Source organism: Necator americanus, chromosome III, assembly GCF_031761385.1.
Source record: "Necator americanus strain Aroian chromosome III, whole genome shotgun sequence".
NCBI lineage: Eukaryota > Metazoa > Nematoda > Chromadorea > Rhabditida > Ancylostomatidae > Necator > Necator americanus.
Window position 1 is genome coordinate 9,419,610 of NC_087373.1, and position 288,358 is coordinate 9,707,967.

Consider the following 288,358-nt stretch of genomic DNA (forward strand, 5'->3'; position numbering starts at 1 on the left):
CGTTAAAATACTGAATTAGTTGAATATATTGAATAATATTCGCCAAATTTTGCCACGAACTCTAACCTTTTAGTAAACGGTGACCTTTCGAAAACACATCAACCACAAAACAATACCTAATAAGGTCAAACGAAGAAAAATAGCCGGAAAGCCAGAAAAATAACGAAGAAAAAGTGAAAAGAGGAGAAGACGATGAAGAAAATAGAATAACAACGACCACAACCGAAAAACTATGCGAATCAACAAGAAGATATAACTGGTTTTCTGGAAATCATAATGTTACTGGCTGAAAACTAGTTTCTTCTCTATCCATCATCTTTTGCTTTTATGCACAAAAAATAAATGATTATAGGAGAATTGTATCAATTTCCTTTTGTGAGATACCAGTAAAAAAACCAAAAAAAAATCGATAGTGAACCGCAAAAGATTCACGTCGATAGAATCCGGTCTTCGACGAAGTGTGTCCAAGACATACATCGCTGGACACCTGAACGCTACAGCGCTGTGTGTGTGTGTGGTGTCAGCTGGACAATAGCTATGAATTATGAAAAGATTTGCGAAAAATTTGACAAAGCAAACGAATATCTGGATTTTTTCCAGAGATTTATTATTTTTTTCGTAAACAGAATACTTCAAAATACTACTCAAATGGAGTTTTTAAAACATGAGCTTAGATTTTCTAATGAATAAAAATATTAAATAAAAAGAGTTAGAAATATTTGCAGCGAAATTTCAGCATTTAGTCATTTCCGGGAAAGTTACCACTTCATGTTAAAAAAGAAGAATATATCAGGTTTGAAAAGCATTTTTAATGTGTGATTTTACGAAGCGAACTGTAATAAATACCATAACAATAATGACAATAATAATAATAATGAAATAATAATAATTATTATAATATGCAGTAGCATTTGTCCACGCAAGGTAACCCATACTTACTTTAAAGGCGAAAAGTTACATTGAGGAAATTTTTCATACTTATATATATACATATATATAATATATATATATATATATATATACATGTATATATATATATATGTATATATATATATATATATATATATATATGGGGGGGGGGGGTTAGAGGTCCGCTGATTAGAGGAGTCATATGGTCGATGGTTCGAAGCCGTTCTAGTGCCAACCAAACCTTCCATCCCTCCGGTGTCAATAAATTCGTACCAGACCTGTCTGGAAGGATAAAAACATCGAGTTGATTATGGTTTGGGTGGCCACCGCAAGTCAATGTATAGGCCAGTTATACGTTCCAAAATCCCAACGTTTACGAATTCCAGTAGAACGCGATGACGCATTCCAAGTGGGCTCAGAGACTTTATTCTCTTTTAATCTATGTACTATGGTATAGCAAAGCATGTTTTAAATTAAGAAACATAATAGAGACTTGATGCATACTAAAAAATTCCAATTCATGAGTGGTAGCCAAGTTCATTATGCTAAATTTCAAATTTAGTTATTTGAAGAATAGATCAGTAGATTCGAAAGAACGCTTTAGGAAGAGCTTATTCTATAATAAGCGTTAACTTTCTCCGCTATAATCAGATTTTAAGAATATTATATGCTCATGAATAAGAAGAAATAAAGAATGAAAGTGGTTCGCGACAATCAGTCTGTATGGGATGTGCAGTACCATAAAAACTGCCTTAAAAAAAAGGTTCCGCTGCCTGCACGATCGATCGGAGGTTCGAATCCGCCCTAGTGCTCACCAAGCCTTTCATCCCTTCGGGGTCGATAAATTGGTACCACACCTGTCTGGGAGGATAAAAACACAGACTTGCCACATCGGTTAGCCCCCCGCAAATCATTGTATGGGCCAGTTACACGTTCGTGAACCTCCAAACGATTCTGAATTGAAGTAAACGTGGGGACGCATCCGAAGCGGACTGATCAACGCCAGACACTTCATCGTTTATCCTTTACGGGATGCGCAAACGCACTTCCATTTAGAATATTTTAAGGTTTACGAAACAGTTGCTGGCCTGATTAGTGACTTCCGGTGTTTACCCCATCAGTGGAAGTCGGTGTTTTTAATATTTCGGAAAAGTCTGGTGCCAATTAATCGTTCCCGGAACGATGAAAGGCTTGGTTGGCTCAGGAACGATTCCGAACCATCGCGTGGGCAGTCACAGGGAAACCTCTTGCCAACCACTTCAAACTCGTCCACGTATTATTTATACTTGTATAATTAATTGCACTAAAATGCGTTAGAGCATCGTAATTGGATTGATACGACTGTGACTTTTAACTTGCTCTTTTTATCCTTTATATATTTAACTATTTATTTATATTTATTCATTTTTATTTCAGCATATACTATGCACCACTGCGCTATGTCATTGTCACTACTGCTTCCTCCAGTTTTCTCTCTGATGCACAAATTGCATGAGTACAATTTTTCGTAGATTAAAATATGAGAATGGCCACATTAACGCCATGCAATTGTCAATAGGAGCAGGTTTGATGGATTCTATAAGCAAATTTGAAGCCAATCTTCTTCCTCGCAACGAGGTTGTTCTTTTCTTATCTGCAGCGATGTGAACGCATAATTGCGTCTGAAACCATGCATGAAATGACGAAGAACGAAAAAGAAAAGATAGCTCGATAGAATGTACAATGGAAAGAAATAGGATTTCTTTGTAAAACAGCGAGCTTCTTTTTATTCATTGATTTTACTTTAATCTAATATGTTGGTTTTTTGAAAGGCGCAAATTTTTCCAAGAAATGATAATATCCCTTTTTATCTTTTTTTCAGGGCGGGTGTAGTGTAGCGGTTAGAGGTTCCGCTTCCTGCACGATCGATCGGAGGTTCGAATCCGCCCTAGTGCTCACCAAGCCTTCCATCCCTCCGGGGTCGATAAATTGGTACCAGACTTGTCTGGGAGGATGAAAACACTGACTTGGCACATCGGCTAGCCCCCACAGGTCATTGTATGGGCCAGATACACGTTCGTAAACCTCAAACGATTCTGAATTGAGGTAAATGTGGGGGCGCATCCCAAGTGGGTTGATTAACGCCAGAAACTTTATCCTTTATCCTTTATCTTTTTTTCCTTTTTTGAAGGCGTTTTCATGATCGTCACTAACCAGAACAATACACCTGATGCATGTGTTGATCACGAGAACTGCGGCACGTCAGCTGCAATTCACGGACCTCTCTACTTAAAACAGACCTTCGCTGGAGAACAAATACAAGTCAATCTCGTGTCGCCGAATGTCAATAGGTGTAAATACGGATATATTACAAATAAGAAATGTACCAGATATTAAAGGCATTCCTCGGGAAATGAAAAAACACACCTAAAATGGATCTCACTCCGCTGCGATTAGCGTTAACAGCCGCTTTGTCGGACAAATTGATCACTCTTATGAACTTGGTCCACCCGATTTCTGGGTTTGCCTCGAAAATTTTTTGTTTCTGTTAAGGTACTTGCAAAACACGTTCTAAACTCTACTTACAACCCAAAATCTAATTTTGGGTTCAATTAACGGCAGATAAAAGGGATCTCCACCTATCAATGGATGATGAAGGATAGCGCTTGCATAGTACAGTAATAGATTTAATGGTATCACTTCACGAATCTGAGGTGGTGCAGATTTCAGGTGGAGTATTCGTATACGGGATGGAAGACTATGGAGAGGGGGTGATTCCGTCCATTTCTTCCTAATTGCCGTAAAAAAACGGTTCGGAAAGCTGGCGCGCTCCAGTCGAGCTCCTTGTAGGAAATAGTGCGCCAGAACGCCTGAAGCCGTCTCTTCCGGGCCGTTTCTTACGGTAATTAGGAAGAAACGGACGGAATCACCTCCCTCTCCATCGTCTCTCGTATACGAATACTGCACCTGAAATCCGTACCACCTCAGATTCGTGGAGTGATGCCTTTTAAGAAAACGCTTAGAAAGGAAGTTTTCCATTTGTTGAACATTTTTGGAGGTTTTTTCTAAATCGAACCGGAAATTCTTGGTAAGAAGAGGACCCAATAAATATCTATAAAATGTTCTCATCAATCACAGAGGTTTTTTTCTTCGCGTTCCCAGAACTGCGCAGAAAGATGAAAAAGGTGTCGATAATGGGATCGCACTTAATGTGGTCCTTAATTTGTTTATTCTCAAGTGTGACGCTTAGATGAGATAATCAGGGACACCTGGTTTCAAAGCCGGATTTGAGGTGCAAGGTCCACAAAAAGTAAGGTCGATGATAAACTACGGCACAGAAGTGATTCCAAGTTGAATTGGGAAGACATAGATTGTTTGCAGCGCAAAAATTCGACTTCGCTTGTATCTTGGATTGCGATTGTCTTCTTTTTTACTTTGAAATTGAGCAGAAAACAAAAATGCAAGAAAAAAGAAAACAACATCTAAGGCAAGAAATCAAAGATCGTTCACTTCTATATCGGAGCTGAGTTACTGTCTTTTGATTTCTTTTTCTGTTTCTCTACGGTTGATCTCATATGAGGAACACCTTTTCACAACCTCAACTAGTTCTTAGTGAGGAAAAGCAAGGCAATCAATCCAGCGGCAAAAAAAATCTTTTTATTTCATCTTAATTTTTGTTTCCAAGCCACTAGTTGGTCTGCGCAAAATTTAACGAAAAGCTAGTGGGTAAGTGCGGAAGCATAACGACTAAATACAAAATAAAAATCCTGGCCGTTCTACGTTCTGTAAAGCTCTGGATTTCGGAATGGGATCTCATGCAAGGATTTATCACCTCATGTAGCTGAAAAATGAACTCACAACCTACCACACAAAGTACTAAAAAGAGCCTAGTTTGCTTTACAAAACATAGGCGAATTTCCAACTAGCTCTGTTCTTTTGGGTTTTTGTTTTATGGCACTCTTATGCATGATTTCAAATAATGAATTAATATATTTCATCGTTGATTGTTACTTTTAAAAAAAGGAAATACTAAAAAGAAACCGTAGCCATACCTGAATTGAGTTAGAAAAATTCTTCACTATAATTCACTTCTTTTTTCTTGAACAACTATGAAAAAGACGCCCAGAGGATTTCAGTAAAAACTAGGAAAAAATAAAAAGAAAAAAATAAAAAGAAGACTCGGGGTCAACAACTAATAACAAACCTGTTAAGGCAGTAATTATAAATCAATAAGTGGATTTTAGGTGCTCGTAAGGGGATGTGGTGCTCATTAAAGTTAAAAGTTCCACTTAAATCCGGATCATCCAATGATCAGATCAAAAGTTGGACTGTTTCAGAACGTTTATGAAAAAAACATTGAGAAATACAGGAACATGCTCCCTTGCAGCTTTCAATTTCTCTCATTTTTTCACTTTTTTCTACATAATTTTTGCGATTGCACAGAATAATTAATCAACTAAACTAATGAACTTGTCAATTGATTTATGAGCCTAGCAAACCTTGAGAAAACTCTCTTCTGCTAATTTTGTAGCACGGACTTCAGGATGCAGCAAAATATTTGCCATAAAGGACCAAAATATTTGAAAGAACAACATAGTTGAATATTTTTTAAAGCGGAATTCTAGAGCGAGACGTACTTCAAAGATACTTATCCATTACTGCCCATAGGAAATAAAAAAGAAAACCTTCAAATGAGTGAGAATGCAACTCATGAAATGGATAAGAGACCTGAAATTGACAAAGAGAAAGTAGTCGGAAAAGATTAATCTAAACTGTTGAGAAAAACTGAAACAATATTATGTTTTAGAACAAAAAATTTTCCGCCTGTACTCGCTGGTGTCCAGTTGCAGCTCAAAAAACTTATCCATAACGTCACCAGAGACCCTTCTGACTTTTCGTCGGAAAACATCTCGACCTCGTCGCGAATACGGTAAGGCGAGAAGTAGATCAGAAATTATTTGCGTCAAATATTTAGAAACAGTTTACTATCGGATCTCGTCTCTATTGTGTGAGGTTCGAGCGGTTTGTTGATCGACAAACAACCGTTTCTACGCGCCGGCACCTCCCACACTTTGTTAATCCGACACATACAGTAGCGGTGCACATACAGACTACTTTTGCCGATTTTTCCCCCGGAAACAACATTTTCTTGGAGAAATTTCGTTGAGTTGAAACCAGAGGACAAAGAGAAATTGTACCTGTGGTTAACACCGTACCAAAACCAGAAGTATTTAACGGATGTAATGGAAATATATGTGATAGGCAGGAAAAAGAGGACGGTTGTGGCGAGGATTCCTTTTAGGAGCGATGAGAACAGCTGACGATGAACGATGGGATCACTTTGAAGTTGTGCGCGAGTGATGATGCTGCTGCGTGACCGTAGGAACGGAACGAAGGCGCATCGATTGATAAATAAGGCACTGCGCAAGGTGAAACCGGTGCGACAAATGCATCTACAAATGCATATGTAGAATATGCAGAAAAAACGCGCCCACCGTAACCATACACATTCAAAAACGGAATTCTCGAAAAGTTTTTGGAGGTCCTCCTCTGTAGGTAATGAGGTACGGGACCTACGTTGCGTAAAGCAGGACGAAAATACGAAACGCTTCATACAAATCGCGGAATCGGGGATGTCCAACGAACACCAAACGTGATCAATTTATCCGACGACGCAACTCTCTACGCTCATTTTTGTTGATGGAATCTTGTTCATCACCCTCCATTTAATCACTCGTACAGATACAAATACAACAGAAATAAAGAATGAAATTGATACAAAAAAAAAACAAAGAATGAACAAAGAATGATTAGCCTCATGCTTCTGCTCGGTCGAACTTACGACGATAAGGATTTTTAGGATGTGTTTCGCGTTTTTCCGATGATACTCGCAAAATACTCGTCGAATCCTACCTACTGCCTGGAAAACCTTCAATCCTTGTTTAGAAGGAACGTACTGCTTGGAAAACCAATACGTTCCTTCTAAGCAAATCTTCCCATCAACAAATTTGCGTTAGCACTCTTTTAAGCAGAACAGTACATAAAAAAGCGAGTGGTTTGAAAGAGAATATGGGACGTGATAGAGAATCCGGCATAGATGTATATCTTTTTGTGATCTATCGGCCGTAATCGTCGTATGTTATAGAATGTTATACAGTGTATAGTAAAATCATAAAATAAGCGCGAAAATAGAAGTATAGTTCTTCCGAAAATGATCTAGAAAGTTGTCGTTGCTTTGTAAACTATCCACTGTCTCCCTCAACTTGAAAAATATGTAGGTATTTTAATGTTTCAATGGTTCGAAAAAAATATAAGTAGAGCCAGTAGGAACCTGCTCTAAAACTGTTGTCTGTAAATAGTTTTACTTTTTGTGACATTCTATAACCATTAAATCACATCAAATGAGAGAAATTTCATTATTAAGGTTATTTTATGACAAGACATTACATTTCAAACAAAGAGTCAAGAATTTACAATAGATTCCTTGTAGCCCACCTCTTCTAGAACACAATGTAAGTTCGACAGACAATGGTCGCTGTATTCATGACTGAGAAATTTCTGGATTTTCTCCGATATCTGCAACGTGAAGTTGATTCTAGACTGGAAATATGTAGCTCGAAGGATCCTGTTGAAGGTCAGCGTTATCTTCCTTTTTGCTTACAAATGTTCTTGTGATTCAAGTGAGTAGATAAGAAGGAGCTCCCAGTGAAAGTCCTTCATGCCTTCCAGCGTGGAAAAAACCCACACGGATGACGTCATTTCCACTATGACACACGAAAGTATAACATTTTGCCTGTATACCGGTTTCACAATTACATATGTATGCCTTCTTACGGTTGGAAGACAATCAACTGGCAAAGCGCAAAGAAAGTGGAGTTTTTGTTTTTTTTTATCCCCTTCTCAGATTTATTTGTAATTTGTAGTAAATCACAAACAACAAAAAGTACATGATTGCTCTCTGTGATGCGATTTTTAGGATCTAAACGATACAAAAATAGAAATATACAAAGTGATATTTTGGTTACGATTTTGAGAAATTGAAGTCAGGGAGGTTCCCCTGTAAAATATCCTAAATTATCCTGTAAGACGAAGAAAGACGAAAAATAGTGATTCTAATGTCTTCGAGAGCAGTGATCGCTCAGTTAGATTAAAACATTTTGTGAGCAGTAGTAATTATATAATTAATATTTAACTACTTCTGCTATACATTATGTGGCATATATTTTGACATATAGTTGACATAATGACGTATAGCTGAGATAATGATAATGATGATGATATAATATGACATATAGTTAGTAATAAAGAACTCGGTGCACTCCTCAAAACTACGAAAGTGCGTCTTCTTTGCTCTCACCCCTCCGTTCCTCCCTCCCTTCCTCCCTTCCTCTCTCCCTTTCTCCCTTCATCCCTCCCTCGCTACTCCTTGAAAGAGAGAACCATGGCAGCCAATAAAGGTTAAAAGCAGCTAATAATCGTCACAATTTTCAAATTCCAAAGCGATACAGACATGTAGTGACTAAGGTGAGACGAGGAATTTAATAAGAACACCGGCATCGGACTCACACGAATAATGAAAACGTCAAATCTTCCCAGGAACAGGCTCCTATCAAAAGTTTGCAAATCGAAAAAGTGGAAAAGAAGGATTGAACTGTCGAAGTGAAACAACGTTTCTAATGAATACGTGTAAGGGGAAACATTGAAAGGAAAATCTAGACACTACGAGATGTTTCTCTCTTGAGAGTTTCTAGTTCAGATATGTGGCGAAAAGAAATTCTCAGGACGTGTAACCGAGAATGTTCCAGAAAACCGAAGGAAGCATCACAAGGTCAGTTTTGAAAACTTATTTGTATATCATTTTATCGAAGAAAAAATTGGAAAAGAAGGAGGAAGAAAAAAGATAATAATTAGATTAATTATGAACGGAAACTATGTTTGAGACAAAATAAAAAAAAACAAGAAAACAACAAATAAGTGAACCAAAAGAAGCACAACCACAAACAAGCGAAACAGTTTCGAATTTAAAAGAAAATCCTAAGAGTTTTAGTATTATTCTAAAAAATTGCTCCAGCTCCAGAAGAAATAGTAGCTTCTAATCTAATTTATTCTAATTTCTGCTTTATTTTTTATTTTGTTTCTTATTATTTTGTCTATTTATTTTTACTTCTTCTATTTTCGCATCTATTATCTTTATGTTCAAAATAGAAAAAACTAGAACCTAAGAAGATAAACACTATTTCATAGAACAATAGTCTTGTCTATTTTTTTTCTTGAAAACAAATGTTTTCAACAGAAATTTTCAGCAAAATCATTTATTTTTCTAAAATTTAGTTTAGGCTGGAGGTGTCGGTCGTTCTTGGAGTTGAAACATGTCACTTTAGTCAAATTTACAAAATCTTCAGAGTCATAGAATTATAGCTGTGAGAGACATCGAATTGTTCGCAATATTATGTAGATTACGAATATGTGACTATCATTTCACTTTTCCAAAAATATGTTCACGTCAAAAATCATATATCCTTGGAGCGCAATTATCTCGGACTCAGCCTTGTTAATGTGTACCCACAGGTAATTTCTTCAGAAACTGTTTCCCTGGTAAGTTTTGAAAGTACCAGTTACATTCAAACGGTAGAGCTCGCGCTCACGAATCTATTGATGTGTAGATCTTATAATAAAGGTCGAATTGAGGCGAGTTATAATAAAAAGACGAAAAAGACATGGATTCGCGCCTTTTTCCTCTTCTGTCGAAGAATTACCGGTTCTACTCTATGAGAGAAGAGCCGACTGCCAGCCACCTTCAATCCGAAATCATTGTGATTGCGTGATCATGGAAAAGGCTGCGTACGGGTACGGCATCAAGATGAAGGAACGAACATTTCTAAAACGAGGCAAAAGCGGCGGAACGACCCGCAAGAGGACGACGATGGTGGCGATGGGCGCGCGAAGATGTACGCCGACGATGAATGAATGAGTAGTCAGCAGCAGCAGCAGCGGCAGCCGGTCATCGCAGTTCGAGGATCCATGATCCATGACGGGAGAGAAGGTTTCAACATGTAGCGCAGACGCATGACGAACGTTCTTCTACGGTTTACACTACACTTTGTGCAGAAACGCAAGCGTAAAATGTGCTAAACGATTTCTAACAAACGCTGATTCTTTGAAAACAAATTCTGGGAAGAGCTAATTCATTTCATAATGCGTTTTTTTTTTTACAAAGTCTTCCCTTTTTTCTATTTCACTCAAATTATTCTCGGATGAGAATCTGACGAAAACCTATAAGTTAGCCCGGCAGAAATCGGGATTTATCGGGATTTATGATCGGGAGCTTAGCCACATTTCTGCCGGCGGCAGCAGGGTGCCGCTTCCAGCTGAGCACGAAAAGAAAGAAAATTCGAAGAAACGAGACACATCAAAGAATATCGCGTCATTTCTCAACACATCTACGCAATTATTGAAAATTATTTCTCAACACATTAACGGAAATATTAAAAATTGACGAAATTCCAAGAATTTTGGCTGCCCTCGGAGTGATTAATGAGGCTCGAAATAGATAGAACCGGAATGAAAACAACGCAAAATAAAATTGTGCTTTTCATCATATTATTTTGTTACTATTATATTTATAATAGTACGATGTATAAAAGAAGAAATATATAAATATATCATATATATCATATAAAAATATATAAATAGACCATATTATTTTGTTACTATTACATTATTGTTATATTATTGTACTATATTGTTTCTGCTTCATATCTATATCGATATCCCTACTTTATGGGATGATATTATATATTATGATATAAGCATTTTTCTTATTTTTATTTTTATTTTGTATTTTACTCAAAATTGTATTTTACACAAATTGTACAAAATTGTATAAATCAAATCACAATGCTAAATAATATAATATTACCATCCCAAATGCACGATTATTTCCTTCAAGCGCTAGAAATTTAAATTTATCAAGTTAATTTAAACTTAAATCTAGTTCTCTCTAGTCTAGGTTCTAAAATTAATTTTTAGGATCTGAAGTGCATGAAATCCCATTCACATTCTTTCACAATGTCTCAGTTAATCTCGCAAACGTTCACTCGTTTCGGACGATAACGGAGGCACTTACGCTGCAGGTGCTGTGGCGTTGCGTAGAAAAAGAAACATAGGTGCCCTAAGTGCCGCCGCCCGTTCCACTATTCACTTTGAGGGCGGAAAAAAAGAACAGGACAAGATTAAGGAACACAACGAGAACGGCGAAGAACACAACGAGAACAAGTAACGAAGACGTTATGAAGCTTTAAAGAAACAATCAAAGGAAGAACGCTGTAATGAGAGACACCAGACAGAAACACAGACACACACACACAGATAGAAACCTTAGAGAAAAGCGGAACAGAAGCAACTACGATATTACACTATGATTGCAATCTGTTCACGCCGATGACTCAGTCTATATGTCAATCCTGAGAAATTACGGATCAACGGGAGTTTTTCCCTCGTCGGAGGTGTTAGGTGAACCGACCGAGAATAGCAAAAATGTTTCACAAATTATAGGAACCACGAATTTTCCCTAAGCAACATAATCGAAGGATAAGATTTTATTCTACTAATTTAAAAGAAAGGAATTGAGATTGCCAGGAAAAGTCTTTTTTTCTAGAAATTTGTACTAATTGAAAATAGCAAAAACGACTGCAAACCTAAGGAATAACTACGTTCCCTGAATGAATTATTAAAGAAAATAAATAAAAATCCGAATAGCACAAGAAAAAAGAAATGGGACAACACACAAAAAAAAAAGATATTTTCCTCAAAAACTCCAAATTCACTGAAATAATTGAAAATGGATACATAAAGAAGCTATTTTAAAACAATTGTACTAAAAAAAGACCGTTCCGTCGTTTACAACGTTCGCAAGTATAGGAACAGGTGGTGGTCATCGATACCTGTACCTACCCCTCAGTAAACTGCTCTACATATCTCTTATAGATATTATGAGATAGATATGATGGATTATTTATGTATACGATAGTGGATCCTTTTAATCCCCTACCTATTCATCCTTTTATCTTTTCACTTTCATTATCACTTTGAGCGGATGCTCAGAAATCTATATTATTCTGTTTCTGTTGTTTTGTTTCTATTTTTTTTGCTTGTTTGAACCCTTGACTCAAAAATAAATTTAACGAAAAAGTGTACTATATAAACGTATAATATATACTATACTATGTAAACATATAAACGTATATATATAAACGTATATGTATTAAATAAATAAAGAAATAATACACAGATTTTTTGTTCTCTTTTTCAAGATTTTATTTTTAATTTTAAGTAACGTTTATATTTATTTTATTCTATTTTTTATTTAAGACTTACAACTGGTGTACGTCATATTGTTCTGCACATCTTATTGTACAATTTTTTAGGGATTAATCTTTCAAAATATTGTATTTCTCTCTTTTTCTTAAACTAAATACTATATGAAGCTACTATTAACAAAATTCTGTCCTTCTGAAAAGCTCACTGATTCTACGGTAGAATCCAAGTCCGGAGAAAAAATAAGAAGAGAAGAGAAGGAAGAAGAACAATCTCTAGCTGTCTAGTCCACTTTTAACAAAACTATTGATTTTCCCATCTAGTCAAAGATCACATTACGCCTACACATCGTTTCCTCTACGCTAATGAACGGAAATTTCTAGAATCTCGAAAATTTCAACGTAAATATACATATATACATAAACATAATTTACAATACATACAAAAATATAATATACATATAATATAAAATATACATTCTATATATACAAAAGAACCTACAGTATTCTGTTCCTAAACTACTGGATTTAAGTCTGAATAAGAACAAAAGAAAAAAATGCCAAAATATGACATCAAAAATGTGTGCACTTTGCAAGGTGACAACGCACTTTTCGGTTCCTGTTTTGCAGAATTAATTGATGACAAAATTGAGGTCGTGCACTTTTCAAGTTTCGAAGTGATTTTTGTGAGCAAAGAAGCAAAAAAAAACAAGGAGAACGCACAGCGTAAACGCTCATTTACTGTCGGTAGACTTCAAATTTTTGACTTTTTTCACGAAAAGTGCACTGAATCCTGCAATATGAAAGAATGACTATGTGACGACGGATGTTTAAAGTCATTTTCGAATCTTCTATGTACTTTCGGGAGTATTTTTGAAAACGCCTGCTACATATTGACAGAAATCCATTTTCATAAAACATTTATAAACAAATCCTCTAATTTAACAGTTTTTTTCTTGTTATAGTATTATATTATCATCATTTTATTGTATATTATATTATCATATTATAAAATATCATAAACCCATTAGATTTTTCCTTAGAAGTGCCACAAAACTTTTCGTGGACTGTCTGTAGCGAAGAAAATTCCGTGCTGTCGACATTACAATACATTATTGAAATTTATTTTCTTTACACTATTAAAATTTAATGTCATTCTTGAAGTGAAGATATTGTCGAAATGTTAAGCAGATTAATGTCAGACGAGCATTAGTGCTGAATATTGAAGACCTTAATATTCTAGTTCCTGCATGGCAGCTTTTCTAGCTTTTTTTTTTCTTTTCTTCATGTGATTCTGCAATTAATCCCGAGAAGAACAAGATCGATGATTGGACATATCCCGGGTGGTTTTTCCGAAACAGCGCTCTATTTGTACTCTAGGACAAAGCCCGTTCGCAATAAAGGTTTTATGTACTCTCAATGAAGAATAGAAGATGAACGGAGCGAAATGATGTACGCGTGAAAGAAATTAATTTTCCTGAAAGAAAAGCATCCACTAGCGATGAATAACGAAGAATTTCTTTAGCATAAAGCTGATGCCACGATCTCCGAGCGAGTAGAACCAGTTTTTGATACTTCGTGTAATGATATGAATGTCGAAAAAAATTAACAGTCAGATTGTGAATAAAATCATGAATTAAAAAAGAGGAAAAGCCAAAGAATCACGGGGGAATCACTTTTATTTATAGTTTACATACGATTATTTGATGGTCAGAGTCACATAAAGCCACATGCCAAGAACTTCGATGATGTCCATCATCGACGACGGACGATACGAAACCCGAAAAATCCCGAAATTCACAAAGAATTCAGATGACACACACCCACATTTTGGTAATAAGGACTGCTTATCTCGGAGATTGTCACCTACCGGAACGCGACAACTTTAGCGAATCATCGTAAACAGAAAAATTCTATTGCTCAGCAATTCCGGTCGTTGAGAACACAGCACAACAAACGAGTAAACAACGTCTCCGTGTTTGACAACTTTCGCGTCATTTTCGAAAATTTGTCGACAAAAAGATCTCGAATGATTTTGAGCAAAGACCACATCGCGTCATTGGCAACTGCCTCTGAAGCGCAAAAGCTGGGAGATAAAGAGGCGTGGCGAAGAAGGACTGGCTATTCACAATAGAAAAAATGCGAAATTTTTCTTTCAATCTAAAATCGTATAGGATCATCAGAAATTATCATTCAACAAATGGAAATTATTTGTTGACAAAATTATAAAATACCACTAACTATTTCAGTACACTAATACATTACATTACATCTATCACATTCATTAAAACCAAAAATGAGTCAACAAGTGGGTCAAATTCAATTTGAAGAGGTTCGCAAAAAAAATCCACGGTAAAATTTCTATTTATTCTAGTTTAATGGAAGAACTTGGCTCATAATTGAGCGGTAGAACCAATTTCTCTCTTTCTATCAAATTTCACTAACAAAAGCTTAATCTAATACATTTACGTTGATATAAAAATGTTTTTAGACCATGAATTAAGATATGCATTTCGCTATCGCTAAGTGTTTATACTTACTATGCACTCTGTTAGGATGGCTGTAGCGTAGCGGTTAGAGGTTCCGCTTCCTGCACGATCGATCGGAGGTCACGATCGATCGGAATCGCCCTAGTGCGCACCAAGCCTTTCATTCCTCCGGGGTCGATAAATTGGTACCAGACCTGTCTGGGAGGATAAAAACACTGACTTTACACATCGGTTAGTCATTGTATAGGCCAGATATACGTTCGTAAACCTAATTGGAATTGGAGTGAACGTGGTGGCGCAAGCGGACTGATTAACGCCAGCCACTTTATCATTTAATTTTACCTTAAAATTAGTTTTTTCCCCCTTAACCGCTTATCTATACTTTCAGTCATTGTATAGGCCGATACGCGTTCGAAAACCTCAACGATTGCGAATTTCACTAAAACGCATTGGCGCATTGTCGTGGATTGATACCAAAGTGACTTCATCTTATGCTTTCAGTAGCACAGGTAAGAGTAATCAGCGCTGGTGAACTGGCCTGGAGAAGGGTGTCATGGATCTACCGACTAAATCCGCCTATCCGGTCTCATAAGAAAAACTTTCGGCTGCTTTCGATATGAGAGTAGAGAAGAACTTTTTCATGAGGTTGGCGACCACTTTCGATTCTTACATTGTTTTCGATTATTTTTTAAAAAAACCAAACTCAACAGTGAACTACTTTCTATTCTTCTATGGACAAATAAGGATTAATATACATGAAAATAAAAATATCTTACATTTGCATAGAAACTTTCCATACGCATTTGGATACACAGTTCAACTATTGTTGGACTAGCATTAGAAATTAAATTAATTCATTAAAAATCAGCTGATATTCGGAAAATGGTGTAATTTATCGAACGGATAGTATGTAGTGATAGGATGACTGCACTTCCTCCACATTTATTTATTTATTTATTTATTTATTTATTTATTTATTTATTTATTCATTTATTATTTGGAAACACCTACAGATTTGCCTTAATACAAAAACAAGATGAACAGAGGTTTACCAGAATTTCGCCTAAGTTTTACACAGCAAGACTGGCCTTTCCCTTATTAACGATGGTTGGTGCGGATGTAGCGTTAAAATATTTGCTCTGGACATCAAAAGCTATCATTTTTAATCGTTCTTTCTCCCGAGATAGACAAATGTGTTTGATTTTTGCATTTTTTTTTCACCGACATTACAAAGTAGTGACGTTTCGAGAACAAGAATCCACTTTTTTCGCTCCACAACAAGACCACACTAAAATTACAATTCACTTTTGATATCCGGAAACTATCGGCAAACTCCGCAGATGAATTCCTGGATTATCAGAACAGTGCAAATAAGAAATATTTTTAAAAAAAAATATGGTTTGCGTCTGAAGCGCTGTTCAACTGACAACAATATAGGAACTTTCAATGGTTGCAACGATGACGTGAGGTTCCTATGTAGTTCTTGTGTAGTTATATTTCTTTGTTCGCGATCGAAGCAATTAAAGTTTAAAAAAAAACAGCAGATGCGTTGAAAAGAGGGTTTTTTTAAAAAAGAAACAGAAGCAACTTCCCAGTTATCTTTAAAAATATTTTACGCATCCGTTCCGAATAACACGAGATAACAATGAAACGAAAAGTCTGAGCAGAAAATTAAATTAGTGTTATGGTCCTAAGGCAATGAGAAGTAGGCAACTAAAAATCACTCAATATGGAGAGTTTAAAGATAAAGGAACGACCACCTCAAAGTAGTCTCCGACATTCCTATTAATATTAGTCATTTAGAAAGTAAATCAATGAGGATGAAGTTGCGTCAGTGCGCATAATTCGTATAACTGCACGCCGAAAATCAGATAAAATTTCATGGTGAACCGGTCGGGGAACGATGTCATACGAAGAATTTCCCGACAAGTCCTTTTGCGCGAAAAAAAAGTCTTCCCTAACAAACGTAGTTGTTTGGGAATGCATTGAGGTTGTTATCATCCAGACAAGTAGCCAAAGTACATCAAAGGACGTTCAGAGCAATATTCCTCTTGAAAATTACTGAAACTATGCATACACCGGCGTAAATGTCATGCATAAATGTCACAAATGTAAAGAACTCGTTAATCATAAGACGAGCACCTACTAACTGAACATAAGTGTATCAATCACTGCACCGAGAAGACGGATGGAGAAGGTCAGCCGCGGATTCTATTTTGACTCATCAACACCAACTTTCGCATGCTTCCTTGTCAGCCAAGCGGAGTTAGACTTCTCATCTTCTGTTTCGAACTCCGAGATCCCATCAAATCAATTAACGACTCTATAGCACCGGATCCCGAAAGGATTACCTGAAAAACCTAATGCCAATCCTCATAAACACGTTGGAGATGCTCATCGCGCAGTACTCGTCGGAGTGTGAGCCTTCTACTCAGTAGAGAACCAGCAAGACCGTGTTGCTGCATAAAAGAATGATTCTTATGACATTAGCAACTATCGCCCAATTTGCTCATTGATTGTCATCTATAGCCTCTTAGCAAGGATCATAAGGTGGATAAAGTGTGTGGCGTTAATCAATCCGCTTGGGATACGCCCCCACGTTCACTTCAATTCAGAATTGTTGGAGGTTTACGAACGTGTAACTGAACTGTAACTGTAACTTATCATGTGTCAGTCGCAAAGATTGGATTCTTCCTAGGATTGAAAGAAGATTGCCCAGAAACTTAAGGTAGTAATGGTAAATTACCAGAACCACTTTTCTGACTTTCATCCACTTAAAGGCAGTGAATCACGAAATTGACAACGTTGGAAACTCAGAGCGAATAGATAGTGGTGAGGATGATGTACATAGTTCGAGACTATGAGCAAGATCACGCTTAGTTCCACCTAGTGATCCAAAAGAAGATGTGAGAATCAACATTGGTTGCACCTGTCCCTTCAACGATGCAACTTTTTACATGGCAGAACACTAGAAAGTATGTCGACGTTCAATATCCGAAATCGAACTAGTGTAACTCAAATAAGCAGTAGAAACTCTCCAACCTGCACTTTCGTTGGTCATGTTGCAGCTTGCCATTATTGCCCTTCTGTTAAGCGTAATAAGTTGCATCGTTGCGAGGAGGATCGCTGCATCCAACGCATTTCACACGCTTTTCTCTGGATTCCTAGTGGGAATTGAGCGCGATCAAACTCATATTTGTGAACGAAACCTATGTCCTTGTCTGCTCGCCTTCCAGACATCGTCACTTTCCTGAAACACCTTCTTTAAGGGCCTTTGAATCAGTTAAGACGTGAAGTGTTGACAGTTCTATATAAAGTCTTCTAAAATATATTCCAAATAAATATAAATATATTCTGAAACTCGAGGAGGAAATGTTAATGTTGGAATGCGATGACGTCATCTTCGCTCTGCTGATCGTATCGTTTTTTCAGCAGCAGAACGTCGGCCAAGCGGTACGAGTGCTAGCTAGTGTTAATGAAATTAAAAATGTCAGTCAAGCTGCTGCTTCACTGACATTTTTAATTTCTGTAAGAATTCGACTGATTAAAACTGAACCTGGAGAAGATTATGTTCATTGAAAGGTATATCTATGTCTCTCTAGTTATAGTGAAAAAGCTAAGATGCTTTAGAATCCTGGAAGTCTTGCAAGGGGATGAGAATGCATGTCACTGTCATTGAACACCCCATCGAAAAGATAGTATCAGGATTAACTCTCACTCCACCCAGTGGAAACCCAGGATTTACAGGGATCCGGACATACTTTTTAACGACGACTGTTGGACAGGGGTTTTTATCATCCGAATTGCACAAATAGAAACTGTGGAACAAGGATGACGTCGGCAAAATTTGCTCCTGCAGTTTTTTTCTAGGAGAAATCCTGAATTCTCCTCCTGTTTGTCCACCGCGATGCATGGCAATCGAGTGAAGATGCCAATGCCCAACTGGTGCACGTAATCGGGATAAATAGAAGTATTCCTGATGCATCAAGCGGATTGAAAGCCAACAGAAGTACTATGAAGCGATGAGAATGAGCTGTAATCAAAAGTATTTCTTGTAAATCAATGTGAGTAACATTTTCGCAACATCTTTGTCATGGTTCACCCAAGTCAGTGGAAAGTCACGTAACGATCGAAGGTGTCTGAAAAAAGACAAATCTCTGGCGTATCACTCTGGATGCACCAACGCGTTTTACTGCATTTCATATAGTAGGGTCAAAACGACATGAAGCACGGTGCAATTGCGTACGCGGTTTCTCTCGAGGCGGTACGGCGAAGCGTAGCGGTCAGAAGCGCACTGGAATCCTTGCTGGCACCTCCCATCGCTGCAGTTTGCAATGGTCTCACCTCGGTTCCAACAACTTCCGTTTCGAGCAGCGGCGTTTCGAGCGCGTACGCAAATGCACTGTGCTTCATATCGTTTTGACCCGACTTTAATGGTTCTGGTTTTGGAACGCGTGTTGACTTATACATACAAAGACTTGTGGAGACCAGGCGATGATCAGGTCAATGCTTTTATCCTCCCAGACAGGTCTGGTACCAATCTATAGACTCCGAGGGGATGAAATGCTCGGTTGGCAATAAAGCGATTCCGAACCATCGACCGTGCGGCGACAGACAGACCTCTTACCGACTGCGCTACATCCATCCTACCAGAGATGTAATTGGAATTGATGTGAGCTAAAATAGGGCTAAACTGTCCTACCGGTTAGTTGTTGTAAATGTGGTCAAGCGCTGTGGTCGTCTACTATAGAATTTTTATCCAGAACGTGAAGATATTTCCGTAGGTTTGTCTATTCGTAAATTGGACGTACGTTGAAGAATAGGGAATAGCAGGTGCGACTTCCGTGTGGGAAATGACGCAAAGATGTGACTGAACATTTTTTCGTGGACGAGACTTCTACGCCATTTTGTTGGATATGACACGGCACCATATGCTAGTCATTATTTATTTCCATGTGACAAATCAGCTGTTTGTGACTCATAATACTAATCTCATCCGTTTGGCGAAAACAATGGGAACTACCTGCAGTCTTAGATGGAAGCGGAACGAATCTGATGCGAGTAGAAGATGAAGTTGCGCAGCTCTGACACTTCAACTGTGATATTTCAAAATATGTCGTAAACTCAGTAGAAAACTTCCAAAAGTGGTACCTTTCAAGTAGCAAAAATTCCTGCCCGAGAATTCGATGGATTGTTGCAAGAAAGAAAAAAAACGTATACGAAGAGGTCATACATATACAAATTTATACAAGATGTGTATCTGTGGAATAAACTAATGGTTTCTTTGTATAAACCATTGAGGAAAGCTTAGAAAAATTTTGAATGATTTAAAATCTTCAGGAGAAAGTAATGCGCCATAGCGACAAAACCCAATGCAACAGAAACAATTCATCTTTTCCTCGAGTCTTAGTTTAGTTCGGATTTTTTTTGTTCAATACGAGTTTGATGGTACATTGTGATTGCAATCAGTGCGAGCCATTTTTATATTCACACTAGGTCAAGCGATGGTCCATCCAAATAGTATAGCATATGCCAGACAGTTGCCGGTCGCAGATGGAAGTCAGATCTAGTTAGGGATTCGACAGTTAAAGGCATCACCACACAAATCTGGGGTGGTGCGGATTTCAGGTGGGTTATGCCTATACGGAGTCGTAGATTATGGAGAGAAGGGTGATTCCGTGCATTTTTTTCCCTAATTCCCGTAAAAAACGGCCCGGAAGATACGGCTTCGGGCGTTCCGGCGCGCTACTTTCTACAACAAGTTCTATTGGAGCGCGCCAGCCTTGTGCACGTGCCGCATCCTACGGACCGTTTTTTACGGCAAATGAAAAGAAATGGAGGGAGTCACCCTCTTCTCCATAATCTACGACCAAGATATAGGCATAACCCACCTGAAACCCCCACCACAATAGATTCGTGGGGTGATGCCTTTAAAATGCTGCAATAGACTGTATCTAATCTGCGCTGTAATATCTAATATGTAATAATCTAATATATCTACACATTCAATATATCTTATATGCAATATCTAATATGATGTAAGGGCTGTGGCGCAGTCGGTAAAAGGTCCGCTGTTTCCGCACTGTCGATGGTTCGTAACCGCACGTGTCCAAAGCCGCTTACGCAACTGGGTTGAGTTCCAAGTACCTTCGGGTAAAAAAGATACGAAGCTCGGTGCAGTTGAGAAAGCGGCTGCGTTCGAGGCGATCTAGTGGAGCTGCAGAGATCGAGAGGAACCCCAGCTATCAGTAATCATCGCTACATTGTGCGATGGTCCCACCACGACCCCAACTGGTAACTTCAGCCGCTTCGACCGCAATCGCTTATGTGACTGCACCAAGATTCATGTCTTTTTGACCCATTGCAGTTTCAGGTAACTTTCTACCTTTTCCTTAGAGATTGAAATTCTTCCTCCGTCGAAAATTTGCTGCTGGGCTGTCGACAACAAATAGCTTAGCCATAATGAAGACTAACATGTATAGAGTGGGTGCTAGAGGCCAAGGGTCTCTAATATCCTACTCGAACAGACCGAGACGTCAGTTCAGTGGAATTATTTTTATACAGTAGAGAAAGAGAAAGGTGAAATGAATGTGGGCGACTGAATGAGTGGGCACAGCATTCACTGCCGCACTCTAGAACGGTACAAGAAGTTAAGCTACCGAATAACAATAACCGCTAAGCCTACTTTTTTTACCACGTCCCTTTTGTCATAACTGGTATAAATGACAGCATGCACCTTCTCACTGTGGAATTTTTAATTTTAATCATTTGAGGCCCGCTATTGTGTGTAGTCATTGACGAAACATTTAAAATGTCGGCTAAGCCCGTGTGAGAGCAGGGCGATTCTTCTTTCTTTGTATTTTCCTGTAATGGTTAAAGCAAAGGTTCCTTGCTCTCACATTATTGTTCTATTTCAGTAACAGCAAGGTGTCTTTTTTAGATCTTCTTTATATTGTTTTTAATCGTTCCTTGCAGTTTCCCTCCTATTCTCTTTGTATATCAGTTAAAATACAGATAGGAACAATGAGTACTAACCCATTTTCGTCTTCAGAAAATACAATCATCATTTTTATGTTCACGTTTTCAGCTTCCCAACTATGTATTCCTAATTATTACCTTTTTTCGTGTTGGCTTCTCACGGATTTTCCTGTTTTCCTGCTAGGCCCTCATTGTTTCATCTGTAGTGCAAAATTCCGCTTAGTTCCGTTAGATACTTTGCAGATATCACCAAAGATCTATTCTAGTCAGTTTTCTATCAAAAAACGATGGAGTCGATGATGGAGAAGAAAGTTGATCACTTGTGGGTCCTATTCGTGCTCCTTTATTATTTACCAGCTTTCTATGTATCTTTCTATCTTATGTCATTTATTTCATTTAATGTGCCATTTTAAGGATGACATTACCTGGAATAAATGGAGTTTGTATCGCAGACAGTAATGGTCTCTCTCTGTCTTCAAGAGGATCATTAAAGGTTTGTATAACTATGAAAAATGATGATACGGTTGCGTTTCAATGATATCTTTTGATATAGGCAGAATTCGCTCCGCTCGGATCACAACTTCTTAACCTCTGTTCGCAACTGGAGCCTTCAAGCTCGATCCCTCCCCAAGTCACTCTCTTGAGCGATCATTCAAAGGTATGCTTCTTACATCTGAACGGTGCTCAGTTTTATCTTCTTTCAACAATGTAGTGATATATCTTGGGATATGAGCTCTGTTTTTGCTGGTTTTTTATTTTTCTTGGAGTTTTCCTTTGGATTTTATTTGATTACTTGCGTTACAAATTTTTGATTGAATTGATGAAATTGAGAGATCCATAATTTACTTGGTGATCAATCATTTGTCAATGTACACTACTTCAACACAGCTTCCTGCTAGTTAAGTTAGTGTTTCAGGTGACTTTCTCGAAACACGAAGACCTTATAATGGCGCTGCATCAAAACAACTGAACATCATTTCTTATTTCCCTTTTACTACAATATCTACTATTATTGCTTTTTAATTCGATGACCTCGGTTTTTAATACTCTAAAGTATTTTTGTACTAATTCAGTGCATTTTATGGGTATTAGCCATTGTGATTAATGTTTAATAAACTATGATATTTCGTCTTGCATATTTGCTTTCTCGCACTAAGGTTTATATTCTGTCTTCTTACCTTTACTTCTATTCTCAATCACTTTTATGTTGTGAGAAATAATGTGATTATTTTGTGAAGCACCATGAGCGGTGTCAATCTTAAGTTGGAATTTGCTGGAGGTAGCGAATTTCTTGTGGGGAATCAGAAAGAACACAATGTCAGTTTTGTTACGATGCTTTCTTAAAGGCATCACTCCAGAAATCTGAGGTAGTACGGATTCCACGTGGAGTATTCGTATACGGGATAGTAGATTATGGAGAGGGGGTGACTCCGTCCATTTCTTCCTAATTGCCGCAAAAAAACGGCTCGGAAGATACGGCTTCGGGCGTTCTGGCGCACTATTTTCTACAAGAAGTTCGACTGGAGCGCGCCAGCTTTGTGCGGCGCCGCGTCTTCGGGGCCGTTTTTTACGGCAATTAGGAAGAAAACAATTAGGAAACAGAAAACAGAAAACAATTAGGAAGATATGGACAGAATCACCCTCCTCTCCATAATCTACTTTCCCTTATAAGACTACTCCACCTGAAATCTGCACCACCTCAAATTCGTGGGGTGATGTCTTTAAAGTATTTTTCTAGCATTAACATCAGATTTGCCACAGGTCACAGTTCCTTGCGACAACGATTCCTTGACTGTCTCGGAACTTATTCAGTATGTCAATGACGTAATGCTTAAGGTTGGTTGCTTTGGTACTTACTTTTTTGTTGTTTTTTTACGTATTTGTACATACATTATACGTATTTTTCCTACATGTTATCTTTGCATAACTTTATGGATTGGTTAGTCCCATTAATCCTGGAAACATACCAGGTTGAAGTTTTCTGATGTTTTTTTTTTCTGATTTTTCAGACAGTGATTGTTTGTCCCCCCAGTAAACAGTTTCCAAATTCTTGTAATTGGTTCATGTATATGGCTGAGAAACACTAGCATTACCACTGCGTCTTTTGTAAAGTCATTGCCTAGTTCGTTTTTGTCGCATTTAGCAGTTAAGAAGGAGTTTACGTCTACGTTTGCGCCTGTAATATATTTTACTTTGTTATTGCAGGCTATAAGCGAGCTTATTGACGCTTTTATTCTGCTGAACATTTTGTAAATCATTATTTGGCGGTTTTGTTAGACCTTCAATTCTGATCGTTGAATTGTTCAATATCGTGTGCAACTCGCGTAAAACGGATGGTAACATGACGCTACGCATCCTCGGCGAAGGTGTGTACCAAGTTCCCTCAACAGTCTGCGGAAAATTCCTTAACCTCTTTTCTTTGTTTCTTTTTTTTTGTTTTTTTTTTTGCATAGTTTTCAGTATTTTTCCGTATAATAATGCATGAATGAGCTTACGTAGTCTCAGCAAAGTCCTTTTCCATTAGTTTTAGAGTCTAAGATTCACCACCGTTTTGACAAAATGTCGCAAGGTGACTCCCTGATCCACACAGATTGGGCGACGACTTGTGGTGAAAGCTAAACCCGTCATGGCACGTCTGCTTAGTTTGGTGAAAAGTCTTCTTCCCACCATATACACTGCTTCAATACCCTGCACACTGGGGCGTACTGTTTCAGACGTTGGACAGTATGACGACCAGTGAGGGGCGATCCAACCTCAAATTCTTCAGAACGTCTTTCATTCTGGACCAAGGCGACACACTCACGACTCGCCATGGAGATTGTCCCAGACAGTGTACTTGCAACGCGAGAACAGTGTCCATAGAGACTAACCTTCATTCTCTCCTCGGAGCTGCAGAGCACATAAAGTTAAAGATGATTGCTCTGCAAGAGATCAAGAGCAGAAGGAGCGACGTACGACAGATGAATGACAGGCACACCGCTCATTCGTGGAGAGAAATCTCCGCTGGTTTTGTTTTGCATCCATCGGCCGTCCATCTTGTCGATTCTCACGAGATCTTGTCACCTCGTCTGGTTATTCTTCGCCCCCGCCGTCTGCGCCAAAAACCCAACGTCATCATTTGCTACTCACCAACATCAGTGGCAGATGAGTCCGGATTGGACGCGTTTTATAAGGAGCTGGAGGGGATGATCCGCGACGAGAAGTACTTCTGCAAATTCGTTGTCGGGGACTTCGGAGCAAAACTGCAAAATTCTACAGAAGAGGATACAAAATGCTACAGAAGGGGATCGGAAGATTTGGAGTAGGGGGCCAAAATGAAATCGTTTCGCTGTTGTCCGCCACTCGCTTTGGGAATTCTCTTTCGTTGGTAGGCATGGAAATCGCCCAATAGCACGACTCGTGCGATGGCTGCATACTCGAGGACTCAAAGGACTCCAACTGCCATGGAGATCGATCACATGCTCACTAACGGGAGGTGATTTCCACTTGACGTCTCGGCACCATCACTTTGTAGTGGCTCTGATCACCGTCTCCTTAGCCCAAAAATACAACTCAGCCACACAATGGAAAAGAACAGTTGCAATCGGCAACAAAAGGGGGAAAAATGGTAAGCAATGGCTGCATACTCGAGGACTCAAAGGAGTGCGAGTCTGTGCTGAACGTGCGCCAAAGCCGCGCACGAGAAACTCGACTTTCGAAGACCTCCAAGGAAAAGGGAAAATCATTGGAAAGAGGAAGGACTTTGAGGTTTGATCCGGATGCATCGCGAATTGAGCGGTTAGTAGCAAACACTGGCTGCAAAGAGGCGTTGCAGGAGGATCTTTCGAAGAAGATTCTGGAAGCAGTACAAAGAAGCACGAGTACAATGCAATGACGCAGGGATCTCATCGAATACAATATTCTGCTAACAACTTTGGTGAGCGAAGACGGGAATAGCACCCCTTCTCGTCATGAGATGGAAATCATTACGGAGAAGTTCTACTCTAACCTTTTTTGTTCGTTAACTCCTGTAATTCTAGCGATGCACATGACGTCCTATTCTCAGAAAGAAAGGATAGCAAACCAGTGGAAGACCTTGCGAAGCGTTCTTAACCATAAGAGAGGTAACCAGGAGGACCTGGGGAACTACCTTCCGATATTCTTGGTTAGCGTCTTGTACAAAGTATTCACCAAGATCGTTGTCACGCGCAGCTAGAAGGCTGGATAAAGCTCATCCTCAAGAACATTCCAACAGGATTTCGTCAGTGGTTCAGCTACATGGACCACATCCAGGCCGTAAGGGTCATAGAGATTTGCCAGGAATATCGCCTGCCCCTTGTTCTAACCTTCGTCGACTACGAGAAAGCCTTCGATAGTAAAAACGAATCCAATATTGTCAGCGCTGATCGATCAAGGTGTGGACGCGTGGTATGTGAGGAAATTGGGCAATTGCTACGATCGATACACCACTAGGATACAGCTTTTCCACCAGAACCTCACCGTACCCATTGGAAAGTGGGTACGACAACGCGATGCTATATCGCCGAAGTTCACAGCTGGATTGCAGTGGATAATGAAATTTGGCATACGGCATACGTATTGATGGAAGATTCCTCTCCAACCTTCGTTTTGCGGACGACATCGTTCTCTTTTCGAGGAGGACCAATGAAGCAGAAACTATGCTCAATGTATTGAACAAAGCAGGAAACAGAGAAGGTCTGCGAATAAACAGAAAGATTACACAGTTCATGAAGGAAGCCTACTGCAAGAACGGAGGAGTAAACTTGAGGGTTCCCAAATCATGGAAACTTTGTCATACGTATACTTCGCACGTTCTATGAATATCTGCAACGACTTGAAGGAAGGACTAAATAGAAAGATGAGAGCAGCTTGGGCAGCATTCGCACCCGTCAGGGAAGCTATGGACCAAGATCTCCGTGCCCACCTGTTCGACTTGACAGTTGTTTCAGCTCTGTCACCCGTCGCAGCGGGGACGTGGGCAGAAACCACTGCCACGTCTAGGAAGCTACTCACTGCCCATTGAGAGATGTCTTCGGAAGTTCAGCCGGCGCACACAACACCTAGCCATTCATCGCAGCTCCGACTTACGAGCAATATCCCGTCTTCACGACCCAACAGAGCGTATATCGAAAGCAAACCATAAATGGGCCGGCCACATTGTGAGAAGAATCTACGATAGATGGACTAAAAGAAATGCTTGAGTGGATCCCGAGAGATGCCAAACTCGGGAGACCGCCGACGAGATGGGATGATGTGCTCGCTGCACGGAGGTACCAGCTGTGAGCTCAGCTGGATACGGCTCAAGGACCTCGTCAACGTCGTCACGAATCTTGAGAACATCCTCGCTGTGAACGGCAAGGGAACGAAACGAGTGAAAAAGATGCTGGGTCCTGCACGTCGAGTGAAGATCGGCCATCTGAGTATCTAAGTAAGGAAATTCATCGTTCATTTTGCTTATAGGATGGTTCAAGGATTTTACTTTGTAGGGGTTTATTTATGTTCTATTTTCTGGATACTTTTGCAGAATTTTCATGTTTCGTAGTCATAAAACGAACAAAAAATTTTTGACTAGTTCAGTGGTTCCTTGTGATCCCAAAACGAACTCTTCAGCGAAATCAGTTTTCCGAAGCTAAAGTTCTGCACCACTTTTTATGTAATCGTGCATTCTTTAGGATTTGTGGGTTCTGTTTTGAGTGCAGATGTTAATAATACATTAAATTAAAATTAACATTAATTTTACACTTCAATAAAAATTAAATCTCTGAAAACTAGGATCTCAGAGGCTTCCTAGGAGAAGAACGAACGATAGATAGCAGTATTGGAAAGGGACTTTTTTACGACTAGTTAAGGTAATTCAGGGACCATTGTACAAAAAATAGGAAAAAAAACTAGGAAAAGTAGAAACGAGATTGGGGGACTTTTCCGCGTACTATAAGGAGGGTTTACTCCACGCCTCCATCGAAGGACTCGTTATGTTATCATCCGTTTTACACCTCTATTTATTTATTTATGGATGTATTTGCGGCCTTTTGATACTACGCAACATTTCGAAGGTTCTTGTATACTTACTTTCTTGGGATCATAGAATCGTTCACATACATTTCGTTGTTAACTATTTCCAGGATTCCACTCGAAAAGAACTCTTAATTGAAGGTAAAACAGTGAGACCAGGCGTGCTGGTATTGATTAATGAATGCGACTGGGAACTTTTGGGTTGTGTACGTTTAGCATACTTCTTTATATTTTGCGTCTGCCATCAGACATTGGAAGCACTGATATTTTTTTTTAGGAAAAAGCTGAATTACACAATGGAGACTTGGTTACATTTTTGTCGACACTGCACGGTGGGTGACGGCACCTTACCCCGACTCGAATATTTGGTGTTTCTGTATTTTGATTATCTCTCTGCTTGTTTCGTCTCACGTAGTCTCTCCAACATAATTTCAAAGTTCTTGTTGTTGTTGAACACATTGTTAGACAGTTTTCGTTGAGAACACATTTGATGCATATGATGCTTATCCATTATTAATTTTTTTCTCCGGTTTTTTTTCCTGTTCGATTCATTCCTGCCACTATAAAATTCAGTCAAGTTGCAAGAGTTCTTGTATGAGGAGATGTCTCAGAGTACGCACAGGTTCATATCAATCAAGCAAAATGTGTATTCCAAACTTCAACGACTCTGCAGAAGTTTTGCGATACCTCCAAGTTCTGACCATTCATATTAACTGTAGTTACTACAAGTTGTGGGGCCTCGTATACAATTCTGAATGTCACCTGCTCGTGTTGGCCTTGCTTTCACTAAGCGTAATCTAGCATTTCAGTGTACACTTTGGGAGCGTACTATATAACCCGCACTGTTACTGGCAAAAGCTCCCCGTACATCGCGAAAAAGTACTGCCATTCAGCGACAGGCTAGAGCCCATACCCTGAGAGGTCGAATGGCTCAGGGAAACATGAAATCTTTGGCAACAAACATCTGCCTCACAAAGCTGAACTTCCGGTCGAACTCCAACATGCTACTCCATCCGGACTACTGCGATATCTGCATGCACCGTTAGCTGCATTGCAGGAAACACGCATCAGCGATCGCCCCATCATCAGTATCGACAGTAACACCATCTATTGTGGCGATTCTGATGATACAAAAGTGGGAGACTGCGCAACAGCTTTGAGGAACGATTACAACAATCTGATGGAGGAGTTTGGATCAACGTCGTCAGGATGCGCTTTTGCACGATTAGGAGATCGTTATTGAGATTAGGTGATGAACTCAATACAAGATATCCAAGATACCAAGCAAGCAAGCGGTAATTGTCAGAATGGTTGCGAATGCAAAGATGAGACATGAACAACACTCACATGTGCTTTGCTTGGAAAATGAGTCTATCCCACGAGGCAAACATCGGATAACGGAAGTCGTCTGATAGACTTGTGCGAGCAGACGAACCTCATCACGGCTCCACATTTAAATGGAAACATAGACGCCATAAGCTTACGTGGGATGAATCAACTAATTTAACTCCAGAAGAACAGCGAAAGCGGAAGATACCGACTTCTGAGCTTCAGCTCGATTACGTTCTGACGAAGAACATTCCTTTGTCAGGCATCCGAAAATCTAGAGCCATCTGGAACGTCGCATTCGATTTCGACCACCGTTCAGTTGTTTTCAGTTTGATTATACGGTCCCAGAAAAGGAGCCGTAAAGTTCAACGTCAGCCGAAGTTCTACTTGACAGATCTGAAAGTCGATGAATGAAAAAAGAAATTCCACCAATAATTTTCTATCAATACTGGATAGCAAGAAAATGGATGACGCTGACTCTTTCCCTAAATGCATTCAGGAAGCTGCAAAGAAAACCCTCCGGTTCCAAGGAAAGAAGTTCTCTTTTGCACTTGCTTAGACAAGATCCAGGTACAATTCTGTGTCGTCCGCACTACTAGTGACCTCAACTGGGAGAAACGTCTGAGAAATTGCGTAGTCAGCTGAAACGTGATCGTGAGAGCGAATGGACGTCTAGGGAAATGCGTGGGAGGAGAAGGAACCGTGAAAAGCCTATACTCTTCTATGGGAGTGTAGCAAAACGAAAAGTGTTCGCCTGCTCAACCACTGCCAACGGATTCTTTGTCGGGGAGGCAAACTCTGGCTACCTGAAGGGAACATTTCAACGCCTTGCTGAACCGGCAAGCTGTCCCTGAACTCGCGCACCCTCAATGAGCGACGTACACGAAGAACCACAGACGGAGTCGCATGACTTCCTGTAGAGACGGAGGTTCTAGTTTCTGTTCAAAAAAATTAGGACGACCAAATTTGAGTAGAAATGCATAAATCTCTTCCTTCTTTTGGGATTCGTGAGATGACGAAGACCAATATACGTTCAATATAGATTGGCAAAAGTATACTTGACTTGTGGAGGCACGCGATTATAATTCCTCTCCAGAAGAAGATATCAGTTGCGGAATCCAATAATTACCCAGGAATATAATTGCCACCTGTAATGTACAAGGTTTTCGAGTGGATTATCCTGGATCGACATCGCGAACAAACCACCCGTGGCGAGCAAGCCGGCTTCCGCTCTGGTCGATCGACGATTGATGAGGTGTTTGTTGTGAGGAGAGTGATTGGAGTGTGGCAGCGATATAGCCTCTACAGTTAGCTTTTTTGGACTTCAAAGCCGCTTTCTACTCTCCTCACCGAGGCCGTCTTCTCAATGCACTTCGGGGCGATGGAGCTCCAGAAAAATTCGTACGCCTAATAAACGACATGAATAGAAAAACAACTGCCCCGGTTCGAATACCACCTGGATGTACTACATCGTTCGAAGTGGAGAATGGAGTGAGACAGTGTGCAGTGGCGGGACACTTCCTGTTCAACTTTCGACGACAAAGTTAAACAGGAAGTGTCCCGCCACGGCCCACTGTCTCACTCCAGTTTCCACTTCGAACGATGTAGTACATCCAGGAAGTCATAATCCGAAGAATAGTTGAGCACTGTCCCGCCGATGTCATTTTGGCACCTTCTCCACTGGTGGATCTCAAGTACGCCGACGACATAGTAATATTCGCTTCTAGCAGCGTGAAGTTGCAACATGTTGTTAACTTTGTATCTAAATTAGCTCCAGCCTACCGACTGCGACTCCGCCCTAATAAATGCAAGATGTGGGTCTCCTCGATTCCCTTAACGGGAATCAGGGTGAACGGACAATCTTTTGAGCTCGCGGACTTATTTGTGCTGTATGCTGAAAAACGGTGGCAGCTATGAGAGAGATATTTGGCAAAGGTGCGCTAAAGTCCTTCATGGAGAGAAAGCTATTAAGGCAACTGTTAGAATCCCTTTGACCGATAACGTTCAATAACGAAGAAATTTAACTCGGACGTAGATATGTTGTTCCGGCGGATGACAGGTGCAAAACATTAACATTGCCATCCTTCTGAAGTAGTCACGCACCGTTTTTGTTTTTTAAACCGTTTTTGTTTTTTTTGGTCACGCTATGAGGATCTTGTCTAATCATCTCGTCTAAGTTGTCTTGAGGATGCCTCCAGACTCGGACTGGAAAAGACCTCCTGGTCGTAAAAGAAAGTTCTGGACGGAGGTGGTAAAGGAAGGTGTGAGATACTCGGTGTTAACGCGCAGTCCATTCGAGTCTAAAGTTTCGCCGATTATGGAATGGCGACGGGTAGATGGATTCTATGCGAGCTCTAGCTGAAGATCGAACAGGATACGCCCGGATATGTTTAAGGACATCATACCCCGGCGAAGATGCGGATAGCTACGTTAGGCCGTAACACCCGCTCGCTACCGAGTAAGTCAAGTAAGTAAAACTACAAGTTGTTCTTCGAAAATTCACATCTAACTTGTGACTTGATGGCGTCCTCAGCATGGTCATAATTTTTAATGGGAGTATCATGAGTCTGAATTTGAGAATAAATTGCAAAGCGTCAAGTCATTATTTATGTACGACGTGTGTAGGGCGGACGTAACGAGTCGGTAAGAGGTCCAGTACAGTGGATGGTTCGAAATCCTTTATTATTAACCAAGCCTTCCATCCCTCCGGGGTCGATAAATTGGTGCCAGACTTTTATGAGAGGATGAAAACATGCTCATATGTGGCGCCTGAATTCATGTAGAGGCCAACACGCGTTCTAAAATTTCAGCGATTACGAATTACAGTAAAAGGCGTTAGCGCATTCCAAGCAGATTGATATGCCAATGACTTTATCTTTTTGTTCCAATTTTTCAAAAAAAGAAAAAGAGAATTGATAGTGGTGGTCAGTAATTCACAACTGGTTTTCCTCTCTCCAACAAGGAACGAAAACGTATGACTAATACTTTATTATTTACATTTAGTACAAAATTATTGCTGGTTGGATTGGCTTTCGATGAGATGTTCTGCTTTGACCGGTAGTGGTGAGGATGGAGGTGGTCGCACAAACAGCGAGAGAAGCACGGGAAGGACGAACAAACCATGAATAAGGCCTGAAATGGAATGTAATGGCCACCATTAAAAAGTGGTCAGGGACTTCCGAGTGAAAAGGTTCACTGCGAACTGTTGCCTAAGCATGTTGCTGGGGTTATAATGTTGTGGAATGGATTAGTTAGAAGTTAAATAATCTTAGAAATAAAGTAATCACTAACCAATGCCTACTATGATGAAAATTGTTTTAGCGAAAGCCACAATCGCATAAGTAGGTACGAAAATCAGCGGTAGCATGCACAAGAAGGTGGAGAGGCCAGCCTAAGAAAATTAGAAAAAAGTTCAACTAAGATACAAATCTTGAATGATTTCCTTACTAAATGTCACGAATACCTGAATCATTGGAGCTGCCATCTCTCCCAAACTGCTTGAAACTCTTTCTAGTGCAGATCCTCGACAACGGTAAAATTGATATGCTACATGTGCCGTGTAGTCAACACTGAAATCTTGGTAGATGACAGTTCATAGGTAAAGGAAGTAAGTATTTCGTAGAAGCTGTGCTCGGAATCACATGCGGTGTGGTAAAGCGCAGCGGTTAGGATCGAGTGAGGACCCCCGCTACCGCCATTCATCGTTGCTGTTCGCGATGGTCCCACCTTGGTTCTAACTACTATCTCCACCGCGCCGCTTCGATCGCAACGGTTTATGCAACTGCGCCGTACTTTATGTCGTTTTGACCCGACTTAATATTACTGATTTGATCTGATCTAGTGCATTTTATTTCTTAGGGGGTAATCAAAACGCGTGAATTAGCATGAAATTTAAGCAACAATGGTAGAAGGCAAGTGCCCGTACGTGAGTTGCTCATAGTGATTCCAACGAATCCACTGCGCTGTTACCTACGGAACCGCTCTTCGTCTGTCTGAAGGGGCTTCATAAATCATGGTGCAACGCAAAAATAGAGGATCCGTATATTCAACTTTAGTGGCTGCTAACGACTTATTGCACAATTCATCCGGACATGAACAATAAATGGAACGTGATTGAATACGGACCTGAAGCCCGTAGCTAAAAGAACGTCTACTTGTGTGACAGGATCAAGATCGGCGCCCCACCAAGACAAAAGACCAACTAGACCTGGAAATAGAAATGAATAAGTCGTGGTATATTGGTAGCCAGAAAGAAGAAAAAAGTGGCGAAAAGAAAAATAAGTGGTTCTCGTTACAGAGACGAATTCGAATGGAATTAAGCAAAAAAAAAACTGAAATTCTCTGCTCCAAATGTGTCCCAAATTTGATTTTTCTATTTCCGTTTTCTATCATTCATTAAGCTACAGAGTAGGAAACGTTTCCAAGTGGTTTCTTTTGATGAATTGGCTAGGACTGTATGTACTCTGTTTTCCCTATCAATACGTATTTTCTTTCGTTTCACTTTTTTAAAGAAGCTGAAAATTCTCGAACAATGTGAAAACATACAGAAGCAAATAGAGGCGATAGTACACGTGATGATTACCACTCCAATCCTACTATTGACAAATAGTAAACATATCCCAGCCATACATGCTACCGTGGCAGCAATAGATCCGATAAGGTCGTGGCCAGCCTTAAAACAATGTTTTTATGATTTTGCATAAATTAAATTTCAACGACACATTTAATTGTGTTATAATGAGATAGGAAATCTTAGTTTTTGCTGAAGCGAAAAACCTTCCCTATGATAGTTTTCTCGATTATTGCTGCTAGATTTCGGTTAAAACTCACAGTAAGAATTAGCGAAAGCACTGCTGAGTCGCCGTCGAAAAGAGTGGCATTCCATTGTGGATTATTAGCAAGTACCTGCCGGAGTTCTTGCACAAAATGTGCACGATTAGCCCATTCAGCCATGCCCTTGCCGAGGACAATAAACGAAAACGAAGTCAGTCGACCTTCGCTGTAATGACATCATTTAGAAGGTTGCTTGAAGTCACTACAGCACCTTATACTTACAGACAGTTGTGTTGTATCTCACGACTGCAAGTCGTAAGTCGGGACACGCTGCGATAACTAATTAAACCGTGTAAAATCACTCACTCAGTCTCATTGTCTTTCACGTATCTGATGTTCGGTGGGTTTCCAATTTTGTCTAACCAAAACTGCATGTTGTGCAGACTTGGTTTGTACTCTTGATCGGAAACGAAGAAGAAGGACCTCGTCATGTCTGTCACCTACAAAATGAGCTAACTGTACGTTTATGTAGAAGTTGATTAATCCGAACCTTCTTGTCGAATTTTTCGTAAGCGTCGAGGAACAGCATTGATTGACTTCCATCATATGCTCCTTCTACATGTCGCAGTTCAGAGATCATTTTATAGAAGGCAGAATGCTGTAATAAACATAACAATTAACACTAAAAAGAAAATTCCCGAAGGTCGTCGACACCTTTTTTCTGAAGAAAAAAGAAGTATGCAACCTAAAGCATGCAATAAAATGCAATAGAAACGTTGTCAATTAAGAAAAAGACACACCTGTTCCTCATCAGAAATTTTTGGAGGATGATTCACGTAGATGTTGACCGGGAAATATGTGTTGAATATAGGCCTTAATTGTAATTAAAAATGAATTATCAATGAAGGCGAACGAGTAAACAATCTGCTTATTCTCACCTAATTTTCTTCAGACTTTTCACAAGCGGAGAGTCTGATGGAAAAGCTTTGGCCGGTTCAAAAGTCGACTTCATTGAGTAAACTCCTACAGCTGAGATTGAGTAGATGGTAATTAGGAACACACCACACAGCAAACGACCATTCAAGGAACATAGGAATCGGGAGTACTGTAAAAGGAGAGGGTGAAAGCAGTTAGAAGGTGGTTGTAACTGCAGCTGAATGAGTTCAACAGGATAAGCACTTGACGCTGTCGCAACGCGCAAAATTTCTCTGCTTGACACACACTCCCTCTTCTCTCTCCACTCCACCAATCAATAGCGCATAGCGCTCATCAGCTTGAAACTCAGTCGGCAGCGATCACAGTTCTTGTCAAGTCGCTTACCTTTCCAACATAATCGGTTCCTGTTGGTTTAGATGGGAGTGCTGGCTGGTAGTCGTTCTTGTCACTACATAAGTAAACAACAGGTGCCAGTATAGTGTATGTCACTATGTAGTCGAAGAGTAAGGCAACAGAAGTGGCCAAGCAGAATAAGGACATCTAAAAAGGGAAGAAATAGGTAGATAGATGTATATACAGAGACGTATAGTGTGATCTAATGCTATAACTAGCAAGTGAAGCGCTAGTAAACGTATCATTTCTAAGTTATTAGATTTACTCCCACCTGAGGTGTCGGTGTGAAGAATCCGACACCGAAAGCTATGATGTTAGTGAGTGATGTAATGGTAATCGAGGGCCCAACATCGACTATTACCTAAAAACTGGGAAGGGATGTTTCGTTGAAATTGAAGAAGACAAAATGTATTTCTTAGACGGTTTCTAAGTTCGCCATTTATGCATTCTGAAAAAAAAACTACAATTTTCATTGAGTCTCAATGAGAATATCAATCAAAATCGAAAATCTCACTAGTGATTTTGGTAAAAACGAGGTTTCTTGTGAATATGTTGAGGAGAAACTATAAAATCGTCCACTTTCAATGTTAGTAATACCTACGATGAGAGGGAGAAGCACTTATATAAAATAATGTTCACCTTGGTTAGTCGAACTGAGCGATCTGGGATATCCGACCGATGCTTCCAGCGATGAATAAGGATAAATGCGTCATCAACACCTAAAACAATTGACGTTTTTCTCGTAGCATTGTATAATAATGAAATTCCTGGCACATAACCATCCGTTGTAACGGGCAGAATCTCAGCAACGAGAGAATAGTACCCCCCACCCTCTGCCTCCCATCCCATATAATTTAGTGTCATAATGGCTTCGCTGTGTTGCAGAAAAGATGAATTTTGCTGCTACAGCAACACAACGAGAACTTCCTAATTTTGTCTGCTCATAAACGCATTGAAGGGGCCAACAATAACGAATTTAAACGTCTTTACAGGGAGCAGACGTTTGCTCCGCCTTGCACGATAGTATCATAATGGAGAATTTAATTTTTGAGAAGTTAGTTCTAAGTTTTAAAAGAAAGACCCGGGAATTTGAAGAGAAAAGGGAAGAAACAGTCTTGCAGCCCAATTTTTCTTCTCTGAAATTTTTCACTTTGTCGTTGCAGGCTAAAATACAGTCGAGATAAAACCTTACTTATCGTGTAACTGTGCTCACTGTGGAACTGTCACTTGCTACAGTCCAGTCAAAATAATGTGAAGCACTGTGCAGTTGCGTAAGCGACTGCGCTTGAAGCGACGTGGTGGAGATAGCGGAATCAAGGTTTTACCATTGCGAATTGATGGATGGTGCTAGTAAGGTCTTATCTGGATCCTAACCACTCGAAGCGTTTGCGTTCGACCGCAGCCGTTTACGTACCCGAACGTGGTTCATGTCGTTCTGACCCGTCTATGTTATCTCTGAACTGAGGCTTGAAAATCCCCTTCGTTGGCGGCACAGAATTCTACAGGCACAGAATTGTTGATTATTGTAATGTACTCGTTTTCTGCCATATTGCTAACCTAAGCTCACATACGTTGATGTGAGTGAAACTTACCGATTCCAAGCACAAGAAATGGTGTGACGCATTGCATCGAGTAGATGGGGTATCCTAACCATGACAGGAGCCCAAAAGCTGACATTGTCGCCATGAACGGAGTGATCAACGTGACAGTCACTTAATTAGTTTTTTTCTATTTAAATCCTAATTTCTCGATATATATCGAGATGTAATATGTGTGCGGATTTTCAAAAGAAAAATACCTAGGAAAGGTGTTACACGGAGGGAACTCTGTCGCCATACGACAGCGATCACAAAAATCAGAAGAAACACAAAACCAATCGACATCAGAAATGTGGCCTGCAATAAAGATCATATATATTAGTCAACAGTTTGCAAGCTGCATTAGAGGGTCAAAACACGAAAAACTGCCTGAAATTCCGACAAACTTTAGTGAAATTATACAGAGAATAGAAAAATTTTGTCTTCTCCTTTTTCTTTATATTCCAAGCTAGTTGGAAGGTTTGTATAAGCGAACGATTACATACCTCAAGAGCACCACGGACCATTTCAGAGTTTGCAATTTCATCACCAAATATATGAAAGTCTATGAGATCAGAAAATGAGCCATCATTGCTAACACGGAACAGCTTCAACGTCGTATCCTAAATTTGCTGAATTCAGACAGCTTTAAAATCAAAACTATTACAATGTTCTGGTGCTAGCGCACCAATCTTTCTGAAGACTTGAACATTGATACAGACTTGTAAGAAGGACCTGACTTGTGGTGCAATTACGTAGACGGTTGCGCTCACGTTGGGACGGCTTCGCTAGCTCCGTTAAAGCTGCGAAACTGAGCGACGTTTCGAGAGCAACCGCTTCCGCAATTGATTTAAAAGTTAAAAGTTGTGACTATCGCCTACACTTTATTTCCATACACTTTTATGTACAAATATATAGTTGAATCAAACATGAATCATGCTGTATTTGCATACGCCTTCGGTGTGGAACCGGGGTGCCACCATCGTAAACTGTAGGGAAGGGTGGTGCCAGCAAAGGTTCCACTACGCTCCTAACCGCTACGCTCCACCGCATCGCCTTGAGAGAAGCTGCGTACGCAACTGCAGCGTGCTTCATGTCGATGTAACCATATTATATTTCAGGTCTGTGTATGTTTTATGAATGCCCATATATTTGAAGAATATATAAATGTAGTTGCTTCAAAACGACATGAAGGACGGACAAATGTGAAAGCGACTGCACTTGATGCGGCGCGGTGGAGCGTAGCGGTTCGGACCGTGTAAGGATCCTCGCTATCTTTGCAATCCGCGATGGTCCCACCTCGATTATTAATACATGTAGTCGAGTCAAAACGAAATGAAGCACGGTATAGTTGCACGAGCGGTTGCGCCGGAGCAACACGGTTTTCGACTACTCGCAGGTGGTCTGCGAGCGGTCCGCTTGGCAATTTGACAAATTTTGCCAAGCGACGTCAATTAGACTGATACTGGCCGCTGGCTACTTTTTTGTTTTTTTTTTAATTCTTTCTGTTTTTCCTTCTGATTTCTTCTGTGTATTGTTATGTTTGCTCTATTTCTTTTGTTATATACATCTATATTGTATTTGTAGTGTTCTGAAGTTATTGTATTGCTTCTCTTGACTATACATACATTTTGACCCAGGTGCAGTCGCGTAAACGTAGCCGACTGTGCTTGAAGCGGCGCTTTGGAGACTGCGGTTACAATCGAGGTTGGACCATCACGATTTGCAGGGGTAGGTCGTGCGAACAGCGGTCTCATCACGATCCTAACCACTACGCTCCACTGCGCCGCTACGAGCGCAGCCGCTTAAGCTACCGCATATGGTTCATTTCGCTTTAAAGGCATCACCCCACGAATCTGAGGTGGTGCAGATTTCAGGTGAAGTATTTGTACACGGGATGGGAGACTATGGAGAGGGGGGTGATTCCGTCCATTTCTTCCTAATTGCCCTAAAAAAACAGCCCGGAAAATGCGGCGCAGCACAAGATTGGCGCGCTCCAGTCGAACTCCCTGTAGAAAATAGTGCGCCAGAACGCCTGAAGCCGTGTCTTCTGGGCTGTTTTTTTAGGGCAATTAGGAAGAAATGGACGGAATCACCCCTCTCTCCATAGTCTCCCATCCCGTATACGAATACTCCACCTGAAATCTGTACCACCTCAGATTCGTGTAGTGATGCTTTTAACCCTGCTGTACTCATAGTTCAACGGAGAATGAGTTCAGTCTGCTGGGGCAACACGTACGTCGTAACGAACGCTCTTTCTCTGCTTTATACGCGCTTCCATCACATTCATGCAGTTGAACAAATTTGGCGATCCGTTTTCCTCTTAACCAACAGTTCTTTGTAGTCGTTCAAACATGGTGTATTCGTAGAAGAGGTCACAGACCTCTCAGCACTGCTATAACTTGATAGGTATGAACGTACATCGGGAGCAATGAGATTACTTTGAAACAACGAATTATCTCCTTCGTCAACGATTTCGATGCACACAGTCTTTAAGCTTCCTATGAAAACCAAGCCGAAATGAATTATGTTATCCGGATTTTCTGGTGGTTCCGTTCCACTTATTCTGCTTAGTTTTTGTAAATATTTCGCAAGTGTGCCAGGTGTGAGGATCCCACCTTGGACGCCCATCTCGAGCGCATACAAGGTTTTGGTGAATAGTAATTCATGCTATGAATGTTGCAAATGAATGAGAAATAACTCACTTTATACGTTCGCTTTCTTTCCGGAGTGTCCACCCGAGAAAAATACCATAGTATAATCGATTTTGCTTCAAACTTCCTAGTGCCTGAAACACTATTAAATCCCTTTAAAACGTTGCAATAATTACGCTGAATATGCTTCATGCTCCTCAACATTCTTGTTGATGAAAAAAATCAGTGCGTTTCATTATTTGTAATAATGTAAAGTGTTGTATTGTCGGGAATTACTACCGCTCATCAACTTTACGCGGTTTTATTTCGTCTAATTTATAGGTGGAAAGAGTTGCTTCGTCGAGCGCACTGAGGTTTTTGACTCTAGAACTCTTGACCCTTTGAACAGTTTTTAGAGGAAAATTTTGAGCATTAAAAATGACTTGCACATTTTCCTGTGTTTTTTGGAGTTGTAATGAATCATACGCCAAGCATGCTGAAAAAATAAGGAAGCAAACAGTCACAGTTAAACTTCTTGCGCACAACTTCACATATTACACTTGCAAACAGTGTTTTCTAAAGTTTTTGTGTGGGGCACCCAAAATAGTGATGGTAATGGCTAAATAAACAGGTTCCTTGAGGTTTGAGCCACTGAATAGGGTACTAAATCAATCGGGGCCCTAAGACCTAAACATTAGTCTTAGAGGATCTATAACATATATGCTAAAGTTGCTAAAAGAAAAAGTATGTTGGAGAAATAAGGGCGCCACTGAGTGCCACCCACCCCAAACTACATTTTCCCCCTTTCTTCTACTTCGATGCAAGCTACGGCCATAAAGTAATGAGAGTGAAATCACTGAGAGTCAGCATGTTAGCAGCAGCCGTTTTTATTAATAAAAAATAATAGAATAATAATAATAAATAAATAATAATAAAGTAATAAATTAAATAATAATAAAATAATAATAAATAATAAATAAATTTAATAATAAAAAATAATATTTAGCAATCGACCTTCAACCAATAGGAAGCCACCACAAATATTGCTGCTAGTCTTCCAGAAGCTTGAGAACCCATTAGCACAAATTTTGACAAAAACTAATGGTTCATCGATCATGTAATTATGCTAATTAGAGTAATAACTAAATCAAACAACTCTAATTAGTGGCTTCAGACTTGAAGGACCTGGCGTAGCCAATAAGACACCTTTTTGGTTACCCCCAACTCCATTCCCCTTTCCTTCCTTGTCTCCCCTTCATGTAGCGATAACAGTAACGGGTGAAAACGAAGATGAATACCTGGAACGAGATGCACGTCATGAAAGTGCATGCCAATAAACATTGGAGTGCCATGAAACGTGCTCGTAGGATAACCCACATGTCGATCAGGATCCGTCTCATTCGACCGTAGTTCCTTCTGGAAACAAAAACCGTTCTTGAATTCCAGAATATTCGAACAATTGACGACAAAAACCAATACTTTAAAAAATCAGTTATCACTAAGTGGGATCACTGGGACTGTTGAACATAACAATACACTCCATAGCGTATGTTTCTTATCCAACTCAATTAGAAAATCTTCATGCTACGTATAGCTGGATGGAAATCGAAAAAAGAAGGAAACTAATTGAGACATATGTAAGCAAGATGAAAGGAACCCAATAAAAAGAACAAAAAAGAAAGAACAGCGGAGTTGTCAGACTTGCATAACTTAAGCAAAACAATGGTACTAGTTATATAAACCCTTTTGTTTGAGGTCGCTGAACAGGTGACACAGGGACCTCTTCTCATCTTGGATTAAAGGCAGCGTGCCAAGATTTTGACGTGGTGCGGAACCTAAAGTGAAAGTGAGACAGAAGCTTCCGGAACGCAGTGTGGTTCCACTCATCTTTCCCTTAATCGCCGTAAAAAACCGAGCTCTTCGTTTTCGCTGTGGATTTCGCACCATCTCAAAACCATGATACGCTACCTTTAAAGGCATCACCCCACGAATCTGGAGTGGTACGGATTTCTGGTAGAGTATTCGTATACGGGATCGTACATTATTGAGAGAAGGGTGATTCCGTTCATTGCTTCCTAATTGCCACAGAAAACGGCCCAAAAGATACGACTTCGAGCGTTCCGGCGCACTATTTTCTACAACGAGTTCGATTGGAGCGCGCCAGCCTTGTGCACGAGCCGCATCTTCCAAACCGTTTTTGAAGGGCAATTAGGAAGAAATGGACGGAATCACTCCCCTCTCCATAACCTACTATCCCGTATACGAGCCACCTCAGATTCGTGGGGTGATCCCTTTGAGCTGATTTTCTTAGATGCATAGAAATGGTCCCGTGTACTCAACAAACAGATTTCCTAAAAGACACACATCACAAAATTGACTGCGTCGGAGTCTCCATAGGACAATATAGAGTTCCGATTGTAGATTACGGAAGCCAGTGCGTTACAGCTCAATTCTCCCTAATCGGTCTTAAAAACAACGTGGGAACCAACTTAGTTCTTACGAAGTACGTTAGAACGCGTCATCCTTGCACACGCTCCGATTGACTCAGTAGCTTATTCATTGGCTTTACTTGAAGGCTGCTGAGAAGATCTAATTGAATGTCGACCACTCGCTTGTGGACGCGATATGTGTACAGGGAGGCGGGTCCTAACGTACGTCGTAGGAACTCAACCATTTTCCCACGGCGTTTTTCAGAACGCCCAGGGGTAATTGCGCATGACCACGCTCATATTTCTGATCTACTTGTAAACTGAGCCCTAAATTGTCCCACAGAGACCTCAACACCGTTAATCTCATGTTATGTTGTCTTTAAGAGAATCTTTACGTTCTATAAGAGGAGAAGAAATTGATTATCCAGAATGAGGAAGTTTCCATTTCTAGCAAGTTTGCTGTACAATCTACAGTACCGCTTCCTCATTCATTGTCGACTTTTGTGGATGTAGTCGAATAATTGAATGAATATCCCAGCTAAATATAGTAAGTTCCTACTATAATCATATGGAAAGGTCTGTTCAATGCACAGAGCGGATGACAATTGCGTTGATCCATTTTTATTCGATCCTCTAACGATGTTGTCATCAGCTGGTCGAAGCGAAGTACCTACAATGCTTACTTTGGAATGACTGACTTTAAATCGACACAAAAAGAATAAGTGGAACTTAACGGTGAAATGACTGTTTACAAAAACAACTGAAAGATCCCTTAAATTACCTCATCAATGTAACCGTCACGAAGAATGTTACCACCATCTTTTGCTGACAGAATTACGAATGCCCTTCGAGGAAATTCCGTCAAGTTATGGAATTCGAGATAACGCCGAGCTTCGCTGAAAACGATGTAGTTTTATAAATAATAACTGACAACATGTAGTAGTAAGAACAATATATTTACACTTAATTTCTAATTGTTCGTCCTGAACTACTGATCAGATTTAATTGTATTATCACACTCTTATTATTAGCGGGCTGGCGCGGTCCGTAAGAAGTCCTCTGTGGCGGCACTGTCGACGGCTCGGAACCACCCTAGGGCGAACCAAGCCTTTCGTCCCTCCGAGGTCGACAGACTAAAGGATTGGTAGCAGGCTTGTCTGAGAGGATAAAAACACTGACTTGATCATCGGCTATCCCCCGCAATTCATTGTAAGGGCTGATACGCGTTTCAAAACCTCAACGATTACGAATTCCAGTAAAACGCGTTGGCGCATCCCAAGTGGATTGATACGCTAGTGACTTTATCCTTTTAGATTTTACTCTTATTATCGTTTAACTACTTAATCTGTTCAACTACTTTTAAGTTCAACAAATTCTCCTCCACTGAATTTATTAACTCTACAAATAATAACATTAATACATATTGTTTACAGAGTTTTCAGAGTTTCCCATAGCTCTAGGTGGCGAAATCCCATTTCTCCAACATTTCTCATAATCTATCATCTTGGCTAAGAACTCAAAGAAGCGTGTATCACAGTCATTTTGTAGATTATAAATAATTTACTGTCATAATCAAGGGTTTCAGCACGGCAGATTTTGGAGTTTCTTAAGAAATTTCTCGTTAAAGTGTGTCTATATTTTCCGCATGTTTATTTCTTTTTCTTTACTCATTCTTTCACTTAAAAAAACAAGTTTTTTCTTTGGAAAAACATCCTTCGTGAAAGTTTTAGCATAATAAAAAGAATAACATTTCAGTTCATCTCTCCATAATTGTGTTTCAGAACTGTAATGAATTAACGCTTACGAAAAAAGCGGTTACCGATTCGACGTGCTAAAGATTTCAGCTTTCGTCGAATCAATCAATCCCTATCCCGTCGCGATCAATTTATTTCACTACGGTTGCGCCGGTTTTTGGAGACATTGATGCTACTTGAGCGCGCAATTTGCAACTAGCTTTATGGTCGATTTACGAGCGCTAAATGACGTCAGAAAATTCAAGTCTACAGTAATTTTGACTACATATGGCTAGATATGGCCAGATGTGGTTATAAACTCATGGCTATTGCAAAAGTAATAGCTCTGCTATGAACCGGTCGTTTACTGTTGATGAATGTGCAACCGAATACGAAGGGAATACTTGTAACCGTACAGTATGATTTGGTACTAGTATTAGTTGGATATTTTGTATAAATAATCTTTTCTTAGCAGTGAAGGGCTAATTGTTAACAGCTAAGTATTTTTTTTTTTGCTATTCGGTTCCCCTTTGATCAAAAAAATAGCTGTTTCACACTAGTGCTTTTACGCAAAAAATTCCTGCAATAAAAAATCAATTGAAAATAGAAGAAATAGAGAAAAAAAACATTCTTCGTTAAAAACACGGAAATAGGAAGTGAGATTATTCTCTTTGCTTTTCTTGGTTTCTGAATCTTTTTAAATTTTACTTTACATTATTTTTGTTTTACTTCACGTTCGTAGTTTCTATGATTTTTGCTTTTATTTTATATGAAACTTGATGTAAAAGCACATTTTGATTCATAAGAGAAATTCACTCAACGATATGGTTCACGAAAAATCCTCCCATGTCAAATGTGCATGAATAATTCACGTGAACTTCATCTCAAAAAAATTTTTTTGGATAGAATTTTCATTTAACAAAGACTACAAAAAGATAAAAGGCAATTGTGTTCTTTTTGCTCAGCTCACTCTGCTTTATACTTACATCCAATTAATTTCTAGGAAATTTACTTCATTTTTTTGAAAATTCTAGTAGTCATCCGTAAACTTTGCGCAAAGCAAAGTCCCATCTTTCTACGGTATATGTGCAGTTCATTTTTTTTTCAATTCTTTATGGCCTTGCATAGCCAAGGTCATCTAACATTGCAGCACTTTAATCCAAAAGGTCATGAGAAGAAAAAAAAACGAAAAAAAAAACAATCTCCGAGTTCAAACATATACACCTTGGCCAAATTGTGAGAATCTGCAAGCACTTTAAAGATCCTTCAGCCAGAATCAAAATTTGAAGATTAAATCTGCAGGTTTATGGAAGAAGATGAACTAGGTAGCTACTACGAGCAATACATGTACACATCCACGTGAATCAAGTTCTTTCTGAATATTATTAAAAAAAGTCTATTGAAGATAGACTTTCCATGGTATTTCTTAAGGTAGCGGAATTTGAACGGAGCAGACTGACCACATTCCCCCACCCCTAAAGATTCATATAATTCGGCGCTCCAGATTCAGATCTTTGCCACCTTGGTGAACTGTAAACATTTTTCTGGAATCGATGGATGCTTTCTTGATTTTTTTTTAACACAAATTTGGAGGAGGATCACTGACATGACACATCGGCTAGCTCCCGTAAGTCAATGTATAGACTAGTTACGGGTATGGTTTATGTTCGTCAACCTCTGACGAGCCCCTGAATTGAAGTGAAATCAGCGCCGCATCCCAAGCAGATAGACTACCGCAAGACACTTTATCTTTTATCATTAAAGCTACCTCACTTGTAAAGTTTAGACTACAGAAACTTGTAAAACGGACCATTTCTTTGAAGACAACTTCTTTGATTCAGGAAGATTTTCTACTTTCCACTAGAGAATAAGGGCAATGTTTTGTAAGGGTGACATTAAAAAATAATTTATTTGAAAAAACAAAAATATCAACGCTTTAAAAAATCTAGAAATCTAGAAATCTAGAAGGCAGTGCCAACGGGAGCAATCAGGAGGGATCAATTTGCCCAACGAGCCAACTCTTTACAGCAACGAGATTGATGAAATGAAACCTTGTAAGGTGGATTCTTTTATATGCACGATAATTACTTTGATACTTTCCTTGTCGAATAATTTTATCTCAACAAAAAACAGTTTTAACTTTATTTGCCATTCTGATAAGTGTAAAAATTTGCCTCGTTAGCTTAGCTGATCCTTCGAATGCTCCAGAGGTAATTCTTGGATTTATACGCGACGATCAGCGTTTCCGATGTGAAACTTAGCAAACTACACGTCCCGTGCTCTATCTACTAGTGGAAAGAATCCAGCATTGAAAATTCCCCTTGAACACCGCCTCTAAGTAGGACAGTAAACAAAACAATCCATAAATTACCGCCGTAAATCCACAATCCACACTTGAATATGGGACATTTTTCACGTGAAATCTGTCACGTAGTGAGCGGATTAGTAGAGTAGCCTCCACTCAGCGATTATAAGAAAATCTCTATACGAATAAATCCTGAGCAATCATCGAGCATGCGTCAATGGAAATACAATTAATTACAAATAAAATATACAATTTGTTTTTTTTAATATGATAAGGACATTAAGAATGGCGCATGTGTGGAAGAGCAACAGAAAGTTTCTGGAACTTGCAGGTCAAGTGCCGAAGGAGTGTCTACCAGGGTTGGGAGGATCTGATAGATGAGTTTTTCTTTCTAGCCATAGTGAATCATTGTGTAAGAAAGTCAATATTTAAAATTATTCAAAATCATGGACTAATCAATATTCATGGTTTTTTCGCCACGTTGCGTCGGCATTTCCATTTGCTCATTCTGGACACGCTCATAGATGCGATAGTCGGAGCCGGTGCTCTGACCCTCTTCACTTTTGAACGGTTGGGGGGGGGGAAGGACCACCTTCACTATTAGACGGCTGGCAAAATTACCCCCTTATTTTTGGACGGCTGGCGAAAGGACCCTCTTCACTTGAACTGCAACTCATGAGCTAAACCCCCTTCACCTGAGGAGAGTCCGGCTCGACCCTATAGCACCTAATGGACACACTAGCACCCCTTAACTTTTCCATTACGGTAGGTACGACGACGGTACATACAACAAAATCGTTCCATACGTGCAGTCATGGAAAAATCACGCACAGTTGCAAAGAAAAACAGATTAAAAAGCGTTTCTTACTGCGTACGTAAGCGCTTGCTATCAAATCGCACCATAAATCAATACGTTTTAATCGACCGCAACATTACCGCTTAAGAAACAGAGAGAAATGAATAAGATGTAATCGATAGATCAATTTCTCTCATCGAACGAGTGCCTATCCTCATCAGATACTCATCCAAGTGGAAAAATGTGTAATCTCTCTCCACTCAGTGTGAATTTTCTTGGGAACTTTTGACCAGCTATGCATCAAACGACATACATACACCGGCGATACATTGAGCTGTGGAAATTCTTCGTTAATATTCAGAATCTTCTTGTAGACAGAGCCTTGCAGATAGACCCCTAGATGTAGGGTTAAAACGACATGAAGGACTTTTACAACCACCATCCATCGCGGAAGTCCGCAACGGTCCCACGTCGATACCTCCTCCGCACGCCGCTTCACGCACGAGCTTACGCTTTGCCTACGCAACTGCACCATACTTCATCTCGTTTTGACCTGACTACGCTCTATGCATTGCTTTGAAAGTGAAAGGACCACGAAAGTACGTCCGAACATTCCCACCCGTTTCTCCCAGTTTCCATAGGGTCTACTTTATTTCAGTTGTTGACCAATTTGTTTATTTTATCGTTCTTATCTCACTGGGAGAACTATAGTCGGTGCCGGATGTGTTTAACAGAAAGTTAACAAAGAGAGTCCGACGAGTCTTCGATGGCATCAGAGCAGATGGAGAGCATATTGAAAAATTTGTATGGGATAAGCGTGTTCCGGTGGATGCGTCACGCAATTTTGGACATTCTGTCCTTTTTCAGCAAAAAAAAACCCTATAAGAATGATAAGGTGTTATACTTATAATTATTATAGTGATTTACCTCTGAGAAGCTCTCTCTAGAAAATGGGCTGTAGGATGAGAAGAAGAATGTTGAAAATATTTTTTTGAGATCACTCACTGTCCACTGACGGAATCATCAGGCGAGAACGATTTACGAATGTCCTGTTCAAAATGAACGTTGTGAAGACCAGCGGTCAACAGAAGGCATATGATGACACTTCCTTAATTGAAAAATTGAGCGTATGGTAGAAAACTTAATATTTAAGATCTGAATTACTTGTACAGTCTATAAAAAGATTTTGAAAAATGAGAGGGTGAGAAGAAGGAAGGAGAGATGAAAACGTTCCAGCTCCCTTCCTATTCTTCAGTTTCCCTTCAACTCAGCCAATAATTTTCCCTTGCAATACCAGTTCCAGTCAATTTAACTAAGAAATGTTCAAATTTCCCATAATGTACACGATAATATCGCCGCGCACTTTTTTTTTATTTTTGAAAGATCTTTGAAAGATTTAGATATGACTTCTTCAGTAGTGAATTACGTTTCTAACATAGTTTGTAACCATGACAGTAAAAAAAAGTGAAACTTCCTCAAAAAAAAAACAACACAAAAACAAATCCAGGAATCACAAGGATCAAAGACATCAGAATGATCAGTTTACACGACGAAGCAACTCCTTACACTCGTCAAACTTTACAAGCGTATAGAAGTGTCGTAAACTGATTACTGTGGCAATCACGTGATCCATCGGATCGGGATTTGATTGTGGTACATAGCTCGTGCTTAGTTCTAATACCTGCGAACTACGTCTCGACTATCTAACGAATCCAGAATGAAAAATCCTTCTGAACTCCAAGTTTGGCCTTGAATGGAATTTAGCTATGTTTGGATGTGCTTATCAACCTTAAAGGCGGGATACCACGAAACTGGCGATGTTCGAATCTCTCATGGACAATATAGAGTTTGAGGTATGGATTACGAGTATGAGCCTGGCGAGGCTAAATTCCCTCTTGAAAAAAACAAACCGTCCTGAAAAACGGCACGGGACTCTCGAGGACGTGGCGCGATATGATAAATGGCGATATGATGGCGTGATAAAAGATACGGCTTTGAGCGTTCCGGCGCACTATTTTCTACATCGAGTTCGATTGGAGCGCGCCAGCCTTGTGCACGCGCCGCATCTTCCGGGCCATTTTGTTACGGCAATTAGGAAGAAATGGACAGAATCACCATTCTCTGCATAATCTACGATCCCGTATGGGAACTCTCCACCTGAAATCCGTACCACCCCAGATTCGTGGGGTGATGCATTTAACCTACGCCGCGAATTCTATAATGTCCATGAAGGATCCCAACATCATGAATTTCGTGGTATATTGTTTTTTTTTCCAGTGAATGTGTCCTGCCTTCCGTATTTCCATTTAAAAGTTAATTTACCAAAGGTGGTAAACTATGTATTTGACCCGTATTAGATTTTGCAATCGTTACAGGAACGAGGTGCACTGTGACTCGGATAGATTATCCGGCGCCTTGCAGATATGGCCTCAAACGAAAATGCGCTCATCTTGAATATTCAACTACAAGGAATTTCTTCTAAAACCTCTGCTTTTTTCTATTGAATTTGCCCTTTCCTTTAGTTCAAGAACGACCTTGAATCGCTTCGAAACGAGAATGTGAAAGAATTGCAAATTTCAGAGGACATCGGAATTTGAAGAAATCTTTTATTCAATACCTGAACACTAAATTGTACCAAGAACATCAAGACGACTACAATAACCTTGGACTCCAAGGCTGCTCCACTGACAAAAAATTTGCCGGTTTTTCGAAAACGTTCTGACGCACACAAAAGTGTTTTCTTTTTTTTTATGCACAATTGATGAATGTGAAAATAAATAGATAAAATTCAGTATCGATCGCTGAACTTTGCTTTGGGATAGTTATAGTCACAATTATCAACTTTTTTTACGGAGAATTACAATAGATTCACAAACGTGTTCTCATGTCGAACTGTTCCAGAAATATCTCTTGCTTTTCTACGAAATTGAAAATCCTTCTTTTTTCTGGTTTTCACAAAACCATATAAATAGAAATAGTATTAAAAAGGTCTTCATCATAAAAACTAATAATTATTAAAAACTAAAAATAGTGGGTTCCATAAATGATACGATATTCCATACTTCTCGTTTTTCTCAGAAATTAGGATGAACAAAATTTTTCGGGACTAGAATGTGCCCTCCTTCATTTTTCACAGTTCCACTCCATCCTTTTGAAGGAGATCCCTCTTCCAGAATTCCTCTCCGACGTTAATTTATTGTCATTGTGAAAGTGATTGTATTTTGGAATAACCCAATATTTTACCAATCCAATTAATTGCGTATTTTTCCTCTTTCCAATAGGAAAAGTGTTCAATAAATCGACCATGTTCCCTGTTTCTGTGACGAATTCTAATGTGCCCACGTCACGCTTATTCATACCTCTCCTCTACCCCGTCTGCCCTTGAATTGGAAAGTCAAATGAGTTTCAAACTATTCTACAGTCACCGCCAAATGTTTTCAACGGGGCAATGCTGATGTGCTTCCGATTGAAGCGAAAAAGGCGAGAATTTTCCTTTAAGTGGGTGCCTGAACAACAGCGGTTTTCCGCCATTCAAAACAGAAAACGATGTTCGTTCTGAATATTGCCCATGTTCGACTGTCTTTGAATCTCGGCATGTTGAAACGTAGTTTTTAATTGATTTTCTTGAGCTGTAGCCAAGATTGTTATTGATCGCCTTTATTATACAACAGCTAACGTTTCGGCGTTATCGCTTTCGTTCTCTTGGCGACAGCTGAAATTCGTCCCATCCTACATTTTACCAGTTTACAATCGAACCTTCCCTACCGCCAATTACCACCGTTCGTAAGCGCAAAAATTCAGAACGTCAAGAGTTTACGCAGAGGAAAGAGAACAAACGCACCACATATCGAAATTCCCGGGAATCGCGACACGATACCAGCAATGAAAGCGCTGACTGCATCCCACATTATCGATCGCAGTAGATCAATGCGGAGTGGGAGAGTCGACTGTTCAAAGGCTGGTCTTCGTCGTCGTGGTGATTCTGAAACGATTAATTTCCGGTTTATGACTGACTAAGCTCTCGTCATACGTAAAATTATAGATGAGCTGACGTGAAAACTTAACAACACTTCTGAGAAATAATTCATAGCTCAGGACGTACCAGATAAGAAAAAATTAAGAAAGAAATCAGTAACAGTAGTATAGGCTAGGATCGGTATTACTGAAAGTTTTGGAAAAGGGAAGAATCAAGGATATTAAAAAGAAGCTGTCGTCCTGTGCGTGTTCAGAGCAGCGTCGTAAAACATTATAGTTGCGTTAATGGCAGAAACATAAACAAAAAAAAAGCCGAAACAGAGGATCGTGGAACAGCGGTTTAAAAAATTCGTGAAGCAGCGAGTTAAGACATTTCTTCTAATGCTCTCTAGTGGTGTAGTAAAAGCTGCTAGGAATTAAAAATATGTACGCAAAAAAAAACCAAAAAACTTCGGAACATCTAGAAATCGTTGAGGTTTTGCAACGAGTGTTGGCCTATACAATGAATTGCGGGGGGGGCAGTTGATGATCAAGTCAGTGCCCGTCCGTCCAGACGAGTCTGATACCAATTTATCGGGGTCCCGGAGGAATGAAGGACTTGGTTGACACTGAGGTGGTTTCGAAATGTCGACCGTGCTGCTGTACAGCGGAAGGTCGACATTTCGAAACATTTCTAACTCTGCGTCACACCCGGCACACCATTTTTATTTATTTATTTCTTCATTCATTCATTAATTTGATAAATATCCTTTTCCTATTTTTCCTAACCGTATTTTCAATATTAAATATTTAACCGTACTTTAAACCAAACCACATACCCGACCGATGGAGTGATTTGACTTGACTTGAAGATATCACTCCACGAATTTGAGGTGGTACGGATTTCAGGTGGAGTATTCTTATAAGGGATAGTAGATTATGGAGAGGAGGGTGATTCCGTCCATTTCTTCCTAATTCCCGTAAAAAACGGCCGGAAGATGCGGCGTGTGCACAAGGCTGGCGCACTCCAGTCGAACTCCTTGTAGGAAATAGCGCGCCAGAACGCCTGAAGCCGTATCTTTCGGGCCGTTTTTTACGACAATTCGGAAGAAATGGACGGAATCACCCTTCTCTCCTTAATCTACGATCCCGCAGGCGAATACTCCACCGGAAATCCGTACCACCTCAGATTCGTGGGGTGATGCCTTTAATTGGTGTGATGATGTTATTGCCTTGGGCGATTGTCCACATCTGAAACTTACCATGAAATATCATATTCACTAATATTATTTTATTTCTTTAGTATTATATTGTAATGTAATAATTATGCAACGGGCAATTATGTTGGGATGTCAAGGCGAAAGCAAGGAAGAGTGTGTCAAGTGGAAATGCATACGTTCTGATAAACACGTCACAATCGCTACGTAATAAAACTTTGGGGCCATTATACCTCTGCTGAATTTGGAAATTATTCTCGATGATTAAATTAACCAACAATTATTGGCGAAAAGGACTGTCACCTGGAAAAAAAAAACCACGCAAAGTACTGCTCTTTCACATCACAAGATTCTTACGGGTAGAATAAAAGGACCAATAAGGTACAGTAGTAGCCGTTAAGAGCAACGTTTCACGAAATTGAACGTATTGAGATCACTCTCACGAACAAGAAGGTGGGTGGTAACAGATAGCGTAGCGGTGTAGTTCTTGAGTATGAGCCATAGATGCGATAGTCGGGGCCGGTGCTCCGACCCCCTTCACTTTTGAACGGTTGGCGAAAGGACCCCCTTCACTTGAGCTGCACCCCATAGGCTAAACCCCCTTCACCAGAGGATGGTCCGGCTTCTCCCTATCGCACCTATGGTGTGAGCGCGATCATGCTTACTTCCCTACCACTGATCTAGAAGAAGGGGAGAGAAATAGCTCCAGCTGAACTTGTCTTCTACGATGCACTTTGTTACGCTATATAATACGAGCAATTCCGTCGGCGCTCAGCGCAATTCGGCAAATAAGAAGTAGCAGATAGAGTCGCTGGCGTTTCAATCCACTTGGGATGCGCCAACGCGTTTTACTGGAACTCGTAATCGTTGTTTTGGAACGCGTGTTGTCCTATACAATGACTAGCGGAGGCCAGTCCATGATCAAGTCAGTGTTTTTATCCTCCCAGACAAGTCTGGTACCAATTTATCGACCCCGAAGGGAAAGGCTTGGTTTGCACTAGGGCGGTTTCGAACCCTCAACCGTGTGGCTACAAAGGACCTCTAACCGAATGCGCCACACCCACTCAAATTCTTATATAACTTTTGCAATACCATCTTTTGCAAGTAGACAGTGAGTAGAGTCTCAAGTGGAATAAAAGGATAATGGATAGAGACGACAACTAACGTTAATCAATCCGCTTCGGTTGCGTCAACTCGTTCACTTTGGCTCTTAGAGATTAACGGACCCGGGTCTAGCCTATACAATAACTTCGTAACTAAACTAAAATAACTAGTCGTTGTATCAAGTCAATGTTTTTACCCTCAAAAATGGATGGCATGGTCCAATTTATCGAGCCCAAAGGAATGAAAGGCTTGGTTGGCCCAAGAAATGTTTCGAACCATCTACCGCCCTAGATGACTTTGATCACATGTATAATAAGTACGTTTCCATAAATTTATGTCGGAAAAATCAAGAAACGCTCTGTTAAGCATGAAAGACGTTTTTCTGTTGACCTAGGTGAGCAAAGATCTCTCGAATAGAACAAAATCACTTCAAAATTTGCTGCTTTCATCCGCTCTCCGGTCATTTTCAAACGCTTTGCTGTTGAGGTACGAGACAATTCTGTGTGTACCACAAGTGCGAGCGATAGGGAGAAGCCGGACCTTCATCGGATGAAGGGGGTCTAACTCATGAAATACAGCTCAAGGGATGACGATTCCTTCGCCAACCGTACAAAAGTGGAGGGGATCCTTCCGTCAACCGTGCAGAACTGAAGGGTGTTCTTTCGCCAACCTTCCAAAAGTGAAGGAGGTTGGAACACAGACTCCGACCATCGTATCTACGGCGTGTACTCATCCTTGCCATTGATATCCATGCATGGTCGCTACTGGATGTGCTCGATTGGATCAACGTCATGCATTATCAATTGGGATAGGGTAGAGGATAGAAGAAGTGTTTATCAAGCAGAGGTAGCGGCGTATGCGCCGCGTTCAGTCGGCTGAACACATTCCACGGTAACTATACACAGTGTATATATTAATTCCACACAGTTGAACTCGTCCCCATCAGCATGTTTGACTGTGGAATCAATTTCATATCGAATCAAGTGCAGCGGAACTCGAACAATCGTCCAGTAACAAAAAAGACGTAAACATATCAGTGCAGAACCGGTACATGCAACTTTACATCAGAATTGTTCAATCTCAATCAACTTTTCTCGTTCCACATACCGAACAAGGTTCTAGAAGGTTCCATTGTATGATAGCTACAGCTTCGCTAACACATCAATTCTAATGTCCTCCAAGAAAGCAAAAGTGAACAGGTTTTCTTTAAAGATTACGGTAATGTGGACTAGCTCCGTGTTTTTCTGCAGTTTTTTGGTCAAGACAAGAATTCCCCCCCCCCCCCCAAAAAAAAATACTTGGTGGATTATTTCCATTATTAGAATATGTACTAGGCGAAAGTGAATAAATAAAGAGGAATTTGTAACTCTGAGAATCCACTTCATCACCAACCCGGACAGTACTTACCAGATTTGTCCTCCCACATGTCTGCGTTACGCTACAGCTACTGCGAAGCGGCAGCGCTGATCGATACGAATGTGTCAATGAGTGAGGCGGCATGAAAAAAAAATCGGATCAATGTGGTGGAAAGTCAGTGCGGCCAGATAATCTATAGGGGCGCATGAAAAAAAAACTATGGATTCTTCATGAAATGAATGAGGTGTACATACAGTATCCACAATCCACTCAATAGGCAGATGAAGCAACAAGGAAATAATTTTCTCCCGGTTTTTTGTAACCTATTGACGACAGCGCGCTTTTCCGCGTATTTGGCGCGGCCCATGTCTTCATTTTCCTGGTTTTCCTGGTCAATATTGTTTATAATATTATTTGAAGATAATAAACGCATCAAGCCGAAGAAACTCTCTAAAAATACCAGGAAATCATAGAAAAATAACAGATGAAAAGTGCTCGTCGGTAAGCCGTACTGTCGTCAAAGGAGGAAAAGCCTAACGTTTCCTAGAAACCAACACTGTAACCGGATCAAAACGACCTGAAGCATGATTCGATTGCGTAAGCGGCGGCGATTGCGAAGTGATGGCAGTCAGTTAGCGGCTGCGATCGAGGTGTGATCCCGTGCTCGTCCCTGCACTTCGAATGCTACCAGTGAGGGTCCCGCCTTGATCGCAACCGCTTGCTCCACTGCGTCACTGCGCATGCAGCCGCTTATACAACCGCTACAGGGATTAGATTGTTTTGGGTCGACTTTGAACGGGTTTTACTGTGAGGGGAAAGGATACGATAATGAGAATCCAGGTCCAGAAGACGTATGGTCGGGTTAAAACGACCTGAGGCGCGATACGGTGCATCCGTTTAGACACCTGCACCGAGATCATGGGACGTTTCGACCGGACTCCGTCGTGGTATTCCGACATTCAAACAATGTAAAAAAAAAGTGGAAAACAAATAATAATATAATGCAAATAAACATTAAAATAATATAAATGTAAATATAAAAGTTGAGAATGACAGTTTTAGATCTTAGTTCTTCTGATCTAAGGTTTATTTTAATAATCTCCTTTACATTCATAGATACAGTCTTTAGTAATACTGTAAATTGTTTTCGGAGAAAAGAAGGAAAGCAAAACTAATTTGTAAGGAATTTTAGGGGTATATTATACATTATATTATTATTTCATTTCTATGTGCAATTTTGAACCGTAGAATACTATGGAAGAAGGAAATTCTGGAAAAAAATGGAAATAATGAAGGTAAGACACGGTGGAAGCGAAATGGACTAGAATATTGACACGGCACAAGAAATCTGAGAAAGAAAAATCCGTAAAACACTGCAAAGAGACACAGATGTAATGCAAAATGTAAGTTGAGATAGAATTTCGTCCAAAGGTTATTCATATGAAGAAGAAGAAGAAGACGAAGAAGAATTCCAGTCAATAGGACCGGAACATAAGCACAAAATGGAAACAATAGTGCATAGTTGAGAGAGAATATCCAGGATGATGTATCGGTTTGATTTCGCAATCTTCGTTCTTAGAAAAAAAGAAAAAGATTCTCAGGCAACACAAACACGTTCTCCAACATTTATTGGAAATGTTGATGAAGGAAAATTTAGGGAAAAAGTGAGTGAGAATAAGAGAGAAAACGAAACATTCCATATAGATCAAATCAAACGGATGATAACAGATTGTGTGGAATATAATGGGCGTAATAAATAAATAAATAAATAAATAATGATTTGAATTTTTCAGGAACGTTAGAACTATCCGTTTTAAATACAACGTTATGCTAAATTCCAATGTAACGCTCTACAAATGCGATCAATCGCCATCAATGTAACACCGTAGCCGGATAGGGATAATAGCTGAACGGGACCCGCTGAAGAACTGGACATTGAGGCGAAACGGGGGGATCGATTATGTGTTGTGGGGGGAGGGGGTGGGGGTACGGGGCTGCGGGGATATTCGGCACTATGCAAACGCACACGATCGATGAGTGAACAGTGTGGCTAAACACGCTGAGAATCATAAACAACAAGCTGAGCGTTCAAATCCCAGAAATCCGTTAAGCAGTTAAATTCGATTTTTTTTATTTATTTCATTTACTATTTTTATTATTTAGCATTTTTTATATTTTATACGTATATTTAAATATATTTCATATATAATATTCATATTTTTCACTCTTATTTCTTACAGCTTTATTTATTTTAATTTATTTTATGACCACCTACTATTCCTCTGCATCCTTAAATTTGACTATTTACATCAATATTGAAGTAAAAGCCTTCGCTCTGCTGAAAAATTTAACTCATTTTCTTTCAGTGACAAAAAGAAATGAAAAGGAAGTTTCTGAAAAACTGTCGTCAAGCTCTGGAAAGCGATTTTCTTTCTGCTATGGTTTGAAATTAATTATTAAAATTAAAATTGAAATAAAAAGTAGCCCCGCTAAAAAAAAATCCGACTTATTTTCTCTCTGTGAGCAAACCAAACCTAAAAAACGGTCCCCAAGCTTTGGAAGGCCATTTTCCTCCTGCTATGGGTCCTAAACGAATGAAAGTTATGGGAGTTACGTGCTATCCTTGCAGATTTATTATCTCCTAGGAATGTATAAGAACTGGAATGTCCTTCTTCACAATTTTCTTTTATTTCTCAGTTGTTTTTTTTTCCATCAAAAAACAATGGATAAGAAATATGTAGTGTAAACATAACAAATATTAAATTCACAAATACAACAGAACCTGTTTTATCGATAGACTTTGCTTTATGGATTTTGCCTTTGTTGTAATAGAATAATAAGACAATTTACGTCAGAACATTGACATTTTTCAATGTCTACAAAAATGTATCCTAGGCAACCGCATAACAATCTATTACACAATAACCAAGTTGGTTTAAATTGGAATTCTTCATGATTTTTGAGAGAAAAAAAAAGAATTATGCTGTTATTTTGTTACTACATACATATAAGTGCGAATGAGGAGAGGTCAGATACAAAAACTGGTTGAATGAGTCAGATAAAATTGCGTATTTCTAAGGAATCACTAAGAGAATGTGTAAACAAGAAATTTCGTTCATTGGCTGGTGTGGTTAAAGACATCGCCCCATCCCAGATCAGGCAGGAATCTAGGGTGGTGTGGGTTTCAGGTGGGTTATGCCTATACGGGATCGTGGATATTGAGAGAAGGGTGATTCCGTTAATTTCTTCCTAATTGCTGTAGAAAACGGCTCGGAAGATACGGCTTCGAACGTTCCGGCGCTCTATTTTCTACAACGAATTCGATTGGAGCGCGCCAGCCTTGGACAAGCGCCGCATCTTCCGGACCGTTTTTTTACGGCAGTTAGGAAGAAGTGGACAGAATCATCATCTCTTCATAATCTACTATCCCGTATAAGAACGCTCCCCTGAAATCCGTACCACCTCAGACGGGATGATGCCTTTAATAGAGGGTTACAACTAGAGTTCTGGAGAAGGGTCTGTGTCAAAGTTCCAAACAAGAATAAATAGATTTTCCTAGAATCTGCCTCCAATTTTCTGCATGCTGTGAAAAGGAGGAGCAAAGCACAATTTTTCGTACGAATATTTAACTTTTTCTGCAAAAGGAAAAATCGCCGAAAATTACGCTTGAAGATTTATAGTTGACGTCGAGCGCGTCGAGTTGCGTTCAACTGGGTGAGTTCAATGCATCTTCAATTATGCTCATAGCAGAAGATGGGCTAATCGTGGAAAGAGGGCACGTTGCAACAGGCGTCACACACACACACACACACGCACTCTCATCATCGCGGTTAAACATATTTGGGCCCGACTATAAATGCAAAATTTATTTGTACACGAATTATTTACGAGGTCATCGCACTCACGCGCACGCGGATACGGTACGATAAATCAGGAACTGCCTGAACTTTGAGCGGTGTTCATATCTTCAAGAGAAGTTCGTTGAATTTGGAACATTTCAAAGAAAGTGCACTCATAGTTGTAGGGAAAAAAAAAACGCATCAACCATGAAATCAAAATAAGTGCGTGGTGCACCATTTTGCAAAACGTCGTGAAACACTCGCAACGAACAGTCGTTGACAAACGAAATTAACGCATACCACGTTACGTTTATTTGTGTGCACTTTAGCGAGACACAAAATAAATTGTTCCCGTTTTGTGTATCGCGATGTCCTTAAACAATACGAAGGTCAGGCACATGAAAACACTAACTACATTTTCCCCACCACCTGCACCAACAACTCAAGTAACCTGTTGCTTAGTCATCAAACACTCACATGCACATACATACACATACACATACTGTCTCAGTCTTTCTTCCTACAAATTGAGGCAATCATTCTCGGATGGGAACATCACAAACACTTCATCTTTCCTTCAGGAAACTGTAATGGTTTATTTGCAATCGATACGAGGTATGGCAGCAAATACGTATAAAATTACAGTACGAAATAAAATATAAAATAATATAACATGTTATATTATAATAAGTATAGTAGCAAATAAATATAATAATATAATATCAAAATAAATGAAATATATAATAATATAACATGTTATAAATAAGTATAATAGTAAATAAATTGTTTGTTTCCAATCCACACAGGGTAAATAGCAGATACATGTGAAATAAAAGTAAAAATAAATAAAATATGTAGTAATATAACATCTTACAAATAAAAAAAAATAATAATGTAACATTTTATTAATAAGTGTAATAGTAAAAAATATAATAACATAATATAATATAATAGATATAGTACAAAATATAATATATAAAATAGTCAAAATAAATGCATAAAAATTGGAAGAAGTACAGTAAATACCACATGGTCCCTTAATATCAAGCGAACAACGCCAAACACAGTAATAAAGATATTATTACATATATTACCTACGCCAAAATCCTATACAGAATTGATCCATTCTTGAATTTATGTAACTTATGTGTAAGTTAAATTATTATGTGTAAAGTAAATTGTTATGTAGATTATTATATTAAAGTATTATATAAACTGTTTATGTGTCTTCTATTTCTTGTATATTCTTTTTTCTGTCTTTTCACTATGTATTTACTGCATTTATATCGTACTTGTCCTAGCCACATCTTTTTTTTTTCTTGGATACACCATGGAGCATAACAAATAAACAAATATTCGAGAACAGTGCTATAATTTCCCTAATTTATTGAGAATCAGTCAAGCGGGCGGAATACCACTCAGAATGGTTTTAATATTGAATTCCAGAATAATTCGATCAAATTCCTGTTTAATCATAACTTAATCATAGCCCACTTTAAAAAAAAAGATCAGTTTAATTTCTCTTAGAATCAGTTATTAGGGAATCGTCTAGGGGAACTAAATGGAGAACTCTTCTCCACACGTTTAAGCTACATATATTCCAAATTCATAAAATAATAATTGTATTTTGGATTCGAAAGGAAATTTGTTGACGACGGAAACAAGGTGAAACATCTTCAATCTTCACCTTTTTAGGTGGAGATCCCGAAAAAAAGCCTTCATTTCGCAGAAATTCACGCAAACCTGCAATTGTCTTGCGCAATTTAGGGGAGACGGGATTGCGCAGAACTAGATATTCAATTATGGGAGTTTCAAAGAACTCTCCGTTCTTAATATACATTTCATACTGTATGATTTCACTAACATTCTATATTTTGTACTGAAAATTGTATATTATTCTTGCTATGACTTGGAGGAGTCATTGTTCTTCGAGGATAAAAATTTTATATTTAATTTGTCGCCTCTCTGTATACTAAAAGAGGTACACAGGGGTGAGAGCGACAAAACTAGTACCTAAATAAACAAAAACAATAATTTTTCAGCAGAAGAATTCACTAAGTGGTATGTGAATGGGAATGAGATGATGTTTACACAACTGAGTCAGAATGTAAGGAACGCTGAACGAAAAAAAATTCTTTGTTGAACAAACTGCAATCATTCATGGAATTCATGCAGAACGGGTGAGAAATCCAGAAATTTCTGGCTGTTTTTCATGGGTATTGGATCGTCGCTTATGCTTCCGGCAGGAGAACGTGAAATTACTGACTGCACATTTTTAACGACTGAACCTATAACCATGTACAAAGCATTAAATTATTCACATAACGCTCAGAAAAAAATTTCGTTAGCTCTTGATTGAAAACGTGGACGTTTCAGTCATAGGAAGCATGCAATTCCAAGTACTTCATTATTTTTTCAGATATTTTTTTCTTCGAAATCCTGTTGAGAAAATAATCTATGGCTGAAAAAATGCAACTGGTCTTTCTTCCTCTTTTCTAGCTCATCCATTCAACGATGGCCAGCACTAGAAATCAAACGGATTTAATTGAGCGCTCGAACGGGCGGAATCACCTCCACGCCCGCCGATGCAGCAGCATCCATGATGTTCTGCGAGATTATGTACGAATGAAAGCGCAAATGCAACCGGTTCGAAAAACGCTAACGAAACACGTGAAGTCGACGTGAAGATCAAAGTGGGAGCAGAAGAAAAAAAATAGCTTGAAAAAAAAGAACTTTGAAAAAAAAAATAAGATCAGCTGTATTCATGAAGGATTAATCTCGCTCAAAACGAATACGAATGGAAATTCTCAGAAGAGAAGCGGTAGTTCGTGCTCTTTTCGGATGTAAACGGAAAAATATCATGGGGACGACTGCGATGCGATGCGATGCACCTCACCACGCACAGCTGTCACCTCCCGAACCACCACCGTCACCTCGTCGGCAAGGACGAGTTACGACCACGCCTCCTCTCACGTCTACGACGCTTTGCCGCGAACAATAACACACGAAATGTGGATGCGATGTTGGAAAAGATGCGCCTCGCAATGGCTGCTACAGGTCCGAAACAGATGAAACTCGCTCGTACCGCGACGTGGATAAACACCATCCTTTTTGTCGAGCAATGTCAGGCGTTTTTTTTTTGCGGATGTGTTCACTGCTTATCCACAGCAAGCAGCTACAGAAGGAATCTTAAAGACATCACCCCACGATTCTGAGGTGGTACGGATTTCAGGTGGAGTATTCCTATCCGGGATAGTAGATTACGGAAAGAGGGTGATGCCGTCCATTTCTTCCTAATTCCCGTAAAAAACGGCCGTGCAGAAGGCTGGCGCGCTCCAATCCAACTCGTTGTAGAAAATAGCGTGCCGGAACGCTCGAAGCCGTATCTTCCGGGCCGTTTTTTACGGAAATAAGGAAGAACTGGACGGAATCACCCTTCTCTCCATAATCTACAATCCCGTACACGAATACTCCACCTGAAATCCGCACCACCTCAGATTCCATCAGATTCGTGGGGTGATACCTTTAAGCCGTCGTTGCCAAAAAAAAACAACTACCTATGACGACACAACGATACTCTGGAAATCATCTACGAGCTATTAGGGGGAAAAAAACCCGGTTGATTTGCACGTAAGCGGTCATGCGTCGTCGCACCATAAATCATCATTTTCGACTGTACTGTACATTACAGACAATGTTCAGGGGAACTGTCCACGTTTTCAGATCTCCCCCACGTGGATATGTAGGTGTACTATACAATGAACACCGTGAAGAAGGGAGGAACGAAATAAATGCCTGCACAAATCCAATGATCAAACGACAAAAAGAACTCGAGGAGTTTGTCAGTCAGTTTGCACGACGAAGCAACTCTTTACACCGTTCCAATGATAAATGGAGACGTACTGAAGTACTGCAAAACGCATGAAGTTCCTTACAGACCAGTTTTCTCTTTTTTGGAAGAAGATGTCGCATTGATTCTGATCTTCGATTTTCTTGTTTTATTTACTTACTTCATTTACAAATAAGGATGTAAAGAGTTGCTTCGTCGGCTAAATCGACAAGTCGTTCTTCTTCTTCTAAACCTAAACTTTGAAAAAAAAATTAAACTGAAGAAAACTAAACCGAAGTAAGGCTGAACTAAAGTGACTAAAAGAAGCAGAAAGAAAATGAAATAATACAATAAAATAAAATAATAAAGTAAGCCTAAGCTTAAATTTCTGAATTCGACTCGTGGGCACTTTTTTTTGGTTTTCACTGTGCTATTGGCAGTTTTTAGGCGAGAAAGGTAGCACTCGGAAGCATCAGTTAGCACGACGAAGCAACTTATTACGCCAGTAGAATGACATGAGCACGTATCAGAGTAGTGCAAAACTCTTGAACTTGCTTGTAAACCAGTTCTCTTGCAAGAAAATGTTGCACTGATTCCAACTTTTGATTTTACTTAAAATTACTTGAAGTAAATTTTACTCTAAATTCAATACAACACTGCTGTAAAAACACTGTTGTTTCGTCCGTTGAACTAACAACACTTCCTTCTTTTTCTGAAACCAGGAATTGTGAACAGTTTTCTTTTCGGTGATCATTGTGATGTCGGTAAGGCTAGGCGAATGAGGTAACACATTACTTCATATGTTTGTGTGTGTAAAATGTAAAAGTTCTGACATGAAAAAGAATGTAAAAGAACATGTGTTGTGACATGTAAAAGAAAAAAAGCGCCGTCGAGTGCCCCCTACAACTACATTTCCCTCCAATCTCCTTAACATTTTACAGAAAAACCAACAGCGGAAAAAAAAGAAAAAAATGAGGTGGCTTACTCCTAAGCATTCCATCGCCTGCCGATCAATATTTGAATAACCATGGAATTAATGGCGCAAATAGAATGAATCAGTTTCCTGATGATTTATATCGCATAAAAATTCTGAGCAAACATCGCCTGCACTTTGCTACCAACAATCTTCCGGTGAAGTGCAGTTGGGAGGGGGAACTCAGTCGCGTTCTTATTTCTGGAAGTAACTAACTAAATCAGTCGGGGTCGTAAACTCTAAGCATCAGTCTTAGAGGACTATGGCATATAAGCTAAAGTTACTAGGAGAAAAAAGAAGGAAAAGTAAATTAGACAAGTCCGATACCAATTTATCGATCACGGAGAGATGAAAGGCTTGGTTAGCACAATAGCGGTTACGAATCATCGACCGTGTGGACTTCTAACCCGCCCCCAAAGTAAAATAGAGTGCATCCAGAAAAAGGAGCGCGGTTGATTGCCCCATCCACACAACTACATTTTAAAGGCATCACCCCACGAATCTGAGGTGGTGCAGATTTCAGGTGGAGTATTCGTATACAGGATGGGAGACTACGGAGAGGGGGATGATTCCGTCCATTTCTTCCTAATTGCCGTAAAAAACAGCCCGGAAGATACAGCTTCATTCGTTTTGGCGCACCATTTTGTACAAGAGGTTCGATTGGAGCGCGCCAGTCTTGTGCGGCGCCGCATACTCAGGGCCGCTTTTTACGGCAATTAGCAAGAAATGGACGGAATCACCTCCCTCTCCGTAGTCTCCCATCCCGTATACGAATACTCCACCTGAAATCTGCACCACCTCAGATTCGTGGGGTGATGCCTTTAACCATCATCGCCATCTACAACTTACATCCAACGAACCCTTTCTTCCACAAACGTCCAACCGAATCATGGATTTGAAACAAGACTCACACTGCAACAATCGAAAAATTCGAAATCGCTCTGCCATTTTCTTCTACTGCTTCCAACGGATGTGGCAGGAGACAGTACAAGTGCTCCGCAGAACTTTAGCTCAGCTGCGACCTCTAAGCTGTAAGCCAACCGGCACCAATACGTTTAGAATAATCCAAAAATACATCCCCAATCATCTGCAAGCGATTGGGAATCGCACCGCATCGTAAATGCTTTTTAATTAATCGCGATTTTGCGCCATGTCACTAACTACAAATCTACTATGCCCTATACTATGCTCATGTATGATTTCGCGACAGTGACGATCCTCAAATCTTAGAATTCTCTTCCGCACAGATTTCATTGTGATCTGTAAGTATGCACTTACATTGTGTTTACATTTGTGCACACTGTGAAACATGGAACGAAGGTAAAAGATCGCGAGTGAAAAAAAAATCCAGATACAGTTTTTTGTGTACGATTTGGAGTACCTTTACTGTAATACGAACAGAGCAATTAATCATTTGAATCCTAACAGACTATGTAGTGCACAGAACGAAGACACAGATAACAAGGATAGGGTAAAGTTTAGTTGGAAGAGGAGGAAGGGGGCCCCTCAATCGCGCTCCTATCTCTGGATGTAAGTAACTAAGTTAGTCAAGGTTCTAAAACCTAAGCAATAGCCCTAAAGGGCCTATGACATGTAGACTAAACCTACTAAGAGGAAAGGGAAGATGTAACTTCCAGAAATAAGATCGTGGTTGAGTGCCCCCATCCCCCTCTCTGTCCCAGTTTTCCCCTCTGGGATTTTTTGGTATACTGAAGACCAAACGAGAGTTGTAACTGTATCTATTTCTACTGGGATTTACTAAGGTTATCAATCGAGAATACATCCACTTGTTGGATAGAATTGTTGAATGTAGATTATAGAAGTTATCATATCATTAGAAAAATCATTTAACTTAATTCATTTTTCACGAGAGTTAAAAATTAATGAAATCATTCAAGGAGAATTAGCGTAAGCCATTAGCAAGCAAATATTCGTCGAACGAAGTGCACTTAGGCATCATGTGCAAATTATGGTTATTGAAGCGGTAAAGGGAGTATACGAGGAAATTGACGATGTTGGGATCTCTCCTTACAAAAGTATGGAGTTAGAGGTGTAGATCATAAGCGGGCGCGAGCGCTCAATTCCTCCTGATTGTCCTGAAAAATAGCGTTGGGGATCGGATTTACCTGCACGGCATGTGCTAACGCATCGCATCTGCCAGCAAGCGATGGAGACAGCATCAGCAGCGCGTTGATTGTTCGCGGCAATGTGGCAGTCAGTAGACGTGGCATGTTGCTAGGAGCCTCGTGGGAAAATTTGGTCACTGAGGTCGTATCCGATGCCGTTTTTCAGGAAAATCAAAGAGGGTAGGAAGGAATTGAGCTGACTGTGTTCTTTCTCTCCCCTCTCTACACCTCTAATCCTATGTTTTTGCGAGGGGATCCCGACATCGTCAATTTCGTTGCATGGTGCTTTCAACGAAAATCTTGAGCATTGAAAGAAAAAGAAAGAAACAAAATTCCATCTTTATGAACCATCTAAAAAAGTTGTCAGAGTACTGATTTAAGGGTAATGAGAAGAGAGTAAGGAAGGAACGTACATAAGTGTAAAGTAAATGGTTGAAGCTTTTTTCTGACTAGCTGCAGCATATCTTCTCGGATCTAACGCTCCACCGTTCCTGCTTTTATCTATCGCGTCGACCATCAACACGCCAGATCGGCTAGTCGAAATTGTTGAATAGAAAACTGTGTAAATTTCTTGCAAAGTGCAGAACAAATAACCTTCTGCGTGCAGAGTACATTTTTAAGGAAAAAAAATCAGGAACAGGGGAATAACGGATTTGTGCGGCGAGTACAGCGTGTAATCGGCAAGAGGCTCGGCTGCGACAACTCTGTCGATGGCTCTGAACCGCCATAGTCGGACCAAAGAGTCATTGTTCGTTTTCATCTGAGATCAACGACTTGCTACCGCACTTATCTGCCACGACATAAACACTGAAATAATGCTACCTCCAGAAATCACTCTATAAGCTACATATGCGTTCGTAAACTCATAAGCCTGAATTGAAGGCGAACACGTCGACGCATCCATCCCGAGCGGATTGACGCCAACCCGAAACATTTTACCCCTCTCTCATTAACCTTAAAAGTAAAGTCACAAGGATAAGGTCACTGGCGCATCAATCCACTTGGGATGCACCAACGCGTTTTACTGGAATTCGTAATCGTTAAGGTTTTGGAACGCGTGTTGGCCTATAAAATGACTTGGAGGGGGGTAGCCGATGTGTCATGTCAGTTGTTTATCCTTCCAGACAAGTCTGGTACCAATTTATCGGCCCCGGAAGGATGAAAGGCTTGGTTTGCACTAAGGCGGTTCCGAACCCTCGACCGTGTGGATACAATGGACCCCTAACCAACTGCCACACCGGCCCCATCATTTATCTTTAAAGGCATCACCCCGCGGATCTGAGGTGGTGCAGATTTCAGGTGGAGTATTTGTATACGGGATGGGAGACTACGGAGAGGGAAGTGAATCCGTCCATTTCTTCTTAATTGCCGTAAAAAGCGTCCCGGAAGATACGGCTTCATTCGTTTTGGCGCACCATTTTGTACAATAGGTTCGATTGGAGCGCGCCAGTCCTGTGCGGCGCCGCATCCTCCGGGCCGTTTTTTACGGCAATTAGCAAGAAATGGACGGAATCACCTCCCTCTCCGTAGTCTCCCACCCCGTATACGAATACTCCACCTGAAATCTGCACCACCTCAGATTCGTGGAGTGATGCCTTTAATTTTGACTATTTACTTGCGGTTAGACTAACAACAGTAATCTTATGGTGACATTCGCATAGAACAGCGATGCATAAAAAAGACTGCAACCAAAGACGCGAATCCACTAAAGGAGCGCAGAAGCTCCGTTTCAAGGTTCAATTTTCAGCGTTTTTCGAGAAGTTTGGAAGGACAGTCCTTGAACTAGCTTGCAGAAAGCTTCTTACATCACTTAAGCAACTAAAATTGCCAACGTCAATTGTTTCAGATCGTTAAATGAAGGGAAATTTGTCCATAAAGTAAGTAGGTATTCTTGCTATTTATGTTTTATTGCGTAGCGTGATAGTGTTGACTTCTTTTTATCCTATTTCAATTTTTTCATTCGACTAATATGGATTCTATGTGCCCATAAGGAACTTCATCCCTTTAGGTGGATGTGTGATCTTTTTCTGAACAGCTCTCCAGGTGCATCACTGCCTTCTTTGTTCGATTTTGGAAATGATCAGACATTTGCGCTAGTTGAGTTTTGAGTTTAAAATTTGAAGCAATATTAACGCTTTGACGACAACGTAGTCGGCATGTGGACTACAGTTTTTTTTTCTTCGTTTTTCTAAAATTTGATTTAGCTACATTTTCAATTTATTGGTCACTTTTTCTTCTCGATTAATTAAATCAGACCTAAACGAAGCTATATACTGCGTGGTCTCGGAAAATATTTTATGTTTTGAATTTCATTGATAATAATAATAATAATAATAACATGTGGGGTGCAGCCACGGACGAAAAAAAAACCCTTTAGTCCACGAACGAAAAAAAAACCCCTAGTCCTCAATCCCTCATGGCTAATTTTTCCCAAAACGTCTCTCCAATTGTCGTTAACGCGTTAAAGCTGTAGCTATAAATTGTTCAGAAAGAACTCTATTGCTCCATATCTATACTCGGCAAATGAAAAAAAAACACTAGTTTTGCCAGAAAGACATCAGACCTTCGTCCGGTAAAACCCGCGGTCTTGCGCTGAATCCCTTGTAGAATTTCTGCTGTCTACCGTGGGCATTTTAGCGATAGGTTATTTGCTCAACTTCACCTGCACTCCGGAAGCCGGTCACACGCTGCGCCATGCACCGCACGTCATGCGAACACTTAGGAATCAAGCTACTTTATACGGAGCTGCTCGCACCATTTTGCGACACATTACTTCCTCAACAATTTGTACAAGTATTTTCGGTGCTAAGGTAGTTGGCCGAGGGCTCTCAACATTACTCCAATCGAGCTGTACTAAAAGTGAACTTGGAGCGGAAAAACTCGTTTCTAAAGCACAAAAATCGTTTTTAAAGGCATAATCTACGATTCCGGAAGATGCGGCACGTGCACAAGGCTGGCGCACTCCAATCGAACTCGTTGTAGAAAATAGCGCGCCGGAACGCTCGAAGCCGTTTTTACGGCAATCAGGAAGAAATGGACGGAATCATCGACCTCTCCATAATCTACGATCCCGTATACGAATTCTCCACCTGAAATCCGTACCACCTCAGATTCGTGGGGTGATGCCTTCAAAGGCATCGAATCGGGGGTGGTGTGGATTTCCGATGGATAAAGGCTATATGTGGTCCTAGGTTGCAGAAGTGCTCATTTTTCCTCCAGTTGCCGTAACCCTCCTCCCTCCCCCTTCCTCCTCCCCGCAAGATGCGTCGTAGAAAAACAGCATTCTGGAACTCCGAGCGTTCCGAGACGCTGTTTTCTACGACGAGTTCTATTGGGCCGTGCTACATTCTGCACGCCTCACATCTTCCGGGCCGTTTGTTACGGCAATTAGGAAGAAATGAGCGTTATCCCACCCGTTTCTGCAATCTACGATCTCGTATAGTCTTTACCTATCGCAAATCCATACCAACCCAGATCCGTGGGGTGATGGCTTCAGCTGTCAAATGCGGATCGCAGAGAAACCATCTTTGAGGCCATTTTTGGTTTTTTTTTCGTTGGAAGTAGAATACAAGCTAACACTTAACTATTCACTTTCATCGAGTCTGTTTGGGGAGTTTGATGAAGTTAAAGCGCCAGTAGTTCCAGCTCTATGTTCCTTTTTCTCTTAGTTACTTTAAATAGGTAAAATGTAGTTAAGGTAACGAGGGCACTCAGCAACGCCTTCATTTCTGGAAGTAAACAATTAAATCAATCCCCTCCTCCTCCTTCCCCATTTACATTTTCCCCTTTATACTACACGTCATGGATCCTCTGAGACTAATGCTTAGGTTTAGGGAGGCTATTCAGTTCCAATGATGAACTGTCGATCGATGAACTATTGCCTTCTCAAATGAGAAGGCCATTTGAGAGATAAGAACGATTTTTGTGCCTTAGGAACGAATTTTTGCGCTCTAAGGGCAGTTCTAGGACGGTTCGACTAGAACAGTGTTGAGATCTAAACATCTGAACATTGAACAATTCAACTGATATCTCTCACAGGAGAGATCACAGCCGGTTACTCAGGACGCGATGTGCGTGACGCGTTCACCGGCCGCAGAGAAAAGGTTAAAGGCATCACCCTACGAATCTGAGGTGGTACGGATTTCAAGTGGAGTATTCGTATACGGGATCGTAGATTATGGAGAGAAGGGTGATTCCGTCCATTACTTCCTAATTGCCGTAAAAAACGGCCTGGACGATACGGCTTCGAGCGCTCCAGTGCGCTATTTTCGACGAAGAGTTCGATTGGAGCGTGCCCGCCTTGTTCACGCGCAGCATCTTCTGGACCGTTTTTTACGGCAATTAAGAAGAAATAGACGGAATCACCACCCTTTCCATAATCTACTATCCCGTATAAGAATACTCCACCTGAAATCCGTACCACCTCAAATTCGTGGGGTGATGTCCCTAAGGAAGGACCAAGGAGAATCTGTGCTCTTTCTCAAGAAGCAGATCGATTCCAGACACAAACTTACTGTTTTTACATTTGGAAAACTCACGTGACGTTTCCATGTGGGAGGACCCGTGTTCATTTCTGCGCGAATGTGTTTGTGTTTGCAGAGTGCAGCCTACAGGTCATTCTTCACAAGAGCGTGTAATCAGAAGAAGAAATGGTGCCAACCTGCCCTTTCGATTTCCCCCGAGATCACAGCTATTGTCTACTCCATTCTGGTAGGAATAAGAGGTAGTAATGGAGCAGACAATAGCTGTGATCTAGTCTGCAGGCTTGGTAGAATAGTGATAGTCTGCAGGCTTGCGGAAACACTGATAAGAAAGCTCAACTCCGATGGAGTGACCGAAACCACAGGGAGGGCAGCGTTACATCCTTCAGAGGATCTCCTCACATTGCTTCTGAGTGTCTCGAAAAACAGCGTGGGAAACGGCCCTCGAGTTCGAATTTCCCTACGAGACACCTTATAACGGGTCACCCCAACATACGCACCGTTTCTGCAAACGAACGGACAATAATCACCGAGGTTTGTGCTGAAGGCTATTCAATTAAAATCAATGGGTATGCTGCTTAAGGGGAGTAGGTGTAGCGCACTCGGTCGGTAACAGGTTCCGCTGTCTGCACGATCGTTCGGAGGTTCGAATCCACTCTGGCTTAAAAAGCACTTTATCCATTCGAGGTCGATAAATTGGCAACAGACTTGTCAGGAGGATGAAAAGACTGATTTGACTCACCGGCTAGCCTCTGCAAGTCATTGTATAGGCCGGTTACACGTCCGCTAACCTCAAACGATTCTGAAGTGAAGTGAACGTGGTGGCGCATCCCAAGCGCACTGATTAACGCCTGACACTTTATCCTTTTACTCTTTACGCTGCTGAAGGAACAGACACGTATACAAAGGCGTCATATGGTTCCTCGTAGGAAAATTCACACCCGAAATTTGCTTTCCCATGCTGTTTTCAGGAGTGAGGGAATTAGGAGGAATTGAGTGTGAACACTATCATACTCATGAGAAAAACCCCTAACCCTTTCTTTTCGTTAGGAGATCCCAGCATCGTCAATTCCGTGGTCGATTTTTGCTACCATTAACTGCCGAGAAGGAGAACGACTGTGATGATGATTTACATCCAACTTACGTAACACTTGCATCGGAAGCTATTAATGAATAACTGACTATGGAAGGGGAGGAGATTAAACTCATCCAACGTCATCGAACTAAAGACAACTAAAGAAGATAAAGAACTGAAGACAATGGAGTGATGCACTGCAGGTTGCTGAAAAACTGTAAAAATGCATTGAATGTCTACTGCTGAAAAGCAGTAAAACAATCACTGCACTGACACTCCTCGTAATCAACGACAAAAGGACCAACCCAGAAAGTCGAAGTCGAAAGTTCCACCACTAAATTCTGAAGAAGAATTCGGACCCTACACCCTCGTAAACCTCAGTTCTAGGCGTATTGTCAAGAATTTCTATCCGTTCGTTGAAATCTATTAACAACGACAGAACTCGAACCTGCAATCTTGTGTTCCGTGGTCGGATGCGTCAACCATTGTTCAATTTCTGTGAAAAGTAATTTCTCTTCAGATTTTATATTTTTTACAGATCGATATTGAGTAACTGAATTATAATGGGGTCAAAAAGACATGAAGCTCGGTGCAGTCATTTAAACGCATCCCCCCACGAATCTAGGGTGGTGCGGGTTTAAGGTGGGGTCGTAGATTATGGGGAGGAGGATGATTCCGTTCATTTCTTCCTAATTGTCACAAAAAACGCCCAGAAGATGCGGCGCGCGCATAGGGCTGGTGCGCTCCAATCGAATTCGTTGTAGAAAGCAGCGCCCTGGAATGCTCAAAGCTTCATCTTCCGGGCCTTTTTTATGGCAATTAAGAAGAAATGGACGGAACACCCCACATTCGTGGGGTGATGCCTTAAGCGGCAGCGCTCGAAGGTTGACGATGGAGCGTAACGGTTCGGATCGCGAAGGGATCTTAGCTAGCACCACTCTCAGCTCGATCCCAACCGCTGGTTCCACTATACCACTTCGAGCATAGCTGTTTGTGCAAGAGCACCGAACATCAGGTCGTTTTGACCTGGCCTTGTAATGATTGCCGACATTCGATACAAATGGCGAAAATTGTTCGTGGTCAATTAACTGTCGACCAAAGTAAAAAAATATACATATGAAGAATTGATGTGGAAAGACATCGATTGTAGTAATTTGTAGTGGGGCAAACACAGAAATTGATTCAGAAAGAGAAACTCGCATAGGATGATTTATATCCCGATTTACACCTCAATTAAATAAGATGCTCACATTCTTCCTGAAGTTGACTGTTGTTTGAAGACTGCATTGATTTCTCTTCCTCGTAAATGATACTATTTCCGAAAAGAACTTTAATGTTAACATTTTATAGGTAGCCGGTAGAAGCAAAATTGTGTGGCTTGCATTGTGGTCGTGGAATTGCGTAGGCCATCTTTCAAACGGTCACAAGAATTTTTCTCGCTATAACTTGCGGACAATATGATTTGCTGATTTCATTCCTGTGAGTGACTGAGTGGCTGGCTGACCGCTATACCATATTTATTCTCACATTAAATTGCAGTGATTTTCTGTACTGGAAATTCGTCGTCAATCCTACAATCCTGGGTCCTATTCTCGTTCGTCTATTTTTGTTTCTGTTTGCTGTACAGGTTATGCCAATCCGCAGCGAACTAAAGAAGGCAACGGTGAATTCTACTTTACTATCGTTTTTATTTCCTAGAATAAGCGACCAGTTGTTGTCAAAACGGCGCAGCTTCCACAAAGAACTATCGACATATGAATAATCGTCAAAGAACGAACCTAGGTCTTACCTTTTAACACAGGAGCGTGGTATTCATGAGTGTACACGTTCTAGAGGGAAGCATAGGGCTAAATTTTTCCAATTATTTCTCCTTTTTAGCTATGGAATATCTGACATATCGAAAAAAAATAGAGGCAAATTGTCCAAGATGATAGTACCAACACTCATCTTTCTATAAAGATTTTGAATGCAACCAATTCTTAGATATCGATTTGTTTAATACCATCATAAGAAGGAGATTTAGAGTTTCGACTAGTATACAGCTCTTTTGACAGAACGCACTGTTGCTGGAAACATAACTTCTTCTTAAGTGGATAAGGGAAATTATCAAATTTTGAAGATTAAAGACATCACACCACGAATCTGACATGGCGCAGATTCCAGGTGGAGTATTCGTATACGGGATCGTAGATTATGGAGAGAAAGGTGATTCCGTCCATTTCTTCCTAATTGCCGTAAAAAACGGCCGGGAAGATGCGGCGCGTGCACAAGGCTGTGGCGCTCCAATCGAACTCCTTTTAGAAAATAGTGGGCCAGAACGCTCGAAACCGTATCTTCCGGCCGTTTTCTACGACAGTTAGGAAGAAATGAACAGAATCACCCTTCACTCAATAATCTACGATCCCGTATACGAATACTCCACCGAAAAACCATATCACTCCAGATTCGTGGGGTGATGCCTTTAACATTATTAGAATGTTGATTACTTTTAAAAAACAACACAAGAATAGCTCACAATGCCTCGACTACGAACATATTTGTTTCAGCAAATTTTCCGTTGTTAAGAACCCTACCCTTTTCTTTTCCCCTCTTGTTCTTACACTCTTTTACTTATCGAGGTGAACTTTTCGAAAATAAAACGTTCCAATGTAGAAATCTCAGGCCTTTTTTTTTATTCTGGTGTGATGCCGGCGCACCAGCGCATGCGCTTTCGCTTCTGTCCTGCTCTAATCGAATGGGAATCATTGTGTATGCAATGGATTTTGGTAAAGACGTTCACCAAGACAAGAGCAACAGAGGGGATTCTGCTTGAGATATGTCTAGTAGGATTTTACACTAGTTGCAAAGTACATCTTTTTTTTTTCTAAATTGGCTGTCGAAACTCTAAGATACATGGAACAGAACAAGATTTGGTCGATCAGGAAGTGTAATACAAATGTGTACCCCGTAAAATTCTGTTAGATCTCAACCAGAAAGTCTTTTTTTTTCTGAATTTATCAATATGTAGTGCCCGTTATTTCTTGCGCACTCATCCTTATTACCGACCAAGAGCTACTATTTCAAGGTAGATACGCTTCGACTTTCAGACTCAAAGATGTTGCGCTTGGAAGTGCCTTTGAATATTCGCCACGCTAAACACAAACTCTGGAATCTAATTAATTTTCCTTACCATATCCTATTGTTTACGATACCTTTGCAAATTTTTGTCCTACGGATAGTTGTGTCACGTTCGTTCCGACACAAATGTTCTGATCTATGCGATCAGATGGGGTTAGGAGCGATATAGCGTGGTTGTAGTTGTGGACCAGTAGTGCTGTTAGAAACTACAGTTCATGGACATGCAGCTTCAATGCTTTCTAATATTTATTTTATTTACAGGCATCGGAGTGTTCGAAGGAGCTGCGCGATCTATCAGACGACGAATACAATCAGCTACTAGCAACCGTTGCTAGCTGGCCAAAAAAGGTGTTTGTTTCGGTGCGATTCAGCTTCTTCCCATATTGTTTCATATTTTTATCTTTTTTCACGATATTTTATGGTATATAATAGGTTTCCAGTAGTTTGTAACTTGGTTGTCTAGTAAGAAACACATTTTTTGAAGGAAGGAGGCGAGTAGGGAGAACTATTAGTACACGAGTCATAGAAATGATATGAAATCATTTGTCACAGGGAACTGAGGAAGCATATGGTGGAGCTCACAGGAAGTACTTAGAGTGAAACTATAAGTTATACGAGGAAACAGCTGTTTTAAGAAGAAGTTGTATGCTGCCTTGATACGGAATACACGAAAAAGATGTTATGTGTATAATATCTTAGTTTTCCGGTAATGGAGCAAGATAAAGGGTAAAATGTAGTTAGTGAGGCGAGGGGGGAGGGCACTCAGTGGCGCCATTATTTCTGGAAGTAAATAATTAAATCATTCGTAACCCTGAGGGCTAAACATTAGTCTTAGAGGATCTGTGACATGTAAACTAAAATTACTTTTAACTCTTAGTAAACTAAAGTTACTAAGAGGTAAAAGTAAGTTAGAGCGTTGGGGAGGGCAGTCAGTGACATGCTTATTTCTGGATGTTCTATCTTTCTTTTTTCTCTTAGTAAGTTTAGTTTATATGTCATGCTCTAAAACTGATGCTTAGCTCTTCGGGTTCCGAGTGATTAAGTTGTTTGTTTAGTTAATGATTTAGTTATTTATTTAGTGATTTACTTTCAGAAATAAGGGCGCTTTATATTTTACCCCACTACGGAACTAGTACAGAGTTGAGAGTAAAGGATTACATTCGCTACCACCTGTTCTCTGCTGATATTATTATAGGGTGTATGTGACTAACACTATTGTTTTTTGTGGGCACCTTTCAAGCTTAAACGTACTTATAGTCAGATTGAAACGACATGAATCAGGGTGCAGTTGTGTAACCGATTGCGCTCGAAGCGGCGCGGGGGGGGGGGTGGGATTTGGGGGGGGGGGTTAACCAACCCCGGCGGAAAAAAGGGGGGGAAAGGGTCCTCACTCGATCCTAACCGCCACGCTTCACCGCATCACTTCGAGCCCAACCGCTTAAGCAACCGCACCAAAAATTCTGTAACAATTAACGGTTTCAGGAACATTGAAGATTATGACAATAGTTGTTTGTATTTAAGGAGTCGGGGATTCTCTCTGCCGGGGCTGGAGCCGGTGAAGTGAAAAGTGGCAAAAAATTAACTCCAGCCGCTCAATCTTGTTTGAACAAGATATATAACGAAGTTAGAAGCACTTCTACTGGTGAGCACGCGCTAGGTGAGTTAATATCATCCTAATGTTCTTATGAAACCTTAGGTTTTCGTTATAATTCGTTATTAAACCCTAGTTTCCTTATTGGGTGAATGAGGAGGGAAATGAAAGTGAAAAAAAAAAACAAACCAATGTTTCTTTCAGGAACGAATTCTTCCTTTGACGAAGAGTCTCCATTCATGTCGAGGAGGATTGAGGCGCATTCTGCCTTCACTCCAACAAAAAAGAAACCGTGAGTTATTCAAAAGTGCTTAGTTAGATAAGTAATCTTCAATTGTCCTGGGTTTCCGCACCGTTTCCATTCATTTCACTCATTCCTATCCTAGAAGTTTGACAGATTTCACATGCGACGATGTTGACGAGATCCGTGTGTTGTTGTCGGATCCATTGGGTACAGTCGGGTCAAAATTACTTGAAGCTCAATGCAATTGCGTAAGCGGTTGCGCTCGGAGCGGCGCGGTGGAGCTAACAGTTGGATCTATGTGGAACCATCGCGAACTGCACGATGGGTAGCGCTAGTAAAGCATCTCCTAGATTCTAACCTTTACGCTCCATCACAGCGCTTCGAACGTAGCCGCTTACGCAACAGCGCTAAGTTTCATGTCATGTTGACCCGTCTATACGATGAGAGGCTGCGGAAGAGATTTATCACATTAGTGCCTCGGTGAAAGCAGTTGGCTAACATTCCACTCACTGGCTATCAAGGCAACTACCTTTTGCTCGACTAACGTTCGCAGTATAGAACTCGTACCTATGCTATCATAGGTCTTGTTATGAACCCATAGTTTTCTTTTGAGTCAACAAAGATTGGAACGCAAGACGGGCGGTTTTTCCGGCGAATGTGTATGGCACTGGACACACTATAGTTGTGCTTCATACAAGTGGAATCTAGACAAATTTCATTTTGCTTTTGAGGTTAGGCTCCGTATAATGTTCTTGATACGTGCGTGAGAGTGATATTTACGTGCACACTTAGTATAAATAAGTAGTAGGTATTTGCCGAAAAAGTACAGCAAACATTGTACGGTTGTTTGGAAGATTCTCCTCTTTGTCATTCTCTCAATAAAATCAGCCCGTGAGGTATATCAGTTCGTAGGAATAAAAGATTTGAATACAACAGCTTCGTGACTGCTTCATTCTCAGTGTGAAAAAAAACTTCAATTTTGCTTTCAGTTGAATAAAGTTGTGAGCGGCACATTTTTTCTGAGAAGATTTCTGCAGCAGGAGGTTTTCATTGTGTCGATCTTTTTTAAGTGCATTCAAGACTTCTCAATGTGTTTCCGAATTCTCGTGCAAGGCGGCTCTGCCTGTCTGATGTACGATGCATTCAGATTAAACCCTTTTACACCTCAAAAATTTCTTCGGTAACTCCTGAATTTCGATGTTCGTTTATCACTCGATGCTTCGAGACGCTTCAACAACAGATTCGTAATCTCCTGAGAAGCAGGTCGTTGTTTAGCTCCTCCACAGCTCAGAAATGTTTACAATTAAGTATCTCCATCCCAAGTATTATAGACACAACGTTACCTTTAACGTACCTCTCTTGAGGAAGCTTTTCTGAAAACCGAATGTACTAGATCTTCTGTCGATATCCACATGAAGTTCTTTTGTTTTGTTTTTGTACGACGGCTTACTTAGGTAGTTGTTTCAGAGTGCGTTATGAGAAGGAAGACATGAAATTCATTGATGAAGACAAGTGAGTGTCCAATCTAAAATGCTGTATTAAATTCGCTTTCCTATTTTCTTAATTCACGTTTTCAGTGACGTCGAGATGATGGATCTAAGTGGATCGAACACAACGGCTACTCGTACTTTTATTCGTGGTAATCGCGAACACACGGCTACTGAATACACAGATCCTGACGTAGAATTGGGATCGTCCCAGTGTGTTGATGATAGTCGCCTTCGCGTCCTGAATGGTTGGAATGAGGTATTGTTATGAAATTACAAGAATTCTTCAAAACTCATTCTATGCTAGACACAGTTGCGTCAAAACGACATGAAGCTCGGTGTAGTTGTGTTAATTTGCGATGGTTCCACTCGATTCCAAAAACTATTCTCCACCGCACCGCTTCGTGCGAGCCGCTTAATTTCATCGAGCTTCATGTCGCTTTGACCCGACTATATAATAATAGGAATTATTCAGCGAATCGTTCCTTGGGGTGAGAGTTGAGGTGGCGAGTCTAGTGAAGTAGTAAGTAGTTTTGCAGCGTTTGTACGGTTGATGTTTCGATACTTCCTTAAGTTAATCACGCCTTACATCCCATTTGGTTCGATGGATTGGTAACGAGCTTATCTGAGAGGATAATCTGGAGGTCACGACATATCCATTTGATAACCTTCTGTAGTCTGAATTGAAATTGACTGTCTTGACACATTCCAAAAAGATTCACCAAGAATTAATTCATTTATTAACATAAAGCGTATACATTGTATAGTGTGCGACTTTCCAGCTCAGCTCTGAATTTTTCAAAAGGAACAGTATTCATAGAAGCTTGCAGATGTTATTCAGAAACGCATTGTTTGCTTATTTCTGTGGATACCGTTGCCAACGTTTAGTCATCCCGTTCAATTTGACGGGTACCTAGTAGAATAAGCAGCCGCCCGCTACTGACTGCCATTAGAGTATGCTAATGCATACACGCAATTTTTTCTCCTCCAGCGCCACGCATCCCGTTTCGCAGCAATGGTACGTAATGAAGCGTAACGAGATTTGCTAAAAATTTGAAATTAATAGTAAAAATTGGGTACTTCTCATTTGGGTAATCAAAACTGCACACAATTTATGCATGATAAGAACGAATAAGTTAGCAAAATTTTGCGCACTTGAGCGCTAGGTTGCAATACTACTCATCGGCGATCGCGATTATTGTTGGGAAGAAATACAGAAATGTTCCGTAGCTTCAGATGTCGAGAATTTCTCTCATTGACAAGCTGCTATGTTGACAAGTCAAGTCAATTCCTCCAGTGTTTAAGAATGTGTCACTGAGAAAAACTCGCAATTCTTACTTCCATCCATTTCGCCACTAACTGAAATATTGTATTCCTCTTATTATTTCCTATTCCTTTCTATTTCTTATTCCTATTATTCCTAGTCTTCTTTGGTGTTTAAGCCAAAAAAAAAAGAAAGCTTGTAAAGCCCTGCGAAATACGTTTTATTTGCCTATTTCTAATAGATCTCGATTTTTATGGGAATAATTCTCCAATTTTTCTTCAAGTAAGTCTAAAAACCTTTGTACTACTTTCCAAAGTGTATACTTAAGATTACGTCGTGCTTAGTTTTGCGCATATCCACCTCTCTCTATCCACCTCCGCTGCTCCAAATTCCATTTCTGTAGTCTTTCCTTCTGGCCCTCAGCAGGTACAGCGATGTGTATGATTGTTAATGCTGGTCCTGTTTAATGCTGGAAACAAAGCTGAGGTCCCATTACAGTTATACGTTAGCATAATTTTCAAATTATTATTAGTATCTTCTGCGCTTAACGAATTTCAGCAGTATATTTCTAGTTCTATACTAATTTAACATGTTCACTGCATTTTCCTTGGTCACGTTTATAATTGGTGATTCATTTATCTTTAGTAGGCCATGCATTTCGCAATGTGAATGTCAGGGCATTTTTTGACATGATGTGTCACTTTTAATTCCATGTCGATAAATGGGCGTTGCCTCTCTTCGTATTTTATTCTCGCTTTTTTAGAAAGCTCTACAGCGCAGCGGTAGACTTCTTAGCCAATCAAATACAATACTTGGACCTCGTGAGTTTTAACCTTTCAAACTTCCAGCTTTGATAGCTAGCCTTTTCTTTACGATCTTTTTTTGTACGTCGTTCTCCTACTGCAGTTATTGAATTGATTTGCGATAACGCCACAAAAAGTTTTTTTCCTCACTGATTGTTTTATAGTAATTTTTTTTTGCTTTGGCAGCATATTCGATTGCGTGTTGCATTGACGATAACAACGTTTCTGGGTAGAATTACCTGGGGTTAACTTATTGAGAAGTTTTTGTCCTATGCTCCATATATCAACACTAATACACGCTTATCGATGTTGTTTCCAGCTGTTTTTCTTTGACGGTATCGTTATTTACACTAAAAGTTGTGATTTCTTTCATTGCAGACAGCGGTGGTTCTTTCTTTCCGATAACCTCGTTCGATGATGGAACCGATGTGATTCCAAATCTAACTACTGCGTATGAGATGCCACCACATTCTAAGTCACTACTTCCGACTCCTCATGAAGAATTGTCAAGTCCAAACACGGATACAGTACAGCAACCTGTGAGTTGTTTCGATGCTTCCTTTCACTACTTCCGATTTCCGAAAATAATTGTCTCTGAGATTTTCACGTGTTTTTATGTGTACTGGTTAGCTATTGGACAAATAGTAACCGCAAACGCCCTGGAAATTAAAAAAATTCTCACCGAATGATTCTCAAAGTGGGACCAGTCTGGATTTGCTTGGATGAGCTTACAACTTAACTTACATTGAGTTGATTTGAACTGTGTTTATCAGCGGAACATTTCACCATAGGTGAGTCATCTCGGAAAACTCGTGCGATAAAATTTCATCTATATTGTTATTGACGGTGGACACAATATGCTATGACAGTAGAACAACACTGTTATAATAAAATGTCACCTTTTCATCAACGCTATTTGGAGAGATGGGTCGCCTATATAATTTATATCATCATTATGAAAGAAAGAATAGTAAGGTAGGCGAAAGAAGATACATCCTATACGCATTGTTCCTCAGAGCTTAACTGAATCCTACAAGAAGTCAATCTTCCGTGCACTACTAGTATTGAGATATTGCGAGGAAATGTTTTACCAGTAACAGCAAAGTCCGTGTTCTTGTAGTGTTACACTTCGTTTTCTTAGACGTTGTGCATATTACCTTTTATTATTCTATTATTTGGAATTTTCACCGCTCTTTAATTCATTACATTTCCATTTCAGCCACCGAAATCTTTATTCTGTAGATTTTCTTTAGGAGGAAGTCAAAGTCGCATCAAATTCCGCCTTATGGTGTGAGAGGTTGATATAGTGTGCCACTACTAATATTTCACTATTTGCTTAAGAATAAGAAGCCGGATATTTGCTAAAACAACTTAATATTTTGACGAGTGTACAACTCGTTGCATCTCTGCCTCTTTTTTTTAAGGCTACTGTGTTTTCCTATTTTTTTTTTTCTAGGGGAACCTGTTGCATGTTCCTTGCAGTGAGTTTCCAGCAGTTGCTATTTGAAATCTCATCCTCTTCTCTTTTTTTCTTTTTTTCTGGAGTAATTTTTTCCACAAAAAAGTTTTCAAAAAGATAAAGCATTTTGAACTTTTCTTTAAAATCTCCAAATTACATTCTGTTTTTCCCTTATGCTGACCGAGAAGCTGATAAGTTGTACTATTTTGGTAGAGTTGTTCGTATAGATGTGGCAGTCGTTTTCTCCTGACACCGGGTGTGTTCAACTTTTGAGTCCATAATCTGCTTTAAATTCCACCGTTGCTGCTGGCGCATAGCGGGTTTTTCTAGAATATCGAGAAGCTGTATGTTTTTCTCTGCAAAATACTTCTCGTGTTTTCCTCTTCTTTTTTGTCACAATATTTTTTTTCACTCCGTTGTTTCCAATGATTGACCATAAGTACTTCTAGCAATGTTTAATTCTCTATTCCACAGCTTTCTGTTTCCGCATTTGCATGTGCGTCTGACGCACTCCCAACTCGCCACGTTCATTCAATCAAAACAACGAGAAATTTCCCTGTTCCCCGGTTTCACTGGCGCGGTATGTCACTATCGGCGAGAAATTTATGTCAAGGTTGTCTATACCTTTGGATAGACAACGATTTTGTTTTACATTTCCATAGGAACAACTATTTAGTTACAATAATGGTACTTTTGTGCTACAATTTCACATTCAGACCACACATGGCTGCCTACGACACCCATTAAAATCGGTATCGATTGATCAGTGAGAACAAGAATGCGCTGATTCTCCCAAAAACAGCATCCGTTGAAATTTTACTGCTGGATAAGTAAAATAAACCTGCACAAGCTGCTTGGTGTACGATCAACGAAACACCAATTTATACATTCTCGAAACTGATTTGCTAGATTGAGGACGGCTAATTGTCGTCTTTATTTATTGCACTACACACTCAAGTGCAACGAAACGGCTATCGACATTTTCCGGTACTTTATTCTCTACACCGGATGTGAATTGGGCATTCGTTAGGTAGACCAGGGAATATTTCCGTTGCTCCACAATTACTGCTTATGGATCTTACAGTGTTATCGTACATACATTTTCACATGAACCGTAAAGCACAACTAGCTCAGAAGTGGAAAATTTTGATGGTCCTAGTTTTGTTTATATTTAAAAAGTTCAGCAAAAGTGCATAACTACTTCTTATCTCTATAGTAGTTGATGCGAGAACGAGGTCGTGCTGATGGCAATATAAACATGGCGTATTTGAAGCATTGTTCCTACTACTGTTTCCGTGTTCGTTTATACTGCCCATTAACGATCTTTTCAAAAGAACTGAATAAAGGTCAACACTATCAACTTTTATCTTCTAGACTAATTGAAGGCATAACAGTGTTGAAATTCGGCATGTGGAGGATGAAAATGCAACTTATTTTCTTATTATATTTCAAGTTTTTATTACTTAACTTCGCCAAGGTTTACACTTGGTGCTACTTCTCTGAGAAATTTTTTAAGTGCCTAAAGTGAGAAGAAAATTTTTGAATCAAAATATTTCCTCTCTTTCTTTATTCGATCCTTCTCATTTATTGCGGTTTTAATAGACTCGTGTAAATGAATTTGACTGATAGTAACTGTGCATTTGATGTCCATGATAATAATTTCCGGCTATTTCGAAAGTACCCGTTTCATACCTGTTTACTGTGAAATTCATCCTACATCGTGATGTATGAGTGCACATGAGTCATAGAAACTCCCACGGACGACATTGTTTTCCAATAACGTCATGCAGCATTGGGTTTCGTTCTACGAAGACTACCGATTGCTTGAGGGGTTTTAGTCATACTCATATAAAGAATCGCAGCTAAAGTACATTCGCACCAACGACCAGATAGGATGCACGTGGTGTGAGTGAGTGAGTGTGTGTGGAGAGTGAAGCCGATGTGTGGGTTGCAGCACATTTGTTGTGGGCGTTATCAAACGCAGAAACAACAACGCAGCAGTAACGTTCCGTTCGAGCATCAGCAGTGGCTCGGTTTTTCTGTATGCGAGCAAGTTGCGTCTTTTCGTCGGCATGGTGGCATGATTAGTTCGTCCTGCTGGTGGCTGTGCTGACTATTGACTTCGATGCATGTGTTGTGGCGTCCTGTAATAAAAGTCAACTTGGATTGCCGGTGATAGTTCTCGTCCTTCTTATCGCAGCATCATTCTCCTTATTTCTGCTGATGTCTACATTGCGGTATGGTAAGTAATACAATTTAATTTTCTTTTTTTTTCAATGTTTGATTGTTTCTCTTCCCTTAACGAGATTTCCCATGAACGGTCAAAGAGCTTCTTGCACTTACTGGATTGATAACAACTCTCACTTTCTTCAATAGAAATTTTCACAGCTTTGGGGTTTCTAGCCTCAATCCAATCGAAACAACATCACTCTTCATGGGTAGTAGCTTATGAGGGATGAGGGGGGGGGGGGGGCTGTAAAAGCGGGCAAACAGAGAGAAATATCGAAATGGATATGGTGGTGGTTAATTGGAATGTGATTTTTTGTTTTTGTTAGGTTTTGTTCGAAATTCTTTGGATTTTATTGCACCTGCAATTTCATTGCTGTCCACATTGTCTGCATGTTTCTTGTTGTTGAGAAATTAGCTTTGTGAAGGATTGAATATCGTAGTGGTTCTCCAATGAAGAAATAGTATTAAATATTTGCCTCTATTGTTTATTATTTGTGATTAAAAGCCCCTTATCATGAACTCTATTGATGATAGCAACAAAATTTGTATCAGGTAGCTTTGAGTCGTGGTAGAAAAGTCACTATTTGAGCACGACATGAAAGACAGTTCTTTTCAATCGATGTCAACCTAGATTGTTGCGCATTTCTAACTGAATATTCAATGAATCACTTTTCCTATAATGGGTTCCGTTAGATTACACATAGAGAAATTTCTATTGTTTTTAATTTTTCCGTTTCTTCAGATCTGTAATCTTTCTAATCTTTTTCATGTATATCTCCTAAATAGCACAAGAATAACTTCTTTAAAAAGGATTGGGGGATGTCAGATCAATTTTGATTTTCAATGTTTCAAATTCTTCCGACAACTCGTCTCTGTGAAAATAATATAACAATTTTTTTTCTTTCTTAGGCGCCTAGATATACTTGTTGCGACCTACTCCTCTAAACACAAGATTTCTGGTTCTAAATCTTCTAATTTCGTAGTTTGTTCCCGCGATTACGCTCACTACGTATGCTATTTGTTACTTTTCTACGTTTACACAAGTTTGTAGTTTAAAATTACGCAAAACAGCAAGTACAAATCGATCGAGTCTATTTTTTTTCGACCATCTTCTATTTTGAAAGTAGTCGGAGCATTTCTAGGAGTATTATGTGGAAGCGAACTAGTATTGCACGAAAATTGTAATACATATGTAATGTGCATAAGAAAATCTAAATTATCGGTGGTGATGGTGTTTATTCATGTGACAGCAACGATGATTATTGCTGTTAGATACAAGCGATGAAAGATGTGTCTTTTCGCCACCGGTTTTTTCTCGATGCTTTTATTTATTTGTCTAGTATCTTCAGGAAACACCAAAAAGACGCTAAAAACTAGTCTATGACAGTAACTCTACATTTCATCATGTGATTACTTTCATTTGGCTTTTTTAAAATCTATTATGCAAGAATTCATTAGATCGTTTTCTCATAATTCAAAAGCAGCCGAGTCCAAGGCTTGGCAATTCAACTTAAGACTGAAAGGTGGCATAGGAATTATCGGGAAAAAGGCTATAATCTGGAAGCTGTATGCAAATTTCCAAGTACAAAAACAAGAACGGCGGAGGTAGAACTGAACTGACGAGTGTAAGTTAAAATGCGCCATGAATTGATTCTGAGTGATTTCACTGAACTCAACTCTCTAATTGTAATTTACTAATTCTAATTCTCTAATTGTTGCTGAATCAAAAAGCGACCTATCCCTCTTCGATGAAAAGTGGCAGGGTTGATGAAAGTGTTCAGCAGCGCTACCTTAAACATTTAGCAACACGTTTCATTATGCGGTATGTTAACTCACTAGTTATCAGGACCACTATGCGAGTAGTTCACAGAATTTTAAAACTTATGAAGTTTTTTTTCTCGCTGGCAACGTTCGCCTTTGAGAAAATTTTAGATATCCGTTTCGCTACGCTCGTAGGCGGTGTTCGGGGCCACGTACACGGCATTCAGGTCGTAGGTATCAGATCGAAACACTTAGCGACTTAGAAGGTGGATCAGGGACAGCGAACTGATCAATTGGCCTGACGTGGCAACTCTTTGCACGCTTAGAATTGATTAGCAGAAACCCCGTAAGGTGGGTTAAAGGCGAAATTCTCGATAAAGCTACTCCTCATATCCGAAGAAGTAAAAGAATCCTGTTTGTGCTGTTCCATTTTCTTATTACAGTGGATGTATTAAATTGCTTCATAGGATAGAATGATCATTATAGTGATTCGGTTCCGTCACTTCTTTGCATCCGTTGTATTTTGCGCCTCTGCTGTGGCAAACCACGAAGTCACGAGCGCTACTCATTGCACGGGAGAAAATACAATTGGAAATTTTTGCGAATGGGGTGCCTTTTAGTGATTCTGCTATTTTTATTTAAGAGACCGACAACCATCGAACCACCTAGTTAGCCGATTCATGAACGAACTTTAACGAAAATAAGTGAAGTTTTCGTTGAATGCTACTATGACATTTGGAAAGTTGGTCCCTCATACCCTTATTCTGATTATTTTAGAAGTATAATTCATACCTGCTACCAATTTATCTAATCTTTCTCATGTTTACGGAACATCGTATCTCTTAGATCCGTCCTGTGCACAAGCGTTTTCAATCTGAATACGAATTCAAAGCTAACTTGCCTGGAAACTGACGATATTGACATCTCTAGGAGAAGGTAGCATTAAGTATGTGGTTCACGAGATTCATTATGAATGCGAGCTCAAATCCCGCTAAATTGTCCGTAAAACGGTGTGGGGAAACGGCTTAGCAGATCGTATCTACACGCGAGGTATCTAACAGCGTCGAAATCCGCCAGCGAGTCGGGATGATAGCGTAAGCACCCCATAGATCGCCCGCAGACGCGGCGCGTATCCTTGCCGCTGCATAGGTCGTGACACGTTGTTAGGTGTCTTGTAGGGAAATTCGATCGACAAGGCCATTCTTCAAGACGATTAGAGGGAATTGAGCGTGATTGCGCTCATGCCCGTGTTCTACATCTCTAACCCTATCTTTTCCTTCTTATCCGAACACCATGGCATTTTGTGCTATCCTGACTTTAAGATGTTCATTGTAGCTTTTATATTGATATCCTAAGCAGTAATGCATATTCGCAGAAATAACTTCTCCTTTTGGTTTTTTTTTGCGTATTATGGTGTAGAAGCATAAAACCTTAACAAGGACTCAATGTTATTCTCAGATTTGAGAATATTGTTTTTTTTTCTCTCCTAAGATTCTATGTATAAGCAAGAAACCCCAGATGGGAAAGCACTCAGGTCTAGCAGTAACGAATAAGATTTTTTTTAGTCTATCGTGGGAAATTGCATATTTTGCTGGTTAATAAAAAAAGCACCAAGCTCGCTGTTAACTTCAAAAATTCCAATGGTAACACCGTTGATTCTGCACGATATCAGAGTAGTATTACACAATCGCATCGCATCGCACATTTGTTAGGACGTAAAGAAAATTTAAGTGCAAGTTCAAGCTGTTTTTACTACGTTTTTAAGAATAGAAAAAAAAAACAGTAAAGAGTACACATTACTTCCATAAATACCCTAGATTTTCATGTTATCCGTGTTTATATATGTGTACTTCAAAGTCTAGGGAATACACTTGCAAGTAAAGTAAGTATGTAACTGGATAGTTAAGCGAAGACGATAAAAGGAAGTATTTTTCTTGTTAAAAATTATTGAATTGCCGTTTGAATTCCTGAGGGAATGAGTCTATTTTCTTAATTAGCTCTTAGTTAGATGTATTAGATAGATTGTCTATGGATTAGAATGTCTTGTTAATTTCATTTATATTGTTGCTGTAAATGTCAGAATCCCGTTTTGAGAACGGCTGATTTGGAAAAAACTAAAAAAAAAGAATAAAACTAACCACCAGGAGTTGATGAGTGACGTTTTGAAATAACGAGCATGAATTTGAAGCGTTTCAGTTCTTATTTTCCTTCAATATTCACGTTATGCAAAAAAAAGTGCTGAGGTGAAGTCGAAGCTTTTCAATTGTTCTTCCCATTTAGGTAGTGCATACAGATAAAAATCGAAGTTTTTTTTTTTGTAATGTTCAGTCAGAATCGATTAAATATTTAGTTTTTGTGCAGACAGACAAGTATTTTTGTTTCACCGTTTCTCAATAATATTTACACAGGATCTTAAAGATGATTCAAATTAGAGGTATTGACAGTTGCTCGCCAGATAAAAAAAAGCAACTTTGATATTTCAATGTTTTCTCGGCTGCTTGAATAGTTTATAATGGGTTCTTTTTTTTAATTTATAATGTTATAACACGTTCGTCTTTATACACTCGAAGAAGAATTTGAAGTAATTTTCATCCTCGTCATTATATACGTATTTTTGAACGTGTTACGAAAGTTATGGTTTTCCGAAAAGAGGGAATGGATCATTTTATTTGCTTTGCTGATCCGATTTGTCATTGTTGATACTAATATTGTGGTTTTTAGGATTCTCCCGTTCTCTTGTTTTGCTCCCTCTGTATTAGCACTATCTTGAACATAGGTTTTTTCTCTTATGCTCGTATTTACTTCGTTAAGTTCTCGATGGGGCTTTTCTGACGTTGAATTACAGTGTCTAAACTGACCTAAGGCAAATTAAGAAAAATTTGTACGCGATTAATCGAACATGGGGCATTCCAGCCGAAAGGGCATCCTCTTATGTCTTTGCAGTTACGATCCGATTTGATAGAAGTTTGAGTCGGGCATACTTATTGATTTTGCTGTCGGTGTCAACGTACACACACATATACACACACCACAACACGATCGTCATGGCATGCACGTACCGAGTGTCCTGTAATTGCTACCGCGATGATCCTGCCACAGATTATTGCATCGACACTGATTTGATATGTCGTTTATCACGGCGCTGCAGATCTGTCGAAGTAGAGAACGGTTGTGCTATGTGAGGGGACCTGCCCACAATTTGTTTCAATCGTTTAGCTCAAGGAGCTTTATGCTCAAAATTTGTGACTCACTTGAAATATTTCAAAGTTTTGCAAGAAGACTTCTTTTAGGGAATCCCATTGAGATCGCATCAAAGAACTGTATCCATTCATAGAAATTTTGTATGAACCAAATTTCAGAATTTTTTTTTTCTTCTAAGCATCATTTCTAAAAAAAGATTACTACCTCGATACTTCTGCTACTGCTAAATATTTGTCTAGGAAGCGTTAATCGAATAGCTGGTCCAGATTTTTGTTTCATTGCAAATGTTGTTAGTGTTGGCTTCGAAATATTTTTACAGAGCTTTTAAATCTCAGGTTACTTTACCCTCCCCCCCCCCCGTTAAGTAGAAAACGTTTAATGGACTATGCGTATGTAGGCGGTTTGAGACATTTGATTTCTACGTGCTTTGGTACTGCTGTTCATCGACAACTATGAACGTCTACCTTCATCGGTAGCACAAAGCGAGACCGGTTTCAGCTGTTCGACAATATATTTTTTGTAATTTCTTATAACATTTTAATATTTACCTCATGCTTTCTTTTTTCTCTAACGTCTATTTGTAGTCCCAAAGAATAATATCATCGCTGATCCTAATCATTTCCAGGTAGGCATGTAGATCAGTGCCTTCTGAGTTGATTTGTCTTGGGACTGATGATCACGCTGTTATACGATCTCAAATTTATTCCTTTGACCTCATTAAAAGAACTTTTTCTATGAAAAATCCACTTTTTAGTGCTGTTCGAAAAATTAGGAGGTTCTGTTTGCTGCATTCACTAAGCGAATCCTTCTCATCTCTTCTGAAGGCTTATCTTGAGAAATACGACAGAAAAAAATTTAATTGGTTTTACTACTTAACGTTTTATAAGCTCACTCTCTACTCAAGGTAATAATTAAATGTTAGCACATCTTTTACTATGGGTAGTTTTTTTTTGTTTTTTTCCCTGCTTTACACTTATTCTACTATAGGTAGTTTTTCTGTTTCTGGCCGCTACTATGTATATTTGGATCCATGGCGCCCATTTTGTAGATTCGACAGAAGCTGAGATACCATTTTTGCATGTCGTCTCAATGACAAAATTTATTCATGCTGGTTGCTTTCATTTTTGTACTATAATTCTGACAAATAGCCCCATTCAGGTTTTAAAAAATACCCCTTTAAGTGATTTCGTAGTCTTCAGCTACTTACCGGTCTCTATTGTGTAGTGGTTTAGTAAATTTGGTGTTATGTACGTATTTCCTACTGAACAATATAAAACGTCTCTGGTTTTACTCATTTTGAACTGAGGTTTTTATTTATTTTGATTTCTGATTCTGTACTAGTCCGGCGGGTGTAGCGCAATCGGTAAGATGTTCGGCTTCGAGTGCACGGTCGATGGTTTAAAATCACTAGGTTGGAGCGAAGCAGGCCTTTCATCACCCGACGTGGATAAATTGGTACCACACTTGTCTGCGAGGATAAAAACACTGACTTGATTTATTTGCTGGCCTCTGCAAGTCATTGTAGGTCTGTACATACGTCCATAAACCAACGATTCTGAATTGATGTCGGACACATTGGCGCATCCCAAGCGGATTGATTAACGCTAGACACCTTATCCAGTATATTACTTTTTACTGTCATTTTCGTAGCTCTACATGGACTTGATAATGGCATCTTTTCATACATTGTCAGCAGTGACTTTTGTTTATTTACTATCATGTCTATTACCCTGGCTTTTACAAAAAGGACCTAAGAACTCGACAAGTAGAGGAGGAAAGCAACCAGCAACGGAGATTAACGAACTAAATGATAAATTCTTTCAGAAGCGTAAACTTCCTTCCTAGCCTTCCTTGAATCTTAGCATAATTACTGCAAGTATTCGATTGCCAATGCGTAGCAATAGCCAAGATTGTTTAGCTCTGACGGAGGCGACAACGCCGAAAAGTTAATAAAGACTGTTAACAGTCTTGGGTCTTGCTTGACATTGTGAATCAAATAAATGAAAGATAGTTGTTGTTGTCACCAAATCTCTTATTTAAAAGTTTAAGAGAACATACATAAGAAGAAACAGTGCAGTGATCCTGTAGTCAAAATTCTAAATTTACTTGTATTAAGCGCTATGGGTGCGGGATTGGACTAAATCCGCGTATTTCTATTTCTCGAAATTCTTTCGAAACTGCATTTTTTTTCATGTGATGGATTTTCCTTCGTCATCATGTCACCAACCTCGTTGTTGACATTGCACATCCATTTCCCGCTTTCCGCTATTTTTACGAATCTCTTTTGTCATCAAATTTTGCTGAGCAAGCTTTTTAATGACTGCCATCTGTATATTTGTCATTTGGTGTAGCAGAAATTCCATAAGACTTAGAATCTATAATTTCATTAAAGCGACAAAGAAACAAAAGGTCTCCTCAACATAGACTCTGAATCATCTTATCTACACAATATCGTTTAAGTTCTATGTTGTTTTTAAAAGGTTTAATCATTCTCAACATATCGCAGCATTGATGTGACATCTGAACGAGTTTATCGCGTATATTTCGCAACTCGTGTCTAACCAGTACTTTGAATCATACGTGTCTGTTTAACCGTCACCAGACTTATATAATGATTGTCATCATATTTGCTAACGAACTGTGCTGACCCTCGACCCTGGAGGAAATTTCAACACTAGCTATTGAATGCAGGAAGAAAACGCGCCCTGATCTCTTATCTCATCTGATTGAGCTCATCCTTCGTCGGGTTCGTTCCCTATTTATCTCTTCTTAGTTGTGTTCTTAAATAACGTTTCATTTTGTTCATTTTCTTTATTATCAGTGTTGATTTGACTCAATTAAGTATTATTTATGTTGTTACAATTGTTAATTGTGATCGTATTCTTCTACAAGACTTTTGAAAACTAAAGTTAATGCAAGGCAGTGGAGTATTCTTATACGGGATAGTAGATTATGGATTCCGTCCATTTCTTCTTAATTGCAGTAAAAAACGGTCCGGAAGATGCGATGCGTGCACAAGGCTGGCGCGCTCCGATCGAACTCGTTGTGGAAAATAGCGCGCCGGATCGCTCGAAGCCGTATCGTCGGGGCCATTTTTTACGGCAGTTAGGAAGAAATGGACGGAATCACCCTCCTCACCATAATCTACGATCCCGCACACGAATACTCCACCTGAAATCCGTACCAGCTCAGATTCGTGGGGTGATGTCTTTAAGCTACGTTCTGGAAATTTTGCAGAGTACATCGAACCTTGAGAAAAGTGTGTCTTGTTGTGAAGCGACTAAGTGAAAAATGTGAAAATTTGTAACTTAATTGTGAATATTTGTCGCCAGTAAGAATCTAGTCCTTTTAGAGGTAGTATGTATAAGTCGGATACTGCGATAGTCGGATCCGGTGCTCCAACCCCCTCACCTTAAAGGCATCACCCCACGAATCTAAGGTGGTACGGATTTCAGGTGGAGTATTTGCAAACGGGATCGTAGATTATGGGGAGCACGGTGATTCCTTCCATTTCTTCCTAATTGCCGTAAAAAACGGCCCGGAGGTTACGGCTTCGAGCGTTCCGGCGCGCTATTTTCTACAACGAGTTCGATTGGAGCGCGCCAGCCTTGTGCACGCGCCGCATCTTCCGGGCCGTTTTTTATGGCAATTAGGAAGAAGTGGACGGAATCACCCCCTCTCCATAATCTACTGTGCCGTATACGAATATCGTACCACCTCAGATTCGCGGGATGATGCCTTTAAGGTGGTTGGCGAAGTGACCCACTTCACATAAGTTGTTAAATGATTCCCATAAAAGTGTTGATACGTCCACCCTACGATCATTGACCCTCTTCACTTTGTACTGTCCAAGATGGGGTAGACCTCATCACCTAGGAAGGATCCGCCTCCGACCTATCACATTTATGGTGGTATTATTTCCTAAGATAATGGTCCAATATCATTCGCGTACAAAAGCTTAGTGATGTTTGACCCCCTATTATCTCGGGAACTTTCTAGAACGAGTGAGAAGTTGACAACAATAGACTATATATGCGACTGATGTTTAAGTTCTCTTCGCTGGAATCGCAATTAGGAGCCATATTCTTCCATAATCCTCTAAATGACTCACCTGTTCACTACTAGGGCCGTCGATAGATAAGCACAAATTATGAAATCAACGAATTTGATTGTCATCGCTGAGAAATTCTCATCCTTTTCATTGAGTGCTTAGGTTTGAATTTCTGTTTCACTACACATTATTTCCGAAAATTTCGATTTTTTTACTTTTTCTGGTCAAATCAGTTTCGGATGGCGAGGACTTCGATTTGCTAGAGACACTTATCGATTGGACTTCCTTGGTGCTATTTGACACGCAACTTGCCCTGAACAGTTTGTACATGTACTGATAACTAGTAGACGTACCAACATTGTTATACGGAATTTACGAATATATAACAGAAGAATACTACAGTGCTAATATTCGTATATTATTATTCTCTGGTTCTGAATGGAAAACGCTTGCAACTTACTGTTTCCTGTTGTGAAATTATGGAATCCATGTGTCACAGTCTGACAAAGGAAGAACTTTTGATTACAAAAGTAAACGTATATTGAAAGCAGAATGTGATCTACTCCTCTTCTGTAATTAAGGGAACGTCTAACGAGATCAATTCCGATTTGTATAGGCCATTAAATTTCTTTTTTTTAAATCAATTATTTTACTGGTTACTCACGTCCGCTAATGCTCAGAAATCAACGTAGGTGGAGTTACGCAACCATAAATGAAAGTGTGAAGATCGTTGAAACCTAGCGTGTTTGGCCTCGTTGACAGCTTTACGATCAATTGTGTATCGATAGAGTGACATCGCGTTTTATCAGAGTGACTACGTCGTTTTTGTGATGTCTCAATGCTCGCAGTGATTTTTCCTTGCTCATCACTTGATAACGCTCTCCGCACGATTTCAGTTCGCTCCTAGCTGCTCTGCTACTTCTGCCTGTTTACACATTATTATCGATTTTAAAATATTTCTCTTTTTCGTTATCAGGTGTAGTGGTGATATTTCTGAGGTTGTCATATAAGGTAGCACGAAAACATCGAGGAAAACACTTGATATTTTCGATAGTAAGAATCTGCAAAAAAAAAATCGACAATTAAACAGTATACTCGTATTCGCTTTTTTTTTGTAGCGCTCTTGATCAACGCTAGTAGAACTTAGTATTGTTATTCAGAAAATATAGAATTGCAGCGCTCTTGAATGTTTCTGTTTTTGCTGAAAAATGGAATTTGCTCGCATATCTTGCATAACTTCTTCTGGAGTTTAATTAGAATTCTAATTCCACAGCATCTATGTATTTGTGTGCGAGGAATATTTTGCAATTCAAATTAAATTTTTAGCTTTTCCGTATTTTAAAAGATTCTATTCGAAGGACTACCGCTGAGATTCCTTTAAAATCAAACTTGCTGGCGATAAAAAATGAGGATTTGGTGAGACGTCAATTCTGCTCGATATTCCTAGTTTGCTGGAACTCGAAGCTATGCACCTACGAATTACGGCAAATTGACTACCTGATTTCTAGACAGGCAAAATTTTCCTGACTTTTGTCGCTCAATTTTCCAACGATATCGTTATCGACGGGAAATATCTTAGTTCGATATTCTAGTTGATTGAAAAAGTGCCCCAATTCGTCCCTGAAGCATGCATTGCGTACTGAAATCTCCGGCTGTCTCAGTTGTTCTCTAACGTTCATCTGCGTCGGTGGAATTAAAGTGTCTCAAATGGTTTTGTTGCGGAAAAGATGCAGATCTTTACCGTATCTTTTCCTAATTATATGCAAAAACCTCTTTAAATATCTGTTTTGACGTTATATGCACAGCAAAAAGATTACGATTATTCATCTATCAGTAAACAGGCGTTAGAGCGGGAGTGGTGAGATTTTTTTTTAGGGAATTCAATCACGCGACCGATAAGAGTCAAAGAATGTTTTATCCAGGAGTTGTGCATGCTCCATGCTCAAGAAATTTGTCGTAACGAGCTTTTATTTTCTGTAAAAATATCGCTGGACCTTAAAGGCTGTGCTCACGAAAATTTTCGTCGGTGGACTTTCTCCATTAGTAGATAGAATGATAGGGTTTGAACTGTTGTTCCAAAAATGGCAATGAAATCATAACAGACCATAATCCAGGAATCAAAGATCACGAATGCTTAAGTTATTCGATGGAGCAATTTTTGTCGACCCCCTTGAGGGTGTCAGAAATTCACCTGAACGCGCTTTCACTCTATTTCTCGTACAGGTGTAAAGAGGTGTATCCTTGGCTGGACTGAATAATCCGAGAATGCTCCTTTTGTAGAGGTACATCGCGTTTCCGCTGTATTCTTGAGACATGCTCCCCGAACATCACCTACTAGTGGAAGGAAAATCGGAAATTTCCCGAACGCTCCCTTTAATGACATTTGCAAGCCGCATTCATCCCAATCGTGGATGGCATTCCACTTTTTCGTTGTCTCATAAAGATAAATCAGCCTTGGCTATCGAGAAACGTGCAACACATGGCTAAGAATTGTAAGAATGGTCATAGATAACATGTTATTGAATTTTTGCTGTCAGAAACCCCTAGAATTTGCGTCTTAACTAAGTTTGTTGATTTGAAGGCGAAATTTCATTTCCCTCCTGAAACATTAAGCATTCATGAAATCTTATTCTAATATTATATGAGAAGTAAGGGATCGCAAAATTGCGCTATGCCTTTAAAATAACGTAGAACGACAGGATTAACGTGCATCCCTTTTTTAAACTCCGAAGAGTGGCTTTCATCTAATGAAGTGTCGGTTCAAACTGATTACTTCACCAGTACCCCTGTTCTTTCCAGAAGCAACAGAGAATTTCAATATAGCTGATGAAGTGACCATTTTCATCAAAAATTCCCAATGTACACGTCAGATCTGGAGTGCGGTTTAGTAATGTGTGCTATCAATCAGAAGAAATAACACAAGTTTTTTTTTTTGCAAACCTTGAAGGCGGTATTTCACGAAACTGATTATGTGGGGGTCTCTGTGTTCAAACATAGAGTTCGGCATGTAGATTACAAGTATGAGAGGGTCCCGCTCAATTCTTCCTAAAAATCCTGAAAAATAGCATGGGGAACAGCATTTCTTCTTACGAGCTACACGAAGACGCGCCACATCCATGAGCGAGCGGTAGAAAATCAATAAGGTCTCCTCAACAGCCTATTCAAGTGAAACAAAAGGATAGGCTGCTGAGGGAACCTAAAAGCATACATGGGTGGTGCGTTTTCACGTATTTCTTAGGAACAAACGTTTGTAATGCCGTTTTTCAGGACGATTACGGGGAATTGAGCGGGGCCACGCTCATACTTTACATTCCGAACTCTACATTTGCTCACAGAGACCCCAATATCGTCAGTTTCGTGATACGCTGCCTTCAATCACTGATCTCTTTTTTGCAAAAAAAAGCTTAGTCGCAAAATCTTTTTCATCCACCCATGTCTAACCCCGTTAACTATAAACAGAAGGATTCTGCATCTGGCGGCCATTCCTACCATGCTCTGCTCCTCTCTACTTTCCAGAGCCATCGTCTTTTTTGTGCTATTTTTAAGTGTCCCATTGTAATTCCTACGTGATTCTACCCCCTTCAAAATTAGATAATGAAATATTGAAATCAAACACAGTTTCTAAAATTTCGACCACTCTGAGTTTTAAAAAATTTTTAAAAAGTTGTGTGAAATAAATGGTTTACCCGTATTGTCCATGTTCGACTGTCCTTGAATCTTGGCATGTTGGAATCGTAGCTTTTTTTTATTGATTTGCTTCAGCTGGTTTACCCGCACTTGATTTATTTGCATGAGTTTCGGGAAGACGATAGAAATAGGACTTTCTGACCATCTGAAATTATTATTTTTGTTTGTAAAATACACCGTGAAACTCAGTCGTTTTGCTCCCTAGTAGATTGAGCTCAAGTTTCAGCGTAATTATGATAACGGACTACTAATACTTGAAACCAACAGCTTCGTTTGAAGTGAAAAATGGATTAAGTGAACGGAGTTTAACTGATTCAGACCTTGTAAAGGATAAAAAAAAAGAATTAAAAAAAGAAAAGAACTCACGAAGCAAGAGAAAATGAACTCATTGTTCAGCTCGATTCACTTACAAAACTGAACATTTGCTCGTTTATGTAGTTATTTCTAGAATTCTCTTTTCTATGCTAACTTTCTCCAAAAGCTGTTCAGCAACTGTATAGTTTTGTTTTAACAGCTGGAGGCGTTTATTTATCCAGTTCCTTGATTGGCTTAGATTTTCATCTATGCGGTCTCTACAGTAGCTATTGGTGGCAATTAACTTCAGTATAACAAGTAACTAGTGGATGTAACTCACTTTTAGTAGTGTTAGTGTTTGTTGTTGTTGTTTATTAGTTGTTTTATAGTGTTGAGCTCATTTTTTGATAGAGGCCTATTCGTATAAGCATGTGACAATCATGTGGTTGAGTGCAAACCGATAGTTTTTGTCCTGGTCTAAATTCATCTTCTCGAATCTTCTATTGTTGTTTCGGTCATGTATCTCTCCTTCGGCCCATGAAATGTGTTTGTTGCACAGTTTGATTGTTCTATGTGAGATGATTTTAAAAGGAATGTCATCCGCTACCATCGAATAATTACATCCGAGTTGTTTCGCAACCTCTTTCAGGCAGTATGACATCATTAACTGTAAACCAATTCGAGACGCATTAAGGCCAGCCCATTCCGCTGAATTTTAGCTCTATTGTGTTTCTGTGGTATCATTTGATGAGTTTTCAACGTTGCTGCATAGTGGAGGGAAAATCCTGTAAGCGGTAATTAAATAAGCTATTGGTGCGCCGATTCTGCCCTGAGATAGCTTCGTCGGTCCCCAGTTTTTCATCTATCCTCGCTTAAGATCTGATTCTCCTTTAAATTAGTTGAATTAAAAATTTCCGGGGATCTGCTTTATAATCTCTTGCCCCACAGGGTAACCGAATGTTTTTTTCTTCTTTATGTATTAGTTTGATCTACTATGTTCTAGTATTTCCTTTACCCAGAATCCGTGCTAATATCAGTAGGTTTTAATGACATCCGTGTTGCCGTTAGGACGATCTTCACGAAACATTTATGAGATAATTGCAAGTGTAGTGGTTGACGTTATGAACACTTAGTAACTCGATTCCCAGAAAAATCAATAGAGCTACATGGATGTGAAAATGGGTGCGGCGAGCGAATACACATATTTTGTTCACAGCTGATGAACGTATAACCCGGAAAATCTGCCAAAATGTACTTTTTCGGTTTTTTAAAGGAGTATGTTTTTTCAAGGAACTTTAAGGGGAAGTAAAACACATAGCTCGGATGCTTGTATTGTCCCATTTTGTAAAATTAAAGTTAGCTGGTAGGAAGCAAAGCGTTTGCTTGACATTCCCACCCAGTTACATTGATTTTGTCACTTTTTGGATCATATAAAATGAAAAAAAATGGTAACTAGCTCAGGAATAAATTACAAGAATACAAATTTCCCTTTTTTGATGAGGTTCTTTTTCCGTAGAGGTGTTATAGTATCTAAATGACACCCACTGAACACTATTAGGTATGGGAAATTCAGTGATTGCTGTCTAATCCTGGGAAAGATCACATGCTGAGACTATGTTGCTGAATTTGATTCCCTTCGCCTTTTTAGTTCGTCATCATTCAAATGTTTCCATATTGTTCTCATTCTAATCGCTTACTACATTTTACATAGCTATTTCGTTGCTCGCTTATGCTCATATTCCCTCTTCCAATGATCTGATGATCTTCAATAGGTGTGTTCCGCGTCTATATCGCTCAACTCGACGCTGTGCTGTTTTATGCCTCATCACTGACTGACGTGTGCTTCCCTCGGCGGCTCATCGTCCCGCATATTCAGTTTCTATTCGAGAACATTCTATTCATGCTATTCTACCTACACGCGGTATGATAGATTTGTGACTTTATGATGTTATGTAGCACATTGTATCCATTTCTGCTGCAATCTCATTCTTCTCGAAATACTTTCTGACCAACTCACATCGGGCGTTTTTTGGGATCATATTTAATTCTATACTTGAGTAAGGTAGGGATTTCCGTGATGTTCATCGACCTCTGTCGATTTCTGAGTTTGATCTCCAATATGGCGCGCATTCCCCGTTCTCCCCTGCTGCTGCCGCCGCCGCCGCTCGTCTCAACGGCCACCGTCATCGCTGCCACCCCATAAACCGACGGTGATGTCACTTTTCAAAATGATCGACACAACCTACCTAAGGTTTATGCTTCAAAGTTATGTAGCTGTAAGTCTTTTATCTGTTTTTCTCTTCCCGTTTAATCACGTTTTCCTTCTATTCGTGCGCTTTCAATCGGTTTTCCGTGCTGTCCAATTACCGTTGTCCATTTGCCCTTCTGATGTGCGCCTCTTTCGGTTTTGCAAATGAGTTGGCCATTTGTAGGGGATTTTTCAGGAAATGTTCTCTATGGAGGGAATTTTCCTTTCGTAGGTTTACCATGTGAAAGATTCAACTATGGAGATCTCCATGTTATTCACATGGTTGCTCTGATTTCTACTAAGTGTAACATTCTTGCCGTGCTTTGCGCGCACAAAGGAATGGAATCAAATTCCGCCTTCTCGGACCGTTTTTTATCGCCGGTGAAGGTTGAAAACGTTCATCGAATATCAAAGAACAACAGAATGTATTGATAAGACCATGTGGAGTGAGTGGGAGCGCTCGTGTTGTATTAACAATCTTCTCAGAGTAATATCCTAGTTCGTTTCTAAAACACAGCGAAATTGCTGATGTATCGGAAGCAATTTTGAATCGTTCCCCACATCTTATTTTATTGAAAGTGCACGAAGAATTTAAAGAAGGGGATTAAGTATAGAAGTAATGGGTTTGACAGCTGTGTGACATTTTCGCTGTGACGCTTGGAGACCCTAATTCAACCCGTATGCTTTTGCTAAGGTTTTCATAAAATGAAAAAAAAACATTGCACTTGTAGTACTATATCGATATCTTTGCTGAATTTTTCTTCTTTAAGGAGTTATAGTAGCGTTTTATGGGACCTTCATCCGGTAAGCAGTGTTTTTAGTGGTTGCTCATATCACTTTAATTGAGCAAAAACAGGCCTTGCTGTTTGTATCTACTTTGTTCTTGATCAGCGAATGATTATCGAATCAGTTCATCCGTGCGCTCACCTTCCAACTTATAAATTTTGTTTCATTCAAATTTAGAATTCAAATTTAGCGGATGAAAATCTTGTTCTTTTTCTCACTCCAACTATTTAGATGCATTCAAAAATGCACCGATGAAAATCGAAAAATGAAAGAGGTAGACATATTTTGTTATGCATAGCTGAATAAATAAACATGGTGCATGGACTCTTAGCTTTTTGGGTTTTGATTACTGCTGACAAATTTTGTAATTTTGTAAATGACAACCACTGCTGCTGCTAATATCTTTAGCAAAGACATTTTCGAGTCTAAATTGCTTATTTCCTCGCTATCGCTGCTGTCTCTTACATGGATACTGCATCAAAAGTACTGTCTATTCTCAATTTCTTGGAGCAACCATTTCATATATGCAGTGATGGAGTTATGGATGTGCTGCTGGTGCAGCTGTGCACATTTTACGACCTCGTTGTCTTCTTTTTCAAGTTAGGCTCGATGATGCTATTTTCTAGGATGAGAAATCGAAATTGAAATGTTTCCATATCCGTAAATTTTGTCGTTATATCGGGAAAATTGTTGTATCTGATAGAAAAGAAAAGATTGCGGCTATTTCCAAAGATGATATGTTACGGCGTAATTCCGATGACATCACACGCTGTGTTTGCGCCCATATTTCTTGTAGAAATTAAGAACAATGCAGAGGATTTTCATTGTAAAAGAATCCGGTTTCATTACCAAGAATGTCTTATAATTCTTTATTTCTTGTGAAAGCATCAGTCTCCTTTTTTCCAAAGTATCAATGTATCGTTTCCTTAAATGACACATTTGCTCTGATTGACAATAATACAATGTGGGAGGACATTCGGCGAGGAGTAAAGAGACGTGCAACTCCTCTAATTGTTCCCGAACCTTATCAGTTCTAAAGTGCCCTTCACCTCAATCTAAAGAGGTTCGGAGCATCGTCCCGATGACGTCACTGAAACGACTTTTTTCGCTCCGACTGTCTCCGTCCGAGCGCGAACGCGTGTGGTGCGCGTTTCTGTGTGTTGTGTCGAACGGTCGACAGAGTGAAATGGAGTTACGTTGGGTAACTGGCTACACAACACTCCATCACTCATTCTTCTACAGTAATGAGTAGATGTTCTTGTCAGAGAGGAGGCTGATGCTCCCTTGGCACCCAAGAATCCTCGTCTCAATCCTCCTAAAATTTCGAACGCTAGCAGCAACTGTTTTAGATGTCGTTGTGGATATTTTCGTGACTGCTATCACTATGCCTATTCTGCTTTTTACTGTGAGTGTCACAAACTCTTTGTCTCTGTCCTACATTTGCTTTGATGTAGTGCGTTCGAAGTGCGCACGTCATTGCACAAAAACTGCCAACATAATTGATTTCTATCCACTGTTTGCCTTCTTTCCGAGCAAAACAGCTTAAATATCTAGAAAGACGACAAACTTTTTTTTTTCTTATTCTTATGCATGCAATCCCTCGAAACAGTGATTCCTTACTTTCCTAACGCAGAATGTCCATAGAAGATCTCATATCGCGGTGCTGCAGGTCAGTGATCGCGATCGCTGCGGTAATTTTTCTTTTGTGTTCGGCAAATATTGAGAGGAGCTATTGATTGGTGAGCTCATTGCAGAAGCCAAGTGTCACAATATTTTACTTTAGAGATAGCGATAGGGTCATTATTACCCGCTGAGATCATCTTTATGTTGTTCTACCACTTAAAAAGCAAGAACAAGTGTGCTCATATTGATATTTAATTGTCGTTGATTTTTATCATGATTCAGAACGGAGTGACCAACAACATTGAGGACGTGATCGCGAAAAATGCTATACAGGACGTCGTTGTTCCTGTAAGGATTTCCTTCTGTTCCGTAGCATAGTTGTTCTTTTTTTGATACAATTTGTATTGTTTCTGGCCTTTCGTTCCCGCTTCATCCGTGGATTTTCCGATCCGCATCGCTGAGAATCCATCAGTGTACTTTTTACCTTCAAATAATCAGAGAAATGTCATTTCGCAATCGAAGAAATCTCTGTACCGTACTGTAAATGAACATAGCGTGTGCATAGGTGTCTAAGGTCGGATTTCTTGTGAAAATTTCGTTATCTTTTGAATTTTTGAAAGTTTACTAAAAAGGGGACTTTATAGCTATAGCTCATATGCGTTGATAGAAGATGTCGGAAGTGGCATTTTGTGCGATTATTTTGTTTTTATTTTTTATTTTTTTCTGTTGTTTTACATACAATATTAAACGCATAAAGAGCCGTTTTTGAGATTTTCTATCTAAATAATTTCCTTAGTTTTTTGAAGTCCAGAAAAAATTCTATGTTAAAGTATTGTAGTCGTTCAATTTTTGGTTTGTTTTTCTTCTCGATGTTCTAGAAGGAATCCATTATTTTCATTTTAAAAGAAACGGAAGCCTAGACGGATCCATTAGAAGTTTTTCTTTTCAGACTGCCAAGTCGGAATTGGGAAAGCGGAAAAAGAACAAGAAGGATAAAAGCAAGGAGAATGTGATTATGGCCGAGCACGTGCCCGGTGAGTCATAATCTGATTCGCAGCAAACTTCTAACACATAACATGTGCTGACTCATGATTTGAAATCAGTTCCGGTTTGATTTTCTCATCGAAAATATTCAATCAATTCTGCTCTAATCCATGTATGCGGTTCGGTTTTGTGCGAGATGGTTAGTTTTGCGACCAATCTGTGATTGAAAAATTCCCCCTCAAACATAACCCCACTCGATCACAGTCGATGTGGTCGATCTTATCTTTGATCGCGGAGGCCAACTCATGTATTAGTTTCGAGTCGTTCTTTTGAGGTCAAGTCCCGAGTTTTCGATTAGAGTTCTCAAATTTTCTCAAGGTCTTAGCATCAAAGAGAAGTGTCCTCTATAAGTGAGATTTTTGAGATCTACTTCGAAAACGCAACGATATTTCCGTAGGCGAAAATGTATGCGCTACAGATATTCTCATATTTTCGGTTGAATAATTTCCAAGGAGAACTTACGAATTTTGAAAATAATGATTTCAGTAAGTGCAATAGTACTATGAAGTTTCTCAGTTCCATTTACGATGTAATTTATCGCACAGATTTGACCGCGCTCATTTGGAACACATTTGCAACGTTGCACTTTTCCTTATCATTTCCTTCACAGGAGTAAATTTGCGGTCTCATTCAGAGACGAGCGGAAATAACTTCTCATGTACCAGAAATAAAAGAGAAATTATCCAAAAATGTGAGCGAAATAAAAATCTGAACTTCTATGGAGTTCTTTGAGGAATAGAGTAGATTTCCAGAATTTCAACTTTGCCACTGGGGTTTTTTCTTGATGCACGAGAAAGCACAAGAATGCAGTAATTTGTGTAGCAACTGGCGACGGGTTCACTAGAGACTTGTCTGACTTGATGCACTCAGAGCATCGCTGCAAAGTGAGCACTGAATTTTCAAACTGCACGAGAAGTACTTGTTTTCATGCTTCAGAAATGCTACAGGAAACATTTTGAGAAGATTTTTGAGAAGTTTAATGAAGAAACTTTTATAGATAAGCAGTTCAGTCCGAATTTTTCTATTCTGTAAATTCTGTACTGGGGCGAATGTGGCCTGTTTTGATGTATACGAAACCGTGTACAGCCTACGTATATTACCTATGCTTCTGAAAATTATTTCTGAATCGAAATAAAATTTGGGAAGAAAATTGGATTGGAAAGTAAATTTCTAAATGTATATCGAATGTGGTTCCTTCTTCTTGGTACGCAAAAAAAAATTAATCCACATCAAAAAGTGCCGTATTCTTATGATTGCAACAAATTCCCGGACAATTCTCTACAGAGGACTCTGCAAATATTTATCTGTTCATTTACCACGCTCAAAGTAACGCCAAACTGAATAATAGTAATCCTAGAATCGTGAGAAGTGTATAGTGTTAAGGCAAAGATAAGGGAATCACTAAAATTATAACGATTCCATTACTGAGATGTGAAAAAAACAAAGTAAAAAAGTCAAGGGAAACGTAAAAGTTGATTAGAAGAAATATGTACGCATTAGATATATCCCGTTTTATTTCTTTGCTGACGAGCCGAGTACTGTAGGTATGTAGATGGTTGAAAAGAAAGCACTTGTAAAACTGCAAATGATGGATTTAATTCCGTATGCTGTGGGGGGACAGCGCTAAATGTGTTGGTGCACATGTTGCGCTCTTACAGCTTCTTGCATCCTGCCTTTCACTTCGATCGATTTAGAAATATACTTTCAGACCGACTTTCATCAACTGTAAATTAGTGAAGAAAAAATTCTGTGTGGATTTCAGCGCTACAATAATTGATGATAATTTTGGGATTTGTTAGCTTCCAGCAAAACGTTTTCTTGCGTTCTTTCTGCTGCATTTCCGCAAATTCTTCCTATACCTTTCAATATTCTTTTTTTTTTCTAATCTATCTCCAAGTTTCTCCTTTCCGCTTTGCATTAACGTATCGAAGAGGATGAAAGTTAGATACGGCTTCTTATCTACAAACAGATGTAGGAAACAGTTTTGCTGTGTGCAAACAGCATACTACTTTTCCTTCACTTAGATAAGCAGTGACAGATGTCTATGTGCGTTTTTTGTTGGGTTTAGGCTAATTGTCGCATATTCAGATTCATTTATCGTTCTTATTTTCTGCTGAAATTTCCGCTAAGAGCTGTTTTTAGGATACAGAAGCACATTTACTAGACTCAGAAGCTCTACACATTTGAAATTCCTTGATATTGCTCCACTGTTAGCACTTATGTGAGCCATCGATAGCTCGTTGATCCCGGCAGTCCTCTACAAGTAGAATTAAAAGTTTCTGCACTCATTAAATCCGCTATAGTAGTTTTTCTCTCTCGCCACACTCTCATGAACCAGCTCCAGAGCATTTTCGAGTGCCATCGTTGTCAAAAATGTAGTCGATTTTAAGTGCCAAATTTAAGTAACCAAGTAGAATTGAGAATGTCTGTGCTTATTAAATCCGCTATCATAGTTTTCTCTCGCTACACTTTCATGACACCCTATTTCTCTATTATTGCGGATCACTGTATCACTGCGGACATGCATTACTATCACTTTAGCGCAACAATACGCTTAGAAAAACATTTTGCACATATTTTGTCTCATTCAAAGCTATCTAGTGATAGAAATAATTGGATTGACGATGAAGCGGCCCTTTGGAGGTGTAGTACAGTCGGGTAAGAAGTTCCGCTGTGACTGCACGAGCAATCGATGGTTCGAAACCGGCCTAGTGCCAACCGAACCTCTCATCCTTCCGTGGTCCATAACGCGGTACCAGACTTGTCTGAGAGAATACAAACACTAACCTGACACATCGGCTAGATCCATAAAGTCATTATACAGGTTAGACATGCGCTCGTAAACCTTTAAAACGGTTTTGAATTAAAGTGAACAGCGCATCCCAAGCGTATTCATCAACATCTGGCACTTTATCCTTTATCCTTTACCTCACAAACGCTCTCAAGAACATTATTCCCTTCGTAGATATTAGAAATATACATTTCAGAATATCTCTAGATATTAGAATTGAGAATGACACTTGCACTGCTCTTCCCTCTATTGAAGGTATCACCCCACGAATCTGAGGTGGTGCAGATTTCAGGAGGAGAAATTCTTGTACGGGATAGTAGATTATGGAGAGGAGGGTGATTCCATCCATTTCTTCCTAACTGCCATAAAAAACGGCCCGGAAGATGCGGCGCCGCACAAGGCTGGCTCGCTCCAGTCGAACTCCTTGTAGAAAAAAAGTGCGCCAGAATGCCCGAAGCCGTATCTTCCGGACCATTTTTTTACGGCAATTAGGAAGAAATGGATGGAATCACTCTCCTCCCCATAATTTACTCTGCTGTATACGAATACTCCACCAGAAATTCGTACCACCTCAGATTCGTGGAGTGATGCCTTTAATTGAGCCAGTAGTATTTACTGACCGATGGAGAAGAGAGGGCATCAACCTAACCTATACTGTTACTATAAACATGTTTTGCATACTCTCTTGGTATTTCATCTTCAATAGCCGGCGGGTACTCAAATTATTAAGTTTTAATGGAAAACCCTGTATATCACCGTCCGTCTAGCTTCTACTCTTCCAGTTGATCAATGTTTAGTTTATTTTTCGTATTGAATGGCCTCAGAACTGGCTCCAAAAGATTGCAAGGGCTTTTGATCTAGAAAATATGTGCGCTCAATGATGTGGAACAGATTCTCTCAGCTTCAAGGTTCTGGGACGTGTTCTGCTTTGAAATGCGCATATTCATTTATTTTGAACATTTTCAATTGCTCGTGTACTTTAAATGAAGTGATAGTGATTGATCGAATAAAAGGCTAGAAATTAATTGTGCTTGTTTCCCATCTCTCTGATTAGGTTTTCTGTAGCTACTAAATCACTCTAGAGCCGTACTGCTGAGGAAGAATTACCTAAACTAACATACGATAGGAAAGAGAGCTGAGAAATACCAATATGTTGGACAGAGTGAAATACTTACGCTTTATTATTTATGTTCAGCAATGATTTCCGGTTTCGTGCTCATTTCGTCGAATAAGCGCATACGTTCCCAAGTGTTTTTGTTGGTCAGAAGTACATATTGATCGAAAAAGATGCCATAGCTAGGTGAATTCGTACTAGGCTCCGACTACTGTATCGTCTTGTGTCCGCCGCAGTACTAACAGCGGTCTGGTCACAAGACCTTCGTGTTTTGACGAGATGGTGCCGCGAGGGTACCTAATTTGTTTGGCTACGGGCCAAGTGTCCGCTGACCAGCAAAGCTGGGATGCGGAGCGCTGTGTCTCGGCGGCCGTGTTGTGTGGCCTCGGCATCCGTCGCGGTTCGAGAAGGAGAACGCGATTTCTGTCACACATCCGAGCCGTTCATGCTCTCTCGTTGTGCTCGTTCGCAGCGTCTCTCGGTCCGCAAAGCTATCTACGATTCGTAGCTAGGCTCCGTTTTGGGTGTCCTCACCACACACTCGCGTACACGCACGCATCAACACTGACTTGCGTCATTTTGGCCCACGTCCAGAATTGCCCTTCTTGAGTATGAGTTAGAAGCATGTCATGTCGATGTACCTTCTTGTTGTACTCCCTGTGGTAGTTTGTTGTTAGTGTTCTTTGCGGGAGCTTCTTGTTAATGTCCATTTTGCAGTGGTTAGGACAATTACATTTTCCATATTATTATCGGCTGTAATTTACTGTGAGTGTTCTTCTATGCCTTCTTCTGATACTACCTTTTGTCGCCACAGCATTTTTTGCACCATTGTGGCTTTTATTATCACTATTTTTAATTCGATTCATAGAGAGGAAAATGTATTTTTGCAATCTTTTTAGACTTTTTTGCGCACTCACGTTGTCCAAAAAAACATGTGACATAATGGTAAGTAAAAGTATCATCACAAAAGGAAGACATTTTCTTCCCATCGTACATAGAGCGTTTTTTTTTGTCCAATGAAAAACTTCCCGTCTTACGTATTCTTAGAAAAAATTCCTGTTCTAAATGATTGAGTGTTTCCGCCACAGCATCTTTACGCTAATAAGATTATTAGTACTTTTTCACCTTAGTTTCGCTCTCACTCCTTTTTTTCCTTGCTTCCCTCTTTCCTTCTCCTTCCTTTTTCCCTTCCTTTTTTTTTCTTTTTTGTTAAGATTCAAGTTGTGATCAAGTATTCCCACACAAATTGATTGCAGCAATTAGACCAAATCCCTAAAGTTGTCCCCTCCCGACTTTCTGGCGAGTAGGAAATTTCCTAAAACAGCGAATTTTCTCTGTAGACTCCATGCCAATGTACATAAATAAGCAATTAAAAAAATGTGAAGAGCAGTGACTTGTCAATCCTCTCATTTATATTAAATCTCGTCTCGTTTGAGTTCTCATTTCGTTTTGTTCTCATTCCGACTCAGCTTGAATGAAGTTCAAGTACAGATTTAGCTCTTAAATGTTATCAGCATTTGTAAAAAGAAACTATTTGAAAACCCCTTTGTTTCGATATCTGGAGACTAGTTTTGACGGGAGCTAACTGGCAGGGCTAAGATCGGGACGAGGATTTTCGTAACTTTATCTCAACCCCTTTTTTTATTGAATTCCTGGAAATATCGCACGCGATTCAACTCCATAACGTGATTTACTGCGTGCTGATGTGGTGTTTTTTTTTCTACTCCTTTATTTTTTTCTTGTCGGAGAAAGGCTGTGATCGTTTCCAAATTGGTTCTTTGTTTAAATTATGCTTTGTTTCTCTTGTGATTCAGGGATGAATCCATGAGTGAAGCAGATGTGATGTATGAGCACATCTAATGGTGCTCGTTTTACGCTATGCATTTCCAAATGAATAATCAACCAGTTTTAGGGCATATGGGCCAACTGCCCGTTGAACAACTAGTGGATCTGATCGAAGGCAAACCGGAGCACAACACTAAAAAACAGGTGAGCTTGTGAAGCACAATTTCCGTCGTCATACATTCCCTTAGTCTATGAATTTGATTGTGAACGTTAGAGTATAATTTATGATTCAGCCCGTTGAGGCGTTGTTCACACTGTTTATGAGGTGCCTAAATGGCTATAGATAGCAGCCGCAGCCAGCTGACGCTTCCTTATCGAAGGGAATTTATTTCCAGTGTGGTGATCTCTATGTTTGCTCGCTTGTGTGTGTGCGCGCGCGCTCGATTTTCCACGTCGACCAACCAGCATAGTGGTGTCCAAAAACTGTACGGCTGAGTTTTCCATCCGTCATCACATTTGCAGCCATCCATTCCTTCCGCACTTCCGTCAGCATCCGCGCATGGCCGCATTTTTGCGACTAAATGTTGTACTTCACCGCGCATGAACATCTCTCTAATCGTGCACCGTTCGTTCCTTCGGTACGAATTTGTGCGCTGTAATCGATTAGGGTGTAGAGAGTGTCGCGATCGTTCATCGCTTCTATCGCTCCGTGAACGAACGAACACCAACACTCATTCAATTTCTCCGGTTCGCGTTCCTTTAGAGGTGGTCGTTGCGTCCTCTGATGGCCAGTCAGCACTGTTCACGTATGCATGTCTGCAAAGCGGGCGCATACCGTACTTCTCCAGTCTCCCCATCAAAAATATTTACGCTGTGATGTCTGTATTTATTGTACTATGGCCTAAGTGCTCTCACTCTATGATAGCTTCATTTGAGCTTCTCATATTAAATTCCGTCAAACTGTATCATGTTGCATCGTTTCCCAGAGTAGCATTTCTTCATTTCGCTTGAAATTTCTATCCGCGATGCTAATTTCAGGAACTCGAGCTTATTTACCTTGTGGGAAGACAAAAGTACACGTCAAATATTCTACAATTGATTTTCAACTCTAAACCCAATGTGCTCGTAGTTGCTCCAAACTGAGGTGCTACGGAACGCTTTTATCGTCCATCGTATTAGATATTACTCAGGATTATTCACTCGTTTAAAACCTAAACTTATAGTAACCTAAAACATTTGATTGAATTGAACTGGCTGCGCGGTAAGCGTATTTTCTGATTCACTACCCAACTTCCCGTATCCATCTTTATGAAGTTTTCTTTTCTATCAACGAATTCACAATATCTGCTATTACTGTTTTAGTTGGTTTTCTAGTGGTTTTTTTTTTTTTCTTGTTTTCTATCTGGTTACAGTTTAGTTTTACTATGCATTATAGAGCGCAAAAGAAAAGTCCGAGGTCGCAGCTGAAGAAGCGATCCAGACGAAAAAAGAGCGCAGACGCAAGTCGAAGGAGCTCAAGGAGGCCGCTTCGCCGTCTGCCTCGAACACCGCCACCATCGGCGCATCACAGACGAAGACGGGCGGGTCAACCGCCGCCACCGCCACTGTTTCCGCTCCCGCTAACGCATCGCAACCTCCGAAAATGTAGTGTTTAATTGAGAAACGACTTCGTTGTACGTATATCCGATATTTGCGTTTTTGTCAGGGAGTTCACCGTAGCCAGCAAGCGCGTGACATCAGCTGGATCGGAAAAGCGACGCGGCGGAAAAGGGGCTGGTGCTGAGAGGAATGTCCGGTGCTCAACCGAGGATGGTGAGGAAGAATTTCTAAGTGCTGACGAAGGAGTGGCTTCTTCAGTAGGAGATGACACGGTGAGATGTTTTCATCAAATTACATCGTTATGTGTGTGCTAAGAACTAGTTCATCTCCAAAATGTGAAGTAAGATGTTCGAACGAATCTGGTTCATAATTCATGCCTTGCCCCGTTCCACTACTTTTTGCCCACCTTTTCCAGTTACACGTTTTGCTTTGCATTTCGAAGTCTTCATGATTTTTGAATGTGCAGAACCTAAGAAAAAAGGCCCTTTAGATCCTAATCTTCTTCGACGGGTACGATCTTTTTTATGCCTTTGTTCTGATCTGATTCCATGGATCTGAAAACGGTTAAGCTATTCGTTCAATCTCTTCTCAATTCGGTCCAGTTCTCAATTCGATCATAATTTTCTGCTCGCCCGAATTTTCCAAAATCGTTATTTTTTGAATATTAATGGCTAGAGGGCGGGTGTGGAGGGCAGTAGGTTAGAGGTACGTTGTAGCCACACGGTCGAGGGTTCGAAACCTCCCTCGTGCTCACCAAGCCTTTCATCCCTCTGGGGTCCATGAACTGGTACCAGACCTGTCTGTGAGGATAAAAACACTGACTTGATCATCGGCTGACACGCGTTCCAAAACCTCAACGACTACGAATTCCACTAAAACGCGTTGGCGCATCCCGAATGGATTGATACGCCAGTGACTTTATGACTTTTATCTTTTAAATGGCTAGCAGATACGTTGTTTTTCAGAAACTTTGTGAAGTCTTGTTTTCCATCCTGGTTTTGTCATTTTTCTCATTTCTCTGGAAACAATTCTACTGCGCGCTAAAATATGATTTAGCAAAATAATTTATGAAGAGAATTGGTGTCAAGTGATTTTTTTTTCGATGGTGTCGAATGGATACCTCATACAAAAGTCCACTGCGCAAGAAAAAACAGCCACTTTTTTCCTGAATGTCTATATTTGAAAAAGAATTGGAGAATTTCGTAGAGCATACCAATTGTCATCCACTAAAAAATAGTATACTGGATATCATTGTTTATAGTCTGTACCGGCCACAATGGTTGCTTCGTTGACAATCACTACGAACTCGGCAAAAGTCGCTGCTGCGTCCGACGTTGTTTTGGATGGTCGAAACTACAGGTCGTTGTTTGTCGTCTTGAGGATGTGTACAATTTGAACGCTGTGCACACAACAAATTCAGAGCGGACGACGAAGACGTCACGCAAATTGAACGTCAATGTGCGGATGAACAAGAATTTATCACAGTGAACACCAAAAAGAAGAAACTTGTCGAATTTGGAAAACATCATCAGCAACAACAACAACAACAACAACGTACTGGGTAAGCAGCGTTTCATGTTTTGTACCCCTTCAAGTGCTTTGATCCGGGTAAAAATTGTATTTTTTTTTCTCTTCGCAGGTCGGCAGGTAAAGAAGACCGTCATCCGCGTGTTGTGGCGGAGCGTCTGGACCCGGCACGTCGTAGCTCTGTTGGGATAACGGCCGAACAACGAAATAACGCGATAAACCCTCCTCTTCCGTCAGGGCGTCGTCCTACAACCGCATCTTTGGCTGATTTCTTGGATGAAAAGGTTATTTTTGGCTACTATTCCCGAATTCCATTATGCATTTATTAATTCATCTACGCGGACGGATCTTTCTAGCTCCTAGATTGAACCACCGTTGTTTGAGAATCCTTGTTTTGAGGAACGTCATGGTTGTAGTCGGCATACATACATTAATTTGGTAGTGGTATAAAAGGAGGTCATGAAATACTATTTTTCTGGAAGTGTGGAGCTAAGAAAAAGAAAGAAAAAAAAAAGAAAGAAGAAGTTTGCCCATGTTCGACTGTCTTTGAATGTCGGCATGTTGAAACGAAGTTTTTTTTTATTGATTTCCTTGAGCTGTAGCCAAGATTGGTATTGATCGTCTTTATTAGACAACGGCTAATGTTTTGGCGTTATCGCCTTCGTCAGAGCCTGGAAAGTTCAAAGTCATCAGTGATTTATCCCCTCAAGCGCCTCATCACCCTACGCAAAGCATCCAAACGGTAGGCAAACTCAAACAGCAACACATTGGCTAGTACTTACCTCATTGCTAGACTTGTTAACGCAGCAGACCACCACGTACCACAACTACGAGTCACAAGGGTTTTTATAAGAAAGAAAAAAAAAGAAATTAACTTGAAAACAAAATCTAGGAAGTTGTATTCATGTAGGATTGAAAACCGTTTAAAAAAAGCCTTTCTGGACGAAAAGTATTTTTAGAAACTTTACGTAAGCAAGTTCTTTAGTGTTATTTGTGCCGGTGTGGGAACGTAACTGATGCTGTTAGCGCTAAAAACTGTAACTGTTATGGAGTTAGGTACAGTGACCGGAAGATACAGTAACCTTCTTCGAATACAGAATAAGTTTCACAAGATATCAGCAATAATTCATCTACACGGACGGATCTTCCTACTTCCGCGATTGACCCGCCGCTGTTTCCACCGCTGCTAAAAGACCCGTGCTGCGCTGCGATATTAATGAAAATGGCGAGATGGTCTAAGCTTGTATGGTTCTGTAGAACAACAACAATAGATCACTTTACTATGTTGTATCCCAATCTCATTACCGTAACTATGTTCTCTTGTCGTGAGTATTCCCACTTCTTTGTTGATGACACAGCATGAACTGACGAAGTGCAGTTGTCCCGAGGCATCTACAGATCACACAGACTAGAGATAAAGAAGTCATTAACGTCAACACTTCAATATCTGGATCTGGAATACGTTTCATAACGAGCGAACGATTCGGAAAAGAAGTTTCTATCCGATTGAAACTCGTCTTTTGACGAATCGTTGCACGAAAACAAAATGGAAGATCATCAAACGAAAATTTTTCAAGATGAATTTTGCAACATTTTTTTCTGCCATGATGTCTGTTCTTTCATGCACTGTTGTTGCGAACTGTGATCGTAAAGGCGGTTGCAGAAAGATGGAATATCACTTCCGTGAAAGAGCGAAAGATCCATTAAAAAATCAATTTGTTTAAACTTATTAGTTTTCGAGTATCAAGTTAATTTGTTATCATTCACTTAATTCCTAAATCTGATCCCAGCCCCTGGAACCTATGTAATGAGAGAATTTTTCAAAGCTTCTAGAACATTCCTTCTTTGTTCTTCGGTTTAAAAGATTTTTCTTTTTTTCGTTTTTTTTTCTATTCTGTGCATAGAAATATTGCCAGCCGGTATCACTATCGATTTTCCTTGAGAAATTCATGTAATGAAGCAGCTGTCCTAGAATGATATCCATGTCCTCTAAGCACCTGAGAGTTTATTTGTATTCCTTTTTCCGTTGGGAATTCCGTCAATACACATATGGACTTGAGTGGGGTGTCTGCCTTCCTGAGAATCCTGTTTTTCTCGCTTATTGTGCAGAATTAATGAAACTACTCCAACAACATTGTTAGTGTTGCGAAAAAAAGCAAAAGTTTTTTTTTTCGTTTCTTTTTGTATCCGGATTATTTTACTGTGAAGTAGTTCTTATCCATACGAATGCATTGAAGTGGATCTTTGAGAAGCAGCACAAGCCCGTCTTTCAAACTTGGTTATATGGAGTAAAATTACCCCCGTTACATACGTCAGTAATTTGGTTGATGGTTGGAAATTGAAAAAGAAGTATATTTATGGTGAATTATTGAAATAAGGCTGCTTAAATGCCACTAACCATGTTTTGGGCCATAATTTTATGTGAATGGTTCCGTACATAACAAGCATTTCTTTGGTTCCAGGATGGTGGTAAGATTCACAACAAAGCGAATTCCACTGTGACTTCTAAGGCCGTAAAGAAACTCCACCGTAATGAGGTTTGTACAGTGACAAAATTACTCTTTACATTCAATACTATCCTTCAAACATAACGATTTCAGCGGCAGTCACAACCTGACGTGGACGTACCGCTACCCGATCTTTTCTCTGGGACATCTGAACAGGTACGTTCTTATCATAATTTTTGTTATTTAATCCTTTTTTCATTACGGATTTGCTTCACTAAAAAAAGATTCGTAGAAAAAAAAAAGTTTTTGCTCGTTTCTGTGACGTGAAACACTTTGCCGCCATTAATCTATGTTAACTATGTATTGGCTCTCTAGAACAATCCTATTCACTCCCGTCTTATTAATTTCCTAAATGATTTACGCAGTTCTGCGTGGTTCTCATGGATTAAATCCCATTAGTGAAGCCTGTACTTCTCTGTCGAATCGTAACTCCGAAATGACCGCTATAAATAGTGTAGCCAGATACGGAGACGGATAATGATGGGCTATCGAGAAGATTGGAGCGATGTAGCGCAGTCGGTAAGAGGTTCCGCTGTGGCTTCAATCGATCGAAGGTTCAATTCCGCCTTAGTGCAAACCAAGCCTTTCATCACTTCGGGGTCAACAAATTGATTACAGACTTGTCTGGGAGGATAAAAACACTGACTTGGCCGATCGGTTAGCCCCCCGCAAGTCATTGTAAGGCTGCACGCGCATTCATAAAACCTCAAACGAAGTCTGAGTTGAAGTCGAACGCGTAGGCGCATCCAATAGGGAATGATCAGCGCCGTGCACCTTATCCACAATCCTTATCTAGGAGACTAAGTTGAACACCTTGGTTTCATCAAAATGTTTTCATTTTTACTTGCAGCGATTGTGTATATCAGTCAACGTTAATCTTCCAGACTACTTCTATAAACATTGATGTTGATGTTAATACTTTAGTCCATCGGGTACGCCACTATCATTTTTCTGTTCAATCGCTATGAGAGATTCACAATTGTAGCCATGAATTTAAAATTTTTTTTTGAATAATAACCTTTATGGTTTTACGTCTGATCTGTAGTTCAATTATGGCTATCAGTTTAGGACTGGACTGCGGCGCTTCAATAGAAAGTAAAGAAATAGGTAAAGAATACTCTACTTCTGCACACGAAAACTCAAGATCAAGGATTATTAGCCTATTTCATCACCTAAATTTCTAATGTTGGCTCGTTTCCATTTGTAGCTGAGATTCGGGCCTTGGTTTGCAAGAATTTACAATTTGACAACAAAAACAGGAAACAGATTCTGCAGGAAACCAGGAATCAACAGCACCAGCATTTTGGGCAGGTGTAGTGTAGCGGTTAGAGGTTCCGCAACCTGCATGATCGAACGGAGGTTCGAATCCGCCCTAGTGCTCACCAACCCTTTCATGCCTCCTCTGTCGATAAATTGGTAACAGACATGTGTGGGAGGATAGAAACTGACTTGACACATCGGCAGGCCCCAGCAAGTCATTGTATAGGCCAGATACACATTCATGAACCTCAAACGATTCTTAATTGAAGTGAACTTGGGGGCGTATCCCATGCGTATTGATTTATGCCAGACACTTTATCCTTTATCCTTTTTTACCTCCAATAAGTCGATATTCTATTAAAACATTGTACAGCGGACGTCGAATGACCGCAAAAGAGCCTTGTCGTAACAAAAAAAGTGCAGTCATCCACCTTGCAAGACTTGACTGTCGCCCCTAGACCGGAAGAATACGTTAAACTATTATGTGAAATATTCTACGTACTTTGTGCAAAGTTGAAGAAAACAGCTCTTTGATTTTCTCTCGACATGCACTTTAAGATCTTTGCGGACCTGACGTTCTCATGGTCAATTGGTACAGTTTTCGTGCCTTGCACTCCGCAGCCGTGCAACTGTTTCGAAACGGCGACGCAGTTGTGTTGCTTGAGACAAAAAAGGACATGGGAGAGAGATATCTCCAGAATTAACGCCCTTACTTAGCAGCGGTACCTGTTCCAGGTTCGTAGGACCCATTGAACCGTTCTCCTTCTCTAAATTAAATCAGAGAGAGCTGAACGAGGATTTCACTTGCCGTCACATTGACACCTTGCTTCTGAATATCGGCCTTCATATCAAGTCCTCTCACTCGGTTCCTCCGTCACCTATATCGCGTCAAAATTGCGCATTCACTCTAACTAGTGGAAAAATCTTGTGGTTAGAGTGAATGCGCTATTTTTTATGTCGCCACGTTACTAGTACGTAGTCGGAAACATCATGCGTTGTAGCGCTCCCCTTGGGGTACTCCATCCCAGTGGTAGTCGCTTGATAAAGGTGACTTTCTATCTGATGAAAACCGGCGAGTTCCGAGAATTCCTTGAGAAAAAAGAAACGATTTCTCATTTGAAAAATTTAGAAGTCGTGAGTATTTTCCCTCAAAAGAAGAGGGATCGAACACGTGTCCCTGCATCATATTAACTGGAATTTTTGTCACAAGTAGGCGGACGACAGAAGAGATTTGGCGATTGCGAGTGAAGTGCACTTGCAAAAATCCGTGAATAGAATTAACAATAGGGTGTGTTTTCCGAAAAATCGATGAATAAAACTAATATTGTTTCTTAACTAATTGGACTAAACGTTTAGAATATGGAAATTAAGAGAGAAATGGATACTAATTCCACTAACTTTGCAAATGTTTCGAGAGAAACTGCGATCAATTTTCGAGGTTATGACGCAATCATTGTCCTCCTACAAACCGTGCAGATGTGCGATATCGTCCCAGAATTAGTTCACGCTCCAGGATTTATGATGGGAATGCCGTGACCTCACCTCTGTGAGAAACGGTAAGCATCAGCTGCGCGGCGTTCCCTGTGGTAATCTTTCTAATTACCTCGATCGTACCTCCATAGCTGCACTGATGTGTATGAAGCTTCACACCTTTAATTTTGCCTTTTATACACCATAATACTTCCAAACTATGGGACCTTGACGAGGTTTTGATGCTCTGTTGACCCACTACGAGTAGCTGAGGTGCGATCTTGCACTTATTCAGTATTTGTCACTTGAACGAAACCGACACCTAATCTCACAACGAACAAAGGGCACGTTTAACTTCTTGGAAGCAAGAAAAGAAGGAAGCGACAATTTTCCGATTTTGTATGTAAATATTTCGGCTGATTTCACTCAATAATCCACTTGTCGTGTTGTTTATTATTTTGTACTTTATATTATTTTCTTATTTTTGTCACATGAAAATACGGTGGGGTGGTGGGGTGGCTCAACGAAGCAGTCTGGCTAAGAAGCTCATCCTGTATTGGATGTTGTTAATGTCATGGCCCAAGTCATTGTACGGGCCAACACGCGTTCCAAAACCTCAACGATTACGAATTCCAGTAAAACGCGTGGGCGTATCCCGACCGGATTGATACGCCAGTGACTTTATCCTTTTTTAACGTCATGGCTATTGAATGTGGGTTCTTTCTTCGCACCAAGCGGGAATTTCCCCGATCAACTGTCCATCATACAGTTTTTAAGCACCCCTACATTCGCAAACTTGATCAAAGATGTCCCGGCACTCACCGGTTCCTGAGGAAATTTTCGTCTTGGTTTCTCTGCATAGATAGGGTTTACGACTTAGTCTACAAGTATCACTACGAAAATCTGAAACTCCTCTTATAAATCCATGAATTGGAGCCCATGGAAGTACTGGAGCCTTCGGTTTACTAAACGAGGCAATTCTCTACTGCCATGCGAGTGATGAAATCCACTTTATACAAATTCTTATATCATAACTTACAGGAGTATAAACGGTTATCTTGTCAGGGACATGGTTTAGCGCTCTAGTGAGATTTCACGTTTGATTAGTGCTGGATGATTTTCGCTTTTTCCCTGTGATACGCTTGCAAACTACATTTCGAACCACATCCAGCGCTGGAAGGAACTCAATATTGAAAATCTTCCCGAACCCTGCCTTCAAATTCCAACTTAGTGAAGAATGGCCACAAGGAATCGCAGTGACCCTTCTTATTTCCGCTATATTTTCTCACCCGTAGAGTTCAGGGAGTGAAGGAGTTTGAGATGAGAAAGCGCTGCGTCTCGTAAATTCCACTTCACTTAACGAAATGATAATGGTATGCTTTAAATGGCTAACACATTCAACAGTCCACTACAGCGCCGTGGATTGCGTAACTAACCGATTACTAGGCGGCAACGGCGGCGGCGGCGACCTCCACGCCGTCTCGTACAGTTCGCCGTATCGATTGTGTTCCCGCATTTTTCGCGCCCTCAATCGGCACACTTTGCTCCTGTCATCGTTTACCCCAGCGCGAGATCGGCACGAATTGTGTCGAAGTCATCCATCCGCCCTTTTCCAGTCACCCACCACCTATTCCCGTTACGTCACCACATTTCAAGATAGTGTTACGGCTAATCTGCATTTGAAGCGTGCTTTATCGCTATTTTTCCCAAATGTGAGTCATTATCGCTTCTACGTTCTCACTAAGTTTTCCATTGGTAGTTCCTATATAGTTTTTGCAATGGTCCAAAAATTACTTTTGGAAGAAAAAGCTAGTAGTGTTGTAGTTGGGTCAAAATGAAATAAAGCTTGGTGCAGCTGCGAAAGCGGCTACGCTCGAACCGATACGGTGCAGTGCAGCGGTTCGAATCGGTTCGAGCGGGTGGCCCTTGCTAGCATCACTCTTCGATGGTCCCGTCTCGATTCCAACCACTAGCTTCGCGCGCAATCGCAATTGCACCGAGCCTTATGTCGCGTTAACCCATCTATATTATGCTATTCAGTCGTCAATGTTGTTAGCGTTTTGAAAAGATCAAGTTCCTACGGCTTTACAGTAATTGCGTAAGCGATTGCGTGGGAAGCTAACGGTTGGAATCGAGATGGGAAGAGAAGAGTAATGCCAGCAAGGGTAACCCTTCGATTCGAATCGCTGTGCTCCACCGTATCGGTTCGAGCGTAGCTGCTTTCGCAACTGCATCAAGCTTTATTTTATTTTGACCCCACTACTACTAGCTTTTTCCTCCAAAAGTAATCTTTGGACAATTTTTGGACAGTAATCTTTGGTCTTAAACACTAAGCCTTTGGTGAACCACTGTAGCTGTGTTCATCTTTAAAAAAAAGTTTTGTAAACGTAGGATATTTAATCTGTATGCGTTACGATAGGCATACCTTGGCACCCCATGGTTAGCTGTTCCCACAGGCGCATAAGTGCTGACCTTTCAAACCGCACTCCATCCTGTAATAATAGTATAATTGCTATGAGTTAGCCTCGTTTCTCCCTTTCTTGTGTTTTATGCATCTTTGGAGGTTTCTGTGTTCAAATTAACTTAATTAATCAAATTCTACAGAAAATTTCATACAGAATAGATTTAAAAGAGAATAACACCGCAATTTTATTTATTTCTGTTCACTGCTTGCAAATAAAAAGAGATCCTCAAGAATAAGATTCTATAAACTGTATTTTCTATCTCCGGGTGTCTTTCGGTTCTTTTATTTGTGATTTGTTTCGAGTTGACGTAACCGGATCTGTAATTCGAGACAACTTTTCTTGTTGTGTTGACAAAGAAAAGATTACCGCTGCAAAATATTTGTTGGAAGACATTGGAGTGTTTATTATTGTCATGATCTATCCAATTCGATTATATTATGTATCCCTCTGTAGGACATCAATGAGCATTTGACAGTCTTTCATCGGTGACGACATTGTCGTTGTACGGATAGTGATACAGTGATATGAATCCGCCTCCTGCACGCTCGATCGGAGGTTCGAATCCGCGCTACTGCTCACCGAGCTTATCATCCCTCCGGGGTCGATAAATTGGTGCCAGACTTGCCTGGGAGAATAAAACCCCTGACTTGACGCATCGGCTGGCCTCCGCAAGTCTTTGTATAGGACAGTTACACGTTCGTAAACCTCAAACGATTCTGAATTGAAGTAAACGTGGGGGCGCATCCCAAGTGGATTGGTTGATGCCAGAAAACGTTATCCTTTATCCTTTATGTATCTCTCGTTCCCTCATTTGCCAGCAAGTGCGTGCTCGTATTACACGCAAATCTGTGCTGAACGGATGCGTTGCGCTCCAGTGCGTAAAGAAGGAAAACACTTAGGTATCGTTACATCACACGCGCGGTACTTGGGTGCAAGTACCGCACGTTTGATGTATGGTGTTGTGGAGTAATGTCAACGATGGCTACCATAATCGCATCGGATTACCCACTTCTATATCTCTTTTTCAAAAAAAAATTAATGATAAATAAAATGAAAATATTGGAAATATAGGTGAGAAGATTGTTGCGTCGAACAAATTCGATTTTTTCCGGACAATTTTGAATTTGATTAAGTTCCCGCCTGATTTGTACTATAGTTGGATCAAAAAGACGTGAAGCTTGGTGCAGTTGCGTATGCGTTGTGCGTTCGAAGCGGTGCGGTGGAGCGTAGCAGTTAGAATCAAATGGGGACCCTTGCTCGCAACACTCATTGCTGTAGCTCGCGATGGTCCCACCTCGGCACCGACCGCCGCTTCGAGAACATCCGCTTACGCAGTTGCACCGAGCTTCATGTCGTTTTGACCTGATTATTTCAGTAGAGATCAACATATTCCCCGCTAAATATCTGGAAACAGTGCTGGAATGACCACAGGATCTGTGTTCTACGCGTAAAATGTTTGAAATCGACTGTGGATCCCCTTAAAAGAGCTATTGACACTAACAAAGAACCCTTTAAGCGAAGTAGTGACCATTGGTTGGCGAATGTTCTTTTCTTATTCTTGGTTGTAGTTAATAACAATGGATCTAGAAAGGAAGATTTTCAAAAAGAGACGTAGAAGAGGTGGTAGTGGTAGGGAGCACGCGTCGGGTGATATGGTCCCGTGTGGAAACGGTTTCTCAGGTTTATCACGTCGGTCTATCTGTGCTAACCTGCTGCATCCCCACTGTTGTCCCGTCATAGATAGAGTTCCTGTCTTCTGGGTGCAAGTACATTGATCAAGATGTTTTTATTCAATTTGTCGTGAGATTTTCCCTTCAACTTCTTCGAATAACGCGAGAAAAGGACGGAACATTATATCTCATTGGTTTTAAAGTCTTTCCCTCTTTTCTCTGCATTGTCTGTTATTCACGTTCTCTTGAAATTGTCGCACATGTTGTTCGTTCAAGTACCAGTAACAAAACTGGTTTTTGGCGAAATTGTATTTGTTTGAGAATTTGTTTAGTATGAATGTGAATGAGCAGCAAATTCTAAAAACTTTTGTCTCTAATGCTATTCATTTCAGATGTCGAAACCTGCTACTCAGAATGCTGCTGGCGATTCTCCCGAACGAACTTTTTCTTATGCTGATGCTGCGAAAAAATCTTCCGAGCCTAGTAAGTTTTGAATGTGTTCGCGAAGTATTCCTTTAACTTTTAGAGAATGTTCCATTTTTGTTGAGTGTGTAAAGAGAAAGTGGAGAATTCCTTCTTCGTAAATAAGCGAACACGCTCGCTTATCGATGGGACAGAAATTCTCTATTTTCTTTCTATGTTTTATGTGATAGTAATGTTGCTAATGGTTTTGCTATTTACGTTTTTATTTCTTTCTTTTCCGGGATATATTCACGCAACATGCGGTACTTTTCAGTTCTTATTTACTATTCAATAGGCTTTGTTTTTGTTTAGTACAAAATTCTATGAAATTCAGTCCTAAGTCTGTTTTGAAAATGGGACAGCTCTCTGCTTTCAACAGTGCCCAAACGGGATGGCCCTTATTGATTTTTTTTTTTTTGATTTCGATCATTTTCCTGTGGTGACAGTTCGGGAAAAATAAAAGTAAAGAAAAGTAGTATCGATGATTTGACAGTTCTTAAGTTACCAAGTCACATCCTACAATCACTGGTTTGCAAATTTTAACAACTGGTTCTTTAGTGTCTCTTTAGTTGTTTAACAAAAAAAGAAAATAGTGTGTTACTTTAAAAGGAGAATAGTTGATGGAGCCAAGATAGAAGAAGGCAGTTATTGTTTAGGTCGTGACAACTCTCCTGCATGTGTAGCAATTGCCTCTCCTTCAGCGAAGTCCGACTCGCCAGCCCCTCAAACTCCAACGCCTCTTTCATGTGGGCCAGTGGACCAGTGTGGAGCTGAAGGTTTGTTCATTTTTAAACAGTCATCTTTTCCTGATATACAACATCTCAATTAACGAGGTCCATGAAATCAAGAAATAGAACCGAGACTTTCTCTGTTTTTGGATGCCATTTGGAAATAAGTATTGATTATATTTAGTTTTTTTTTCGACGCAAATGTTATATAGTACACCTACATAATATGTACTTAGAGAAAGGGAAGTTTCATGCGCAATTTCCATCATATCAAATTTTTTGTTCTAGTATTACCGTGCGCAGATGTTGCCACTAGAAGCTCTGGAGTTGCAGATGGACTGTCATTCTTCTACGACGAAAGCGAAGCTACCAATTCCGATCAGAATGACCAAGGTAGGCACATTTTTCACATATTTAGTTTTGTTCTATACGAATGTTAAGGAATTATGGAGGTTTGTGGGAGCTAAGAATGCTATAGAAACGAGGTTCTGTTTTATGCAGTAACCAGAAGATAGAAATTGATCCGGAATGCCCTTTCTGGGGGATTTTTGTGTAAAGAATTAAATGGGCTCACACTAGCATGCATCTCGCATTTGCCGGACGTGGAGGGCGGTTGCAAATCAATTCCAAGAAATAAAGTAGCGGATGAAAATGATAGTTATCACGGATACTCAACACCCTAGAAATCTGTTTTATTGAAGATGGAGAAGTCACACCCGATGGCGCGTTTGTGCTGAATTTGGGTGGCAAAACTGTCCGTTTCGCGAAAGGAATGGCTTCACCAGCTATGGATGTTCCTCCTTCAAATAGTCGTCACATGTGTATGGTGGAAATGTTGGCACAACGATGGAAGATGTTTCAGGAAGGAAACGGTACGTGTTTTATCTTTTTTTTTATTTTGTACGATTCTTTCCTTTTTTATGAAGGTAAATTGAAGCGTATTTCAATATCCTTAAGAAATAGTTGATTTCAACTTGTTTTCATTTTGCGTTCTCTTAACTGATCTAACTCAGAATCTCTTTAGCTGTCAAGATGTTATGCATCTTTTATACATCTTTTTGTTTTTCTTTTGGGAAGTTTTTGGTTGATTCATTCTATTTTACAACTTTGCACACTAAAAATTTTCACCATTTTATTTCGTGTGATGGGGCGGCATCCTCTTTTTTCGGTGACTCTATTTCATTGGGGAGAAAATTCGAACTTTTTTCTTTAAATGAGTCCGAGATCTAATGCTGAGAGAAGTAATCATACAAATTTCAGTTCCAAAAATCTACCAGCCGCGGATCGCTTCATCATGATGAGTATATAGGCTTTATTCAGCATCAGCTGGTTGATTATTTTATTGCAACGGCTTGCCTTACTTTCGATCACCTGTTCCAATCTTGGTCGTCGACGCTTTTCTTTTTTGCATAATTTACAGATTTGCAATTCATGTGTTTTCTTAGTCTGCTCTTCTTTCACTTTCATCATATTTTCCATTTGATCACACGACGGTTTTATATTACCATAATCTCGTCGTAGCATCTTCGTTGACTGCTCAGTCTCTGTTCTTTTGTTGTTCTGTACTTGTTGTAGAGAGTACTCGGTGATAATTCTAATAAGCTTATCCTCTATTTTTCTTCAACCTCCTCACAATACTGTAGTTGAGCACTCGACGATCGTCGACCTGTCATCGACTGTAGTATGTGCTAGGAAATTCTCTTGTCGCTTTTTTTCGTCTACTACTGTTTTTCTTTTTGTTTCAACTTTTACATTTCTCTTGATTTTCCCTAATTATTCGTTGTACGCATCCGATTTCTTCATATGTGTTATTACATATTTCTGTGCTGCTTAGGGTCCCATGTGACTTTTTTTTCCGAAAATGTGGATGGAGCAGCAGTTTCTTAGCTGGTTGTCTCATTCCATTACGCTTTTTTTTGTCGAAGACTTGCCAGATCCCTTGTGAAAACGGTGGGATTTTGCTGGCGCTTCCAGGCAAGAATACAGGCCCAGCTGTTTGGTTGACCGTGTGACAGTGTGTCGAAAATTTACTGCATCCGATATTTGGGCCAGTATCATGCTGGTTTCATCAACTCTAAAAATCGCTTCGCTTTTTTTCCAGCTCGCGAATTTCGCTATGCCTTTTTGTTTGCGAAGTTGCTGTTCTTCCATACATGTATGTTGCTTTACGTGTACACTTATCTTCTTAATGGGCTCATATTCCAATGTCATTTTGCCAGAAAGATGTCGTGAACTTGTGACGAAAATTTGCAGAGTACAGTGCTTCTGCTTTTTCTTTGCTCCAATTATCACGTCGTTCCCCATAATTACAGTACTGATCCACATACACTTTGGAAGTTTTATTGGATTTCTAAAGTTTTTTTTTTTGCTGTGATGATCGTGGTTTTATCTCTCCCTCTCGATAGATATAGTATTTAAATCTCCCGCCGCCTTCGCGAAGCTCTCTTACGCTTTTTGATAATCCCCCATCTTAGCATCAAAGAGAAGATCTTCATATGTAAGATGAGATTTCTATGATACGTAATAATTTTTTTTCTACAGAGAACATAGGAGAATTTCGTGTTGGCTTTGTTCATTTGATACGAGAAACGCGGAATGAATCCAGTATCATTGTTGCTAAGTTGTGTGTCATATGCGGTCCCCCATTCTGTAGCTGTTATTTACGCGCAAAGATTTTCTTCATTCTTGTCGTAATAAACTTTTAAAATATGTTGTAGTTTTCTTTTGAATGTGATTTTAGATGATGAGAACGTAGGAAGAGATGTGAACACTTCGGTGCAGCATCTGCAGAAGGTCAGATACCTAGAGGAATCTCAAGTTAGGAATGAGATCTTGAGATGGTATGAGAAAAAATATGAAAAAATCCCAGATGAAGAATTCACAGGAAATTATCTATGTTATTAAAGTATTCAATAATGTTAGAAAAGAAACTTGTAAGGAGTAAAGAGTGTAAGTTGTAAAATTTCTGTGAAAAATTGATTACGTGATTATTGTGCTGTCGATATTGGATATATTGCTATGAGATTAATGAATTGTGATCTTCATGAAGGTGTACTACACCCGTCATTTACGTAAAAACAGCTACTATTCGAGTTTTTGACTACGAACACTATTTTTAATCCGAAAAATGTGAAATGAAACTTTCAAAATCTCCATGAAATTTGTAAGAGAATTGATTCCTGACCAAACAAAACTCTTTCGCGCATTTTGACGCATTTTTCAGGAGAGATGTACGGCTGTTCGATAACTATTCCAGGATGAGTTCGACAGATGTAGAAACATTGCTTCGGCCATTCTCAGAAAACAAAGTAACAACATGTTTGACATACTTGGCATAATCGGCGAGCTGGCATCATTGCCTGAAGCAGTTGCTCACATCATCGACGAGGCGTGTTCTCTTTGAGTCCGGCTTTGCTCAACCTTCCCGATCCACAGTAGGAGCTCGCACAGAATTCGTCCATTCGTCTCTGTTCCATAGTCTTGGATGCTTGGCATCTTGCATGAACTGCCTATCGAAATAGAGTGACCCGAGTAGCTCAAAGACATCACCCCACGACTCTGGGGTGGTGCGGGTTTCAGCTGGGTTATGACTATACGGGGTCGTGGATTGAAGGGAAGAGGGAGATTCCGCCCATTTATTCCTAATTGCCGTAGAAAACGGCCCGGAAGATATTGTTCGAGCGTTCCGGCGCACTATTTTCTACAGGGAATTCGATTGGAGAGCGCCAGCCTTGTGCACGCGCCGCATCTTCGGGGCCGTTTTTTTTACGGCAATTAGGAAGAAATGAAGGGAATCACACCTCTCTCCATAATTTACTATCCCGTGTACGAATACTCCACCTGAAATCCGTATCACCTCAGATTCGTGGAGTGATGCCCTTCATGTCGGCAATGTCCAGCAGTTCAGTGTAACGAAACGCGGAGTTGTTACCAAAGAATCCATGCTCCCTTCAGGCATTTGACCTATTTTAGCTCATCTTTGGTCATGTGCTGGATGAAAGCACCCTTTGAAATATTTGGGTAACCCTCCGCCATATAACTGTTCGGTTATATAACTCGTGCGAGTTCAGAGTGTATACTCAGTTGCGTTTAGAACAATCAGAGCGATCAGAGGCAGGTGGCAACTCGTATACGCAGCCCCAACAAAAAGAAAAAAAAAACGAGATTGTATAAAAAACCGATATATGAATAGTCATACTACTAACTGGCACTATGTACTGTATACATGTACTGTATGTGGATGTGTGTCTGATTTCAACTAACCTTCTTATCTCATCCATGGTTGGATTTCCTCTCATGTTCAGTCTTTAGATTCACTAAAAGGGTTAACATCACAATTTTGGAGCGAACTTGTTTCAGTCGACAATAACATGCGGGAATGTTTTTTTTTCCTCAGAATGCGTGATTTCTAGGACCCAGAAAAAAAGAAAGATTACTTGAACACCGAAGTTGAGGGGAAATTCACTAGCACAACGCGAGTGAAATTAGCGAAAATTTGAGGTGGTTATAGGTTACGGTCCCATTAGGGTACCATCCTCACTCTAATGCTACGAAATGGGATTACGGTAATAATTTCGGTTAAACACTGGTTCTGATCTTTATGATCACCAGTTCATACGATATGGTGGTGGTTTAGTTATTTATAAAAAAGATTTTCTTTCGGGTCCATAGAGTCGCGATGTGCCAGGAAGGATCCTTGAATTCATTATGTGAATAGAACGCTGACAAGAGTGTATAGAAGGAAGTGAATGGTAAGAATTAGTTGCAAAGTGAGGCCGCACCCTTTTTTTGTTACTTCAAATGGAATTGGGGTAGAAAATTAAGTTGATACATAAGTGATGGCGTTTAAAAAAAAGAAAACAAAAAAAAAAAAAACTTGCACACAAAAAAAGGTTTAGCATTACGAAACACAATACATGAAAGAGCATTTCTTTCTCCATGAGAAAGTGCTTTCGGTTTTTTTATGCGCTGCTTAAATTTATCGTTACTTTTTAGATTAATATTTTTAGTGCTTTTGTCCCACTCTTAATTTCTTTCTCCATAATCGGGAGCGTTTAAAACTATTGCGATCGTTGGATTACATTTAAAATAAGGTAAGTTGAATTAAGAGTCAAATTTTAGGTTAAATTTACTTCGGCTACGGTAGGTGGTGACTTTCATACATCGTCCAGAAGAGAAATAAGCTGTACAACCATTTATGATGCCGATATCAACATGGTCCAGTAGAAGATAACCAGGAAAATAACAAACTGACAGTGATAACAAAACAGTAATTAATTTTCGTATTTTTGAGGAGGCTAAGGCAATTCCAAATCCCAGTGTAACATTCCTTTGCACCCGCTATGAACCTCACATCTAGCACAAGAATTCCTTGAATTTAAACAGTGACCGAACTGATTACGAGGACACCCTTTGGGAAATTTCTATGATTTTTTTGGGCAGATCTAGCGGAGTGGAAAGTGACTCCATCTGTAGCTGTACGGTGGATGGTTCGCCCCATGTCAAGCAAACTTTCCATCGCGGCGACGTCAATCGATACGTACCGTGCTCATCTGAATGCTAATCCCCGCAAAACATTGAATATAAGGTCTCATAAACCTCAAATTATTTTGAGTTCAAATCGAATGCGTTAATGGATTCTAAAGGGATTGGTCGACGACAAACACTTTGTCCTTTTGAAATTCCACAGTTCGTTTTATGACCAGAACCAGTCGCTTGGCTGAAGAGGACAGTGGTTTGTGAGAGGCTACAATTTATTCATTTATTTATTTTGTTTGGTCCAGTTCAACGATGTGTGTATAAATGAGCAGAACAGAGAAGAAAACAATACAAAATAAGCGATAAAGAGACAATTAATAGTACATCATCATCGAAACAAAAGAAGAGAGCTCTTACTTGCATGAAGAACCCTTTACCAGTTTTTTTTAAATTGCTGAAATCTTAATAGGAGTTGGAGGAGTCTTATTCATGATAAATTAGTCGGATACAGCTCTGTTACGAAAAAACAGTGCTTCACTGCGGATTTAGTGGATGGTTAAGCGAGTTTCAAATGGTGGATCACGTGTCGAATCGATGCAGTCTGGATAAAGAAGAAATCACATATTTTTGGGTTAGTATAACTACAGAAAATTTTAAGGAACTTATGATGAGATCACTTCCACCACAGGACCCAAATATTATGGGACTGAAGCAAGGCAGACAGCATCAGCGAGCCCTGTCCAGTCGCTTGCGAACGCGGCCCGTATGCCTGTGCGTACGTATACGTGTCACGTTGTTGAGTGCATCGTAGGAAAAGTGGATCGACTATGCCATTTCTTACGCCATTTTCCAGAGCAATAAAGGGGAACGGAGCGTTATCAACAAGAAATAGGTTCCAGGAAGGTAAGTGCTAAATCAAAAGGGGTTAGGTTCTTTTCTGCTAAATGAAATATCTGGAATCGTAATGTTATCAAATCCACAAGTCCTATAATCCTGTATACGTACACTGTACAAATCCTGCATACTTACCCGAAAGGGTTGCGTCGAAGTCGAGCATCGGTATTTCGTGGAAACGGTGCCATTCTAAAAATTATAATAAAGGATAAAGGATAAAAGGATTTTTTCTAAAATAATAAAAACTATAATAATAACAATAACCCTAAATTCTAATCTTAATTATATAATATGTATAAACTTATTCAAAGAAATATTTTCACTTCATTTTCTCAGTGCGCAGTCGGTTAGAGGTCCGTTGTAGCTACACAGTCAAAGGTTCGAATCCGCCGTAGTGCTCACCAAACCTCTCATCCTTTCGGGGTCGATAACTTGGTACCAGACTTGTTTGGGAGGATAAAAACATGACTTGATCATCGGCTGGCCCCCGCAAGTCGTTCTATAGGCCAACACACGTTCCTCAAAACCTCAACGATTACGAGTTGCAGTAAAACGCGTTGGCGCATCCCAAGTGGATTGATACGTCAGTGACTTTATCCTTTATCCTTTATCCTTTCTCAGTGCGCAAACCAGCAGCGAAGGGACCAACCAGCATTACCAATACATATCGTGATTGACGTGGTTGCTTATGTAGGTGATAGATGTTCACTACAGTATGTCGAGAGAGTACTGTAGTGTCTTTTGTTTATACATACGAAGTCTTTTGTTTATACGAACGACACCAATTTCTTCGAACCCTATTCCATCCAAGGTTCCTGATGTAATGGGAATCCTAGCTAAATACTACAGATACATATATGTTGACAATACCAATGGAGTTCATCAACCTTTCATTGCGTTTGTGTAAACGCGAATGAGAGCAAGGTTGTCGTTTTAAGCAGGTAATAAATGCGCAGTAGTAATAGTTAAGGAAGACATATCACCACAGATATGTGTGGTTTAAAAGATAATGTTTTGAATTTGTTCGACATAGAGGCGACGTGGTCACCACGCGCTCCTTTTCCTCTTTTTCTTAAACAGTTTTTTTTTCTAACACCTATAACTTCATTTAGAGAATCATTCTCGGTTTTTTTTTGCTTTGCAGCGGGGTTTTGGCTTTGAAATCTTATTAGTGTCCTGACATTTCAACAACTTCATTTTTATCAAATTCCTGGAAATCCTTCTGGAAGGTCTTTGATGCTGGGCATATCCAATTCGGGGGGGTGATTCCGTATTTCTTCCATTTTTAAAAAAGAAAACTTTTTTTTAAAAATATGCATATTTTCCAGTCTAACAGTGCCAATGTTTCAAGAAGCGAGGAATTCTAGATTGTTGAAAAACTCTTTGCTTGAAACTTGAAACATCTACTAACTTTGTAATTCATGAAATTATTAAAAGTATTAAATTAATAATAAATTATTTTCGGTATGCTACTGATAGCTTTACTCCTAAGTCTGTTGGATCCACTAAACGCACTTAACGCATGCCTTCTACCTTCTCTCGATCCTGGTCGACAAATAGTTTGCGATCAAATTTTTAGCTTCAATGAAGTGTCTAAGGTGGGTTTTCTTCTTGTTTAAGTCTCTTTAACTAAACTATATTTAATTTCCGCCAAAAGATTTTGGTCCATTAGAGATATTTTAATTCTATTCATGTAGTGGAGAACCTACAACTAACTATTTGAAGAAGTTTTAAAAATGGAAAATTGTTAAATGTAAGTATGATTAACTATAATTATAACTATAGCTAATTAATTATTTACTAAAAATATGTTCGAACACGAACGAACATTTATAACTTACTTCGATACGTATCTAGGAACTTCAAATTTTTAAATTAGAATTTTTGCAATAATTTTAACAATATAATAATAACTTTCTTGAATTTGAATCGAAATGTAGCCGAACGAAAGTAGCCACACGCTAAAAAGGACACTGTAGAAGGAAATCATGTAATTAACCATATGGGAAAGAATTTTTAAGAAGAAAAAAAAAACTAACTCTAACATTAGACCAATGTTTAGCAATTCAATATACCTAATTTGGTATCAACTGCGCTTCCGTTTCAAATTGGCGGACCTGGAATTACAATGGCTGACGCGATATCAGGAGCTCTACCATCAGACAGATGGCAATGCCTCAGCATAGAATGCACATGTGGTTTTATTCAAGGTATGTGGACGAGGTTTTTCACTTTTTAAAATTCATATTCACCCAAACAAACCGATGTTGCGATGTTTAGGAGCTCAGTACGATGGTTCACGATGTAATCTGCCGGATGGAAACGTGATGGGTCAGGTACAGAGGAGGGAATTCCGAACATTATCCGCAGCTGAGCGTGCACTGTCAGTTTATATCACTGTGGGAGTTAAATAACTGTTTTCAAAGAGACGATCAACCCTTCTATCCTAAGAAATATAAAGTTAATTGAATTAATTTTTTTAGGATACTTTTAATTTAAGCGAGAAGCCATGATTTTTGTTTATCATTCTCTCATTTGCTGGAACTAACAGTTCTTATCAGTCCCCTAAATCGGTTGTAGGAATATTGACTGGCTTAGATTTTAGTATTAAAGGCTTAAAGGTGTTTTAGCTACTTTTGGATGGAATCCACCGTATTTCTGTACAGTCCAAATGAAGTGTGGATTAGATGTACAGGAATTTATAAATGACATCATGACAATTTCCCTGAGGCAACCAAAAACTACTAGTTACTGTTTTTACTAGTACCCTACCGCTGTTATGTGAGATGAGGATAATTTGTAAAAGTAATTTCCAAGATAAATTTTTATACAGTTATCCACTAGGAATCTTAACGCCTAAGGCGATAGAGCGTTCGAATTAATCGAACGGCTCGAGCATTTAACATTTACTATTACTAAATTATTTCATAGTATTTCATTTTATTTCAATTTTATTCTCTAAATATTCCTTTGTTTAAAGAAGAAAACTCGGATTTACACTAAATTTTTATTAAAGACATTAATTTACGTCAAAGACTTCACTTATAGCATTTTGCAGGTATCGACAAGCGTTTTTGGCTGTACAAGGAACAATGTACAGGCAGCTGGGCATTATTCACTCAAACTTCAATCAATCCCCAGGAGCTCATTCCGGTCCGAATTTTCTTGGATGGCACAGAGAGTTTCTTAAAAGGTTCTCTTCTTATATGAAACTTTTGCAAAAATGAAATAAATGGCAAGGAAATCGATTTGTTTTTTTCAGATTAGAATTAGCTATGAGAACAACACCGGTTACGGTTGGTGGTCAAACTACTTATCCTTATGCGAACGTATTTATTCCATACTGGAATTCTGCATTCGATAATGAACTTATTCGAACACACGGGATTTCTCCACTCAATTCGGTCATGTTCTCACCATATCTGATCGGTTCAGTACGCTCTGGCTCCGTTACGGATGGGATTTTTGGGAATTTTGTCGGATCATTGGTAGATGCATATTTTGTTAATTTTTGTTTTCACTTTCATCGGAACATTGGAACCATCACTTATTCTATTAATCATTAATCTATTACTAGGGAAGAGTTACCAGGCGAGCACTTGACCAGTGGAACGGTCAGGTTACGTTGTTCTCATTCTCTGAAGTTGCTGATATCATAAACAATCATGGTGTCAACGATCTCCTTGGAGCAACAGCTGGTGGAAGTGTAAGTTGAAGTGTTGTATTGCAAAAAAAAGTGCAAAAAAAAAACTCCACAATCATTTGGCTCTAATTCGTTCGATTCACGGCCCACTGGTTCATTGAAGGCAGCATACCACGAATCTGAGGTGGTGCGGATTTTAGGTGGGTTATCCGTATATCCGGTCGTAGGTTATGGAGACCGGGGTGGTTCCGCCCATCTATCCCAGAATCACTGCAAACAGCCGGCCCCTGAATGCTGTTTTGTACGATGCCTTCTATTAACAGCGCGCCACCTTCGCACGCGTAGCGTCCCTTACTGCCTATCGGGGCAGTCCAAATTAATTTTCGACGAATCGCATGGCGGAGGCGGCGCAAGAGGTGGAGCGTTGCAATAGATGGCGTCGTACAAAACAGCATTCTGGAGGTGGCTGTTTGCAGTAATGCAGGTAGAAATGGACGAAATCACCCTCCTCTCCATAATCTACGACCCCGTCTACGGATACTCCACCTGAAATCCGCACCACCTCAGATTCGTGGTATGCTTTCTTTAAGAAGCACGTGAAGCGAACGGTATGCTAGTTGGGAACTATCCTTTCATGCTCTTTCACAAATATAGTGGATGTCATTCAGACGCTGACTGGTGCTTCGTTGCTGTTAAATAATTTTATTAATGGCAAAGGGTCTGATTGCGTTGAATCTGATTTCTAATTGCTCGCGATGGCTCTGCTTGTACCAAATCCAATCTGACGTTTGAGTATATACTCTGGGCACGTGCAACCTGAATAACTTGCACAGTTATATGGCGTAAGCTAACTAAAAATTTCAAAAAGGTGCTGTGGTACTTGGCACATCTGCCTTGCCCTCTTGTATGCCATTGTAAGGTGCCCATAAACATGAAATGATTCTGAATTCAAGTCTAGCGCACATCCAATTATGGTCAACCCCGTACACTTTATCTTTTATTCTTTGAAAAAAAAGTAACTGGCCTATCAATCCACTCGGGATCCACTCGCCAACGCGTTTAACACCAATCCGTTATCAGTTTCAGTTTTTCCAACAATTTGAGGGGGGCCGCCGATGATGAGGTCAGTATTTTTATCCTCCCAGACAGGTCTGCTACTAATTTAGCGGCCCTCGCGGGATGAAAGGCCTGGTTTGCCTTAGTGTGGTTTCGAACCATCGACCGTGTGGCTACAACAGACCTCTGTCCGACTAACCCACACCCGCTCGCATCCTTTATCCTTTATCATTCATTATTCCTACTCGTTCTTTTTTTCTAGATAACATTAATACGTACTTTTCCTTAGGGTTGCCCAAATGTGCTGGTCGATAACATAGAGTTGGTTCACGGTGATGTACACGTATGGATTGGTGCCGATATGCAACAGATCACGACATCCACGAATGATCCAATCTTCTTTCTTCATCACTCGTTTATTGATAGCATTTGGGAGCAATGGAGACAGCTAAGACAGGTGATAATCGCCTTATTTTCGACTTTTTCAGATTTTTTAAATTTGTAGATTTTAACTCAGTTTGTCATCTAATTTCCTCGAATTGTATCCGTTTCAAATATGTTTTTAACGTAGACCCGATCCCAACGTGAAACACAATGGAATACCGGACCGACAAGCTGTTACTCTTCCGCTCATCAGTTCAACGCTGCTATGGTTCCCTTCACGTGGGTTTGAATTCTAAGAACGGTGAAAACTCTCATGATAAGATTAGTACTGTAGCGGAAAAATGTGCGGAATGGTTGGGACCAAGCATCAAACGTTTAATAGTAAAACATTTCGGCGCAACTAAAGAAATCCTTTCTGAAATCGAACGTAAGCGAAATCTTTACTGTTAGTCATTTACTCGTAGTTTTTCTGCGTAAACCAATTTCTTTCTGGATTATTTGCGATCTTGAAGAAGTATTCAGACAATAGAAGGGGAGACTACAACAAGAATTCAGTGAAGGTTTTAAAGGCAGCATACCACAATTCTGGGGTGGTACCTATTTCAGGTGGTGTATCCGTATAGGGGGTCGTAGATTATGGAGACCGGGGTGGTTCCGTTCATCTCTCCCTGAATCACTGCAAACAGCCGGCCCCTGAGTGCTGTTTTGTTTTGTTTTGCCTTCTATTGCAGCGCGCCACCTTTGCACGCGTTCCTTACTGCCTATCAGGGCAGTCCGGATTGATTTTCGACGAATCGCAGGGCGGAGGCGGCGCAAGGAGTGGAGCGTTGCAATAGATGGCGTCGTACAGAACAGCATTCTGGAGGCGGCTGTTTGCAGTGATGCAGGGAGAGATGAGCGGAACTACCCCCGCCTCCATAATCTACGACCTCTATACGGATACTCCACATGAAATCCGCATCACCTCAGATTCCTGGTATGCTGCCTTTAAGGCAGATACTATGCATTCCTTTTTCATGCTGAATTACTTTACATTAGAAAACATTCAAAATTATCCAACTTCACCTTCTATAGTATGCTATGGTCAAAGGCCAGGAAAAGTTCATCCTCGATCTCATACGAGCACATAATAAAAATAAGAGAAAAAAATGAAGAAAATGTTGGAAAAACGGAAAAAGGGAACAATGGCACTCATTCAATGGCTTACCATTCTGATTAGGATCCCATGCAGGATTTACATGGCTCCATTCGATTTGATTCGGAAAGGTGGTTTTGAATTGAGTGCGTTACCCTACAGAATACAGTACACTAAAACTAAGTTTTGTTGTTATTTTAATCGACAAGCCTAATTTTGAAAATCTTAAAAACTCCTCCATGGATAGATTTGGTTACGGTGCGGAACATTTGTTATTTTTCAGTGGACTCACGAATCGTGTTGGATTAAGCAATGCGTACACCGATTATCTCTACAACTACGCTCCATCGCCTTCATGCGCTGGTGGTTGTAACTCAGCGTGAGAGAATTTATTATAAATATACATATTTACTACTTTACACGACAGTAATCTTTCCGCTTAGTCAATGTTTTAGTGCCTTTTAAATAGTTATTTAAATAGTTTAAAGCTTGAATAGTTGGAATAGTTTGAAATTTAGCCAGACAGTTAGTTTAACTAGTTTTTGATTTGATTTTACATACAACTTTTCTTTTTTGACGAACTTTTGAGAAGCGAATCCATTCTTACTTTCCTCTCATACGCATGCACAGTTTTTGATAGCAGAGTTTATGTTTTCGATTCCGCGCCAGAAAAATAAACAAATAAATAAATAAATAAGCAGCTAGGTAAAATTTGGAATAATCGACCCGAATCGAATTAAGTAGTTCTCAGTGAGAAAAATTCTCATCTTTTGCTATACTTCTTTTGATCTACTAATTTTAATCGACTACACTGTTGATCTCAGCTCAAGAAAACCTCGAAAAAAAAAGATTTTCCTGAAAAAGACTGACATCAGCGATTCTAAGGCGATATTTGTCCCCACCTTAAGCGGAACAAAAAAAAACATCAAAAACCAATAAACAAAGGTTCAAATAATAGGTAGACTTGTAAAAGTTCTATTTTTCTGATCTAATCCATATCTTCATGCAGTTTCCTATGGTGTGACACGACAAGGAACGTTTGTGTGGCACGTATTCGACCTGGATCAGCTTGTTCTCGTTTCAACAGTGAGTCTTTTACTTTATATTTAATCAGATACTAAATGCTGTGCTTGATTTACGTCTTATATCACATAATTGTCGGCAAATACAAAATTCTTGATAACCGTATCAAAATTTTCGAATACATACTCGTGGATAAGCTCACATAGAAGACGAAAAAAAATATCCCGGGTGGAAATGTGTTTCCACTAATGTTTATCATAACTATAACCCAAACGTGCAGCATCGTTGTCAATGTGCTTCTTGGTTCGCTTCAATACATCATCGACGACTTTTTTAAACAAAAAATATGGAGGAGTTGAAGACAGAACCATGAATTCTGTCCTCCAGAACACCAAAGGTTTTTTTTATGGGGATTCTGAAACCTTTTGACGTAGTCCCACTGGAAAACTTCACGGTGAACGATTCAAACTCCGAGTAGGATACTTCCTTGGTCGATGACGATCCGCACTCTGCGAGGATCTGCGACGATCAAATCCCATACTGTGACGCAACTCTTTCTTTTCTTTCTTAGACGTTATTCGAGTCAAGCACTGAATTTTTGAAACAAAAATGGCAATGAAAATGTTATATACCAGAGTAAAAGTTCTCTTCAACTATGATCCATCAAAGTTATATTTCCAGAGAACAAAAACAGAGTTGTCATAGTCACTTTTATTTTCCTACTAATTTCTATAGATAAGAAAAAAGATGTGTCAAAAATGATGGAATGCAAATGTAGTTAGGATTTGTCGACAGCATTATATTCATTTGTGCACATTCATTCATCACTGCTTGAAGGCATCATCCCACGAATCTGGGGTGGTGCTGGTTTCAGACGGGTTATACCTATACGGGGTCGTAGGTTATTGAGAGAAGGGTGATTTCTTCTTCCATTTCTTCCTAATTGCCGTGAAAAACGGCCCGGAAGATACGGCTTCAAGCGTTCTGGGGCGCCATTTTCTACAACGAGTTCGATTGGGGTGCGCCACCTGAAATCCGTAGCACCTCAGATTCGTGAGATGATGCCTTCAAGTATAAGAAGAATACTTCCATCAACTTGTCGATTGTGAAATGGAAGCAACAGCCAAGATTGTTAACAAACTTTATTACGGCTAACGTTTCGGCGTCGTGGCCTTCGTCAGAGCCTGGAAAGTTAGATCATCTGTAAAATATCTTCTCAAATGCTTCATCCAGAACAATTCATTTCAAAAATTCATCGTTTCATAGGATGCTACATCCAAAACCAAAAATAAAAGATCCCCAAGTCTTGCTCCCGTTTGACAATTGACAAGTTGCAATCTTTATGCCAAGATTCAAGGAGTCTTTACGCTTCCATCAAGACTACGGCTTTCAATAGTTGAGAAACCATCCTACTCTCATTTCATTCCTTCATTTCCACAGTTTCACAGCGTAGTTTTAATTGATTTTCTTGAGCTGTAGCCAAGATTGGTATTGATCGTCTTTATTAAACAGCGGCTAACGTTTCGGCGTTTTCGCCTTCAGGGTCCAGAGTTTCACAGCGAATTTCTCACCAATAATTGCTAACTTCTGCGAATGCAGAGCATTAAAAAAAATCTCTTGAATTTCGATTCACAACGATATCACAACACGCTGTTCAGATATCGACCCTTGCTATGGCACGTGCAGTTCCGGCCGATGTGTAGCTCCCGCTGTGAGTCTCAAGCATTCTTTAACATTATCAAGGTTCTGTGTTTATTACCAGTGTGTAGAATGGGAACACCTTTCTGATGTTGTGTTGTGCTGGAAGATCTTTCCATATCCTAGTGTAGAGAGATAGACCACATGCCTTCAATACGCAATCTTAGATGCTGAATGCGTCCGGCATAAAAAGAACCAGCACGTGCAGTATGTGCAGAGGTAACATTCACACAAACACCAGTGCAGTGAGTCCAGCGGAAAGTCTACTTGGACTGAAAGGAGTCAAATCTTTGAGATTCGTTGCGTGATGCGTGATCATTCCTTCAATATCTATCAACGAAAGGACACATCTGTTATGTTGCCATAGTGATCTTCTACGAGAAACCTCCAGTCATGGACCCTATGGGACTAGCCCACCCACGCAGCAGTCATACACATAGTTTTGATCTGTGAAACAACATACAGTCCATGGAACCAAAATCGAGGAGAACCCATCTGCGACGAACAAGCTGGCTTTCATTCTGGTTGGTCTGCGGTTGACCGGATGTCAATCGCAAGGACAATGGTCGAGTTCCGACAGCAGTATTTCAAAGCTCTTCACTTCGTTTCCTTCGAGTTCCCCATTGAAGGCTTTTTCTGAACGCACCTCCGATTCGACAACAATGTCAGGATGATTAGTGTTGTGAATCCGATCTAAAACTGCTGCGTTCACACCTCAAATGTATAAACTTCACTATTCAAAATAGAAAATGAAATAAGACGAAGTAGTAGGATCTCTTCAGCTTCGCCACCAATATCATGGTGCCAAAAACAGTAGAGCAGTATCCTGGCATCGTCGCCTTAGCATGTCGTTCGATCGATTTCCAGCGCACCAGTAATGTTGCTGTATTTGCAAGAAATGGAGCAAAACTGCAGAACCTTGTCAATTTCCTATTTAAAAGCAGCATGTTATGAGCTTTATCTGGATCTCCCATGCACAAGATCGAGTCCGGGATGTAGATTACCACCATGAATGTGGCCACGATCAATTCCCCCTCATTGTCTTAGAAAACGACGTTTGAAACGCCCTTAGTTCCTGCAAAGTATGCTAAAACGCGCCACCTTTGTATTTGACCTTCTCAGCAGCCTATTTATTGGTTCTACGTAAATATGTTGTCAAGAAGACATAATTGATTTTTGACCGCTGGCTAGTGGATGTATGAGAATACCGAGTTCTAACATAGATCGTAGGAACTAAGGCTATGACGATTAGGAGAAATTGAATTTGGCTATTACGCTTAGACTCTTAATCTGCATTCTCCGTATTCTCCACGAGATTTCCAGACATCGAAAATTTCACAATATGCTGCATTTAAAGAGCTCATCCCACGAATCTGGCGTGGTATGGGTTTTCGTTGGAGTATACCTATACCAGTACCACCTCAGATTCGCTGGGTGATGCCTTTAAAGGGCGACATACTGCTACGAAATGACAGTAGGTGTAATTGCTTCATCCACTAACATTACTCCCCTGTTAAATCGGTAAGTACCGCCAACTTTGGTTCACTAAATATTTGCTGGGGAACATATTTCAGGAGAAGAGCAAAAAGATCCACTTTTGACGCACCAACAATTTTTACTTACGAATAAAACATACATGCAAATAAATTCAAATTTTTTTCTCATTTAGAATCCGCAAGCGGACGATCCTTCTGTCACGGGACCTCCACACTATCCTCCAAATGAGCCTCCCAAGGATGAGGTATTCGAACTCGTAAAATTTGTTTACCTCCTATCATCGTCTCATATTCCGTGTAGACTAAAAATCGTTGAGGAGCGTATCAGAGTACAGTTCAGGTGCATGCATTAAAAAGCCGATGAATAATTGAAAATAAAGTCAATTGCACTAAAATTCGCTTAATCTTTAGCTGGGCATTAAAGTAAAGTAAGTAATTAAAATAATTAAATTAATATTAAGTAAAGTAGGTTATTAAAGTTTAAATTGTAGCTCTGTCTTTGCTTTTTCGCTTAATAGCTTTATCCTACATGTCAAAGATCTTCTAAGACTAATACTTAAGTTTTAGGGCCCTGATTGAGGTAGTTATTTTAGAAATAGAAGTGCGGTTGAATGCCTTCCCCAACTGCACTTTACCCGAAAGTGAAGGAGTCCTAAGCAACTTTAGACGCTCTTCCAACCTAAAATGCATTTTCATGGAAAAATGAGAGTTGTTTGCATATAATAAAGGAGAAATAAGTGATCAAAACATATCCACATAATCTGAAACGTAGGCGCTGTCTCCACTCCTGAAATGTTCTCTAAAATCTTGAAGGGTTGTGTCAATCTCCACGAATGCTGTGGTTCATGGGCACTGAAAGGAGACTGCGCCAGTAATCCCGAAGTTATGGACACTATCTGTCCTGCTTCATGCGCTCAATGTCAACCAGCATATAATGTCGTGGACAGTAAGTAAACAAACATTGACCGAAGCACACTACAGTCCCTATAATATGTGTTAAGATTGCGAGAATCGTCACAGTTTATGTCAAAAATATGCATCCATGGGGAAATGTCAATCAAACCAACATTGGATGGCAGAAAATTGTCGAATGCAATGTGGTTTGTGTAATCAGACAAGAAGAGAGACGTGTGAAGGTGCGTACATAGCTCGGTTCCGAGTTACTCGGATCCTATTCTAGAATCCCTGGGATTTTGTTACGCCTAATCTATCAGATTACAGGTCAGATGAAGCCACTTCAGTATGCGAAATTGGCAAACGATGCCGCACCGTCAGGACAACGTCCATCTCCTTCTCCACCTCCATCCACCACTTCAAAAACATGTCTCAATTCGCATACGTGTTGTTCTTACTGGGCATCTCAGGGCAAGTGAGTCAAGGCAAATGTGCTACGGCGTTACCGATGTTATACAGTGTTCCTGTGCAGAAAAAATCACTCTGTATGACGGTATATGTAGAAAAAAGTCGTATTGTAGAAGAATTGTAAAAGTTAAAGGCATCACCCCACAAATCTGAGGTGGTACGGATTTCAGGTGGAGTATTTGTATACGGAATGGGTGGCTATGCAGAGGTGGGTGATTCCGTCCAATTCTTGCTAATTGGCGTAAAAAACGGCCCGGAAGATGTGGCGTGTGCGCAAGGCTGGCGCGCTCCAACCGAACTCGTAGAAAATATTGCGCCGGAACGCTCGAAGCCGTATCTTCTGGGCCGTTTTTTACGGCAATAAGGAAGAAATGGACGGAATCACCCGCCCTTTCCTTAACCTACGGTCCCGTGTACGAATAATCCACCTGAAATCTGTACCACCTCAGATTCGTGGAGTGACGCCTTTAAGGAGAGAAATTTGTCGGTAGTCATTGAATTCAAAGAAGGAGGGGAATCTGAGGTTTGATTCCACTATTTCCCGGTTCCTTCTGGCTTACTTGAATACTTCGAATCGGAAACAAATTGTTGTTAAAACTCTGCTCCTGTGACGGTTAATGACTTATCAGTTCCCATGCATGTTTTCGCTACAGTATAATTTAGGTGCATTAAATCAAGTCAAAGATTTATTTACTACTGCTGATTTCTAGTGCGAATTATACAGCAACGAGATTAAGATACGAGATAGAACTTCAACTTTAACTTTAAACTTTGACTTTAGAATAGGACTTAAGGACTTTTTTTAAAGGTTTTGTTAAGGAATGTTTGGAAAAATCAGTTTTTTGCCGAACAGCTATATATGTCACTGTAACTCAACAAAAAAATATGATTTCAAAAAATTACTTCAACTACAAAGTGTTTGGAAACATCAGTTTTTTTTTACACAACGGATAAATATGTTAGAAACTCACATTCTGCAAGGAGCCTCAGATCGGAAGTCAAATTCCTGGGGATGTTATTGCAGTTTGAGCAGGAATTATGGAAAGAGAGACCTCATCCAGCTACAAAAATACTGCCCATCAAAAAAAAATCATCATTGTTTCCCAAAAGCGCATTTTTCCCATGGATGGATCTTGAGAACCTTTAATCATAATATATGCTGTCATCTATGGGTAGAAGTTAACCTTTTTCTACCGCAAGACGGCACAAAAATTTCTGAAAAGCCAATTCAAAGAAAGCAAATTCTTTAATTTATCAGTTGTTATGGGTTACATATAAAGGATAAATAAACCCGGGGCGGGTGTAGTGTAGCGGTTAGAGGTTCCGCTTCCTGCACGATCTATCGGAGGTTCGAATCCGCGCTAGTGCTCACCAAGCCTTTCATCCCTCCGGGGTCGATGAGTTGGTACCAGACCTGTCCGGGAGAATGAAAACACTCACTTGCCACATCGGCTAGCCACCGCAAGTCATTGTATAGGCCAGCTACACGTTCGTGAACCTCAAACGATTCTGAATTGAAGAGATCAGGGCGGTGGATCCCAAGCGGATTGATCAACACCAGACACTTTATCCTTTATGCTTATCCTTAGATCCACTTGAGCGAATATTTTTCTTTCCGATATCCGACTTTTTTAATTTTTGGGATAAATTGATCATTTAATTCACTGTTTCAACCCGTCGTTATAAGAACTTGTGTGACGCCCACCCTGTTGCCCTTTACAGCGATTTTGCTTCCAGTCAAGTTGGATCAAACGATTGGTAGCGGTGACGCGAAAAGTTGCGTTCACAAAGCAGCTGTTCGAGAAAAACCTTCCTGCTCCGAAAATAGCTGAATTTTAGCTTTAGAATGACATATAACACAAATAACAACAAAATTCTTGGAGCGAGTGCGAGTAATTATAACTTTTTGTAACTTACAAACTAAAATTTGGTATCTGAATAAATCCAAAGCAGTGTTGAGGATACTGATGTCTTAACCTACTTTTAAAATGTCTACAATATCACACAATTGATTAAATGCCGAACTAATCCAATAATTAATATGCTATACAGGTTAATATGCCATATAGGATTACTATAAAATAATGAGAAAAGATTAGTGTAAAAATATTGACGTTGTGAAAAAACGGTTCTAAAATAGTATTAGTACAATATCATACAAATAATTAAATATATGCACAGTACAATAACTTATATGCTATACAGGATTGCTGTAAAAAAAAACTTAAAAAAAAACATGAATCCATGAGCACAATAGAAAACGCTAAATCCTTCAATATGGTTTTTTTTTTTAAAGTTACCCTTAAGAGGTTTATTTTACATTTCCCTATGAATGGAAAGATTTTTCAGATGTGATTCAGTCAGTGATATTATGGAAAAAGTTTGCAAAGCTTCGTGTACCTGTCAACCTAGTTACAACACTGGAGGTACTAGCCATAATTATTTTAACGTAAGAAAAATTGTGGAAATATCCGTGATTCCTCATATTTTAGCATGCGACGACTTCATCAAAGGTTGCATGAATATGGAACGGCTTGGTCTATGCACGGTTGACTATTTTGCTGAAAATTGCAGAAAAACATGCAAGTGAGTAACTTATGATTCATGTTCATACAATCGATCGATGTGTAAGTTTAACACGAAGAAAACGAAAATAAAATGTGCAGACATGCATCGTTAGAACTGAAAAGAACTGAACTCGATCTCTATACGAAGTTATAGGAGGCAACGTCGTTATAGCCTTAAAGGCATCACCCCACGAATCTGAGGTGGTACGGATTTCAGGTGGAGTATTCGCATACGGGATCGTAGATTATGGAGAGGAGGGTGATTCCGTCCATTTCTTCCTAATTGCCGTAAAAAATGGGCCGGAAGATGCGGCTTGGAGCGTTCCGGCGAGCTATTTTCTACAAAGAGTTCGGTTCCAACCGCGTGCACGCGCCGCATCTTCCGAGCCGTTTTTTACGGCAATTAGGAAGAAATGGACGGAATCACCCTCCTCTCCATAATCTACGATCCCGTATGCGAATGCTCCACCTGAAATCCGTACCACCTCAGATTCGTGGGGTGATGTCTTTAAGAAGAGCAGGTGACTTTGAGAGAATAGTTCATGGAATATTTTGCTGTTATCACTTGCAAGAAAATAAGCAAATTCAGTACAGTCAAAACGACATGTAGTACGGTGCAATTGCGTACGCGGTTTCTCTCGAAGCGGTGCGGTGGAGCGTCCTTGTTGGCACCACCCATTGCTGCAGTTTGCGATGGTCCCACTTCGGTCGCAACTGCTGCGTCCACAGCACCGTTTTGGTGATGAATGAGCTGGTTGCTTCTTATCGCAAAGTTTCCATGGGTTATCCGAGTTCCTCGAGACATAAGGGCAGCATACTACGAATCTGACGTGTTTCGAGTTTCTAGACTAAGTACAGATGATAAATAATATAGCTGATATTCTTTACAGATGACAAATAATTTAGCTGATATTCTTAAGTCGCAATTTTAGCAAATGTCCCTCATCGTCTGACGACGCGGACTGTGAAGCATCCATGGATAACATGTCCACTTATGACAACAATACAGGATCGGCTCCATCACATCCAAGTCCACCTGTTTACGAAAAAGTACCAGAAGTAGAAGAATCGGTACGTTTTGTAAACATTGAACGATAGCATTTTCAAATATTTACTTTTATCTCTTAGTTTCATAGACGCATCTATGTTGAAACCATTGTGTTTCAGGGTTACAATTGAAGAGATGGATTGACAACAGGGCGATTCGAAATTCTCATATTGATTATTTTTAATAAATTTTTTCTCTCATTGCTCCATTTCCGATGCACAATGGAAAACATATGAAGCTTCATCTACTTGAAAATAAAAGGCATTGAGTTAAAAAACACAGCGAGGACAAGTAGGAAAGTAGTCAAGTAGGAATGAGGGGTGAGCCCCACTCAGACCACAAAACATTCATATACAATAATTCTGTAACAGCGACCCTTGTACCAATAACTTCTATGGTTTATTCGAAAGTAAGGCTAAGGCAGTCTAAACTATATGCACGTAAATTATATACACATGGTATTTGCATGTTTTACTTATATTTTTTTTCATATCTGTCTCCTCGTATTCATTTATTTTATTTCTTCACAATTGTGGTACATTATTATATAGTCGGGTCAAGACGACATGAAGCACGGTGCATTTGCGTACGCGCCCGAAACGGTGCGATAGAGGCAGCAATTGGGACCGGGGTGGGACCATCGCAAAACTGCGGCGATGGGTGGTGCCAGCAAGGGTTCCACTACGCTCCTGACCGCTAAGCTCCACCGCACCGCCTCGAGAGAATCCGCGTATGCAAACTGCACCGTGCTTCATGTCGTTCTGACCCTACTATATGAGAGAGAGGAAGAGAGAGAAAGAGAAAGAAATAAAGAAAAAAGAGAGAAAGAAAGAAAGAAAGAAAGAAAGAGAAAGAATGAATGAATGAAAGAAAGAACATCGTAACCAAAGTCTATCAAAGAAAGAAAGAAAGAATGAAGAACAATGAAGAAAATAATAAGAAAATAACGAATGAATGAATGAATGAATGAATGAATGAATGAATGAATGAATGAATGAATGAATGAATGAATGAATGAAAGAAAGAAAGAAAGAAAGAAAGAGAACATCGTAACCAAAGTCTATCATCGAAGAAAACCTTCAATCTTCCAATTTAAGGGTAACGTGGGACTTGACGGAATATTGTCCCAGTAATCCTCTATAGTCGGGTCAAAACGACATGAACCACGAGTGTAGCTGCAGCGTGTAGTTGCACTGTGCATTTGCGTACGCGTTCGAAACGGCGTGCTGGAGGGAGCAGGTGGGACCGTCGCAGAGCGGGTAGTGGTAGCAGGTGTTTCAGCACGCTCCGGGCTACGCTCCACCGAAGCGCTTCGAGGGAAGCCCCGTACGCAATTGCGTACATGCTTCATTTCGTCTTGACCCTACTATATTTGGCTTTTTGAAGACGAAAAAAGCCGAAACGTCAGGCTAATAAAGGTCCTATCTAAAAACCTTGTAGGTATACAAGTAAAAAAAAACATAGACAGAAGTATGCCGAGGTGCCAAGACACGAGAATATTTGAACAGCTTCCCACTTTTGCTAGTCTTTTTCCGAAACTGACAAGCTCGTGGTTGCGGAGCTCTGGGAACGCCGGCCGCGCCACAGCCGCCGGAACAAAATCCGTGACCCCACGAAGTCGACCTCACAGTGACCGGACCCGGTCCCGCGTAGTGCGCCAAATCGTTGCGTTCAAACCTACGATTTGGAAGTGATGCGGTTTTCTGTGCATGGCATGGACGTTCGTTAATTCGACCATTCGCTAATTCTGTTTTGATTTCAAATGTATGAGTTCAGTTAGGAGTCCAGCAGAGTTTCCCGAAGGGCAAGCCTTATTTACACTCATTCCAAGTAAAAACATCACCATAGTCGTTGTTTCGCAATCGCTTCGTTTTATTTTTGATTCTGCTTCTATTCTTCATATTTTCTATTGTCGTTCATATATACATAAGTAATAACAATGGGAATTTCCTAGGATGGCTACTACAGTAAACGTCACCCCGGCACAGTACCGCAAATATGGTGTGGACGGGGAGCTGAGGCTTTCCACTGGGTTCTTTCAGGTAACGTTTAGAAAATCTCCTCATCTTTTGTTGTATTTTCATTGAGCGGACAGGAAATCGAGACTTTCCAGCGTCTCTCATTTATAAATTCCCAGTTCTTTCTTATTTTGTTGCTGGAAGTTTGCTTAATAACCTTGTTCGCAGTGCCGATTATGAAAACAACAACCTTTTGCATCCTAATATCATCGTTATTCTTTTAACGTCAGCAATATAGCAACTACTATCTCCCATGCTCTGGTCGAGTATTGTTACCTATTAAAGTTGCCGTAGATACGGATCCCGAAGGTGTGACAATCTTTTGCAACATAGCGTATACTCTATTTTGTTGTCATTACATTAACCTATCGTGGGTTTTCGCTGAAGATTAATCAACTTTTTTCGGTAGAGATAGTGATCTGGAGCATGACGTACTTTTTGCATCCCCACACAAATTTGCCCCTACTCGCCCTTTCCTACTTTTTCATTGGTCCCCAGACTCTCCGGTTTCAGAGTAGATAATGAACGTGTGGCGGCACTCTACAAGAAGATGTATTTGGGCGTTATTCAATACCACTTAAAACAGCTTTTCCATTAATGTGTAACATTCTTGTTATTCCTTAGAAACATGTCCTCAGACACTTAAAGTAGAAAGTCTACCATATTCGTGATCAGTAATTCGCGTAGACCAAACAAACAAAATTTCAGCGAAAAATGTTCAAGATTTTGCTGCATAAGTATTGTATCGGTATTGTTTTCTATACTAAAGCTGCCTGTTTCAGCGCTACTTTGAGAGTGATGGCACCACTACGGAAGTTCCAGTTCTCCAAGTCTCGGTTTGTATACACATTGAACTGCATTCATTCTTCGATTATAAAAGAATAGTAGTTATTACAGCTTGCTAAAAAGTTAGGAGAAGGTATGGCTGGTTGGCCTGATTCATGTCTTAGACTGCGTTTGACGGATGGCGCCTTCCACTACTCCGGTTAGTTTCACATTTTTCAACTCTCTTTTTTGAACATCGAGGCTCACTTGAAGTTGTGACTAATCACTGCTAGAAAACCGATACATTCGGAATGTTGCATCGTATGGACGTTAGTAAGAGCTGTACTGAAGTAAGTTGTCGGCAGAAACTACATAAAAATTAGGCGGCATCATTGACTCGTAATGATATTCGTAGGTTTAGTTGTTTTCCAACCTCCAAGCTTCAAAAAAACATTTTAGCCATTAAGAATCATATATTTTATTTGTTGGAATGCAACCGATTCAGGTTTATTCGTCGTGAGAAACTTAGAAGGACAATGCGATCGTGATAACTTGGTTGGAAACGCAGAGAATGGCGGTGAAATAATAGCAGTTACGAAAATGTTCATTAATCCTAATGGATGTGTTGGAAAGAAGGACGACAAAACACCAGGGTGAGGATATATTAATTTTTCGTATATCAAATATCAACACTGACGCAGTAGTGTTATTAAATTTCGCCTATTGAGGCGCATAAAGAAAACAAAAGGTAATAGTAGGACTTACGAAATTGAGGCGGTCATCTTTGTTGTCACATGAGGTGAATTGAGTCATCATAGAGAAGCATCTAAAGACAGCAGGTTGCAAGAGTCTTTGAAAGTTTCTCAGTGCTAAAAATAGCCATAGGTTTAGCTATATTCTTGCTGCGCTGTTTTCACTGCTTTCTACAACAACTACTATTACAACGAAATTCCTTACCTTATTATAATAATATCATTATTACCGTTATTTTTGGGAGAAAACTTGATTGGCATTGACCTTTAGTAACCGTTCTGAACATGGGATGCTATATTTTATGTTTCTTTCCTCATAATGGGAACATACTCTACATGTTTTCGTTTTAAACTGTTCAATTTCAGTTTAAAAAGCAGTAATCCGTTTTGTTTCTTTTCCAAGATTTCATCCAAGTTTTTCTCCAATACTTCTCGTTGCTACGCTTACTGGTAATTATTTTTCGTTTTCGAGAGCGATTTCTGAACAGAGTGAATGATTTATATTATTTCCAAAGTGAAGGGTGCCTCATTTGAGGATATCGCACATTTGAGTGAAAAAGTAGGTTGACATTTCGAGACAGCACGAGTTTGTCCGGCCTCCTCACCTAAGAAGCAGTGAGACAAATTCTTCTATTCTTCTTTCATGCTTATCTGTACATAGGGAGTAAAAAAATTTCCAGGAAGCCTATGCTAATGATTGCTGGATACGAACTGCTATCTAGAGGACATCCCATATTGGCGCCTGGTGTTAGCCACGATGGAGATAAGGTTTGGGATTCTGACTCTTTGATGTTAATACTGGGTCATTTCTACTTATATATGAGAAAGTGATACTATTTTCGAGATTTCGAGAAGAGATTTGTTCGTTTTTAGAACAAATTTGCAAACTTCAAACCTACACAAGTGTACTCTGTGCCGTGGGGGGACAAAGATTCATCCAATGCTAAAGGAAGTGCACGTGGGTTTCCCTTTAATTCTTGAAATTGCTAAGATATCTCATCGGATAGAAGACGGGAATATTCGCTTGCATATGATTGAATTAGTTCGAAGGTAAATTAAATTGGCAGCCATCACAAAGCTGTCGAAGAATCTTATCAATAGTTGTAGTTAATAGCAATATAACGAAGGAAGTGATCGTATTCCAGCATCATCGCGGCCACCTGCACCAAAACGTCAGGCACAGAGCTTCGGTTCTGGAAATGTGACACCGATCAGTATGATCACTCCTTATATAAGCAAGTGGCGCATTTGTGGTCTTTGTACTGCTAAAGACGAATTGAAGACGACCAAAGCTCGAAGTGGTTCTGGAGACATGAAGGTATTGCCTTTAAGCGTAGCCTTCCCTTCGATCACGAAATTTAAATGCAAATTCTAAGCTCTCCAGGATCTTTGCAATTCATTCCTTCTTGTGATGTAAGAGTAGAGTTTAAGAATTTGCGCAATAGATAAATATTATTTTTTCTTTTCACATCAGTCTCTTCAATTTTCGAGGTTTTGACATCACTTTAACTAACTTCTATCTCAAGAACGCTTACTCCTCGCTGTTTATCCCCAAGGAGCTTGACATTTATGGTTTTTGAAAGCGAAAGTGCATAGGTTTATTGTTTTAGTTAATTGTTACTCAATTCTGCGGTGTATTTCAACTCATCAAAGAATGTCACAGTTGGGTTGGGTATCTACACATACCTATATACTTACACAGACTTTTTTAGGTGTTCAGTTTTGAGCTCACAGATAAAGATGGTGCTTCAATTCGTATTACTGGCTTCAATGATGCTGCTGAAAGAGCATACAGTATAATACAGACAGATTGCGTGAGTCGTTTGCGAACTCTAATAGAGTTAAAAATTCAATATCGTTGGTTATTTTCCACGTAATCATCTGCTTCTGCAGTCTTACTATTTATCCGGATGCACAGTAAAACAAGCAAACAAGCGTTTCAACACTACCGGACATGATTACGAACTTTCTATAAACTCAAACACCGAGGTAATCCTTTTCTTTCTCCTTTTTTCAATCTTACTTCTTCTCATTCTAACTAAGACTGCTTATTGCAGATAGCTCCATGCCACGATCAGATTCCAAAACCAGCTCTTGTCTTGAAAATCTGTCCTCTTGAAAATATACCTAGTCACAAAGACGAAAACGTTGACGTTCTGGCTGTTGTTGATAAGATAGATCCAGTGAATAAGGTATGTGTATCGGGTTTGGGGTTATCTCATATTATCAATCCTATGCGACTAATAATTTTACTTTTTTGTTTAAGTTCATTTCGAGACAAGGACGCGAATGTGTGAAGCGCGACATTCAGTTGATAGATCAGTCCAGCACTGTAGTTCAGTTGACTTTATGGGGCGACCAAGCGGAGAATTTCGACGAACACGCTCTTGGACAAGTCATATCAATTAAAGGCGCATTGGTGAAAGAGTGGAACGGTAGGCGGTGGAACGAATTGTTTCCTTTTTCTAGCTATGTAGATTTTCTTTCGTTTAGGAGCGTTCAGCTTAGCAGTAGCATCGGTTTCGAAGATTGAGCTGAGTCCGCAGTTAGATGAAGTTCCGGCGCTATATGAATGGTATAGCAGTGAAAGAGCTACAGTCGACGCCAAAACCATCAGTATGGCAGCTTCAGGTGGAAGTGATGCTTTCGGTGAGTAGATTGATCTTCCTTATTCATCACCTTTCATTATAATTATTTATTCTGGTTCATAATTTTAACTAGACACCGTAATTTTATTCATAACCGGAATGAAACATATGTTCGTGACAATTTTATTACAAACGTAAAAACGCTGGACGGTAACTAATTAACAAATTTCGGATACGTTGCCCTGTATGGGAAGGATGTTCTGCGTCTACGCATTACTTCCTCGTTCTGAGGGACTTAATTTTATACTTTCATTTTCTGTACTAAATGATATCAAATGGACACTCAATACGGTGCTATCATTATGTTTTTGACTTATTAGTACATCCGAATTATGTTCTTCCTGAATTAGACCCAAAAGAAGACCGGGATCATAGCTGTAGTGTTACATTGTATTCATTCTTTCAATACCCTACTTACAAGAGAAGACCGTTTCGTTTGAGGGCGTGATTTGCGCTTTATCGGCACAGCTACTGCCCTTCAACTTGGAAATGAAGAAGCTTTACCAAATGGACGATATATGAACCTTAAGGCTATGATCACTACGATAAAAACCGACACGGCTCTTTATCAGGTCTGAAGTACTCCTCAATCTTTTTGAAGATATTTTTGATTTTTCTATTTCGTAATTTTTCCAGAGTTGCTCGAACGAAGGTTGTTCGAAAAAAGTCGTGCAATTGGGTGTGAACCAATATCGGTGCGAGAAGTGTGATTCTACCAACGACAGTTTTAAATGGGCCTACATGGTGCAGGTGGTGCTTATTCTTCTATAAGGGGCTTTTCTTCATTTCTTGTGTAACTATATCATTCTTTAGGCTGAGCTCACCGATCTAAGTGGTTCCCTCTGGGTAACAATGTTTTCAAGCTCCGCAACGAAAGTATTTGGAATGGAAGCACAAGCTCTGGGAGAATTGAAAGAGAATGACGTAATGGCTCTTGTTAACTGATGTTCTCAAAGTTGTGTGGTCAAATCTCTTTTTGTTTCAGAAAGAAGCGTACGACAGAGTTCTCACTGATGTGTGCTTCAAGTACTTTAATTGGCGAATTAATGCCAAAACAAATACCTACAACGTAAGCGAAGTATTTGTTTATCTCTATCTTCTATTGACTTCTTCCGCATACAATTTACGTTTGCCTGAATCGTTTCGTTTCGCTAGCTTCTTGTTTCCTCTGTGGAAACACTTTTTAAATTTTTTTTTAGGAGGAAACCCGGATGCGTTACTCCGTTCTTGGTTGTGATCCCGTGCCATACGATCGCTACATCACACAGCTGGAGCAAACACTGGAGAAGTTAGAGCAACTGGAATGTTAATATCTCTATACATCTTCCTTTATTTTCTAATTTGTATATCATATAAGCGATAAAGATGCTGGACTCATGTTGATGACAGCTTTGTTGACGTTTTCTCTTTTTAGCACTTTACTAATTTTCCCTGTGAATTAGCTTCTGAAAAGATCTCCCATACCTTGGTACGTTCATGTATTCCACTTCCATTTAAATAGTTATGTGAACCCGTTTTGTGAACAACAATGAATTCTTATAATAATTTTTTTTATTGCCGTAGTTATTAGAAATGAATTTTCGGATTGTGCTTTTTATAAACGAGCTTGCTGCGGTTGTAACCATCGCAATACATTTTTCTAAAAATGGGGTCTACTGTTAAATTGAAAGGAGAGAGAGAGAGAGAGAGTAGAGCAGAGGTGAATTAACTCGCGTAGGGATGCGATGGTGTGGATAAATCGCATGTTCAGACAATACCATGCCTCGGGGGGTTTTCGTAAACTAACATATACGAAGCTTTGAATGCATTAATCAGTAGAAACATCTTCTAGTTAAATATGGTATCTATGAACAAGTTTGTGACTTTTCAAACTTAGTTGTTGTCCAGTGTATCACGTAGCACAGTCAGCCAATCCACTATACGTCATTTACACTTCAGAGAAGCTAAATTATACTGAATTATCTAAAGTAAAAGGTTATTCTAACATATCTAACCCATAAAGAGTAATAAAAGATCGTATGAGGTAGATTCCTGATTTGCGCCGGGATCTCCGCGAACAGTCAGGGTTCCGCCTGTTCAAAATCAGATGAGCGAGATTTCGGATTTTTCTTCACGCTTGTATTTTTCTTCAAAATAAGTCATATTTTTCAGTTTTTTTGTGCCGTACTTAGAAATCTTTGCTTAACTTATGTGACTCGAAAAAAACTTTAGAAAAGGTTACTTGAGGAAAGTATGAGACAATCGAAGAGTTAGTTGTTGCGAGGAGTTTTAGTTCTTATGTAATAAACAACATTTGGAATTCTGGGAATGCATCCAAGTAGGGGTTTACTACATACATAATCTCATTTATTATTTTGCAATTTTTCGTATTTTAAGCGAATACTTTATGTAAAGACATATTTTGCCTTGTTTCCGGTCTAGTGATGGTCGATTCTGTGTGTTCCGATCCATTGGCAGGAGATAGGTGGCGTGACATTCGCCGACTCACCGATAGACCATCTGGATATGCTGTGCCATGGTTTGAACCTGGCCCGGAGGTGTGTGTTTTTTCTTATAGATGTGAGGCTTCTTTTGCTCACTTTTAAGTTTGGGGGAGTCTCCACATTTGTAAGGTTTGCTTGCCATTTGCAGAACATGGAAGCTCTTCAAAAAACGCGAGTGTTGGTTGTTGGTGCTGGTGGTCTTGGTTGCGAATTGTTGAAAAACTTGGTAAGTCGGCAGTTCTCTTCCGGAACGTTTCTTCATTCTCATCTTCTAGGCATTATCTGGTTTCGTAAATTTGGACGTTATTGACATGGATACCATTGATATCAGCAACCTCAATAGGCAATTTTTGTTCAGGTGCGAAGGCTCCATTGTTATAGCTTTGTATTGTTTGTTTTGGAAGATTGTTTATTCTTGATCCCATTGTTTTAGGATGTCTGATGTTGGAAAATCAAAGGCGGAAGTGGCGGCTGCGTTCGTGCAGGACAGAGTTGCTGGATGTAAAGTGACTGCGTTAGTCTTTCTCTCGTAATTTAGCTGTGAATAACTTTGACGCTTTGGACTCTTTATGTACATATTTTTTAAAATATATTTTTGAAATCTAGTCACAACTGTCGAATAGAGGACAAACCTCCATCGTTCTACAGACAGTTTTCTTTGGTCATCTGTGGACTTGATTCGATTGCAGCAAGGCGTTGGATTAATGGAATGCTTGTAAGTGTTTTTTTTTTCTTATTTCTGCTGTATAGTGAGTTCCAGCCCGTCTTCAACGTGGCGTTTCAACATGTTTAGCATGATTTTCTAAACTGTTACCCTTCCTGAATAGGTAGTCGGTTTGTATTGAAACACATACCGAATTACCAGTTTATCGAATCAAAATTCCGTAGGAGTTTTTTATCTTAGTTTAAATTCCTATTCTATTTGTTTCTATCCGTTTTTTTTTGTTCTTGGCCCTCATTTTTTAGTGATGTTTTCGATATTTTGCACTTTTGAAGGATTTCGGTGTATTCGTTCTCGTTAACCACACACTTTTCCTGTCGCTGGCTCTTGTTGGGTATATACTTCTGTATAGTTGCTTAAAGGCAACATACCATGAATCTGGTGTGGTATGGATTTCAGGTGGGTAGTTCTTATACGAGGTTGTAGATTGTGGGGAACAGGGTGATTCCGTTTATTTCTTCCTATTTCGCCGTAAAAAACGGTACGAAAGATTAGGCTTCGAGTGTTCCGGGGCGCTGTTGTCTACGAAGAGTTGTGTTGGAGCACGCCAGTCTCGCATCTTCCGAGCCGTTTTCACGGCGATTAGGAAGAAATGAACGGAATCACCCTGTTCCCCACAATCTGCGACCCTCTATATGCATAACCCACCTGAAACCCGTACCACCCCAGATTCGTGGGGTGATGCCGTTAAGCCCTGGAGCAGTTGAGCTGGTTGTTTCGAGCGATTAATGTTTTTTTTTTTTTTTTTTTTTTTTTTTTTGGGGGTTTTTAAAAGGGGGAAAGAATATTTTTTTATAAAAATTTGTGGGTTAAAATTTTTTTTTTGGTATTTGTTTCCACCCCAGGCTAGTTGAAGAAGTTTCTTGTTTTGTAGAAAGAAAAAATTATGGCCTTCTTGATGTACTTGACTGCAAAGTTGGAACTAAAGAGGCTCCCAATTCGACCACAACTGCTAGCTTCACCGTACCTCTCCGTCCGTTTACTGCGCCAAGCTTTAGGTCGTTTTAAGCCGGCTAAAACACCTTTTTACTACATCAGAAAACACCAAATTTGAATAGAAACTTTAAAGTCTACTTATCAACAGTGTGCGGTGTTGTAAATGGTCTATCCTATCGCAAGATTTTATGTTTCTCGCAGATTCGCGTAAACGACGAAGTTTTCCCTGACTACGCTTACGTAAAAGTCTCGAAACAAGGCAAATGCTTTGATTCTCTGATCATTTAGTGCGACCTTGTACTCACTGAAAATGGGCAAGTGGACACATCAACAGTTATTCCGCTTATTGATGGTGGTACCGAGGGATTCAAAGGGAATGCAAGAGTGATCTATCCGAAAATGTCGGCATGCATAGATTGCACGTTGGATTTGTTTCCACCCCAGGCTAGTTGAAGAAATTTCTTGTTTTGTAGAAAGAAAAAAATATGGCCTTCTTGATGTACTTGTATACATACTCTGGTGGTTGAGTTTATTGTAACCTCAACATTTTTCTTATAGGAGGAGAATTGCTATTCATTTTCGACTTTACAGGTGAACTTTCCATTATGTACAATAGCGCACACTCCGAGATTACCCGAACATTGTGTGGAGTACGTGAAGGTTATTAAGTGGGTGGAGGAGGCGCCATTCAAAGGTCAGTTTATGTTTTTGAACTTTATTCTCTCTTTTTTTTGCTACAATTCACGTCGATTTATGACTGCAGGAGCTGCCCTTGATGCTGACGATCCTTCACATGTTGACTGGGTTCTTACTCAAGCGCTTGCTCGAGCCCAGGAATACGGTTAGAATAAATTCTAAAGTTGGATATCACTGGCCGTTAATTCTAGTTAACTGTCATTTTGTTTTAGATATAAAAGGGGTTGACCGCCGTTTAACCCAAGGAGTTCTGAAACGAATCATTCCAGCCGTTGCTTCCACAAATGCTGTGATAGCTGCCTCTTGCGCTCTGGAAGCTATAAAACTTGCTACAAAGTCGTGTCTTTCTTTTATTCTTTTCTACTCCTATTAATCAATAACAGTTTTAGTACTGCAAAGCCCATTAACAACTACTTGAACTTTACGGATATTGAAGGAGTATACTGTGGAGTAGTGCAAATGGAACGAGATGTAAGGATTAGTTAAGCGAATAAGCTTATTTTATTGGAGATACGATATCAGTGCAAATCTTGTTTCCAGCCAGAATGTCCAACATGTAGTGGCGGATATATACAGGTTCCCTGTAGCAATGATGACACACTACAAGCCCTTATCGACAAATTGACTGAGAAATTGTGAGTTCTTGTGAATATACGGATTTTGAACTTTAAAGGCATCATCCTACGAATCTAGGGTGGTGTGGGTTTCAGATGGGTTACGCCTATACGGGATCGTAGATTATTGAGAGAAGGGTGATTCCGTCCATTTCTTCCTAATTGCCGTAAAAAACGGCACGAAAGATACGACTTCTAGCCTTCCGGCGCGCTATTTTCTACAAGGAGTTCGACCGGAGCGCGCCAGCCTTGTGGGGCGCCGCATCTTCCGGGCCGTTTTTTTACGGCAATTAGGAAGAAATGGACGGAATCACCCTCCTCTCAATAATCGACGACCCCGTATAGGAACTTTCCACCTGAAATCCTCACCCTTTCCAGCGCAGATTCGAGAGGTGATGCCTTTAATCATTCAGTCAGTCAGAATTGTGATAACTAATAACTTAGCTAACCTCAAACTCCTCTTTTTTAGTCAACTAAAAAATCCTTCTTTGGAAACAGCTACTGACAAAATTTACATGATCAGTGAACTTATTCCCGAGCTCCGAGAAAAGAGTGTGCTTAATTTGGAACGACCTCTTAAAGGTAGTGTTTTCAGCTATAGTTTTCCTTCGTGTAGCACCAACATTTGTCGACTGCAGAATTGTTTCAGAACTTGTATCAGCAGATGAAGATGTTCTTGTGGCTGATGAAGTTCTTTCGAAATCTTTATCGATTAGAGTTACTTATGTAAGGTGACGCTCACTGACAATTCATCCCTTCATTGATCTGTGGTTGATCGTCGTGCAATTTCTATTCAATGATTAACTGCTTCTCCATACAGCCCATATTGTGAAATTAAGTTTACCTCAAAAAAAGGGGTTCGGAAGATAATGATTACCGGCGGTTATTTTAAGATCGTGCTGTCAGAGTTTTATTTTTCTCAAAGAATGTTTTATCTGTGCTAGATTTCCAGTCCAAATTTAAGAATTTTAAGTTGATTCATGGGTTGTGCGTTACGCATTTTCATGTCGTATATCCTCTACTTATGATTGGTGTTATGAGACTGCTGTAATTTGCTGTTTCACTTGGATTCTAAAAGAATGAAGAATACTTATACTTGTTTGGATCATTACGCAGTTTGTGGCTGGATAGAGCTCCGGTGAAATTCTCCTTCTCGTTGCAGCCTTTTAGTGAAGTTTATAAAAAGGTGCTGTAGTTGTGTTTCTTCTAACACATACCACGAATCTGACGTAGTGAAGGAATCCGCGGGAAAAGCTAAAGGATATGGTTCCGCTCATCTCTTCCTAATCGTCGTTAAAAAACCGCGTGGGAACCGCTTTAGTTTCTACATATACATTAGAACGCGCTCCTATGCAGATGTTCTGCATACCTCAACAGCCTGTTCATTGGCTTTACTTGGATAGACTGGTGAGGAAATTCCATTAATCTTCGACCGCCTGCTCGTGGATGCGGCGCGTGCACAGAGGTGGTGCGTTTCGACTGAAATTGCCGTGAAAAGCGGGATTTTCCACGCCGTTTTTTTTTACGAGGATTTGGGGGAGATGAGCGGAACCACCTCGATCGGATCCCGCAGCTACAAAACTACGCAACACATCTACAACCCCATCTCTAGCTTTTCCCGCGAATTCTCTCATCACATTAGATCTGTGCTATGCTGCCATTAATTTATTCGACCAATTCGGAGTAAACTTCTAGCTTCTGTGCTTTATTTCTTCTGTTCTTTCAAGCACATCTAGTCTTTCAGCAAGCTGTTTGGATGTTTTATCTCGGAGTTTCTTTTTTTTTAGTCTACAACGGTTCATTGTTTGTCTTGTTATGGAAAATTATCTCTTATTATCTTAACCTTTTCTTTCGAGAAAATAATGTACCATTATGCTAGAAGCAAGACACAAGGCAATTGGGACTGGTCAGGTATCAGTATTCCTGTAGCAGCAGATGGCGGCCTTTACGTCAAGGATACCACGATATAGGAAGAGATCACCGACATTCTCAGTCAGTTTTTACATATAATCAGATAGTGCAGAAGATTGGAATATTATCTTTTTGACTGTGCCTTTGGTTAGTGATAGTCGTGAATCTCTGTCACGGCTCGTCAGCGGCATTCGAACATGTTATCGAGAAAGTCGTTTACTGAAAAATAATTATTACAAGAAACAAACTGCATATTCTGTTTACGCGACACCTTTAGGAAAGTTTCATTCTATATAGCCCCCGAATATATCCATCATGCTAAGTTTGAAGTAAGAACATACTCCCAACATCTGATCCCAAAGTCTGTATGTCTGCGAATGCTTCGGGTTATATTCCACCTTATGATGTCTCAATTTGTCATCGGCTCCCGCAGCAACGCTCGAAGCTAATGATCCAGTGGATTGAGGGTTTGACTATTCCCCCCTCCCTTTTTTTTTCTTTGAATCAAAACATGTCGAAATGCAGTTGCGAATCAAGTGATTCGCGGTAGTGCCCGCCCCATTTCATTAGATGATTAAAGTTTCTTTGTCAGATCGCATTTTCCATTCATGTCTTTGCCATCGTCAGTTGCGTCCACTAACACCCTTTCATATACTCTTTGAAATCAAAACCTGACATTTTTCCAAAGCGTTGGGGATCTCGATGTCCTTTCACGTGAATTTTTCTTCTTTGCCGAATCATAGCAACCTTCCTTGAATTACTCAGCGGCGGGAATCTGCTGAGTCTTTCTGTAAACTTTTACATCACGATTGCGGTACCGATTCGTTCACGACAAAATGAGCTGAAATCTGGTGCAATCGCGTAACTGGTTGCACCGCAAGTAGCTCGCTTAACCCAGCGGACCTTTGTTGACCCCTGGGTCTGATTGCAGCAAGCGAGTATCCCGCACCTCTCGGAAACGCTAGTTTCACAGTGCCACTTCAAACGCACCTGGCTACGCAGCTGCACTAGGTTTTGAACAGCTTAATAGTTACAAGATAAGTAAAAATGAAATTGTAGAGTTTTCTGAATTCCAAGCTATATAAGAAAGCGGCAGCGCAGCTCACCTAGGAATATGCGATCGAAAATGCGTGGTAAATGACCTCGAACTTGTCCCATAGTCCGGTCAGAACGACATGAATCTCGAGTGTAGTTGTGGTGCATTTGCGTATGTACTCGAAACGTCGCGATGGAGGCAGCAGTTGGAACCGAAGTGGCGCCGTCGCAAACTGGTGCGGTAGCTGATGCCAGCAAGGGTTTTACCATGCTCCTAGCCGCTACGCTCCACCAAAGCGCCTGGAGAGAACCCGCGTACGCAATTGCGTACGTGCCTCATGTCGTTTTGACCCTACTATACCTCGTTGCTTACATTCCAAGGGGACTGTAAAAAGGTTATTGTAAAAAGATGCAGTTGAGGTTCCAAATTTGGAATGTATATAATATCCTGGAGACGGAATTTCCGGGGATTCCGCCTTTAGGAGGTGTTGTTATGTTTTGCATTCAGAGTAATACCACATATTTGAAAAAGAACCTAGAAGTCAATAGTTATTCTTAATGCTTGTGTGAAAAACGACAAACATATAGACATTTTAAAGGCGAAAAATACGTAAATTGGGAAGCGGGTTTGACATTGGAATCTAGATCGCCGCCTTATATTGAGCTCTGTATGACATGCGTATGACTGATGCTGTGTTCGGCAGATTAAGGGTGCTGTAGTCTGGAACAGAAAGATAATTCGGGTTAACTTATTTCTTCTTAGCGTTTCATGTTCTTGTCTCTAGATGGCAATGAAACCACGCCGTCAATGTGCGGTGTGTGGAAAATGGACGACCGCAATTTACATGCATATGGCTTACTCTCATGATTGGACTGAAGAACAAGTGAACCAGTTGAAGACACAAGTCAGAGAAGAGCGATTATCACGCAGAGGAATTGTTATGTACGAGTGCTACAAATGTGGTGTTGGGTTAGTTCTTTCGTAGTGTTGACGAAATATTATCGCAACAGTGAGGGTTGCAGTTGCTCTGAAATTGATTGTTATTTTTAGATCTTAGTAGTTTTCACATTCAGCTTGATAGTTTTTCCCTCTTGATAGTTTCTGCCCTAAATGGATGAATACCCTCTAACCTTTCTTGCGCTTGCGTAGTCGCGTTCTCTTTAGTGGGTCAATTAGTTTGACTGGATGAACAAAATTGGCCCTTCAACGATAAGCTAACGTTCAGATTTTTGAGGCAGCATGGAGTAGGAATGAGCTTATTTTTCTTTATGCTCCACGTGGATACAATAGATGTGTATACCAGTAGGATATGTTGTGAGTCAATTCAACTCGCATGGTAAGTGTTGAGCTGGGGAACTAATGATGAAGGTTTTGCTCCATTTTGGCATCGCGTCGGTAGGCATTAAACGGTACTGAGAGACACATTTCTCCCCAAGGCGAGGATATGTTCGCAACTATAATGGTCATGTTTTTATAACAAGCTCTTGTATGTTTTATTCGTTTTCGGAATTTCTAACACAAATAATGCACCGAATATTTTGAAACAATTTTCTGAAGAGAAAATTTCACTTGTACTCCAGGATCCTTAGTCCCAAAAAAGAATTTTTTTCTTCAAATCTCTTGTGGGATAACGTTTGTCATATAATGTTACAAACTGAAAGCTTAAATAAGGTATACTGGCTATTAGCGGTTGTTAAGGTCAAAAAAGTCTACTGAGTAAGAAATTCAGTAACAGAGACTGAAATTCGGAAATTCGAGAACAAAAGTCCGGAAAAAATTAGAAATATTAGAAATTATAGATTGTAGTAAAACCGTTGGTGTTTCTCTTCCCAATTTTCCAATTTTTAAGGGAATGACTCTTTCAGGTACGGCTCATCTGTTGGCTTAGCTGCGCATGTTGAAAAATGTCGAAAACGACGTCCATTCAAATTAAAAAGTGGCGTTCTAAGAACAGGAACTTCAAGCTGTATTCGAAGACATGAAGTACATCCTGACAAAGGGAAGCATTTCATGTGGTCAATGGAAGGCGGACGACAATGTCTAGCGAAGCAGCTGCCAACTCGTCCACCTATGATGCCTCCGTTGCCGGATCAGTTAAGCGAATCGGAGAAAGGCTCTGTGATTTGCCCAGTTCCACGTTGCGGAATGCGATTCACGAATCACGATAGCCTTTCGTATCACTGTATGATTGAACATTCTGAACTTGGAGCCGCAGGCACGCCCCAGAACTTTGCCATACGACAGTATCGATTTGAGAACAAGGACGAGTACAAGGTTTGTTTGAATAATGCATTTAACGTGAGCTCTACTTTTTTGCAATAACTTGCCTCACGGACAACGTATGTACTAGTTTTCCTAGGTCCCATGACTGGCATGACTCTGCGGGGGGGTATTATATAGCTATCAAAAGCTATTGTGTCATAATTCCGCAGAAGTTGTGAAAAGTCCGTAAGCGATGGAAGAAAATTTGACTTATAACCGTGCATTATATCTCCCCATATTCAGTAGTACTCATTTTAACTTTCGTCTTAAATATCAAACAGGAAAGAAGTCTGGATTGAAGGCTGTGTTAATGATCCAAACAGAACAAGCTACCGTACCTTTACCATACTTTCACCGCTTGAGACTGCTCCTGTCTCTCCTATCTCCTGCAATTTCGGCAGAGACGTCGACCCCACCCTGTCCAGTTCTAGTACCGTCCCTTTAGGTACCAGAGCATTGACCAGTTTCTGTTTTCATAGTTTCCATTTTTTTTTCTAATTTCCAGATTTAGCGAAATTAACCAAGCTGTTGTAATAAATTGGCGCTAACTGAATGAACAGACACGTAATGTATCTGTGATACATCCGCAGTTCTGGCTATCTATCACGATTACCATTGTTTGTCAATGAATGCATAAATGTAGGTTTGCGATATTTGTCTGATCGAAGTACCATTCCTTGGGAGAGCAAAGAATCGAGAATAAGTCCCTCACAAAAAAAACAGACACTTTACTATATATATATATATATATATATATATATATATATATATATATATATATATATATATATATTGACCAGAAACATATTAAGGGAATTAAAAGGTAAGGGACAACTGTAGCGATACTTAAATTGGCTGTCACGTAGCTCTTGCATGTAATTTTGGTCAAATGGAAAGAAAACGAAGCTTTGCAGCTAATTAAGCAAATTTAAATTGAATGCTGTAAGCACATTGAAAATCTTCAGGAATGGTTATATGAACGGTGTGAAGAAACATGCACATCCTTCTCAACGAAAACTTCCATGTGGTCAGGTTACGCAATGTATCGCTGCAATCGAGCTGGCACTTTCAAAACGTCTGGCACCATCCGAGCCGGTACGACCACAAAAAAGGCGCAGTCACATTGCTCCGCTTTCCTAAGGGTATGTCAGTAACGTAGATTGTGCTTTACTCAGCCTTATTTTCATTGTTTGAGAGCAGTGGAAGATCTCAGCAGCATTTATCTTTTTTGATTGACTTGTATTGTCGAAGCAAGGAAAAACAGCTGGATTTCTACGTACATGATTGTAATATAAATTGGGAAACTTTATGAGATTTTTAATAATGCTTTCTCAGTTCGGTTATGAGAATCGTTCGTTCGCAAAGATTGAGGTCACGCTGAGAAAAACGAGGGTGAGTGAGAAAATCATTCCGTATAGCAATAAAAACATCGTGCTCTACCAACATTTCGCACTCAAAACCGAAGTAGGAATCTGAACTAAGGGACTGCTCGAAAAATGGTCTGACGATTAAAGAAAAATAATTTTCATGCATTCGTAACTTAAAGGCATCACCACACGAATCTGGCATGGTATGGATTTCCAATGGCCAAAGACTATACGGGGTCGTAGATTGCAGAAAAGAGTGGGATCTTTCTCATTTCTCCCTAATCATCATCATAATTTCTCAAAAATGGCCCGGAAGATGCAGCACGTGCACAAGCTTGGTACGCTCCAATAGAACTCCAAGAGTCCCGGGACCCTGTTTTCTACGATGAGTTCTATTGGAGCGCTCCACTCTTCTGTATGCGTCGCATCTTCCGGGCCGTTTTTTTACGGCGATTGGTAAGAAATGAGCGAGACTCCACCTGTTTCTGCAATCTACGACTCCGTATAATAGTCGCTGACTGTTCTCTTTGCCTTTCTGGAAAGAGAAATACTACTTGGTTTCTAGGATAATCTGCACCATCCACCATCACATGTCGACCACATAGGTAAGACTATCAAGAGGAGAAAACAGTCTTTCTGGATTTAAAGGATATAGTCGGGACAAAACGACATGAAGTTGGGTGCAGTTGCGTAAACAGTTTCGCCCGAGGCCCGAACCGTTCATTCTACCACGCCGATTTGAGTCCAGCCGCTTACGCAGCTGCACCGAGCTTCAGGTCTTTTGATCCTACTATACCTGAGCATCCTTACTTACTCGAAACCTTCCATCATTTCCGCTTATCCAAGACATTGTCGCGAAAGTGCTGAAATCACAATTGAGTGCACTATGAACGACCTCGTACCAGCCTGATGTTCTATAGTCGGCTCAAAACGACATGAAGTTTGGTGCAGTTGCGTAGACGGTTGCGCTCGAAGCGGTGCACGGGGGCGTAGCGGTTAGGATCGAAAGGAGCCCTTGCGAGCACAACTTGCAGTTCAGGATGGCCCAACTTCGATGCCTCCACTGCGCCACAACTGCAGCGAGTTTCATGTCAACTATAGCTTGATTATGTCAAGAGCAGAAATAAAACAAAGAAGACAGTGAACAGTGTTGTCCACAAAGTTGCAACTCGTATATTTTAACCAATTTATTTTCTATATCTCCTTCTGCAAGATTTCAGATCAGCGAATATAGTGATGGAAGTTTGGACGTCACTTGCTGCTTTGGCCACATCTTCCACGAACTTGACCCAACAGCGTTACGACTAAATGAAAGGTGTGTCAGTCACGAAGTAGATATCTCCGCCGCTGATCACGTTTAGCTGGGCTGACGCAGCGCGCACTCGGCTAAGGGCACCCGTAGTCTGGTGCCTCGGGAACCCGAAAAGCACAGTAAAACTGCAATATCAATCGGCAAGTCCATTCAGTGAGAGAAGTCCATGGACGCGTCCCCTCAGCCCGGTTGAACGCACATAGCGGCTAATGTGTATATCGGTTATCGAAGGGCGCTTCTCTTATTAAATTGATAGGATACTTTAAGACAATGTGGCGTCATTCGTGGGCTGCTGGAGGAACACAAATATCTTAGTGATATTTGCGCGCAAATGAGGAACGAATACCCTCCAACAAATCGCCTTCACTATACATCCACGAATGACATAAGGTGATACATATTTTTTTTTCTTCAACGGTCTCTACTGAAGATTTGTAGTGTGAAAAAGGTTTGATTTCGAAAGTTGCTATCATTTAGGAATCTAGCGTTGCGACTTGGGTTGCCAATCCATTTGAAGGAGAGAAAACATCCTTCGCTTGTGATTAGAATTACGGACCCAACTTGTGCGGAGGCACCGGCTGAACAAGACGATAATGTCAGCGAAGCATCCGCTGAATCTTCAAACTCTGAGGATGATGAGGATCTAACACCTCATTCGGATGTAGAACGAGAGGATGTAGGGGAAGAGAATGAAGACGACGAAGAACTCCATATTGACGATAGCCGAGAGGATGATGAGGAACACTCAGATGGACATGATCTCATGGATGACGATGAGCAGGTTTGTCGTCGTCTTATTGTTGGCGAGAGCTGATTGGCTTGTTATTCCCTAAACTACTAATTACGGTATGTGTTAGGATTTTGTTTCTAGCCCGATGATACCGCGTTGTCCACTCCTTCTCCAAGCTCTGCTCAATCCTCCTTGTCGAATAATTCAGAAACTCGGCCTCCGAGGACTAGGCGAGCTCCTCGACGATTTGGAGATGATTGAATTAGCAGCTTTAATAGTGTAAATATTTTAGCGCATGTGGTTCATGTCGTTAACTCTTTATTTAGCGAACTTCATTCCATATTTTTTCTCTTTCTTGTTTCGAACTTCATTTGTATATTCGCTGTAATTGTTTTATGTACCATTAATTATTATGTCGTCATTCTTTCTGGATGTAACGGCCCAGTTGGTTTTATAATCTATTTAGAAAGCTGGGAACAATGCGAGTATGTTGTTAATTGTGTTTATTAATTCGTTGTTATACGATTATACCGTATCAGTGCTTCGGTGTATACTTTTTTTACTCATTAGACGCATTAATAAAAACTGTTGAGCAAAGTTGTAATTATGAATGAAAACTGGATATGGTATCAATAAAATTTCAGGTATTGTCAGCTCAGCACTACATGCAAGGTGGTGTTTAAAATAAGTGATACATTGTTCTTAGTACATTTTAAATTTTACCACCACATTCACAAAAATTGGCTAAACGTGTTGTCTCAGCGCGACGCGCTACGTATCCGGTGAGGGCGCTGTCCGGACGATTGGTCGACGTGATGACAGCGCCGGTAAGCTCTGGTTGTTCTTTGAAAAATTTGCTTTCCATGTGGTAGTGCACGGATTAGACTACTTAGTCCTGGCGAGATCTTATTTCTGTTAGTAATATCGGCTGTTCTGCCGCCATGGCACCTCTAGGGTTCCAAATAGAAGAGATTGGATTTGTATCCTATTATCTCTTGTAATTATGCATGGTGGGGCGGGTGTGGTGTAGCGGTTAGAGGTTCCGCATCCTGCACGATCGGAGGTTCGAATCCGCCCTAGTGCTCACCAAGCCTTTCATCCTTCCGGGGTCGATAAATTGATACCAGACTTGTCTGGGAGGATAAAAGCACTGACTTGACACATCGGCTAGCCACCGCAAGTCATTGTATAGGCCAGATACACGTTCGTAAACCTCAAACGATTCTGAATTGAAGTGAACGTGGGGCGCATCCCAAGCGGATTGATTAACGCCATAAACTTTACCTTTTATTCTTAACTGTATATGGTTACGATTGCTTAATAGCCACAATCGTAACAAAATCCTATTCCTTTTGAATAATTATTTTTACTAGTGTAGTCGGGTCAAAATGACCTATAGTCTTGCGGATCAAGGATCTCTTCTATCATGGGTCGTGGATTTTGGGGTGGTCGGTGCGATACGTACCAAGCACAGTGCGTAATTTGCTTCACGTGAATTCAGGGGGTTTCCTCTACTGCTTCCACAAAATTTCTGGTTTTCTACCTTTGGTACTTCTGGCTGACGCTTTTTTCTTTGTGTGCACATCAGTAATCCGCTACGTCTTCTACTGCGGATGGCAGCTTCAAATAAGCGGAAACAGGCCGCTTCACCAACTCCAAAACAGCGGCGTTTTGGAGACAAAATCGCACTTCATCACTGTAATGACGAAAAGAAATTTTCGAGAAGAAAGACGCTGAAGGTACATTTGATTATTATATTCGGTCGAACATTGTTTATAGGGTGATCGATGAAATTCTTTCAAGCGATCATCTTCCGTAAGGCAATTGTTGGATGATGGTTTACGAAAATACGTTTTTGCTGCGTTAAAAGTACTCTTTCTTTCTTGCATTCAGAAAAATCTCATATTATTGTTCTCGAAAAGTTGCATTCTAGGCAGTTAATGCAAAATCGAAGTTCTCAACACGTAAGAGGAAAGTTTCATCGCCAAGTCAGAAGGAAAATCAATATGCCGTAGCATTTATCCCGGAATGCGGTTCGGCTCACAACAGCATTGTAAGTGTTAAATTATTTACCTTTAGTCCTTAAATTTGTCATAGACTACATCCTGATTTCTCCTACAGCTTCATCTTATAAATTTATAAATATTTCTTTTAATTTTAATTTATAAATATTTCTTTTCGTTCTCTTGTTATGTCAACGAGGTTTTGGTGGGAATTTACTATTGGCCTGACGTTTCGACATCTTCATCTTTATCAAAGGCTTGAAAATGGTTCGAGCTCACCTCACTGACGCTATCGATATCCCATAAAATTCCTTCTTCCTCCTTGCCAAACCTCGACATCGTTTTAAATGCATTACAGAAGAACACCAAAAGACTATAACTATTTTGCTTATTCCAGGAGGATCCCAACGTTTGTCCAGAGCTTCCTTTCTTAAATGGAACTAAGCAACTGCAGTTGCCAGAAGTGAAGATGGTTAGTGATTTTCTCCTAATTCTGTTTTAAGTTTTTTTTTTTTTTGATTCGCTGGTTTGTTTTCCGACTTTGCATTATCGTCGTAATAGGTGACGACTGAGTTGGTTCAGCATTTGATGGATGTTAGAACTATTGTTGTAATGTTAGCTTATCATTACATCATTGTCAAAGCGGCATACTTTTTCGAAATATCAAGTTATACTCCCTCAAAGGAAGCGTATCGCGATATTGGTATCTCTCCACGAATAGACAAGGAGAGGGGTGTACTCTCGAGTAACTAGTGAGGTCTTCTGCGTGAATTTCCAGAGCTTTGTGCAGACTCGGAGCTTTGCTGCTGTTCTTGCTTAAGAATATGTGTTGATGAATGTTATTCGGGTTAACTGGTGTCTGTTCTTAGGTGGGCCGTTTGAGCGCTCTTCGATCTCAACCACGCTTGACAGACGAACGTGTCGATGTCGATACTTATGTAAAACGTCACGAAAAGCTAGAGAAAGAAGAGAAACAGCTTTTGAGAAGGTACGTGAAATAAATTTCCTGGAATGTTCTGATGGATTTTTCTACTACCTGAATGAGACTATATCGTGGTCTGAAAGGAAAAAAGAGATGTTATTAATCTGTAATGATATATTTTTGTGTTCTTAACTTAGTTGCTGGAATTCCTGTAGTTTGGGTATGCCTGTAGTTATTTCTTACTGTCTGTTTTAGGGATCGAATCTGGCAGAACGAAGTACGTTATCGCTCTCGACTGCTTGGTATTCAACAAACCCCTCCACCCCTCCGTGATTTTCGGATTGTTGTGATGAGAAAAGCTCGTATTATTAAATAAGTAATAGTTTTAGTTAAATTGTGATCTTAATTCTCATAATTTTCATTCTGAAGTTACAAATACACCATAGAAAAGTAGTTTTCGTATAAGCTCTACCCTAGTATTTTTGTGCTATACGTTTCTTTTACGTGTGCAAAACAGTTTGACTGTTGAATTGATCTCTTCCTTTATGTAATAAAGGGCTTCTTTCCTTGCAGTTTGTTCGGAAATAAGAAAAGAATGAACATTTTGCAATGCACATCAAAGGAGTGAGGTCACTTCTTGAGAACCATCAACTGCCGAATATATGTTCTGAAACGTTTTAATTCTTTCACGAGAGCATTTTCACCTGCTTGCTCTCTGCTTTGTAAGGGGATTCTTCATGAACAGGTAGTTCTCACGATTTCTAATTTTATTTAAGGAATTCAACGATAACGATGACACCTGTAGCTAGGAATAGTCTAAGAAAACTATCGTACAGGGATTTACTGGTCACTCATCAGCCGTCAAATTCTAGTTCAGAAAACTTAATTGGAGAATCACTACATCAAAATCATCTTCTGCTGCTGAAAGCGATGTTGTTTTGACGGAAACTTGAGAATTTAAGCCTGTATTGATCAGGTAAGTGATTAGCATGTTTACTAACTAACGAGTTGAGCATTTGATGAAAACTCCTGTAGAACACGCTGCAGGAGCCTTAGGTCAGGAGTGACATAACCGGTTCAAAACGATATGAGGCTTGGCACAACTGCGTAGGCGGCTGCGCTCGAAGCGGCGCGTTGGGGCGTACCGGTTGGTATCGTGGGAGGTCTCTCGCTACCGCCACACATAGCTGCAGTCCGAGTGAAGCTAGCGATGGTTCCGCGGTTCCCCACCGCTGAAAGACGCGAGTCCTAAAATACCGTCGGGACTCACGAGGAAAGATATACATCAATTTGAACACCGCTCTTCAATAAGCTTCCCCGGATTTTTCATAAGTTTCTGAGAAACATTTCTGGTATTTCTAATGTAGGTCTGTACCTGTTGAAAAATAAATCATTTTCCAACTTATTCTATCCGTCCTTATCCGTACGAAAAAGTTCAAGCGATACATTCTCGTAGCGGGAGATACGACATTTTACAGAACTTCTATGTGTGTATCGTTGAAAAATCATATCAGCTGATGCGCACAACAGCTTCATGGGCGTCAACTAAGTGATTTTTCGCGCATTCATTATCATTTAACATAGGTCCACTATTATCCAAGAAATAGAGAAGAAATTGTGTTGTAACGACAGAGATACCAGTACTCAGCTTCTATGTATAAACACTTACGAATGTTGCAGCTTCGGAGTCACTCTACCCACGGAACAAACATCTCCCGTCGCCACCACGAAAGCAGCTAGTGTTGCGGGTCCTGAGCAGATTCGCCGCAGGTGCTGTAGTCTTCTTTCCGCCCCATTGAGAACCGTTCCGCCGTGTACGTGATGTTGCATTGTAAATCACGACTTTTTGGTCGGGGCTATAGCTGGATTTGTAACATCCGGGTATTCCATCATAGGTCCTTACGGCCTTATCGCTGATGCCACGATGGTAATCATGATAGGATCGTTTCAACTCGCAGATAGAGTCCGTAGAACTGTTCCAGTTTTTTTTTTTGGCTTTGTGTGCGGAACAACCATCAGTCGGGTGGGCCAGTAAAGGTGAATAAAAGTGAGATCTCGTGATCTCATAAGGTTTCGCCTATCATTGTGGGAATGTTGGGAATCCTCGCTAGCTCCGCTCATCCCAGGTGGGGCCGAGCGATACTAGAAGTCTTTGATCCCAGGCATATTCCATCAAACTCGTCCTCGCTCCTTGCGGAACCTCGATATCGTTCTAAGTACACCACGAAGAACTCCATTAAAAAAAAAAACAAACAAACTGACCAGTCTCACCGACTAGTGAGATTGCTGAACAACCGTGTTCACTGGCTGGATAAATCGGCTAGACCCCTCCCCGCTCAGGTCATTGTGTCGGCTGCACATGTGTTCGTAATTCTCGAAAAATTCTGAATTGAAGTGAACGCTTTGGCACATCCAAAGCGAATTGATTAATGGCATCACCCCACGAATCTGAGGTGGTACGGATTTCAGGTGGAGTATTCGTATACGGCATCGTAGATTGTGGGGAGGAGATTGATTCCGTCCATTTCCTCCTAATTGCCGTAAAAAACGGCCCAGAAGATACGGCTTCGAGCTTTCCGACGCGCTATTTTCTACAACGAGTTCGATTGGAGCGCGCCAGCCGTATGCACGTAGCGCATCTTCCGGGCCGTTGTTACGGCAGTTAGGAAGAAATGGATGGATGAATGGACCCCCTCTCCATAATCTACTATCCCGTATAAGAATACTCCACCTGAAATCCATACCACCTCAGTTTCATAGGGTAATGCCTTTAGCACTAGACTTTATCCTTAGTATCAGCACCAGGTTGGTGTGTTTCTTTAGCGTTGTTTGGAGCAATTCGTTTGTAGATCTGTATTCTTATCATGTGAAATGTTTGATTGTGTAGTTTGCACACGGTGCTGATGATTTTTCAGGATTGAATGAAGGAATAAGCACAGAAACGTTCGCCGAAACAATCGAACGAACGATATTGACCGAACAAATTTGAACACAGGTACCGTAGTCCACATTACAGTTCTAAGAAGTAGACAAAATCGAAGCTAATATTTTTCTAATAAAGAGTTTTCCGTGTTTCATACATTTTACTTCGTATGTTCAGTTAACGAATAAAAAGGAAGATTAGACCCAAAGTGATACCAAAACTTCAAATTAATTGTCAGATTTGGGCACGTAGACCTGCGGCAAAATGGGTACTCTAGCATTCTTATAGTTCTAGTTTTTTTGAAAAAATAGTTTTATAGTTTTTATAGTCGAAATCCTCGTTTTTAAGCGTATTCTATGAGTTAATTTTAACGTGTAGACATAGGCAATTTTTTTCCATGTCTAAATAATTGACTACCGGCTTTACTGGTTATTTTACTTCTAACTTTACTGAGTATTGGTTTCGCTCGTTCGACGAACTTCTTTTTTTTGTTTCTCTTCACATTGTGGAACATATTCATCGAAAACAAGTTGCAATTGGTACCGTCCTTCTCGTCGTTCACGCTTGCAGCCTTGAGTACCATTTCCGTCCCACATTTGCTTTCATTATTTATTCGAAAATAAATAGGTGTAATCAACGTAAAAATAGCTGTGATGAATATGGAAATCGGGTAATGCCTACAATATAAAAAAAAACTTCTTCCACTATTATGTCCTGGGAAATGATAAGATATTCACAATTTAGTTGTTTCCGTGTTTTATTTTTGCCTAGAGAGGTCAACAAGCCAAAATAATCCTCATCATTCTTAATATCTTTACTATCAGGATGAGAAGAATGTATTATTTCTCACTGTTGTTGTGTAATTTTTTTTACAAAAACCTGTTTAAGCAAATCTCCGACCTTTCAAAATCCAAGCTAAATAGCCAAAAATTCAAACATTTTGGTATCCGTTGTGCTGCCTCTACTACCTTTCTGGATTCCTGCGGAGAATCTTTGTACATCTATCTTTGGATTACTTTTTTGATCCTCCCTCTAATAAAACTCAGGTCAAAATGACATGAAACTCGGTTTAGTTGCGTAACCCGTTCGGCTCGAAGATAGAGCATGCGGTTGTGATCGAGGTCAGACCACCGCGAACTGCAGCGAAGAATACTGCTAGCAAAGGTCCCTTGCGTTCCTAACCGCTACGCTCCACCGTAACGCTTCGAGCGCAACCACTTACGTAACTGCACCGAGTTCCATATCGTTTTGACCCGATTATAATCGATGACATTTTTTTCAGCATTGTCACTATTTATATAAACCAGTCTGAACGTTCGGCTAACGCCGAACATCACACTTCTTCTGGTGCATACTTTGTGTAGAAATTAATAGAAATTAAATGTAGTCTCATTTTCCATAAAATTAAATTTATATTCTTGCTAACTAAGCTTCTGTCGTTCTTTTGTTTTAGAGATGTAGGCATTCAGATTTAAGCGAAATGGTGCGCCAGCGGCAGAAACACCATTTCGACGCCGATGAATCTGTCTTATCTCAATGCTTTCTGAAGTTTCGTACAGTTTCGTACACACAAGCACACAAACAACAAACAAACGCACGTGACAAAATAATTCCGTTATTAGCAACAGCATGATAACAGGATAAAAAGCTAGATATCGTCCGTACAGTCAAATGATAGATTAATTGGCACAATGTCTGCAGGTAAAAGAAGAAATTTAGTAGAGTACGGTAGAAACGGTAAATTTACTACAGGAAACTACAATAGGTGTTTTAAGAGTTTCTAGGATTTTTAGTAAATCGAATTGATAGATCTCATCATCACGAGTCGGTAATTTTTTACACAATGAAATAGAACAAAATTAAGTTGGAAAAAAATCTATCAAAAGCGGAGGATAAAACGAGAAAGAAACGCAGTTATCTTTTTTTTTGTTTTCTGGTGAAGAATTACCGTGGTTACTAATAGATATTAAGTAAATGAGCATTGTTCTTCTGAACAGCTTCTCATAATTTTGTTTTCTAAAATTAGGTGAAGGTGAGTTGTTTCACTTTGATTTCAGGAATGAAGAGCATTGGATTTCTCCTTCTCTTCACGGTTTTATACGGTGAGGAACTTCTTAAATGCATCAGTTTGCGCTGGAAAACGGAGAGTTCAATCGTTGATCCGCAATTGGTTTCCGAAGTGTGAGGGTCATTGTAGCTGTAACCGGTACTTCAGCAGTGAAACAAATTTGATCAGATGCGTTTTTGGAAAAACCAAATTATTTATCCTCAATTTGTTTTATTTCCATTTTATTTCGCATGCGTTCAGCTTTCTATTTATCCCATGAGATTGGATCATCTCATTAAGAACTAATGAATATAATCGTATTCATTATGAAAGTGTAGTTTCTTAGAAAAAATTCGAACATTCCAGTGTATGCTCAACGCAAGTGCGATGCTGGTAACGAATGCCCTCCTGGACAAGCTTGCCGTGATGGGATCTGTCATGGTCAGTTTCGAGAAGTGATACGGAAAAAAAAAGAAACCGGTTGAACAAATTTTAAGAAGTGATGCTGATGTTTGGAAATTTGTTACTCAAGAATTTTTTTGAGCGATAATTTGTCAAACAAGAGGAAAATGGAAAAAGTTCAGAAGTATGGTATTTGAGAACTTCAAAGATTATATGTATGGGAACACAATTATTAAGTGGCTACCGAGCATGAAGTGAAATATGTACTACGTAATTTTTAAACTTCTCACTGTGTTTTCCCATATGATTGTTGTCCTAGTTTGATCGCCTACTACACTTTTGATAAGCAGTTGTCTATGCTCAGAATCTCTTCAAAAGAGTTTTTCAGAAATTTCTAGTTTCCAAAATTAGTTGAAATGGTTCAGTCGATTTTAAATATTGAGAGAGTTGTAATGTTTTTTTTCAGCACGTAGTGTCTTTTCTAGTACTGGATTTTTTTGTGTCTAATTGAAATTTGTACTGGACATAGTAGGGTCAAAACGACGTGAAGCACGCTTCAATTGCATAAGCGACTGCGCTTGTAATGGCGCAGTGAAAAAAGCGATTGGAATTGAGCGATGAGACCATCGCGAACTGCAGTGAACAATGTGGTCAGCAAGAGTCCTTCCCCAGATTCTAACCGCTACGCTGCGCTGGACAGCTTCAAACACAACCCCAATTGCACTTCATTTTGTTTTTTGGTCCTATATCTTCTGGATTCAAAAGAAGTTTAGAAAGAAATGAGCGACAGAAGTGGATACGTTTTTATAATCTATGAACTCGAGCGCACGTCAATCCATTTGTGCTATCTTCTACAATTGGTCGGTGTCGTCTTTTGGATCCGTTCCACGGAGGAGCGGCAGGCATCGGTGGGCATAACCCGGAGCCGACTGGTCGTATCCGGAGGGCTCGTGCTGGGCTAGCCACCACATGGCGGCTTAGCCTCTCCGAACCCTGCGGGCTCGCACACAGAGTCCCATTCCCCCGCACTAATTCCTTGGGTTACCCCCCTGATCCGCTGCTCCAATCCTAGTGGTGTGCGGTATTATACGATGCAGTGATATTACACATGTGGTTTTATCCCTATAACATCAATACACGGTAACAATATATACACGATACCACAGACGGATATGGTATCGATTGGGTGGCGCGGGAAAGGTACCGTAACACTTTGCCATTGGCAATGTTTCCCGTGCGCTGCGTGAGAAAGTGGTGCCGGTTATGCTGGAGGCGACAGTCGAGAAGTGGTCCCGTACCGCTTCACCTTACTCCAGTGGAAATATAACAACACATAAAAATAAATATAAATATACAAAGCTCTATGAAAATATAATATAAAAGCAGTGGCAAAATTGTATGTGAATGTTGTTTCTATTAAGCTCGGCTCGACTGTCCAATGATTTCTATGCCTATCCCTGGTTCCGGATGTGGACTCGAAAGCTTCATTGATGACAAAGGCTGTCCCAAAATGAAAGTAGTCTGCAATCCTTGAAAGATGAAAGATGATAAGGTGATAATAAATCTTTCCTCGTGTATTCTGATATTTTGGAATTTTTCCTCTCTGTATTTGAACAAACAATTTGTTACAATTCTTGTTACAATTTGTTATACAGAGAGGAAAATTGTTTCAAACTGTTTCGAACATTCTCCACGTAACGGAGGCACCAAGCACAGGTGTATAAATGGAATGTGGATGAAACACTTGATAACACAGGCCATATTGCCATTGTCATAAAAATGGCGGAAACAAACAACACCGAGACAGTTTTCTGAGGGATTGAAGTGTTGAATGGGAGGAGGCTCAGTTGAAATTCTCCTACAGTCCTCACATTGATCACGTTATATTAGTCACTTTTATTTTATGGGAATTGAAACGGAAAGGACGCGATTGGTAAGGGAAAGCGTTTTTGACAGCGGAGGATTTCTTGAAATAACGATTTATGAAGGTGCTACTAAGTTCGTAGCTCTATACTTTCAGTCAATTATTTTATGCGATCTTAAGCCACCATTAACATTTCGAATAACATCTGAGCCGCTCAAATCTATGTTAAAGAAGATTCGGTGGGCGTCTTTTAAATAATCTGTGGTAAAATTCAAATTAATCTGCTTGATTCGCATGAGTCCTCTTTGTTCTCAAACACATGACGTTTATTTGATTTCACTTCGCAAGCAGGAAGTTCCACGCGATATTAAACAGCGCTACAGGAAGACCGCAGACCCGATCGTCAAATTTCTTCACGAAATCCTTCAAAGAATATTTTAAAGCTCATCGTGTCCCTCGCGAAAGGGCAAACCAGTGGGCGACTCTGACAAGCGATAGGGACAAACGGAAAATTTCTGGCGCCACTCGACTAGTTCGAAGAACACCGGGAGTCATGGTATTCATATAAGGTAATCAGGCCACCATTAACTTATTGAATATCATCTAAACCGTTCGAATCTACGTTGAACAAGATTTGGTTGGCGCTAGTTAAATAATCCGTGGTACAATTCAAATAAGCATGCTCGCTTCGGATCACTTCTCTTTTTTCTTAAGCAAATGATCATAACATTTATTTGATTGTCATTGAAAAAATATCCATGCTCTTTTCTTTTTTCCATAGAAAGTTCCATCCAGACAAACTTATTGAGCTCAGATCTAGATGTCATATCCGTGAATTTCAATGTATCTCACTGATTAGACCATTAGCTTAACTGAATTGTCAGATGACAGACATAAAAACTGGAACAATATTTATGGCGCTCTTCTTAGTGCTGTATTCCTAGACAGTCCTAGAACGGACTGCGCAATAATGAAGCAAAAAATAATGTGCAACAATGTATAATTAAGAACGTCAATCAGCCACAGGCTCAGACTCAAAGTCTTTACTCTAACACATATCTCTACTCTAACACGAAAACAAAACTATGACTCTGATGGAGGTTTAAAAATGAGTTTATCAATTCCTCGATTTCCCTTGACATCGGCCACACATATAAGGACAAGAATTCCTCAAAGAGCCTCCGTTACAAATTGAAAGGGGCATTTTCTGACACCTGAACACGTTTACGTAACGAGATCAAAGGAAAATATCTCGAGAAGGAAAAACGTAGTTGTTTTTTCCTACCAGGATCTATCGTTGCAGCCTGGAGGACGAGGCTGAAAGTCAGGAAAGACAAGCTCATCTAAAAAAATGTCTTTTAAGTACACAATCCGCAAAATTCGTAGTTATTGCTTAAAAAGGTTTACTTTGGGTGTACACCGTAGTCGCGAAGGCGAACATTAGAACGAATAGTAAAAAATTCATCGTGGGTATTCTGCAATTCTCGATTGAAAGTTCGGAAGTAGATAGAAGTAGAAGGTCTATGCTAGTTCTCAAGAAACTACTCCAACTTTTTACCCGACTTTACTCGTAGTACGTTTTGTTGGAAAACGTGTTGTGTTATGAATAATTTTTGCTAGATTAGAGAATTAGATTATTTGATAGGAAAACAAGATTGTTGAAGGTGCACTGTCTGTAATTTTTTTTGTATTGTTGCCCTCACTAAATATATTTTTATTTGAATAGTTTTTCTGCCTACGGCTATATTACAAATGCATTAATATCTGCTGCCCAAGTTTAGAACATAGGAGAAGGAGATGCACCAATATGCCCAAGTTCATACTTGTGCACCTCCTCCTATATGCCAGGAATAAATGCAGACAGGGTCATACAGCCAGGTGAACCTAAGTGTAGGTGAACCATAACGTAACTCAAAACACCCTCATCCTGCACCCTAAAGGAATTTCATGATGAACACAAACTGCTTTTGTTGGTGAAGGCTCACTTCTACAACAGACCACAGCACAGGTTAGCGAAGGTGAACATTAATGCAAACAGCAAAAGTGTCATTTCGGAAACTCTATTATCCTGTACTGAAAGGTTAAGGAATAAAGTAAATCTAAGCAGCTATGAAGGAATTCCTTCAACTTTTTCACTTAATTTGTTTCCAGCAAATCTAATCCGAAAATGCTGGAAACGTCACAGCTGTTGCCTTGAGGTTCTAGGTATGGTCCTGCTAAAGTTATATGATAAGAAAAAGGGTGAGAATTGATTACTGAGGTATGCACGAAGAGGCCACCGTCGTCAACGTCCTTATATTCCTACTCTCCTCAAACAAAGTTTTATCTGAACAAACATTTCCTCCTACAACTCTACTGTTACTGAATTAATATCTGTGTACCAACTTCATATTCGACCATCTCTCTCCCCCCACCCCCTCCATTTAAAAAAAAATGGACGGAAATATAAATGGAGATGTTGCAGCAGAAAATCAGTGAGAGCATCGCATTTTTTTCGGTTGAAAGGATTTCAGAAGTTATTAAAATGAAAGAGAAAAGTTCATGTCGGCAGTGAATTTATTTGCAGCACCATCTTTTGTAAAGAGTCTCATTTGGAGTTTTACCTTAAGAACAAGCTGTGCCGTTGCGAATAATATTAAGTGCAACTGTTATTTAAAAAGAAGTAAAGGCTGACAGACGCAACGAACACTTCTCCTATTCATTAAACTAGACATGTTCAGTATGGACACGTACCGTCCGAGTACGATTGCTAGCCGCTCAGGCAATTGCGTATTTGCTCCAGGAGCACCAGCAGCTATGAAATTCACTCGTTTACGTGAAGGATTATCCAGGTGTCAGAAAAAACGTTGTCTTCCAGCCACATCGCTAATGTGCGTGACTTGATAGGTCAAATGCTCAACATGGGCATGGAATCTTTGCATTAAGTCGCCGTTTCATTACCCCGAACTACAGGACGTTGCCAAGCTATGAACATGAAGGAAGTCGCCTCGCAGATCAACAGTTCAGACGAAGAATCCAGTATGAGAGTTTATGGAACAACGACAAATATATACGTATATTCCTTTCAAGTTCTTGTTAAACTTCGAGACGGTTGGACTGATCTCTTTTTCAAGAACGACATACGTCGGCAAAGACACGAGCAAGCAATAAATATCAGTCCTCCAATTAAGTAACTCAAAACAATTCGAATTCTTCGAATTGGTGTTTGTGTGTGTGGAGGTCCGAGAAATCAACTTGTAGAAAATTACGCTGATACAGCTGTAATCTTTTCATAAACAATCCTTGTCCTCACTACGTTCACTCAATCTACGGTGAGGTTTTGAGAGATAAGATACACAGCTTCTATACCTAGCTAACACTGTAACAACGCAAAAGGGAAGTTGTGTTTATGTCCAGGACTTCAGATAGCCTTACTAAACAACATAACAGCAAGTTTTTTTTCCGTTATAAGTCAAGACAAAAACTGCCAGATAACCCAAGTTCACTTAAAATTGAAGACAGGGCTCTGTCCTGACATGTCTCACTTATCCTATGCTAAGCCTCGCTTCGAACCTTTCTAATGTCTTGATTGTTCTTTTTTCTCTCCCTTGACGCGATTTCTCCACGTGTATTCTTTTTCCTCTTTTTTTTTTTTGTATTTCTGTTACGGATTCCCACAATGTTTAGAGAGTTCAAACCCAGCGCATCACGAAATTGAGGTGAAAACCTCAGGGAAAATGAGGAGTTCCAGTTGTAGGTTACGCAAACGATCGTTTCTCTGCTTCACATCCCTTAATCGTCGTAAAGAACGGTCTGGAAGACAGCATTCATTGTTACGAATTGAGTTTAACGCACCTTTGTGAGCGCGCCGTGTCCAGGGGATTGGAAGAGATCTAACATTATAAGGTCTCACATGCTTATCCAGTAAAACCAATAAATAGACTAGTGAGGGGGCTTAAGCGTGTAGCGTGTTGTGAGCTTCCTAATGTACCTTATAGGAACTAAAATGGTTCGTATTACCACTACGTCTTTTAGGACTACTAGGGAGAACTCAGCGGGATACGCTAGCTTTCGTAAACTACAACCCCGCTTTCCGTGACATTTTTGTGCTACATGAATTTCGTGATACGCTGCCTTTAAAAGACATTCTTTAAAGTGAAATTTTAGGAAAGTATGCAAATTTACAGTCACCAAAGACCTGCACGTTCCAGAATGAGATCGGGATTTTTTTTTTTAGCATCGGGCGCATTTGCAGCAGAATAAACGTGTCTGTACCAATAAGAGCTATGGTCACCTGCAAAGGTCTATTAACTGCTGTTGATCTAGACTGCTGCAACTACCACAGAAATGATAAAAAGCAATAACCAACTAACTTAACAGCAATAAGTATTTTTTTGTATTGTTTAGACAAAAATGTCGCATCTTTTACAACAATAAATGTGCTAAATGTTCGAAACCATCGTTCATTGTCACTTTATTTGTGCATATTCTTGAAACAGTAGGTGATGAGGAGTTGCGTGTACAAGTGTGATTGCTATCTGCTCGTGATGGTACAAGTGTGATTGCTATCATGCTTTAACTAAAAACAATCATGCGTTCGTGTGTACGAAATGGGAGCGTACGAGCTATATAACCTGCACTGTTATATAGGGCAAGAAAGGTCAATTGAAGGTAGCATTGAACAACCATTCAATTCGTCATGCTGAACTGCGGAACATCGTCGAGCGAACTCCAACAAACCCAGCAAACACAGAGATATTGTGGAGAATTCCACAATATCTCTGTGTTTGCTGGGCTGCACGAAACACAGCAAACATTAGCCTGTAATCAGTGTTGGAAACTGCGCAATCCACTGCAGCCACGCTGTCCAAAAGAAAATAGGTAGCTGAGCGATAGCTGTGAGAAACGACTGCAACAACCTGATGGACTGGAGGAACTTGGCTCAACGTCGTCCAGGTGCGCCTTGTACGACTGCAGGATCGCAGAGGCGTAAACTCTGGATTAAAAGTGCTCATTCACCCGCCGAAACTGCCAAGGACAACAATAAGGACGACTTTTGTGATGATATCTGAAATACCCATCCAACTGGTAGGATGGTCGGAGTAGATGCAATTGCAAAGAGGAGCTTATTTACGGAAATGGACCGCAAACACAGAACGAAATTTCGCCAACGTGTTCGAGAAAGGACCAGGAAGAGGCTTTCCAATGCGAATTTCTTCACAAAGCGCATTCAGGGCACTGTAAGAGAAACTCTTCCGGTTGAAATGCCGCGTAGGTACTTTGCCTTTGTATCTGCGAAAACAAAATCCACGTATGATTCTGTATGTGATGGCAACAGCAGCAGGTATTTCAGCCAGAAAAATCGTCTGAAAAGGAAATTGCGTTCTCAACTGCAAAAAGGTCTCGGAAAGGAATGAACGTCAGTATTGAAATAGAAGGTGTGGGAGTGGCGTTAACCGTACCAATTTAGAGGGATCACTTTAAGACTTGAAGACGGCGTTAGCATAGAAATGCTGAAACATCCTCTTTCGTCTGGAATTTGTGAAATGACAAAGATCATCCGTTCAATATGGATCGAAAAAAGGGTACCTGATGGAGGCACGCTTATAATTTCCCTCCACAAGAAATCATCCGCCCTATTAACAGTAGAGGAATCTCTTTGCTGCGTGACATGTGCAAGGTTTTGTAGCGAATTATCCTGGACCGACTTATTAAACATCGCGAAGAAATTACGCGCGACGAGCAAGCACGCTTTCATCCCGGCCGATCTACTAGTGACCAAGTGTTCATCGTTAGGAGAATAATCGGAATCTGGCAGCAGTATTCGAAGCCAATGCAATTAGCCTTTCTGGACGTTGAAGCCGCTTTCAACTTCGCTTGTTGACTTGACACCATCTTCTCATCGCGCTTCGCGCCGATGGAGTGCTAGAAAAGTTCGTTCGCCGACTTGATGACATGGATCAACGAACAACTGCTGCGATTCAAACATAGCCGGACGTGCAACGGCGTTTGAAGTGGTGAGTGGAATAAAACAAAGGGTAGCGCCAGAAAGTGCAGCTGGACAGTGTCGTGGCGATATCGTCATAGTACCGATAGGGTGCCTCTCGAGTACACCGACTATTTTGTTATATTCGCGGAAAGCAGTACTTTAACAAGCAGAAACTTTAACATGTTGTCAATTTTGTGTCGAAGCTAGTTGCAACCTAGGGACTACGTTTATAACCTGATAAGTGCAAGCAGATGTGGGTATCTTCGAAACCTCGAGCGGGAATCGGGATGGCCAAACAATCTATCGGACTTGTCGATAAGTTCTGTTATCTGTTTACCGGTTTTTGCTTCACTCACCCAACTTTTAACCGCTACACTGCACTCGCCTTTCGAAAAATCCGTAATTCGTTGTTTAATGCTTCTGTAAGCGCTGATCTTTGTAGATGACAACAGAAGAGTAGTGTTATAATTAAATGTCAACCTATCCTTCGCGAAAAGAAAAAGAAACGAAGAAAAGGAAATGAAAAGAAAAGGGCAAACAAATGCGCGTGTAATACAATCGTGGATGGGTAAATTATTCAAATGAAAATGTATTCCTTCTTTGAATCTTGGCTTGTATAGTTGAATCGTGTACTGCTTTTCCTGAGCAAAACCAAGATTGTTATCGATCTTTATTCTGGCTAACGTTTCGGCATCGTCTCCTTCCTCAGAGCCCGGAAAATCAGAGACGCATGTAATCTACCCCGTCAAACGCCTCGTCGTCCCACAAAACATGACTTAGCAAACAGACTACTCAAAGACAGCTTCACCGAAGCAGATCACAATAGCGATCACCTTGATAGCCATAAAACTGCGATGTCACGCGACCAGCGGTTGTTGGAGTTGCGCCGCTAACAGTAACTAATAACGATGCCCCTTGCAACTGACGCAGTAGGTCAAAACCCGCAAAGGTCTCGATATGGTGACAGCTCGTTGTTCATGACGATGCATTCTTCTCTACGATTTGTGACTAGACTTTTGACCGTAATATAAAACATTTCCAATTTTTTCCACGCCATAACATGCGATTCGCTTGCCAGGATCATAACAGTTATCTTGAAAGGGGTGTTGACACTGTCTGGGACGGGCATCTAAAGAGTTTGATGGTTTTGATTCTACGAGTGAATCCAGGTTCTATCGGTTCATAGTGGTTTTACGTTTCGCAAATGTACTCGGCCTCACATAACTGACAGGTGATCAGAAAGATGACCCGCAATACTACAAAATACCATTGCTCTCCATTTGGACGAACGACACAGTTTGGTTTCTCACAAGGCTTGTCATAGGCCCGTTTGTGTACTAGCGGTTTTTTCAGGCTTGCAGGTGGTATGTCCACCACTCTGAATCTTGCAGACCCGCCCGTCGTAAGCTTACTCGCATCTCTTTGTTTTGTATCGTCCGAAATAAAAGAAAGGCAAAAGGGGACCTTTGCCGTTTGTTCACCGCTGCTCTATTACCTGGTTGAGTTTTGGATGGGGAACCTTCTTACTCATTGGACTGAGCTATGTGGTTAGCCACATTTACAAAAGCGATGCGCTCTTGAACCTTAGATTAGGTAACCGTTGCGGCTGTCCTAAACATTTTTTCAACTGATTTTTGGGTTTTCCAGAGGTTTTGCGTCGAATGGTAATAAATTAGAATGCTCTTGCAAGTTTCCATACCACTTTGGTTTCCAATTTCGCCTGTTCAAATGAAGCTGTATATTGAAAAACAACAGTCAGTAGCCCTTAGGATTTTCTTGTAAACGTTGTGCAGTGGTATTGCTTATTAAAAAGATCAAAGCATGTGTTGATTTGGCTTGCATTGTACATATAATGCAACAGTCATCTATATATCAGCAGTACAGAAGAGGTTTGCGTTCCAGTAGGGGTTTTTCCACATGAAAGCAATGCCTAATGTGGGGGCAAGTTTTTGCCAAATGGCAAAGCTTATAATCATATAATGGACATAAAGTGCGATAATCATCTATATATCGGCAGTACAGAAGAAGCTTACGTCCCAGTAGCGTGTTTTCCACCTTACACTCCACATGAAAGCAACTTCTAATGTAGAAGCAAGTTTTTGTCCAGTGGCCAAGCTTCTAATCTCTCCGTAGTATTGCCCAGACCAGCGAAATACGGAACATCTCAGATATTCACTTAGCAGCGTCATTAACAGCAGCGTATACATATCGCATAGCTCCGCTTTTCCCGCTGATTCTCTCACCACGTTAGATTCGTGGTATGATGCGTTTACATACACATGTCACATACTTCCCCATCTTCGGTATTGTGAGGTGGATTCTGGATTTCAGGGAACATGTTGATGAAGAAGGTGATATAAAACTTTATTCTCGTTTTTACTTTCGCTTCTCTATTCCTCTCTCACACGTTAATGCGCTCGTGCATCTCATCATAACACTTGCAATGTGCAGGAATTTTCGGTGAAGGCAAAAAATTTATTGATTGCTGCTTTGATTCCGCTTAATTTCTTCGTTCCACTTCTGACAACACTTTTATACCGTACTTCATCAGAAGTATCTAGCAGTTTCAATTTTTCGTCTATCTAAGGTTTTAAAGTGTTGATGTCTGTAAAAAAGAACAGTTTATCATTTATATCAAATAAAAGCATATTTACACTAATAAAAAAAAAGCTGATTAATTGTAATGCAGAAGTTAATTGCTGGGACTGGTTGTTGGCTTGTTTCGTTCAATATTCTTCTTCAATGAATCGAGTTTCCTGAAAAGCAGAAAATCCACTAGATAGTTTTTATGAGAAGAAGTTATCGATTCCAGTTGAGGGGAAAAATTGTACAGAAAACTCACACACACGTTTCCCTTGTTACGCATCCTGTTTCTTTGTTAGTGTGAGACAGCAGCACATGTCCTTCTTTGCACATACAACCGGGAGGTCCACATCGTAGAGAGAAACAAGTGGATTTCTATTGAAAAGATTATTTTCTCTTAGAATTTTAGTATCCCAATGAAGAAAGAAACAAAATCTACCTGCAGATAATTATCGCATGTTTTCTCCGGACAAATATTGGTGCATTCACGCCATTCAGCATTTTTCGGGCAGTTCACTGGAATAAAAGAGTCGAATCGATCCGAGATCTCAGAATTTGATGCACGTCTTCATCAAAGCTTAGTGGAAACGTTAGAATGGAAGCGGAAAATGATAGTATTCTATGGTTGCAGCTTCTGAAGCTGTTGGTACGACTTTTTTCTTTGATGGAGTGGATTCTTTCTTCATCACGATAGGAATATTTTCATTTTCCGAAATTTATATCGAATGATAAGTCCGTTTCGTTTATATTCATAATTTTTACGGAAAAGTAGTGTCTAAATTGCTTAGACATCAATCTCTTTTCATCCAGAAATGAATATATGCAGAAGTGGAACGCAGCTGCTTAGGCAATTGCGGCACGTATCCGATGGTTTTGATCCGACTTTGTACGGTAGCGAAATTTAAACAGTGAAGCAAAAAATGGAAAATGTATGTTTGTACAGTGATATTGACATTTAGGCAATTGAACTGCTAATGAAGGCTCTGAAGAAAAAAAATTGAATTTTAAAGGGAATTCTAATTATTAGCTCATCAGGTTCACGATATAAAAAAGAGTTTTTTTTGCTATTACCGCTAGTTTTCGTTGTTGTTGTTTCTCTTCTTTGTCGTAGAGGTTTCTCAGGTTTGCAAGTACGCACTGGGATGAGGCAATCGAATTCGTCCAGTACCTATAATGAAAACAGTGACCGGTGACCAAAAAGAGGTTTCCACGTCAATTTTTGCTTGTTGGTTCATCACAATCTGAATATTCATTTTAAATTTAGATATTTTAAACTAGTTCAAAGGACTTCCACCGTGCGCAAATACCTTTAATATTACATCGTCATATAAATAATGATTCAACTGTAAATGAGAAATCACATGAGTCACATCTTGTATGGAAGCCATAATGTACGAAATGGATATAATACTAGTCATTTCTTTTTTTTTTCTCTTACCTCCCCTCAACCACCTTTTATTATGAAAAAAAGCGCAATCAGTTGCTATGTGGAAAAGTTTTACCCATACCTACTGGAGGTCCTCCAAGAAATTCCAAAGAAAAAACACACCATTTTATCAGTGCAACCCTCTTCTTCCGGAAGAGCAATGCTCGGACAGTCCGTTCTAGGCACGCACTTCAGAGTTTTGCCATCGCACTCATATCCAGGTTCACAGAAAATTGATCCACATTCTGAAAAACTTATAATGAAAAACTAGTCATACGAAGAAGTTTCACTTTAGTAAATGAAAAATACACAATTTTTTTTCAACAGAACACAACGAAACGAAGCACGAAATATGTAGGTATGAGTAAGCTGAAACAATCTTTTTAAACAAACTAAACAAGAGTTACACATCAATTTCTCTCACAACTACAAGTTACACTTACATCTTAAGCTGATAACAGAACTGTGAACAAAACTAACAAAATAACTTTAGCTTTAGACAAAAAAAAAGACAATGACTGGTTGTATGACTCCGAAATTACGCATATGATGCTTTTGTCGGGGGGAAATAAGGCGTTAGATCTTACAGATCACACCTTCCAAGCGCCAATAAGACGAATTTGCCCAGTTTTGCGTCCACATCAATACATTGTATAAGCAGAAATCGTGAAGAAAAATTTCTCTATATCGTGCCAAATGGGTCCCATTCAGTTCTGAGCATTCCTGCAGGTGTGCCCTTAGTGGCAGCACCGGATTAGAGCACGTGTGGAATGTTCTGGATCTTTGCTTACACTGCCCTGGATCCTCCAACTCGTTCGAATCTCTTTCTTCGCACCGTTGCACACCCTTTCGTCGTTACGTGATCCTCACAGGCAGTAGTAATAGGTGATCAGCGAGCCTTTCTGCATCGCGAAGAATTGCGAAGAACCAAACGCGCGATGAGCTTCCGTCCTGGTCGATCTACGATTGACCAGGTGTTCATCGTCAGGAGAGTGATCGAAATCTGGCAGCGGTGTTTGAAGCCAATGCAATTAGCGTTTCTGGATTTTGAGGCGGCGTTCGACTCTCCTCACTTCTCAACGCGCTCCGCGCCGCTGGAGCAAATTATCCTGAACCGACTTATCAAAGCGGTATCGGCGGTAAAGAGACCGGCAGATCGCCTTGTTCAACGAGTTCGAGCTGGAAGAAGTCACCTGGTCGAAAACGGAAGTTCTGGACTGAGGTAGTGAAAGAGGACCTGAGGACACTCGGCGTGGATAGGCAGTTCAAGCGAGACGTAACGTTTCGCAGAATATGGAATAGCAAATGGATTGATTCTGTGCAAGCTCTCGCAGAAGATCGAGAAGGTTGGGCAGAGCTGTGTTCAAGGACGGCACACCTCAGCGAAGATGCGGCTAATCGCGTCAGGCGATGACATCAGCCCGCCGATTAAATAAAATAAATAAAACAAATGTGTTGTGTGTAAAGCTCCTGCATTGCAAAATATTGAAAAAAAAAACCTGGAAATTTTCCGTACATTGCAGAGTTCCTTCTAGAAATATGTCCACTCGTTCAAAAATTATGAGAGTAGGAACTTCATGCACGAGATAACAGAACCCCTTTGTACGTCCACGTATATGATTCGTGAAAAGTCGGGAAAAGTCATTGTTTGTTTCCAATCAAATGGAGAACAAGCAAAACGTTTCTGGAATTACAGCTGGTGATGTCACTGGAAGCGATAAGCCCAATTGCGCATCCACAACAACGTCAACATCTCATATCTTTACTTGCAGGGCGAAAAGAATGGTTGTGCTGGTTGGCGTTTGATAGCGAGGACGAAGACGAACCGAGACGACGTGCTAACAAAAACTAAGGTCCCACTCTTTCAGATTGGACATTTGAGGATGATTGGCATTCGAACAGTCTGGATCTTAGCTTATCCGATTTCTCTGTTTGCGAATACTTAAAGGCATCACCCCACGAATCTGTGGTGGTATGGATTTCAAGTGTACTATTCGTATTCGGGATAGTAGATTATGGAGAGGGGTGATTCCGTCCAGTTCTTCCTAATTGCCGTAAAAAACGGCCCGGACGATGCGGCGCGTGCTTCCTGGTCGTTTTTTTTTACGGCAATTAGGAAGAAACGAGCGAGATCCCATCCGTTTCTGCATTCTGCAATCCCGTATAGTCCTATGAATGCATATCACGTCAGATTCGTGGGGTGATGGCTCTAAAGGGGAAGTTAAAGAGCAAAAAAAATCTCCAGTTTGAACCGTCGAATTACTTACGGCGCACAGTCAATTCTGTGACCCATTGCACTGAAGCTTGCATAAATAACAATGGTGGACATTTTGTACAATTTGTTTAAATGTTGTTACCTTTTATATTTTTGCTTTGTAGCACTATGAAATGTCATCAGGTAGGGTATACTTCTGACGAAATATGTACATACAATGAAACAACTCGTACATATTTTAGCCACTCTGTAGTCACCAGAGAAAGAGCATAAATGGCGACAGGGATCTCACAAGAAGTTTACTTGCACTATTCTCGACGATTCTGATTTTTCTTCTTTTTGCAGGGGAGTTCATTTAGTTTTTGTCGACAAAATACCAGAGAAAAGAGGTGGAAGTCTATCAGGATGCAATCCTTCAATATTGTGGACTAATAGATGTTGCCTTCGGGACACGACACAAAACTGGAACTCGACCTCCCCGATGATCAAGTCAAGATCACGGAAATGTAAATGGAAAAACGGTTGAAATTCGTTCAGTTTATTCCTCACTGTCTTTGTTATCCAGAAATATATAGAACTGGCAGTGACCTCAAGACCTCTCCAAAGTGTCTAATGGTTTCTCAAAATCAGCGTGGTTTATTGATGTCAGCACTGTAGTAACCGTATTCAATCTCGTAGTAACTGGTAGAAGGTCTATCCATCTATTCCAGGATCAATTCTGCAAATGTTATCCAACAATCGGAGCAGATGAAATGCGAAGAGGGACTGTTCCACAGCATGCGTTCAGTTGTCAAAGTTCCGAAACCACCGTAGGGTAACCACGACCTCTACGAAGATAGCCCAAGTCATTCATTGTACAGGTCACATACGCGTCCACAAGAACCTGCACGCTTCCGAACTGGTAGCAGGAAAAGAGACACCCAGAGACACTCAAACTCCACCCCCGGGCCTGAGCATGGAGTCTGCAGGAGATTCTCGATTATACCGTGATCATGATCGAGAGCGAGTTGTACCTCAAGTCCTAAGCAGAACGGCTGCGAGTTCTGGATCTTCTTTCCTTGCGCTCCTCGCGAGTTGACGAAATTACAGTCGCGTCAAAACGACAAGAAGCACGGAAAGTCGCGCAAGCGGCTGCGCTCGAGGCGGTGCGGCGGAGACAGCGGTTGGAATCGAGGTGGGACAATGGCGAACTACAGAGATGAGTGCGAACGTCACGCGTTTTGTCCCTTAGCCGTTCACGCAATGATATGGTTATGTTTTTTTTTTTTTTTTTGCTCGGTAAATCTATCCTTTTGGCTACGCGAGGATATGAGAAGACTACATTACTCATTGCATGGAAATACGAATAGATGTGAAATGAGGTTACTTAGATTAGTGATCTCACTGGATTGGTGTTAGAAATAATTCCATAAAAAAGCAAACCTATTTCTTTCCGCAGAAAATGACCGATAGATGCTATTTCTGTACAGTTACACGAACAAGGAAGTTCCATTCATGTTCCAGAAACATAGAGGAAACATATACATACAAGAATGATAGTATTTCTAGTATGGAGTTATACTAGACATAACGATGAGACAATCAAATCTACATATCGTGTGAGTACGTCACTTCGTCAAACCAAGCAACGATTATTACATATATTTTATTTTACTCGAAATGTTAGCATATAGCACCGTTAAATTCGTTTTCGGTTTTCGGAAGAGAAATTAAGACACTGTACAGATAGTGATAAGGGTTTCATGCACTGTTGTTATAAGCATTACACCACCATAAGCGGATCACACACATCCGAGGGGAAAAAAGAACACTAACTCAGATTTTTCTTGTCGCATACAATTTTCGGCATCGGGCAATCTCGTTCGTCGACAATCATCTCCATTTTACAACCAGCTTTAAGGCGTGGCATTGAGAGCATTGGACAATCGGTACGCACTTAACAAATCACCGATTATTTATTATATTGTCTACACAAGAATTAACCCATTCAAAACAGTTGCTAAGAAAACAAAAGAAGAACAATTGTTCAGAACAACTCATAGGTATAAGCTATCTAAATTAAAGGCATCACCCCACGAATCCGAGGTGGTGCAGATTTCAGGTGGAGTATTCTTGTAAGGGATAGTAGATTATGGAGAGGAGGTTGACTCCGTCCATTCTTTTTTCCTAATTGCCGTAAAAAAAACGTCCCGGAAGATCCGGCGCGTGCACACGGCAGGCGCGCTCCAGTCGAACTCCTTGCAGGAAATAGCGCGCCAGAGCGCCTGAAGCCGTATCTTCCGGGCTATTTTTTACGGCAATTAGGAAGAAATGAACGGAATCAGCCTTTTCTCTGTAATCTACGATCCCACATAAGAATACTCCACCTGAAATCTGTTCCACCTCAGATTCGTGGAGTGATGCCTTTAATTGTGTATATTCTTCGCTCAAACAACCAAGAACATTGTCTCAAAAAAGGTTCCAATATTATATTACTTCATATTATAATTGTTGTATTAATTAAATGTATTACAATTATTTGTACTACTTAATATTTATTTACTATTACTTATTTACTCAATACATATTAAGATGTCATGGTAGGTCATGTTGTATTTATGATGTCCTATAACATGTAGGTATGTCAAGTATTTGTATTTTTTCGATTCTTTTGCTTGCTTTTGTTCTGAAAAATTCAAACGGAAATAAAAAGGAAATAAAAATAAAAACAGAAAAAATTGAAATGGAAAGGATTTTTAACATCTTGACGACGGCGTTTTTAATTTACAAAATCTTATTTATTTTTCAATTTACAAAATTTACAAAAACTATTCTTAATTTTTACCGGATGTGGGACCCGACAGATTTTTTTGGCCTCTCGTATATGACCGACCCTTGATGGGTGTTGTTGCTCTTAGTAGCAGTATTTCTATATTATTTATGTGTTTCATTGTTTCATTTTCTTCTGTTCGTGTGTTTTTTCTTTGTTTTTCTTTGGTTCCTCTAGCCAGTGATGTATACGACGCAACGATGGATCGAATTGTCGTCAATGTGATACAATACACATTATTATCACACATACTGCTTATCACACGTTGATACGAGCCCAGCACACTTTGATTTTTGTAGGATATGAAAACCACGAGTGTTGTTTCTGATCTTTCACCTTTAACCACGAGGCGATCGTATCGTTCCCAATGGCAGTATTTCTATGTAGTTGGTCTTTATTTTCTCCTAGTTATGGATAGCAGTTAAAGGAGAGAGTAGGGAAAAAAGCCAACCTTTCTCTACAAATTGAAAAGAACCCTTTTTGGATCCACGTCAGAAACCCTAAAATGAACTACAAGGGCGATTGTCTTACGATAACGCGTGAACTCGCACCATATCTGGCTCTTCTGATCCGAATGAGACATTCGAATCATTCGCTCTCGTGATCGATCAGTCAGCGCTCCATGCTAGGCGTCTCCGATCCAAGGTGGGAAGTCGCAAAGTTGGTTATTGAAAACGTAAGCACAGAGCTCATCTGTTCACTTGTGGAGAAATTGAAAAATGAATTTTGAATTGAATCGCCCATCTCAGTCTCTGAAGAAGGCTATTTTTTTCCGAAACTTTGGCCATTAAAATTATTTAATAACTTCTAATACAGCTCACTAAAAATCAATACAAAATTTTTAAGATTTTTTTAAACAAAATTAATACAAAATTCTAGTGATTCTGCCACTTCTAATTCACTTTTACGGTACCCTTGTGATTTTTCACAAATAAATGCGCCGAATATGAACTTGGTGTTGAGGACAAATCCGAAAACTATAATAGCTGGGAACTAACGACCTCATGCATGTGATTACTGTAGGATTAGCATTAGGATCCAATACAGATATTTACAGCCATATTGGCCCGAATTAGATCTCAAAACCATTTAGTTTTTTTTTTTAAATAAAATAACCAGATTTATATAGCCTACGCTCTCTGCTGAACTCTGCTGGATGTGAAGGACTTAAGGAGGTAAAGGAAATCAATAAAAGATTCTTACAAAAATTTCCCTTCGACATTCGAATGCTCAGCAACCAGCGATGTGAACAGCATCGCTAAGAACCGCTATAAATTCATCTTATCGACGATAAACAAGTACAAATCGATGCCAGAAGGACGTTACGACGTCTACGTGTTTTGTATACATTACTACATTATTACTACAGCGAGTGAGAGAGCTAATTGTTCTTCTCGCTGTAGTAGTAGTAGTGTAAAATCGGTACGGTAGTTCTTCGTCTGAAAAAGAAAGAAATGCGGAACCGCGTTTTTTTTTCTTAGCCATAACTTGATTCATGTGGCTCTATCATTACCTGTGGATAGTAATTGACCCGTTATGACGAGATCTGTCTATTTAGGTTTGTTTGTGCTTTGAAAACCTTTTGTACAAACACTCACGTATTTCTCTAATTGCCAGCAGCTAAAAATTATTGGATCGGACTCTGAGATAATTGCGCCTTGAGGATACATGACATTTGGTGCAAACGAACTGCGAGAAAAGGTTAAAGGTTTAAGGGGCCCCATGAATCAGAGGTGATGCAGATTCTTATAAGGGATAGTAGATTATGGAGAGGAGGGTGATTCTGTCCATTTCTTCCTAATTGCCGGAAGATGCGGCGCCGCACAAGGCTGGCTCGCTCCAGTCGAACTCTTTGTAGAAAAAAGTGCGCCCGGAACGCTCGAAGCCGCATCTTCTGGGCCGTTTTCTACGGGAATTAGGAAGAAATGAACGGAATCACCCCTCTCTCCATAATCTACGATCTCGTATACTAATACTCCACCGGAAATCCGTACCACTCCAGATTCGTGGGTTGATGCCTTCAAATATCCGTAACATAGACATTGTTGTGAATATTTTGATTCACCATTCATTCGTAGGCGTATCTGAGTGTTCTAAAATTTTCGGAAGTTGGCAGAAGTGGGACTTTGAAGTTGATTAAAAGGGTTGCTTTAACAGCTGTATATCTGTACAGTATTGGGCCAAATACTAGGTACGAATGTACTAGTTTCTCTATCATTCGATGTGGAAAAATCAAGAAATAACTCTCTGGTTCCATTTTTCCAAAATTAAAATCCTTCTGTCGCATGTTTGGTCGGCATCATTCTCAAATCGTCTCCGGAGAGTTGTTTGCTGAGAGGCAAATTCTATCTCAAAACTAATATTATTTGTTGTATATGCAATTATGCAGCGACGTTGTGAAAAAAGTGAGCGGATGTGGTTTCTTTCTTGCATTTTGTTTGGACGAGAATTTTGTAGCTAATTTAAGTATTTTGCATTTCGATAACAGACAAAAGTAATCTCACTCTTCATATAGCGAATTCAAAATTGAGTTGAATGGCTTTATAAAGTTGTGTCAAGATCATCTTTGTATTTTAAAAAAGAAGTAGTTATTTAATCTAATCTAGAAGCTATGAACCTACTGATCCTTGTAAGCAAGGCGTCGAGTTGAAAGATGGAAGTCTATCGGAAATTAACATGTAGATTCCATATAAATCTAGGACCAGTGACCAATATTCTCTATCCAACTGTATAAGTGCGCTTGGATTTGATACATGGATTTGATTTGCTTTTTCTTTTACTATCCAATAAAGGATTGTCTTCGGATAAATGCTCCACGCAGTGAAAATACATATCCGCTTCTCTTGGCTTTGAAGCCTTTATCTAAGAAGCGACTGGGTCCAGCAACGAAGTCCCATTGCATCTGAATTTGCTTCAGCAAAACAACCAAACAGTATTGGGCAGCACGAGTGGTAAAGAGATTGTCAATGGTATTATTCCATTCGTATTTATCCTCGCAAGGATAAATATTTTGGATATGGGATTACGATTTTTTGCACAATTATCATAGGGTCTAGTCAGGTTCCCATGGAGATTTATCCGGGATCCACCAGTGTTGTTTTACCAGAGCAGTCCCGCTATTTGAAAGTTCAGATCGGTGTCCTACGCAGTTGCAATCGTCGCCGCCATTGTTGGACGCAAAAAATGTGAAGATCGATCGACATGTTTTTTATTTCGCTAGTCGAACTCTTGTTTAACAAACGTGGATCGACATGGGGTGTCATCGGTTGTGGAACTACCGAAATAAGCCACATTAGGCAACTAAGAATTCCTCTTTCCATTACGATCACGCATTTCGCACGAAGACAGGACTTAAAGTTGAGTTTTAAAAATTTCAGTGTTGAAGAAAAACGCTGCGCTTTGTTTTCAAACTGAAACATTTCATAGTGCTACACGAGAAATTATGGCGGACAATCGGGAGGTACTGTATCTTTTGATTCTCATTGTGGAAAGAAAAAATATTACGAAAAAATATAAAATATGTATATATGTTAATAAAAATATTACGAGCTATACCTATCACTAAATAATTTAAATCATCGTTTCCTCAGCTAATTATTTCATGATGACTTACAGACACATGCTCCATCCATGCAAGTTAATCCTGGACTACATTTTCCGTTTTCGTCGCAATCGAATGGACCAGCGTAGACTGAAATACAAAGGGATTCTGGGAAAACCTTGAAAAACTCAAAGAAAAAAGAAGAAAATCAAAAACCATTGAAATTTTCAGTTAAAAATAGGCTAGAAAGAAAAATGTAGAAACTGTAAAATCGGGAAATTCGACTAGAGCAGTTTTTTTCTGGATAGAATATTTGTCATTATTTCTTGTTAATAATCGAATATTGCTCAGTCGTTACCGGGAAATATTTTGAGGATAAAAACAAAACGAAACGAACCGTTGAGAACCAGGACGGCCAACAATGCAACACTTTTCATTATTCTGAAAAGAAAACGTGTTAGTTGCAGGTTCGCGTTGTGAAGGGAAAACGAAAGGAACGTGGCCGTAGATCGATAGATAGACGACGATCGTGCATCGTAGACTTTCTTTCAGAGGAATAAAAAGAATTAGTGAAAGTCCGCGACGGTAAGTATTGAAATGCGACGAATTCACATCTATCTAAGAATTACGGGACTTTGATAGAGATAGATTACCGTTACCAATCGATTCGAGTTAACCTCTTCCAAAAAGCAGAATATTGTGATTTATTTGTGGTACCGGATGGGAAACGGATAGTTGTTTCACGCATTTTAATTCCTTATTATTTTCCGAATGCTAGTCTGCTGCATAAAGGAATTGAAATAAAAAAAATCGAATCCAGCAGTATTTAATTGATCTTCCAGATGATCGATGTTGAAGATTTGCAAGAAATCCTAGCAGGTCGATCTAACCTAATCATTTTTTTTCGTTTTTTTACACGAATCTCTGTTTTTTTTTCCTCTAAAATTATATTAATCTCTGAAATTTTGACCTCAAAATCAGAAGAGTTGTATATTCAACAAAGCGTTTCAAGTTGTATATTCAACAAAGTGTTTTATTCAAGTTTTGAAGCATGAAGGAATAGAAATAAAGAAATAATTATAAGAAAGATTATAAGAATTATAAGATTATAAGGAAGAAATAATTATAAATAAATTTTGAAAAAAGATCCATGATTTTGTTCCAGCGTCATTCAGATGACCTTGAATCTTAAAGTCGTTTTACCAGATCCATTTCGATGGGCATTGATTTTTTTCAGTTAAGTGAAAAAAATAATACTACTTTTGGGAATTTCCTAGTGTTATTAAGTCGAATGTTATCATAAGGCTCATTAAAAAACTAGAGCAAAAAAAAGATACCATACTATTCCAGCCGTATATAGACAGTCCACCCTGCCTACCTAATAGGACTAGTTACAGTAGTACTTCACTTTAGGAATAAAGAGTTATTCCAATAGTGTGATCTCATTGTTTCCCTTCATCATTAGTTTTAAATAATATAACCAACAAATCAAAAGTTATAGGATAAGTATGAGAACAAATAGTCACGGCAAAAGTGATAAATCGAATCCAATTTGTAATTTTTACCTTTAAAATTTAGAAAAAAATAATTTTTAATAATCGGCCTGTTGGAGTTAAACTTTTAGCATCCGATGTTCATGCTGCCTGTAAACAGAAACGCATGACGAGGGAGGGAGGCAGTTCCGCCACATTTGGGTCTATTTCAATCTGGACGCTGCGATTCCTTGTGTAGGAGACATTATTACGGTTATTAAATCCATTTTTTACAAAATAGGCTTAAAGAGTTTTCCTTTAACAGGAAAAAAATCATACTTATGATGATTTCTTGAGATTTAAGGTCCGTAGCTACAATTTCTTTGTCAAAATAATTGAGATTGCAATAAATCCTACCGAGTTGATGGGGTGACATGAAGATTGTTTTAGAGGCATCACCCCACGAATCTGAGGTGGTGCGGATTTCATGTGGAGTACTCGGGATGGGAGACTATGGAGAGGTGGGTGATTCCGTCCATTTCTTCCTAATTCCCGTTAAAAACTGCCCGGAAGATGCGGCGCGTGGCTGTAATCGAACTCGTTGTAGAAAATGGCACTCCGGAACGCCCGGAGCCGTATCTTCCGGGCCGTTTTTTACGGCAATTTGGAAGAAATGGACGAAATCACCCTTCTCTCTATTATCTACGATCCCATATACGAATACTCCACCAGAAATTCGAACCACCTCAGATTCGTTGGGTGATGCCTTTGAGGATCGGGTCACTAAGAATATTGCTAATTAATCAAACAATACTATCAGTGAAATAGGATGAAATATTTGCGATTTTGGCCCTTTTTTTGGTGCTTTTTCATAATTTTGTTCAACTCCGAGCATTTAAAAAAAAAATGCATAATTAGTACTAACAGCAATATAATCAGTCCGATGAGTTAGTTTTTAACAAAAATCTGGCAAAATTTCAAAATTACAAACTTGCTGATATTTGTATCCGACCTCGTTCCGTCGAAAAAGCCATTAGCATTGTGGTTATCCTACTTGTTTCAGGATCATAAAACGTATTGTTTATGACTGAGAGAAAGAAAATATAGGAGGTAAAAATCGTCTAGAGTTGAAGCAAGCAGAGAATCCATTTACCAATAAGAAATGGAACCTCCGCCTGGTCCCATGACCGCAGAAAAAAGAAAAACGAACACTGTTTATACGCAACTGTTGAATCATCTCATTCGCATTAGAATAGCAAAAAAATTCATAGTGAATAGAATTCGTGAATAGAATTCTCTGGAAATGAGTATTCTATTCAATAGAATTCCATTTTCAATGAATTCTTTTCAGCAATGATTCGCATAGAAGATTACAGGCGATTTTACTGACAAATACAAGAAATACAGTGTCACATGACATCGTTGACAGCAGTCAATAGGATTTGATTTCTGCAATTTCACAGTTGTTGAGAACGTGCCTGCGACTTTTTTTTCCCCGCTGACACGATTATGCACGAAGAGTTTAGCCGTATTTGTGTGTTATATGTCAACAACTTATTGCAAAACAAAATAGATTTTCAAAATAGGAGCAACACGACCCTGGAATCATTGATCAAACATCAAACTACTCTAAAATAGAGAATTTGGAGGGAAAGTTTGATTATTTTTAAAGTTAAAGTGTTTTTTTCGGTATCAAAGTTTAAAAAAGAGCCATACATGAGCTTAATAGACATAGATCAGATATAAAAATCAAAAGTAAAATCAAATCAAAGATTTAAAAAATCTGGAATTCTAGATCAATCCTACATATGGTTCTGGACGGGTTCTCACTGGGAAATGCAGGAAATGTCCAGAGTTTTGGTGATTGTCCGCTTTTTTTTCCGAGCGTCGTGAATTTGCTCTCGTTTTTTTCTCTCTTTTTTTTTCCTTCGCTTTTTTCTCAACGTTCCAGCGATCATCTGACAGACTGCAAAGGCTGTGACTTTTTCTCTCTGAATACTTTCGTCCACGTTCTGTCCTGTTTTCGGCGAAAATCAAAGTACACACAAAGAAGTTCGTACAGATCAAGACCCATAGCACTTGAATGTTTGGATTATTTTACGCAGAGAAGAAAAAAAAACAAGCAGAAGACTAGTTTGAGTCAAAAAAATCTTTCTTGGAACGAAAGAAATTCGTCTTCATTCTTTAATCTTATTTCCAGAAAATTCGCTGAAATCTTCGAGGACACAAGGGAACCATCGTGACTTATCACTGGTCTTGCAAGTTACTTCAAATGGATTTTACCTGAATCATGAACATTTACTGACATTTACTTGTAAGTTCTTGAGGTTTCATTATTCTGCCTTTACTAACAGCGCTCTTTCCATTTAGCTTCATATCATGCTTTTATGGTTTCTGGACTTTTAAATAGGATTATTTTTTTAAATGCATTTTCGGTCGTGCATCTCCATGATAAACCAGGATTTGATTTTTTGATAGGTACAAAATTTGAACGAACCTATGGTTTGCTAGAAAAAATGTTTTAAAATATTCTTGAATTAGTTTTAGGTGCATACGTTTCATTTTTCCCTGCTTCCAACTACAGAGTCCTTCTATGGGAAATTTACTGGATTATAATCTTTTGCCAAGGAACCGGTGCCTGAAAACATCAAGTTGTCGTGAAAATTCACTAGTTGCAACTATGTAAATTCAAAATGGTCCCGTAGTCATTTATTTACCAAAAATGGCAATCTTACCGAAGAATACGTATTTGATGTATATACAGAGAATATGAGTTCAATAGAAAGTTTTGCAATGGAGTTTCTAAAATCTTCCGGAAATTCCCGAAAAAAAAAACGTTTCGGCAGGCATGAAAAACCCAGAACAAAATAAAGGTGCTTCTGTTATGACGCAAAAACACCAACTCAAATTAACTATAGGGGTTTTATAACAAAGAAATGACCATTACGTCACTGGTTAGAAATTATTTCTTATTTCTGGAGAGAAGTTACTTACAGGGGGAGTCAGGATGAGTTGTGGAAGAGGTCAATTTTGAAATAATGAAGAAAAAATCAGTGGGAGAACCCATAGCAGTCACTAATCGAATCATTACTTATAATCGGAGCTATTTTGAAACAAAAGAAAAACAGCAGCGACATTTAGCGCAAACGTCTGCATTCCTTGCTAAGATATGCGATCTGTGTGCACATTCCCAAATAATCTCCATTTTTCTTTCAATTATAAATATTCATAAGACAGTTAATTTCAAAGAGAACATGTAGAAGGCAGTTCGGACAGAAACAATTTAGGAAATAGATGAGCTATCGATGAAACAGAGGAACTAAGAATCGTAATGAGGTGGAAAGACACTGTAAAATGCAGTCTGGTTTCTCGCAACTGCCCATCGACTACTCATCGAAAGGAAAAAAAAAGGACGCAAGCAAGTGCAGTGGAACAATCCACTCGAACGGGAATAGCAACCACTCACGAGGTCATCTGAAGAGATTTTCAAAATCATCTCTGTAGGAGACGATCCAGAAAACCTCCGAAACTTTTTCTATCCACTCAAAACTCATTTATTTAGAGCGAAGCTTCGAGAGGAGGGAAGCTACCGGTTCTATAAGCTGTAAGATGAGAATTCTGAACAACGGTTGGACATGGTTGATTTATATAGGAGGCGGCTAGACAGTTGGACGACGACCTTGAGAATATATGATGTAACAGGCGCTCATTGTTTGTCCCAAGAGCAAGAATGTATGAGTCATTGATTGAAGAGGTAGCGGAGAGGAACAAACATTACAAAGAAAAATCGCCAAACCTCCAAGAAAAATTGCACACAAAGACATTGAAATCGGAATCTGGTTCCGATACGGGCGAATGAATCCATCGAAGAAATAAATATTATTGGCTGAAGAGAAGTCATAACATTTCCAGTTCTCTGAACAAAATCCATAGAAATTTTGAATCATGGAAGAGTTAGAGAACAGGATATGGTGCCATACAGTACAGTACATACAGGTATTGAATATGGAGGAAAGCAATTCGATCGGAACTAGGAAAATGTTTAAGAAGTCGATCCTGAAAAACAGTTTCGAGAATAAACGCAAACATGCATTGAGAAGTGCGAGAACACCATTGTTGGGGCTATTGCTGTATTAGTAATACTATTACTGTTGTTTTATTTACTATTACTGTAGTTATTACTATTATTATAATTGTTATTACTATTATTATTATTATCATTATCATTATTATTATTATTATTATTATTATTATTATTATTATTATTATTATTATTATTATTATTATTATTACATTATTCTTGTTATTTCTTTTAGTTATTGCTATTATTATTATTATTATTATTATTACTATTACTATTACATTATTATTGTTATTCTTATTACTATTATTGTTAGTAATAATAATAGTATTAGTGATAGTATTTTTATTGGTATTCGCAGCCAGCAGTATTAGTACCAGTATTACTAATTGTATTAGTGTTGATGTTTATACTAATATTAGTGGTATGTATTATTTATATTAGTATTAATACTGCTATTAGTACTAGTATCATGGCTACTAAAACCTTTTCTTTCTAAATTCTCATTGAGACAAAGAGCATGGATGTTTTCTAGCAACTTCCCGGGTCACACTAGTGACCTAAGTATGTCTACAGACCTCGGACAGCTTTCACGAGTCCATCTGAACTTTTGGAAAAACAATGAATTATCCGTCGTTTCAAATCAATCCACGTCGATCAGTTAGAATTTGCGTCTGATCGTTTTCGTTACGTCAGGGCATGAATAACAGGTTTTCAGGAGGTAGTCAATTTAGATAAATCTCCATTTTTGTGAAATAGAAAAATGTTCCAAGTCATTTCTCATTATTATAACTAAACCAAGTTCCTCTTACTCTAAAGCTATGAAGGTGCTGCATATAAAATTATCACAATTACTACTACAATTTAGTTTCGATTACAAATTAAAACCAATATATTTTATTTTACTGACAGCTTTATGCATTAAATGAAGATGTTGGAAGAAAAAACCCTACTGCTCTATTAAAAAAAACAAAGAAACGAAATGTTCAGCCCAAAATTTTGATATTTCAACGAATGTCATAAGCTAAAATATTGTGATGGGTGGACTGCGGAATCGTTTTACAAATTTCACGACCCAGCTCAATTTTGAAGATGATAAACGGCCCAAATTCCTATGGTATCATAAATTTCTATAATTTTTCTAAATTTTCTCTGGGCTTTTCCTCCATCGTTATTCTCCTGTTTTTCATGTAACACTTTTCTTCTGGAATTTTTCTTCAGGGCATAAATGAGGAAATCAAAAAAAAAAAAAGAAAAAGAAAAAGAAATAAACTGATGATTTCGGTTTCTATATCCATGTAACACTTCCTGACTTCTTTAATATTTTGTAATTTACGATATTGACAATTACAAGACATTACTTAGAGAAAACCAGCTTGTGGAATTCCAATCCCGACGACATATCCGAAAACTGGTTGTCCATATAAAAATAAACTCTAAGGATTTTCCTCTCGATAAAAACGAGAAATGAACCATTCGGTTTTGAAGTAATGCGTAGCTTGGATCAGTTCAGCAAAAAAATTCACATTCTAAAAATACCGAGCAATGAGAATAGTTCCATAACTTCTGCTTTCTTGACTTATACGGACGACGAAAAAAATTCTTCACTAAAGAAAAAAAGAAAAAGTTTCTTCTTCATACAAAAAAAGCAGAGGTCATCCGTGTGAGAAGTGATCTGAAGATTACCATTAACGATAGTAAGTTATAGTAAGTTGGCTTCAAGAAGGTTTGGTTGATGCATTAATCAAAAATAAGAATGAAAACAAAAAATATAATAGGGATCGTCGACTATTTCTCATAATTTCATGACAATTTCATGACGGCATTGTAACATTCAGGCAGAATATTACGTTGCCTCATAAGTTTCTCTCCTATTTTCCTGATTTTTCAATTTTTTTCATTGAACAATAAAGACATTCCAGTCAAGAATGTAATCAGCGGAATAGTCAACAGTCTTCTTCCATCGATTTGACGGATTCTTTTCGCCCAGCACTCAGATTGCTGTAAATTAAAGTGTTGATGACGGTGGAAAGAAACTTATGGGGCAAAATAATACACACACAGAATTATTTGCAAACTTTCATGAGGAAAGAAAATAGTGAAATGAATAAGTTTCTCATGAAATTGTAAAAGGGAATTGACAAAGTCCCTTATAATTTCTGTTTTGATTCTTATGTTTGGAGATTTTCATTAATGAATATAGTAAATTCGGCATTAGCAAGTTTGGATGGTGTTATTTTTGGTCTTCTAATTTTAATTTTTGATTTTCTTTTCTTTTTTCTCTTCGGTTCTTCACGTTTTCTTTTTCTCGTTTTCGTCCATAATACAATAAGACATTATTAGTCGGATCGAAGCAGAAAAGAAAATACAATAGCAAAAACAATTGAAAAAATATATTGTTTCTTCCCGGGCTGCGCAAGAATGGGGTTCGAATAAAGATAAAGTCAAAGTTCTTCCTAGATTAACTCGTGTGTGGTATGAGAATTGTTTTATTTTGTCTTCCAGTACTTACCACCGACTATGAAGTAATCGTAGTCGAATTTTCCCATATCATTGACTAACACCAAGAGATTGATTACACATTTTTATTATTTTCGATTTTTTTTGTATAGTGTAAGAAGTCAAAAGTGATTCATCCCCATGTCGAAACACAGTAAATAACCGTTTTATTAGGTTTACCAAAAAGTAATTCCGTTTCTTTTTACTTTGATATATTAGAGCAAAATGATTTTTATCATTTCCTTATTAACAGTGTATTTTTCCATTTCTAATGATTTTCTCTCATGTGATGAGTCACTTTCCAATTTCGGACCTGTGCAACGAAGATAGGTGTTCACTTTATTTTTAAAATCGGAAGTTTTTTAAGTTTAAATTTTGAAATTGATATGTGTAAAACAAAATCATTTTCTCTCTACAGGGACGAGAAAAAAAATACTTTGCAAAGCAGTATATTTTCAGATTACTCTAAAAAAAATTGTATAGGGCAAAAATTCGTTACTGCATTGTTTACAGTAGTCATTTGGACAGTTTTTCTTTCCCCGACGATTTATATGATTCACGAATATTTGTACTCAGAGCTGTTCTAACGCCATCCGTCACTCTATTTATTCAAAACGATTATAACATTGATCGCCAATATGAAAAAAAAATGAGCAAACATTACAAAAACACAACATAGGTGAGTCATTTGAGTGAAATGAATGATTCGCGGAAAGATCAACGTAGTTGCGTTCGTATACGCTGCTGAGGAGCAAGCCACGTGCTTGAGTCAACTAAGAATAGTCATTCGCCGTTCGGACACTAGTAAACATTATAAAAATCGATAAAAATAGAAAACATTGACGATCATATTCTTACGTCGAGCAATCTCAGCACTTGAAATGTCTGCTGTGTTTTTAGGGGCTAAAATCACAATTTCTTCAGGGGCAGCGTATCACGAAACTGAACATTTTGAAGTTTCTAGGGTCAAATACAGGGTTTGAAGTGGAGATTACAAGTACGAACATGTTCACCGAGACCTCATCGATTTTCGACCGCTCGCTCGGGGACGCGACGCGTTCCTGCGTACCTCGCGGGAACAAAGACAATTTCCCACGCCGTTTTTCGGAGCGATTGGGGGGAATTGAGCGGGGCCACACTCATATTCGTAATCTACCTCATGAACCCTATATTTGCTCGCAAAGACCTCAAAATTGCCAATATCGTGATATGCTGCCTTTAAAACACATTGACGACTATATGAGCCACAATGACAGTACGATGGGTAGTGGGGGATTCGGTTGTATGGAGCAATGCATGGTTACGTATGCAATCATATTCAATTGTTCAATTTATTGTGAAAAAAGACGTATAAAAAACTACCAAGGACAAAAACAGAGACGTATTACATTAATACTACCGTTTGGGAGAAAAAAAACCATGAATGAGATCGTGTGCGGAAGATTAAAAAAGTGGGTCGCCCCGGGTCCTATGTTCTACAAAAATTAAAACCATACGATCGTAGTATATTGAACAACAACAAAAACGATAAGTTGGAGAGGTCAGAAACGGAGAACGTAAAAAAAAATCCTCTTCTTCGTTCATTATTTTGTCTTGTTCTACCCAATTTAAATAGGAAAATAATCACTGTAGACATCCACATCATTTCCTGGCAAGAATGAGTACAGTAACCCGTGTTTTATGGACAAGAATTCAAGAAACCAGAAAAAGGAAGAAGATTCTCTGTAATAATGAACACAAAGCAAACACGTGGCGTGACATCGCAATCCCATCCCAAATAATTTCTCTGAAGTGCACTTTTTTTCCACCGTAGCCAATACATTGACACAATTTCATTCGATTATGGATGTTTGCGTTTCGGGATTCACCACCTTCGTAACAATATCTATAGCCAGTATGTGTTTACACAGACTGTTTGTTCTCTATAGCAATAAATAACACATAAATTATGAAAAAAAGCGATGTGTTGGTTTTCGAACTATAGAAGCTACCGCTATAAGGAACATTCATGTAGAAGCGCATCAACATCCCCCAATCCTTTGGAAAAAGCCAGATTTTGATTTCGAGAAGCCGGGCAAAGGTTGGAAATGTGGGCCTCATTGACGATGGTAAGAACACGAATGGTTAATGCTACATTAAAGGCATCGTCCGACGAATCTGTGGCGGTGCGGATCTCAGGTGGAGTATACGTATACGGGATAGTAGATCATGCAGAGGAGGGTGATTCCGTCCATTTCTTTCTAATTGCCGTAGAAAACGGTCCGGAAGACGCGCCGCACAGGGCTGACGCGCTCCAATCGAACAATTTGTAGAAAATAGCGCGCCGAAACGCTCGAAGTCGTATCTTCCGCGCCGTTTTTTACGGTAATTAGGAAGAAATAGACGGAATCAACCTTCTCTCCATAATCTACAACTTCGTATATTCGTTACCCACATAAAATCCGCACCATCCTAGATTCGTGGGGTGATGCGTTTAATTAAGAAGAACTTATATGTTCCGCTTACAGTAACCACTTCACTTTTCAAAACTGGCTATCAACAGCGCCAATACGTTTACTATATCTTCACCTATATGTATCGCAACTTTTCAATGACTTTCGTAAAGAATTTCTGGAGGAAAAATTTCTGCCCTAAAGAAAATTTAGCGTCGTCGCGATTGAGAAAGGTTTTTTTTTCCCACAGGAAGTATCCAGGAGACAAAAAAAAGCAGTTAATAAGATTGCGCGAGATAGGGTGAACAAGGAGAATGGGAACCCTTCTCTTCTCCAGCTCCGTCAATTTTTACTATTGGTTTTCTTTCTAAGACGATGTGGGCTCGTATTTTCATACAGAAAGTGGGCGTTTGAACGTCTTGTGCGTCCTTCTTCTGTCGCGTTAGCCAATTTTTGAAACCAATTACTTAGATGGTCCGTCTTCACTTAACATGCAGACTTTGCATCGTTCCCAGTCGTTTCTTTCCCTCGACACCGTCAAGCAACACGTCTTCATGATGTTCTTCAGAGTGTTGTTGACAACAGTCCTTGAGTCGTATCCTGTTAAGGTCTCAGCTGGTCCATACGTACAACAATCACATCAACCCATCTCGTTGGCAGCCTCCCGTAAAGGCATCACCCAAAGAATCTGACGTGGTATGGATTTCCGATAGGCAAACTCTATACGGGGTAGTAGATTGCGGTATCGGGGGTTGTTCTGCTCAGCCTCAAAAAAAAAAAATCCGTTTTTCATGATGATTTCAGTTGCAACGCTCCACATTTGTACACGCGCCGCATCCACTCGCGCAGCGGCGGAAAGCCGGTGAGTTCTCCTCGTCTGTCTATTCAAGTGAAACCTATGAATAGGTTGCTGAGGGACCAGAACGTATACATAGAAGAGCGTTCTAACGTCTCTCATAGAAGCTGGAGCGGTTCCTGCGCCGTTTTTTAGGACGATTAGGAAGAGGTGAGCGGAAGCACCCCTGATCCCTCAGTCTGCAACTCCATCTCTAGCTTTTGCCGTGGATTCCCACACCACCTCGGATTCGTGGTTTACTGACCTTAAGGGCGTTTAGCATCTCTTGGGATCCACTCTAACGTTCTTTTAGTCCATCTATCGTCGATTCTTTGGGTCGGCACGTCTAAGCTTTGCTCTCGATATATATTCCGCTGGATCGCGAAGACTGGGCATTGCTCTCAAGTCGGAGCTGCGAAGACCGGCTACGTGTTGTATGCGCCGATTAAACTATTTCATGTGATTCAGGATTTCTGAAATTGTTCGTTTTAATGAGGGCTGTGATTGTGTGACCAACCTGACCAGCACAACCGCAGCTATTTCCATTCATTTTCATTTTCTCGCGACGAGTTCTTGTCCTCATTAGGTCTACATTATGTCATACTATATTAAGGAACTACAGTGAGTGCTCCATATCCAGGTCAGCTGTTTAAATAGCAATTTTGAACATGTTACAGTTTATGGTGTGTTTCATAGATAGTAAAGGATAAAGGATAAAGTGCCAACGCGATTTATGTCATTTCACAATTGTTTGAGAACAAAAATGAACGCATATAAGGCCCGGACAATAAATGCAATAAATGACACGCAGGCTCAACCGATGTACCGAATCAGTGTTTAATTCTCCAGACAAGTTTGGTAGCAGCTTGTCGATAATGTATGTGAGGAAAGAGCCAAGATCGTCAACACTCCTTATTACGGCTAACATTCCGACATTGTAGCCTTTGTCAGAGCCTCGACATGATATTAACGTTCCAACTTGTGGTGACAGAATTGCTTTGTTAACCCAAGACTTAAGGGAAGTCTAACCTACAACAACTTTGTTACAGTTTGTTTTATCGATCTCTAAAAGATGAAGGGCCTGGTTGGCTTAGGAAGTTTTCGAATCATTGCATCGAAACCTCTTTGGAGGAAGTGGGAGAGGGGGGGGGGACAGGAGGGGGAATCTTGAACAGGTATGTTCTACTTTATTCAAGATGTAAGGCAGTTGCCCTGCTCACTTTGTGCCTTAGATTTTGCCGCTGACTCCTTACTGCGGCAAGGCAGCCAAGAGGTCAACTGACCAAGGAAAGTTGCGTCCTTTCGCAACCATAGCTTGATGCAACTGTTTCTATTCGTATGAAAGTCCTGCGACCAACTTGCTCGCAAATGTAGCTGCAGGAATGAGCCATTCTACATATCAATAGAACATTATGCTCAGCCATTTTTGAGAGTAAAAATAAAACGATGGAAAATGATTCCAATGAGATAAGAGCCATTCACCATCTATAACTAGAAATTAGTCGATCGATAAGGCCATTGATCTAAAGCAGGTCCGGGCCATAATTGCAAAGGAGCCTGATTTTCAATGAGCACTTCACCAATTGGCTGCCTTGCTGCATTAGAGGCATCATCCCACGAATCTGAGGTAGTACTGATTTCAGGTGGAGTATTCGTATACGGGATAGTAGACTATGGAGAGAAGGGTGATTCCATCAATTTCTTCCTAACTGCCGTAAAAAACGGACGATACGGCTTCGAGCGATCCGGCGCGCTATTTTCTGCAAGGAGTTCGACTGGAGCGCGCCAGCCTTGTGCACGCGCCACATCTTCCGGTCCGTTTTTAACGGCAGTTAGGAAGAGATTGACGGAATGACCCCCCTCTCCATCATCTACTATCCCGTATAAGAATACCGCACCTGAAATCCGTACCACCTCAGATTTGTGGGGAGCCTTTGAGGCACTGCGTTGTACGAGGCTCATGTACTGTAGAATTGGAAAACTCAGATGCATCAGGACATTGCTCCAAAAAATCTTACGGCATCATCTTACCGAAAAGTAACGGGGCAAATTTATTTGAGTGTAGCCCCACTGATTGAAGCAAAAATATGTTCGAGGTAATCCAGTGTTTCATGTTCCTCAATTGGCAGTAAGAATACATTTGATATCCATTTTGTAAGCAGTGAAATTTAAGAAGCTTTCGAACCCCTCTTCCATCACACCGCTCCTTCTGCTATTTGCAAGTTTCAAAGTGTGTTATGTGTTGACTCTTGGGATCATAGCCGATCCATATCGATTCATAGAATACAGGTGGTTCAGTTGTTGATTTATTGCCACTGAAACACGAACAAACACTAACGAAGGCAATATTATGCCTATCAAGCTGAGCTGCTACAGAAGGGATACGTACAAGTACTACTTGAGTGACAGTGAAGTCACGATAAGTGAACATCCTCACTAAGATCATACAAACTTCAAAAAAAAAAAGAAAACATTGACAACAGCAGTATAAAAAACCTTGAAAGAGTGCCAGAAGCTTGGCTCACCAAAGTTTCTTTAAAGGCAACATACCACGAATCTGGATTGGTACGGATTTCAGGTGGAGTATCAATATACGGGGTCGTAGGTTATGGAGATCGGGGTGGTCCCGGCCATCTCTCCCTGAATCACTGAAAGCAGCCGGTCCTTGAATGCTGTTTTATACGATGCCTTCTAGTGCAACGCGCCACCTCTGCACGCGTAGCGTCCCTTACTGCCTATCGGGGAAGTTCGAATTGATTTTCGACGAATCGCACGGCGGAGGCGGCGCAAGGAGTGGAGCGTTTCAATAGATGGCGTCGTACAAAACAGAACTCAGGGGCCGACTGTTTGCAGTGATGCGGGGAGAGATGAGCGGAACTACCCCCGTTCCCCGGATACGGATACACTACCTGAAATCCGCACCACCTCAGAATGGTGGTATACTGTCTTTAAGGTTAGCACTTTCTATAACACTCAAATTCGTGACTTGATGATTTCGTGAAAATTAATGAGCGGATAGAGAGAGATGAAAATTAATATAGTAACAGAAATGAAAAGAACGAAAATTTGAGAGAAGAGCAATTTTTTGATTATAAATCATTCCCATTAAAACTTTGAGCTAAAAGTCATCGAATCGGGTCAGCAAGTTTTAGAATGGAAGTGCCATCCTTACAACCTCTTGAAAACGTGTATGTGCATCAAAAGTACTCAAAACATTGGTACAGGTGTAAGAATGTTTCCTTCTCAACAGTATACGGAGGTAAAAGCGACAAAACCCTGCTGCTTCCGACACCCTTCGATCTTTACTCAGGAGCAGTAATGTTTTTTAAGAAAAAAAAACATAAGAGAATTGAAACATGGACATCTAACTTTGTTTGGAACAATCCTCGATAAGAAAAAATTACATCTTTAGATAGATAGCCTCGGTCTGCCAGACAGCGTAACATTTTTGCTCGATAACAGACATAAAACAGATACCAGATAAACGGAAAACCGTCTTATAATAATGTTATTCAAGAACAGTTACAAATGTTGGTTAGTTGCTGCGAGTCCATACATACAAGTCTGATTGCTACCGGCTCGCGGTGGTCCTGCTCATAATAATTGCAGTCAGGGATTTATATCTACACACGTACGAGCTACAGCTTGCACAGCTATATGACGGAAGTTACCCAGATATTACAAAAAGGTGGTGTTGTCCAACGCCAAGTCACAGGATCTGGCGACTTGAAGAATAGTGCAACTGTGTTAGCGACTATTAACAAGAGAAAGCTGCCGGCTGTGATCCAAGCCGAGCCGTCGCTTGTTGCAATCGAACTGTTTCAATACAATAACGGTACCACCTCGGTCATAACCACTGGACCCACTGAATTTAATGTTCTAAAGGAGATTTTGGATCATGTCAGTGTCATTCTACAGTCACCTCTGTTTTGGTGCGGGGAAGTCCCACTCCTAAGTGGAAAAAAAACACTGGGCGGTTCGTAATTATTTCATATTCATCCATAACAATCAATAACAGAACATTTCAGCTAATCCGATAGTCAAGTAACAATAACGATTTCCTATAATATCTATACACTTCTAACTCCAGAATATAAACAAGCCAACGACATGACTTTTACGTAAGTTGCGTTTACGTAACTTGTGCTAGTTGTAACGCCAACGTCAACAATTTCTTTTTATTATTGTACCATACTTATTCTAAACTATTCCTAAAAGAGCTTCTTGAACCATGTCGGTCGCTCCTTTTCCATTTCAATTATTCTTTTTCCGTTTAGTACGCCATTATCCACTGTATCGTTTGAAAATCGCACGAAGACCTAAAGTCAAAGGTTATTTCTCAGCAGCCGCTTTCAAGAAGGCGGTTAAAGCCTTAGCCCCAGCTGACCTCTTTGTCTTGCCGTTCGCCTTTGAAAGGATTGTACGCCATCATCTTCCGCTTGATCTCATTTGTCAATTCATGAACCTTAATGCCAATTCTGAGTTAATTTTCATACGTAACTGATTATTCACATAAGATTTATTCAGCTTCGTTATGCAAAACTTCCGAAATAACCAGTAGAAGTTTTCTATGAAAAAAAGTATAAAGCGCAACGGAATCATACCTTCTCATAGCATTTTCCGCATATGGTATCGGCTTGATGAAACGAACCACAATTTCGACATGTCACCAAATCCGTTGTAGGTGTTAGAAGTCGAGTCCACGAGAATTTCCGCGTTGTTTTCTTCGCTGAATGAAAATTCTCGTGAAGTTTGTAAGACGATCACCATCCACGTGAAATAGTGAGCAAGGTCGTATCGAAATGAACTACACATACGCTTAGAAGTCCGATGTTTAGGCACTCCTAGAAGAATTCGCATGTCGTGGATCATCTCCTCTATTCCATACGAACCACCGTGAGTATTTACAGTGGAAGGACATCCAGCCATTGCCACAGCAGGCGCTAAAGGTGGAAACCTCGGCCCAAGACCCATAGCTGCGTCGATAGCATGTTGCACAAGTTGCCAAGTTCGCAGCATCTTCAACTTGAACTGTAATTTCACATAAGTTGATATAACCACATAGATATCATCTTATACGTATGCTTGGTGACGAACTTGAAGAAAAAACTGGAACAAAAATCATCTCGAAAATAATTTATGTTAATACACCGCATAAGAAATGTTGCTCTACAACTGCAACATAGTTTATATAATGAATACAGTGCGCAAAGCAAAAACACAGTATACGAAGAATGTACACAAAGTTACATAACAGAAAATACTTAGAAATCCTCATCGTCCTCATCAGCCATCTCCTTCGCAAACTCCAATTCCTGTAAAGTTTTTAGGATGAACTTTGCTAGTCGCGAACAGAACAGCTAATCAGTGTAAATACTTCCAAGAAGGGTCTTAGAAGAGTAAGGAAAATTCACACCTGTTGTTCCCTTTCCCGTTGGGCTTCAATACTTTCCACATCACACTTGTTCTTGGGCGGGTAACGAAGGGCTTTAACCGCTTGATTATGCAATTCCAAGCAATATCTAAACGGTCAACATTCATATTCACATTTATTCTGAGCAAACATCAATGTGTTGGAGTGACATTTCTGACATTAAAAAGCACAAAGCACCTAAGTGAGTCGACATTTCAAAATAGCAGAAAGTCTGCCTTGACTTTGAACCTTACGTTAAAAAAACCCTTTCTAATCGTGAGCAGCGCCAAACAATCTCATGTGGGCTGAAGATGAACTTCGTATCCAACGACGATAAGGCAGAAACGCGTGGTTAATATCTATCGATTTTTTAGAATATATTTCAGAGTGCTGCACTTTATACTAGCGCAGGAATCGCCCTTCATCTCTGACTTGACGTTTCGTCAAGTTCAGGATTCATAGAAGCCAGATGGATCACATTTTTCTTAGATTCAATTATGTATGCGATTATTTGGATCCCCACCTAATCCTACTATCAAAATGCATCTGTGGCTCAGTCGTAGTGTAGACGTTGACCGTTTCTGAACTGCGCATAAACCTCTGTCCATCCTTCGTTTCACACGTAATCACTGCATCTATTGCACCGTCCGCAATAGCTTTTGCCACCTAGGAATTGGTTGGATATTTCGATTATCAAGTTAACACCAACGGAATTAACTGTGGACTGTTAACACCAACGGAATTAACTGTAAACGGAACCTACTCACCAAATATTCTGTTTCTATTTCATTGCTCATTCCCAATTTCTGAGCAATGTCCTGCAAGAAGAGCGCTCAGAAATTTAATATTGTGGAGTCAATGCTGAAGTTACCTTTATGGTTATTCGTGAGTATGCCAAAGAAATCTGTTTTACAGCTGTTTTGATCACATTCTGTCGAAGTCGAACAATAAGTGTGAGTGTTTCGTCCTTTTCGAACTAAATATCAGATTGATTTTGAGAGGGTGCGTAAAAATTACTAAACATCTGGAATATACCACTGGTCCATGCTGTTTAACAACACCATTGAACTTTGCCAGATCTCCCAGTCGAGCAGCTGGAAAAAGAAGTATGAACTATGTAAGCATTAGAAATATGGAAGAATAAAACTTAGTTGAGAAAAAAAAAACTCGTTGTACTTAAAGAATTCAGTACGATTCAAAAAACAGGATGTTTCTAATTCCGCACCTTGAGTTAACTCGAGATATGGTTGTAAACATTTGCGATAGATTGGTTGACGGAACATAGATCGTTCAGGTATTTCTCCCTACAAAACATTTTCGGTTAGAAAGTGCAGAAGAAATTGTAACAATCTTACAAATTTGCTAATTTTCAAAACGTTCAAGAGATACCTGGAGCAATCCAATAACAACTATCCATTTCTGCACATTCTGCTTGAAACCTATAGCAGCTTCTTGTGGTGCCTTTCGCATAGCCTACAGAAATCAGCTTTTGGTTCTAAAAAAAATAGAAGCACAGTGAGAAGACAATAATAAACCTGCAAGAAGTAGCCAGCTGCGGCAGTATAATCAAGTTGAAGGGCTTTTATACGCCCTTGATAATATAAGAAACGGGCCAAGTCGTTATTATTAGCTCCTTCGGGAAAAGTGACCTGAAAAAGCAAAGTGATGGAAACAAGTCAAGAAGAAAACAACGACAAAGAAAGGTGAAAATCACGAGCAAATTACCTTAGAAACGAGCTTAGCTGCCGACTGAAACTGCTTGTTGATCAAATAACAGCGAAGAAGAGTGTAAATGAGAACAGCCTGTGATTCCCTTTGTCGTCTGAGAGTAGCCGTACGTAGGCGTGAGTTGAGGAAGCTAAGTAATCACGATAAAAGGTAATCTCATAGTAGAACACAGTATTGAAAAATGATAAATGAAAAATCTTTGTTTACCATCCCAGTTCATGCAATTTGTGTTGTCTTTCATAAATGAGCGCCAGGTAAAAAATACCTTTAGCAACGATCGGATCGAGAGATCTCTTGTCTAACGAATCAGCTAAAAGTATCCAAATACTTGACACTACTAAATGATGTTGACAGGGACGTCCCACCTCTTGAAATTAACATTTCCGCGCATTTCTTAGCATCGTCTAGTTTATTCTGATCGACCAAATAGAGCAAAACAAGAAGATGGACATAGAGCTCAGATTCCGGTGAGGTAGTAGCAGCTTTGCGAGCAGGACGAGGTGATCTGAATTTGTATTTTAAGAAAAGTGAAAAGAGAAACTAAGCATGAAGCAGAATGAACTGACTTGAGGGCGGATGAACCTGTTGAAGCAGCGGGTGCAAGCTTCGTATCCACTTCCATTGCCAATGGAACGTTACACGGAACCCATGCTAGGAGAGCATCCTTGTGCAGGGAAGGAGATGCTATTTGACTTGTGACCAGGCGATGCAGCACCTAAAACAGCATCGACTTCATCGTACACTAGCACTAGTACTTCGACATTAAAATTAGTTGGTCTATTCTTTCTAGCACATTACTTTTCCGAATAAATCCACACCCTATCGTTCGTTATAAAAGTACGTACACGAGGAATAAAAAGTGTGGGAGTCAAAAAGTGATTTCCTGCGACACTCATTCCGTAATCGGTGGTGTAGAACATCAAAAAGAATGGCATTAAAAAAGTGTGGTTTATACTAATATAATCTGCGACTCGAAAATGAACTGAGAAGCTAAACAATGAAGAAATTGTGTTTTGAGCAGAAATTCAGATATAAATGAAACTGAGTGACTGCATAATTGAAGGTAACAAAACCAAAACTACAACTGTAACTTCTGTAATTTTTACTCTAAGTACAATTACAACGAAAACAATCTGAATAACTCATCAATGGGAAATAATGAAGATACCTCAACATTGCACTGTTTCCTCGTCTTCGGTAATACTTGTAGAACACGTGCAACAAAATGAACGTCACCTTTATCGAGAAGAGCACAGTGCTCTTTAATATCTGAAATAAAGCATTCGTCAACGAAGGGAGAATAATCCACCAGAAATGATAAAGAAATTAGGAAGGGTAATAAAATTAACAAACAAGAGAAGGAGAACTTACTTTCTAAAGCAATAGCATTTAGATCCTTGGGAGGTTCTTTTTCCTCTGCAGCTTTAGAAGGTTCATCGACTTCCATTTTCTCCACCCCCGAAGCAGGATTCGCCATTGGCGCCATTATTACTTCGACCAAGTTCGAATACCTACAGAACTACATGGGAACCTATCGGATAAAGGAAAGGTGAATATTCATCAGCAGGATACACTTCAATACGAACATTTTTCATTAACGGAAACGCAACAACAAACATAATAAGTTGAAGAAAGTCGGGAATAGTTAAAACACTGAAAACGATGAGAAATCATGTTGCTCCAATGCGAATTTTGGACGAGTTCTCGGCTCGCACGCGCCGAAAACTCGTACGAACATACTGCGCACCTTCGAAAATTCTGAGTCCTTGGATGAAGCACGGTGGTACACGCTGAGGGAAGTAGCAGGGTTTGGCGATTGTTATGTCGTCAGCAATTCTATTTGTTGGAAAGATCAACATTTATCGTTTTCAACATGCGGTCTAGGAGCATTAGAGGCCAAGAGGTCAATACCTCTTCGGAAGGGAGGGGGGATCTCCATCGAAACTTTGGTAGATCTACCCCATAGTGGGGTCATAATTTCACGGTCGTATTTTGACAGAAGGATGGACAGAGTTGAAGACTTCACTAGATCTGGACTTTTGAGCGCTTCAGATTTGGAAACACCCCCGATTTCCGGGTAGTGATGGTCCCAGCTGGGCGCTGCTTTGTCACCCAATCTGGGACCCAAAGTCAAATCAGCATCTACTAATAACGGAAACGGTCCCGCTTCCTAAGGTGTTCGCTGAATTCCCCAAGATCAGTGAACCATGCTGTCTTCGAGTCGGTACGAGTTCTCTAGCTCCGCCCCGAAGAAACTGCGCTCCGTTTACGTAGCATTTTTCTCCCAACACGAAAACAATTCAAATTTCTGGAATTCTCGTGGTTCCTTTAAAGTCGTTGCGCTTTCGTGACGTCATCATTTCACCTGTGCCGTCCTTTCCTGGACAATTCTAGTAATTTCTGCACGTATCTGGCAACTGGGGCGTGGTTGCATGTTGTGGATGGGGTCCAGCTGTTCAGCTGTCGTTCATAATCGCTGCAAGATGGCGTGTTCTACACGTCCCTGCGTTGTTGTCCGTATGGGGTCATCTCGCCGTCATTCGGGAATTATCCATTTGTCGTTTAGTTGACGGTATGCTCATGTTTCGTGTGTTATGTCATGGAATTGATCGACATGAGTCGTATTTTGGCGGCATGGCTGCCTTTCTATCCGTTGAAATGTTGCGTTCACCATGAATCATCGTCCAAGTTATTGACAGGTACTTCGTCGGTGTTGTACTTTTAGTGGTGAACGATATTTTCACTTATTCGAAACCAGCTTTGATATTTTTCGATCTTTCTAGAAATTTGCATTAACCCCTTGCAATTTCATACAATTCTTACTCGCCTGCGACATGACTCATACATACTCCGCCCAATTCAGACTGGTGGTCGAAGCTTCTAGAAGCCTTTATTTACGCTTCCTCCATTCTTTTTCCATGCACTTCATCTCAGTTTCTGCCTCTGATGAGTTTTGAATTTACTCTTAAGTACCTCATAGTAGGTACTTGGACATGCCTCGGTGCACTTAACGGCCTTCTATACACAGATAACTTTTTTTTCCTGCCGCCACTTTTTTTTAAATTCAGTGTTCTATTTTCTATCCTAACCAGAATGACAGAAATACCTAGCATTTCTGTCATTCTGTCAGGATAGAGTTGTAAGCAGACATTGTACGGTTATAAGTCAAGGGCCGTTAAAAAATCTCCTTTTACGGATTGTTAAGGGCAAAAATGAAATATTTTAGTTGTGCGATCTGATGAAATGGTGATCAAAATTAAGAAATCGGTGCTGCATGTGCTCATGTTTTCGTAGAATCATCGTTATACGCAAATATCTAATCTCTGCAAGCATTTTGCAGTGGTTAATAATTAAAGGCTTCGACGGTTACGCGGATGATGGTGGTTGCATAGCTACGATATTTCGCAACCATCGTGTTATGACTTGGGCCTGCACGCTTACTGTTGCAAGTCTGTGACGTCCGACAGTTTGTTTATGCGCGACAAAGCCTAAACATAGTTAAACTAGGCGACAACTTTGTAGCTACACATTCTCATACGAACCTATAGTCGCTTCAGAACAACGAGGATCCTAGTGCAATTGCGTAGGCTGCTGCATTCGAAGCGGGACCTTCCTATAGTAGGGTGAGAACGGCATGAAGCACGTACGCAGTTACTGCTTTCGAGGCAATTCGGTGAAGCGTAGCGGCTAGGAGCGTGGTGAAACCCGTGCTGGCACCCCCCTCCCACCCCCTTAGCTGCAGTTTGCGACGGTCCCAACTCGGTTCCAACTGCTGCTTCCACCGCGCCGTTTCGAGCGCGTACGCAAATGCACCGCAGCTAAATTTCATGTCTCATGTCGTTTTGACCCGACTGTATACTCTAATCAAGCTGCAGAGATGAACAAGTGTCCGACCGCGGCACTTCGAATGCAACCGTCTACGTAATTGCACCTGATTCCTGGTCGTTGTGCCCCGACTCGATGAACGATTCACAGTTGATTTCATGCCTGCATTAGAACTATCTCAAAGGTTGAAGGATAAAGTCGCTGGCATATCCATTCATTTGGGATGTGCCAACGCGTTTACTGCAATTCGTAATCGTTGGGGTTTTGGAACGCGTGTTGGCCTATATGATGACAAGCGAGGGCCAGCCGATCATTAACTCAGTATTTTTATTTATATATTTATATTTATATACACCAAATTGGAATTCATTTCGAAATGGAAACGTTCTTTGCATATGGACAAGTTTTAACTGTGGCGAATGTGGAGCCGAATAGTCAGATCTCTGGTCCCACGAGTTCACAGTGATTTCGTCAGTTTCACGAACGCGTGCCTTATTTTCGTGTGAAATCAATCACTCTACCAAGGTTTCCGCTGGCGGCGGTGAAAAGTAGGAAGAAAACAGTAAATGTGGTACTTTACTGCGGTCGATATGATATGAACACTAAATTGTATGGTTGAAAACAAGTGAAAAGTTGAAACGTCTGTGGGTTACGAACACTGGTTTCGTTGGGAGTTCGTTTTTCGCTCGAACCGCGCTTTGGGCATCCTCGTGAGGCTCAGTAAAAGCCAAGTTTTTGTCATTTCTAAGATTTCTGGGCGTCAGATGTTCGAGTTTTTTTTTTAAACTTCTCACTTTCGCAAAAGATAGGCAATTAGGAAAGATCTAGAGATGAAGTTGTTTTCACTCAGTATTAATTTCTCCTCATGATAAACTTAATAGCTCCTTGATCTGCGTATTACTGCTGCTATCGTATCTTTAGCTGTGTTCTAAAGCTGCAAAGTTCCAGTGTTCAATTTTGCACTTTGTTCGAAACAACAGAATGCTTGGATAAGAACAGAGTAGTATCCTGCATCTCTTTCTAGAGGGATTCCGAAGTTTCAAAAATAATCCATTAGAGGTAGGAAGTTGACTGTGTGCCAAAGAATTTGTGTCCACTTCTGCTAAACACCAAAAAAAAACGTGCAGGTTCAGTTGTTACACTTCAACAGTGGAGAAGTAATAAATACATGCACAAGTGCGTAGATCTTCTCTTCCAGAGATAAGTGTGTTTTCGGTCCAATCAGATAATCTACCGGGTGATTCACCTTGCACGCGGTCCCCTTTGAGTTCTATACCTAGCCTAGCTGTCCTGCGTCTTGTCTGAACCATAGGTGGGTTGCGTCTTGTCTGAACCATAGGTGCGACAGGAAGAAGCCGGACCTCTTCAGGTGAAGGGGGTTAGCTCGTGGGGGGCAGCTCAAGTGAAGAGGGTCTTTCCGCTAACCGCCCAAAAGTGAAAGGGGTCAGAGCACCGACTCCGACTATCGCATCTATAGGTAGATTATGGAGACCGGGGTGATTCCGCTCATCTCTCCCTGAATCACTGCAAGTAGCCGGCCCCTGGATACTGTTTTCTACTATGCCTTCTATTGCAGCTCGTCGCTCTTGCACGCGTAGCGTCTTACTGCATATCGGGGCAGTCCGAATTGATTTTCGACGAATCGCAGGGCGGAGGCGGAGCAAGGGGTGGAGTGCTGCAATAGATGGCGTCGTACAAAACAGCATTCTGGAGACGGCTGCGTGCATTGATGCAGGGAGAAATGGACGGAATCACCCTCCTCTCCATAATCCACGACCCCGTCTACGGATACTCCACCTGAAATCCGCACCACCTCAGATTCGTGGTATGCTGCCTTTAACATCCATTGACTCTGTACGATATTTCCATGTGCGACTTTCGATAAACTTCGGCATGTTGACGTTTCAATAATTGTTCTCTTTAATTGAGCCGGACACGAGGTTGTTACAATCCTTTATTCGTGGGTAACGTTTTGGCAATATCACCTTCTCCAGAGTCTGAAAGGGTGAAATCGAACGTGATTAATCCGACCGAACGCCTTATCCGCCAAACAAAGAAAGTTATACGTTTTCTGTTGGGAAAGTAGAAGACAACATCGTACCTTTCAGGATACCTAATCTTCTACTGGCCCAACAGTAAACGTAGAACTTTCTTTGTTGGGCGGATAAGGCGTTTGATACTATTAATCATGTTCGATTTCACCCTCTCAGGATCTGAAGAAGCCGATATTGCCGAAACGTTAGCCACCAATAAAGGAATGTAACAATCTCTTGTCCCGCTCACTTAAAGAAAACAATTATGTGCGATATATCTAAAGTTTGGAAGAAGTTACCTTTCGCATATAGTTGAAATAGCTTATGATCTCTATTTTTCTACCTACAGTTTTTAAGCCTTTATTTTTCTTTTGTAATCCACACGCTACCCATGTTTCCGATTTGTCTTATTCTGAATCGCCTGCTCCGATAGAATACTCGTAAAGATCTTTTGGCTTAGTTGCTGTATATTAAATGAAGTCTCAGACTTCTTAAGAGTCACCGACAAGGTTCCGAAGAAAGGCAGAGGCTCGGGGTAGTGTATAAGTTAACAAGGCTTTGTAAATACATTGTTTCCTGTATTTTAAATCCAAAGTAGCTAATGTAATATTTCCAGAGTTGCGAAACAGGTCAGGTAACAGTTATAGATGACAACGCTTTTGCAAACCTTGTCACTTTGTCGTAAAAAAAAATAACTTGGAATAATTTACAACTCAAGTGCTATGAATTTTTCACATTGAAGGGAATAACATTTTTACTGGAGGTTGAACTTCAAGAGGCTTTTGATTCGTTCCGTCCTGTTTGTTGCCGACGGTTCCGGACTTGTAAGGCTGTTTCCGGTGTAGGACTTGCGACGACTTGGAATTGGTGGTGGAGTTTTGTTCTTTGGATGTGTGTTCCATTGCGGCATTTATCCGCATTGCCAAGCGAGAACAACCACCGTTTGTTCTCGCTTGCAAATGCGAAAAAAAGAAACAGCTACGAAATCCAAGATTGCGGCCGCAACCAACGAGACCTTTCTCAATACAGAACAATAATATCAAATATCACAGTTATATCGTCTTTGACCGAGCTGATGCGACGCGACCGCAGCGAAGGCAGGTACTATTCTCCTTCGCCTCTGGCGCAGGCGTTCATCGATGACACATTTTCACTGCGCTGATTCTTCTCGAAACGTCAGCGCCGCCTTCGCCTTACGCTTTGCGACAGCCTGCTTTTACGGGTTCAACAACATCAACAACAACTGCGTATTCCGTTGTACATATCTTTTTCGCGTTGCCGCAGGCGCTACGTCTTTTCGCGTTAACCCGGGTCTAGCCGCGCCCCTTCGAGTACAACTGTTTAGACAGCTACACACAACTCTGGTGGTTTCGAACAAACTGTAACTTCCAGCGATTGCAGCTACTTTGTTCCTTGTGGCAGATTCCTTATCATGAGAGTTAATGAAATAATAAAAGTTTTTTTTTTTCAAAAACTATGTGTAGAGCTGTCTGTCAAACGGATGTTCGCTCTCTGTATATGAGCAGTTGTTCTTCCCTCTCTCGATTCCGCAATTTTCGTTCTAATGGTTGCCATTTGTGACAGCTCAGTGACTTTTTCTCCAGGTCTCGAGCTCCAGCGACCATGTCTGTCGTCGGCTTCGACATTGGTAATTTGAACTGTTACATAGGGATTGCTCGTCAAGGTGGAATAGAAGTGATAACAAATGACTATTCTTTGCATGCAACTCCGTAAGTTCTCTGTTTTTTCTTCATTCTAGTGTTCTTTTGTCTAATCGTCATTTAATAGTAAGCCATGTGTCTTATCGCTAAATTCATTCAGTAGAATTTCTGCAAAACAATGAGTGATAAGTGAAGAGGGAATTTCATGCATTGTCGCTTAGACGCGCACTAATTAATAAGTGATTCCGGTTGAATTTGATGGGATTCTGGTTACGCAGTCGCAGTGGGTTGTTGAAAAATGACCGAGTGTCCTTCTGAACGCTTTATGAGCTATGGTGTTTTAGAGCTACTTGTGGTTGTAACGTAATGTCTGATACCATAAAATCAATTTCTGATGTAATATTTCTTGGCCAAATTTTATAATTTGATTGCTCCTTAAGTGGTACAATATCTCTAAGTTTTCTGTTTTTTGACCTTTTGTTTTTTGGATAGCTTCTCCTTAGTCTTTTTGGCTTCATGTAAAAGAGTTAGGAAGTGAAAATCACGTGGTTTTGAATGTGGTCTAGTGTTCCGTGCAACGGTTGTAACAAATGCGTTGTTGCAGTCTTGTGGCGGCTCTTCGAATCTTTGTCACAATGAGTGACGATGAGTAGTGCCCTCAGTGAGCAGATAGTATTTACAAGGTAGCAAAAACATCTCTTTGTTATTATGTCTGTTTCAAAGGCGTCACCCGACGAATCTGAGGTGGTACGGATTTCCGGTGGAGTATTCGTATAGATTATGGAGAGGCGGGTGACTCCGTCCATTTCTTGCTAATTGGCGTAAAAAACGGCCCGGAAGATGCGGCGTGTGCCCACAACTGGCGTGCTCCAATCGAACTCATTGTAGAAAATAGCGCGCCGGAACGCTCGAAGCCGTATCTTCCGGGCCGTTTTTTTTTACGGCAATTAGGAAGAAATGGACGGGATCACCCTTCTCTCCATAATCTACTATCCCGTATAAGAATACTCCACTTAAAATCCGTACCAACTCAGATTCGTAGGGTGATGTCTTTAACTCACACACTGGTAGCACTGCTACTGGAAAATTCTTGCCTCCACATTCGGACATTCGATTGATTGTTAGGGGAGAACGGAATGCTGCAGTATAGTTTACTTGTTGCACGACAACGGGCTTGGTAGTTACCTTTTGTTCCCACAAAGACTTTTGATGCTATATATCAAGATACTGTGTCATATTCTACAAAGTTATCATGGGAAATAACCATTTTCTGTCCTCATTGTCTACTTTACCAAGTTCGAGATACCCTCGATCTTTGGTCCTCCGTGTTCGCCTCGGGCAGATATACAGACGCAGGGACAAATTTGTGTTTCATATATACTAACACGACAAAATGTTCAGCTTGAAATACGCCACAGCTGGAACATTTTTTCTCTAGAAGAGCTTTCAGATGCTGTTTGCATTTTGTGGATTGTTTTTGTTTTCCGCAAGCAAAAGGTTATTCATTGCAATTTTTCTTTCACGGCGCTATCACGTGTAGGATTCTGTTTTCAGAGATTATGCTATTTCGGGAAACTATGCTTGCGGCTATGCTTCGGTTGTTTTTTGGGTCATCAAAGATTTTTGGTTGATGAATCCTCAAATTAGCATATGTCAGTAGACGAGTGCACTCGTCCTAAACAAGAGAGAGGTGCCACAACTTTAGTGCAGCGCTCTTGATGGACGTAAACATGCGTCAGGTAGAAAATGTAGCAGATCTTAGCACATCGTTCGAATCATTGAGAATATTCCGAAAAATATGATGATCTTGCTAATTTCTCAATTTTAGTGATAATAAATAAGATAAATAATAAATGATCCCTGGACGTATGTGAGACGTAAATTTCGCATACTATCCTCGAGTTTATTTAACAACGCAGTCTTAAAGTCTGGTAAAGCATATATTTATTGAGGAGTATGAAAAGAATAAGAATTAAAAAAGGAAAAGGAAATAGGTTTTGGAAGTCTCTTCAGTTACAGAAAGCCTTATAATGTTCGCGTCAAGTAGCTGTTGATGTACTAAGCTTTGTGTTACATTAGAATATGGTCTAGAAGATTGTCTATTTACATATGTTCAGATACACTCGTGCGTGCATAGATTCGTGCGTTTTCAGGTCCTGTGTATCATTTGGCGCAAAAAACCGCTCAATGGGTGTGGCTGCTCGCCAATCAGTGAACACAAATTTCAAGAATACCATCATCCACTTCAAACACATGCTTGGGAGAAAGTTCAGTGATCCGATCGCTCAGAAGTTTGCTCCGTTCGTACCTTGCCAAACCGTGCAGCTACCAAATGATGAAATTGGATTCAAGGTGCTTTTTTTCGCATTTCAAGACTTTTCACTCTTGTTGAATTGGGTGCAGTACTTGAGGAATTTCTGATATAAATGTGTCTTTGGAAGTAAGCTTTGTCATTTCTGTGATTGGCTCGAAAATTCTGGAAATTTAGTGCATTTCCTGGTGGGGACCATAGTGAAGAGATCTCGATCGGTTCGCCTAGTTATCCCAGTTTCTAGCCGGAACAAATGGAACGATGCTCAATCGAATTTAGCTGCACTTCATTGCTCACTGGCGCATAATCTGGTGTCTAATTTACAGCGCGGAGAAACAGTTCCCACATTTCGAAAAAATTAGTGTGGGATCCTCAAAACAGGTAAAGGGGCCGTTACGTAGGATGCATTACAATGTCTTCAGTTGTCACCATGCCATACTCGGGTGAGTGTCCAGGCTGTAGGCCGTGCTGGAGACATTTCTCAAAGTGGCGAATCTTCACAGATTTGATCGCCCGCTTCGTCGCACACAGGCTGCCCGCAGAGTTCACAGCCTGAGCGACTCAGCGAACGTTTCGCACGTGATTCGGTTTATAAGCAAATGGAAGTATTTCTATTTTCTTTTGTTAATGTTTTCTTGTCATGCCAACGAAGTTTTGGTGAAAATTTATAATTGGCCCGACGTTGCGGCAGCTTCCTCTTTATCAAAGGCTTGAAAATGGTTTGAGCCTTTTGGTGCTATGCATATCCGGTCAAACTTCTCCCCTCTCCTTGTTGGTGAACCACCGTGTTCTTACAGATTGTCACCCAAAGCGAATGAGATTTACGGCATTTAATGGACAATACCATCGCGGAGTTACAGAAAAGATAAGACTGTACAATATAGAACGTCTGAACCATGTTTCATGAAGGTCGGTAAGGCTGCTGGAATAGATGAAAGTTTCCTTAGCAGATTAAAAATAGATTAAAACACCGAACTGTCCTGTGTTTACAGTGTAGTTAAAATGCACGAGCCTTCAAGAAGCGACATACATGCGATCAATGTCTGCGGAGACTTATAAAACAAGACCAATAATAGCTGTGTAGGAGCATCAACAGATTTTATTTCTTGGTTTCGTAATGCAATTGTGAGTTAATTAATACCAAAGTGTCCTCTCATCTATCAGGGACTTCACAATTCCTTGAACATCTCAGAAATACCAAATTCGAACGAAGTTGTGTCATGGAGTCATTTGACGTGATGTTTTCGTGTACAGGTGTCCAAGAAAACGAACAAGGGTTATCTGAAATGTTAGACAGACACGGACATAGCACAGAAATTTTTGGTCTAAGCAAGCAAAACATAATGACCCTGATCAACGAATGCCTTCAGTTTAACATTTTCAAATAGTCAGGAAAATACCACTTTCAAATCAGAGGACTTGCTATGGGCCAAAGACTTGCTCCAGTCCTTGCAAGTTGCTTTACGAGCAGAAAGCTTTACTTAAGAGCTTTACGAGAATAACGAATAATAGAGCGTCTTCTACAGATGTGCTGCCGTTATGTCGATGATTGCTTCATTGTAACATAAACGCAATCCGAAATGGAGGAATCTTCAGAATTTTGAATGAACAATTGTAGTACATAAAACTTACTCGAGGACAGCCCAATGATTGGCTGCCTTATTTAAATGCTCATTTAAATCTGCGCAATGACATTGCAAGTGTGAAATAAATCGCAAAGAAAGCTCAAAAAAAATATACTGATAAACACAACCTCGGTTCATTCTGTTGGCGTGAAAAAGTCAATTGTCCGCAATATGCTCAAAACAGCTACAGCAATGTGCTCAGGAGATAGAGAACGTGCAGAATCACTAAAACTACTCATAAGTGTAGCTAATTTAGACGGGTACACGAGAACGAAACCTGACAGCAAATCTCGAACTAGAAATGAAACAAGACCCTATTTGAAGGTAGAATTCCCCTGTGCATCCCTTTTGTCTCCAATTCCCTAACGCTGCGATAAACCGAGTTCTTTTGCGAGCACAATTGCAAGATGATGTTACATTAGTGAACATCTCGAACGACAACATCAAGCTGGAGTTGGTTTGTAATGGACTCTACGATAGGCGATATGTATCGGAGTGCTGTGTTGCTTGCCCATTTGGTAAAACTGAAGATTGCTCGAAGATCGGAGTAATATACCAGACAGAATACCTGACATGTAGTGACATATTTATTGGAGAAACTCGAAGGATAGAAAGAAGCTGAGCTTGCGTTTCAAAGAACATTTGGCTGGTAAAAGACGTGGAAATACGATGACACCATTAGGGAGCCACAAGAATGAGAAATATGAGAGAAATGAGTCTGAAATGAAGTGTAGAATATAAGCCCACAAGAACAAAATATCTGCTAGGACGGCATTGGAAACATCCTGGATTTCCTTCATTAATCCATCCATGAATAACAGAAATGAGTGCTTATCAATTACTAGTGGTTTTATGCCGTTCGTAACACTCTGAGCTATAAGATTGTCTCATATGCAGTTTCTTAACACTATCTAGACATCAGTACTTAAGGATACTGCACAATTCGTAGATCTCATTCGCTTTGGGTGACAATTTAAAAGAACGCGGTGGTTCACCAGCACCGCTAGTCGATGAGATTCGTAGGTTCGTTTTGCGTTTGGAGTTTCTGCACAATGTACGATATCGAGGCATGGTAAGGAGAAAGGAGAGGCTTGAGGGATATACATACCATCAAGGGCCTCGAACCATTGATAAAGAACGAAGTTGTCGAGACGTCAGGTCAATAATAAAGTTCCACCAAAACTTCGTTGGCAAAAGTGGAAAACATAAATTCAGTTCACCATGCCGAAGTTTCAAATAAGAGAGGGTTTGTACGATTTTGCTGTGGGTTCAAATAGTAAGGGGAACAGGATCTGCATTGAAGAGAGAACCACCCGAATATCCCGAAAATGTGAGAACACTCGAAAACATCGTGTTTTTCAGCGCGAGGCAGATGTGTGGCCACCGCGCTCGCCTGATTGAAGTCGTCACCGCTTTTTTTCTGTGGGAGTACCTCAAAGCTTTACAGAACGTCAAGTTCAAAGGCACCTTTGAGATGGTGTAATTTTTAGAACTTGAAGTAGAAATATTTATATCTACATCTCTAAATTTAGAAGTTTTTGGTGATAAATCACCAAAGACTTCTAAATTTGAGATGTAGATATAGATGTGGATAAATATCGTACCACTCTTCCTTTTTCATTTTCATTTTTTTCGGCTTGAGATGTCGGAGTTGTTTCTGCCGCACCCTGTAGTATCAAACGGCCTGTCACAGATAAAAAGTATGCGTTAAAACAACTGTTCACTGTGTTAAGTATGATTGTAGTGTGACAAAAAGAAAAGTGTGAATCATTCTTCTTATTTATTTCCTGAGATCTTTAAAGTTCTGTCTTTTTGGTTTTTTTTTTTGGAATTTGGGACAAGGAAGGAGTACAATAAGAGGTTTTAATTATCCGAATTAGGCCAACAATAAGGGCCACTGATAATTGTTGCCACTTTTTTGTTTCTAGTCAATTTTTTCCTTGAACTCAACTTATTAATTTTGAGACGTCTGATTTCAGGTGAACTATCAAGGTCACGAGGCTGTATTCACTCCTGAGCAGGTTCTTGCGGCTCTTCTAACTAAACTCAGGGAAATCATTGAGAGTCAATTGAAAGATGTGAAAAAAGTGACTGATTGCGTAATTGCGGTGCGTACATCCACTTAAATTGGATTCTTCTTTTCCTTTTTGTACTTTGCAAGCAGTGATGTGTCCATATTTTTGTTTGCGTTCCATTCTTAATAGCGACAATGTTAAGGTACCTTCATATTTTACTGATGTGCAGCGACGCGCCGTGCATGCTGCTACGCAATATGCTGGATTGAATGCGTTACGCGTAATGAACGAAAGCACTGCGATTGCTCTCACTTACGGTAAGGCTATACCGCGGTCAAGCGTGAGATATGATCATTACTTTGAATATAGAAGTTTGAGTCTAGCAGGATTTGAAACGGTAGAATTCTTGTTAGTTAGCTTAGTGGTATTGACTTCACTGTCGACAGCTTTGAAATGCGTCAGCACCGAACGTAACTCTGTAAATGTAAAAGTCTTCTTACTGACTTGAACAAGGTGTTTTCTTTCGTCTTTCCCAGATATGGCACCGTTCTGGCACGTAAAAATAAATGAGTGGATAGATAACGAGTCTTAAGCGAATGAATTGTTTACGATAACAAGTGAAATTACTAAACGTTTTGGTTATACTATGTTTGAAAAAAACTTTTATTATAATGTCGTGCAGGAAACGTCCAATGAATGGTCCGATCGCTCCTCACCGCGACAATTCTTGCTTACGGGGAACTGGTATCAAAAATTCTTACATCATAAACACTTGTTAGAAAGGGAAAAAAGAAAAAGGTAGATGTGACCGTAGCGCCCAGCATAAAATTGGTCATATCAAAAGATCCAGCAGTCATGAAGAAAATAATTGGTTACATTTGCCTTCGCCTTTTTACTTCGTGTCGTTTAATCGTCTAAATAGTAGCGCAAGTGTCTACGAGTTGCGAATTGAATACAGTCCATAGTCATCATATGTTTTTATGAGAACGTGGTAATAGCAGGCTCTCACCGATCTTTTGAGGCGCGAGTTGTTGGTAAATCTAGTCACAACCCATTGTTATTCTTGACTATGAACAATAACATTACATTATATTTGTTTTATTCGTTGCCATCTTTGAGTTACTTTAGGGATCTACAAGCAGGATCTTCCTGAAGAGTCCGCTAAGGCTCGGCACGTTGTGTTCTTGGATGTCGGGCATGCGTCCACTGAAGCAAGCGTTGTTGCATTCCACAAGGGCAAACTTCAGGTAATTGTAAAGATTAGGATATGAGTATTTATTTGCATTATCCCAGTGGTGGTTAAAATTAGGGTGGAACTTGCGTTTCAATCTTTTTTTCGGCCGAACGACTTCTAAATGTGCAGAATTTTGGCCTATATAGACGCGACTGCGGGTGGACTCGTAGGATTAAGAATTTGGCTCTTGGTATTTTCGGATCTTTTTGTTCCATCTTTTTTCCTGACAGATTTTCTCGTTTCCATCCCAATTGTCTCGCATTGTTTGGATATTATCGAATATAGGGGGTCCTAAGCAAAATTGATCTTAACAAAATCCTAACAATTCGACTCAGAATGTTCGCTCTAGTTCGACACACCACGGAAACCAGTAGACCTTAAATTTTCCACATGAGCAAATGTGCAATATCTCGAGAAATGTCTGGTAGTTTGGGTCTTACTTCACGTAAATCTGTTCATTTCTCAGTATGCAGGCTGCTACAAAGGAGAATTCCCTTGTCAAAGCACAGATTTTACACTTCCCACGCTTCTACCGTTCTTCCAATATTTAGATGGGATACAGACGAGAAAATACCAATTTGCCCATCTCAGGAAAATCTGGAAGATCGCATAAAATACAAATGCAAGTATTTCGTAGGGCAAGCCTTCTACGAAAAGCATTTTCCAGAAAGCACTTCCAACAAAGTTGCTACCGGTCTTCTAAATTTAGTAAAATTTACGCAATTTTTGACTGTTAAATTTTTAGTAAATTCATGTATATATGTACTGGAAAACTATATGGTATTGATCTGTACACCTTTTAGGTTTAGTTCTAAGTTTTCTCCTCTTTTGCAAAGACTTGATTAAGGTGGAAGTGAAGCTCACTAGGGCATATTGCAGTCTGTTTGACCTTTGCGCCTTCCTTCCTCATGACTTTGTAATTTCGCGGGGAAGGAGAATAAAGAAAGTAGGTTTGAATAGATCATATTCCATAATCACGCTTATTATTTTTACTCTGGTACTCATTTTATTAGATTATTTTGCAAAGATACAGCAAAGCAAAAGTTTCGAAATTTCATGAAAAAGTGATAATTCACTATATGTTTTCAGAGAATTAATGTCGACTAGCACATGAGTGATTGTTTTAATTGTAGTTTTTCTTTTGTAGATGCTTGGCACTGCCTACGATCTCAGTGTTGGTGGTATTTGGTTGGATGCTGTATTACGGGAACACTTTTGTCAGATGTTCAAGAAAACATACGGTCCGCATTTTCTTTACTCTATTGACAGATTGTGTTCTGCAAGTGACTCGAATCTGAAGAAAGTTGTACAAATCCAGGAATTGACGCTAAAGAATCACCTCGTGCATGGCTCCGTCTTCTGGATGAATGTGAGAAAGTTAAGAAGCAGATGTCAGCCAATCAGACTCCCATTCCGTTGAACATCGAATGTTTCGTCAATGATAAAGATGTTACAGGCAAAATCCAGAGGTGGAGCTCACATTTTTCTCATTTTACCAGATCCAGTCATTCTTCTATGTTTAATTCAGGTCGGAGTTTGAAGAAATAGCTGCGCCTCTGTTCGAAAAAATACGTCAACTTCTTTTGCATTTGCTTGAGGAGACTGGTGTAAAGGTATGTAATAGATGTTTTCTACACCCCATGAATATAATGCATTTTCTACGTGCGGTACATTTTTGCAAAATCATAGAGCAGTCTTCTTTGATCTATTTTCAATGCAGTCTAGTGTGAATAGGGCATTACATTCGTTATCAGCACGAATGGATAGTATCTCAGTTCAAAACTTCTGTCAGTATAAATTTATGGAAGTTCTAGATGTTCATCAGAACTTTTCCTTTACGTGACGGTAAAGCTCAAAATTCTGTCGTAATTGTTCGTAGAAGGAAGATGTGGACGCTGTCGAGATGGTTGGAGGTTCTTCTCGCATTCCTATCATTCGTCGTATCATTAATGAAGTGTTCGGGAAAGATCCCAAAACAACAATGAATCAGGATGAAGCTGTGGCAAGAGGTATGAAAGAGTGTTCTTTTACGCTGCACCAAACGTTTTGTTAGACTTTCAATCCACTCTTTTTTTACTCTTTTTGAAATATAGGGATGGATACACAAATAAACAAGTAAATGAAGTCAAATAGACAAATTAATGTATGCTTTGTGAAGAGTTATAATTGATAGCACTTATATAATGAATTAAATTAAAATAAATAATAAGTTTATAAATAAGAATAGATAACATAAATTATCTGCATAGAATATTTGTTTCTGTAATGTATTATTTATAGTTTTTCTAATGAAATACAGATGTTTGTTAAATGTTTGTTGAACTAAATTAAAAATGCTTGCGTTTATTCTAGGAGCCGCTATGCAGTGCGCTATCCTTTCTCCAGCTTTCCGCGTGCGCGAGTTCTCCATCAAAGATGCCCAACCGTTCCGTATCAAGATCACATGGTCAGGTGGTGCTTCCGAAGGAGGGTTAGTACCGATTCAATTTCTCTACTCTTTCCTTGTTCTAGTGATCGTTCCTACTCTAGTGAAAGTCTCCTTTTAGGGAGTCTGATGTTTTCGTGGAACGCGATGAATTTCCATTCTCAAAGATGGTCTCGTTATATCGGTCTGACACATTCCAAGTTGATGCTCGTTATGCACTTCCAAATACTGTTCCACATACCACTTCTGCTATTGGTAGGTCTTGAGCTTCAAGAAGTTATTAAAATTCTCGTGTAAAAAAGATAACAAAAATCTTACCATTAAAATGGAAGTTTACGAGTACGGAGTAAGAAGCAAAGATTCTTTTTTTTTTTTTTGAAGGTACTGGTAACTACAATTTTAAATGAATGTGTCATTGTTTTGAAAGGTTATCTTTTTGACTGATGAATTTTGTCTATGCCTTACTGAATATGAGGATCTCAGAATTCTCATTTGACCAAGATTTTGTCCAGTGCGAATCTTTCAGAGTGAGGGAATTAGCATAAAAATGAAATGTTGAATGCTCCAAGCAACTGACAACTCTTAAATATGTGCGTTTAGTCGATATTGTAGATGCGGCGTCAAGATTTTTGTTTAGGGTGTTTATAATGCATAGGATTATTAGTCCAGGGCAGTTGATTTAATAGGTTGAAATGTGATCTTGTGATTGAGTGTCACTCGCCTTTTTTGTTTCAGGGTCCTGGCGTGTTCTTGGTGTTACCCCGAATGCGGAAGGTCAACCTCGTAAGGTTAAGATAAAGGTGTGTAATCATCCTGTAATATTTATTGCATTTTAAAAAGTGCATCAGAGTTGTGGTAAGGAAGGCAACAAAAATGACTCTGCTGTTACAAAAAAGAGAACAATTTGTTTCGAATGGAGGTCCTGACTCTATAAAGTATCGGTTGCTGTCGTGGGAGTTACCGGATAGAGAAAAATCCTGCGACCACTTCATAAATTTCATCATCTTAATATTAAATCCTTTATTGTTTTGCCAGAGTTCATCAAATAGTTTAGATTTTTGTAGACTCCACGGCCTCTTGTATTTTGTTGTAAAATCCGGATGCAAAGTTGCGCATTGTTTTCTATAGAATTTTCAAGCGAACATGTCTCTATGATTTAAATACATCACCCCACGAATCTGGTGTGATATGGATTTTCGTTTGAGTATATCTATATCGGGTCGTAGATTATGAATACAAGAGTGGTTCCGCTCGTCTCTTCCTGCATCTTTGTTAACAGACGGCTTCGCAATGCCGTTCCTTACGACGTCCTCTCTTGCAAAGCCCCGCCCGCGATTCGTCGAATGAAATGAATTGCCTATAGGGGCGTACGAATGGATTTTTGACGAGTCGGAGGCGGGGGCAAAGGTGGCGCGTTGCAATAGAGGACGTCGTAAGAAACCGCATCCCGAAGCCGTCTGTTTGCAATGATGCAGAGAAAGATGAGCGGAACCACCTCTGTGTTCATAATCGATGACCCGATATAAGTATACTCCAATGAAAATCCATACCACGCCAGATTCCTGGGGTCATGCCTTTATGACCGAACTGATAGGATCTTCGAGGAAATCGAGAGCTTTCCACCTCTAAGAAAAGAGTTTGAAGGAAATATCATTCTACTGTCAAGTATTTCAGGTCCGTCTCAATCCCAACGGTGTGTTTGCAGTATGTTCCGCAACTATGTATGATACTCAAGTCGTTGAGGTATTTGTTATTTGGAAATTGAGATGACATTATAAAAACACCCAACGAAATGTTAAGGAATCGCCAGCGCCTGAAGAGCAACCGATGGAGCAAGATAGTACTTCCCAACCTCCTGCAGAGCCGCCTGCTCCTGGTGCTCCACCAACCGATGCCGCTGCACAACCACCTGCTCCACCGAAACCGAAGACGAAGACTACTTCCACGGAACTGAAGATTGAAGAACGACTCCCGGTAGTCTACGATATCGATAAATATACTGACATTGAGGTTTGTCGTTCTGCACCGTTAAGAGAGCAAGAACCTCTAGTTATCTCGAAATTGTAGCTGAAGATGCAAGCTGCTGATCTTCATGAGAAGATGAAAGCTGATGCCAAGAACGCAGTTGAGGAGTACGTATATGAAATGCGTGAAAAGCTTTCGGATTCGCTAGCTGATTTTGTTACTGAGAAGGTAGGTAGTTTTATATGGTTGCGAATTGTCACATTTAGTCGATAATTTTATATTGATAGCTTTATGACAAACTTTTTTTTCTATAAGCGGAAATTTTGTATATAACGATGAACCGATATTGAAACAGCAATGTGGATAGGGAATTAAACGTGTTATTCATAAATATGAAGAAAGTCATGGAGCTTTGTTTCAATAAGAACAAGATTAGAGATAACAGGGAACACGTTCTCGCTCATGTTCTAAGAAATGCCTCGAACTTGTTTCACCGAGATTGGTAGAGTTGTTTTCTATTGATGGTCACATGTTGCGCAAGGGAATAAATGATTTGAAGACAGAACTCTAGGTCTAAAAAAGGTGGAATTCAACATTCTAGAGATTAGTCAACAGAAAAGTGAATGAATGTTCTTATCTTTGTCCATTTTTCTCTTCTTGCTGTTTCCTATAAGTGTCAGTAATATAATGTGCAGAATCTCTGGACTTTGAATAGAACATTCACTATCAACTAGATCTTCTCCTCTCCAGTGAAATATGGACAGCTTTCAATGTCCAAAACAGAAAATTAGCAAAAGTTCGGGAACATGAAGTGATTTCTCCTTCCTTCAAAGAAATAGTCACAATTCGTACGGTTTCGTGCTCCTTGGAAATTCAAATTTCGGAAGTTGAAGAGCACACATATGGAACCATCAATTAAACTGTTTCTTTTTCGCTTTAGAACACTTTCTGTTATTACTATGCTTTCTCAGGATGCGGAGGCTCTTCGGGCCGAACTATCTGCCGTTGAGGAGTGGTTGTATGATGAAGGAGAAGATGCTGAGAAACCGGTTTGCTTAGTTGCAACAGTATTTCCCTTGAGGGCTTGACCTATCTTATCATAGGTTTACGAACAACGTCTTGGAGAACTCAAGAAACTTGGTGACCCTATTGTTGAGCGCTACAGAGAGGCAGAAGCAAGAAAGGTGTGTTGGCTGCTAACATCAAATTGTAATTGGAAAGTTTTCTTCCATCGTTCCTTTCCTCTTATGACTTTGTTGGTTTTAGCCAGCTTTTGACGCATTCGATAGGTCAATCATTCGAGTGCGAAAGGCATACGAAGACTATGTGGCTGGGGGAGAAGCTCATGCTCACATTGATAGTGCCGACATGGAGAAGGTATTTCCTCTTGCTCTGTTGTTCTGTTTGTCGCGCAGACGAACCAATGATTGCTGTGGGTGTTGTTCAGGTGATTAATGCCATCGAAGAGAAAAAACGCTGGTTAGACGACGCCCGTCATAGACAGGAGAGGAGGTCAAAAACCGAGCCACCCGTCGTATTTGCGAACGAGATTGCCCAGAAACAACAAGTGAGGACCCATACAAACTATTTAACCTTCAAATGCAGCGCGCTAGAGTTTCTTTTACGTGCTATCTCATGCCTCGAAAAGAATGTGTACGGATGTTCTTCAGGCTTTTGAAGCTATTGTTATGCCCATTTTGAACAAGAAGAAGCCAGCACCACCACCACAGAAGAAGGAATCGAAGCCTGAGAAACCTCCGAATGGAAATTCTGGAGACAATGCTGCTTCTCAGCAGCAATCAACTGAAATGGAAGTTGACTAATATCCATGGTTGTTCCGCCTAAGTTGTGTTTGTGCATCACGTGTTATTTGCTTCTTTGAATTTGCACGTCTGTAATCTATGACGATTGTAGATGTGTGTGATTCTCTATCGTACTGAAGTTGAAGATCCATACATATAATTTATATAGGCAGTGCTGGACTGATTAGGAACTTTTGTGAATTTAGATTATCCATTTGGAGAATTTGAAGAGATTGTTGATTGGGAACCAAGCGTTATGGTCGCTCAGAATGACTGTTATTTTTTAACATTGGCATTAGTGTGCAGTCTGATTCTTTGTTTTGATAAGCTGCAAAATTGGACCAATTTTTGTCTTTTGATGTTGTTTTTTCACTTGTGTTTCTGCTGTTCAGTGCTGCCTCACGTTTAATGCTCATGGAGGGGCCACCGTGTGGTCTTGTCCATGCGTAGTCTTTGCCGGTTGATTGCTTACGCCATCACATGAATTTGTGTGGCGCTGGCTCTATAGTTTTCTTTGTAGGCATCCATCCGAACACATGTGGAATGTTAATACTGTTGCTTTCATGTGTTTCGATAAATGAGCCAAAAATTTCTTAATAACCAATAAGAACAACAATTAAAAAGATGGACCAAATGAACAATAGAAAGAATTATCCTACAATAGAAGAGCATCTAAGATGAGGTGTTGAAGTGCCACAAACCCTCCCGTTTCATCTGAAACATTGTCCTCGTTTTAAACTGATGAAAACTTTAAACACTTGCTAATGCTGTAGATATTTCAATTTCTAATTTAGAGGTATAGGAAAAGAATTCACTACTAACACACCTGATTTGTTTGAGAATGATTGAAATCGCTGCGAATGTTGAAAGCCTCACATATTTCCGAAGGAGTCTTCCCTTTTAGATGTGCATTAATCTGTGAGAAGACACGCTGCATCAGATTCAGGGATTCGAAGTAGTCGGCAAGCTTGAATGATTTATTTGTTTCGTTTTCCTTATTAGTTCTTAATATGTTACCCTTGTAAATTCCTCTACAACAACAGTGGAATGCGCTATGTGCCTCAGGACAGAAGTTGAGAGTCGCAGTCTCCAGCAGGTCTGCACACAAAATTGGCTATTTGCAACAAGGTGATAACTAAGCTTTACTGAACATTTTTTTTCGTAATCTTCCTTAGTTCAGTATAGCATTCATTTAGCTTCTGGTTTCAAGGAAATGGAAAATCGCAGTCTGAACTCTCCCCTACTCCGGTGCACATAGCCGCTAGCCTATGAGGCGTAGGAATTCAACAGGGTTCCTCTTAGAAGTGAACAAACAGGCAAAAGCTTCAAAAATCTACCTTTAGTATTGTACACAGATCGCTAGGGTCGAACACTCCTAGGTCGCGCTCATGTTTCATCATTGCGATAGCAAAAAGAAACTAAATTATTGAAGGAAACAGTAAATTTTGTTCCGTCTTTAGTGGTAGCTTCACAAATATAGGAAATGGTAATGCTGTACCTTCTCGAATTCATGCACTGGAAACGGAATTTGGATAGGATCCCGATTCATGATCGGCCCGCAAGACTCGTTTGTCACGGAAAGGAGATTACTGTCTAAAAGAGAAAAAAAAGCGGGTGTGATCATATGTTCCCTCTCTGAAGGAACTTACGTCGAAACCCTCTAGAGATAACTCTGGCGTCCATAAGATTGTCGGAGGGTACGTCAAAAATGAACGTCGACACCCAAAACGTGAAAAGTCGGAGTCATAACGTCAAGAAATAGCAGAATAAAGCAAAGACGGGAAGTTTCTGACCGGAAACTCACCTCAAATCGAACGTATTTTATTCCGAAAGTACTGAGATGTTCTTCGTTCTCTGTAGCTTCCTCAACCGATCGATATATAAAAAACACTGGGATATCTTAAGAATAGCTTTAGTTTATAACTGGATAAGGGAAAAAAAGAAGACCAACGAATCTCTTACCTTCGCCATCAGTCGTGCGATCAACTGACATTGCTTTTCAACAATGATTGTTGGTTCTAGAAAAAAAAACAACAGAAGTTTCGAGAACTATCACTCTCTACTGCTGAAAATGATATGGAAACAACATAAGAAATAGAAATGATGAAACTTGTATAATATCCTGAAGATCCCTTGATGTTCTTCCAAAAGCTAGATTGTATATAGTCGACAGACGAATGCGTTCAATCGGATGGTGGGGTGATTGCATGCTGCTATGCTCGGATGGGAGCCGCAACACGCCCATCTCGTTGAACATACTCGACGCTGACTATAATAATGTATAATATAATTAACTATAGTTACAATTTGATAATTCAATGACAATGTCTACCATGTAATATATGATAAGAAATGGACTCGCATCGAATATGACTTACTCAATTGGACCAGCGGGCTCCAAGGGATAAAAGGACGTGAGTCGAATGTACTGCTATTGAATACTGTCAAAAACGCAACAAAAATTTGTCCAGACGCTCACGACGAACGCACGAAAGGCTAAAATATGCATCCAACCGCTTTATAGTCGGTTCGGACTTGAGGTCTGGTGCCGTTCCGTAGGTAGGCACGCTTGAAGCGAGACGAAGAAGCCAGCTACGGTCGTGATGGGACCATCGCTAGCTTCCACTCTTACTGCATAAATGATTGCAGCTAACGAAGGTCCCAACTCCAACTTCAACATAGTCTCCTACACAAAGCCAGTTCTAGTGCAGCCGCCTACACAGCAACACCAAGCTTCAGATCGTTTTGACCCCATTATGGCCCTGGATATGTTTAACCTGCAAACAGTTAAGTTAGGTAAGTAAGTTAAACAGTTAACGAATAACCACTGCATCGAGTTTGCGCCGGGAGGTCAACTAAAGTATATTGCCCAGTCTCCGGTGGAATTAAGTCGCCAATCATTTCAGACCCATAGTACTTATCCTCCCAAAGACAAGTATATGTTGAATGCGGGTCCTGATCTACCATATCTCTGTAGCGCCTAAAACCAGCATTGTTACGCACTGTAAAACTGGCACATCAGGGACGAATTTGTTGCGCAAAGAGAAGGAACCTTCCTACTCTCAGTCACATATCTTTTTGGCGTCGTATATCCGATCAATAACAGTGTTTGGCGCATCGCCAACTTTGAACTTTGAACCCAACATGAAATTTGTGAACATCTTCCATAAGAATTGTTGGGGCCTCTTCAATGTTGTAGAGCGAGGGACAACGAGTCCCTGTTCTCCGCTGGGTTTCTTTTGATGGAAATGGTGCAAAAAGGAGGTAGTCGAAGATAGTAATTTATTCAGCATATTCTAACAATTATTAATCTAGACCAAGCTTCCTATTTCCACAATTTCTCAGAAACGGTAAAAGTCATCGTCCATTATGAAGCTATTTACCACTGATCAAAACGACTGCAAAACACCTAGGATCGTATAGTCGGTCTAAACGACATGAAGCACACGCTCGAGCGGCGCGGTGGATCGCGAACTGCATCGACGGATGGTGATCAGATCATCCCCCCCCCCCCCCTGGGACCCCATCGCCAGCAACTACACCGTGCTTCATGACTTTGTGACTCTACTATATGTACGTTATAGTCGGGTTAAAACGACATGAATCAAGAGTGTAGTTTGCGGTGCATTCGCGTACGCGCTTGAAACGGCGCGGTGGAGGCAGTTGGAACCGAGGTGGGACCGCACTTCACCACGCTCCTAGCCGCTACGCTCCACCAAAGCGCCTCGAGAGAAGCCGTGTACGCAATTGCGTACGCGCTTCATGTCGTTTTTATCCTACTATATTACGCCAACACAAAAACTACTGGTCTCGATCCCACCGGGTAAGAACCATACCTCTGGTGAATCTCAGTACTATTTCCAATAAAGCATAGCGACAGCCCTTTCCTAATCACATTTGCGTCGCACTCTTGATTTCTTGCGGATTTCGATGCGCGTAGAGGTTTTCAGGGAGGCGGTGCAACAAATCTCAGATCGCATCACGCAGTTGGTGCGTCAGACAGAGAGAAGACAGTCAGGTAGCCCGACGAAGGTCTTAACCAGAAAAAAGCTGCCTGTAGATTATATGGCGACTGGGCTAAACGCTGGATGCATTCATTGTCTTCTTCCCAGTCTTCGCTTTATCATCGTTCCATATCGCCAGAGTCCGTGAAGCTAGTGATATTCCCAACTCGATCCTGACCGCTAGCTCCAACGCGCCTCTTCGAACGCCGCCGCTGATGCAACTGGACCGAAATTAACGTCGATTTGGCCTAACTATAACTGTAAGATTACTTCAGCTTAACTTCCTTCGTACTGCGCTACACTGCAACACCAACTTACTGTATACATTTGTCGATCGATTGGAACGACTAGTATGACCAAATAGGATGTGGTCACAGTACAACAGCTAAAGAAACATTAATATAGCTTTTGGAGTCCATTAAAGAATACGGAGGAGTAGGTTATGACGAATCTAGGAAATGCGCTCTAATGCGCTGAGTCATAAGGATGAATTTTGTTCAAAATTGAGGGGATTCTCCGAATTTCAACATGCCTGGACGTGTTGAGACATGTCAGCAACGCGAAACTAACATGTCATAAGCTTCTGACATATATTAACGTGTTCGTGACCCACTCCTATTGAGGAATGAACATGTTCGAACGTGTTGGTAGAAGGATAAGTGTGCTTCCGTCGTGATTTCGAACTTCTTCTTTGGATTTTTGTCGAAAATTAAGAGTAGCGAAGCTTTTTTCCAATGTGTGCAGTCATAGTATTTCATCGGCAAGTCGCTGAAATCTGACGCTAACACATTTAAGTGCTATTAGGTCAAAAAAACCGTAAGCCTTGTGCGCTTTCGTTGGCGGATATGCTAGTAATAGCGTTGTGGGGCATTTGTGCATCTCTGCAATCCGATTGGAGCTAGCGAGGATCCCATATCGATAGCTCACGCAATCGCAACAGGGTACACTTCGTTCTGAGCCACTGTATGACATAAGACATGGTGAATACCCTCTGCGTCCTTTCATATGCCGAATTCATGCAATTATAGTCGGGTCAAAATGACATGAAGCACGGACAGTTGCGTAAGCGGCTGCGCGCTCGAAGGTGCGCTGGATACAGCGGATGAATCGAAGTGAGACTATGGCGAACTGTAGAGATGGGTCTCGTTAACTACACTCGGGTTTTGAAGATAGCGGGAATCCCAGCCTCTCCATTTCCAGTGCAACTGCTTACGTAACGCCGCCACCACAAGTAAAATCGTTTCGACCCGACTAGATGTTCGTACCTCTCCCCGACAAAAGAAACGTCATTGCCGCTCTCTTGAGCAAATCGACGAAAAAAATGGAGCAGAGACGGCTGTGCCGCAGTCGTTGAGTTGTGACCGCGTGATGGATCGGATGGTTCGAAATCGCCCTAGCGTAAACTAAACACTGGACCTCTCTCGCGCGAAACCGCTCAAAAAAAAGAGGACGGCTGAATATATTCGATGAAATTACGCTCAAATGATGAGTGACAGCTCGAATGTGTGTGCAAGTAATGAAACAGTTGTCGGATTAGGATGGTCATGATCCTACTATATCCATATTTGTGGAACTACTTGAACTTAAGTGCATGAGGTTGTGCGACAGCACGCGTAGGGCATCCTACAAAACTGCCACTGTTCTTCCTTTTCTAAAATGTCTTTTGAAAACCGGGATATGTTTGACTTCTTGTCAAGTTCTACTTACTTGGTTTTTATACACGAGATTTCATAGTAACAATTAATAAAATCACTTCGAACTCCTACGTGCATGATCCAGCGCGTGCACAAGGCTGGCGTGCTCCAATCGAACCTCTTGTAGAAAATAGCGCGCCGAAACGCCCGAGGCCGTATCTTCGGGGCCGTTTTGTACGGCAATTAGGGAGAAATGGGCGGAATCACCCCCTTCTGCTTAATCTAGGATCCCGTATTCGAATACTCATCTTGAAATCCGTACCATCTCAGATTAGTGGGGTGATGCTTTTAAAACGAGGCCAGTTTGATACGTCCGCACATTCCTGTTGATGACCAATTTTTTTTCATGTTGCTATTGTGCAACTTGCTGTAATGATCGTCGTTGACAGATACATCTGCTAAAAGGAGGTTGTACAACGCATACAGAACGACCTCATGACAAACTCAACCACATGCTAGATTTTGCAGACTCCCCTCATGCATATCAAATCGCTACCTAGACATAATTATGAGTTCTCCTGGTTGTATAATAGATACTTCCTGTTTTTACTTTGAAATCGATAAAAGAAGCGCAAACATGGTCAACATCTACACTATGTTTGTTTCGCATTAAGTGAATGACAATCAGCGAAGCGACAGTCACAAAATGTCATTAATAATTGAACTTCACCCGAGTATTCGGGGGAAACCAAAGCACATTCCTAGCTCAGAAAAAAAAGAGCTATAATCTATATCTGTGACCAAAGATCACGACTAGGCAGTCGATCAATCATTCATGGCAATAACTAACTCCATTTGTGGGAATGAGCACAACGCGCGCAAATCGATCAACGAACAGACCAATTAGTGACTCACTGAGTATGGTTTGGGGTGTGGTTGAAAAGAAAAAGTCGACAAAGGGGTCAGCTAATTTCAAAAAAAAAACAATAAAGCTTGAAATTTGTAGTTGATAAAATGCCGAACGAATTATGAGTTCCTTGTCGAATTTATGATACAAGTCAACAAAACTGAAACAACAACAAAACTAATACGCTCTAATGTTAGTAACTAATGAAGGTAGGTAGACATAGAATTCGCCTCCACTATGAGATTCTGCTTCGAAGTGGATTTCTAGCCCCATAACAAGCTGAGTAGCGTAAAAGGAACAACCTGAGAAAACAAAATATGTGAAAAATACAGTACATGAAAGTAATTAATCTGAATAAAATAGTCAGGATTACCTACCTGTCCGTTAGGAAGTGGTTCCGGACCTTTTCTGAATCCGAGATATACAACGAATGGAACAAAACCCCATTGGATGGCAAATGTTGATACATCCACAGCTTTACCGATGAAATGCTTCTGTCCTGCGCTCAACTGCATGTTGTTCTTGCCTTACGTACGTCTTTAGTTTACAACCAGTTAGTGTAAGTAAGCAATATGAAATTCTGTATTACAAGTTACGCAAGAAGTTAACTTCTTCTATAGCAATTACTACTAGCTATGACAGAGAAAGCTTTAATCCGCAACACAGCCCAAATAGAATTCAGAATCAAGAACACGATCACAGTAGGAAAATTGAACGATAAACAGCAACACATAAAGAATTAAGCGAAACTATAACAATCAAGAGCTGAACGGATGAAAAAGGAACCATAACAGAAAAGTTGTATTAAATAGAATGGTCAATATCAAATAAATTATGTATCCTAACACTTTGATAAGTATAAAATAGAACCGACGCGGTCCCGAGGTATAAGTCGCAGTTCACTTCCATGCTTCAAAAATATATTTCCAGCAGACTGTGAAGGATTTATACCTATCCCATCATTGGTTATAATAGCAGAAGTTGCTGCTGGTACCTGGAAAAAAACTGGCTTCATCAAAAGAACGTTAGTTTCAGCGAGCTTTTAACTTCCCAAATGTTCGAAACTTCAAAATTTGTAAATTAACCTACAAAGAAAACACTGTAAAATGAGTTGATCTGTTAAGAGGATTTAAATAACTTCAATTTTCAAATGAACAAATCTCATCCATCAGGACAAACATTCAAGGAACTTCTTGAGGCTGTAATATTTTCGCAAAGTGAAGTACTATACTAACTACACTAGGGTCAAAACGACATGAAGCACGGACAGTTGCGTAAGCAGCTGCGCTCGAAGCGGTACGGTGGAGATAGCGGTTGGAATCGAGATGAGACCACGGTGAACTGCAAAGATGGTCTACGCAACCGCTACGCTTCACCGCACCGCTTTGTCCGCAGCCGCTTACGCAACTGTCCGTGCTTCATGTCGTTTTCACTGAACTATAATAAATTAATCACTAATTCGGCTCCTTGTGTTCAGTACAGAGTACGAAATATACCTAAATGGAAAAATGGAAAGAGAAAAGAGAAATTGAAAAAAAATCATTTGAGGAAACGGGACGAAAGGAAGAAGACTACGACCATTCTTGCAGTTGCCGCCTGCTAACAAACTGGTAACTAAGTAACAAAGAAAAAGAGAATAGTTGTGAAGCTGTAACAGACACAGACCGAACAAGAATGATTTGGAGGGGTACAATTTAACAAAATGTTGAATTTATTGGGACAGACAACAACCATCAACTTGATTCTACTGCGCGCATAGTTTTGTGGCCATAAAAGTACTTCTAAAATTAACAAATATGTTCTCCATCCTAATGTAGTGATTTATACAGATGTAAACTCGTAAAATCAATTGCTCTCGAAATAAGAACCTAAAACCAATCTCCATCAGAACAACTTTACTTGTCACGTACATGTGATTATTTCTACTGATGTCTGAGTCTTAGGGTATCTGTGTATCAGTATGCTAGTTTCTAGCATTTTGATGTTCAGATACCCTTCGCACTGTATGTAGGATCAAACTAAAACAGTGAAATCACTCTTGGATGTAAGTGCTGCAGAACAAAAATGAGGAGTAAATGGATTTCTTCTTAAAGTCTAAGTAAAAAAAGACTAACAAAGAAATTTACCGAACACACCTTGAATTCTTCAGCAGCAAACTTCAACACAGCAGTGAATGGCGTTGATTCAGGTACCGAAAGGCTGAATTAAAGACATTTAGGTATATTAATCTTAAATAGAACAACCAAATATAAATATGTAGATATAAACTGACCAGAAGAAAAGAAGTCATGGAAGACGGAAGAGTAAATAAAGCGAAACAAATGAGAATACAAAAGAACAGTTATAATAAAACTCACACTTTGAATGGGAGCTTAGGATCACTGGTGAGCGTAATTTTAAACGTAACTTTACTACCGCTGCTGGTTACTGGAGCATTCTCTGCCATTTTTACTGAAAACGAGAAATAAAGAAGTGGTAAGTACCAGAAATACGTCGACAATTGTAGCTAAAAGCAAAGAAATTGATAGAAACAGCGACTAAACATATAAAACGAAGTGAACACCTTAACAAACATGAGAATAGAAATAAATAAAGTTAGAAAATCTCAACTAATATTACAAACTACAAAGGAAATAGAAGTATGGAACACGCAAGCAAGGAGATTTTGGCAAAGTTCCATCAGCGAAATCGTTCTGGGACCAGAAGAAGAGCACCCATTGTGCCCTTTCACATCAAGTGCACATTGGAACAGTGTATACATTGGGGTTTTGCTTACGGCAAGGATTTGTCGTCGATTAGCTTAGTTTTATATGTGGAACGTTGGAAAAGAAAAGAAAAGATATTGTTACACTGTTTTCAGTTGCAAATGTACTAGTTCTTCCATAAGCGGGGCAATGTTTACAGCGTGAACTTTATTCAATGACGCCGCGCGACCCATTTGGCAACAGTTGCTGAAGTAGCACGACCTCAACATGAGGGTCTTGATACTGATCACTTTTGTCGCAGGGTTTGTCATTTATTTCCGCTTTCTTTTTTTCCATTGAAATTCCCCGAACAACTGGATTTCTGTCAGGGTTGGTTCGCAATGCATTCATATACGATGTAATTCCACATTGACACCTACACCCTGTTGGAACTGTTCAGAATGTAGAGAAAGGTCCACCAGGTGAGACCTTCTTTTCTTTCGTTCTTCCACATTCGAACTCTCAGATGAGTCGTCATAGAACTGGTTTTCCGTGGAAGTTGTATTATTTACTCAACTTTCGAAAAAGTGCATGTTGTTACGAACTAGTTCATTAGTAGAATAAGGACAATTTTTTTGGTAGTTGTGTTAAAGTAGTATACTGTATATGCGCGTCATAATCTCGCAAAATAGCCGCGGCAAAACCTAATCGTTCGGATCCTACCTCTCCTCTCATTTTCTCTTCTCTTCACTCCTCTCCGCTCTACTCTTCCTGTCTCGCTCCAGTTCCTTCTTCGTCCTCTCTTATGTTTGAAAATACTGCATACTTGTGGCCACTGTTATATCGCAGTGCAATCCGTGGGAAATTACCACGCCACCGAACCAAAGCGCAATGTCCTTTAATGGGTGCTAAGGGATTGCGTGTTCTAGAGGAGAAGCGATGGAGTAGCCTTGAACAGTTGGGTTCGTCTCCCCGCTTTTCCCCAGGGATTCTGGTTCTAGCGCGCCAAATTGGTTGCTTCGGTGTGAATACACAAGTTTCAGACTACAGTAGATAGGAAAGAAGACACAGAAGGAGCACTGGACTGTTCACAGACGTCATTCCACGATATTCACGATGTTGGGATGTCTATAGGGTTCAGGGCGTAGATTTCGAGTAAGAGTGTGTTCACTTTCAATTCCCACTAATAATCTTGTGAAACGGCTGCGGAAGCGTGCGTACAAGGAGAGGCGTTGTATGGAATCGTGGGAGGTTTCCACCCGTCATCATTGACCAGGAGAGAAGAGTCCAAAGGGGTGCCACTATCTCACTCAACATATTTAGTGCCGCTATCGAGATCGAACATTTGAATGGGATGGGAGGTGGAGTTAGTATGATCGGTCATTGCGCCTGTGTTAGCGTGGCTCGCGGTAACAGGGTTTCAATCCCAATAAAACAAAGAGTGGTTCAGTGGATAGTGTTTATTGAGATAAAGCTAAGAGTACATAGAAATTCCCGACTGTCTCCGGCGTACGCAAAAGAGCAACTGAGCCACAAGTGGCGCACCTCTCTATATGATCCGAGGAGGGTACAACATATTAGCATAAACATTGCAGATCATTGTGTTCCGAGTTGGGAACATGATCTATAAACAGAACCAAGAACTACGAAGGCCGCAGGAGTGAACGTGCTGAACAATCTGATCTCTAGTTTGGGAGGGAGAATAAGACTGTTATGAGGATCATAGTAGAATATCAAGGATTCAGTGGAAAAGCCCAACAACATCTATGATCTATAATCTATCTATGATTCCTTCTTTAACACCCCAAATGCTCTGACTTGGGCCTCAGAAACCTGGAAAAAATGTTAGAAAGTGCGGTCAGCGTTATTGAATACCCCGTCGAAAGAGATGTGCTGGAAGCATTCCGTTTCAGACAAGTTAAAAAGGGATTTGAAGTTGTGCTTTACTTCCGCGACCGAAGGTCAAGGAAACTGTTAACTGCTAGGAAAGCTAGGGAATGCGGTACTGGACTATTGTATGAGAGCTTTGAGCGATTGGATTCCACGCGATAGAAAATCCCCGGCAGGAAATCGTTGACCCAATGGTTAATCGCTAGACGTTAACGAAAGCCTTGAAACAAAAATCTTGTGTTCGTCGTGTCTCCCACGGAAGCAGAAACCTGGCACACAATTGGGACAAATGCAAATATTAGTTGCGCTTGCGTTGACGACGCGTAGAACACCGGGAGCATAAATGATTGTTTTTACACAGATTTTTCAATGTACCAGTAGGTTGTTGCCTGCTGAAACACTATGCTGATTACGAACGGTAGCCGGCATATCGGATTTTGCTTCGGGCAACTGTTTCAAATGAAAGCATAGTTTTTGCTGGAGCTCACCGAGTCCTCCGTATTACCCGTATTACCTTCCTCCGTGGTACGGAAACCCCATGGAAAACGCTGGTATCCGTAATGTACAACTCTACGGTTTCTCCTGGGTTTTCGTGGGTATGTCAATTTCACAACACGCTGCCCTTAAAGGCGTCACCCCACGAATCTGAGGTGGTGCAGATTTCAGGTGGAGTATTCGTATACGGGATGAGAGACTACGGACAGGGAGGTGATTCTGTCCATTTCTTGCTAATTACCGTAAAAAACGGCCCGGAAGATGCGGCGCCGCACAAGACTGGCGCGCTCCAATCGAACCTCTTGTACAAAATGGTGCGCCAAAACGAATGAAGCCGTATCTTTCGGGCCGTTTTTTTACGGCAATTAGCAAGAAATGGACGGAATCACCTCCCTCTCCGTAGTCTCCCATCCTGTATACGAATACTCCACCTGAAATCTGCACCACCTCAGATTCGTGGGGTGATGCTTTAATTTGCAACGAATCTCCCTATTCTTTGTACATGATTCTATGAAGCGTCTTAGTTTCTCTTTGAAACTGTTCACTTCATCTTCAGGACTGGGGATTTTCTATCCGTACTTTTTTGGAATAAGCAATTGGTGGTGACATTTTTTCTTGGTTATACTAAGAAATTCAGCAAGAAGTGGCCAAAAAAATTGGGTTTCTGGCCTCTACCAAGTAGCAATTCTTGTGCTGGAGTGGAAAGCTGTTATCCATTGGTTATACCTACCCGAAGATTCTAGATGATTATCGAGTTGTCCAAAATGAGGTTGTTCATGCGACTGACGCAGACTGACCGAAGAAAACGGGGAGTTACTGATAGCTCACGGTTGAGGAATACAGCCAACTTCAAATTTGAATAACTCGAAGAATTTCATGGTTTCCAAGCTCATTTCTCTCCTTTATGGATAAAAGACTCATAAGTGGGGTTGTAAATCCGTTTGAAATTGAGGAAATATGCAAAGTCATCTGATACAATGTGGTGCGGGAAAACTTGGAATATTTCTTCATTTCTATGATATTATTGATCCTTCAAATTTTTCAAAATTTTCGTGAAACCCTTTCATGCGTGATATTTTGAGTGAAACGTCAGCTTAACATCGGTAGACCGTCTAATTATTGACTATCTCTTGTTAATTCCCATTTTGACCGTAGATGCGATAGTCGGAGCCGGTGCTCTGACCCCTTCACCTTTGAACGGTTGAGGAAAGGACCTCTTCACTTTTAAACGATTGGTGAAATTACGCCCTTCACATTTGAACGGTTGGCGAAAGGACTCCCCTGACTTAAGCTGCACCCCATGGGCTAAATCCCCTTCACGTGAGGAGGTCCGGCTTCTCCCTATCGCACCTATATTTTTGACTGATCTCAGAATTTTCAATTTTCGCTCGAAAAAAAAACCGGTCGGTTTTTATTTATTGTTATTGTGCAATATTTTTAAGTTATATTTATTTATTGTTTACATCACTGTTCAGCATTACTTTTTAGTTTTTGTCTTACTTCGAAGGCACTGAAATGTGGATGTGCGACAGGTGTTGGAAACGATTGTCGCCGGGTGAATACCGTACTCCCAGATGACATCAGGGTCTGTAAAGTTCGCGGTAAGGTATTTGATTTAGCTAATATATTTGAAACACCCGAAATATGAGTTCAAAAGTTTGAATAAAGTTTATACAACGTTTTGGAAGATATTTAAAAAAATTAGTGGTATTAGACCCCCAAATCTCTAAAATTTTCCATAACGAATGTTCGGATTTTGAAACTTTTGTAGGGAAATGGAATTTTCTAAAAACGAATCTATTATGATACTGCTATTTGTGATGTAACAGTGGGGCAGTAGCTTTAAATATTCAAAATATTCAAGTAGTATGTCCTAGGGACTATTTAAATTTAAAAAAATCGAACAAAACATTGATTTTGTCTGTTTGGAGTGATGTCATTACAAAAAAAAAACGTTACGAAAATGAATCGATGACCATAACTCTTCAATAACCTCATAACTAAAATTCAAATCCTTGTAATATGAAGATTATTCTACGTTCAATGTTGTACTGATGTAAATAAGGATAGAATGTAATAATGTGAATAAGGATGTAAGTTATGGAGATGTAAGTCATTTGCTGAATTTTAAGGTTTACGATCATAGTTTAGTATTAATTCATGCATGAAACGACATGCCAACAGACCTCAATCCGTGAATCCGACTCGCGAATCCGAACAAAATGAACGATCGCAACCGAATTAAGGCTAATTAGATCTGAAATCTACGCAGATTAGAAAACGTCTCAAACCTCTGGAGCGGTAGTCTTTACATCGAAGTTTTGCTAACCGGTTCCATTAATGAAAATGCTGTTTTCCGATTGCTTGAATTCGGTCGATTATCGATTAATATAGATGTAATCTAGTTTCTCGACTGAATGCTAATAAAATTCATTGTGCTACTGTATTGAGTAATCAATAACTTCAGTTTCGTTGTTCATATACCTATTGTGATTATTTATAGGCATCACCTCACGAATCTGAAGTGGTACGGATTTCAGGTGGATTATTCGTATACGGGATGGGAGACTATGGAAAGGGGGGTGATTCCGTTCATTTCTTCCTTATTGCCGTAAAAAACGGCCCGGAAGATACGGCTTCATTCGTTTTGGCGCACCATTTTGTACAAGAGGTTCGATTGGAGCGCGCCAGTCTTGTGCACGCGCATCTTCCGGGCCGTTTTTTACGCCAATTAGCAAGAAATGGACGGAATCACCCCCTTCTCCTTAATCTACGATCCCGCATACGAATAGTCCACCTGAAATCCGCACCACCTCAGATTCGTGGTATGCTGCCTTTAAGGTGATGAACTGAGATTCTATGCTAACTCTACTTTTGCTTGACATTGTTTTTTTTTCCAATATTGGCTTTAAACCCAAGTCACCAAAGTCTGAAGGATGACACCCCCTTGTTTTTCTCGTCTCACATGCTCAGAACGGAATTGGACAAACTAATTTCCAGCCGTCCGATCACTCCACCACCATATACTTGGCATATTTTTTTTGAGTCGTGACCGTAGCACTATTTCTTTGTTTAAATTCCTAGAAAAAATCCCCAAAATTTTTCATCACATGGCGTAAGTGGATTTTTTGGTTATCCATTTTCAAGGTGAAGAAAAAAAAACTAAACATAACGTGCACGACAATGGACTAACCGTAGGTTTGCCTGCGTAGCGATAACAAAAATCCCTGGTCTGGGTTACCCATTCCATGCGTCAACAATAACCATAGATACCATGCACCCGGACGAAAATTATTTATAACCCAACAGAATACATCGATTAACAGATCCCTAGCGTAATTATGGCCAATAATAAATAGAAGAAATAATTATTACAGCGTAGAACCTATTCTCATGTAACTTGCAAAGATGTTACCTTCGATTTACCAGTTTATACTATTCCACGTATAGCTACCAACACGAGTGTAGTTAGGTAGCAAGTTGATCGTAATGATCTTTCCAACCTTAGAATTTAGCTAATTTACAAAAAAAAAAGGATAACCGTCGTTGAAGACAACACTCAATCGTTTGAATTGGGGCGTTTTGATGATGCTAGGATATCAGTATGGAAAATGTGCTCGGAGCCGGGACTTTTGTGCATTTTATATCGTCCAAATCTTTATTCCACTTTTCCTGCGGCTCATTTCTGAATTTTTGGTTGTGATGCTGTTTTTTTTTCAGAAACTGCAATAGTTCCTACTCCATCTGTTCGTCCCCAAGGTAAAACATCTATCTCGGTAGTTGTGCCGCGATTTTTCAGTTTACCACCGTTTGACACATTACACCCGTCAAAACTTACGTTGTTGGCGGATTATGCTACAAAGGTGTGTTTTGTTTTTATTAATTAATTAATTAATTAATTAATTTTATAAAAATTATTTAAATTTATCAAATAAAATTAATGTTTTTTAAACAGTTGCTATTTTTGCCAGTTGCTGATGTGTTCGATCCGATTGACGCCATACATTTCGACTGGAGTAGGTTAAAGGCAGGTCACCACGAATCTGAGGTGGTACGGATTTCAGGTGAAGTATTTGTACATAGATACAGGGATAGTAGATTATGGAGAGGGGCGCGATCGTCGTCCATTTCTTTCTAGTTGCCGTAAAAAACGGCCTGAGGGATGCGCGCTAACACAAGGCTGGCGCGCTCCAGTCGAATTCCTTGTGGAAAAAAGTGCGCCGGAACGCTCGAAGTCGCATCGTCCGGGCCTTTTTCTACGGCAATTAGGAAGAAATGGACGGAATCACCCTTCTCTCAGTAATCTACGATCCCGTACACGAATACTCCACTGGAAATCCGTACCACTCCAGATTCGTGGGGTGATGCCTTTAAAAAGGAGAGAGTTGCGGCGCAGCGGACGCGTCGCGTAGGCACGACTGAACACGTTAGCGGCGACTATATTTGTAGTATTCTTCGAAATATTTGTAGTATTCTTCAAATTGGTTGATTTCAAAAATTCTGGCGTATTAAACTGGGAAGGTTGGTGTCACGTTGGTGGACGTGTGTCGCATATTTTTCTTAATAAACGAAAATGCTAATCTCCAAGTTCTCTACACTGGTGGTGAAAATTTTAATAATTCAAAACAATTCTTATTTTCTTCATTGCAGGAAGAACCTGCCTGCGAAGAACTTCCTTCCATTACAGCTCAAAAATGGGGTAATAACCATTGCACATTACGTATTCGCCTATCAATGCCTGGCATCGATCACAAATCAGATGATGTGAGGTGTTAATGAGAGTTTTTTTAGTGAGTTCGAAAGTTCTCAGAATAACAGTATACTTCCAGCATTACTACTATGATGATCAGACACCACTCGAGTCCGAGTATTCGATGGATCTATTCGAAAACTCGGAATGGGTACGATTCTTCGTTCAAATCAACGTAGAAAGACCTTTAAAAGTGAGTTGAGGTTTCGAAGATTCTTTCCTCTCTCCTGGGAAAAACATTTTGTTTGTTGTGGTTTGTTTTGTGTTTATTAATTTTCGGAAGGAAATGTAGTGAATTTTATTTCGGATTCCTTAGGGAAAAAAAACTTCATTTTAGTTCCCCCTTTTCTGGAGAAAGTTAAGGGTTTTAGTTGGGATATGTCCTTTACAGTACCCTTTGACGTGTAACCAGAAATATTTCCGGTTTTCTTTGAATGTATTCTCCGTATTTCTCCTATTCATAAAGTTCTTACTATAGCAATCTCACATTCCGATGATGTACTACATACATGGGTTCCTGTAATTGGCAATTGATACTGTAGATTTGGTGCTGCGATGTTCCGAGAAGATTTTATTCTTGCTAGAATTAGAATCAGCGAAAAATCCCAAGTTCTATGTGTCATAATTAAAGTGGAATTATGTGGTTTTTTTCAGCTATCAGGCGAAACAGTAATATTTTCATCTTTACTTCGATCTGAAGCAGCACTTTACACGTTTACTGGATCTCCTGGAAATCATTCTAGTGGGTTTTACTCCTTGTACATTGATATGGACAACAAATTGGTCCGCTTTCCTTTCGTCGTTCCGCCTATATTTACCACAACGCAGTGGAATTTATTTATTTATTTATTCAAAATAACGACCTTGCTATGTGTACATACGAAAATCCCTATGTACAAGGAAATATGTAGAAGTTTCAAGCTCAGATACCAGAACGTTGATGTTAAATGATTATTCCTTGATTAATTTAAAAAAAAATTTAACTAGTGGTAAAAGCCTTAAAGAGATATTCCTGTGAAAGCTACCAAAATCCAGAGAAAACAGAAAAATATTGCTACTACTTTTCCAACTTTGGTGCAAGAGTATATTAGGAAAGACTGAGTAGACAAGGCTATTTGAAGTAATCGATACGCAATTACAGATATTGCACTTAATTCAACGGTTAATGCGAGCTGATTCAAATTTTATTGCGGGCACACTGGAGATCATTTAGTCTGAAATTCCGGAAAGTGCTTATCGACTTAGAAAAAAGGGCACTTTGATTTCTGGATGGATTGTAGCTTATCTCATTATGTTTTTCAATGAGTGTTTTTGCTGGATAAGTGGATGTAATCGGGACACACTTTGTGGAGATTGTGGGACGTTAAGGTTTTTTTTTGTGGAGTTTGATGTGTTTTTGTTCGAAAAGTGGGGATTTATGGGAATCAAGGTGTCCAAGGTGGTGGTGGTGCTCCTAACTAGACGAAATTGGTGGAGTTCTTACCGTAGTACATTGTTGGCGTACTGTACCACGTGCTGACGTGCTTGGATTATTCTAGGCAGGTAAACCTCTTAGTCGAAGTTTTGTTCGAATCGATCGATTTTACACCACATTTAAGGGATATGACTATTTTTTTTTAATAAGTGAATGCTTTGTATCTCCATAGGTGTCCAAATTGAGGTTCTTGTAACGATGTACAGGCCGGTGAGTCTCCGGAGTTGCGGGTGAACTTTTTTCGTTCACGGAGGGTTTTGAATCTTATTGAGATCTTATAACGTTGCTTTTAGGCAAATGATAGGGTCCCTTCGCTTCAACGTTCAATTTTTCCTGTTGCGAAAGTTAATTCTAAAATTTTTAATTCCACCTTTAATTCTAAAAATTGGAGGATTTTTGAAATCTGGCACACCTAACGACAAGTTTTATTTTTTTCGCATATTTGTTTTCTGGATTTTACAACAAATTTCTGGTAGTTTTACGCAGATTATTACTGTATACAATCATTTTTTACTGGTCCACATAGTCACTAGGGCAATTTGTTTATGCTTGAATGTACGGTAATGACTTCGTTTTTATTCTTTTTTTCAGATTCTACATCAAAAATGAACAACGCCACAACTGCCCAATAATTCATACATTTCAAATTTCTATTTTTTCAATTGATCAGTTTTTTCTTGCGTTTCGAACTCTTGCTAGTTTTATTAAAACACAAATAAAACTTTCCAAATATGCATGTATTAACAGACGATTAAAATAGTGATTGAATTGGATTCCATAATTGGTTCCGCGAGGCGATGGATGAAAATCATTTCCTCACTTCCTCACTTCGTCAGTATACGGTACACAGAGGAATTCTCCATTCACACTTCGACACAGCAGCAATTCTGTAAAATCTTTTTTTTTCACCAGTCTAAAAAAATCTTTTTTAGAGAGATTTTTTCTGATTCAAATCTGACATCACTTTGTGATTACTGGAATAGAGGGATAGATTTTCCTTGCGATAACGGTATTGACGGATTTCCGTCTCTAAAATCGGAAGAATGAGTAATGAGAGGCTAAAGATGGAACTTCGATGCCTGATGTTCGGTTTCTCACAGTCATGTGAAGAAATGTGTTTGTATCCGTGAACAAGCGACTGTTTCCGTTAGTTGTCGTCATTCATCGACAGAAATAGACTGCGTAGGGCCGGAGCAGCTTCTATCAGAATTACTAGTTAATAGAGAGTCATTTAGAAGGGGAATTTTGTTTTATTGTAACTAAAAGAGGCTTTTGGTGAAAACTATTAGAGAAATGACGTCAAAGTGGAGACTATTTTTAAATGAAAGACAATTCCAACGCGTCTGATGCTTATTTAAGTGAAAAAGTAAACAAGAATTATGCAATTTTGAATTCCTCCAATACTTTGAGGATGAATGTTATCATGGTGATGGAAATTTTGTTTTATTTTAATTAGAAGAAACTTTTGTAGAAAACTACTAGAGAAATGTCGTGAAAATGGGCAATTTTTAAATGAAAGGCTAATTCCAACACATTTGATGCTTATTTAAGTAAAAAAGCGAACGAGAATTATGCGTTTTGGAATTCCTCCAATATTTTGAGGATGAATGTTATCACGGTGATGTCATAACATCCCCTTTTTACTTCTACATCTACTGTTTACTTCTACATCAAAGAAACATCCACTTTTTCTTCTATCAGATCTCAAACTACGATTATTTAATTTGTATGAGTGTTTTAGCACAGTATTTTAGGTTTAATTGCGGGCTAAAAAACTGTTACACCAGAAAAAAAACGTGAAATTGAGGTTTCCATGAGAAGATTATATTATTGTTATTCCTGTTCTTGGATCGCCTAGGATGAATGGCCTCTATGTTGTGCACTTATCTCTTCAGCGTTTTTCTCTAATTGTTGAATTGTTTGCTTGAGAATATCCAGAAATATATATTCCTTACAAATAACCTCAAATTAACGCTAATTTGTACCAAGAAATTGAAGTTTGAAGAAAGTAAATACAAGGTCAGTCATACGAAAATCGTTGTATTACTCGAACCGTTTTTTTCTTTATTAAACGTTTCACTGACGTTGTGGATATACCGTGCTGTTCATCGCCCAGGAATCACGAATGGAGCAGGAATTTGTTCGTAGGAAGATCTTGAAATTACCATGTTCGTAGTTTATCACTATGTGAAAGCGCCTGTTCTTTGAATGACCGACTAATCAGAAGGATTACGGTAGTGAATAGAGCTGTAAATACCTCTACACCTTGTTACATTGAGTGTTTTTCTCATCTTTAGGAGATGACAGAAGTAAAGTACTGTCGTACAAGAAGAGTGCGGAAACCGGGGAATAGCGCGGCCGATAACAATCCATGTAAATTTGAGTATTAATGTGAACCAACGTCTTGTTTTGTTGGATTGAGTCGAAAATTCAAGATATGTGAAATATTTACAGAATCTGACTAACGTGTCCAGTTTTCGATTCCGTGATTTTTTTGGTATAAAACATGATAAATAAGAAGTCCACGACGTTGATCACTACCTTTGGATACGCCTTCAACCTCAATCCATTCCGTGTTCCCAAGGCTTATGAGCACCTGTCTTGCCTATAAACGGCTTGCGGGGGCCATTCGATGTATCACGTCAGCGTTTTTAATCTCTCATGCAAGTATATTACCAACTTATTGACATAGAAAGAATGAAAATCCCAGTTGGTTAACGAAAGTTTTGAACCATCAGACATAAAAGGAAGCGCATCGGAACCTTTTACCAGCTGCGCTACACCTACCGCGTGAACCATATTTTCAGTTGAAAATGAAAACGAAAACAGATAATCATTTCGGACATCGCCAGACATTATAACTTTCTGCTTAGCAAAAAGGATTGCTATACCAACCCGCACCCGGTAACTTAGAGGTTCCCCACTCATGTAAGTACACTTTTTTCAATGGTATATGTATTTTATAAGCGGATATTAATATTATTAATATAAATAAAGTATACTTTAACAGAAATCCAATGAGGGCACGGTACCGTACAGTACTGAGATGGAATGAAATATTTTTGATCAAACTAATATAAAACATAAAATATAAAATATAAATATAGAATCTAATATAAAATATTACAGGTCTACACTAATCAAGGAATTGAAACCGTGAAGCCAGACCACCTAGAGAATTAGGAAAATGTCATCTCAATTATTATTATTATTTATTTATTATTGTTATGTTGCCATTGTTATTACTATTATTATTGTCATTGTTCTAGTATGAGCTTTAATATTTGTTATACGTAAATATTATTTTGACAGTACTAAATTTCACGCGTGTCAAATTTCCATCGCAGGAGTGCCATTATCTATGCTCATTTCAAAAGGTGATGTCACTACTATTTCTGAAGTGGAGAAGCAGGATTAAATTTCAAAGACGTAATTATTTATCCTTAATATTTTCTGTAATAATTGAAGTGGTTTATATACCCATACGCAATTTTCAGTTAACGTCATTGAGCTATTTTCAATTCTTCGTTCACTAAAACGCAATTTATAAAGCAAAAGTTTGCAAAAAGTGCACTTCATTTAGTTTTTTTTTTTGCCAATAACTAGGAGAATCTAAAAACTTTCCTACTTTTTTGATTATTATACCCTGAAATTTCGGTTTCTCAGCCAACTAATTAGCAAAATGGAAAGCATCACACGTTCCTCGTTGCTGCCGTTTTATATCGTAAGCTACCTGAGTTTCATCAAAATTCTGGATGATAATAATTGCGTTTTTGACAGAGATAAAAAATCGAAAAAAATTCAAATCCACTTAATCGGTGATGCAGTTCAGCATACAGAAGTATGTATGAAGCAGAGGAACAGCGCGCGTTGCAATAGATAGATGCGTCGCGTTCACAACGTTGAACATAGTCGGTCCCGTCTGTCTATCTATGGTGAATCCATTGGCTGTATCTTTACAGCAAACAAAGTCATAATTATGTAATTTTCTTAATTTGCTACTGTAATGTCTCTTGTATGAACTATAATATCACCGGGAGGACGAGGAGTGGTCTTAGTGATAAAAAATTGAGAAGAGACTGGAAATTCAGTTCTTTGACGGTAGCGCAGCTCAGTTAACTGCTATTTTTCATAATTTCCTAGTTTTTTTTGAAAACATTTTTGTACTTAATGGATTTACCATTTATTTATTACTATTTCCTTGTTCAAAAATAGCCCGTAAAAGTGCAGACATGTCAGATATGCAAAAATGAGCACTGTCATCAATGGGTTCAGCTACAGATGAAGGTCCCATTCAGAATTCCACCAGATGCGTTGCGGTTGCAAGCGTCAGTATCTATGATGGCGATTTATATTTTTCTTCCTTTTGGGCATCAGCAAACCTTCCACATCACACATAATTCGTCCATTTCACAATTGTTATAAATGAAAATATTCATATGATTAAAAATTAAAGCAAAAATATCTCATATCTTATTTGATCTTTGTGATAACTAACTAACATCATATTGAGTATCTAATCTGGGACATCCTAGAAGTCTTGTTTATGTAAAGCAGTCCGTAGAGTTTCCGGATGGAGCAATGGCGTCATGCTATCGCGTCGCTACCAATTCGCGATTATCGATCGGCCGCTATGACGTGGCGGTGTTCGCTCGATAATCACTAATTGGCAGTGACACCAACGCTGATGCTTCAAACTTTACGTGACTCTAAAACGTAACTAGGAAAAAAACCCAGTTATTCACCGTAAGCCGATAAACTAACCGTTTTCTGGTGCAGCAACTTTTGGCAGAGGTGATCGTTTTCCGTATCGTGAAAGTACAGCTCTACCGTATCTCGATAATAGTGCTGGCCTCTTTTCCGGTACCTGGTCGCTGGCGATGATCAGTACAGCAAAACAGCACACAAGAACAAATCGGAGCCAGGAATGCATTGTACCTGGAAGACTGAAAGTCAATAGATCAAAGCATACGCTTAAATTCTTCAATTCCAACGGATATATACATAAACTGTCATGAATCCCAGAAATCTATAGGAATATAGGAATTCTGTTACAAATTTTTCCTTCTTAGTCGGATTTTAAATTTTAAATTAAACAATCACTGGATGTGCTCAGAAAAGCTCCTGAAGCAGCAGAAACAGGAAGGAAAAGGAAATGGCAGAGACGTCGAAACTAAGAGTGGAAAGGAAATGATGGAAGAACCTAAAAGAGAACTCGGCAACAACTCGAAGGTGATAAAGATCAAATCTCAAAATGAATGAGTTATTACGTCAAATGTTCAGCCACGGGTTTTCTCTGGATCCGTCTGAATATTTTTTTCTTTCTTAGCATAAGAACAAAATTCGTTCAGAACATGCGCTCAGAACAGAATCCGGAAAGAATGAGGAAAAAACGAAATAAAGTAAAGTAATTTCTGGGAGCAATGAAGCATCGAGCAAAGAAAAATGTGGATTATGGTTTTATCCGAGGTAACGATATGTTCCTTGTTCCGAACGTTGTGGTAAAATTCCACTTGTCCTATGAGCGAATAGATTTACGCATGTGCACGTTGAGAATTGAATGGAAAAGAATTTGCATATCCAGAAAAAGGTCGAAAAATGGCTATTTCCTTCCCGTTTGGACATGAAATTTTCCCTTCAAATGTTCCTTCGTAAGAAAAAAAAACGACCCGAATCTTGAAGAACATAAATGAGTCAGTTCTTTTGAATCAATCTCACTAACTTGCTTTTATTGTAACTTTTTTGATACAGTTTCAAGATCGAACAGTAAAATCGATTAATTCGGTAATCCTTATAGTACTGTAAGAAAAAATGAACTACTAAAAAAATTGGAAGAATTAAAAAAAAAATAAATTAAAGAAGATCACGGGGTCGCCAAAGCATTAAGTCGATTCCCTGACAATCACATGGAAAAGTCGATTATGCGATTATCAATGAAACAGCGATTTTTTTAAAGGGAAATTTCTAAAAATTTGTTAAGAAATTGTTTGCTAAAGGGAGGTACTCGGAGAACGTGTCTCAATCATGTAACTCATAGTGTTATGAGGATCGGATATGCGCTCTTTGGTAAACATTAATAATTCCGAGAAATTATCCACGAACATGCATTAAAATCTTTTTTCTACAAAACTAAGCATAAGAAAGGAGTGAGATGCTAAGGTACAAGCAAGGATCCAATGTATCCAGAACAATAACCGATGCTCAATCTACCACAACGATTTGAGCTTTAGACTGCATTTGTTCCTTTGTGAAAACTAAAAAAATATGAATATTCAAATTTATTTTTGAGTAAAATTAGGCGGAATGGAAAGTGAATAGTGTAAACACCACTAATTTGCAGTAACCGAACTTCCAGATGGTTTTGAATGCCACTCAAAGATTTGACCCAATATATAGAAATGAAGTGAAGTTATCTATAGAGCTAATCCTATAAGGTTCGAGTCTCATGAGGGAAGAAAAAGTTATGTATTGGGTAGAAGAATAGTATTCAAAGATTTTTTCCTAAGATTAATTCAACTAGAAGGTGTTGGGAAAATGTTGTACACTATTCGAGAAAGAATTTTTTTTTTGCTCTACAAGAGAGCGTTGTTGAATTTTTTCGTTTTTTTTTTTGTTGACACTTCCTTAGATCATTCCATTCAAGTGTCAAGTGGATACAAGGGCGGATTTTGAGAATCATTATTTGTTTTAATATTTTATTCTTTATTTTATTTTGTTGAATTTAATTTAATTTAACGATAGAGTCGCTTAATACATTAAACTGCATGAACAGTGCAATATAACAATAGTAGTAAAAATTTTGTTTCGCAGCATTATACGAACAAATGTAAAAAATGAATAGATCTTTCAATCAAGCGACTCAATTAGTGGTTCCTAACGTCAAAAGCAGAGTAGAAGAAAAAAAAACAACCAACCTCAAGTGATATTCAAAAAATGCTTTAAAAAAAACTTTAGAAACAAAGTGGACTATAGATTTACATAGACAAAACCTTTAAACACAACTGTAACTTGTAGCCATCGTTGCAAATAACCATTGGTGCAAATTATAGAGTTGTAAAATGAAATGATATTGTGAATGATCTATTGATTTGCGTAGATCAATAGCTGTGACAAGCGGGATTGTGGAAAATTGAAATTCTTCGGAATTATTGTACAACCTGTTGACGTGTGATTTTGCTTCGTGTGATATCATGATCCAAGAGGTATTGCAGCAGTAAGTGTTGTCTCTCATTTTTTTTTTTACATCGCGATTCGAACTTGGAAGGATTTGTTTGTGTTAGAATTAATGAATCTACTAGATTCTCAGAACAAGGTTAGGTACTTACTTAGATACTTAGATGGCTGTGTAGTTCATATATAAGGCTTTAAGGCAATGTAGTTCCCAAAAAAAATATAAGAACGTTATATACTGAGTGATTATTCTTTATTGCTTTTTATTTGTCTATAAAAGAAATTAGAGGTTAGAGGTTCCGCTTCCTGCACGATCGATCGGAGGTTCGAATCCACACATGTGCCAACCAAGCCTTTCATCCCTTCGATGTCATTAAATAAATGCCAGGCTTGTCTAGGAGGATAAAAACACTGACTTGACACATCGGCTAGCCCCCGCAAGTCATTGTATGGGCCAGTTACACGTTCGTAAACTTAAAACGATTCTGAATTGAAGTGAACGTGGGGGTGCGTCCCAAGCGGATTGATTGACGTCAGACACTTTATCCTTTATCCTTTATAAAGGAAATTGAAGAATATCCTTTAGCCATCACGGTCACAACCGTACACATAGCCCGGGAGTTGTGTGACAATTACAGTTAACAGATTTTCATTACGTTTGTATTATTATGTTTATTTTCGTCAAAACTTTACTAAAGGCATCGTATCACTAAAGTAAGGAAAGAAGGTGGTATGGAAACCTCGGGGGAAACGTGGAGTTCGAGTTGGTGATTACAGAAACGAGCATGGCACCACTCATCTTCCCGTAATTGTCGCAGAAGAAAAAACGTTCTGGGAGACGTAATTCTTTCCTACAAAATCAGCCGCAACGCACTATCTTCGTGCACAAACCGGGCGCACGAGCGAGCGGTCGATGATCTGGAAGAGTCTTCCCAGCAGCCTGCTCGAGTAAAAGCAGTAAATAAGCTGCTGAGTGCAGCAAAGCGTGTACAAGGGGGCCTCGTAGGACCTAAAGCAGCTCCCATGCTGTATTTTTAGGGCGACTAAGGGGAGCAGAGCGGGACGTTCCCGTAATCTACGAGACCTGAGTTCCACATTTTCCATGGGGTTTCCCCATTAGGTCAATTTCGTGATATGGCGAAGGAAAAACATGAACTCTACTCTTTTTCTGGGTTTCTTTACCACATTGGTATTGGTACAATTTCATGGTGCAATGCCTTTTATTGTTCGAAATCAAAGTAAGCAGAAACGGAAGATCTGCGGAGAGGAACTGGAAATTCTAAATTTTAAGGAACTGGAGAGTTTAGAATTCGTTCTACTAAACTGACACTGAATTAAAGTCGTTAATAAAACTTCAAACACAAATTCAATGACTGTTAGGACTCGGCAAAGCGCTAAACAGTCACGAAGGCCTGGTACAGATTCTGGTCGAGTACCTGAACTGGTACATGGAAAAATTTTCAGTATGTTCTGGACGGTATCAAACTGTAGAGATCAAATATCGAACAAAAAGTCGGATTTTAACTCGACGAATCAAACAGTGTGGTATCGGTGGATGGTCTCGGAGATAACACGTTCAGGATTGAAGTGAAATCTCGATTCATTCTATATTTCAAAGTATTTTATTTATTTATTAATAAATAATATTTCAAAGTAAAACGGACACAGTCACGTGCATCTTTCGCAGTAACCTGCGTTTCGATCAAAAATGACTCAATGTATCTATGCTCTATTCAATAATAGCTTATTATTTCTTAATTATTGTTATTTATCGCATCTTCCAGGGATTGTACATTATTCAAACATATATTTTTAGAATAGAATAGAATTTTTAAAATAATTTATAATTTTTTATTTGAAAGAAAATGTGTTAAATTCTCTTTAATCATCCACCAACCATAACAAACCGCTAATAGCTACAGCGCATAAGTTTTGCGATTATCCTGGGTCTCAAAAATTTTGCTAACCTTTAAGTCCAACATTCTAATTTTTTAAGTATTATTTAATACAACAAGGATTTACCAACACTTCGGCGACAACACGAATCCTACCAACTACTAATTTTAATTTAAATTTTTTGAACTTTAGTTTTAATTTCGAAACCATTGAGAGTAATTGGTATTTTCTATTAGCTGGCCGTTCCTTCTATCCTTGATGATCCTCAATATCGGCTAAAAATGCGGATATTACTGAGGAATTGTTTGTTCTTCCTGCAGCTGAGGCATCTCTTTGAAGTGCACAAAATAGAGTTAATTTGGCATAGAAAAATGAATTTTAGAAGATGACGAATGAATATCTGCTGTAACAGTGGAATCGAATATGTGAAAAATGAAAAAAAGAGGAGATTTTAGGGATTGAACAAGTCTTGTTTATCTTAATTTCAAAGACTGGAAAAGATGTATGGACGGAGCATAACCAAATTTATGGATTTAACCAAATTTGAAAGCAGAATTAATTTGTAAAATGGGTTGTTCGAAAAAAGGAATAATGCGAGGAAACATCGTATAGATAATTCTAATCGACTATTTTTGAGGATCTGAAGTATGAACATTGAGTATTGCGATAATATGGAACGGATAAGTTCTGTGAATCGGCTCAGATGAGCTCACATGTATCCATAATTTAGCAATTCATGAAGGACATGACTACTCTCGAGGGGATTCGCGTGATCACACAGCCGCACGTCGACGACGAAAACCAAAGCGCACGCGCGCTCGTGATCTACTTATCTATGCGAATGATGACGCGAATTAACGCAACCTGGAGAACGAAAGGTCCAAGAAATCATTTATCAGACCTGGCCTCTGCTTTAATATATCTAATATATATATAATATTACAATATATTTATGCTTTAATATGTAATATAATATATTTGATGCATCTAATTCTAGACCTAAAGTGAGCGAGGTAGCGGATTGATTAACGCCAGACACTTTATCCTTATAAACTTTATCCTTTAATTCTAGAAACAGTCACCAGTGTACTAATAAAAATTTCTTTGGTGAAATTTTGGAAAAAAAAACGTGAAAAACGTGTAAATCTTCAAAAATTTGCTGCAGGCACAAGATTGAGCTACATCAAATGTAGCCCGAATCGCTTAGTATGGCGTAAAAAAACGCTTATAATCGTATAAATTGTTTCCGGTAGGTATATACGAAGTTCATAGTTAGAAGTGATGTCCTCGCTATTTTGGAGTGGATTGCACAATGCTCACGGATCGGAAATTTATCGTAATCATCGCAAAAGAGGCAATAGTGAGGAATTTAACAACTCAGAAGTACCGAATGCTATTACTCATTTTTACTTAGATTCGGTCACTTTTGCTTATTTAATCTCTATTGTTTTAAACTCCAAGAAATTCCAGATATTCAGCATTTTAGCCACTTTGTTCTCATCACCTTGATCACCTTGACTACCGCTGTTCTTCAAACTGGTGGAGCCGGCGCCAATAATTCTTCCCGATCGCGTGCCAGAGTCGCCCAATGGTTTCTGCTTTAGCGTGGGACACGAAGAACATCATAATTTTCTCTGAAGGACTTCGTGAAGAACCATCGGATCGGGGGTCTTCCTGTAGTGCGCTTAATATCGCGTGGAACCAGTCACTCCGGTCTAACGGCTGTCCTTAAAGCGCAACACTCCACGAATCTGAGGTGGTACGGATTTCAGGTGGAGTATTCGTATGCGGGATAGTGGAGTATGGAGAGTTGGGTGATTCCGTCCATTTGTTCGTAATTGCCGTAAAAAAACGGCTCGGAAGATGCGGCGCGTGCACAGGGCTGGCGCGCCCCAATCGAACTCGCCGTAGAAAATAGGGCACCGGAGCGCTCGAAGCCGTATCTTCCGGGCCGCCTTTAAAGCCTATCAATTGTCCTGCCCACCTTATTTTACTGTACTTGGTAAATGCAGCAGCTTCTCTAATGTTCGATCGCTTAAGTAGGAGAGAACTTCGAATCCTGTCTCCCACTTATGTGAAGCCGGATAATCCTAGCATCACCCTATTAATTGCGCAATGATTCAATGACACTCACTACATTTTCTTGCTGCTTGCAAAATGCCCGTTTTTTTGAAGCGTAGGTCAAAGAGAGTAATACTGTGATGTTGAAGAGGTGTGCACGAAGCAATTATATGCATCTCACAGTAATTTTCCTCTATAACTACGTAATTAAACAATAACTGGTGGATGGAACCGACCCATTATTGTCCTATAGATTGGCCAACTAATGATTTCCTTAAAAAAGAGCACACGGAAATTCCCATTTTTCAAAAAGTATCCTTTTCATGGTCTAAGAAATGGTTTTGAGGAATGTCATCCAAAAAACACCCCTTCTCCCCACCTATCCACAAATCAGAAGTCTCAAGAGGAGACGTCCCAATTTCTCCGACGAAATAACCTTTTACACACGAACCACGCGATGAAAGTCACCTTATGTGCTTTCGTTTCATCATTCGCTCAGGTGTAAAGAGTTGCGTCATCGGGTAAACTGAGATCTGTAAGCACTTCTCAGGTTTTTGAGTCAAGACTAGTTGATGTTTTATCTTTTCGCCACTATTCTTGGATTCTTGGAAACTACCCATCTCCTATTAATTTATGCAAAAATACAATGTAGAGAATTTTTGTGAATGCGAGGATTAGAGATATTTTTTGCAGGTTCTGGATTCTTAGGCTTAGTAATCTTTCCTTAACTTAGTATGATTTCCAACTACATGCCTTTCAAAATTAATAACGCTTTAAGTTCATAACGCTGCTTTCGTTTAGGACCAGTGCATCAAATTTTGTTAGAACTGGCAAGTTTACAGTACTTTTCATTGTTATGGACAACATTAATGCGTCCATAAATAAATATAAATTAATTTACACATGTATCTAATCAATTATATTATCCAAATATACCTTCCAGAGGTATTGGTGTGAATTCGCACATAAAGCTTAATTTTTTAAATTTTTCTGCAAAAAGTTTCCTGGACAGAGTTTCGTCTAATACCGATTTATCTTCGCCTGTTATCCATAATAACTTGGTCAAATCATAAAGAAACATTATGGCTATCTTCTTTAGGATATTATATTTATAAAGTTTATAAAATGTTTATGAATTCCAAAAATAGGTTTCTAAATGTGTTTTGAAAAAAATTGTAGAGTTTTGAAAAAATTTCCCATTGCCTCCATAATAAAAATAAGGAAAACCCCTCGGTAATCATGCTCTGTTGGCAGATCGACACTATATTCACACATTGGGGACAATGCTCGTGCCGTGCCGTGCCGATGACGATGCCGTGAACACATTTTTTTTCTCCGATGAGGCAATGTCCAGTGATGTTTCGCTTCCGATTCTACAAAAGAATCCTTCATGAGGAATTATCATATATTTAATCTGCTCTGCAGTTTTTTTTTTGGGACACATTCCGAATTTGCAGCCGGACAATTGGTCCACAAATCAAAAACGTATGGTTCAACAAGGGTTTACTTTGTTTGAAAAAAAAAACCCGTTTGCTCGTGAATATGTTGATCACTTCTTGTAAAGTAGGAAACTCTATAAAGGTAGTTTGTACGAATTTTATCTGGAGAATTATCTATTAAGAGATAATTTAAAATAAGCTGATGGAATTGCGTAAAGAGTGTATGTGGATGACGTAAAAAGTTCATGTTCAACGAAGCAGAAAATCAAAGCGGTTTGAGGCATTTCCGATACTTTTAGCGAATTCCGTATCGTTCAAAGATTCCCAACTTCTGCTTCATAAAGGAGATTCGAAATAAAGAAAAAAAAATCTGAGGATAAGAAAGACATCCCAGGGGGACATTCTCAAAACATCGGATTGTATTTATACATTTATATTTTTACTACTTTACTTTTTTATTTATATATTTATGTTTTTTATATTTTATATTTTTTATAATTTTGTTGATTGAAATAATTTCAAGTTAATATAGTTTTGCGAATGAACTAGTTACCTATTCTCTTAAATCCCTCATTACCTAATCCCTTTTCGGTGTTTTGATAAATTTCACTCGGAGATTAGGTGGTTCCATAAGTAGATCAAAAAAAGAAGGTACAGTATGACTGCTGAAGGTTGACTTTGCACTTAAAAGTGCACCTGAAATAAAAAAAAGCTCATTAGGAAAACAAATATCAATGGATACCACTTATGTCAAATAGCTTTGGAACTAATCCTCGAACCCATTAGAATGAAATCCGAGCAAGGCAGTTTTTCATTAGCAAAAATTAAAGCAAATGAATTGAAACGCTAGACGGATTTCGTTTAAATTAAGAGAAATGTAGCGTTCATGTGAGCTTTTGACATTTTGTTTGAAAAAAAACCGTGAATTGGGATATGTTACGGTAGGTAGAGAATTGTATGTTTGGCGTAGCTTGGCGAAGCGACGAAAGCGACAAAGTATACACAGTTCAATAGCCACTGCCGCAATTCATTACACCTTTACTATAACATTATTTTTTATTTTTAGCGTTTTGTTATCTCAATATTTTATAAAAAATATTTGAATTATTCATCTATTCAAGCTGTGGACTTCTACTGAGACCAGTGCTGTTAAAAATTTAGCTACTTCAATTTGTTCGAATTTTTGTTTGGTTAAATATCCAAGAGACGAAGGCTTCGGAAAACTCAGATGTTCATAATCGTATCACTGAGGAATTGAATATCAAAAACAAAAATTCGGTTCGGAATCAATCGCTTAAGATTTTTGGACATAACAGAATGTGACCTCTATTTCAAGCCATAGAATTTTATCGTAGAACTCATTTCGCTGGTCTCATCTCTGGATAAAGAGGAAACAGGAAGGAGAAAGGAGAAGAGGAAATAAGAAGGTAAACGAAAAGACCGAAAGAAAGAAAACGAGGAATTGGTATATTCGGCCTACTCTGCTACAAATTCCTCGACGGCGAAAGCGTTCGGGACCAAATCAGAACTTTCCTACATTCCTTTTTACGTCATGGAGCCTATTGACACATCTCATGTTGTTGTGTTTGTTGTAAAAGTTAACATATTCGTCTAGGATGTGGATGTTTACAGGATAATAACTACTTAGTTAATCCAGTTCCTTTAGTTATTGGAGGATTTTGCGAGTTCATTTGCATGGAATGTTCGATGGCTTCACTTCGAAACATCAAAAAATGAAGCATTACCTCGTGTAGACGAATCTCATTCGGGCAGATAATCGAAGTGGGTGAAAAACTGGTACCCAATCCAAGGAATGACCTACGGGGGCGAAATGAGTTTATCTAGTCAGCATCCTTATTCTTTATCACATTTATAGTGCTTAATTTGTCGAACCCCAACGGAATGAATGGGTTCCGGTAGGTCTTGAGCGGTGGCGAATAATCGTCGATGACCTTTTACTGTTCCGCTAGATCCGCGAATAATAAAATAAATAAAGAAATATTCCCTACCCTTTTTTGAGCCGAAATTTCTGTTCCTCTTCTTTTTCTGGAGTTTTGAAGACAAGTACAATATATTAATACATGTATATTATCTGAAGTGAGTGTAGCGCAATCGGCAAGAGATTGCACTGTGATTGCATGATCGATCGTTGGTTCGAAACCGGTGGTGTGCCAACCAAGCCCTTCATCCTTCCGGGATGGATAAATTGGTCCCAGACTTGTCTGAGACCAATTTATCCATCCCGGAAGGATGAAGGGAAAGTGAAAAAAAACACTGACTTGATTCATTTGCTAGCCCCCGAAAATCATTATTAGGGTGTTAGGAGGTTCATAAACCTCAAACAAGGTCGGAGTTGAAGTCGCGTAGGCGTATCCCCACTGGGATTGATCATCCGTGAAGTGGACTTCATCCACTTTGTAAAAATTATCCGTCGGGGAGACAAGCTGAATTCCAGCAAGCTGAACTCCAGAGAATATTTCGATTTATTCGGAGAACCAAACAAGGAAGGCGATCACGGAAGCCTTTTATAAATCCTGATTCGTATCAGCCCATCATTCCTGATAATTAAACACAGATAAATAAACTTGGTGAGGAATTCACGTCATATATGGAGCAAATTCAAGTATTTTTCTTAATAAAATAATATTGGAAGAAAATCCCAGGAAATTGGTTTTTTTAAACGAAAATATCTTATAGAGTTGGTGAAGTTCCTTTGGAAGTTTCTCGAAGATTTGTTGATTAACGAAGCTGCACGCACAATGGTCGTTTTTTATTTAACAAATATACAGCGTCTGAATTCATTAAAAATAATACTGAAATAAAAATACTGAAAAACTACTAAAATACTGAAATAAAACTAATAAAGCTATAATCACGTTTTATTTTCGCTCTCGGAAAATATAAATTTCGCTTGAACATCCACTGATTAATTATGATAAGCTATGAGGTTATTGGTTGTGGATGAGAACAAGTTCGTTTCATCGTAGATGCCCACTGGATCTGGTATGCTAGTGAATCAAATTATTGTTGGAACAAACCAACCGTGTAGGTGCTCCAACTATCAGCTATGCTGCCATGCGTTTCATTACGTGGAACCACGGAAATTGACTGAAATTGTTTTCGGAGCATCCGTCGCCGGCGGCAACTACGAGCCTGACTACTACAGTCATCCTGAACGCCCAAGTGCAGCTCTAATAACATTAGTGGGAATGGAAGTCATGGATCAGATGGATTGGATTGGTGGTGGATTCGACGAGCGTTGTTCAGTGCTCCGAAATGAATCAAAACACTTATATCAATAGTATTGGAGGGATTTTTTTTTAAATGTTGAGCGCTATTCAGAAGGAAATAAGGTTCTGAAAGTGGATTGGGAATATCACAACGAAAGAAGAAGAAAAAAGAGAAGGAAAGGAGAAGAAGAAATAAGAAAATCTCCTATAAATCCATGAAACAGATCGATCATTCAAAATCAAAAGGTTAAGAAACACCAAATTAACCATTTTACCCTACGAAACACCTGTTTACAACCTCGAGAGCAAGGTAATAAAAGCGCAGTGAGTGGATTTTACCACACATACTGCTGTAATAAGTTATTTTGTACGAAAAATTGATCACTACTCTTTGCTTTCGATCGGTTTAACTCTTGGATTTATAGATACGTTTTGCATAACTCTTACAAGTGAAAGGTGTTCGTCATATTCACAATTTTATGCATATTTACTTGTTTACATATTTACAACTTTGGGGATTTTATATATTTATATTTTATATATTTACATCACAATTTGGGATATCTCAAATAGGAAAAAATCCAACATCTAAAAATTCTATCGAAATAAAGGGCAGTATAGAAGTAATCGTCTTCTGTATATGAGTGATTGTGACAGAATAAAGCAGAGGTAAATTCTTAGCTTTATTTGTACCATTATTTTGGATTATTTGTTGATTTTCTCTTTTCAAGCGCCACCAATAGATGAATTTTCTATTTTTCTGGAATGGAGTAAATACGGAGAACGGAATAAATAGCGCTCAACTCGAAGGTCAACGACATTCGACTGAAGTCCCAAGATTATTACGTCTAAAAGAGTGGTTCATTATTCGTTGTGGGAAAGCGGGCTACGATTTTCACACGCTGGAAACATTTTCTCAGCTGCTCATACGATGATCTCCTTATCGCCGTTAGCCGCCACGAGGAAAAAAAAATTAATCTCTTCGATACTGAGACTTTGGTGGCGATTCTTAGCAGACGAGCAAACCAACAAAAAAAAGTGGTTCGCGTGACATCGTAAAGTCGTTCGAGAATATTCGAAATCCACAGACGGATCTACTCGTCATTTTATGTACGAAAAACTGTTTCCGTTTGTTCTATTATCTGAAAATTGGTTAGGAAAATGAGAAAGTTGCAAGAAGTTGTGACGCTATTTCCTTCAGGAACTGGTTCTTCCAAAAAAGAACACCAAATATTCAGAATATAAAAAGTTTAGTCTTGAACTTATGTCTCCGTACATTGATAGATTAAATTTAATTTTTTAACTTTTTAAATTTTCATCGTAACTGAATGGCTGCTACAATAAGTGGTAGAAATTTGGGAAAATATATCTACATTATTTGGATTAAGCAGATTAATTCACCGTTTATACTCTTCGAGTAATTTCTTCACTTTTATTCTCGGTCTGAGTATGGTGAAGTTTTTTTACATAGTATCTACTTATTGAGTAAAATTTAGGGAAACATATACCACGAGACATTTTTTAAAAAGAAAAAAGTCCTGAAGACTTTCAATTACAATCACGGAATCCTTGAAGAACCCAAGAAATTCTTAGATTATGTCTTAACGCTCCTTGCGGAACAGAAATGTACCAGTGTTTTCTCCCAAAACCTACATAAAAAGCACAGTTTTTATTATCCACGAAAACAGCACTGGGAATAGAAAAAAAAACAAAGAGCAAGGTGAGAGAACATTAAAAAGCTGTATTTTCATTTAGCTAGCATTCTGGATGGAAATAAGTTAGAACTAAGTAAGTCTAATTACTGATGGTTAAAATTCAATATAAAGATTCATTGTTAGTCGAGCTCTGTGATTTCGTTCCTCCCATGGGACCCTTCCCCTATTCGCTTCATACCGTCTCTTAACGATTCTACCAAAATTACAATGTTAGTCTTTGTAAACAACTGGCGTCGCGCCGGCGTACATAGTTAGTACACGTCGGAAAAGAGCGGGACCTCGCCCCGTTTTGACATTATAAATAATTTATGGTGGGAATTTCTTCCGTTACCTCCTTCCCCAATAAGGAGTTAGATAGGATGAAAAAAATATGGAAAAAGAACGATAAACGAGCTGAAAGAAAAGTACATATGTCACGAGTTCGTTTGGACAAATGTATCTTTAAGCCTCATAAGGTTAACTCGCCTTGAGAGGTGAAAGATGAATCTTTATAAAAATTTTATAGACAGAATGGCAGAATTATTTGTTAGATTATGATCATGTGAGGAATTTTATCGAGAATTCTCGAATTAGCGTGGGAGAGCAAGTGGTGGATTGCCACCTGACATGATGTGATAGGGGATCCAGAAAACTCGTAGACTACAAGATGCTACGGATTTTTCCCCTGCGAGCCTCATTTCAATGCGAGAGAAATTATGAGTGCCGATAAAGTGTAAAGAAAGTCGTCATTCAGCAGGACACGGACAGGTCATCACGTTCCTACCTTCGGTGGGTATAATATCATTTATATTTCCCTCCCAGCTTCCGTAATCCTACGGCAGACTTCAATAATAGCTGCTACGACCAGGAAATGGCTATTAGCCGAACAAAAAATGCCGGGTAGTTTTGAATTGTGGTCGGGGCACCGGTGCCTACCTGCTGAACAATGATCAATTCATATCTCATTGGTAATAGTCATTCAAAACTGAAAACGAGTTCTTAGCTGAATAAGGAGTCAACAAAGCCGTGCGGGGCCAAACCAACCACCAGCTAGCGGTTAGCCAGAATCGTTACAGAACCGTGGATAATCGCTATGGGGAGGCGATCTATGAAGTTTACGGATGTTACAGCAGTTTGCTGCCGCTGTTTTGAAGGAAATACTTATCATTAGTCATTATTCATAAATCAGTAGTAAGTAGATCAAAAAGAGTGGATAAGGAAGTATGAAGCGCAGCCAGCGAGCTAGCGAGGCCCTGCAATAACATCTCGTAATAATTTTTAAATTTGAAATATAATATATATAGAGAAATAGAAAAAAGAAAATTTGAAATATAATATATAATAGAGAATAATTAAATTTGAATTGAATCAAATTTAAATATAAATATATGAATTAAAATTAATTGAAACTCTATAATTCTAGGACGTAGTGATTATTTATACTGAACAGCAACAGCTATCGTTGTTGATAAGCTTGTGCTTAAATGAAGGAGGCGGAGCTGAGGCTCAGGACAATTCTCCGAATGGTTTGATTGGTCCCCGCCGGAATGTACTTAATGGAAAAATGGCGACCAGGGGAAAAAATGTCATAAACCATTGACGATGTTTGGAGAACATTGTTTAAATTTCTTTTCGAATAAATTTCCCGAGAAATGTAACATATGGATAAGAAGTTTATAGTGAGAACGGAGTCTTGCAGTCGACTAATGATGTAAACTCTAGGAAACAGCCGCTGAGTCGTTGATAACCTTGATTTTGAAAGAAAAAAGTTTTCTAGGAAAGAAAACACAGTTGATATAAGAAAAAAAGCTGCTTCTGGGTATCTGCACCTTATGATCCTCAAGAAATTTCCGGAAAAAAGCATTGGAATAACGACTTCGTTCGCCTAAAAATCCAATTTTGTTCATTCTACTTTACCTTCTATTTTTATTGGATTTTTTACTGGACCCCTTCACTTCATCATCACATAAACTTTTACCAATTGAGCCTAAGGGAAATCTATAAAAAGGTAAATTTAATTTTTAGAGCAAAAAAAAACATATGAACGAGATGGAACTGAAATTAAACGAAGAGGGAATGGAGTGTTTCTTCTATGAACATCGTTTACAGGATCGATGTAAATTGGAGGTTAGAGTGAAAAAAAGCAAAAAGAAACTATCAAAATAATTATACTCAATCAATTAATATTTTCAGAATAATCAAAAGTGATTTGTTCGAGGGATTTCTTTTTCAAATTGAAATTTTGAAGGCTTACAAGAAGTTAGCGATACGCGTTCATGGATACATAACTGTCGAATTTCTGGAGGTCAAATAAATCCTAGCAGAATTTCAACAAACCGCTTGAAAATTTCTATTTATTTTTTTAGGGATTGAAATTCAAAAGAAATTAAAATCACTCTTCTAGTTCCAATTACTAGCAAATAAATTTTTTGACAAAATATTATTTTTTTTTTACGGAATAGAGGCCAGAATGATTGCAGAGTAAACCGTAAGTCTTAGATAAAAGAGCAGTGTAAAGGGTAGCGTCCGAATTCACATTCACAGTTGGGTCCACGAACGAAAATGAACTAGGAAGCATCGGTTTGCCGGACGATGCAACTCTTTACGACGAGACAACTCTTTACGGAGGCGAAAAAAATTAAGCTTTTGGGATGACGAAATGAAACAAACGGAAAGGATCAAAACTCGAGGATTTCATGGAAACCTTCAGTTACTTCAGAGGCAACTGGTGTGCTTTGAGGTATGGGTTATCATTATTTCACACAATATCACACCATTTTAACACCATTCCCATAGGTCCAAGAGTTGCTCGCCGGCTGAAGTGATGCTGTTCTTTTCCATAAATCTAATTCTGTTTAGTACTCTTTTCCATAAGTTTGAATTTAATGTTAAGAAATGTTGTTGTTTGTCTGAAAATTTTAATGTTTTTTTTTGTTCTCACGGTTTTTTTCGTCTACTTTATTCTTAATGACCTTTAGTATTTTATTTTTAGCACTTTAACTTTCCAGTCAAAGCCATTGTGGGAAATTTGATCCAACGCTGCCGTGAACATAAAATTAAGCTTTTCCAATTAGGCTTATTTGAAAATCATCTCAAATATGCGAAAAAGAAAAGGTATCAAAGCTGAGAAAATCGTAGTTTGGCTACTCGGTCAAATTTACTTCGTACAGCAAGGTGCGGCGGAAATTCGAGGACTATATCCAATAAAAGGTGAATAATAGTCGAATTAGGTATTATTAAAGAAAATTGGTACTGAGAAATATCCGAGAAGTCATGAACAACAAGCGGACAAAATGCAACGAAATTGGTTCGCTAATTTTACAACGGGTACGCGAACGGCGGATGGTGGTGGATGATTGCCTACGCAGACCTTAGATACTAACTCATTCTGGATACGACAAAGAAGCACATCCTCGTTAGGCACATTTTAATGGAATATTTTTCCCCCACTGCTGCTTTTTCCCTTAGAAAAAGGTAATTACTTTCTGTAAAAGGTGCACTTTTTGTAGACTATAGTAAGAAATCCAGGAGATTCAACCATGTTTGCGATTGGATATCCGGTACACAGTGCGATTGTATACAAAGAAAATCCTTTCAAACAGATTCAAATTCTAATACTTTTTTTTTTGATAATTGAAAATAGCTTTGATAATTGAAAACAGCTTGTTTTCATGAGTTCACATTCGAAGTATAACCATTATTTTATTAAATCTTTGGAAAAAAATCATGGCATTGAATGGAGGACGTCTGTACTATCGAAAAAAGCTAGGAAGACGTGGGCAGATTCACTGGAATTCATTTCGAACGTAATCAGAAAATGCCACGTTAAAATTCCTAGTGCTAAACGCATCTTTAAATTAGTTCATACTTTTTCAAAAAAATGACCATTAGTAGTAAATTTTTTAAAAGTATCATTAATGTAGTTGTTTATAACGTATTTCACTTATTATATTTTTTTTAATCGTAGATATCCAAAAGATGAAGAACCGAAGTTCTCACGGTAACGATATTTGTTTCTCATCTTCAATTTTCATACTTGTTTATAATTTTTTGATCTACTCAAAAATATATCAAATTTCTTTCGTTAACGTAGGTGTTAATAATTTTCCCACCAATTATATTTATATAGTGAATAATTAAAAGGTGGAATATCAAAATTCTTATGGTTTCAATTTTCCACAGAAAAAATCTCTTGAGACTGACTTCTAAAAAAAAATCAGCTGCGAAAATTTCGTTCTGACTCCGAGATAATATGATTTTGCTTGTTTGGGTCATCATTGTTGTATGTGAATAAATAAATCAACAGATAAACAGGTGAACGGATAGCTGTGGAACGAGTGCACGGACGGTGTGCTAGTGAACTTCGACATTTTCCCTCTACTTTTAACCTCTAGGCGTTTTTCAATGAATCAATAATCTATAACAAAATCTATAACAAACAAAAATGGATCAAAATGACATCAAAAACATTACAGGAATAGGATTATAATAGAACTTTACGGGATAGGAATATAGGATCATCGATGGAAAAAAATATCTCCTTAAACGCATCACTCACGTCATCAAGTCAAGTCGACGAAGAAACATTGTATAGTCTGTAAAATGTTAGAATAGCAGCAGTTGTTCATTTCTTGATGTAATGTTTGTATTCGCACTTTATCGACATATAGCCCCTGCGCTTGAGGTCCCCCCACCCGTTCGCCCAGGGTCCCTGACGGATTCCTCTGTTCAAGGTTAAGTTGGTCATCCAAACTCTGATATCCGTTTATCTACCTACCGTAGCGTTTTGGGTCTGGGAAAAGGATCTCGCGTGAGGATTTCTCACCTTCTGTAAATACGGTTTCAGGTGTTCTAGGCGCACTATTTTCTACAGGGAGTTCGACTGGAGCGCGCCAGCCTCGTGCACGCGCCGCATCTTTCGGGCCGGTTTTTACGGGAATTGGGAAGAAATGGACGGAATCACTTTCCTCTCCATAATCTACGATCCCGTATACGAATACTCCACCTGAAATCCGTGCCACCTCAGATTGGTGGGGTGATGCCTTTAAAATGTGTAAAAAGCATTACTAATGCTGTCCCCATTGCAGTGTTGTCAATAGCGACTGCGATCGTATTTTTGATGGGATGGGTACATGAGTGTTTATGAGACATTCACATAGACTTACACTACATGTCAATAGAACTATGGTTTTTATAGGTGTGGTTTTTTTTCCTTCTGCAAACAGCACGCGAAGTGACGGTTGGCTCGACTATTCACACGCACCGACTTTATGCGTTTGCTTCGCCATCGCCGACGCCGCCGCATGGCAACGTATGGTGGCTCCGAAAAAATGATGTAGGAAGCTTACGAACAACGGTAAAATGAGCGATACCTTCATTTACCATTAAGTGATGCGGCGTAGAAGGTGCCTCCACTATTTTCCGGAACATACAACCTAAGGAGCAACGCAGAAAACTATCGGGACCGCTCGAAGGCAATGTTCACGGAAGTATTTCTATCAGTAGACATGATTCAGGATGTACTCTTAAGAAATGGCAAAGAAAACGCGAAAGTAGAAAAAGCCCATAGAATTCTAGTAATTTTGTGGATCAGGAGCACAGTACTGACGAGCTCACTCTCCCTCCCTCCCCCACCCCAGCAGAAAAATCCTTACCAGCTTACATACTCACGATCAATGGGATAAAAGTAAAGTTCAGTCGTAAAATTCAGCAAAAGTACTGTGCACCTGATCCACATAATTCCGTTCTAACGTAAGGAGTTGCTTCGTTAGATAAACTTATCCATGTGTGGTGTCCTCTTAAGACCTCTAACATCCGCCTGATATTCTTTGGAACTACGTGGTGAAGCTTGAAGAACACCACGGAGACAAGGTGAAGAAAGCTGAAAGATTTTCAAAGAAAGATTTTTGGAAGGCAGCTTACTTGGAAAAATGTTGCCCTTAAAACTATGAGCTGTTCACCGCTAACGTTGCTACGGTACAGTAATAAATACAGTAATACAGTGCCACGAGCCTCAGCACTCTCACGAGAGACACCATGAGGAGACTGTCGCTAACACACTTTATACCATCCCAGAGAAAGAAGGATAATTTCAAAGTTTTGAGCAAGCTTTCAAAATATCGTTCTTAAATGTTGCTCAATGTTTTTTCCTTATAATGTGAGCACGTTACTGTTACTACATTCAAAACTTTTTTCTTCTTCAAAAATACTAAATCTGAATCTCCGGAGACGAGTAGGGAAATTTCGTGTCTTCTTCCGAAAATGTTCGACAAGAGCTCGCAGTAAACTCCTTATAGAACCCTTACGAGCCTCATTGCAAAGTTCTCGTACAGTCTCTGTTTAGTCTAGGTCGAAGACACGGTTAAAAGCTGCATACCATGAAATCGACAGGGTTGAGATGTGTCCACGAAAAAACACGTGGATGTAGAAAGGGTGTGGAAAACTGCAGAGTTGAGCGAGATCACAAGCACAGCGGGTCGAGTTGCCATGTGTGTGTGTGGTGTGTGCTCCACATACCTTGTTGGAAAATCCGATTCTCAAGCCCGTTTCCCACAACGTTTTCAGGACGTTTAGGGTGAATTAGCGTGGTTGTGCTCACATTCGTCATCTACACCTCAAACCTTGTCTTTTCTTGGACAGATCCCAACATTAGAATTCTCGGCGTATGCTGCCTTTCGAACACACAGTTATCGTTGCAAAACTGCCGAAGCAGCCGAATACGGAACAACCAAATTCGCTCAAGTCAGTCCAATAAATCAGAATCATCCGCAACTATTAAGTCGTCGAGTGTGGTGTAGCGGTTCGTGGTTCCGCTTCCTGCACGATCGATCGGAGGTTCGAATCCGCCCTAGTGCTCACCGAGCCTTTCATCCCTCTGGGTTCGATAAATTGGTGCCACAGCTGTTTGGGAGGATAGAGGACTGACTTGACACATCGGCTAGCCACTGCAAGTCACTGTGTAGGCCAGTTACACGTTCATGGACCTCAAACGATTCAGAATTGAAGTGAACGTGGGGCGCATCCCAAGCGGAATGATTAACGCCAGAAACTTTATCCTTTATCCTTTATCCGCATCCATCTGACAAATCTTTTGTTAAAATGGTGGAAAGAAGCACAGGAAGCAAAACAAGTTCCTACATAGAAAGCGCAGTCGGTAAGAGGTTTGGCTGTGGCGGCACTATCGATGGTTTGATACCGTCCTGGTGTCAGCCAAGCCCTTCATCCGTCCATTGTCGATAAATTGGTATCAGACCTATTTGGGAGGAAAAATACTGGCTTGATTCATTCCACACCTGACTCTGGAAGTCGGCCAACATGCGTTCATCTGCCTCAACGATTTCGAATTGTACTCACACACGTTTCTTTATCCCAAACGGATGATAATACACCGGAGACATTGCTCTTTTATCCTTCATCGTCCTTTAGCTTCGGATTCAGAGGTGACCATGCGATTACATGAGGGTGGATGTGTAGGAAGATAGGTAACTCCAAATTTCTACAGTCAGCCTCCTTAAGCTACCTCGATACGACTTTTAAATTTGAAAGTTCAGCCGTTACCGTATTCGGAGTTCGCCGTGGGAGCTGCCGAAAAAGGAGGAGAAGAATCCATGTAGTCTTTCACTTACATGGAGCCTACTCTTTATATTTAGCTTTTAAATAACCTTGTTACAAGTCGAGAAAAAGGCAAGAAAAAATTAAGTACAATTTTATTCTTTTTTCCTTAAACAAATCAAACTAATTACTATTTTTAGAGTGGTTATTACTATTACGTTATAAAGTGCTAGTTCAAAGAAAAAGAAACTGTTGAAAGCAAAATATTTTAAGAGTCGAAATCAGCACTAAAAATAGTCCCAAAAAACAAGACAATTTTCTCAAGAGCATAATTTGTATGAAAGAAATTTGTAGACTGAGCAATTTATTTTTTCTAAGAAAGAAAAAATCCTTGAGGAAAAATTATCACAGAACTGTGAGAGTCCTACAAGAAAGTTCCCATACGAACTCATACTTTGATAAAAGTTGGAATATATGTCTGGAAACGTACGTGTGAACGATACAGTACTCCTACGTATCAAACATGATTGAGGACTGTGAAGAAAAATCTAAATAATCATTTTTTGCCCTGAAATGGTTTTGAGTTCACAGCTCCTCTGAAATTCTAAAATGCAATGTTGCGGGTGTACTAGAGCCTGTTAAAAACAGTAACGAATTCCATTCAAGTAAATTTTTCCGATATTAAATTTGTTCCAGAATTTCGCCTTCCCGAATCTCTTGTAAATCACAAAGATGAAAAGGTTTAAAAATATGATTTGCATATTTTGTGTTAAAATCCACACATTAGTTTTCATATGTGAAAATATATGCAAATCGTGCCAGGTTTTAGGCGAAACGGCAGCAATTTATAAAAGGAATCCAGAGAATTCGTGATGAAATGGAAATATCTAGAATTTTATGGATGGATTTTCATGGGATTTCACACGTAAACTCCGGCCACATGGAAGATAACAGTGCGCGCTTGTCATGAAAGAATAAGAAACTTACGACTTTTATCTATTTATTCATTCACATACGAGGATGAAGCACCAAAAAAAGGAGAAAAAAGACACTTCGTCTAAATGAGAACTTTTCAGGAAAAATTGCCAATCGCTAGATATTGTCACCGGAATCTGGCGCAATATTTTTCATATTTAAAACAAGCAATCAAACCTGTCGTTCCTTTACAACAAAAAGTAAAAAGTCCTCTTATGGTACATCTATTCCCCTAATCCAGAATTCTCAGCTTAATTTAGGTTAATTTATTCACTATCAGACTTATGATTATTCTCATAGTGCCAGAAGTGCCGCATAAAATATTTAAATGAATTAAATTTAACAAAAATTATAAAATAAGATAAAATTTATTTGTTTAAGTGAAAGATAAAGAATTTGAATGATTTTCTGACGGTTCAAATTGGTTGGTTGTTAAAATATTCGAATGAAAATCTTTTGGATACATTCCATAGATTTGGTACTGTATAAACTCACATGGATACTGTCTTAGTTCACACCTTCATAATTTCTACTGAAATGTATTATAGCTCTTCTCTAATAAATTATATACCTTATATACTTATTATATATTTTATTTTGAATGAGTATTTATTATTATTTAAAATATTATATATTTATTTTATGATGATGATGATGATATTTATTTTATGAAATGATCAAAATTTCAGTTATTTAGTTTATTTTGTATTTATCTTGTTTACTGGATATAGATACGTTCTGCCAAATATGTTGCGGTATTAAAGGCATCACCCCATGAATCTGATGTGGTGCGGATTTCAGGTGGAGTATTCGTACACGGGATCGTAGAATATGGAGAGGGGGTGATTCCGTCCATTTCTTCCTAATTGCCGTAAAAAACGGCCCGGAAGATGCGTCGCTGCAAAAGGCTGGCGCGCTCCAATCGAACTCCTTGTGGAAAATAGTGCGCCAGAACGCCCGAAGCCGTATCTTCCAGGACGTTTTTTACGGCAATTAGGAAGAAATGGACGGAATCACCCCCCTCTCCATAATCTACGATCCCGTATACGAATACTCCACCTGAAATCTGCATCACCTCAGATTCGTGGGGTGATGCCTTTAAACGTTCCGTTGTGACTGCGCCACCACTACGCCAAATGTCGGCGGGGCACAAACATTGAAAGGGGCATGCAATGCGAAAGCACCCGACTCCCTCAATGATGTCACTCCTGTCGATGTCGGCGAGAAAACGTCCGAAAGAATGATCCGGTTGCGCCTTCACCATAAATTGTGGACGTTTATCGCGCTAGAGCTGTAGAATATTCCATTGACCTGCATGTGCCTTAGCTTAAAGGCATCTTTTGTCACTTTTTGGCGTCAGAGGTAAAGTAAATGGTTTTAGTTGCGGTGTAATTGCTGATCTTTATAGAGAAAATCGAAATGAAAACTCGTTATTCTGGAAATTTCTGGAATTTTGAGGGAAGTAGCACATGTTCACCGTGTAACACGTGTAAAAAACGTTTCGGGCCGCTACCCTGTGGTGAACAGATTCAAACCCCAGAAAATTTCTCGGGAGCAAAATTTGTCTTCAATATTCCTGCGACTCACGAAAAACGGAAGAAAAGCTGACTGAAATGCCAAATTTCTTTAAAGCACAATTCTGACGACTACCTCAAATAGAATTATCAAATAAAAAGGAATATTCCGTCGATTTACACGGAAATCACCTGGTACTCAATCGAATCTCACCAAATTCTCCACAAACTTTTATAATTATTGATTGCCGTGGCAGCAAAGGTGACAAAGCGCTGGATTCTCGATATCCGTGAACGGAGGAAAACATCGCGAGAGCATATGCTCAAATGTAAGGATCATGATCTCAAATCTGATATCAAACAATACACCTTAGTACATCTTATTGTCTGCGTACAAGGTTCAGATAGTGTACTCCCCATAAGTATGCATGTTCGATATGCCTTATTGTTGGTAATCATTGGATCTTGAGGAATCTAAAATTTTCAACCACTCTTAGTGACTTCTTAGAGGCAGCATACCACGGATCTGTGGGACTCCACGGGAAAAGCAAGAGATGGGGATTGTAGATTGCGAGATCCGAGGTGGTTCCGCTCATCTCCACCTAATCCTTGTCTAAAGAAACGGCCTGGGAATTGCTTCAGTCCCTACGAGGTACGTTAGAACGCTCCTATATGCACACGTTCCGATCCCCTCAGCAGCCTGTTCATTAGTTTCACTTGAATAGGCTGCTGAAAAGATATAGCTGACCTTCGACCGCTCGCACGTGGATGCGGTGCGTGTACGCGGGGGCGTTGGAACTGAAATCTTTGTTACAAACAATATCTACCATATCGTTTTTTTGAAACGAAAGTTAGGAAGAGATGAGCAGAGCCACCCAGGCTCAGGCAATCTAACACAGCATCTCTGGCTCCTTCCGTCGTTCTCTCACCACAACAGATTCATCGTATTCAACCTCCAAGACAATTGGAGAGCACGAATGAATAAATGACCGAATGAATATAGGAATAAATGAGTGAACGATGAATAAATAAACGAAAGAGTGAATGAATGTTGCTCGTGTGCACGGACATATAGAAGGGTCAAAACGCAATTGCGTACGCGGCTTCTCTCGAGGCGCTTCCGTGGAGCGTAGCGGCTAGGAGCGTGGTGAAACCCTTGCTGGCATCACCCATCGTTGCAGTTTGCAACGGTCCCAATTCGGTCCCAACTGCTGCCTCCACCGCCGTTTCGAGCGCGTACGCAAATACATTCGTGATTCATGCCGTCTTGACCCGACTATATGTGAAAATACGTTTAAAATTAGGCTACTCCGCAAAAAAATGTTAGTAGGATAAAATGCAGGAAAAAAAGAACGAATTTGAGGAAAGGAGGTAACTGACTGATGAGGGACGAAGAGGATTTGGTTACGGAAGGAAAAATACAGGAAATTGCTCTCAAGTGGAGCCCATGTCGCAGATGTTCCGTACGACTTAAGTGCTGACGGTTACAGTTTGTATATTTGTAGCGACATAGTGGAAAAAACGTGACTTATCGATTGGTTGATCCTGAAACCTACAAATTTCTCGTCCATCTAGTTCATATATCAACATTTCTAGGCCACAACTACAGTTATATAAATTAAATAAGTCACAACTACATAGAATATATAAATTAATAAATTAATATTAACATATGTTCCTTTTCTTCTATTCGTTTTTCCTTCAAACAAAGTTTACGGAAGAGGGGTGATGACTAGATCTAATACTTGTCATTTACCGTAGTAACTATAACTCATGAGAAGTATACGACTCAATAACAATTTTCTCATAATTTCCATAAAATTTGATGCGATCAGGAAGGAAACCGCTGTGGATTGCAGTAAATTTGAAATCTCTCATGAAATGATGTAAGTAGAGACTGAGGTTTTTATAAAATAGACTCCGAAAGAATGGATTTTCCCATGGGTGGAAAATTTTCAATCGTAACTGGAATAGGATTTTGAAGCATTCCATCCAGTAGAATAGTAAACAAAATTTAACTTTCAATTTTAAAGGAATTGAGTTCCTAATTAATGTTAACGGGTTTTTTATCCATAAATATCCATAAATAAATAAGTGCTACATTGCAAAGGTAAATAAATTTTAGTAAGAGAAAAAAAACTACTACTGTACTCGCTACAGTTTTCTTGGAGCTTCTATGTGGAAGAATAACTGTAGTCCTTAAGAAGTAGTTGATTTCTTCCGAGAATTTTTTCTAACGATAATATTTCTTGGAAATTTTTACGATAACATACGAAAAATCAGAAGCACCTTCCAAAATCCGAAAAAAAAACACACAAACGTTTGAAGGTGAAGTCATTCTACATTCCATTTACGATAACTTCATGGAGACAAATTCACTCTGTGTTAAGCTGAGAATTATTGCAATCATTTTTAATCTACCGTAAGTTTTCTAAAAAGGAAGTAGTCCGGTCGTGAAAACAATGATCGCGGAAATGATGAGCGAATGATGTTTATTGTGGTATTTGACTCTGTTTTGAATGCATGGATGGAGCGGAGCAAATTCAAAATTTTATGATCACCGCAATTTCATGGCGAAAAGTGAATAGGCGAAAAATGGGATTGTGAACAAATTTTTAGTTGGTGAGAAAATTTTGAGCGAAATTTTCAGTTTTTCAGCTATTCTTTGTATAAGTATGTACATATGTAAAGAGGAGCTTTCAATCCCGGAATCCCGCAACAACACCAAGACCTTTTTTCTTCATTTAGGATATTAAAACGAGAAAAAAAAGAAAAAAAAACAAATATTGCTGTCTAGAGATAGATTTCCACCATTATATCCATAAACCGACGAGTTATTCATATAAGAAACTGGAAAAGAACCTTAAAAAACTGATGTCGCAAAAATGATGGGTTTCGTAGGCGTTAAACCAAGGATCCAACGGTATCCATCTTAGTGAGCATCTTCCAGAGATCATAAAGGGATTTTTAGCGCGTCATTTACGCTTCGACGCTATTTAGCAGTTAGAAAAAACTTCCTAGACTATATCTTTTCCGTATAAATGTAGCCCTCAGGATACAAGGTGAAAGATGAAAAGCAATCCGCTTTTCCCATTCTGGTTATCGCTTTTATGGTCACTTTGGTATATAAATAGGACAATAACAGATTTTTAGCGAGTCAAACGTCAACTTCACGCCAAAAACGCCGACGACGATTCAACAAAATACCGGAAATTTAAGTGAAAGGCGGAAGAAAACGTTAAGGTTGATGTTGTGAACTCGTTGCATTTGATTGAGGCACATATTCAAAGAAAAATGTGAACGTCAAGATGTGGCTATGAAGGGATCCCTGGCAAAACATACAGAACATTCGAGAACATGGATTGAGGGATCAATTTTTCTTCGTTCTCCCTATAAACCATTTTTGTATTCTTTCACAATTATCAGTAGTTAGCCCACAAACCTCTTCCGGAAATTTCTCAAAAAGTCATCCATATCGCGTACTATGTAGCTCAATCTCAGCTCGATTTCCAGTACACGACTACTGTATGTGCTTGTAGCTTTAGTGAATCTGTAGTAAACTTAGTATACTTATCTAGAAAAAAGAATGTTGTGACATAAATTTTCAATTTCTTTCAAAAACTGCAAAAAACGACCTATCAACTAGTTTATCCAGAAACTCTCACCAAACCTCTCAAAGGGACAACATCTCGTCTAAATTGTCTCCCGAACTCCGTTTGTTATAGATTAATCTGTCGTGAAAAAATTAGCCTGTCGGAATTTTCAGAAGTGGGTAAAAAATTTTACTAAAAATTTTTGAAATTTCAAAATTTCCACTGCAAGATAAACGAGCCGCTGATTTCAAAGATACTCCAAGAATTTAGTTATGACAAATGTATTTCCTGAAAACAACCAAATTTCCTGAAACCTTTGTTAGATACTCTTGTACCTCCGCAATCCAGTCATGTACATTTTTAGCGTTGGGCAATATCTACGTGGAAGAAAAGAACGTTGGTGGAATTTGGGCTCAATTCTCAAAATTTAAGAAAAAAAAACTCTTTATTTGTTATTCACTACGTCATTAGTTCGTTAATTCGTGGAGTAGGGAAAAGCAAAAAATTAGCGAGTTTGATTTTATATAAAGTTTATATTTATTTATTATTTTATTATTTTTTATTATTTTATTCCAATTTTTTATTCCAATTTTTATTTTTCTGTTTATTTTTTTATCATTTTATTTTTATATGAAGCCGAGACTTCTTTCACAGCGTATTTTTCTTCAAAATAAAATCTATAATTTTCGTTTGTAAGGTTCTTGAGTCAAAAAGGGGCTGAAATTTAAGGAGGTTTCTCTACGCGATGTGAGCCGTAAACGTTGGGCTAGAAGGCACAATAAAAATTGTTAAAATTCAAATTTTCACTAGCAGCACGGTGTATTCGAAAAATTCTTGTTAAAAGGAAGAAAATCTTATGTTGACAAAAAACAACTTTGTAATTACTTTAGCTGCGTTACAGTACGCTCGGAGAACCTCTTGATAACCTCTTTGCGAACAATTCTTTAGGAAAAAAGTGTACTGTATTGTTTCCGAGATAACCAAATACATTGAGAAAACCTTTTCTCAATGTATTTGGTTATCTCGGAAACAATACAGTATTCATTCCCACACTTTTTTATTTTAAGACAGTAGACATAGTCGTATATGTACGTATTTGACGAGTCTTCTTCCAGTAATTTTTTGTTTTGCTAGAAATTTATCTAGAAAGATCCAGAAAGAAGACAATTTAAAAAGTTGCCACGAGCTACATCGAAGAAGCTGAAATGGAAAGAAGGAATCTTAGCAATTCATTCAAGAAACTATGTAAACAAAAAACAAAACCAATGATTAACGACGAGCCAATGTCATCGAAAACAACAATTTCTCGAAAGAGGTATTGCGTCACGTCGAACCTTTTCCCAATGTATTTGGTTATCTCGGAAACAATACAGTATTCATTCCTACACTTTATTTACTTCGACTACGATAAACAAATGTTTGTAAAATGTAAAAAAAAAATACTGTTTATTTCCTACAATACCTCTTCTTCTCTTTGATATTGTTTCGATACCGCTCTTTTAAGGTTCGCATTTATTTGCGGAGAAAATATTTTTTAGAGTAAAAAAAAAAAACAGATCTCTAAATATATTGAAAATCAGGCACATCATTTATCGATGGACCAAATATTTTTGATCATTGAAAGCAAAATATTATATAATATAATAAGATAATAATATAATAACAATAAATGACAATATAATATAATATATATATATTGAAACCAAAGACAAAATCTTGTATAGAAATTGTGAGAAAATCATGCAGATATACAGATAACTCAAGACTAATCCTTTCTAAATAAGGTTCAAAGCTGAAAATGTAGCAAAAAATAGAAAAAATAATACTTTCGTACAGCTATGCTATAAAATTAACCAATCACAAATATAGCTCTAGGATAAAGAATAAAGTTCCTGGCGTTAATCAATCCACTTGGGATGCGGAGGAATTAAGGAATGAAGCTCTAGAAAGCTTTAGGAAATTAATATCTACTACTAGCGACTACATACAATCTACATATCATGTCAGATTCACTTATAGGTACACGAGCTTGTCAATGTTTTGATGTTGATGTTTACGTAATGTGTTTTCATCTCAAAATATTTGAATTATTTATCTCCAACAACCCTGGCCGACTAATGAGTCTTGCAGGAATCTTTATCCTGTATTAATCAAAAAAAGATTTGTTGTCTTGTGTGAATGGATCTGTGAATTTATTGTAAAGGTTCAAACTTGTTCTAGTCCTTTTTTTTCTCATCACTGTCCAGTCAGTGTATTTGCTTATATCTCCTCTTACCATACCTTTGCAGCATTTTTGTGTAGCGGGTATTTTTTTCTTAGGGTCATTGAGCGCGAGGTAAATGAATAAGTAAATAAATGGACAATATCCTAGGACTTTTACAATGTATCCAGTTTATACCAATTAAAAATTCTGTCCTCTACGAACGGAACAGCGAAAATCTTGTAAAATCTCAAGCCCTTTGTATTCTTCTCATCTGTCGCTTTTTAATTTTTAATATTCGGTTACTGTACTTGTTTATTTGTTCTCTTACTGCATTTCTTCAGTGTTTTCGGGCATTTGGAATTTATTTCGGATGTCTACGAGCTTTAAAAACAAACAAATAAAAACGAAAAGAAATAATATCCCAAAAAGGTATGTATGTAGAGGGTGTTTTTAATGCTGCTAGATGAGGATGTGAAGTTTAAGCAGAAATTTGGTGGAATTTAACGAGGCTTGAGAGTAGAACTGAACCAGAAAAGATCCACAATGGTTTTCTGAAGATCGCTAATAAGGATTTGAGTCCAAAAATAGCCTCAAAAATATTTATATCGATTAAATTGGAAGGGATTGGAGTATTCTTCACGGATAATTGTAGATGAATTTTTACTGCTCACAGCCGTAGAGAATCTGTTAAGAGGACCTCTGAACAATTCGTGTATGGTTAACTTCAATTTTTTTCGATATGGCTTTTTCGCTTTTTTTTTTCTAAAAATTGCTACCGTACTAAAAAATTCTGCTATTCCCAAAGTATAAACAAATCCGACCGGTGTTATTGATTGACGGTAACCTGCTCAGTGACTGACTGAACAATGATATTGGTTGGAGTTATTCAACTACGAATACTGTGCCTTGTAAGATTCGTCAAAAATCCAGGAGATCAATTTTCTACGTTCCATTGAAAAGGAAATAGCTTAAGATTATTGCTTTCATATGAGATAATTACAATTTCAAAAATATTCCATTAAAAAAATTACAAAAATTTCACTTTCATTTCTAAAAAAATTACGCAAATGTCACTTTCATTTTAAAAAATTACGGAAATTTCATAGATGTCGTGAAATCGCGGAAATCAGTATTTATAGTTACTTTAAGATAAATAATATTCTGTACAAAATTCATGTATTTCGACAAATTTTTCGCAAAAAAAAACCAAATAAAAATACCCCTTTTAGACTTTTTAACTTTTTTCGTGACACCATTTTCTAGCTGGAAGCACTCTCTCCACTATTCTGGACAAGTGCAAGAATTTTTGCTCTTCTCCTACTGAGATGTCTTCAAGGAGGAGATGATCAAAATATTCCCAGTACTTTTCTAGAGTGTTCAAGAAATTTCAAACTATCAGTAAAACTTTAGAAAGGATTGAAGAGGTGATATTGACTTTAACTAACCGTCTTCTTGCTGCTTTGTTCTTCTTGAGAGTAAAAAGGAAGGAACGGATAAGAGATTCATGAAATTTCTTCAGCAGACTTCTAGACTTTTTAACTTCTTCATACAGGAATTTCCAAGGAGAACAAAGCACAACACATGCATTTTAAAACACTATTTAAATTTTCTCGTTACTGTCTGTGTGTGGAAATCGAAAAGAAGGCAATGGAAAGATCTCAACGGTGCTAAGGATTCAATCATCCGCTGTTGGAGAAACATAAGACTTCAAGGAATGACGTTAAAAAAAAACAAGAAGTAGAAATGCCTGAGATGTTAAGAGGTATTCGTTCAAAAAAAACCTTCGAAATTTCCATTCAATTCGTGTTCCACTGGTATTGATTCGTTTTCTGGATGATGCAGGTGCTCAAACGTCCAACGAGAGCAACGTACACATCAAAAATTGTACGAAAAAGGATAGATAGTATTTGTTTTAAAGAAGGGTTTTTTTTAAATTATGCGTATTGCACCATAAAAACCTACTGTACATGCGTAGGATTTGCGTAGGATCTAAAGAGTATTTTATTAGCAGAAATTAGCACTCTTGCCAAGAATTAATTAAAAATTAAGAATTATATATTGTGTAAAAAGTCAAATCAGTAAAAGCAAGGTCAAAAAAGTCAAAGTAGTAAGGTAAAAGTAAAAAGTATAAAATTGTTTCATTTTCATGTGCATATTTCACGAATGGGGCGGGTGTGGTGTAGCGGTTAGAGGTCCCGCTTCCTGCACGATCGATCGGAGGTTCGAATCCGCCCTAGTGCTCACCAAGCCTTTCATCCTTCCGGGGTCGATAGATTGGTACCAGACTTGTCTGGGAGGATAAAATCACTGACTTGACACATCGGCTGCCCTCCCCCCCCCCCCCCAAGTCATTCTATAGGCCAATACGCGTTCCAAAAACCTCAGCGATTACGAATTCCAGTAAAACGCGTTGGCGCATCCCAAGTGGATTGATACGTGAGTGACTTTATGCTTTTTTTGACTTTTATTTCACGAAAAAAGAAAACGTCTTCAGACTAAGCTCATATTGGAAAGACGCAGCCCACGGGCATCGGCGAACTGTCGACGGTTCAACATCGTCCAACAGCGCTAAGCAATCCTCGCATTCCTTCAGAGTCAATAAATTACTGCTCAATTTGTATGGGAGGACAATGGATACTGAGGTGATCTATGGACGGCCCTTAGACAAGTCATTGTACAAACCACATGCACATTTATTCACCGCAAACGATTCCGGAATAATGTCAGCGGCGTCGGCGCATCGTATCCGAGATTCCCGATAGCTTTTGGGACAAAACGATGCTCAAAATGGACCGAAGAGTACCACAGAGCTTATCTACTTTATTTTTCGACATATCGTGGGAAATTAGAATTTTCCTCATAGAGATCTAAATGTTTTGCTTTTTCATTGTGTCTTTCAACTCTACACATTTAACGAAAAAATAAATTCGATTTGAGTTGATGTAGATGAAAGGAGAAAACGAAAGAACTAATGCTGCAGATGAGGTTCTGTTTAAAGTTACACTGAACTGATCTGATTTTTTCCTGAGTTGCATTTGAGGGAGAAAATATTTATAAAGTCATGAAATGATGTTCTTTTTCGCTACTTACAAAATTTACAGATAAAGTTTACTGATATAACGAAGTTTTCTTCTTGGCTTTTACAAAAACCTCATCTCTACTTTCTTCTTTTTTCTTTTTTTTATTTTTTTCTTTTTTTCTATTTTTCTATTTTAAATCTCTAGTAAAGGTTTGAAGTGTGAGTCGCCAGGTGATAAATGCGAACAACAAAACCTCCAGTAGAAAATAAGTCGTCCGTCCAGGCATCCACCCCTTCTCCAAACGAAAAAAAAAAACAAAAAAAAGGAAGCACTTCACAACGTGCTAGAAATGAACTGGCTTTCAAAATGAAATGCATACTTCAAGAATGCAAGACAAGGCATTATTTCTCTATACAATAAAGGTTACTTTAACGGAATTACCCTTCGAAGTGAACTTATGCACTAAACTGCATGCAGCAATTACCATAATTCTTAATTCATTCGGATAATATCGCTTTAAGAAGGCTGCTTAAGCAATAAAGTACACATTTCACTGCAAAAATACCGCTGTTAGATAAAAAAAAATCGTATGAAACATTATCCGCTTGACGTCTAAAGCGAGTATATACGAATAATAGAAATATGACGTGTACGTCCGTAATCCCTTATTCCCCTTCCTTAAAATACCATTGAAATATTATTCTAGCATTCATTATAGGAGTAAACCTCTACAGAATGTTTAGGGCTGAATCAACCCCTGCACAGTTTGGCGCAGTGCGATGTGGCGCTGTTGTCAGCGATAGAGCCATGGGATCAAGTGCACCGGGTGCCACCATATGATTACAGCTATTTGCTACTCTTGAGGTGTTGTGATGACATACCACGAATGATGGTTGGAACTATTGTTTTCGAATCAAAAGTGCTGGAGACGATTAAATTATGATATATGAGGTAAAAGTGGGAGTTCGTAAATGAAGAAACGATTTTCAGCGGTGCTCGATGTGAAAGTCTTGGTTTGATTGATTTGTGTTGATTTTTTGCGAAGAGAAAAAAGAGGAAGTTTTTGAAAGCAAAAATGATTACTGTAACAAATTCATGTGAAAAATTTAAGGAATCTCATTGAAAAAATAGCCTCTTCCATGTGAAATAGAAATGAAATAGAAAATAAATAGAAAATACTAGGACATCCCATGAATATATGTACTAGGACATCCCATGAATAATGTGTCTCTTCCGGCTGCATAAATTTAAATCTAGTGGGATTTTGTTATAGAAGAGCAGCCTTCAGTGATCATAGTTTGTCATAGAGATGAAAGAAGGTTGTAGGAGATGGAGGAGGTTCAAATTGTAATTTTAAGAGTTCTATTTAGTTCAAAAAATAAATAAAGTATAGAATAGTTTGTTATTTGTGAGATGATACAACAACACTAAGACAATGAAAACATGGAAGCAAAAGTGGAGTCTAGGACAATCACTTTTGAAATCTTGGGAAATTGGAATTTTAGGAGTTAAAAAATTCTCGAGAAACGGAAGAAATGAGAGTCGAATGTGAAGAGCCATCATTCCTTTCAAAATTGGGGTTAAAGGACAAAGTTTCTGGCGTTAATTAATCCGCTTGGGATGCGCCCCCACGTTCACTTCAATTCAGAATCGTTTGAGGTTTACGAACGTGTAACTGGCCTATACAATGACTTGCGGTGGCTAGCCGATGTGTCAAGGCAGTGTTTTTATCCTCCCAGACAAGTCTGGTACCAATTTATCGACCCCAGAGGGATGAAAGACTTGTTGAGCACTGGAACGGATTCGAACCTCCGATCGATCGTGCAGCAGGAAGCGGAACCTCTAACCGACACACTACACCCTCCCCAAAAATAGAGTATCTCAAAAAACTGCAAAGCTCTGTCATAAAATAACTTGTGGTTTTGAATCAAAAGGATTGAAAGAAAATGACTACCTTATTCATGAAAGTGTAAAGAGTTGCGTCGTCCTGTGCTTTCACTATTAATCAGCTTTGCTGGGTTCTATTTGTTAGTGGTATACATGGAGCAAAGTGTTATGCATTATATGTAAAGTGTTGCCTCGCTGGATAAAGTGAGTCCACCGGAATTCCTAATGCGTCTTATTTCTGCATCTATGAAATGGATAGTTCTTTCGCATTCTCTGCATTTTCGTTGCAATTCCTAAGAAATATGTACATTCGGCCGTTTGGACATTCTTGAAATGAACCCGATAGTGGAATTTTCACAGGACGGCGTCTTCTGTTCCCATCATCCGAGTTTTAGCCCAGAATCTGCAACGTGAGTCGCCTTTTTCTCAAAACAATTTTTTTTTCTTATTTTTTAAATTTCTTTTCGAAATGTTTTTTCTTTTTTGATCCATAAATAGGTTCTCGTGCTAGCAAAAGATTTTCTTCCTTCCTCCTCTTTTTCCTCTGCACATCAGCAGAGGAAAAAGAAGAGGAGGGAAGAATTATTGTGATTCCCTCATTGACTTTGATGAAGAATTTGCATATTTCGAGCCGGATCAGTCCAAACCCAAAGATTTCAGTGCCCTTCAGCGAGGCTGTCGCTTGTCAAGGTGACGTGATCGGCATTTTTGTAAAGAAACTGCTTCATCATTCAATTTTCTTCCAGAGATAAGCACATACTGACACGTACTCAAAGTTGTCTTGAATTTTCTTCCTTGGAAAGTAATCCTTGAATGACACATTTCCAACGCTGCCACTTTTTACTAAATTGAATAAAATGCTTTTTATATTCAGTAGGAAAGAAGAATTCCTCGAGGACATTTCAATGTCAAAACTCGAAACGAATTTTAGGAAATCTAAGAAAAATTCCCTATTGAACATATTCCTTGCATTTCTGTTCGATGACGGGAGTGTAATTTTTAGAAAGTTGCTCATCACAACATTACGCCTAATTTCTGTCTTAAAATCGTTGTTGACGGATTAATTCGCTGACTCCAACTAAGTTCTTTGAATTTGATTTTCTTCAGCAGTTGGTTTCAAGAAGGGCGTTTGCTTGCAGTTTCAAGGCGTTTTGTTGGCTACTACCACGCTTTCGCTATCCTGCGAATATTTCCTCATGGAACAATAAACACGTTCAAGAATCCGTGTTTTTCAATTAAATCGAGTTTTTGAAAGGGAGCCTGACAAATTAGTTCACTTCCACGGAATAGAATGCCTTTATGAGAATATATATTTCTCAATTTTCCGAACTCTCGTGCTACTTTCTAAGTCGGCGGAAGAGAACATCGTCGCAGGTACCATCTTAC

At 39.5% G+C, this 288,358-nt stretch overlaps 24 protein-coding genes across 34 annotated transcripts; 14 read left to right on the forward strand and 10 right to left on the reverse strand.

Annotated features, from left to right (window-relative positions):
- Positions 1 to 21,957: 21,957 nt before the first annotated feature.
- Positions 21,958 to 22,640, forward strand: RB195_009089 (uncharacterized protein; the record flags this gene model as incomplete). 2 transcript variants are annotated; one of them, XM_064195923.1, is made up of 4 exons in its annotated part: positions 21,958 to 21,992; positions 22,085 to 22,163; positions 22,224 to 22,328; positions 22,587 to 22,640. In XM_064195923.1, the coding sequence occupies 4 exons, from the start codon at positions 21,958 to 21,960 to the stop codon at positions 22,638 to 22,640; spliced, it is 273 nt and encodes a 90-aa protein (XP_064047068.1). The 2 variants fall into 2 exon arrangements, with proteins under 2 accessions (XP_064047068.1, XP_064047069.1); XM_064195924.1 differs by having other exon boundaries at positions 21,967 to 21,992.
- A 272-nt stretch (positions 22,641 to 22,912) lies between these two features.
- RB195_009090 (uncharacterized protein) lies at positions 22,913 to 28,925 on the forward strand (the record flags this gene model as incomplete). Of its 2 annotated transcripts, XM_064195926.1 has the most annotated exons (5): positions 22,913 to 22,987; positions 23,432 to 23,506; positions 27,793 to 27,888; positions 27,960 to 28,014; positions 28,618 to 28,925. In XM_064195926.1, 5 exons carry the CDS (start codon positions 22,913 to 22,915, stop codon positions 28,923 to 28,925), a joined length of 609 nt encoding a protein of 202 aa, XP_064047070.1. The 2 variants fall into 2 exon arrangements, with proteins under 2 accessions (XP_064047070.1, XP_064047071.1); XM_064195925.1 differs by lacking the exon at positions 28,618 to 28,925 and having other exon boundaries at positions 27,960 to 28,022.
- A 3,096-nt stretch (positions 28,926 to 32,021) lies between these two features.
- RB195_009091 (uncharacterized protein) lies at positions 32,022 to 54,287 on the reverse strand (the record flags this gene model as incomplete). Its single annotated transcript, XM_064195927.1, has 23 exons — positions 32,022 to 32,143; positions 32,303 to 32,402; positions 32,475 to 32,580; positions 33,137 to 33,218; positions 33,557 to 33,683; positions 33,842 to 34,010; positions 34,151 to 34,284; positions 34,335 to 34,442; positions 34,585 to 34,657; positions 34,723 to 34,889; positions 35,105 to 35,260; positions 35,385 to 35,474; positions 35,753 to 35,832; positions 36,706 to 36,825; positions 36,912 to 37,008; positions 37,197 to 37,313; positions 39,396 to 39,478; positions 40,622 to 40,739; positions 42,312 to 42,422; positions 42,534 to 42,648; positions 47,592 to 47,694; positions 50,428 to 50,568; positions 54,269 to 54,287. 23 exons carry the CDS (start codon positions 54,285 to 54,287, stop codon positions 32,022 to 32,024), a joined length of 2,538 nt encoding a protein of 845 aa, XP_064047072.1.
- A 6,566-nt stretch (positions 54,288 to 60,853) lies between these two features.
- RB195_009092 (uncharacterized protein) lies at positions 60,854 to 61,057 on the forward strand (the record flags this gene model as incomplete). The annotated part of the gene is made up of 1 exon (XM_064195928.1): positions 60,854 to 61,057. One exon carries the CDS (start codon positions 60,854 to 60,856, stop codon positions 61,055 to 61,057), a length of 204 nt encoding a protein of 67 aa, XP_064047073.1.
- An 8,508-nt stretch (positions 61,058 to 69,565) lies between these two features.
- On the forward strand, positions 69,566 to 122,105 carry RB195_009093 (uncharacterized protein; the record flags this gene model as incomplete). 6 transcript variants are annotated; one of them, XM_064195932.1, is made up of 25 exons in its annotated part: positions 69,566 to 69,694; positions 71,946 to 72,019; positions 72,080 to 72,203; positions 73,919 to 74,017; positions 75,179 to 75,314; positions 75,453 to 75,540; positions 76,960 to 77,004; positions 77,070 to 77,238; positions 79,007 to 79,064; positions 79,425 to 79,585; positions 100,668 to 100,733; positions 101,335 to 101,419; positions 107,247 to 107,323; positions 108,555 to 108,763; positions 108,825 to 108,990; positions 109,980 to 110,077; positions 110,139 to 110,279; positions 110,358 to 110,529; positions 112,708 to 112,782; positions 112,846 to 112,908; positions 120,010 to 120,100; positions 120,736 to 120,855; positions 121,096 to 121,200; positions 121,509 to 121,679; positions 122,068 to 122,105. In XM_064195932.1, 25 exons carry the CDS (start codon positions 69,566 to 69,568, stop codon positions 122,103 to 122,105), a joined length of 2,760 nt encoding a protein of 919 aa, XP_064047074.1. The 6 variants fall into 6 exon arrangements, with proteins under 6 accessions (XP_064047074.1, XP_064047075.1, XP_064047076.1 ...); XM_064195931.1 differs by having other exon boundaries at positions 73,919 to 74,005; XM_064195934.1 differs by lacking the exons at positions 69,566 to 69,694; positions 71,946 to 72,019; positions 72,080 to 72,203; ... (5 more) ...; positions 79,007 to 79,064; positions 79,425 to 79,585 and adding an exon at positions 97,629 to 97,649.
- Positions 92,017 to 95,823, reverse strand: RB195_009094 (uncharacterized protein; the record flags this gene model as incomplete). Its single annotated transcript, XM_064195935.1, has 3 exons — positions 92,017 to 92,060; positions 95,434 to 95,579; positions 95,801 to 95,823. 3 exons carry the CDS (start codon positions 95,821 to 95,823, stop codon positions 92,017 to 92,019), a joined length of 213 nt encoding a protein of 70 aa, XP_064047077.1.
- A 6,540-nt stretch (positions 122,106 to 128,645) lies between the features above and the next one.
- RB195_009095 (uncharacterized protein) lies at positions 128,646 to 142,722 on the forward strand (the record flags this gene model as incomplete). Its single annotated transcript, XM_064195936.1, has 19 exons — positions 128,646 to 128,777; positions 129,242 to 129,389; positions 129,460 to 129,562; positions 130,238 to 130,372; positions 130,442 to 130,667; positions 130,757 to 130,885; positions 132,168 to 132,335; positions 132,450 to 132,541; positions 133,681 to 133,776; positions 134,407 to 134,483; positions 136,079 to 136,131; positions 137,788 to 137,859; positions 138,428 to 138,560; positions 138,616 to 138,750; positions 138,836 to 138,983; positions 141,326 to 141,402; positions 141,469 to 141,562; positions 142,476 to 142,614; positions 142,711 to 142,722. The coding sequence occupies 19 exons, from the start codon at positions 128,646 to 128,648 to the stop codon at positions 142,720 to 142,722; spliced, it is 2,169 nt and encodes a 722-aa protein (XP_064047081.1).
- A 1,824-nt stretch (positions 142,723 to 144,546) lies between these two features.
- On the forward strand, positions 144,547 to 150,084 carry RB195_009096 (uncharacterized protein; the record flags this gene model as incomplete). Its single annotated transcript, XM_013446488.2, has 17 exons — positions 144,547 to 144,633; positions 145,392 to 145,445; positions 145,507 to 145,594; positions 145,880 to 146,027; positions 146,807 to 146,894; positions 147,000 to 147,084; positions 147,272 to 147,444; positions 147,839 to 147,940; positions 148,020 to 148,115; positions 148,184 to 148,318; positions 148,393 to 148,561; positions 148,620 to 148,775; positions 149,216 to 149,346; positions 149,411 to 149,524; positions 149,588 to 149,698; positions 149,760 to 149,843; positions 149,974 to 150,084. 17 exons carry the CDS (start codon positions 144,547 to 144,549, stop codon positions 150,082 to 150,084), a joined length of 1,932 nt encoding a protein of 643 aa, XP_013301942.2.
- Positions 150,085 to 151,197: 1,113 nt separating this feature from the next.
- RB195_009097 (uncharacterized protein) lies at positions 151,198 to 154,959 on the forward strand (the record flags this gene model as incomplete). The annotated part of the gene is made up of 13 exons (XM_064195937.1): positions 151,198 to 151,311; positions 151,406 to 151,483; positions 151,533 to 151,615; positions 151,691 to 151,771; positions 151,864 to 151,972; positions 153,203 to 153,358; positions 153,506 to 153,608; positions 153,678 to 153,755; positions 153,823 to 153,946; positions 154,000 to 154,081; positions 154,151 to 154,245; positions 154,694 to 154,806; positions 154,874 to 154,959. 13 exons carry the CDS (start codon positions 151,198 to 151,200, stop codon positions 154,957 to 154,959), a joined length of 1,302 nt encoding a protein of 433 aa, XP_064047082.1.
- A 1,200-nt stretch (positions 154,960 to 156,159) lies between these two features.
- On the forward strand, positions 156,160 to 163,103 carry RB195_009098 (uncharacterized protein; the record flags this gene model as incomplete). The annotated part of the gene is made up of 8 exons (XM_064195938.1): positions 156,160 to 156,216; positions 157,956 to 158,140; positions 159,037 to 159,445; positions 160,399 to 160,575; positions 162,021 to 162,115; positions 162,380 to 162,502; positions 162,590 to 162,893; positions 162,984 to 163,103. 8 exons carry the CDS (start codon positions 156,160 to 156,162, stop codon positions 163,101 to 163,103), a joined length of 1,470 nt encoding a protein of 489 aa, XP_064047083.1.
- A 349-nt stretch (positions 163,104 to 163,452) lies between these two features.
- RB195_009099 (uncharacterized protein) lies at positions 163,453 to 166,143 on the forward strand (the record flags this gene model as incomplete). Of its 2 annotated transcripts, XM_064195940.1 has the most annotated exons (8): positions 163,453 to 163,514; positions 163,605 to 163,669; positions 164,344 to 164,390; positions 164,483 to 164,581; positions 164,776 to 164,895; positions 165,243 to 165,317; positions 165,715 to 165,833; positions 166,023 to 166,143. In XM_064195940.1, the coding sequence occupies 8 exons, from the start codon at positions 163,453 to 163,455 to the stop codon at positions 166,141 to 166,143; spliced, it is 708 nt and encodes a 235-aa protein (XP_064047084.1). The 2 variants fall into 2 exon arrangements, with proteins under 2 accessions (XP_064047084.1, XP_064047085.1); XM_064195939.1 differs by lacking the exons at positions 163,453 to 163,514; positions 163,605 to 163,669; positions 164,344 to 164,390 and adding an exon at positions 164,646 to 164,711 and having other exon boundaries at positions 164,456 to 164,581.
- Positions 166,144 to 166,819: 676 nt separating this feature from the next.
- RB195_009100 (uncharacterized protein) lies at positions 166,820 to 167,597 on the reverse strand (the record flags this gene model as incomplete). The annotated part of the gene is made up of 2 exons (XM_064195941.1): positions 166,820 to 167,015; positions 167,437 to 167,597. The coding sequence occupies 2 exons, from the start codon at positions 167,595 to 167,597 to the stop codon at positions 166,820 to 166,822; spliced, it is 357 nt and encodes a 118-aa protein (XP_064047086.1).
- A 3,152-nt stretch (positions 167,598 to 170,749) lies between these two features.
- Positions 170,750 to 172,673, forward strand: RB195_009101 (uncharacterized protein; the record flags this gene model as incomplete). The annotated part of the gene is made up of 3 exons (XM_013446493.2): positions 170,750 to 170,792; positions 171,104 to 171,178; positions 172,561 to 172,673. 3 exons carry the CDS (start codon positions 170,750 to 170,752, stop codon positions 172,671 to 172,673), a joined length of 231 nt encoding a protein of 76 aa, XP_013301947.2.
- Positions 172,674 to 181,663: 8,990 nt separating this feature from the next.
- Positions 181,664 to 191,982, reverse strand: RB195_009102 (uncharacterized protein; the record flags this gene model as incomplete). Its single annotated transcript, XM_013446494.2, has 8 exons — positions 181,664 to 181,727; positions 181,814 to 181,929; positions 181,994 to 182,070; positions 182,626 to 182,722; positions 183,104 to 183,225; positions 187,011 to 187,130; positions 191,618 to 191,695; positions 191,943 to 191,982. The coding sequence occupies 8 exons, from the start codon at positions 191,980 to 191,982 to the stop codon at positions 181,664 to 181,666; spliced, it is 714 nt and encodes a 237-aa protein (XP_013301948.1).
- A 14,539-nt stretch (positions 191,983 to 206,521) lies between these two features.
- On the forward strand, positions 206,522 to 206,848 carry RB195_009103 (uncharacterized protein; the record flags this gene model as incomplete). The annotated part of the gene is made up of 1 exon (XM_064195942.1): positions 206,522 to 206,848. The coding sequence occupies one exon, from the start codon at positions 206,522 to 206,524 to the stop codon at positions 206,846 to 206,848; it is 327 nt and encodes a 108-aa protein (XP_064047087.1).
- Positions 206,849 to 207,075: 227 nt separating this feature from the next.
- Positions 207,076 to 207,883, reverse strand: RB195_009104 (uncharacterized protein; the record flags this gene model as incomplete). Its single annotated transcript, XM_064195943.1, has 4 exons — positions 207,076 to 207,183; positions 207,252 to 207,329; positions 207,469 to 207,593; positions 207,682 to 207,883. 4 exons carry the CDS (start codon positions 207,881 to 207,883, stop codon positions 207,076 to 207,078), a joined length of 513 nt encoding a protein of 170 aa, XP_064047088.1.
- Positions 207,884 to 208,128: 245 nt separating this feature from the next.
- Positions 208,129 to 211,482, reverse strand: RB195_009105 (uncharacterized protein; the record flags this gene model as incomplete). The annotated part of the gene is made up of 15 exons (XM_064195944.1): positions 208,129 to 208,179; positions 208,281 to 208,386; positions 208,801 to 208,943; positions 209,045 to 209,095; positions 209,149 to 209,253; positions 209,313 to 209,371; positions 209,503 to 209,581; positions 209,667 to 209,750; positions 209,813 to 209,926; positions 210,003 to 210,135; positions 210,213 to 210,315; positions 210,371 to 210,510; positions 210,572 to 210,720; positions 211,174 to 211,274; positions 211,377 to 211,482. 15 exons carry the CDS (start codon positions 211,480 to 211,482, stop codon positions 208,129 to 208,131), a joined length of 1,524 nt encoding a protein of 507 aa, XP_064047089.1.
- A 5,456-nt stretch (positions 211,483 to 216,938) lies between these two features.
- Positions 216,939 to 230,922, forward strand: RB195_009106 (uncharacterized protein; the record flags this gene model as incomplete). Of its 2 annotated transcripts, XM_064195945.1 has the most annotated exons (21): positions 216,939 to 216,964; positions 217,468 to 217,593; positions 219,678 to 219,876; positions 223,440 to 223,568; positions 223,678 to 223,792; positions 224,604 to 224,722; positions 225,857 to 225,950; positions 226,028 to 226,178; positions 226,238 to 226,322; positions 226,589 to 226,718; positions 227,062 to 227,179; positions 227,256 to 227,389; positions 227,870 to 227,934; positions 228,809 to 228,877; positions 228,935 to 229,144; positions 229,202 to 229,327; positions 230,071 to 230,148; positions 230,203 to 230,283; positions 230,366 to 230,476; positions 230,547 to 230,666; positions 230,770 to 230,922. In XM_064195945.1, the coding sequence occupies 21 exons, from the start codon at positions 216,939 to 216,941 to the stop codon at positions 230,920 to 230,922; spliced, it is 2,439 nt and encodes an 812-aa protein (XP_064047090.1). The 2 variants fall into 2 exon arrangements, with proteins under 2 accessions (XP_064047090.1, XP_013301951.2); XM_013446497.2 differs by lacking the exon at positions 216,939 to 216,964 and having other exon boundaries at positions 217,487 to 217,593.
- A 651-nt stretch (positions 230,923 to 231,573) lies between these two features.
- On the reverse strand, positions 231,574 to 232,584 carry RB195_009107 (uncharacterized protein; the record flags this gene model as incomplete). The annotated part of the gene is made up of 5 exons (XM_064195946.1): positions 231,574 to 231,615; positions 231,728 to 231,868; positions 232,239 to 232,319; positions 232,400 to 232,494; positions 232,551 to 232,584. The coding sequence occupies 5 exons, from the start codon at positions 232,582 to 232,584 to the stop codon at positions 231,574 to 231,576; spliced, it is 393 nt and encodes a 130-aa protein (XP_064047091.1).
- A 138-nt stretch (positions 232,585 to 232,722) lies between these two features.
- On the reverse strand, positions 232,723 to 234,047 carry RB195_009108 (uncharacterized protein; the record flags this gene model as incomplete). The annotated part of the gene is made up of 4 exons (XM_064195947.1): positions 232,723 to 232,800; positions 232,864 to 232,919; positions 233,280 to 233,342; positions 233,437 to 233,581. 4 exons carry the CDS (start codon positions 233,579 to 233,581, stop codon positions 232,723 to 232,725), a joined length of 342 nt encoding a protein of 113 aa, XP_064047092.1.
- Positions 234,048 to 237,709: 3,662 nt separating this feature from the next.
- Positions 237,710 to 239,892, reverse strand: RB195_009109 (uncharacterized protein; the record flags this gene model as incomplete). 2 transcript variants are annotated; one of them, XM_064195948.1, is made up of 5 exons in its annotated part: positions 237,710 to 237,748; positions 237,824 to 237,972; positions 238,398 to 238,440; positions 239,582 to 239,645; positions 239,804 to 239,892. In XM_064195948.1, the coding sequence occupies 5 exons, from the start codon at positions 239,890 to 239,892 to the stop codon at positions 237,710 to 237,712; spliced, it is 384 nt and encodes a 127-aa protein (XP_064047093.1). The 2 variants fall into 2 exon arrangements, with proteins under 2 accessions (XP_064047093.1, XP_013301952.2); XM_013446498.2 differs by lacking the exons at positions 237,710 to 237,748; positions 237,824 to 237,972 and having other exon boundaries at positions 238,288 to 238,440.
- A 526-nt stretch (positions 239,893 to 240,418) lies between these two features.
- RB195_009110 (uncharacterized protein) lies at positions 240,419 to 249,371 on the forward strand (the record flags this gene model as incomplete). The annotated part of the gene is made up of 8 exons (XM_064195949.1): positions 240,419 to 240,453; positions 240,520 to 240,612; positions 244,004 to 244,116; positions 246,236 to 246,378; positions 247,166 to 247,279; positions 247,345 to 247,458; positions 247,920 to 248,007; positions 249,331 to 249,371. The coding sequence occupies 8 exons, from the start codon at positions 240,419 to 240,421 to the stop codon at positions 249,369 to 249,371; spliced, it is 741 nt and encodes a 246-aa protein (XP_064047094.1).
- A 184-nt stretch (positions 249,372 to 249,555) lies between these two features.
- RB195_009111 (uncharacterized protein) lies at positions 249,556 to 253,672 on the reverse strand (the record flags this gene model as incomplete). Its single annotated transcript, XM_064195950.1, has 2 exons — positions 249,556 to 249,626; positions 253,504 to 253,672. The coding sequence occupies 2 exons, from the start codon at positions 253,670 to 253,672 to the stop codon at positions 249,556 to 249,558; spliced, it is 240 nt and encodes a 79-aa protein (XP_064047095.1).
- A 10,620-nt stretch (positions 253,673 to 264,292) lies between these two features.
- Positions 264,293 to 264,607, forward strand: RB195_009112 (uncharacterized protein; the record flags this gene model as incomplete). Its single annotated transcript, XM_064195951.1, has 1 exon — positions 264,293 to 264,607. The coding sequence occupies one exon, from the start codon at positions 264,293 to 264,295 to the stop codon at positions 264,605 to 264,607; it is 315 nt and encodes a 104-aa protein (XP_064047096.1).
- Between the last annotated feature and the right edge of the window lie 23,751 nt (positions 264,608 to 288,358).